The sequence below is a fragment of the Dryobates pubescens genome, assembly GCF_014839835.1.
Source record: "Dryobates pubescens isolate bDryPub1 chromosome 41 unlocalized genomic scaffold, bDryPub1.pri SUPER_41_unloc_1, whole genome shotgun sequence".
In the NCBI taxonomy this organism is placed as follows: Eukaryota; Metazoa; Chordata; class Aves; order Piciformes; family Picidae; genus Dryobates; species Dryobates pubescens.
Window position 1 is genome coordinate 199,573 of NW_026530685.1, and position 256,979 is coordinate 456,551.

The 256,979-nt window shown below is 60.0% G+C and overlaps 25 protein-coding genes and 1 non-coding gene across 30 annotated transcripts in view; 15 read left to right on the forward strand and 11 right to left on the reverse strand.

Moving 5' to 3' along the window:
* Window positions 1-1,435: 1,435 nt before the first annotated feature.
* On the reverse strand, window positions 1,436-4,278 carry ENSA (endosulfine alpha). Its single transcript, XM_054179156.1, has 3 exons — window positions 3,975-4,278; window positions 3,147-3,272; window positions 1,436-1,910 (listed from the first exon to the last, which is right to left on the reverse strand). The coding sequence occupies exons 1-3, from the start codon at window positions 4,029-4,031 to the stop codon at window positions 1,740-1,742; spliced, it is 354 nt and encodes a 117-aa protein (XP_054035131.1). The 5' UTR covers window positions 4,032-4,278; the 3' UTR covers window positions 1,436-1,739.
* Window positions 4,279-5,304: 1,026 nt separating this feature from the next.
* GOLPH3L (golgi phosphoprotein 3 like) lies at window positions 5,305-12,362 on the reverse strand. Of its 2 annotated transcripts, XM_054179147.1 has the most exons (5): window positions 12,261-12,362; window positions 11,471-11,664; window positions 7,954-8,085; window positions 7,697-7,811; window positions 5,305-5,747 (listed from the first exon to the last, which is right to left on the reverse strand). In XM_054179147.1, the coding sequence occupies exons 2-5, from the start codon at window positions 11,651-11,653 to the stop codon at window positions 5,320-5,322; spliced, it is 858 nt and encodes a 285-aa protein (XP_054035122.1). In that variant the 5' UTR covers window positions 11,654-11,664; window positions 12,261-12,362; the 3' UTR covers window positions 5,305-5,319. The 2 variants fall into 2 exon arrangements, with proteins under 2 accessions (XP_054035122.1, XP_054035121.1); XM_054179146.1 differs by lacking the exon at window positions 12,261-12,362 and having other exon boundaries at window positions 11,471-11,728.
* A 1,702-nt stretch (window positions 12,363-14,064) lies between these two features.
* On the reverse strand, window positions 14,065-25,048 carry HORMAD1 (HORMA domain containing 1). The gene is made up of 14 exons (XM_054179126.1): window positions 24,999-25,048; window positions 24,251-24,302; window positions 23,349-23,493; window positions 22,511-22,574; window positions 21,793-21,829; window positions 21,409-21,429; window positions 21,273-21,299; window positions 20,692-20,759; window positions 20,114-20,265; window positions 18,791-19,047; window positions 17,313-17,367; window positions 16,275-16,351; window positions 15,125-15,205; window positions 14,065-14,306 (listed from the first exon to the last, which is right to left on the reverse strand). Exons 2-14 carry the CDS (start codon window positions 24,281-24,283, stop codon window positions 14,226-14,228), a joined length of 1,098 nt encoding a protein of 365 aa, XP_054035101.1. The 5' UTR covers window positions 24,284-24,302; window positions 24,999-25,048; the 3' UTR covers window positions 14,065-14,225.
* A 1,292-nt stretch (window positions 25,049-26,340) lies between these two features.
* Window positions 26,341-40,039, forward strand: KHDC4 (KH domain containing 4, pre-mRNA splicing factor). Its single transcript, XM_054179150.1, is given in 15 exon segments — window positions 26,341-26,376; window positions 26,378-26,433; window positions 26,554-26,791; window positions 29,468-29,596; window positions 30,261-30,340; window positions 31,418-31,470; window positions 32,008-32,171; window positions 32,716-32,927; window positions 33,610-33,670; window positions 34,460-34,517; window positions 35,180-35,433; window positions 36,254-36,409; window positions 37,399-37,511; window positions 38,754-38,845; window positions 39,831-40,039. Coding segments are annotated over 15 exon segments (1,902 nt in total). The 3' UTR covers window positions 40,031-40,039.
* LOC128899599 (small Cajal body-specific RNA 4) lies at window positions 32,501-32,631 on the forward strand. Its single transcript, XR_008463149.1, has one exon. It is a non-coding gene; the product is annotated as a small Cajal body-specific RNA 4 (non-coding RNA).
* A 1,803-nt stretch (window positions 40,040-41,842) lies between the features above and the next one.
* Window positions 41,843-48,089, forward strand: RIT1 (Ras like without CAAX 1). Its single transcript, XM_054179163.1, has 5 exons — window positions 41,843-41,976; window positions 42,777-42,833; window positions 43,581-43,654; window positions 45,532-45,723; window positions 47,432-48,089. The coding sequence occupies exons 1-5, from the start codon at window positions 41,883-41,885 to the stop codon at window positions 47,660-47,662; spliced, it is 648 nt and encodes a 215-aa protein (XP_054035138.1). The 5' UTR covers window positions 41,843-41,882; the 3' UTR covers window positions 47,663-48,089.
* A 9,388-nt stretch (window positions 48,090-57,477) lies between these two features.
* Window positions 57,478-65,485, reverse strand: SYT11 (synaptotagmin 11). 2 transcript variants are annotated; one of them, XM_054179139.1, is made up of 4 exons: window positions 65,317-65,485; window positions 60,819-61,642; window positions 59,563-59,683; window positions 57,478-57,796 (listed from the first exon to the last, which is right to left on the reverse strand). In XM_054179139.1, exons 1-4 carry the CDS (start codon window positions 65,348-65,350, stop codon window positions 57,486-57,488), a joined length of 1,290 nt encoding a protein of 429 aa, XP_054035114.1. In that variant the 5' UTR covers window positions 65,351-65,485; the 3' UTR covers window positions 57,478-57,485. The 2 variants fall into 2 exon arrangements, with proteins under 2 accessions (XP_054035114.1, XP_054035113.1); XM_054179138.1 differs by having other exon boundaries at window positions 59,560-59,683.
* A 454-nt stretch (window positions 65,486-65,939) lies between these two features.
* LOC128899588 (translation initiation factor IF-2-like) lies at window positions 65,940-66,698 on the forward strand. The gene has a single exon (XM_054179127.1). It carries the CDS (start codon window positions 66,111-66,113, stop codon window positions 66,696-66,698), a length of 588 nt encoding a protein of 195 aa, XP_054035102.1. The 5' UTR covers window positions 65,940-66,110.
* Window positions 66,699-70,319, forward strand: LOC128899589 (GON-4-like protein). Its single transcript, XM_054179128.1, has 8 exons — window positions 66,699-66,777; window positions 67,124-67,323; window positions 68,090-68,164; window positions 68,479-68,529; window positions 69,293-69,343; window positions 69,717-69,812; window positions 70,048-70,152; window positions 70,311-70,319. Exons 1-8 carry the CDS (start codon window positions 66,699-66,701, stop codon window positions 70,317-70,319), a joined length of 666 nt encoding a protein of 221 aa, XP_054035103.1.
* Window positions 70,320-70,971: 652 nt separating this feature from the next.
* Window positions 70,972-93,105, forward strand: LOC104310277 (GON-4-like protein). The gene is made up of 22 exons (XM_054179103.1): window positions 70,972-71,138; window positions 72,120-72,312; window positions 72,503-72,604; window positions 73,223-73,263; window positions 73,840-73,943; window positions 75,216-75,414; window positions 76,041-76,127; window positions 76,786-76,957; window positions 78,555-78,699; window positions 78,966-79,116; window positions 79,779-79,895; window positions 80,684-82,426; window positions 83,049-83,292; window positions 83,869-84,050; window positions 84,964-85,161; window positions 86,857-87,000; window positions 87,273-87,392; window positions 87,644-87,757; window positions 88,855-89,062; window positions 90,118-90,898; window positions 91,750-91,852; window positions 92,848-93,105. Exons 1-22 carry the CDS (start codon window positions 71,022-71,024, stop codon window positions 92,995-92,997), a joined length of 5,415 nt encoding a protein of 1,804 aa, XP_054035078.1. The 5' UTR covers window positions 70,972-71,021; the 3' UTR covers window positions 92,998-93,105.
* Window positions 93,106-93,418: 313 nt separating this feature from the next.
* Window positions 93,419-98,114, reverse strand: MSTO1 (misato mitochondrial distribution and morphology regulator 1). The gene is made up of 14 exons (XM_054179129.1): window positions 98,018-98,114; window positions 97,826-97,940; window positions 97,703-97,757; window positions 97,545-97,620; window positions 97,333-97,381; window positions 96,894-97,032; window positions 96,667-96,784; window positions 96,422-96,556; window positions 96,183-96,335; window positions 95,368-95,499; window positions 95,046-95,227; window positions 94,747-94,848; window positions 94,540-94,658; window positions 93,419-93,865 (listed from the first exon to the last, which is right to left on the reverse strand). Exons 1-14 carry the CDS (start codon window positions 98,090-98,092, stop codon window positions 93,627-93,629), a joined length of 1,689 nt encoding a protein of 562 aa, XP_054035104.1. The 5' UTR covers window positions 98,093-98,114; the 3' UTR covers window positions 93,419-93,626.
* An 87-nt stretch (window positions 98,115-98,201) lies between these two features.
* On the reverse strand, window positions 98,202-110,112 carry DAP3 (death associated protein 3). The gene is made up of 12 exons (XM_054179130.1): window positions 110,071-110,112; window positions 106,816-106,938; window positions 104,003-104,104; window positions 102,896-103,004; window positions 102,356-102,448; window positions 101,843-101,973; window positions 101,629-101,709; window positions 100,619-100,777; window positions 100,072-100,131; window positions 99,050-99,139; window positions 98,698-98,815; window positions 98,202-98,319 (listed from the first exon to the last, which is right to left on the reverse strand). Exons 1-12 carry the CDS (start codon window positions 110,110-110,112, stop codon window positions 98,234-98,236), a joined length of 1,194 nt encoding a protein of 397 aa, XP_054035105.1. The 3' UTR covers window positions 98,202-98,233.
* Window positions 110,113-111,114: 1,002 nt separating this feature from the next.
* On the forward strand, window positions 111,115-162,113 carry ASH1L (ASH1 like histone lysine methyltransferase). The gene is given in 29 exon segments (XM_054179102.1): window positions 111,115-111,272; window positions 117,595-118,102; window positions 122,891-125,449; window positions 125,451-127,647; window positions 131,900-132,001; window positions 133,717-134,461; window positions 136,573-136,752; window positions 139,494-139,588; window positions 141,756-141,829; window positions 143,820-143,865; window positions 144,776-144,884; window positions 145,277-145,483; window positions 146,621-146,767; window positions 147,525-147,633; window positions 148,979-149,140; window positions 149,335-149,429; window positions 150,091-150,245; window positions 150,967-151,119; window positions 151,922-151,976; window positions 152,077-152,209; window positions 153,019-153,267; window positions 154,418-154,504; window positions 155,359-155,449; window positions 156,516-156,654; window positions 157,283-157,455; window positions 157,925-158,091; window positions 159,214-159,254; window positions 160,617-160,918; window positions 161,691-162,113. Coding segments are annotated over 28 exon segments (9,087 nt in total). The 5' UTR covers window positions 111,115-111,272; window positions 117,595-117,679; the 3' UTR covers window positions 161,783-162,113.
* A 6,216-nt stretch (window positions 162,114-168,329) lies between these two features.
* RUSC1 (RUN and SH3 domain containing 1) lies at window positions 168,330-175,506 on the reverse strand. The gene is made up of 10 exons (XM_054179164.1): window positions 175,451-175,506; window positions 173,016-174,681; window positions 172,361-172,465; window positions 171,828-171,904; window positions 171,365-171,539; window positions 171,152-171,257; window positions 171,006-171,052; window positions 169,749-170,763; window positions 169,462-169,590; window positions 168,330-168,587 (listed from the first exon to the last, which is right to left on the reverse strand). Exons 2-10 carry the CDS (start codon window positions 174,604-174,606, stop codon window positions 168,419-168,421), a joined length of 3,414 nt encoding a protein of 1,137 aa, XP_054035139.1. The 5' UTR covers window positions 174,607-174,681; window positions 175,451-175,506; the 3' UTR covers window positions 168,330-168,418.
* Window positions 175,507-175,760: 254 nt separating this feature from the next.
* FDPS (farnesyl diphosphate synthase) lies at window positions 175,761-178,328 on the reverse strand. Its single transcript, XM_054179145.1, has 9 exons — window positions 178,142-178,328; window positions 177,924-178,064; window positions 177,767-177,847; window positions 177,551-177,673; window positions 177,002-177,090; window positions 176,674-176,746; window positions 176,502-176,579; window positions 176,290-176,424; window positions 175,761-176,079 (listed from the first exon to the last, which is right to left on the reverse strand). Exons 1-9 carry the CDS (start codon window positions 178,262-178,264, stop codon window positions 175,879-175,881), a joined length of 1,044 nt encoding a protein of 347 aa, XP_054035120.1. The 5' UTR covers window positions 178,265-178,328; the 3' UTR covers window positions 175,761-175,878.
* A 2,405-nt stretch (window positions 178,329-180,733) lies between these two features.
* Window positions 180,734-191,233, reverse strand: HCN3 (hyperpolarization activated cyclic nucleotide gated potassium channel 3). Its single transcript, XM_054179155.1, has 8 exons — window positions 190,629-191,233; window positions 187,114-187,543; window positions 186,862-187,023; window positions 186,039-186,257; window positions 185,164-185,310; window positions 184,824-185,064; window positions 184,070-184,234; window positions 180,734-183,566 (listed from the first exon to the last, which is right to left on the reverse strand). The coding sequence occupies exons 1-8, from the start codon at window positions 190,922-190,924 to the stop codon at window positions 182,422-182,424; spliced, it is 2,805 nt and encodes a 934-aa protein (XP_054035130.1). The 5' UTR covers window positions 190,925-191,233; the 3' UTR covers window positions 180,734-182,421.
* A 154-nt stretch (window positions 191,234-191,387) lies between these two features.
* On the forward strand, window positions 191,388-200,922 carry CLK2 (CDC like kinase 2). 2 transcript variants are annotated; one of them, XM_054179113.1, is made up of 13 exons: window positions 191,388-191,579; window positions 193,220-193,389; window positions 193,871-194,105; window positions 195,779-195,875; window positions 197,026-197,092; window positions 197,586-197,702; window positions 198,070-198,236; window positions 198,708-198,802; window positions 199,138-199,267; window positions 199,653-199,735; window positions 199,970-200,049; window positions 200,191-200,281; window positions 200,664-200,922. In XM_054179113.1, the coding sequence occupies exons 2-13, from the start codon at window positions 193,220-193,222 to the stop codon at window positions 200,844-200,846; spliced, it is 1,515 nt and encodes a 504-aa protein (XP_054035088.1). In that variant the 5' UTR covers window positions 191,388-191,579; the 3' UTR covers window positions 200,847-200,922. The 2 variants fall into 2 exon arrangements, with proteins under 2 accessions (XP_054035088.1, XP_054035089.1); XM_054179114.1 differs by having other exon boundaries at window positions 195,782-195,875.
* A 2,480-nt stretch (window positions 200,923-203,402) lies between these two features.
* Window positions 203,403-207,100, forward strand: SCAMP3 (secretory carrier membrane protein 3). Its single transcript, XM_054179115.1, has 8 exons — window positions 203,403-203,475; window positions 203,565-203,675; window positions 203,765-203,885; window positions 203,984-204,112; window positions 204,288-204,447; window positions 204,699-204,800; window positions 204,911-205,028; window positions 205,597-207,100. The coding sequence occupies exons 1-8, from the start codon at window positions 203,419-203,421 to the stop codon at window positions 205,741-205,743; spliced, it is 945 nt and encodes a 314-aa protein (XP_054035090.1). The 5' UTR covers window positions 203,403-203,418; the 3' UTR covers window positions 205,744-207,100.
* Window positions 207,101-208,038: 938 nt separating this feature from the next.
* On the forward strand, window positions 208,039-214,419 carry ENTREP3 (endosomal transmembrane epsin interactor 3). Of its 2 annotated transcripts, none has more exons than XM_054179167.1 (12): window positions 208,039-208,257; window positions 208,914-208,970; window positions 209,105-209,215; window positions 209,393-209,518; window positions 209,624-209,731; window positions 209,867-210,027; window positions 210,152-210,251; window positions 210,326-210,410; window positions 210,518-211,099; window positions 211,351-211,416; window positions 212,120-212,385; window positions 213,556-214,419. In XM_054179167.1, exons 1-12 carry the CDS (start codon window positions 208,039-208,041, stop codon window positions 213,724-213,726), a joined length of 2,052 nt encoding a protein of 683 aa, XP_054035142.1. In that variant the 3' UTR covers window positions 213,727-214,419. The 2 variants fall into 2 exon arrangements, with proteins under 2 accessions (XP_054035142.1, XP_054035143.1); XM_054179168.1 differs by having other exon boundaries at window positions 209,705-209,731.
* Window positions 214,420-214,942: 523 nt separating this feature from the next.
* GBA1 (glucosylceramidase beta 1) lies at window positions 214,943-218,115 on the forward strand. Its single transcript, XM_009911668.2, has 10 exons — window positions 214,943-215,054; window positions 215,274-215,465; window positions 215,541-215,687; window positions 215,810-215,943; window positions 216,029-216,201; window positions 216,535-216,772; window positions 216,914-217,138; window positions 217,252-217,415; window positions 217,579-217,704; window positions 217,832-218,115. Exons 1-10 carry the CDS (start codon window positions 214,985-214,987, stop codon window positions 217,932-217,934), a joined length of 1,572 nt encoding a protein of 523 aa, XP_009909970.2. The 5' UTR covers window positions 214,943-214,984; the 3' UTR covers window positions 217,935-218,115.
* Window positions 218,116-221,822: 3,707 nt separating this feature from the next.
* Window positions 221,823-225,603, forward strand: LOC104310271 (lysosomal acid glucosylceramidase). Its single transcript, XM_054179131.1, has 9 exons — window positions 221,823-221,886; window positions 222,093-222,284; window positions 222,374-222,520; window positions 222,659-222,792; window positions 223,107-223,279; window positions 223,413-223,647; window positions 224,387-224,608; window positions 224,689-224,852; window positions 224,931-225,603. Exons 1-9 carry the CDS (start codon window positions 221,823-221,825, stop codon window positions 225,238-225,240), a joined length of 1,641 nt encoding a protein of 546 aa, XP_054035106.1. The 3' UTR covers window positions 225,241-225,603.
* Window positions 225,604-228,578: 2,975 nt separating this feature from the next.
* On the forward strand, window positions 228,579-231,634 carry LOC104310251 (lysosomal acid glucosylceramidase). Its single transcript, XM_054179149.1, has 10 exons — window positions 228,579-228,671; window positions 228,821-229,012; window positions 229,094-229,240; window positions 229,370-229,503; window positions 230,101-230,273; window positions 230,362-230,599; window positions 230,679-230,903; window positions 230,983-231,146; window positions 231,239-231,364; window positions 231,443-231,634. The coding sequence occupies exons 1-10, from the start codon at window positions 228,605-228,607 to the stop codon at window positions 231,549-231,551; spliced, it is 1,575 nt and encodes a 524-aa protein (XP_054035124.1). The 5' UTR covers window positions 228,579-228,604; the 3' UTR covers window positions 231,552-231,634.
* A 1,676-nt stretch (window positions 231,635-233,310) lies between these two features.
* Window positions 233,311-236,425, reverse strand: MTX1 (metaxin 1). Its single transcript, XM_009911681.2, has 8 exons — window positions 236,284-236,425; window positions 236,119-236,188; window positions 235,650-235,729; window positions 235,405-235,497; window positions 234,683-234,865; window positions 234,423-234,499; window positions 233,815-233,969; window positions 233,311-233,730 (listed from the first exon to the last, which is right to left on the reverse strand). Exons 1-8 carry the CDS (start codon window positions 236,362-236,364, stop codon window positions 233,504-233,506), a joined length of 966 nt encoding a protein of 321 aa, XP_009909983.2. The 5' UTR covers window positions 236,365-236,425; the 3' UTR covers window positions 233,311-233,503.
* A 1,169-nt stretch (window positions 236,426-237,594) lies between these two features.
* On the forward strand, window positions 237,595-245,740 carry THBS3 (thrombospondin 3). The gene is made up of 23 exons (XM_054179137.1): window positions 237,595-237,693; window positions 238,673-238,879; window positions 239,067-239,323; window positions 239,412-239,514; window positions 239,962-239,988; window positions 240,238-240,320; window positions 240,429-240,480; window positions 240,567-240,715; window positions 240,907-241,047; window positions 241,226-241,303; window positions 241,391-241,543; window positions 241,670-241,780; window positions 241,877-241,984; window positions 242,211-242,370; window positions 242,485-242,603; window positions 242,744-242,796; window positions 242,976-243,169; window positions 243,248-243,426; window positions 243,538-243,586; window positions 243,751-243,947; window positions 244,051-244,223; window positions 245,111-245,250; window positions 245,442-245,740. The coding sequence occupies exons 1-23, from the start codon at window positions 237,597-237,599 to the stop codon at window positions 245,498-245,500; spliced, it is 2,889 nt and encodes a 962-aa protein (XP_054035112.1). The 5' UTR covers window positions 237,595-237,596; the 3' UTR covers window positions 245,501-245,740.
* A 3,933-nt stretch (window positions 245,741-249,673) lies between these two features.
* MUC1 (mucin 1, cell surface associated) lies at window positions 249,674-252,455 on the forward strand. Its single transcript, XM_054179136.1, has 5 exons — window positions 249,674-249,742; window positions 250,050-250,192; window positions 250,502-250,617; window positions 251,037-251,183; window positions 252,206-252,455. Exons 1-5 carry the CDS (start codon window positions 249,699-249,701, stop codon window positions 252,278-252,280), a joined length of 525 nt encoding a protein of 174 aa, XP_054035111.1. The 5' UTR covers window positions 249,674-249,698; the 3' UTR covers window positions 252,281-252,455.
* A 4,054-nt stretch (window positions 252,456-256,509) lies between these two features.
* Window positions 256,510-256,979, reverse strand: part of TRIM46 (tripartite motif containing 46) — a 7,754-nt gene continuing 7,284 nt past the window's right edge. Inside the window, exon 10 of the mRNA XM_054179158.1 lies at window positions 256,510-256,897. Coding sequence (XP_054035133.1) covers window positions 256,522-256,897 — 376 coding nt within the window. The 3' untranslated portion in view covers window positions 256,510-256,521. The remainder of the gene's footprint in view (window positions 256,898-256,979) is intronic.

Genomic DNA, 256,979 nt, shown 5'->3' on the forward strand with positions numbered 1-256,979 from the left:
TGCCCCTGACCCCATGGACTCCCTGGACACAAACTGACTCCCAGCCCCTCCCCCCAGCTGAGGCCTAAACCAGAGAGCAGGGCAGGGAGGACAGGAGGCTGCAGGCACCACACCAAACCTCGCTGGGCTCTGGTGGCTTTTGCTCTCTTTTTAGTTCTTGGGGGGGTTGGGTTGGTTGGGTTTGGGTTGGTTTGGGGTTGTTCTGGTTAGTTTGGATTTAATTTGGCTCTGCTTTGGTTGGAGTTGTTCTGGTTGGTTTGGGGTTGGGTTTGGTTGGTTTGGGGTTGATTTGGGGTTGGTTTGGGGTTGTTCTGGTTGGGTTTGGGGTTGATTTGGATTCAATTTGGCTCTGTTCTGGTTGGGTTGGAGTTGTTCTGGTTGGGTTTGGGTTGGTTTTGGTTGATTTGGGGTTGGTTTGGGGTTGTTCTGGTTGGTTTTGGTTGGTTTGGGGTTGTTCTGGTTGGGTTTGGGTTGGTTTTGGTTGGTTTGGGGTTGGTTTGGGGTTGTTCTGGTTGGTTTTGGGTTGGTTTTGGTTGGTTTTGGTTGGTTTGGGGTTGGTTTGGGGTTGTTCTGGTTGGTTTTGGTTGATTTGGGGTTGGTTTGGGGTCATTCTGGCTGGTTTGGGGTTTGTTTTGGATTCAGTTTGGCTCTGTTCTGGTTGGGTTGGGGCTTGGGGCTGTTTGTTTTCCTTTCAGGCCTGGAAGAAACAAAAGGGGGAAAACAAAAGGTGAGACAAATCAGAAGCAAACCCAAGCTTGAGGGGCCTGAAGGTGTCACCACAGGCCTGCCCCCATGCTCTGCTCCTCAGCTGCCCCTGGGGGTTTATCCCCAGTCCTGCCAGAGGTCAGCTCCAACAGCTCACATCCACCTCACCAGCTGCCCCTGGCCCCCACTCTGCAAGCACCAAAGCCATCAGGCAGGGGCTGCACACAAGCAGAGAGGGCTCTGCCTGCCTGCCCCACACTGCTGCCCCCCCAGTGCCCTCCTGGGCATCAGCTCCCCACCTCCTGCTGCCTGCTGGGAGAGGAGCCAGAAGAGAGCAGGGCAAGAGGAACTGCCCCCAGACCCTTGGGGCAGCTGCCAGCCTGGTGCCAAGTTCCCTCCTGGCAGCCAGGCTCAGGTGCAGCCCTGCTGGGACCTGGTGGCAGCTCCAAGTCCAGCCCTGTCCTGTCCTGGGAGCTCCTTCTGCCAGCAGGGAGCAGAGCCTGGGAACTGCACCAGCAACACAGCCACCTCCTCCTCCCTGCCCATCAGCCAGGCTCTTCCCTGTGAAGCTCCAGCACCTCCCCCACCCCCACCCCAAGCTCCAGACCCTCTACCACAGCTTCTGCCCACCCAGCCCCTCCCCTGCAGGCATCCCCACCCCACAGCTCCCTGCTCTGCTCTCCCCAGAGCCCAGCACAGGACTTCCCTCAAGGCTTTCCTGCTTCCTCCTCCTGGACCCCCAAGGAGAAGCCAGCACTTGAGTGGCTCTGCAGGTGAGGATGGTTTCAAACAGCAGGAAGGCTTAAGGCTAAAGCCAAGCTCAAGCCTCCCTGTGAGTCCCAGGCCAGGGATGCCTCTTGCTGACCTTCTCTGGGGGGGTTCACTGTAAGCACTCACAAGAACTACATGGGGTGCTCCCACCCCTCTGGGACTGTGAGGTTCAATCCATTTGAGCCAAAAGGAAAAGAAAAGACCAAAGAAAACAGAAAAGAAAGAGGAAGGAGAAGCAAAACCCAAGAGCCTGGGGGTGCAGGCTACCCTGCCAGCTTGCTGGTGACAAGGGAGGACTTTCTCTGGGGCAGGTCCTGAGGCGTGGGGATGTGGTCTCCTGTCACCAGGTTCTTGTCTGGCCCCATGCTGGGCAGCTGCTTGTTCTTCATCTTTGCCTTGGCCATGTTGTAGTCACCAGAATCAAAGTACTTTTGCTGGAAGAAGAGAGGAGTTTGGGTTACTTTCATCTGCTGCAGCAGCAGAGACACAGAGGCCACAAACAGCAGCACAGAGCTGGCAGGGCTGGAAGGGAGCTCAAGGCTCAGCCAGTTCCAAGCCCCCTGCCATGGCAGGGACTCCTCACACCACAGCAGGCTGCTCACAGCCACCTCCAGGCAGGAGGCTTCCACCACCTCCCTGGGCAGCCTGTGCCAGGCTCTCAGCACCCTCCTGGGCAACAACTTCTTCCTCACAGCCAGTCTCCAGCTCCCCACTTCCAGTTCTGCTCCATTCAAAAGGGCTGGGAGGGATGCTGCAGGCACTGGAGCAGGGCTGAGGAGGAGAGGCTGAGCCCTGGGGCTGTTTGGCCTGGAGAAGGGAACCTGACCAATGGTTACAAACCTCTGAAGGGGGGCAGCAAGAAGGGGCCAGGCTCTGTTCAGTGGTGTTCTGGGATAGGATGAGAGGCACAGACACAAACTGGAACCCAGGAGGCTCCACCTCAGCATGAGGCTGCTGGAGGCCTGGAGCAGGCTGCCCAGAGGGGTTTGGAGTCTCCTCCTCTGGAGGCTTTAAGCCCCCTCTGGCTGTGTTCCTGTGTGCCCTGCCCTGGGTGATGCTGCTCTGGCAGCAGGGCTGGACTGGAGGATCTTCAGGGGCCCTTCCAACCCAAACCATTCTATGCAGCTGGCTCCTGGGGAGGCCTTTGGAGGGAGTACAGTCAGAGGTTTGGCTTTTCACACTGGTGCCAGCATGGAGCTGCAGCCAGCTGACTCACTGCTGTGCTCAGTGCCCTTTGCACAGGCAGAGCAGAGGGCAATGACTCAAGCCTGAAGCACCTCAGTGGCCTACTGAACCCTGGGGAGCAGGGCAGCAGGCAGCCTGGGATTCTTGCACCTTTTCTGCCTGCAGACCCCAGGTGCCAGGCCAGGATGTGGAGAATGGGGTGGAGTCCTCTGCTGGGGGAGATACACAGAGCAAAACCACCTGAGAGGTGGCAGCTTTGGGGTTCTGAGCAGGCAGAAGCCCTTTGTGCTTGACCACAGCAGCCCTCAGTGCTTCAAGCTTGTGGCTGCTGGGTGCCAGTGCAGCTCAGGCACTGGCAGGAACCTGCCCCCTCGGCCTGAAATGACTTTTTGCCCTGGAGAATGTGGTGGTGGTGCTCTGGCCTGGCTGGAGCTTGCCTGCCCGTGCCAGGAAGGGAGATAAGGACAGGGAGCAAACACCAATACCCCTTTCTGCAGCCTCTTCATGAGGAAGTCAGAGCCTCCAGGCTTCTGGCCTAGGTTGGGGTATTTGGCCTTCAGCTTTGCCTCTTCTGCTCTCTCGGGGCTGACAGTTTCCTTCTCCTGTGTGTCCTGGAAAACAAAGAAGGGGCTGGAGAGTCCTTCAACACCCTCGGCTGTGCCTCCCCTCACGACCCCCCTCACGGGAGGCTGAGCGCCCACCTGCGTGCAGCACATCTGCCTCCTCCCCGCACCCTCCCCCAGCGCTAAACCAGCGCCGGGGAGACGGGAAAGGCTCCTCCGAGCAACCCCGCGCTGCCGGCAGGGGATGGCAGCAGCTCTGCCTGCGCCCCGCAGCAGGGCCGACTGCCCCGGGGGTAATCAGGGCACGGGGATGCAGCGGCCGATGCAGCCGGCCCGGTACGCCCGGGGCCCGCGGGCAGCTCCGCCCCTGCGGGGCAGCCAAGGAGCCGCGGCCAGGGCTGGCGGCACAGCCCCCGCGGTGGGCCAGGCAGGGAAGCTGGGGGCGGCTGGAGCCAGCGCCGGTTCTCGGGGGCGGCTACGGCAGCCCCGCGTACCCCTGGCCCCCGAGGGGCGCAGCCAGGCCAGGCCAGGCCACCCCCGCACTCCCCAGGCCCCTCCAGCCCCCTCCCCACGCCGCCACGGGGAACCAGTCACGCACCGACCCTGCCGGAAGTCCCGCCCTCCCCAGCCCCTCGGCCAGTGAGAGACTAGCGCACATCTGACGGACACCAGGAGCAACCAATAGCCGCACAGTGCTGTGTGGGGCTAAGCCAATGGGAGCCGGTCCTGCCCGACCCTGCGGTTCCCTACCTGTTTCTCCTGTCCAGTCTCTCCCGCGCGGGCGCCGGTACCGATCGGGGCTGCCATAGCGGCGGTGGAGGGGCAGCCTCCGCGCCCGCACGTCCCCCGCTCCGCTCGGCCCCGCGCTCTACTCCAAAATGGCCGCCGCCGCCCCCTACCGCCTCCGCTACCTGACGGACAGGAGCGCCACCCAATAGGCAGAGGGAGGCGGCCTGGGTGACATCATACCTGACCAACCAGGGCCCGCGGGGGAAGGGAGGAGGAGGAACCGTTGGCCAATGGGAAGTAAGGCAGCACCACGTGGGCAGGACGGAGGCCGGGGCTGCCGCACCGCTGCGGGAAGGGGCGAGGAGCGGAGCCCGGGGCCGGGCAGCGGGGCCACAGCAAGCACCCCGGGGCTGCAGGAGCTACTGGGGAGGCCTGGAACCCACAGCAGTGCGAACGCACCAGCCAGGCTCGGGGGAGCCTTTCCCAGGGACAGCCCTAGCGCAGGGGACAGGCCCATGGAGACGCAAATGGAGCCCGGGGAGCCCCCGTGAAGAGCGCCGGGGCCAGGAGCAGGTCACTGGGTGCAGGCAGGGAGCTGCAGCTCAGACCACCTAGCAAGGTCGTGACAGGAGTGGCACCAGCGCGGGACCTCCCCTGGGCCACCTTTTAGCCCCTGCCAGCACCCCAGGGCGGCTGCACCAGAATGAACTACACAGGAGCCCCTGGGGCCGCAGAGAAATGCATTTAAAGGAACTGCAGGAGAGTATAATGGTGAGAAAAATAAAAAATCACAGTTTTCCTCTCATTGGGCAGGGCAGGGGTGTGACAGGGGTGCAACCCCGGGGCAGGGCAGGGGTGTGACAGGGGTGCAACCCCGGGGCAGGGCTCCACAGCCGCTCCTCAGTAGTGCTGAGGGCCCTGGGCTGCCCCATGGAGCGGTCCCAGCTGCCAGGCACCCCCAAAGCAGCTCCCTGCCTGCTCCTCTGCCCCTAGCCTGTTCTAGGAGTGTCACAGAGGAGCTCACGCTGCCCAGGCAGCTCCAAGGCCAAGTCCTGTGCGTGGAAGAGGGGACCACGGAGGCAGCCAAACCAGCTGGGAGCGGAGGCTGCTCCACAGCCCCTTTCCTGCTGTGGCTTAGCCCAGGCTGGGCTCTGCCATCTTCCAGCTCTCTGCTGGCTTCAGAACAAAGCCCACAGGCAAGAAGTCCTGCGAGGGGAGTGAAGAACCACCACCACCTCTCCCCGGAGGCGCTGGCCTTTGGAGGAGGGAGCGAGAACTCCGCACCCTGCCGCGGGAGCTCCACGCCCACACATCCCCAGGCCTCACACCGAGGCAGAGCTTCCCCCAGCCCCGGGCCGGAGGCTCTTTAGGACTTGTTGAAAGCCGCCAGGACGGCCCAGATCATCTCTGCCCCCTTGGCTTTGGCAGCTTCCGCCTCGGGGTCCACCTCCAGGAGGTCCTTGGTCCTGTTGACGGCCAGGTCGTACTTGTCGTCGGCCAGGCTGGCGAAAACGTTCTCCAGCACGTCGGAGGAGTGAGCCAGCACCAGCAGCGCCAGCGTGCGGCGCTCCATGCGGCGGGGCTCGTTGACCCAGCGCTCCAGCAGGCTGTCCTGCAGGCGCCGCAGCAGGCGCTGCTTCTCGGCGGCGTTGCTGACCGGGTGCGTGGTCATGTCGAAGAGGAGGAAGTTCTGCTTCTCCGTGCCCAGGATGCCCTTCTCCACCAGCGCCTTGGCCAGCCGCTCCCGCACGTTCCGCAGCTGGTACTGCAGCTTGAAGGGGTTCCAGGTCTCCCCTGCGGGACAGGAGACTCAGCTGCAGGCTGGGGGGGTGGGGGGAGGATGGCTGTGCCCCCCCAGCCCCCACCCCCGGGCGAGCCTGGTGCCCGCTGCAGGAACCCTGCCAGGAGAGGCTGAGGTTGTTCAGCCTGGAGAGGAGGAGGCTCAGGGGAGGTCTCATTGCTCTCTGCAGCTCCCTGAAGGGAGACTGTAGCCAGGTGGGGGTTGGGCTCTTCTCTCTAGCAACCAGCACCAGAACAAGAGGACACAGTCTCAAGCTGTGCCAGGGGAGGTTTAGGCTGGAGGTGAGGAGAAAGTTCTTCCCAGAGAGAGTTGTTGGCCACTGGGATGTGCTGCCCAGGGAGGTGGTGGAGTCCCCACCCCTGGAGGTGTTCAAGAGGGGATTGGATGTGGCACTTGGTGCCAGGGTCTGGTCATGAGGTCTGTGGGGACAGGTTGGACTCAGTGATCTTTGAGGTCTCTTCCAACCTTGGTGATTCTGTGATCTTCAGAGGTCCCTTCCAAGCCCTAACATCCTGGGACCCCTTGGCCTGACTAAACCTGCAGCAGGACAGGCTGGGAGGAGATCTGCTGCAGAGCAGCCCCAAGGAGGACCTGGGAGTGCTGGTGGATAACAACCTCCCCATGGGTCAGCAATGTGCCCTGGGGGCCAAGAAGGCCAATGGGGTCCTGGGGGGCATGCAGAGGAGTGTGGCCAGCAGAGCCAGGGAGGTTCTCCTCCCCCTCTGCTCTGCCCTGGGGAGACCTCCCCTGGAATACTGCATCCAGTTCTGGGCTCCCCAGGTCAGAAGGGACAGGGATCTGCTGAGGGGGTTCAGGGGAGGGCTGTGAGGATGAGGAAGGGGCTGCAGCACTGCCTGGGGAGGAGAGGCTGAGAGCCCTGGGGGTGGTTAGGCTGCAGAGGAGACTGAGAGGGGATCTGAGAAATGTCTGTAGCTAGCTGAGGGCTGGGGGTGAGGAAGGGAGGCACAGGGACAGCCTCTGCTCACTGTGCCCTGGGACAGGCCAAGGGGCAGGGGATGGAGACTCCAGCACAGGAGGTTCCAGCTCAGCAGGAGGAAGAACTTCTGCACTGTGAGGCTCACAGAGCCCTGGAGCAGGCTGCCCAGAGAGGCTGTGGAGTCTCCTTCCCTGGAGCCTTCCCAGCCCCCTCTGGATGTGTTCCTGTGGGAGCTGTGCTGGGCTCTGTGCTCCTGCTCTGCAGGAGGCTGGACTCAGGAATCTCCAGAGGTCCCTTCCCACCTCTGTTATCTGTGATCCTGTGCCTCTGACCCACTTCTCCCATCAGTCCAAGCTGGCAAAGCTCCCAGCAGCCACCAGCTGCAGGTCCCTTTGGAAAGCCTCTTCTGCCTAGGACCTTGGATCCCAGGCTTAGTGAAGACTCAGGATGAAAGAAGAGGCAATGGGGAGCAAGGTTCCACTGATCTCCCACCAAAACAGACCCAGGAAACCATTATCTGCCCCAGGTGGTGGAGGCCCCAGTCCTGGGGACTTTCAAGGTCAGGGTTGAAGAGGCTCTGAGCAACCTGATCTAGCTGGGGATTCAGATTGGATGTGAGGAGGAAGCTCTTCCCCAGGAGGGTGGTGAGAGCCTGGCACAGGCTGCCCAGGGAGGTGGTGGCAGCCTCCTGCCTGGAGGTGTTTGCAGCCAGGCTGGAGGTGGCTGTGAGCAACCTGCTGTGGTGTGAGGAGTCCCTGCCCATGGCAGGGGGTTGGGACTGGCTGAGCCTTGGGGTCCCCTTCCAGCCCTGGCAGCTGTATGGTTCTGTCCCTGCTGACTGAAGGGAGGTTGCAGCAGGTGAGCTCTGAAGGTGCATTCTATGTTCCTCAGCTCTGCTGTCAGTCTCTGACCACCTGCAGTGGAGCAAGGGAGTGGCCAAGCTGTGCCAAGGGGCAGGGGCAGGCCCCGGGGGAGCTGAGGAAACGCCTCTCAGGGTGGCCCTACCAGTGAGGAGCTCTATCCAGGTCTGCACTGTTTCTGCAGGCTCTGTGGCCTTGATGTGTCGCAGGGTCTCATCCAGCAGCACATCACCAGTGGGGACATCTGACTTCAAGAGCACCTGGAAGGACACCATGGGAGCATGGCCTGAGGCCGGACACAGATCCACCGCTCCCCCCAACAGCCCAGCCCCGGCTGAGGGGGCAGGGCTAAAGCCCTGAGGCAGCTCAGGCTGCCAGGCCCAGCTCCTGTGGCACCTTCACCTTCCTCTCCAGCAGCCTCTTCCTCCTGAGGGAGAGTGGCTCCAGCTGGATCCGGCCGCGCAGAGCCAGCTCGATGAGGATGCCGCCCCGCAGGCCCGAGGAGATGCAGTCGTTCCAGAAGGAGGTGTACCCCTGTGGGGAGAGGATGCATGCAGAGGGGAGGAGAAATGGGCAGCTGAGTCCTGCCAAAACCCACCACCCCTCCCAGCCTGCTCACATCCTGCCCAGCTGCCTCTCCCAGCTTCCAGAGGTCTGGGAAACAGGAGCCACAAGGAAGCAGCAATGCAATTAGAGGTTCTGAGTCCAGGGAAGGAAGATAAGGGGGGAGCAAGACACAGAAAAAGCAGCTCCCACTCAGCATGGGGCAGGGACCTGGGCTGAAACTGTAGCCCAAAAGATTGGCATTGGCACCAGGATGAAACCTGGGCTGGGCTGGAAGGGACCTCGAAGCTCAGCCAGCTCAAGTCCCCTGCCGTGGGCAGGGTCACCTCCCACCAGCCCAGGCTGCCCAAGGCCTCATCCAGCCTGGCCCTGAACACCTGCAGGAGGGAAGGGACAAGGCAGGAGGAGATGGAGGGCAGGTCAAAAGCTACCAGCCCACAAAGCACCCTCCCAAGCCTCCTTCCTAAGGACAGGAGGCTGAGAACAGGCAGCCCTCCTGCACAGCAGCTTTCCCACTGGGTGAGGGCCAAGCCTTGTGCCCAGCAGGTCTGCTTACCCACTGCACCTGGACACCAGGCTGCTCTGCCTGTGCAGCACACAGAGCCACACAAAGAACTGGAAACAAGCCCCAGTAAAATCAATCTGTATTTGCTTGCTTTGTTTCCTTGTGAGGGAAGACAAAGCAACCTTTCATCCCTGCCCTGCTGACTGCCCTCCGCGGCAGACACCCCTGGGGCTTCTTTGTGCTCTGGCACAGACACCTCAGGAACCTGCTGTGCAGAAGGAGGTGTGGAGGGGACCAGAAGTTGCCTTTCACTGAGCTGGAAGAGAAGTTACCCTGAGAAAACAGTAAGGGGCTGAAAGCAAACAAGTTGGAAGCTCCTGGAGTCAGACTAGAGGAGGGTGGTGGAACACTGGAACAGGCTGCCCAGGGAGGTGAGGGAGGTCCCCTCCCTGCAGCTACTCAAGGTGAGGCTCAACAGGGCTCTGGGCAGCCTGATCTAGCTGGGGATGTCCCTGCTGACTGCAGGGAGGTTGGACTGGATGAGCTTTGGAGCTCCCTTCCAGCCTGGACCACTCTGTGATTCTTGCAGCCACCTCTCCTGGAGGGACAGGCTGGGACCTGATGAACTTCCACTGCAGCCCTGGCTGTGGCTCCAATTCTCCTGGTTTGGCTTTACCCCAATCATCAAACCATGAGTGAAGAACAGAGAAGTGTATCCCCTGATCCTCCAGGACCTGCAGGGGGCTCCAAGAAAGCTGGGGAGGGACTTTCAGGGTGTCAGGGAGGGAGAGGACTGGGGGGGATGGAGCACAACCAGAAGTGGGGAGACTCAGATTGGCTGTGAGGAAGAAGCTCTCCCCCAGGAGGGTGGTGAGAGCCTGGCACAGGCTGCCCAGGGAGGTGGTGGCAGCCTCCTGCCTGGAGGTGTTTGCAGCCAGGCTGGAGGTGGCTGTGAGCAGCCTGCTGTGGTGTGAGGTGTCCCTGGCCAGGGCAGGGGCTTGGGACTGGCTGAGCCTTGAGGACCCTTCCAGCCCTGGCAGTTCTGTGCTCCTCTGATTCCTTTTGAGCTGGAGGAATGCGGAAGGAGAGGCTGGGAGGGGAGGGGAGAGGGTGAAACCCCAGCAAGGTTGGGTTGGGTTTTTTTTGCACCTGTTGTGCTCTCCTAACTTCCTGGTGGCTGAAGGATCATTACCAGGAACCAGCAGGAATTAACCAAGCCAAGTTCACTACCAACTAGCCCAGGAAGGAAGCAGATCCTGCCAAGCTCCTGGGCCCTGCTCAAATATTTGCTCCAAAACTGCCTGCACCTTCCCTTCCCAGCCCTGCCCCCTCCTGCCAGCAAGCCCCAGACCTTATCTGGGGTTGTGAAACAGGGCAGCCAGGAGCCCTCTCTCACCCACACAGCCCTGAGCCCTCCCCTGCCACACCTGTAAGTGTGGTCCCCATCAGAAGCCACGGCCTGAGCAGCTCTGTGTGACAGCAGGGCAGCAGCTCAGACTAACTGGGAAAAGAAGTTCAAACACCTCACAGTGGCTTAATACCCACCCAGAGACATGGATGAAGAGGAGCTTCATCCACCACAGCTCTGACACCCACGGTGCCTGCTCTCCTCAGAGTGGGAGGAAGGAAGCCCTCACAGGAAGAGTGCTCCAGGAGCTGAAAAACCTCTCTTCAAGGCTCCCCTCTGCCACCACCAGCCCAAGGAGGGCCTTGGGCAACTGATTAGCTTCCTGTGGCCTCAGTTTCCTCTTCTATTTAACAGGAGCAGCAGACTGCCCCAAAGAGATGGAGCTGATGCATGTGCTAAGGAAGACAAAGCATTGGCAACACAGCAGCTGAGCTGCAAGAGAGGAGATCTGGACTGGAGATCAGGAAGAAGCTGTTGACAGTGAGGGTGGGGAGACACCAGAACAGTTTGCCCAGGGAGGCTGTGGATGTCCCCTCCCTGGAGGTGTTCAAGGCCAGGCTGGAGGAGGCCTTGAGCACCCATGGCATGGGGTTGGAACTGGATGATCTTGAAGGTCCTTCCCAACCCAACCCATTCTGTGGTTCCATGATAAGGGCCAAGCATCTCCAAGAACTCAGCACAAGAGATCATCTCCAGTCCCCACAGCTCATTCTAGGCATGGCTGAGAACTGAGCTCCTGTTGGCTGACAAACAGAAGCCAATTCAGTTTGACCAGGGTCACTCTCCTGCAGAGAACCACCCCCACCCCACCCCCCCAGATCATCAGCTGCAAAGCTTGCCCACTGCTGCCAGGGCACTGCACACAGAGGCAAGACAACCACCCAGCAAAGGTCCCCAGCCCCCCTGCCTGGCTAAGGAAACCAGCAGCCTGTAAAACAGAGACCTGGTTCCCACCTCCTCTGCCATCACTGCTTCCAAGTCTCCCTCCTGTTACCTTCCCTTGCCTGGCTCTGTGCTCTCCAAACCTGCCCCTGCTGTAACTTGCAGCAGTGTTCAACCAAGTGGAAATTGAGCTCAGGGTGTTTCAGCAGGGGGGGTTGGATAGGAAAGTGGACACTGACCACTTGATGCATAGGGTGAGGCTCCTTCCACCACACACCTTTGACCCTGGCAAAGAACAATGCAGATGGCAGCCACACAATGCCACGAGGCACTCCTCACCTCCAGCTGCTCCCCACAGCCCCCATGGCAGAGACAGAGGGACAGCACTTGCAGAACTCAGCTGCAGGCAAAGGTGGTTGGCACTGAGCAGGTGGCTTTGCTGAAGACCATCCAGGGGGCTCCATATGATCCCTTCTGCTGCTCACCTCAAGCCTGACCTCCAGGGACGCCAAGGCAGCGCTGCCACCGCCGTGCATGCAGCTGCCAGATGCCAGCCTTACCTCCTTGTCCTTCAGCCCCAGAAGCAGCACCTCCTCCATCAGTGTGAGGCGGATATCTTTGGAATCATCAGGTTCCTCCTCGTTCAGGTCTCTGTCTGCAGCTCCATCTTCCTCACCGTCAGGCTGCTTGTGCGAGCTCCCTCCCGCCTCAGCGCGCCGTGCTCGGCGTGTCAGCGTCGTCATCTCCCCTCCAGCTGGACACAGAGAGCCAAGCTCTGCCCACCTTGCTTTTCCTCGTGTTTTCCAAACACGCGGCCCTACGACAGCTCAACAGCCCGAGGGCCCAGCCCAGGCTCCAGGGAGGCTCAGACAACTACAAGGGTCACTCGCCCCTCCTACCCAGGAACTCTGGCTCACCCTGCCCAGGACGGCCGTACCAGGCAATGAAGCAGCGGCCATGCTTGAGGAGACGGTGGCAGCTTCAGGGAGAGAAGAGCTCGGAGCCACAGCCGAGACCTCCACCCTGCGGACCCCTCGGCCGCGCACTCCAAGCAGAGGCGAGGTCCTCACCCCAGCCAAGATGCGAGACACCCGGCAGCGGCCCAGGGCAATGTCGAAAAGCACCTTCCCCGGCATAGCCCTTGGCTCCCAACGCGCTGCCCACCCGCAGCTGGCACTCGCCTCGTCCCGGGGGTTCTCACGTCCGGCCCCCAACCCCTCCCGAGCACTCCACACCCCCTGCGGCCGCAACGAGACCCCAGCGGTTTTCCTCCGCAGAATACGCGCAAACAGCGAGAAAGCCGCCCCCGGCGCGAAGCTTCGGAACTAAGGAACAAAACCCAGGTCTTACCCTGAGCCAAGGTCGCCCCCAAACCTCCCCCGCGATCAAACTTCGTGGCCTGGGCGACGAAAAGCTCCCGGAGGGGCCGGGGAGGGGAGGCGGGAGCCGCCCGGCCACTTCCTGGGCTCGGGGAGCCAATGGGAGCCTGCGCGGCCGGGAACCACCAATGAGCGCGGCCGGAACGGTGAGACCGGCCCCGCCCCCCGTGCGTCACGTGTGGCGCGCGCTGGGAGGCAGCGGGCGGAGGGGTCCCTGGCTGGGGCAGCGCCGGGAGCCGGCGAGCGCCGAGCGCCCCGCGGCAAGCGCCGCCGCCAGCGCCCAACCCCCCGCACCCAACCCCCCGCCAGCACCCAACCCCCCGCAGCTGCTTTGGGGGCTTTTGTGTTTGGTTTGGTTTTCCAGAGCTACTCCTGCCGCGCTCGTGCCCGCCGCCCCCACTCCCCGGGGCGGCACGGAACCAGACCGAGCAACCGCCACCCGCCGAGCGGGAGCAACGAGCAGGAGCTGCTTTCAAGAGCAGCCGTAGCCAGCAGATGGAGAGGCGATTCTGCTCCTCTACTTTGCTCTGGTGAGACACACACCCCCCCTCCCCGCAGTGCTGTGCCCAGCTCTGGGACCCCCAAGACGAGAAGGACATGGAGCTGATGGAGAGGGTCCAGAGGAGGCGACCAAGATGACCAGAGACTGGAGAACCTCCCCTGTGGGGACAGGCTGGGAGAGTTGGGGTGTTCAACCTGGAGAAGGCTCCAGGGAGACCTCAGAGCTGCATTTCTGTCTGAAGGGGATCTGCAGGAAGGCTGGGGAGGGACTGTTGAGAAGTGCTTGGGGTACGGGACGAGGGGCAATAGTTTGAAGCTGGAGCAGGAGGGATTTAGGTTGGGTACTAGGAGGAAGTTCTGCAGCATGAGGGTGGTGAGGCACTGGAACAGGTTGCCCAGAGAGGTGGAGGCCTCATCACTGGAGACTGAAGGCCCAACTTGATGGGGCCCTGAGCAACCTGCTCTAGCTGGAGGTGTCCCTGCTGAGTGCAGGGGGGTTGGACAAGATGCCCTTGGAGGGTCCCTTCAAGCCAGTGCACTCTGATCACCTTTGCTTGTTAAGGTACAGACACAGGCAGCAGCTCCTAACACTGTTTAATGGAAGATGACAAAAAGCCTTTCTCAAACATGTCAAAGGTGCTCAGCCATCCCCACCCAGAGCCTTGGGCAGCTCTTTGCCACACAGAAGCAGCTTCAATTCGTTCAGAGTGCAGGAAGAATGAACCCTGTGGTCAGAAAGGGCACCGTGCCCAGCCCCTGCAGCTCCTCTCAGCTGCACACAGGTGTCTCCACATAAGCTCCCAGCACTGCTGCCACAGGGTAAAGCTTTCTGATCAGCTCTCACCACAGCTGTGCACAGATCCCTGCATTTTGGCACAGAATATGGCAGCTGAAGGTATGATGAGTTCTTGGGGTTTGATTTACTGCTGCCCAAGAGCCTGGAAGGGATGCAGAGGGTCAGCCCCTCCCCAGCTGTCTCAAAGGAAAATGGTGGCAGTGCTGCAGGGGACCACACAGCCCTCCAGAATGCTCTGGAAATGAACCCAAGACTTGAAGCCCCCTGAGACAGGCTCAGCTTTGAAACACAGCCCAAAGTAAGTGGGGAGACCTTGTGCTGTGGGTAGTGTTGTTCCCCCATCAGCATTCACACAGCTCATAAGAGGAGAGAAATCCTTCCCTGCACTGCAGGCATTCCCTCAGCTCCACCTGCAGGTAGCTCCCTGCCTTTCCTGATGGGCACAGCCTCAGCAGAAAAGCATCTTCAGCTTTCCTCAGCTATGCCTCCTGACAGGTTTTCTGCCCTTGAAACACTCAATTTGGGCCACAGATAGAACAGAAACTACCTCTAGAAGGTATTTAAACACAAACATTCAGGTGAAACAGCAACGTGGAAGTGGTGTGGAGCTCAGGAAGCCAGCAGCAGGGAGATGGATGCCTAGAACTGCTCCTTTGGTTCACTCATCTTCCTCCTCTTGGGCAGCACATCCTGGCTGGATGAGAGCTCCAGCTGGTGAATCTGCCAAGGGAAAATGGATATGGTTACAGGCTGGTGCAGGGCACAGACTGTGGCCTGTGTCATGGCCTTAGCCAGTTTAATGTGGAAGGAAGGGACAGGGACAGCCTCTGCTCACTGTGCCCTGGGACAGGCCAAGGGGCAATGGATGGAGACTCCAGCACAGGAGGTTCCAGCTCAGCAGGAGGAAGAACTTCTGCACTGTGAGGCTCACAGAGCCCTGGAGCAGGCTGCCCACAGAGGCTGTGGAGTCTCCTCTAGAGACTTTGCAGCCCCCTCTGGATGTGTTCCTGTGTGACCTGCACTGGATTCTATGCTCCTGCTCTGGCAGGGGGGTTGGATCTCCAGAGGTCCCTTCCAACCCCCAACACCCTGTGGTCTGTGATGTGGGAACAGCTCACCCTGAACCAGGCAGCTGCCTGTCCCACATCAAGAGCTGTGGGGGGAGAGCAACAGGCTTGCCCTTGCTATTCCCTGGTCCCTGCCCAGAGGTGCTCAGCCTGCAGGAACATCTTGTTACTGTTTCCTGGCAGAACTGACCCTGAAATTCCTTTAGGCTTAGCTTTGTTTTCGTTTTCACACCAACACATTCAGCCAGAGTTGCAGTAACTGTCCCTTTCTTAAACGGAAACTGCCACACCTCCCAGTCACTGAACCATCACTCCTGGGTCCCTTTCCTGTGGGGCAGTGTCCAACCACTCTGCTCCAAGCTTGCAGCATTCATGGGGACTGTCAGCATGAAGTGCACTGAAAGCATTTTATTCACCCTGGGGAACAGGAAAGGCTTGAGGAACACAGACTGAAAGCAGAGCAATACTAACAGTGCTCTGAAATACCCTTCCACTCCTTGTCCTGCTCTCTGACACGTTCAGTTCAGATGTCTTGCTTGCCAAATGGTCAACCTGCAAGCCAGAGCACAGAGGCAGTCCTGTGACAGCAGTAACAGCAAATACATGAGAGGCTACAGCAGGGTTCAGGGCCCTGGCTCTGCTCACCACAGCACTTCCATGGAATGTCAGTCCAGGAGCCATACCCATTGCAGCCTGCAGCAGATTTACAGCAGGCAGCAGTGTGAAGCAATCATTTTGATGCAGAGAGGCCTCAAGCACAGCCCTGCCAGGAGAGGCTGAAGGAGCTGGGATTGTGTAGCCTGGAGGAGGCTCAGGGGAGGCCTCATTGCTCTCTATAACTACCTGAAGGGAGGTTGTAGCCAGGTGGGGGTTGGTCTCCTCCCAGGCACCCAGCACCAGAACAAGAGGACACAGTCTCAAGCTGTGCCAGGGGAATTTTAGACTCGAGGTGAGGAGAAAGTTCTTCCCAGAGAGAGTTGTTAGCCACTGGGATGTGCTGCCCAGGGAGGTGGTGGAGTCACCATCCCTGGAGGGGTTCAAGAGGGGACTGGCTGTGGCACTTGGAGCCATGGTTTAGTTAGTCTTGTTGGGTGACAGGTTGGACTTGATGATCTTTGAGGTCTCTTCCAGCCTTGGTGATTCTGTGTCACTCACTCAGACCTCCCTGGGGCTATTCTGCATCCAGAAATCACAAGGACCTGTGTAGGAAGCTGTCCTCCACACTTTGCTCTAAGCAGGGAGCACAGCCTGAGCTTTCAGTCTGAGTAACAGAAGTGCACTTGAAGCTCTGATCAGCCTCTGAACCAAGCTGTGGCCTGTCAGAGTTGGTGAGATTTCTCTTGGGCAGAGTGTTTGGCTGTGGCAGTTGATGAACATGGATGTTCCATCCCCTTCTCTCAACACCAGTCACATCACCTGCTTGTCTCACAGCCTTTTGTTACTGCTTCTGGTTGCTTTCCAGTGCTTGCAGTGTAAAACCCTGGGAGGTCAAATCTGAAGGCAATTTATTGCCTATAGTGAGGAAACCTTTAGCAGATTCCCTCCTGATCACTCTGAGCAGGAAAGAAGCTTCACAGAAGCTCTGCTAACAGTTCAAGATGACAGAGCAGAGTTTTCCTACCTGAGGAGTAGACACGTGGAGTTTCTGGTTCCCTTCAGCCTTCTCAACTTCATCTTCTTCCTGAGCCACATTTGGTTCTGCAAGAGAGTTAAAGCAGAGTGCTGACAGCCTGCTGGTGCAGCAAGGAACACAGACACTGTGTGACTGCAGGGAACAGGTGCTGCAAAGGGCTCCAGCTGCCTTTGCTGGAAACAGGCTGGAAGGTGGCCAGGGAAGGGCCTCTCCTGAGGACAGCCTGAGGGAGCTGCGTCTCTGGCTTGGGGAGAGGAGCCTGAGGGTGACCTCATTCACCTTTATAAAGATGTAAAGGCTGAGTGCCCAGAGGCTGGAGCCAGGCTCTGCTCCATGGTGCCCAGTGCCAGCACAAGTGGCAATGTGGAAGCTGAGGCAGAGGAAGCTCCATGGAAGCAGGAGGGTGATGAAGCCCTGGAACAGGCTGCCCAGGGGGTCGTGGAGTCTCCCCCTCAGGAGACATTCAAAAGCTGCCTGGATGTGTTCCTGTGTGATCTGCTCTAGGTGACCCTGCTCTGGCAGGGGGGTTGGACTGGAAGAGCTTTGGAGGTCCCTTCCAACACATCACACAGGTAGCTGTTTTCCCATGAGTCTCACTCAGTCCACCTCAATGTCAAACTCCTCTGTGGACACAAGGCTTGGTGGTCCTGATTCCCCCACAACCACCCAGACTGAATCAGTCTCTGGAGATGTTTAGGAGCAGGCTGGATGAGGCCCTGAGCAACCTGGTCTAGCAGAAGGTGTCCCTGCCCATGGCAGTGGGTTGGAACTGGATGATCTTTAGGGTCCCTTACCCAAACCATTGTGTGATTTGCTAACCAAGTGCTTCACAGAACAGAGCCACAGCAGAGCATCAAAGCATTTCTCTCCAAGAATGTTTGTGAAGAGACATTTTGGGCAATGCTCTGTGGCAGAAAATTGGAAGTTTTCCTTTTAGTAAGGAAGGGAAGGAAAAAAGGCACAAACTGAAGAGATCAAGAGAAAATCCAACTCCCTGCATCTGAGAATAGACACAGACAATGTTACCTTGAGCCTCTGGGGTAGTTCCTTTCCCATCCTCATTGCCCAAGACTGGATCTTCCTAGATGAAGAAAAAGGTCTATCACTCACTGAAGGGAAAGCAGGAGGAGGGTTTGTATTTGGATGCTTAGGGCCAGGGTTTGTTAGAGGGATTCTCAGAGGAACAAACTGTTGGAATGGTTGAGCCTGGCAGGGAGCAGGCAGGCTGCCTCGTGGTACTTCATTCCTAATGCAGGCACACAGTTAACTGCCAAGGAAAGCAGCTGTCCAGATGCTAAAAGGTGACTAAAATGCTGCTAGTGCATCGATTGCCACCTTCCTATTGCCTGGGAAAGAGCAGTGCAGGGGAAGGCCAAGTGGTTCATTTCCATCCCATCACCCACCGGCCCTCCCAGCAATGCCGACTGAGGGGGCCGGGCCCAAAGCACTGCGGCTTCCCCCTGCCCCTCCTCCTCCCCTACAGCCACTAGGGAGCAACACATCTGCAAGGATCTGCTGCCTGCCCCAGCCGACTCCGCAGGAGTCTGCCTGTGCGGGGCTGAAGTTCCTCCCAGCATTAACTTCAGCCAGACCAGCTCAGTCAGAGGCAGAGGAGGCTGTGCTCACAAGCCAGAGCTACACTCACACAAGGAATGCACTGAACAGGTACAACATTTACACTGTCATACAGCTACTGACAACCAGCAAACACCCCCAAGCCCCCTGCTCACACCACCAGAGAAGCCTGCTCCACTGCCCCCCAGGAGAGAGAGTTGTTGAGAGACAGCAGCGGGTTAGGCTGCAGCCAGGGTCAGGCAGAAGCAGAGCAGCCAAGATCAGAAGAGCCAAGGGATGGGGATGGCAATGAAGTGTGAAGCACTGCTGGGGTGCAGCTTCCCTCACCCCAGACACCCAGCCAAGGAGTTTGTTTGGAACAATCTTCTGGTTTCCTTTTCACACCCAGCAGTGATTCATTTCTACTTTCCTACTGTTCTGCTCAAAGTCTGCAGCTGAATTCCAAAGGCAGAGCCTAAAACCACCACACTGCCTCTGGCCTCAAAGAGGAGGGATGCAAAGGTGCTGGTTTAGCCTGAGCTGTAGCATCATCAGCTGCATGCAGCCTGCTGTACAAGAGGCTCTCAGAGCAGATTCCTGGCCAGCCAATACTGTTTGGCTGCAGCAGCTCACTCAGGACTGGTAGGAGGCACCTCCAGGGAGGTCTCACCCAGTTCCTGAGCATGGAGGTGCAGAAATGGCTCCTGCACCCCCAGCACAAAGCTGCCCTGCCTGCTGCACCTCTTCAACACTGCTTCAGCAATGACAGGTTGCTAACTGGATCAGTGAAACTGAAGCCAAAAGGTACTGACAAGACATTGGTTTGTTTCAGCCTATCTGGGGACAGAGGTTTGCCACAGAGCAGGACACAGGGGAACAGTCACTTGTCCTCTGCTAGCCTCCAAATGCCAACCAAGTCAACAGGCTACACAAAAGACTTAAACTCTTACATCCATGTCCTGGTTCTCTTCCTCTGGCTCCTCGTTGTCCCCTCTGAGCACCTGGTGGGGCAGGTTCCTCCCTCCAGGCTTCAGCAAGCTTTTATCCACGCTCTCCATGCGCTGCTTGTCAGTTGTGACTTTCACTTTCAGCATGTGGAAGGGTGTTGGCACTTCCCCCACGTTCAGGTACATGGGCTCCCCCTTGAATATCATCCCCTCACATGCCCCCTCCTTAAACCCAGGAGGTTGGTAGTCAGAGGGTGTAACTGCAGGGAAGAATTCAGTAGGTGTGTTAGGATGCACCAGGCTCCTGCAGTCATCACCTGCATGACAGGAAGCCTCTTTCCCTCCCTGCATGGAAAGAGGGACTCCAAAAGGGTTCAATGTGGGGAAGGGAACAACCACTATTCAACTTGGCCTCAATGAAGTTCTGTTCCCCCCTTGCAGCACAAGGAAAACACCATTAAAGCTCTCTGAAAGAGCTCAATGCAAAGAGAAGAGCTGGAAGCTCTGAGTTTGTTCCTTTCCCCCTTACAGCACAAGCAAAACCCAATTAAAGCTATGTGAAAGAGTTTAAAATGCAAAGAGAAGAGCTAAAAGCTCTAATCTTGTTCTTTTTCCTCTTCCAGCACAAGCAGAAGCCCCTTGGAGCTATCTGAAAGAGCTTCTGGATGCAAAGAGAAGAGCTAGAAGCTCTGAGTTTTGCTTCTGAAGCAATAAATACCTCCTGAAAGCAGAGTTAAGACATTCAAGTGGTGATCCAAACTAGAACCAGCCTGGCAAACAAGTTACATCCTGGCAGGAAAGCTCTGGGGTTAAAACCTTTGCTGCAGTGGAGTCAGTGGCCAGGCTGTGTTCCTGCTGAGAGAACACTGCAGGACCCCAACTTCAGGACATGGTCATGGAGGTAGTGGGTAAAAGGTTGGACTGGATGATCTGAGAGAGCTTTTCCAACCTGAGCAGTTCAGTGATTCCATGACCAGATCAGAGCTTCAAGTGCACTTCTATTACTCAGACTGAAAGCTCAGGCTGTGCTCCCTGCTTAGAGCAAAGTGTGGAGGACAGCTTCCTACACAGGTCCTTGTGATTTCTGGATGCAGAATAGCCCCAGGGAAGCCTGAGTGAGTGACACAGAATCACCAAGGCTGGAAGAGACCTCAAAGATCATCAAGTCCAACCTGTCACCCAAGACAAATCTGCTCCCCTTGGAGAACAGAGAGGTGCAGAAGAGCTTCATGTCCCAGCAAACACAAGGATTCAGCACGAGACTGTTCCTTGTGAGCTGTCTTCCAGGGTGTGAGCACAGCTGGTAAGGGAAGATGGCAACAGTACCTTCATCATAATAGAAGAGCTTCATGGTCAGGCAGACATCCCTTGGCAGGGGGCTGAGGTTCTGCATCAGGACAAAGATCTTGCGGATCAGGAGCACGCTCGCTTTCCTGGTGTCTGCACAGGGGACTGTGGCGTCGCTCCTCCTGTCCTCACTGAGGAGGGACACAGCCCTGGCTTGTGTGCACACACAGCAAGCCATCCCCAGCACCAAAACACAGCCTGCTGACAGACTACCAGTGTCAGAAGCCCTGTGGCCCAAGGGCTGAGGTTACAAGCACTGCAGCTCCTCATCTTGTCCCAGCAAGCTGCACGTCCTCTGCCCTTGGCAGGTCAAATCCTCGGCCAGGGCCTTCGTTGGATGTGAGGTTCCAGCCCCCGGGGCAGAGGCAGGGTTGGAACCAGATGGTCTCTGAAGTCCCTTCTAACCCAAACCATTCTAAGTCTAAGCTAACAGTGTATGTTGATAAGAGGAGTCTTGAGATCCAGAATTAGGGAAGGAAACCCCAAAGAGATGACCTCTGGAGTGGCTGTCAGCAGACTGTGAAGGCCCAGAGCAGAATGAAGTCCCGGGGCAGTACCTGCCAAAGTCCAGCAGTGGTCCGTGGTGAGTGTACTTGAACTTGAAGTGGTAACACTCCGTGATTGCCTGCACACAAAGCCAGCCATTAAGCTATCAGATGTCAAGAGGACTCAGTGATGCTGCTTCTGTCAGCTATTAGCCTTGCACTGAAGGGAAGTTGTGCTACCCTGATCCCCTCACTCGCACTGCTGCTGCGGTTAGGAACAGTGTGAATGGATACAGGCAGGGACTGGGACCCCCACGACCTCCACTCCTCAGAACGAAATACTCGTTCCCCCCGAGCACATTTCACAGCCAGCAGAGGGCTGCTGACACCTGGTGGCTAGTTCTCCACAAGGAAGCTCCAGCCATTTGTTATGCAGTTAGAACGCTGCACCCTTAGGGACATTCCACTCTTCGAGGAGCCTTTGGGGGTTCCCGCAGCGGCCTGAGAAGAAGCTGACACCAGGGGGTCAAAGGCAATTCACATCCTCGTTACTGGATACCTTAGGATGTCCTTTCATGACTATTGCTTACACAGAGAGTTCAGCACAGCCAGGCTACCATTGGCCAGCCAGGGAAATACCCCAGCAGACTTACCTGAGGGTCTGCTGGATGGGTATAGACCTGGAGTGTGGAAGGAAAGAGAGGAAACAGGAGTGAGAAGCGTGCCCATCCCTGAGCAGCCACCTGGAGAACAACAAAACAGTCTGCCTTGCTTTTCACAGGTACTTACTGCTAGCAAAATCATCCTCAGCTGTTGGGAACATGACCAGAGAAAGAAAAAGAACATTAAATGGATTCCACAGCCCACTCCTGCTTTTGGGAAGCAACACAGGCAACTGAGGCCTGTTGGGAGAGAAAGCTCTTTACATGCTCAGCTCCTTACCTGTCTAAGGAAGGATTTGCTCAACTCCTAGCTACAGCTGACTTTGAAGTGTTTCTCTTTACCAAAGACACTCTCCTGAGGTGTCTGAGCCTCCCACATTGTAGCTCTCTCTATAACCTGCTCAGCTCCTCCCTAACCAGACAGTCCTAGAGCTACCCTGGCAGCTACTGGGCCTACATAAATGCTTGGTGCAGTACAGGTGGAACAGCTAAATGATTCTGGAGGACTTACATATTTCTTCTGCAAGGCATCATAGCAGCCTAACATCCTGCAAAAAGCAAATAGCATTGATCACCTACTGCCCCTGAGCACTTTGATTCTGACCAAAGTAGTCCCCAAACCCTGAAATCCTTCTGGTTAGCCTTGACATCTTACCAGAGCACTCACAGCATCATTCAGGGTTGGAAGGGACCACAAGGATCACCTAGTTCCAACCCCCCTGCCCTGGGCAGGGACAATCAATACTCTCACAGCTGTGAACAGGAATGAAAGCCAAATAAATCCCTCCAGCCCCAGGTGACAGTGCTGGCACTCAGCTTCTGCAGACAATTCTGCCTTTGAATAGAAGGCCTGGATGTAAAGGCCAAGAGCATCACTTCCTTGCATGAAGCTGCAAAATGGCAACACTGCATCTCCTGTTCAGCCAGGGAGGAACCAGTGGTTAGATTCTTACACCTATGAGCACTCATGTGCAGCCACAGAAGCTGAAGGTAATGGCTGACCTCTCCGTGGCCAAGGACTGGTGCCCTGCTAAGCCCTTCTAGGAGCACAAGTGTGAAAGCCAGTCACCTCTGCCCTGCAGCACACAGACCTTGGCTGCCCATTTCAAACAGAACAAACTGCTGACACCACACACTGGAAGCACTGCCTGGGGGGTTGTTCAGCCACAGCCAGCCACTCTTCCCTCTGCATCATGCTATGAGCTGCTGTATCAGCACTGTTCAGTTACCATTTCACCAGCTGAGCAGAGCCAGGGCAGTTCTTGTCTTCCTTTAGAATTTTGACACAGACATCTACAAACAAAACAAAACAAAACAAATAGAACAGAATACACACAGGAAGGAGCTGGAGGTGCTGGGAGGTGTCCAGAGGGCTGGAGCTGCTCTGCTATGAGGCCAGGCTGAGAGAGTTGGGGTTGTGCAGGCTGGAGAAGGCTCCAAGGAGACCTAATTGTGGCCTTCCAGGATCTGAAGGGGGCTCCAAGAAAGCTGGGGAGGGACTTTTGAGAGTGTCAGGTAGGGATAGGTCTGGGGATGGAGCAAAACTGTAAGTGGGGAGATTCAGATTGGATGTCAGGAAGAAGCTCTTCCCCATGAGGGTGGTGAGAGCCTGGCACAGGCTGCCCAGGGAGGTGGTGGAAGCCTCCTGCCTGGAGGTGTTTGCAGCCAGGCTGGAGGTGGCTGTGAGCAGCCTGCTGTGGTGTGAGGGGTCCCTGCCCATGGCAGGGGGCTTGGAACTGACTGAGCCTTGGGGTCCCTCCCAACCCTGCCAGTTCTGTGACTCTGTGCTTATTTATCTAGAACCCAATGCAACTCCATTGCTAAGAAAGGGAAGTTACCTCCCTGAAAACATGTCAAAGGCAGGCAGGTGCAGTGCAGGCCTGGTTCTGAGTTACCAGCACCACTAGAACCAAAGCCAACAACCTTAGTAGTGAAGTTTCCATACCATCAATAAAAATCAGTAGTGCCTTTAATCAAGAAGGCCAAGTGGCTTTAGAAATGCTGAGGGAGTTCTTCCACACCCCTGTGACAACACACTTGGCAAAGAGCCATCCCAGCAGCCTTTACCATCCATGTATCTTGTTCCATAGGCACTTTCAGGGAATATTCCTCTCAGGTAGGTGATGCAGGACACTGCTACTGCCAGGAGTCTCTTCACTACCACCAGGGATTGCTGCTCAGTAGATATTTTGGTAGGAAATGCAACTGCACTCTGCAAGTGAAGACAAATGAAAGGATTCATCTCTTACCCATGGCAACCAACCTGCACAGGCTACCATCTGGCCCAAATGGCTGCTCAGAGCTTTAAATGAATACAGAGAATGAGATCCATCATTTATTGAAGTCAGAATACCCCCAGCACTTGTGTGAGGTGCTGCAGTGGCTCTGGGGCATAGCTGGTTCATGCTAAGTGCATGGCCACAAAGCTCAGACTCAAAGCTGGTTTGCTCTGAGGCAACTTTAAGTCAAGGATTGAACCAAGTGAAGAAGTATCACAGAGCACCTGAGTGCACTCCTGCAGCTGCAGTGGCTCTTCTGAGTCAAGCATTGAGTGAAGCCTCTGACCTTCAGGGGAAGGAATTCCTGAGTGCAGAACACTGCCTGGAGGTGGGTTGTGTGTTTCAAAACTGCACTCTCTGCTTTGGCACACTGCTGAATTCCAGTGACATCCACCTGCCAGAGCAGGCAGATTCCAGTGGGGGCAGGAGTTGCTTTAGTGGTGTTTTGGAGGTGGCTTTGTACATATTTAGTTATATTTTGCATCAAAATTGCAACTTCTAACTGCTAGACAAACCACACCTCAGCACTGGGTCATGGTAAGAGTTACAGGGGCTGGGGTTAGCTGACTGCTTAAGGGCCACGGTGGTGTTAGGTCAATGGTTGGACTCCATGATCTTAGTCCTGGTTTCCAACCCAAACAGCTCTGTGATTCAAGAAACACTGTGCTGAAACAGACAAGAAAATCATACCACACAGTTCCTTTGCTTCTGAGCAGTTGCCATTTTGTAGATTCTCTTCTGTCTGTTAATAAAACATCTGCATTAAGACTTGTTTGACCACCACCCATGCAAGCCCAGGCTGCTGCCATTCAGCTGGACAGGGCAGCTACCAACCTACACCTCCTGCACATCTGCTGTGTGCCAGCTCAAATAAGCCCTGAGATGTTAAGGAAGCAGAGGAGGGCTCTCAGTTGAACCAGGAGAATGAAATGCTTGGTGTTCAAAGCAGCACACAGCTCCCCCAGGGCTGCAGGATGTGGCAGCTAAAGTAGAGGAGGAAATTCTTCCTCCTGGGTGGGATGGTGAGAGGGGTGAGACACTGGAAAAGGCTGCCCAGAGAGACCTCAGCTTCTGGAGACTTCTCCCCAGCTTTGGGTTTTTTCCCAAGCCCTGTTTTCATTAAACCTCAGCACTGAGAGGCTGACTGCAGCACACAAGCTTCAGGGAACTGAAGAGAGAACAGGGAAAACACCTTTCCTACCCAGGGAACTGCACTCCACAACTTCATCTGAGCCTCCACCACCCCACCTGGGCCTCGACATCACCTGGGCCTGCACCACCTCACCTGGGCCCCGACCCCACCTGGGCCTGCACCACCTCACCTGGGCCCCGACCCCACCTGGGCCTGCACCACCTCACCTGGGCCTGCACCACCTCACCTGGGCCCCGACCCCACCTGGGCCTGCACCACCTCACCTGCCCCCAGCACGCAGCTCACCTCAGCACCTCTGTGCCAAAGGCTGACCCAGAGGAGCCGCCTGTGGCGGCACCACCACCCCCGCGCTGGCCACAGCCTGGCAGAGGGCAGAGGAGGAGCCGGGGCCGGAGGCGCCGAAGGCCTCAGCTCAGCCTCCCCTCACGCAGCGGCGGCCCCGCCCCCTCCGCGCGGCCCCGCCCCCCGCGCCCGCCCGCGCCGCAGCCAGGGGGCGGCGTGCCGAGTGCAAAGGGCGGCGCGGGGCGCGCTGTGCCGGCGCGGAGCGCTGCGGGCCGTGCGCAGCGCCGCCGCCGCCCCGCGCGGGGTGCCGCGTGCGGTGGGCGGAGCGCGGGAGGGCTGCTGAGCAGCAGCCAGGGCCGGGTCCAGCTCCTGCCGTGGCCAGGGGCAGCTGCTCGCAGCCCAGGCTGCCCACGCTCCTGTCCAGCGTGGCTGTGGAGGTCCCACGGCTTCTATGCGCAACCTATTGCCGCTGATGCAACCAAGGCCACCTACCATGGCTTGTGGAGCTCTGTCTGACTGCAGCTCGCTCCTCAGTGAGCCGTGGCACTTGGCCTCTGCAGGCACTGCCTCCACCATGATCCATTCCGCCTGAGGCTCTCCCCCCAGAAGCAGATGTGAGCTCAGCTTTGTGGCCTCTCAAGTCAGCTCAGGGGATCTGGGCTCTGCTTCTGGGTAGACTAAACGTTTTCAACAAAGGGTTTGTGCTCAGGCTGGCAGCGTGGGAGCTGCAGTGGCCCCAGAATACACTCTGGGTTTGTTGGTGTTGAGCCATGCAGATGCTAACTGCTGTTCTAGTCCAGGCCAAAGTATCTTCCTGAAACCCAGAGGGCTGGGAAGGTTGGCACAGCAAAAGAGCTTTACTCTCAGTCTGGGAGAGTTGAGGATGCTCAGCCTCCTCCCTGCAGGTGCTCAAGGCCAGGCTGGATGAGGCCTTGGGCAGCCTGGGCTGGGGGGAGGTTCCCTGCCCTTGTCAGGGGGCTGGAACTGGCTGAGCTTTGAAGGTTGCTTCCAACCTAAACCACTCTGTGTCTCTGCTTCCTTTGAGCAGGGAAAGGTGATAGGAAGTGGTCTATAACGTGAGGAAGTTTTGAAGGGTGCTTGCTCTGTGGGGGCTGTGGCCGTGCCCGGGGGCTGTGGCCTGCCCCGGCCCCCACGGCGCCTGCGGGGGGTGGCCGTCTGCAGCCGCCGGCAGCGCTGCGCTGTGGCTCTGCGGCTTGCCCCGGGGCGCTGGGCGGCCTCTCGCCAGCAGACAGCCCCGGTGCCAGCGCGGGCCGGGCCGGGCCGGGGGGAGGCCGCGCGGGGCCGGCGGCCGGAAGCGACGCCGGGAGTCGGCTCGCGGCCGGAAATGACGCTGCGGGCGGCGCGGGGGCGGCGGAGCCGGAGCCGGAGCCATGTCAGCGGCTGGCGGAGGGCAGCGAGACGCCGGCGCCGCCGGCGGGTGAGGCTGGGCCGCGGCGCCCCTGCGGAGAGAGGGAGCGAGGCGCGGCGGGCCCGGGGCTGCGGCGGGCCCGGGGCAGCGGCTGCGGGCGGCCGGCACTGAGGCCTCTCTCTCTTTCAGGCGCCGCAGCAAGTGGGACCAACCCGGTCCGGCCCCTGCCTTCCTTCTCCCCGGTACGGCGCCGCTGCCCGGGCGCCCCTTTCCCGGCGGCGGAGATGGCGGCTCCGCCGTGGCAGGCTCCGAGAGCTCCGCAGCCCCTTCGGGAGCGCTGGACGCGGCCGCGGCCGTGGCCGCCAAGATCAACGCGATGCTAATGGCCAAGGGGAAGCTGAAGCCGGCGCCCAGCACCGCGGACAAGGTGGGTGCCCGGAGGGCGGCGGGGCCGAGGGGCCCGGGGCGGGAGGCGGCGGCTGTCAGGGCTGCTCGCTGGTGACCTGCGGCGCTCGTTTGAATGGCTCTGAAAGGGACGAGGAACGACGCACAGCTGTGCTTCGGAAAGGGACGGCAGGCAAAACCTCCCCGGGGCTTTTCTTCCAGCCGGCCAAGCCAGAGGCAGGGCTGGGAGGCTTCTTCCTGAAGGTTCAACCAATCTGTAGGCAGATGATGAAGTTTTTCCAAAGCACTTTCTAAGTAGCACAGCTGATGCACAGACTGCTATGGAACACAGCCTGGTTGAAACACAGGTCCAGATTGTCTGCCCGCGGGGATCCTGCTCAGGCAGGGGGGGCTTGGACTGAAGGATCTCCAGAGGTCCCATCCAGCTCCCACCGTTCCCTGGTTCTGTGCTTTCAAAGGTCATCAGTGGGAGCTGAATGTCAGTTTCTAAACAGCTTGGTCAGCTTCTGGTCAGCCCTCACCTGAGTCCTGGTCAGCAGGGGAAGGGTCTGGAGAAGAGGTCTGGTGAAGAGCAGTTGAGGGAACTGAGGGTGTTCTGCCTGGAGAAGAGGAGGCTGAAGGGAGACCTCATTGCTCTCTCTACAGCTCCCTGAAAGGAGATTGTGGCAAGGTTCCCAGGTTGGTCTCTTCTCCCAGGTAACAAGTGGTGGGGTGAGGAGAAATGGCCTCAGGTTGCACCACAGGAGGTTCAGGTTGGAGTTTAGGCCTTCACCAAAAGGTGCATCAGGCACTGGCCCAGGCTGCCCAGGGAGGTGGTGGAGTCCCCATCCCTGGAGGTGTTTGGGTGAGGATCTGAGGGGCATTGGCCCAAGAGCTGTGTGCAGGCAGAGGTTAGGTTAGGGTTGGTCTCTGCTGACCAGGGGATTCTCTGGCTCTGATGATTTCAGAGCTTTTAACAGGTGGTGCTTTGATCACTGCTCTCAGCAGCCCTGGGTGGTCTTACACAGAGTTTGTTGCACCTTGGTGTCTGCTTCTCCATGCTTAGCAGCCCCCTGGGGATATGAAGCTTACAGCACTGAGGAACGAGGCCTAGCTTCAGGTAGCCTCCACAGGCATCCTGGATGGCAGCAAAGTTTGTCTGGGTGGAAGCTTGAGACACCTGAGCAAGGGAAGAGTCTGTGAGTGTCTCTTGTGTCCCTGTCATTTGTTTGAGCCATAAGCTCCATCTGGGGTCATTCTGGCATCTTGTGGCAAGTTGTGTTGCCCTGGGCACCATTGGCTCAGCTGATTAATCAGCAGATGGAATTGGATGTGTTTGTTGTAATTGCCTGTGCTGCTTTTGCTAGGAAGTGCTCAGGGCTGACAGTTCAGAGGAGTTAACTCTGATGGCACTTCAGAAAGTGAGGAGCCTGCAGGTGGAGGAAAGTGGAAGGAGTGGAGCTGTGCATTGGCTGCTGCAGAGGGGCCAGAGGAGGGCTGGAGCACCTCTGCTGTGAGGACAGGCTGAGGGAGCTGGGGGTGTTCAGCCTGGAGGAAGAGAAGACCCCAGGGGCACTTTCCAGTACATGAAGGGATCCTGAAGGAAGGCTGCAGAGGGACTTCTGATGAGGGAGTCTAGACACAGGCCAGGGGGGAATGGTTTGAAGCTGGGGGAGAGCAGGTTTAGACTGGAGCTTAGGAAGATTAGGTCCTCCCACAGCTGCCTTCTGCCTCTCAGGCCAGTGCTGAGCTTCCTGTGCTATTTCTGAGGGTGGTTTGATGCTTTCTGGGTGTTCCTGGAAGCTCTGTGCTGCTTAGTGGTGGCCCAGTGGTGCTGGGTTAATGTTTGGGCTTAACAACCTAAAAGGTCTCTTCTAGCCAAAATGATTCCATGATTCTCTTGTTCCAGTGCCTGGCTTGAGGTTTGTGTCCCCAGAAGCATCTCTCAGTTCTCAGAGGGATGTGCTGCCCAGTGCTCTGTACTTGGAGAAGCTCCAAGGTCTCAGTTGTATCTCCCAGCTCTTCTGTCCTGGCTTCTGAACCTCCCACTCTGTGGCTTCTCCTTTTTCAGCACTTAGGTTCTGACCCCAAAGTGTGGATTAGTTTAGCTCTTGACCAGCAGTGCTGAGCTGAGCTGAGGGAGCTGGGAGTTAGGTGTGCCATTGCTCTCAGATTTGTCACCTTGCTTCCCCTCAGTGCAACCTTGCTGCCTGCTTCTGCATCTCCTACAGAACAGAGACCTTAGTTCCTTGTTCCATGAGGATGTGCTGGAGATAAAACTAACCTCAGTCCACTGCATCTTTTGACTTGGGCCCAGGGTTGGGAAGAGGTAGATGAGGGCAGATTTAGCTTTGGTGTCAGGAAGGAGCTCTTCACTGTCAGGGAGGTGGAACACTGGAACAGGCTGCCCAGGGAGGTGTCTGAGGCTCCTTCCCTGGAGGTATTCAAGGTAAGGCTCAGCGAGGCCCTGGGCAGCCTGATCTAGTTGGGGATGGTCCCTGCTGACTGCAGGGATGACCTTTGGAGGCCCTTCTGGCCTGGACCATTCTGTGATTCCATTAAGTAGTAGGCACCAGGAGCTTCCTGCTAACATCTGTAAAGCTTTTGGGTTCAACAGCTGGAAGATAATTCCCCTCTGGAGGCCCAGGGTCACCCTGTGGGTTACAGAATTGCTCTCTGCTTTCCAACTGCTGCTCTTTTGCAATGGTTGTGTTTGAAGCTGCAGGCTCTGGGAAAAGGTCCAGCTGCAAGTAAGAGCAAAGATGACCTTGTGGTGGCAGAGGTGGAAATCAATGATGTCCCCCTCACCTGCAGAAACCTGCTGACAAGAGGCCAGACTCAGGATGAGGTAAGTCCAGGACTCACAGCTGGTTTGTTAGGCCTGGAAGCAGATTTTGTGCCCACCAGGAAGGGTTGGGAAGGAGCTTGCAATGAACTCATTTTGCAGAAAGTACCTGAAGGGCTCCAGGAGAGCTTTGGAGGAAGGGCTGGGAGTGACAGGGTGAGGGGCAGTGGCTTGGGGCTGGAGGAGGGGAGATGGGGAGTGGAGATGAGGAAGAAATTCCTGGCAGTGAGGGTGGGGAGAGCCTGGCACAGGCTGCCCAGGGAGGCTGTGGCTGCCCCCTCCCTGGAGGTGCTCAAGGCCAGGCTGGATGAGGCCTGGAGCAGCCTGGGCTGGTGGGAGGGGTCCCTGCCCGTGGCAGGGGGCTGGAGCTGGATGGTCTTTAAGGTCCCTTCCAACCCAGCCCATCCTGGGATCCCTTCTGTGACTCTCTGAAGCCCTCTGGTGCTTTCCAGGGCACTTTGGTCGCTTGTTGGCTTGTTCAGTGAGATGTCCCACGCTGGGGTGAGGCAGCATAACTCTGGTGTCCTCTAGCAGGCACCACTCATTTTTCTAGCACTTCATTCATGAATTGTGGTCTCTTTATACCCAGCAGGGCTTAGGCCACTGCATTTTCAGTGTCAGTGCTGTCTGTTGCTGGCAGACTCTCACTGGGGCTCTTCAATTGCAGATAAGTCGACTGAGTGGAGCAGCTGTTTCTACCCGAGGGAGGTTCATGACTGCAGAGGAGAAAGCCAAAGTGGGACCTGGGTTGGTATTTCCTTTTGAAGGTTCCTGCCTCTTTCTTCCCCCCTCACTGAGTGGCTAAGTGGTGTGTGGGGAGGGGGTTGGTTTGGTTTTCATGAGCATCATCACCTTAGTGTGCCAGAGTGCAGCAGCCACTGAGTGCTTTGCATGTTGGCTGTTGTGAGGGTGCAGAGCTGCCTCCTACCAGCTGAGTGTTGAGAGGGTGAAAACAAAAGCAAGAAGCACCAAGCACAAATGTGGCAGATGAGGCTGTGCTGAACCACTTCTGAGTAGTGTCACAGGATGTTAGGGGTTGGAAGGGACCTCTGGAGATCTTCAAGTCCAAACCCCCTGCCAGAGCAGGACCATGGACTCCAGCACAGGAACACACCCAGAGGGGGCTTGAAAGTCTCCAGAGGAGGAGACTCCACAACTTCTGTGGGCAGCCTGCTCCAGGGCTCTGGGACCCTTAGAGTGAAGAAGTTCCTCCTCCTGCTGAGGTGGAACCTCCTGTGCTGGAGTCTCCATCCATTGCTCCTTGTGCTGTCCCAGGGCACAGTGAGCAGAGGCTGTCCCTGTCCCTCCCTCTTGACACTCAGCCCTCAGATATTTCTAAACATTAAATCCCCTCTCAGTCTCTCTCAGCCCTCTCCAGACTAAGAAGCTCCATTTTGCCAAGACTGCTGACCACCTCAGAGGGTTTTCAGGCCCAGACTGAGAGGGTGCTGGACCACCTCATGTCAGCTTACCCTGCAAGGTTGGACTAGATGAGCCTTGAGGTCCCTTCCAGCCTGGTGTTCTATGAGTCTGTGAGCTCTCCAGTCACAAAGAGAGGCAGTATCTCACAGCATCATCTTGTGGTTAAGCTTTCATGTGGACAGCAGGTCCTGGCCTCACATCTGATCAGCTTCCTGCATCTCTTCAGTTTTGCTCATTCAGTGCTGTGCTACTCAATGAGTTTGTCTTCACTTCCTTCTTTGAAGAGCATTTCACATCTCTCTGAGGACCTTCTGTGTCCAGATGTCTGTGAGGAGGTTAGATGGACTCTGTGGCTGTGTGGCCCCTGTGGGCTTAATGGAGTCTTTGACCTTTGCTTTCCAGGGATCGTCCTCTGTACCTCCATGTCCAGGGCCAGACCCGGGAGCTGGTTGACAGTAAGTGCAGAAAGCATTCTGGCTTCTCTCATCTGTGGTGCAGGGACTCTCTTGTCCCAGAATCACAGAGTGGGCTGGGCTGGAAGGGACCTGGCAAGCTCATCCAGTCCAACCCCCTGCAGTCAGCAGTAGATCAGGCTGCCCAGAGCCCTCTCCAGCCTCACCCTGAGCACCTCTGGGGGTAGGGCCCCAACCACCTCCCTGGGCCACCTGTTCCAGGCTTCCACCACCCTCATAGTGGAGACCTTGTTCCTAACATCAAATCTTAATCTGCTCTACTTTGAAGCCATTGCCCCTGGTGCTGTCACTGCAGGCCTTTGTAGACAGCCTCTCTCCATCCTGCTCGTAGCCCTCTTCAGGCACTGGAAGGCCTCTATGAGGTCTCCCTGGAGCCTCCTCTTCTGCAGGCTGAGCACCCCTTCCAGCCCAGACCATTCTGTGGTTCTCTGAAATGCACCTGGTCCTGGCATGGTTTGGTGCCTGTGGGCAGCTGGCAAGGGCTGAGGCAGTAATGAACCTTCCCCTTCCATCTGCCAGGAGCTGTGAACCGAATCAAAGAGATCATCACTAACGGAGTGGTGAAAGCAGCCACAGGTTCCAGTCCAACCTTCAATGGAGCTACAGTGACTGTCTACCACCAGCCAGCTCCTATTACTCAGTTGTCTCCAGCAGTTGGCCAAAAGCCTCCCTTCCAGTCAGGGGTGAGTAACTCATGGGAATTGTGTTGCACTGGTTGGGTGCAGGCTTTGCCTGTTCCAGAGCCTCTCTGTTGTGTTCTGCTGATTAAAGCAGACAAAACACCCACCCAGAGAAAACAGCAGCACCAGCAAACCAAACCAAACACAAAACAACATCAAAACTTCCCCCCCAAACACACAAAAACCCCCAAAACACAACCCCCCCAACCCAACCAACCCCAAAGCCCAACCCCCACCACAACAGCCCCAAACCAGCAGAACAAAGAGCAGGGCCAGAAAAGTCAACAAAGAAATGAATAGATAAACCCAAACCAGCCTTGCATGCTAGGAAAACTGGAGGACTGCTCAAGCTGTGCCTGATGAGTGAGGCTCAGCTGACAGTGGCCTCCTAAAAGAAAAGGGATGGAGAGACCCAGTCCTGCTTACAGGAGAGCAAAGGACTGGACTGTGCCATCCAACACTCCACTGCTTGCACTGGAAGCACAGAGGTTGTCCTTTTCTTCCACTGAAGCCCAACCTGACTTAGCTTTGGCTGCTCCATTTCCAGATGCATTACGTCCAGGACAAGTTGTTTGTTGGTCTGGAACATGCTGTGCCTACATTTAATGTGAAGGAGAAGGTGGAAGGGCCTGGTTGCTCCTACCTGCAGCACATTCAGATTGAAACAGGAGCCAAAGTCTTCCTTCGTGGGAAGGGCTCAGGCTGCATAGAGCCTGCCTCAGGCAGAGAGGCTTTTGAGCCCATGTACATCTACATCAGGTATGGCAGGGGGGTGTGCAGGGTCCCAGTGACCACTCATGGGGGTAGCTTCATGTTTAGTCTGTTGGGGAGCTCTTGATTCTGATCTGGCTTCATGCAAATGGAATAAAGTTGGGCCCTGCTATTTATGCTTTTTTGAGCAGAGGTCTCCCTGTGGTGGCAGAAAGTGAAATGCAGCCCTGGGAGGGGGAAGCACTGGCACAGGCTGCCCAGGGGGGTGGTGGAAGCCTCATCCCTGGAGGGTTTGAAGGCCAGGTTGGATGTGGCTCTGAGCAGCCTGCTCTGGTGTGAGGTGTCCCTGCCTGTGGCAGGGGGGTTGGGACTGGATGAGCCTTGAGGTCCCTTCCAGCCCTGCCAGTTCTGTGAAGCTGAGTTCTTTGGGGGCTCAGATGCAGTGTTGAGCTTTAAGGGGAGATGGACAGAACTGTCAGGGCTCTCAGCCTTTCCTCTCAAGGCAGTGCTCCAGTCCCTTCATCATCCTCTGTTGGACTCTCTCCAGCAGATCCCTGTCCCTCCTGACCTGGGGAACCCAGAACTGGATGCAGTATTCTAGGTGGGGCCTGACTAGGGCAGAGGAGAGGGAGCTGGCAGCAGGCTGCTGCTGCGAGAGGTAGCTCCCAAACTTGGTGCAGACATTTGTGCTTAAGAGGTTGTTGGTTGTTTCTTTTTTGTCTGTTTGCAGTCACCCAAAGCCAGAAGGTTTGGCAGCTGCTAAAAAGCTGTGTGAGAACCTACTGCAGACTGTGAGTAGCTCTTACAAGGAGGAGATTTCAGAGCCTGGTGCAGCTTTCACGTGTGCCTGGCTCATGATTGATTTCTTGTGCTCTCAGCAAAACTCTGCCTGTGTTCTGACTTGCTTCTGAGTTCTCCTTCCCTCATTCTTCTGCAGTGAATAAATGTCTCTCAGGATGGAGATGCAATAGTGGGGGGTGGAAAAACAGGCAAAGGCTTCCCTGAGCAGAGCTGGGAAGGAGGTGTGGGGCCAGGGAGTTGTCTGACTGTAGGCAATCAAAGGAATCAGTCTTGCCCCTTTGTGTTTTCCCCTGACAGCTGCACTTCCCTTGCTTCAGCTTTAAATGTTGGCCACAGCCATGCTGGCTGAGTTCTTTTTCCCCTAAAGCTGCACTAAAAAATGTCAGAAGGTCTCTGATGTGCACACACAGAGAGTTAGTTTCAGCTTCTCTTATGTGACTGCAACAAAACCCCTGTGAGGCAGTGTTTCTGGTAGTGTTGCTAATGCAGTTAGGGCTCCAAAGTCTCCTCTTGAAACAAAGATCTGGGAGCTTTTAGATTCTGAGTATTTTGCTTCTGCTCAAGGATTTCCTTTGCCACTCTTCCCTGGCACAGATCAGCCTGGATTTGACACCAGAGCCCAGCAGGGGTTGAGCTGGTGAGGTTTTGTTTGCAGGTTTGCTGCTTGGATTAGTGCTGTGCACAATATGTTCTGTACTCAGAGGCCCTTCTCAGCTTTATGGGGATGGGAAACAAGAAAACAGACATCTCTGTGCCTGATCTTGGAAATGTCTTTGCAGGTTCATGCTGAATACTCTCGCTTTGTGAACCAGATAACCACTGCAGTACCCTTAGCAGGTGAGTGTGAGCAGTGCTGAAGGTCTGGAGCTGCTTTCTGCAGAGCTGGCCTTAGTTTTGTGGCATTTCTTTCCCTGTTGGAAGGCCTCCAGTTAAGGAGGAGTTTGCCTTCTGTTACATTTGGTAATTGAATTGGTTGGGTCTGGGGCTCCTAATTGAGTTATGGCATCATAGAATTGTTTGGGTTGGAGAAGACTTCTGTGGCCATCAAACCATGGCCCCAGGTTCCTGACCACCTCCAGGGATGGGGTCTCCACCACCTCCCTGGGCAGCCTCTTCCAATCCCTGACCACTCTTCCAGCAAAGAAACTCTTCCTAATACCCAACCTAAACCTCCCCTGGCACAATTTCAGGCCACTTCCTGTCCTGCCACCTGATACTGGGGAGCAGAGCCCAACCCCCACCTCCCTCCAGCCTCTTTTCAGGGAGGTGTGGAGAGCAACGAGGTCTCCCCTCAGCCTCCTCCAGGCTGAACACCCCCAGCTCCCTCAGCTGCTCCTCACCAGCCCTGTTCTCCAGATCCTTCCCCAGCTTTCTTGCCCTTCTCTGACCCCACTCCAGCCCCTCAATGTCTTTCCTGTGGCGAGTGGCCCCAGACTGACTCCAGGATTCGAGCTGCTGCCTCACAGCCATCTGCTCTGCTTTCCCCTTTCTCTCCCCAGGCTTCACGCAGCCTGCAGCCATCAGCACTGTCCCCTCCCAGCCATCCTATTACCCTTCCAATGGCTATCAGTCTGGTTACCCTGTTGTGCCCCCTCCTCAACAACCAGTTCAGCCACCATATGGTGTACCAGGCATAGTGCCACCTGCAGTGCCATTGGCACCTGGAGTCCTGACAACGCTGCCCACGGGAGTGCCGCCTGTGCCAACGCAGTATCCAATACCTCAAGTCCAGCCTCCAGCCAGCACTGGCCAGGTATGGATTGTTAATTCCTCTGTAACTGGCAGCTTACCAAGCTGCTGCTTTGCTGACAATAAAAAACAGCAGTTCCAGGTGGAGAATTTTGGGGGATTTTTTGGGTTGGTGCTTTGCTGATTGCTTTGCTGATGCTTCTGTCTGAGCAGTTCAGTTCCTGCCATGGAAGCTGCATGTCTCATGCCACCTGTTAGCATAAAAGGTGCTTGCAGGGAGGCAGTGGCTTGTTTGTGGGAAGATTATAGAGCTGTAGAACTCCACAACTGCTGAAGTTGGTAGAGACCTTTGGAGATCATCCAGTGCAAGCACTCACCCAGAGCTCCCAATCTCACCCCTGCTGCTAAGCCACTGCCACCAAACACTTCCCTCAGCACCACATTCATGTAGCTTTTAAACCCCTCCAGGGATGGGGGCTCCACCATCTCCCTGGCCTGAGAGCCCTTTCCTGGGAAGAAATTCTTCCTCATGCCCAACCTGAAGCTCCCCTGGCACAATTTGGAGGCTGTTGCCTCTTGTCCTGTCCCTTGCTGCATGGCCAACCCCCACCTCTCTCCATCGTGGAGCTGTAGTCCTGGTCTGTGATGCAGCTGTGCAGATGCAATGAGTTTGAGTTCCAGGCAGTGCTGAGTGTGAGGTGGGAGCACTCTGTGAACAAAATCCATATTGTACCTTGAGCTGTAAGTTTCCCTTTAGCTTCTCTTGGGTTCTGCACAGAGAAGCTGGCTGTGTGTTCTCCCCAGCATGATTCTACCCTGAGTTACTGCTTTCCATGCAGATTACCAAAGGTTTTTGTGTTTTGTTTCCAACTTCTTCATGCCAGAGTCCACTGAGTGGTCCCTTCCTTCCTGCTGCCCCAGTCAAAACCACCATGCCAGCTGGTACACAGCCCCCAGCTCAGCCCCATCCCCAGGGTCAAAAGAGACGCTTCACCGAGGAGCTGCCAGATGAGAGGGAGTCAGGCCTGCTGGGATACCAGGTGGAATAAAATCAGCAATTTTACTTCATTCACCAAAGTGGGACTTGGCTGGAGAAAGAGTTTTGGTTTTGTTGGTTTCCCCCCCCCCCAGCATAGTTTGTCAGCAGTGGTGCAGGGCTTGGCAGGAGGCAGCAGCTGTTAGGAAGCAGGGAGACCACACTGTGGCTTCTTTGAGTGGATGCACTGTGCTCCAGCCGTGGCTGATTGGGTTCATGGGCAGCTTGGCTTCCCACCCCCTCAGTCTCTCTTGAAGAGCAGTGGTGCATGCAGGTCAAAGAGGAGGTGACAGCAGTGTGCCACTGGTTACCTTCAGGGGGAGATTTGGGGTTTGGTCAGGTTTTTAGGTGCTCTTCTTTGAGGAGGGGGAGGGAAAAGCAGAGAGGACTTCCAGATGTTGCTCTTTACCTTGCAGGCTGCACTTGAGAGGATTGCAAGAAGCCTAACTTTGAAAGCTTGAGATTAGTTTCTTTTTTTAATAAAGTTGATTTTAAGTGGAATTCACTTTGGGTTCTTCAGACTCAGAGGTGAGCAAGAGGAGTGTCTGCAAATGCTTCCCTGCCACGCTCCTGCTCAGAGCCTGAAACCCTTAACAGCGTTGCCTAGGGACAGTAAGAATCTGCCTGCACCTCACGGTGGTATCTTGAGCAGGGTTTGCTGTGGCACAAGGACCATGCAGCACTCAGAATCAGCTGGCTGAGGAGGGAATAAGTTGGTCCAGTGAGCCTAGGCAGCTACCTTGACTGCCCTTAACGACTGAGGAGGTGGAGTAGGAGCCGAGTTGTCTTCCACAGTGGTGGCTCAGGGCTGTTTCTTAGTCACCCTCTAGCGTTTCTCAGGAGCAGGCTTTTGTTCGGCAGGGATTAGTGGTTTCCTCTGGTAGTTAACAGTATAGGCTGTGAAAAGTTGGGTTTCCTGTCGTTGTCATTAAGGAGCTATAGCTTGTGTTGTAGTTGTAGACTTGCTAATGCCGTGTGTTTTTCTGCTCATAGCATGGACCCATTCATATGACTAATTTAGGTACAGGCTTCTCCAGTCAGAGCGAACTCGATGGAGCCGCGGCGAAGCCAGCAAGTTCCTCAGGAAAGGAAAGAGAGAGGGACAGGTGGGTGATGGGAAAGTGAGCCTCAGCTCTGCTGTGGTTCTGAGGGGAAGCTCATGGCCATTTCCATTGCTTGGGGGTGGAGGGGACCCTAAGGAACATCTCTAGTTCCACCCCGCAGCTGCCCTGGGCAGGGATGCTAGATCAGGTTTCTCCAAGCCAAATCCAACCTGGCCTTGGCCACCCCATCCCTGGAAGTGTTCACAGCTTCACTGGGCAACATGTTCCAGTGCCTCACCATATCCACTGTAAAGAACTTCTTCCTAGTATCTAAATCTCCCCTCTTCCAGTTGGAAGCTTGTACCCCTCGTCCTGTCACTACACTGCCTGACAAGAGTCCTCCCCCATCTTTCCTTTGAGTACTGGAAGGCCTCCCTAAGGTCTTCCTAGGCCTTTCTGTTCTCCAGGCTGAACACCCCCAAATCTCTCAGCCTGTGCTTGTAGGAAAGGTGTTCCAGCCCTGTGATCATCTTTGTGGCCTGCTCTGGACCCATTTCCCTGTCTGTGCTGTGCTGAGGACTCCAGAGCTGGCCCCAGTCCTTCTGGGGGTGTGTGTGTGTCTCAGCAGGGCACAGCAGAGGGGCAGAGTCCCCTCACTGCCCCTGCTGCCCTCACTGCTGGGGATCAGCCCAGGACACAGCTGGGGCTGGGCTGGCAGTGCTTGGTGTCTCTTCGCTCCCCAGCACCCCAAGTTGTTCTCCACAGGGCTGCTCTGCAGCCCTTCACCTCTACCCTGTGCCCATACCAGGGGTTACCCCAACCCAGGTGCAAGAGGTTTGCGTGGCCCACTCCCCAGGCTGCACCACTCAGCTTGATATCACCTGCAGGCTTGCTGAAGGTGCCCTGTGTGTCACTGACAAAAGCCATTGGACAGTCCTGGTCCCAGTATGGGCTCTCAAGGGTCTCCACCTGTTACTGGTTTCCACTTGGCTATTAGCTGTTGATTGTAACTCTCTGAAGGTGGCCATCCACCCAACTCCTCTACTGCTCCATCAAATGCATTTCTCTCTGATTCAGAGGTAGGAATGTGGGAGGGAACTGTGGTGAAGGTCTCTCAGAGGCCCAGGTCGGTGCCTGTGATGCCTCAGTTGCAGTGATGCAGTCACTTCATTACAGGTGGCCACTGAATTAGGCAATTAAGGGTTAAACTGCTCAGGTGGAGGACTGTGTTCTGAGTTTGTTTACTGTCAGCCTTGCCTCTTGGTTTGCCTTTTTAACACTAGTGGCTTGGCTTGCTCTCCACAGGCAGCTGATGCCTCCACCAGCCTTTCCTGTCGCTGGGATGAAACCGGAAGCTGAAGAAAGGAACGGCGCAGGGTCTCTACCAGGCAGCCACGGTGAGTGCAGTGAATAACAGACACCTGAAAGCCCTCTTCTCTCCCCAACGACTTGGCACTGGTCCTAACAGCCCTTTGAGTGGGTGATTTCACTTGGATTAATTGTTTTCCTTGGTGGCTCTTTAGAGTGTGGTGCTGGAAGTGGAGAGCAGGTCGCACTGCACTGCCCCGCGCTCACCTCTGGGCCCTGTGCTTGCGCACTTAGACCTTTAATTAATGTCTGTGTGAGCGAGGAGAGTGAGGCCAGCTGGTTCTGACCCTTCAGTCAGCTGAGGCACAGACTCTCCTGGGCTGGTTTGGTAAGCCAGGTGGTGGCTCTGCACTGAGGCCTGTGGGTGGGAGCTGTGTTTCAGGTGTGGATTTACAGACATGAGTCATGTCTGCGACCGGCACCGGTGCCGGCGCTGAGCCTTTCCTAGGGCCCTCACGCAGCAGGTACTGGCAGCTTGTAAACACTCTGACGATTTTTTAACTCTCCTTGGTAGTTCAGTGCCTTTCCAGGTCCGCAGGTTCCTCACCATAGCCCTCCTGACCTTAGCTTTTCTGCAGTCGTGGTGCCAGAGGCTGTGCTTCTGGCAGCTCTCGCGCCGCTCGGGACGCTGCGGTCGCCCTGCCTCGGAGCCCGTTGCTAACTTGACCTTTCCTGTGTGTTTCTTTTCTTTTCTCTGTTCTCTGTTCTCTTACATGGTTCTGGTGGATCACAATGTGCTGTTGTTGCTGCTGCTGTTTCCTGTGGCCTTCGACCTTGGATGACCATTGGCCTTGTGACCTCAAAATGGTGTCCAACTAACTGTTTACAATTAACATCCCTTTTTTTGTCATTATTATTAACTCATTTTTGGGGCATTTTATCTCTTGGTTGTTTTGCTGTTTGGTTTGGTTGGTTTTTTTTTCTTCCAATTGTTTGTTTATTTCCTTCTTGGGGGGTTGTGGGGGTGGGTTGGGTTGGGGTTTTGTTTTCTTTTCCCCCCCTCCCCTCTCCTAGATCATCAAGCTAAGAAGATGAAAACTGCAGAGAAAGGCTTTGGATTAGTGGCATATGCTGGAGACTCATCAGATGAAGAGGAGGAGCATGGGGGCCACAAAAACGCAAGTAGCTTTTCACAGGGATGGAGTTTGGGGTACCAGTACCCTTCCTCACAGCAGAGAGCTAAGCAGCAGATGCCCTTTTGGATGGCACCCTGAGAGCTTCGGGAGAGCTTTGGTTGGTTTTGGGGTTGTTTTTTCTCTCCATCCTCCTCCTTTGTTTTTCCCCCCCTCTAGCAATAATTGCATGTAGATTGCAGAATGGAATTTGCAGACAAGGCCTTGGGTTTACATTTGCAGAAGCTGCAGGGCTCAGTGTCTCTCCCTCACAAGGGCTCCACTGGTTTCTAAAATCCTGAGTTCTGCAGTGAATTTGGCAATTGCAAAGAAAAGGAGGAGAGCATTTTGCCAGGGCCTGTCCCTGACCCCCTGGGGGAAAGGACTCTAAAGAGAAACTTAGGGAAGCCTCTGGCAGTCTGTTTCCCATCTTCCCAGGGTAACTCAAAAGTCACTCAGGCTGACCTCATTCTGCACCTGGTGTTTGTGTGTTTTACTGAGTGTTGCTGCAGCCCCGTTGAGCTCTTTGGTGACCCCAGCTTCAGTGTTTGGACTTTGAACAAAGGAAAAGGATTACACAGTAGTTCTGAGAAACCTGAGGATCACACTTCCTACAGCTCTTCATTGGTTTTTACTTTGTCTCCTGCAGCTCAGCTTTTTCCTTTTAAAATGTGGTTTTTACTAACCCCACAACTTCTCCTTCTAGCTGGAAGTCAGGGCAGGGGGCTGCTCGGTGGTGGTTTGGATGCTTCCATCTTGCCGCTGAGCCCCAGGTGCTCTTGGCACCTTAGCACTGTTCCTTCAATCCCATCCAGCAGTTGGGACAGAACTCCTGGTCAGGTTTGCCCTCATCTCTTAACTCATTCACTTCCTCGGTTCTACCCCTTCTGTTTCACGGTGGTTTGACAAAGAAAAGGCTGCAGCTGGCTCCCCCCCACGGCGCCGGTGGCCTGAGCGCAGCTGCTGCTCTTGCCTCAAAGCATGGAAGTGGAACCTGGGAATAAGTTGTTGGACATGAACTGCACCACGGGCTCCCTTGCTGGGACAGGCTCTTGCAGAAAGAACTCTTGTATGGAGAAGGGACAGCTGGGACTGCCGCCATGCTGGTCAGCTTTGGGCACAGAGAAGTGGTTTTAAAGAAGCAGGGAGGGTGCTGCTGCTGCACTCCTCCAGACCTGGCTGGCTCACTTGTACAAACTTTGTCTTTCCTATATGTTGTAAATAATGAGAATTGTACTTTCATTATAAATAAATGTATAAATATTCTGCTGCTGTTCTGGGGGGTGCAGGAGGGAGCTTTGGGGGATGCAGGGCTGGGGGGGGGGACTTGAGCTGTTCACCCCCTTAACAAGTGCCAGGACAAGATGAGATGGGCTTGAGTTGTGCCAAGGAAGGTTTAGGCTGGAAATCACAGAAGGAATCGGCTTGGAAGGGACCCTCCAAGGGCCTCTTTTCCAACCTCCCTGGAGGCAGCAGGGACCCCTCCCAGGGGAGCAGGTTGCCCAGTGCCCCATCGAGCTTGACCTTGAACGTCTCCAGGGGTGGGGCTTCCATCACATCTCTGTACAACCTCTACCGGTGCTTCACCACCCTCACTGTGCAGCGCAGCCTGCCCTTGTCCGACCTCAATGCGCCCTGCTGCGTTTCCCGGCTGGCTGCGGGGGCCGGGGGCCGGGCTGCGAGCGCGCCGGAGCGGGGCGGCTGGCGGCGCTAGGACCTGCCCCGCGCGGGCAGCCGCCCGAGCTCCGCCCCCTGCGCGCGTTGGGGGCGTGGCCGGGCGGTGGCGTCGCCGCCGCCATTTTGGCGTCGCCGCCTGGGCTCGGCGGGGCGCGGGCGGGAGGCGGCGAGAGGCAGAGCCGGGCCCGGGGCCGCCGCCGCCGCCTGCGCTCCCCTCTGCTCCCCTCTGCTCCCCTCTGCTCCCCCGCGGCAGCGGCTGTTGTTCGGCGCTGGGGAGATGGATGCTGGAGCCCGGCCGGGCGGCGGCGCTCCGGGGCAGTCCCGCGAGTACAAGCTGGTGATGCTGGGCGCCGGCGGCGTCGGCAAGAGCGGTGCGTAGGGGCCGGGGGCGGCCGGGGCGGGGGCGGTGCCGGTGCCCGGCGCTGTGTGCCCGGCGCCGTGGCGGGCGAGGCCCTCCGCCGCCTCCCCTGGGCGGCCCCGCGCGGCCCGGGGGTCCTGGTGCTCTGCAGCCAGGCCCTGGCGTGCGGCCGGGACGCAGCTCCGCGCCGGGCCCCTGCCCGCGCCGGGCCCCTGCCCGCGCCGGGGCTCCGCTGCTGCCGTCGCCTCCTCCTCGTCCTCCGCGTTTCGGCCGTGCTCAGCTTTGTTTGCGAAGCTCCCAGCCCGGCGCTTTGTTGGGGACGAGCCTCAGCCCCTCGCGTCCCTCCGGCGCCTTGCTTCCCGCTCCTGCCGCGGCAGCGCTTTTGTGTTGAAGCTGCTGGGGAGACAACGTGCTGAAGGGGCAGATCTTCACCACCGAGCCTTGTGCAATCAGAATGGGTTGGGACCTTCAAGATCCTCCAGCTCCAACCCCTTGCCACGGGCGGGGACCCCTCCCACCAGCCCAGGCTGCTCAGGGCCTCATCCAGCCTGGCCTTGAGCACCTCCGGGGCGGAGAGGCAGCCACAGCCTCCCTGCGCCAGGCTCTCCCTACCCTCAAAGAATTTCTTCCTTCTCTCCAGTCTCAGCCTTCCCTCTTCTAGCTCAGAGCCATTCCCCTTCCTCCTAGCACAACCAGCCCTTGTCTAAAGTCCCTCCCCAGCTTTCTTGCAGCCCTCTCCAGGTGCTGGAAGGCTGCTCTAAGGCCTCGAAGCCCACAGTGGTGTGCAGTGGTGCCTCTGATTTTCGTTTGCAGCCATGACCATGCAGTTCATCAGCCACCGCTTCCCGGAGGATCATGATCCCACCATTGGTGAGACAAAGCTCTCTCTTCTTCTCCCTTCCCTCTCTGCTCCCTCTCTTTGCAAGTTAAGTGGGTTTGGAGTCCCTTCCTCTGATGTGTTTTAGAGAAAGCTTAACTGTGGCTCTAAATTGAGGCTCCAGGTCCCTTGGTTGCTCATTTAAAGGTATTGAGGGTTCTGAGCCTGCTGTGAAAAGAGCAAGGGAGCTGCTGAAGGACCTTGAGAGCTCTTGTGGGGGAGCTGGGGTGGATCAGCCTTTGTGTGCTGACAGATGTGGACCAAAACCTGCTGCTTATTAGCTGCCTGTCAAAGCCATCAGCTCTCTGGTACTGATTTGAGAGGGGAGGCTGTGCCCTGTGCCTCAGCAGTGCCTTGGGCTGGAAGCTGTGTGGCTGCATAACCTTTTGCAGCATCCCTCCAAGAGAAACCTTTGCCAGGGCTTGCACTGATGAAGGAAAAGCAGCCAGGTTTTGGTTGGAAGTCTTCACCCTGCCAGGAGGGTGGCAGGTTTGGGGTCTTCTGCTCTTCTTGCTCTGCTTTCCACCAAGGTGTCAGCAGGAGGTGGTCAGAAACAGGAGGCAGAGCAGCAGGGTTTGGGCCAGCAGGTAGCTGGAGGGGTTCTGCATCACCCACTTTAATTAGTGGAGAACAACCAAAGTGATGCAGCACAGGGACAGCAGCAGAGCAGCTTCTGCAGTGTCTCCTTTGCCTTCTGAGGAGCTCTGCTCCAGGCCTCCCCCTGTGCCTTCCGTCCCCAGAGGATGCCTACAAGATCCGGATCCGCATCGACGACGAGCCTGCCAACCTGGACATCCTGGACACTGCAGGGCAGGTACCTGAGTGCTGGGAGCATGGGGAGGCTGTGGAGCTGCCTGTGGTGGGCAGCTGTGGAGCTGCAAACCCTTTCAGAGCCTCAGAGGGCCCCAGCAAGCAGGCCTGGCTTTGGGTTCCTTCTGAGCTCCAGCGCCGCGCTGCCGCAGCGCCTGGGGCACTCTGCCTGTGCTTAGGCAGCTCAGAGGGTGCTGTGCTTCCATGGTAGGGGCTGGAAGGGACCTGGAGAGCTCATCCAGTCCACCCCCCCTGCCCAGAGCAGGCCTTGAATGTCTCCAGAGAAGGAGACTCCACAGCCCCCCTGGGCAGCCTGCTCCAGGCCTCTGTCACCCTCACAGGGAAAAGATTTTCCCTCCTGTTTCCAAGGCACTTCCTCTGCCTCAGCTTCCACCACTGCCCCTTGTGCTGGCACTGGGCAGCACCCAGCAGAGCCTGGCTCCAGCCTCTGGGCACTCAGCCTTTGTGTATTTATAAACATGAATGAGGTCACCTCTTAGGCTCCTGTCCTCCAAGCTACAGACCCTCAGCTGCCTCAGGCTCTCCTCCTGAGGGAGATCTTCCACTGCCTTCAGCATCTTTGTGGCTCTGTGCTGGACTCTCAAGCAGTTTCCTGAGGTCCTTCCTGAACTGAGGGGCCCAGAACTGGACACAACACTCCAGATGTGGCCTCACCAGGGCAGAGTAGAGGGGGAGGAGAACCTCTCTTGACCTACTAACCACAGCCCAGGGTGCCCTTGGCTTTCTTGGCCACCAGAGCACATTGCTGGCTCATGGTCAACCTCCCATCCACTGCAACCCCCCAGGTCCTCTCCCCCTTCACTGCTCTCCAGCAGTTCAGACCCCAACCTGTACTGCTCCCTGGGGTTGCTTTTTGACCTGGGCAGGCTGGGTTGATGTGCTGAGCCCAACAAGGTCAGGTGTTGAGTGCTGCACTTGGCCCACACCAGCCCCATGCAGTGGTTCAGGCTTGGGGCAGAGTGGCTGAGAGCTGCCCAGAGGAGAGGGAGCTGGGGGTGCTGATGGATGGCCAGCTGAAGATGAGCCAAGAAGGCCACCAGCACCCTGGCCTGGATCAGGAATACTGTGGCCAGCAGGTCCAGGGATGTGATTGCTCTCCTCTGCTGGGCACTGGGGAGGCCACAGCTGCAGTCCTGGGCTCAGGGTTGGGCTCCTCACTGCCAGGAGGACCTTGAGGGCTGCAGCAGGGCCAGGGAAGGGCAACAGAGCTGGGGCAGGGTCTGGGGAGCAGGGCTGGGGAGGAGCAGCTGGGGGTGGTGAGGCTGGAGAAGGGGAGGCTGAGGGCAGACCTCATCACCCTCTGCAGCTCCCTGAGAGGAGGCTGGGGCCAGGTGGGGCTTGGGCTCCTCTCCCATGCAGCAGCGGCAGAACAAGAGGCAATTCCTTCAGGTTGTGCCAAGGGAGGTTCAGGTTGGACATTAGGGAAAATAGCTTCCCAGGAGGGGCTCTCAGGCCCTGGCCCAGGCTGCCCAGGGAGGTGGTGGAGTCCCCATCCCTGGAGGGGTTTAGAGGCTGTGTGGGGCTGAGGGTCGTGGGGCAGGGGCTCAGCAGCGGTGCTGTGAGCGCCGGAGGAGTGCTTGGAGTGGATCTGCTCAGAGCTCCCTTCCAGTCCTGGGGCTCTGTGATTCCTGCCCTGCCTCCTCTGCTGTCCATGAGCCACAGGCAGGCAGTGTCTGGGGGCAGCTGGCACGCTGGGGCTGCCTCCTGCAGCCAGGGCCAGCTTGGCCTTCATGCTGCAGCCAGGGAGCCGAGGAGCAGGCGCAGCAGAGCTGCTGGGGGAGCGCCCCCCGGGCCCCCCGCGCTCAGCAGGCCAGGAGGGGGCTGGATGTGTGCTGCTGAAACCTCCTCCTCTCTCCCTAGGCAGAGTTTACAGCCATGAGAGACCAATACATGAGGGCTGGGGAGGGCTTTGTCATCTGCTACTCCATCACGGACCGGCGCAGCTTCCACGAGGTGCGGGAGTTCAAGCAGCTCATCTACCGCGTGCGCCGCACCGACGACACCCCCGTGGTGCTGGTGGGCAACAAGTCTGACCTGGCACAGCTGAGGCAGGTAAAGGCCACAGGAGGGGCTCAGCACCTCTGGTGGGTTGGCCCTGCCCCACCAGAGCCACCCCTATCACCCCCCTTCCTAGATGGACAGCGGGGAGGGGGAAGATGTGACCAGCGGCAGCTGTGAGGGAGAGGCACTAAGAAGGTGTCAGGCAGAGGCAGTTGGAAGCTGTGAGCCAGAAGCAGTTAGGTTCCTCAGGAGCAGCCCAGTGAGGTCCAGCAAGGATGAGTGCAGAGTCCTTCATCTGGGGAGGAAGAATAACCTGCAGCAGCACAGGCTGGGGGGGACCTGCTGGAGAGCAGCCCCAAGGAGAAGGACCTGGGAGTGCTGGTGGCTAACAACCTCCCCACGGGTCAGCAGTGTGCCCTGGGGGCCAAGAAGGCCAATGGGGTCCTGGGGGGCATTCAGGGATCTGCTGGAGAGAGTCCAAGGGAGGGCTGTGAGGATGAGGAAGGGGCTGCAGCACTGCCTGGGGAGGAGAGGCTGAGAGCCCTGGGGGTGGTTAGGCTGCAGAGGAGACTGAGAGGGGGTCTGAGAAATGTCTGCAGATAGCTGAGGGCTGGGGGTGAGGAAGGGAGGCACAGGGACAGCCTCTGCTCACTGTGCCCTGGGACAGGCCAAGGGGCCATGGATGGAGACTCCAGCACAGGAGGTTCCAGCTCAGCAGGAGGAAGAACTTCTGCACTGTGAGGCTCACAGAGCCCTGGAGCAGGCTGCCCAGAGAGGTTGTGGAGTCTCCTTCCCTGGAGCCTTCCCAACCCCCTCTGGATGTGCTCTGTGTGACCTGTGCTGGGCTCTGTGCTCCTGCTCTGGCAGGGGGTTGGACCTGAACATCTCCAGAGGTCCCTTCCAACCTCTAACTTCCTCTGCTCCTGTGAATCCCAAACCCTTCTTTCACTTCATTCTTCTCCCTGAGCTGACATCACCTGGCCTGGAGTACCCCTTTGGCCAGTCTGGGCCAGCTGGCTCAGCCCTGTGCCCTCCCAGGACCTTGCCTGCCCCTCAGTGCACTCTCAGGGCAAGAAAACGTTGGCAGGACACAGCCTGGATCCTTGTTCAGCAGTAGCCAAAGCACTGCTGTGCTATCAGCTGCTGCAGAGCACAGCCCTGGGAGGATGCTTGGCAGAGGATCACTCCCAGCTCAGCCAGGCCCCACGCAGAAGGCAGGCAGAGCTGCTGCTCCCCCTCACAGGATCCCAGGGGCTAGGGTGGAAGGGACCTCTGGAGATCAAGTCCAGCCCCCTGCCAGAGAAGGACCATGGAAGCCAGTGTAGGTCACACATCCAGAGGGGTCTTCAGAGGCTCCAGAGGAGGAGACCACCACCCCTCTGGGCAGCCTGCTCCAGGGCTCTGGGACCCTTCAGGGAGTTCCTGCTCACGTTCAGGGGTGGAACTTCTGTTCCAGTCTGTGCCTCTTACCCCTTGTCCTGGCACTGGGCACCACTGGCAAAGGACTGATCCCATCCTCCTGCCATCCACCATTTAAGCATCGATCAGCATTGATCAGCCCCTCCTCAGTTTGCTCTCTTCCAGCCCCAGCTCTCTCAGCCTCTCCTCGCCGCAGCGGTGCCCGGAGCGGAGCTGCTGCGGCGGTGGCCGAGCGCCTGCGCAGCTCCCCAGCAGGCAGCACGAGGGGTGCTGAAGGAAGAAGCTTTCTGGGTTAGGTTTCCTTGACCAGCATGAACCATTTTTTCCCCTTCCTTTCCAGGTCTCCAAAGAGGAAGGCTCAGCTCTGGCACGAGAGTTCAGCTGCCCCTTCTTTGAGACCTCCGCTGCCTACCGGTACTACATCGACGACGTCTTCCACGCCCTGGTGCGGGAGATCCGCAGGAAGGAGAAGGAAGCTGTGATGGCCCTGGAGAAGAAGTCCAAACCCAAAAGCAGTGTCTGGAAAAGACTCAAGTCCCCCTTCAGGAGGAAGAAGGATTCAGTCACCTGAAGAGAGAGAATTTCCTCTGCCAAACCAAGTCTGTGAGCAGCCTTTTGGTAACCAAAGTTGGGTTCGTGACGAAAGTTTTGCCCAGCGCCCTCCGGACCCAGTGGGGACTCTGATGGGGGCAGGGTGATAACTGTGACCAATTCTTCTTGTTCAGAGTGATTGTTCCCTTCAGTTTGGACATTCAACCCAAGCCACTCCTCTGTTCTGTGGGCATTTCATGGCACTGTGTTCTGCTGGCTGCAGCAAACGCTGCCTGGATGTCACCGGTGACAAAGCGCCGATGGGTTTCTGTCTCTGCACTCTGGGACTGCCTTTGGTCTCTGCCTCCTGGCAGCTGGACTCTGTGAGAAAAACACTGCTGAGGTTCCACCCAACCTAACTGAAGCTGAGTTTTGTTCCTGGTTGATTGCTCCAGAGGCAAAAATGTTGCTGCCCTCTGGAGCAGTGTCACCAGAGGTGGCTTGTGGAGGTCGTGCTGGAAGGTGGTTTACAGAGGCTGTGCAGGGAGCTCCAGGGCAGCTGTGCAGGGAGCTCCAGGGCAGCTGTGCAGAGCTCCAGGGCAGCTGTGCAGAGCTCCAGGGCAGCTGTGCAGAGCTCCAGGGCAGCTGTGCAGGGAGCTGCAGGGCAGCTGGGCAGAGCTCCAGGGCAGCTGTGCAGGGAGCTGCAGGGCAGCTGGGCAGAGCTCCAGGGCAGCTGGGCAGAGCTCCAGGGCAGCTCTGCTGCAGTTGTTGTGCCCTCTGGAGACGTTGTTGTTTATTCTCCCCTCAAAACTGATGTGGAACATTTGTCCCAAGTTTTGCCTTGGTGCAGTGCTGGGGAGTTGATTCTAACCAGGTCAGGGCTCCTGTGGCAGCTGCACCTTGGCAGCAGTGGGTGAGGCTGTAGCACTGTGCTGTGCTGCCAGAGCTTGTGGCAGCTCAGGGTGCTGTAGGTGCTGTGGAGGACACAGCTTGGAGTTTTCTGTCTTGTTCAAACCAGAGCTTATTTATTTCCTTTCCATTTTCTCTTCTCCTGGAAGCCAACATCTTTGCTAACTAACAGCTGCCAATCATTCTCTGTTAACTGCTTGCTAGAGGAAAGTGGCTGAGAGCTTGAGGTGTCTGTCTGGGCTCAGAACTGAGCTCCCTAATCCAGGTCAGACTCTTCTAGAGCAGTGTTAATAGGATTGTGAGTGAAGGGGCAGGAAGCAATTAGCTGAGCACAGTGAAAGGCCTGGAGGATCCTCACAGCCTTGTGTGCAGGCAGGGCAGGGACAGAGGTTTGGGCAGGGAGGTCCTTCTGAGGCAGACAGGGAGAGGCTCTGCCTTGGAGCTGATTTTTGCCTGCACATCAGTTAGGAAATATTAGCCCCCAGGGGGGTGTTTGTGTTCCTCCTGGCCTGGGTTAGGACAGGGCCTGGGCAGGGAGCTCAGACTTGGTTTGAAGTTTCTCAAGAGAATTTAAGTGCCTGGGAAGCTGCCACTGAAGAGGGAAGAGCTCAGCAGGCTGCAGGTGGCACAGCTCCTGTTAGTCTTTGATCCCTGTGTCAGCAGCAGGAGAAATCAGCTCTGCAGTGCCAGCCCTGGGGGTGCTGCATGTGGCAGAGCAGCCAGCCCTGGAGATCCCTTTGGGTGCCCGAAGTGAGGATAGCAAAGAGAGGAACTTCTTGTTCCTTGGGCTGGGACTGAGCTGCTCTGCCTGCTGGGCTTCAAGGCATTGATTTCAGGTCAGAGGGGATGGCATCTGGGATGTTGCTTTGTGGCTGAGGTGAGCATTTGGTTTCTGCTCCTCACTGCAAGCCCTCCTGGCAGTGTTCCTTGCTGGGTCAGATGCTGTCTGTAACTCACAGCAGAGCAGCTGGCAGAGAACTGGAGAGAGAAGCTGCTCTGGAGGCAGCTGCCTGCTCTGGCACTGCAGAAGCCACTGCAGCCCCAGGGCCCTGCTGATGGCCACAGAGCTGCCCTGCATTTGGTATTGATTCAGTCAATGAACACAAGAGTTTAGCCAGCTTGGAGGTAACCTGGCAGCAGTGCTGGGAACCCTCTCAGGGGAGGCTCTTTCCACCTTTCAGCCCTCCCTCTGTGCCTTACCCATTTCCTTCAATGCAGTCAGTGTTTACTGAAGCCTCTTTGTGAGCCTCTTGCTTGTAGAAGCCTTAGCTCAGAGCAGCAGCAAAGCACTTTGGGGGTTTGGGGCTGGTTTGGGGCTTTTTTCACAGTGTTATTCAAGAAGAGTTTTTTGTTTCTTGGTTTTGGTCATCTGTGGATTTGTACCACAGAGTCCTGCTCTTGTTTGACACAATACAGTTTGGACTACAAGCCTGGGGACTGGATGTGTTCATCTGAGTGGGGTCTTGGCAGGGTGGGGAGGAGGCTGCTCAGGCAGTGCTGAAGCAGGGAATCTTCTTTCTCCTTTCCCCAGCAGCTGGCTGCTCTCCTGCAGTGATGTCAGCATGGCCCCAGGCAGGTACTCAGCATCCCAGGATGTGAGGGGCTGGAAGGGACCTCTGGAGATCCTCAGGTCCAAGCCCCTGCCAGAGCAGCAGCACAGAGTCCAGCACAGGTCACACAGAACACATCCAGAGGGGGCTGGAAGGGCTCCAGGGAAGGAGACTCCACAGCCTCTGTGGGCAGCCTGCTCCAGGGCTCTGGGAGCCTCACAGTGCAGCAGTTCCTCCTCATGCTGAGCTGGAACCTCCTGGCTGCAGCTGCCATCCATTGCCTCTTTCCTGTCCCAGGGGGCAACTGAGCAGAGCCTGTCCCCTCCTGACTCTCTCCCCTGACTGCAGTTTGGACCATGGCAGTGCCAGGGCTGTGGCCCTGGGCTCTGAGCTGGGGGAGAGCCTCACTGAGTGCTGAGCTGCAGCTGCTGCCTTTGAGCCAGGGTGAAATGAGGGCACTCTGAAGCCCCTCGGAGGGACTCGGTGGTCTCTGGAGGGCCCTTCCAGCCCTTCCATGACTCCATGACTCACCTGCTGGCAGCTTCTGCCTGCTGAGCACAATCCCATGGCTGGGAAAGAAGCTGCTCCTGACTCTGCCTGCTCAAAGGAAGTACCCAAAGAGGCCTGAGCCAGCGTTTGCCGTGGAAAGCACTCCCATTGCCATGGCAACCCAGCTCCTGCCGGCAGCTGCTGAGGCAGAGGCTGTGGGAGGAGGAGAGGCTCAGTGGTGCTGCAAGCAACACAAAATCCTCTTGGTTTCAATGGCAGCAGCAGCCAGGCCTAGGGAAGGTGGGAAGAGAGTCAGAGCTGAGCTTCCATGCTCCCCACAAGTCCACTTTTCTTCCCAGGGGCTTTGTCCAGCTCATTCCTTTGCCTTTCCTTTTGGTTTCCCCTTTTTTCTCATGCAAATCCTTTTGTCTGTGTCAGCTGCCTGGTGGAAGAGCCATTTGTTGGCTTGTTCAAGGCACGCAGAGAGAGAGGTGCAGAAGCCAAGCAGGGAAGGATGAAGAGAGATCTTTCTTGTTGGCTTTTTCCCTTTCACATCTTTGCACAATAAGGAGAAGAGAATCAGGGCCTGAGGGCCCTGGCTGAGCACCTCCAGCCGATGGCTTCAGACCTGCCAGGAGAAGCAACTGGAGGTGGTGAAAGGCTGAGGACAGGGGAGGCAAAGGGGCAGCTCAGGTGTTGAATGAGCCACCCTGGCTTGAGTCCTTGTGCTCTGACCCCAGATGCAAGTCCCCTGGGTCACATCATGCCCAGGGCTTCGGTGCTCAGCACCTTGTCTGGCTGCCACTGCTGGAACTTCATCACCAGAGCTGGAGTCAGGTCAAGCTCCTTCAGCTTCTGGAGAGCTTCATCCACTTGGGAGCACCCTCCCAGGGGAAGCAGTGGGCTCCCCTGCACTGGGCAGTTCCAGGGCTCAGCTTGGCAGGGTGCTGGGCTCAGCACCATCACCCAGAAAGGTTGGACCCAGATGATCCTGGAGGTCCCTTCCCAGCTGGCAGATGCTGTGATGCCTTCCTCGCTGTCACTACAGCAGCTGAGGTCACTGCTGGAGCAGGGATGGGGATGGCCCTGCTGCCCTGGGAGGGTTCCCCCTGTAAGGCGTCTGGGCTCAGGGTCAGCTGTGCTGTGCTTGTGCTGCAGAAGGCAGGGGAGGTCCTGCAAGGCCTCGGGGGGGTGGTGCCTTCCCTCTGGCACAGAGCTGCTTTCCCCTGGGCAAAGTGTTCTGTGAACTGCAACTGATGCCTGGAAGCTGAGCCCTGAAGCTCACTTGAAGCACTGAGACACCTGCACCCCTGTGGGGCTTGGTGCCTTGCTCCATGGGAAGCCATCACAGAGGGTGAGGCACAGCTCTGGAGCCTCTGGGGCTCTGTTGCTGGGGAAACGCTGCTGGCAGGAGCCCAGGACGTGGCTCTGTGCCTGGCAATGCTCTGCAGTGCTGCACGAAAACAACTCGGAGAAGCCAGAGCACAGTGCCTGGGGAAAGGCTTCCCAGGGTGAGGAGCACAAAAGCATTCCTGGAACAGTCAGCTTGGGGCTGGGACCTCAGGAGTCTCTGGATGACAGATTTGAGAGGCAAATTGCTGCTGCCCTTTCTGCCCTCCCAGTTGCCCTCTGTCCTGCCACAGGGGCAGTGAGCAGGGGCTGTCCCCTCCCTCTGGACACTCAGCCCTCAGGTGTTTATCACCGTTGATGAAATCCCCTCTCAGTCTCCAGACAAAACCACCCCCAGGTCGGACAGGGCACTGCTGCATCCCTTCAGCACCCTTGCAGCCCTCCCTTGGACTCTCTCCAGCAGATCCCTGTCCCTCCTGACCTGGGCAGCCCAGAGCTGGATGCAGTATCCCAGGCAGAGTTACTGAGTCAAAGAGATCATGGAAGATGAATCCTGATGGAGTCAGAGAGCCACTGGGGAGCCCGGAGCTGGATGCAGGATTCCAGGTGAGGTCTCAGCAGGGCAGAGCAGAGTGGGAGGAGAACCTCCCTGCACCTGGCCACACTGCTCTGAATGCCCCCCAGGATGTCCCTGCTGACTGCAGGGGGCCTTGGACTGGCTGAGCCTGGGAGGTCCCTTCCAGCCCAGAGCATTCTCTGTGAAACCAACAGCTGATGGATTTGTTTTCTTTTGCAGGCAAACTGCTGGAAGCCTTCAGCCCCAGCAGTGCCTGCAGAGGAGCTTGGCCAGGGCAGGGCAGGGCAGGGGGGAGCCTGGGCAGGGGGGAGCTCGGCCAGGCCAGAGCAGGGCAGGGGGGAGCCCTGGCAGGGGGGAGCTTGGGCAGAGCAGGGCAGGGAGGAGCTTGGGCAGGGGGGAGCCCGGGCAGGGAAGGGGGGAGCCCGGGCAGGGCAGGGGGGAGCCCTGGCAGGGGGGAGCCTGGGCAGGGGGGAGCCCGGGCAGGGCAGGGGGGAGCCCGGGCAGGGGGGAGCTTGGGCAGGGCAGGGCAGGGCCGGGAGGAGCTTGGGCAGGGCAGGGGGGAGCCTGGGCAGGGCAGGGCAGGGAGGAGCTTGGGCAGGGGGGAGCCTGGGCAGGGCAGAGCCCGGGCAGGGCAGGGCAGGGGGGAGCCCGGGCAGGGCAGGGCAGGGCAGGGCAGGGCAGGGAGGAGCCTGGGCAGGGCAGAGCCCTGGCAGGGGGGAGCCTGGGCAGGGCAGGGGGGAGCTTGGGCAGGGCAGAGCAGGGCAGGGGGGAGCCCTGGCAGGGCAGGGAGGAGCTTGGGCAGGGCAGGGGGGAGCCTGGGCAGGGGGGAGCCTGGGCAGGGCAGAGCCCTGGCAGGGGGGAGCCCTGGCAGGGCAGGGCAGGGCAGGGAGGAGCTTGGGCAGGGGGGAGCCTGGGCAGGGCAGGGCAGGGCAGGGGGGAGCCCGGGCAGGGGGGAGCCTGGGCAGGGGGGAGCCTGGGCAGGGGGGAGCCCGGGCAGAGCCCTGGCAGGGGGGAGCTTGGGCAGGGCAGGGGGGAGCCCTGGCAGGGGGGAGCCCTGGCAGGGGGGAGCCTGGGCAGGGGGGAGCCCTGGCAGGGCAGGGGGGAGCTTGGGCAGGGCAGGGGGGAGCCCTGGCAGGGGGGAGCTTGGGCAGGGCAGAGGCAGCAGCTGGAGTGATTTGAGTTTGTTTATTGGCACGCTCGCTGTGCATGAACAGATTCAACACACAAGGTAGCAGTAACATCATGGAGATTAGCTGACAGCAGTATGCAGGTCCCACACCCAGCTCAGGGTTGGTTCTTTTCTTGCTGGTTTGCCTTTTTTTTTTTTTTTTTCATTTTGCCTTTTTTCCTCTTTTTTTTTTTTTTTTTGTTCTTTTTTTTTCCCCTTTTTTTGGTGTTTTTGTTGTGGTTTTTTTCCCCCCTCTTTATTTCTGTTGTATGTTTCACACAAAGTTGTAACTGGTCCAAGTTAATGTTACAATAGGAGACACAAGGTAAAGAAATGAAACCAGGCCTGGGAGGGCTGAAGGGGAGGCTGCTGTCCCCTGTCGAGGCTGCTGTCCCTGTCGAGGCTGCTGGCCCCTGTCGAGGCTGCTGGCCCTGTCGAGGCTGCTGTCCCTGTCGAGGCTGCTGTCCCCTTCCTGGCTGCTGGCCCTGTCGAGGCTGCTGGCCCTGTCGAGGCTGCTGGCCCTGTCGAGGCTGCTGTCCCTGTCGAGGCTGCTGTCCCCTGTCGAGGCTGCTGGCCCCTGTCGAGGCTGCTGGCCCCTGTCGAGGCTGCTGGCCCCTGTCGAGGCTGCTGGCCCCTGTCGAGGCTGCTGTCCCTGTCGAGGCTGCTGGCCCCTTCCTGGCTGCTGGCCCTGTCGAGGCTGCTGTCCCCTGTCGAGGCTGCTGTCCCCTGTCGAGGCTGCTGCCCCCTTCCTGGCTGCTGTCCCCTTCCTGGCTGCTGGCCCTGTCGAGGCTGCTGGCCCCTGTCGAGGCTGCTGGCCCCTGTCGAGGCTGCTGTCCCCTGTCGAGGCTGCTGCCCCCTTCCTGGCTGCTGTCCCCTTCCTGGCTGCTGGCCCTGTCGAGGCTGCTGGCCCCTGTCGAGGCTGCTGGCCCCTGTCGAGGCTGCTGGCCCCTGTCGAGGCTGCTGGCCCCTGTCGAGGCTGCTGGCCCCTGTCGAGGCTGCTGGCCCTGTCGAGGCTGCTGGCCCCTTCCTGGCTGCTGTCCCCTGTCGAGGCTGCTGGCCCCTTCCTGGCTGCTGCCCCTTTGCACACAGAGCCCTGCAGCTCCTCCCAGGGCTCCCCAGGGTGGTGCAGCCTCTCCTGTTGTCTGCCCAAGAGCCTCAAGTCCTATTTACCCTGAGCTTGTTTCCTTGACAGGAACTTCAGCTTTCCTCCTTTGCAGCTACAGAAAGCTTCAGGAGATCTGCCCCAGGCTCAAGCTGCTTTCCACACCCAGGGTGGGAGGGGGCAGAAAAAGAAAGGGAACCTTTGCAGCTCCTGCCTGGGTGCTTGGGAGGGTGCTGGAAAGCATCTGCTAAGGGAAACCTGGGGTGAGGGTTGCTGACCTCCAGCAACACAGCTGCCTAGTGCAAAACCCAGAACCACCTAGGGCTGAACTGGAGCTGCACCACGTCCCAGGGGCTCGGAGGACATCAACCAGGAAGCAGTTGAGAGGCAGAGAGAAACCTGCTCCAGCCTCAGGCAGGAATCCTCCCCTCAGGATGGATAACAAAGCAGGAGGGCAGTCAGGGCCTCGGTCTGCCATGCAAGACAGAGCCAGGCAGCTTCAGCTGCACTGTGACAAAGACACTGCCTGGAAGGGAGTTTCAGTGGGTGGCCAGGAGGGAGGGAACTGAGCATTCAGAAGGCCTTGGGGAGAGCTGCCAAAGCACTGCCAGCGAACACAGTGCTGACTGTTCACATCAGGAGCCCTCCCAGCAGCTGCTGCTTGGAGAGGACCCCACTGAGACTTGCTCCCTTGTTCTACTTCCAGTGGCATGGAGGTGGGAAGAGCTCTTTGTTTGTTTCCCAACAGGGCTGATAAATTCAGCAGGTCAAGCCTTGCAAGAGGGAACTGACCTCAACCATTTCCCCTCATGCTGCAGGACTGACATTCCACAGCTCCCCCAGGACAGCCTGGCTGCCTGCAAGCAGCTCAGTGAAGCACTGTGGTCCTCTCCACACCTCTCTGCAAGCTCCTTCCTGCTCCATCCTTCCCTGGCAGGCTGCAGCACCTCTGCTCAGCTGCCAGCGCTGCTTACAAGCAAGTCTCTGCTGTTGGTGATTATCCTTCTACCCTTCCCAGCCTGGATGTGGGGAGCAGCCAAAGGGAGCTGCTTGCCAGGATGCTGCTGCTTCCTAGGAAGCTTCTCGAGGGGCTCCTGCGTTGTGCCACAAGAGCTCTGCTGCAGCTCCTTCCAAACCTGGCGTTGTGGACCTGGACTCTGTGACCTCCTGCTCAGAACTCCCCAGGGTTAGTAGCCTGAAGTGCTGGAGGTCACCTCGTGGAGCACCACTCTGAGGTGTCAGAGGGGATGCTGAGCTTCTCCTGGCTCAGAGGTCATTCACAACCTGAGAGCCAACTCTGCCTTCAGAGCCTGACACATTCCCTAGTGCCAGGCCTCGCCCTGGGGCTGCTCCTTGGCTGATGGAAGCTGACTCAGGTGTGAGTGAAGGGAAGCTTTGTCCCTTGGGCACTTCCAATCTCTTTCCCCAAGACTTTTTCCCTATCTCAGAGCTGTGATCCCCTCAGGACCAGGTCAGCCAAGCAGAATTCCACCTGTAGTGTTGAAGGCCTCAATGAGAGCTTCCCTGCTGAGCCAGGCCAGGCCAGTTGGGGTTTTGATGCAGAGATAAAGGCAAAAGAAATGAACCAGAGTGGAGTCTGCCCCAGTTCTAGCAGCCTGTGCTGACTTCCACCTGACCAAGGGAACCTGAGCTCCCTTTCTGGGCCTTGCAATTCCAGATGCAAATCCTTGAGGTCCTGACCCTAAGAGCTCCCCAAGCCCACTGCAGCTGCAAAGGTTTCAGTCGGTACCTGACAAGAGAATCCTCCCCTGCAGCCAAGTGCCATCGCCCCTCGCTCGGCTGGGGGTTGGGTTGGGTTTTTCCCCTTCCTTCCCTGTGCCAGTGCAGAGTCCTGCAACCCCCTCCCCGCGGGAGCGCAGCCGCAGCTCCCAGGCCGGCCCCCAGGAACCGGAAACCAACCCAAAGCAACCAGGAGGCAGCGGAGGCTCCGCCGGCAGAGGTCAGGAGGCTCCGGCGGGGGGGAGGAGCCCTGCGGCCGGGGGGGGCAGCGCGGCCGGGGGGGCAGCGCGGCCGGGGGGGCAGCGCGGCCGGGGGGCAGCGCGGCCGGGGGGGCAGCGCGGCCGGGGGGGCAGCGCGGCCGGGGGGGCAGGAGCCCTGCGGCCGGGGGGCAGCGCGGCCGGGGGGCAGGAGCCCTGCGGCCGGGGGGGGCAGCGCGGCCGGGGGGGCAGCGCGGCCGGGGGGGGGCAGCGCGGCCGGGGGGGGGCAGCGCGGCCGGGGGGCAGCGCGGCCGGGGGGGGCAGCGCGGCCGGGGGGCAGCGCGGCACGAACACAACTTCCACAGAGACAGAGAGCTGCGGGGGGGCTGCGGCTGGGTGGCGGCAGGTACACCAAGGTCAGTCTGTGGTAGCATGCAAGAGAGTGGTTACACCATCAGCACACGGAGGGCTGGGAGCTCTTTTTTTTTGTGTGTGGGTTTTTTTTTTTTTTTGCCTTTTTTTTGGTTTGTTTTTTTTTTTTTTTAAATTCATTTAATGCTCTTTTAGGATTTTTTTTTTTCTTTTTCTTTTTTTTTTTTTTTTTAGTGCCCTGCAAAACGCAAACAAAAACAAATCATCATCATCATCAAGTCACGTCACTAAGAGAGAACCGATCAGCTGCTGCTTCGTTACCAAAGGTTTAGTTTCTACAGCTAAAAGGAAGGTTTAGGTCTGTCCTACCAGCCGGTGCTGCCGCCACAGGCGCCCCTCCCCCCCCCCGCTAGTACTCGCTCAGGCTGTGCCACTTGGCCACCGCCTTCCTCGGGTTGTCACAGACCTCCCTCCAGTGCTCCACGCCCGCGGCGGTGACGCTGTGCGCGCCCAGGATCAGCCTCCCGACCACCTCGTTCTTGGTGGTGCGGTCGAAGTCGATCACCAGGAACTCGATGCTGATGTCCGGCAGGAGGTCGGCAGGGATGTCGTAAATGAAGGACTCGTTGAAGACAGGGTTCAAAGTGCACTTCTTCACGTGGGTCTTCTTCTTGGCGATGCGCTTCCGCCCGTAGTAGACATTCACCTTGACGTAGGGATCTGCCGGGGCGGGGAGAGAGGCAGCGGCCAATAACGCGGCCCGGGGGCGCGGCGGCCCCGGGCGGGGGTCGGCTGCCCGAGCGGCGGCCCCGGGCGGGGGTCGGCTCCCCGAGCAACAGGCCCCGGGCGGGGGTCGGCTGCCCGAGCGGCGGCCCCGGGCGGGGGTCGGCTGCCCGAGCGGCGGCCCCGGGCGGGGGTCGGCTGCCCGAGCGGCGGCCCCGGGCGGGGGTCGGCTGCCCGAGCGGCGGCCCCGGGCGGGGGTCGGCTGCCCGAGCGGCGGCCCCGGGCGGGGGTCGGCTGCCCGAGCCGCGGCCCCGGGCGGGGGTCGGCTGCCCGAGCCGCGGCCCCGGGCGGGGGTCGGCTGCCCGAGCCGCGGCCCCGGGCGGGGGTCGGCTGCCCGAGCGGCAGGCCCGGGCGGGGGTCGGCTGCCCGAGCCGTGGCCCCGGGCGGGGGTCGGCTGCCCGAGCCGCGGCCCCGGGCGGGGGTCGGCTGCCCGAGCGGCGGCCCCGGGCGGGGGTCGGCTGCCCGAGCGGCAGGCCCGGGCGGGGGTCGGCTGCCCGAGCCGTGGCCCCGGGCGGGGGTCGGCTGCCCGAGCGGCAGGCCCCGGGCGGGGGTCGGTTCCCCGAGCGGCAGGCCCGGGCGGGGGTCGGCTCCCCGAGCGGCAGGCCCGGACGGGGGTCGGCTCCCCGAGCCGCGGCCCCGGGCGGGGGTCGACTCCCCGAGCGGCAGCCCCGGGCGGGGGTCGACTCCCCGAGCGGCAGCCCCGGGCGGGGGTCGACTCCCCGAGCGGCAGCCCCGGGCGGGGGTCGACTCCCCGAGCGGCAGCCCCGGGCGGGGGTCGACTCCCCGAGCCGCGGCCCCGGGCGGGGGTCGGCTGCCCGAGCCGCGGCCCCGGGCGGGGGTCGGCTGCCCGAGCCGCGGCCCCGGGCGGGGGTCGGCTCCCCGAGCCGCGGCCAGCTCCCGGCGCTGCTGCCGGCCCCAGGGCAGGGAAGCTGCTGCCACGTTCCTGCATTGCAAAGCAAGCAGCTGGTGCCAGCAGGGCACATTCTCGGTGGGCTTCAGCCCTGCCTGGGGGGCAGCAAGTCCTGTGTGAACTTCAGTGATTAGAACCCAGAAGTGGGGAGGCTGGAAGGGACCTCAGAGCTCATCCACTCCAACCACTCGGCTGCAGCTCACAGTCCTGCCACTGGCCACAGCCCTCAGCACCACATCCCTGTGTCCTAAACCCCTCCAGGGATGGGGTCTCCACCAGCTCCCTGGGCAGCCTGGGCCAGGGCAGGAGAGCCCCTGCCAGGAGGCAGCTTTTCCTCATGTCCAACCTGACCTTTCCCTGGCACAGCCTGAGGCCTGCTCCTCTTGCCCTGTCGCTTGTTGCATGTGAGAGGAGGCCAAACCCCCCTGGCTGATCAATGTCCTGCTCCCTGTGCTGAGTCTCTCCCTCCTCTTCTAGGGGCAGGGTTCAAGGCAGGCACAGCAAACAGCCCTCATGCTGTGGACAAAGTGCTGCTAAGAGCAGCAGACAGAGCCTGGCCAGCAGGAGGGTGAAGCCCTTCTGGCCTGCTCATCACACCAGGTGAGGCCAGAAAGCTGTGGCTGCAGCCTCACAGCAGGGAGCCTTGGCCTGGTTTGTGCAACCATCTCCTGGGGAGTGCTGCAGCACTCAGAGCTCTCCATCACCCTTGGAAGGAGTTTGAGGAGAGCTTCCAGAGCTGAGAGGGAACTTGGGAGGGTTCTACAGCTTCAGAGGTGGAGAAAATAGCTTCTACCTGAGAGGCCAGTGATGTCCATCTTGGGCAGGTGCCTGGCTTTCAGCACCACCACGGTCATCCTCTGCGCCACGGGCTGGTAGGACAGGGAGACCTGCAGCTCCCCTCTGCTGATGCACTTCTGTGGGAAGGAACCAGGAAGAGCTCATCAGGACAAGGTGAGCTTGGAGAGGTTTGGTGGAGCTGCTGAATGCCTGAAAATGGGACAGTGAGGTCATTTCCAGTGCCTGTGGGAGAAGAAGGCTCAGGAGGAAAATCTCCCTGCGCTGGGGCCCCAAGGCCTGCTGAGCACAGAGCATCCCTGAGTGCTGTGCTCCCCTGGGGATGAGCCTGGTGGGCACCTTCTGAGACAACAGCAGCTGTGGCTGCCTCTGGAGATCCAATGCTAGAAGCAGCTGGGGGGGTTAGGAGCTTAAATGGCACTGATGCTTGGTAGAGCTTCAAAGGCCAAGCACCTCCAGATCTTCTGATCTTGGACAGGTTCATTACTGCCCTGGTCTGCAAGGGGACTGGATGGAGAGAGAAGAAGGTCAACCATCACAGAATGGGTTGGAAGGGACCTTAAGGTTCAGCACACCTCCCCCCACCCTCTGTGGGAGGTGAAGTGTCCTGGTGTCACAGCAGCTTCCACCTGGAGCTGGGCACTTGGCCTTTTCCCTTGCCATCAGCAGCTCTAACATCCATCATTCCTGTGCCTAGATTGTGACCCTGCCTCATCCAGCTGCCACAGCCACACAGCAGAGACCTGCCCAAGGGGTACCCGTGGGCAAATGGCGTTCATGGGTAAGGGCTGCAGCACCTCTCCTGTGGGGACAGGCTGAGAGAGTTGGGGCTGTTCAGTCTGGAGAGGAGAAGGCTCCCAGGAGACCTTCTGGTGGCCTTCCAGGATCTGAAGGGGGCTCCAAGAAAGCTGGGGAGGGACTTTTGAGGCTGTCAGGGGGTGATAGGGCTGGGGGGGATGGAGCAGAACTAGAAATGGGCAGATTCAGGTTGGGTATCAGGAGGAAGCTCTTCCCCTTGAGGGAGGTGAGAGCCTGGCACAGGCTGCCCAGGGAGGTGGTGGCAGCCTCCTGCCTGGAGGTGTTTGCAGCCAGGCTGGAGGTGGCTGTGAGCAACCTGCTGCGGTGTGAGCTGTCCCTGCCCATGGCAGGGGCTTGGGACTGGCTGAGCCTTGGGCTCCCTTCCAGCCCTGTGGCTCCTGTGCCACCCCCAGGGGCAGGCAGGTCAAAGCCGGCGCAGGGGTGGAAGCGACTTACCTGTATGTTCCTCTTGAGGATCTCCCTGGTCAGCTGGACCTTGCCAGTGCTGGGGTCCACCCCTGCCAGGGGCACCATGACCTCGCCGATGACATCGTCCCGGGAGAAGCGGTCGAAGCTGAGCACCAGGAAGTGCAGCACCAGGTCCTGCAGCTGGCTGTAGGGGATGCCGTAGAAGGTGAAGGTCTCGTCGAAGAGCGGCTCCAGCGTCTTGCGCAGCACGCGCGTCTTCACCCGGTGCCGCTTGTCGGGCAGGATTGTCATCTTGATGTAGGGGTCGGAGCTCTGGCTGTGCTCGTCCATCACTGGCAGCCCGTGGGCCTCCTGGATGGTGACCACCAGAGCTTTCTTGGGGAAGTTGTAGTCCACCGAGAAGGTCAACTCCCCCAGCAGGACCTCGTCCCCCGGGGAGGAGGGGGAGGAGGTTTTGCTGCCTCCCGGGGTGAGGCTTTGATCTGGGCTGAGTTCATCTCCATAATCCACTTTGATGGGGAGCTGGTCGACGTGGGGGGCTGCGCCTGGCCCGTCTGGAGCCTTCTCAGAGCCTACCAGGCCAGATTCTGCAGCATCCAGCAGGAGGTTTCCCCTCCCGGGCTCCTTGGCGGCGCCGTCCTTGTCTCTCCGGATGCGGTGGATCTTCTTCTTGTTGCTCAGGGTCTCGGGGTAGATGCTGATCCCTTTCAGCATGTGGATGAATTTGTAGGGGGGGGTTTTGTGCTTCTTCTCTGCTTGCTGGTGACAGCATGTCCACACAAACACCGTGACCGAGACGGAGACCACGAGGACGGTAGCGCCGATGAGGCCTGCCACGACCGGGGAGACGTCTGCGGAGGAGACGAAGGCGGTCAGGAGCCGGCCTCTGCCCGCCTGGGGGCCGAGCACAGCGAGGGAGACCTGCAGGCCACTGCTGTGCTGGGAGCTGGGAGTCTGTCTTGGTCTCAGAGCTGCCCCAGGAGCTCCTTTAATGTCTGTTTCCCACTCACAGAATCACACAGGAAGAGCCAGGGTGGAATCGGCCCCCGAGGCCCTCCAGCCCGACCGACCACCGGCACCATCCGACCGCCTGGGCCCTGGCACCGAGTGCCCCTCCAGGCTTTGTTGAAGCACTCCCAGGGGTGGTGACTTCACCGCCTCCCCAGGCAGCCAATCTCCCTCTCTGGGAAGAATTTCTTCCTCCCCTCCAGCCCAAACCTCCCCTGGCGCAGCCTGAGGCTGTGTCCTCCTGTTCTGTCACTGCCAGGGAGAAGAGACCAACCCCCACCTGGCCACACCCTCCCCTCAGGGAGTTGTAGACAGCAAGGAGGTCTCCCCTGAGCCTCCTCCAGGCTAAGCAACCCCAGCTCCCTCAGCCTCTCCCCACAGGGCTGTGCCCCAGACCCTTCCCTGGACACCTTCCAGCAGCTCAACCTCTTTCCTACCCTGAGGAGCCCAGAGCTGGACACAGGACTCCAGGTGAGGCCTAAGCAGTGCTGAGCACAGGCCAGGATGAGCTCCCTGCTCCTGCTGGCCACACTGCTCCTGGCCCAGGCCAGGATGCCCTTGGCCTTCTTGGCCCCCTGGGCACGCTGCTGGCTCCTGTTCAGCTGCTGTCAGCCACTCCCCCCAGGTCCCTCTCTGCCTGGCTGCTCCCAGCCCCTCCACCCCAGCCTGCTCCTGGGGCAGGCCTGGCCCTGTGTTTCACAGGCTAAGGGCTTCCTGGCCCTCCTCTTGCCCAGGCCAGCACCACCAGCACAGGGCTGGGAGCTCCTGGTCTGCAGGAAGCACTCCTGGGCTTTAATGTCCTCTCCTGAAACATGAGACAGCCCTGCCGTGAAGCAGAGAGCAGCGAAGGAGCTGCAGCTGGCCTTGAGAAGCAATTAGCTTCTTTCAGCAGGCACTTTGGCCTGAGCTGTTTGCTTTGTCCCAGCCCCCTTATGGCTGACCCGGGGCCAGGGGCAGACACGAAGCTGGATGTGGCTCTCCAGGGTCCAAAAGCAGAGGACAGAAAATCCTCTGCCTGGCTGGAGGAGTTTGCTGCTGTCAGCTGTGCTCACTGGGAGCAGCCCTGTCCCCTCCCTGCTGTTCATAACCACGGACCACAGGAATCCAGCCAAGGCACAGAACGAGAGCAGCAGTGCTGAGCCCCCAGGACCTTCCAGTGGCATCCTCAAGCAGCTCCAGTCAGGGCCCACCGAGGTCACAGGGGCTGGAAGGGACCTCTGGAGGTCCTCGAGTCCAACCCCCTGCCAGAGCAGGAGCACAGAGCCCAGCACAGGTCACACAGGACCCCAGAGGGGGCTGGGAAGGCTCCAGAGGAGACTCCACAACCTCTCTGGGCAGCCTGCTCCAGGGCTCTGTGAGCCTCACAGTGCAGAAGTTCTTCCTCCTGCTGAGCTGGAACCTCCTGTGCTGGAGTCTCCATCCCCTGCCCCTTGGCCTGTCCCAGGGCACAGTGAGCAGAGGCTGTCCCTGTGCCTCCCTTCCTCACCCCCAGCCCTCAGCTATCTGCAGACATTTCTCAGACCCCCTCTCAGTCTCCTCTGCAGCCTAACCACCCCCAGGGCTCTCAGCCTCTCCTCCCCAGGCTCTGCTCCAGCCCCTTCAGCATCCTTGGACTCTCTCCAGAAGATCACTCTTGAACTGGGGATGATTAAAATGGTTAAGATGATTAAGGCCTTGGAGCATTCCATGATTCTGGGGCCCACCTTGGCCCAGTGGATGCCTGTTCCTGCACTAGGAGGAGGAGCAACCATTCCCTACCCCCAGGAGACTCCTAACTATGTCATCATTCCCTACCCCCATGAGACCTACCTACAGGCTTCCTTACAGCTGGAATCCACTCATGGAGGTACAGCTGCCTCATACAGTGCCAGGGGAGGCTCTGCAGCTCCTGGAGCAGCTGGCTCTCTGCAGTGCCCACTGCAAATGGCACCGGGGCCCTCTCTCCTCCCTCCAGAGGAGCAGCACTGAGCTTTCTCATGCCAGCTTTGTGGAGGAGATCTCTGCTGGGCTGTGCTGCCAGGATTTGACTGGAGCAAGCCCAGCTCTGGGGAGCAAATGGCCAAGGGTGAGAGCCCATGGAAAAGGATGTTTGCCAATTCTACCTCAGTGGCTAATGGTGGCCACCAGTTAAATGGTGCTCAGAGAGTCACAGACTGGGTTCAGTTGGAAGGGAGCTTAAATAGCACCCAGCTCCAACCCCCTGCCATGGGCAGGGCCCCCTCCCCCCAGCCCAGGCTGCTCCAGGCCTCATCCAGCCTGGCCTGGAACACCTCCAGGCAGGAGGCAGCCACAGCCTCCCTGGGCAGCCTGTGCCAGGCTCTCCCCAGCCTCACTCTCAAGATTTTCCTCCTCCTCTCCAGGCTCAGTCTCCCCTCTACCTACCCCTGCTGGCACATGGCTGATGGATGCCACCGATGCCAAAGCTCAACGGATGCCTTGCACCTCAGAGAAATGATTTGGTGGAGAGAATTATTCCTCAGCACTTCAGAATGGAAGGGAAAGGTTGGGACCCTGCTGGGACCCCGGGCCGAGGGCAGGAGGGGAAGGTCAGCTAATTGCTGGAGGACGAGAGGCAGGAAGCTCCAGCCAGAGAAACCCAACGGCCAGAGCCACTCGGTGCAACGGGACCGGACCCCGCACCGGGAACAAGGCCTCTTGAACATCGGCCACAGCAGCTCTGCACAATTGCTGCCCCGGCAGCCGCGGCCGTGCCCGGCTGGGCTGCAGCCACGCAGCCGGCTTGGGGCCGCCTCGCCTCGGATGATTTAGCAGGGTCTGCGGTTTCCCCACCGCCGCTTGCGAGCGCCCCGGGAGCGGCTCCCGACCGCCCGGGGTCCCAGCCGGCGGGACCCTCGCCCGCCGCCCCCCTCCCCCCGGGCCCGCAGGCCGTCCGCGGCCGCCGCCCGCCCACCCCCCCTCGGCGGCGCCGCGCCTCTGCCGCCGCCCTCAGCCCCCTCTCCCGGCTGTCAGGAGGCCTCCTCAGGCCCCGCCTCGTCGGGTCGCCGGTGCCGGTGCCGCAGCCGCCCTGACCCCCGGGGAGGCGCGAACAAAGGCCGGGGCGCGGCACGGCCCGGCACAGACATCACGTCATGCGGCGGGGGCCGCCCGGGCCTGCCGCGCACCTGCTCCCCGCCGGCCCGGCCGCTCCGGCTGGCGGCCCCGCCGGGCCGGGGCGCGGAGCCGCTCCGGGGACGAGCGCTGGCACCGCCCCAGCTGCCAGCGGTGGGTGCCGGCCGCCGCCGGGGCAGCCAAACCCGCTCGGGCGGCGGGGGCGGGGGGGGGGATGGCGGCGGGGGGGGGGTGTGATGGCGGCGGGGGGGTGGGGGGATGGCGGCGGGGGGGGATGGCGGCGGGGGGGGGGGGGATACCGGGGGGGGGGGGATGGCGGCGGGGGGGGATGGCGGCGGGGGGGGGGATGGCGGCGCGGTGCGGCGCGGCCCATGGCGGCGCGCGGGGCCTCGCTCGGCTGCCGCCGGGGCGGAGGCGGGAGCGCGGCGCGCGGCCCGGGCGCACTCACCGAAGCCGGGGTGGACGCTGGTGATCTCCGCCATGGCCCACAGCTGAGGCCGGGGCGGCCGGGATGCGGAGCCCGGTGCGGAGACGCCGCGGTGCCGGCCCCCGCCCGGAGGATGCTCTTAGCCCGGGATGCAGGAGCTGCCGACTGGTCCCGCTGCGGCGCAGGCCCCGCCCGGCCCGGCCCCGCCCGGTGCCCGGCCCGCCCCTCCCGCGACAGCCGGCGGCCGGCCCCGCCCCGGAGCCGCCCGGCGGTGACTCGGCAAGTGTCGGGGCGCCGGCCGCGCCTCCCGGGCGAGAAGCCGGGTGGCGGCGGAGCGGCGGGGCGTGTGCGTGGGCTTCACGGGGCCAGGGACGTCCCTCCTGCCGCGAGGGGCCGGCGCCGGGGCTGTGCCGGCGGGCTGCGGGGAGCGCAGGCAGCGGCACCGGGCAGACCCTGCCGCGCCCACGGGCAGAGCCTCGGAGGCGGCGGGGAGCGGGGGGGGGGGCGGGGGCTGGAGCTAGGCGGCAGCGGGCGTGGCCCCCGGCGGCGGCGGCGGCGGCGGCGCCCAGCAAAGATGGCGGCGGCCGCGCTCGCCACCCCGCGGCGTCACGGCGGCGCTGGCGGCCCGCGCGCCGCCAACATGGCGGCCGCTCGCCCCGCGCCCGACCGGCACGGCGGCAGCGCGCGTGCGCCGCGGGCGGGCCCTGGGACGCTTCCGCTTCCGGCCAGAGCGAGCGGGACGGGACGGGGCGGCGGGGCCCGGGCGGCGCTGCCCCACGGCCAGCCGCGTTCCTGTCTTCCAGGTGCGCGCCGGGATGTCGCTCTCGCTGAAGATGCTGCCCTGTAAGAAACGGAGAGCGGCGGCGGCGGGGCCGCAGAGCCCCCGGGAGCGCGGCGCCGCCGGGGAGGACGGGGAGCCGTCCGGCGCTGCCGGTTCCTCTTCGTCGGGCGCCGCTGATGGCGGCGGCTCCTCCGCCAAGCCCCTGCCGGCCGCCCGAGCCGGCGCGCCGCTCGCCGCCGGCCCCGGGGTGTCGAGGGGGGCTGTGGAAGCGTCGCTGAAAGGCGGGAAACGGCCCCCGGGCAGGGCGGCCCCGGGCGCCGGCCAGGAGGCCACGACGGATGTCTGCGCTGCCGCCCAGGTCCCCGAGGGCCGGGGGAGTCCCGAAGCGGTGGCGGAAGGTAAATCCCTGCGCCGCCCGTCGGGGCTGGGCTTTGTGCTTCGTCCTCGCCGCGGCCGCGGTCTGGCCGCCGTCTGTGGAGCTCTGCGCTTCCCCGGGGCTGGCCGAGGGAGGAAACTTCTGCGTTGGGCGCTTCGGCTTCGCGGTGCCTCGTCCCCGAAGTCCCGCAGGGCGGCAGGCAGCCGGCGTGCACAGCTGGAGGCTTTCCTCCCTTACACGAAGTGAATGGAGGGCTGGAGCCGCTCGGCCCTGGCGCTGCTGCAGCAGCTCAGAAGTGTTCCTGCCGTTTGGGCTGGCCTGGTCGGTTCGTGTGCCCAAATCCCAGCCTGCTTTTATCAGCTGGCACGCACCTGCCCAGTCTCAGGAGAGTCACAGACTGGGTTGGGTTGGAAGGGACCTTCAAGATCATCCAGCTCCAACCCCCTGCCATGGGCAGGGACACTTCCCACCAGCCCAGGCTGCTTAAGGCCTCATCCAGCCTGGCCTGGAACAGCCTCCCTGGGCAAGCTGTGCCAGGGTCTCTCCACTCTCACTGTCAACAATTTCTTCCTCCAGCCTTCATCTCCCTTCTACCAGCTCAAAGCCCTTGCCCCTCGTCCTGTCACTACCAGCCCGTGTAACAATTAGATGCCACTGTTATTACTTCTCAGAGGAGCAAGATGAAGAAGATCTTGAGAGGAGGAAGAGGAGGAGGAAGGCCACCAAACGGAAGAGGGAAGGGAAGAGCCAGGAGGAGGAGGAGGGAGCCTTGTCCTGTGACATCAAGCTGGACGATACCCTGGATCGCACCCTGGAGGATGGAGCCAAGCAGCACAACCTGACAGTGGTCAACGTGAGGAACATCCTGCATGTGAGTGCAGTGGGAGCAGGGCAGGGAGTGCAGCCCAGGCCTGAGTGTAGCACTGCTGGTGGCACCTGGGCTCGTGAATGAGGCACCCAGGTGCTGATCTCTGCTGTGAAGAAGGGATCTTGTGGGATCTGGGCAGGACTCCTGGGCCTGGCTGTCTTGGTGTGCACTGGTCCCTGCCCTCCATTGGTTTACCATGGTGAATGGCTCTGGCTTACTGTGAGAGCAGCTGCAGGAGTGGTTGAACTAAAATGCATGCTTCTGGTTCCAGCTGGGAAGGTGTAGACACAGAACTCCCTGTTCCTTGCTTTGAGGGAGCCACTCCAAAGTCCTGATCAAGTCCAGGTGGAGTCCTGATGGTGCTGACAGGAAGGCTTTGCTCTTACTTAAAGACCCCAGCTAAGCTTTCAGTCGACCACACAGCTTCCAGGCAGAGAGCAATCACAAGCAGAACTTTGGTGCTGTCACAGCTGTGTGCAGTGAAACTCTCTGCCTCTGCCCCTGTGCTGGGTGTAGGTTGGAGTTTATCCCCTGAGCAGGAGACCAGGGCACACTGCTGACCCATGGAGAGCCTGCTGTCCATCAGGGGAAGGGAAGCTGCTGTGGGCTTCTTTCTCAACTGCTTTCCCTCTGCTGGGGATTTCTCCCCTGGAGCATTCCCAAGAGGACACAGTTCTCCCTTTTAGCCCTGGTTTGTTTTGAGCTTGAATCTGATTCTTTGCAGCAAGCAGAGGAGAAAACTTTCCCTTTCTTGTGTGTGTCTCTGTAGGAAGTGATCACAAATGAACATGTGGTTGCCATGATGAAGGCAGCCATCAGTGAGACAGAAGATATCCCTTTGTTTGTAAGTAGAAACCTTTCCCACTTGCCCCACATGCACACAGCATCATTGCCAGTCTGTCTCCTTGGCTCATGATGTGGAGCAGAGGTAGAGCTGCAGTTTAGGTCTCATTACCACTGGCTGCAGTGAGAAGTTTCTGTGTCTGAGTGTGAATTACAGACCACAGTTCTGGGGGGGGAGGTTGGGTTTGATGTCACTGGGGCTGAAAGGGAATGAATGTTAAACGAGAGGAGTCTGGCAGGAAAGAGCTGCAGGGGGAGAAGCCCTGAAGGGAAGCAGCTGAACAAGTTGCTGATGTTTTTGTCTTAACCTCTCAGGAGCCCAAAATGACTCGGTCCAAACTGAAGGAAGTTGTGGAGAAAGGAGTGGTGAGTACCCAGAATCCTGGCCAGGCCAGAAGGGGCCTCCAAAGCTCATCCCCTCTGACCTCCCTGCACTCAGCAGGGACATCCTCCCCTAGATCAGGCTGCCCAGGGCCCTGTCCAGCCTCATCTTGAACATCTTCAGGGATGGAGCCCAAACCACCTCCCTGGGCAGCCTGTTGCAGTGTTCCAGCAGCCTCACAGTGAAGAGCTTGTTCCTAACATCCAATCTAAACCTGCTCTGCTCTAGTGTGAAGCTATTGCCCCTGGTCCTCTCACTGCAGGCCTTTGGGAACAGTCTCTCTCCAGCCTTCTTGTAGCCCCTTCAGGCAGTGGAAGGCCTCTATGAGGTCTCCCTGGAGCCAACTCTTCTCCAGGCTGAACGCCCCCAGCTCCCTCAGCCTGTCCTTGTAGCAGAGGTGCTCCAATCCCCTGATCATTTATGTGGCCCTCCTCTGGACTGCTCCATCAAGTCCATGTCCATCACTGCTTTTACTATTGCACCTTCCCCCCACCCAAGGGATTTTGGTCCTTGTGTGCTTGAGTCTTTTGGGATGAGCAGCAGGCAGGAGGTCAGAGTCAGGAAGTGCAGGGAGCTGACAGTCTCCTGCACTGGGATTCAGGTCTGTGGAGATTCTGGGGGTGTTGGGGAAGCCCTTGGTTGCAGTCTGTTGTCTCATGGCTGCTTTGGAGGACAAGGCTGCATGTTGCCTAGGCTGTGGAGCACTCTGCTCTGCACCAGGAGTTGAAGTCTCTCTGCTGTGTCTAGGTGATTCCAACGTGGAATATTTCTCCAATCAAGAAGGCAAATGAGGTGAAGGTAAGTGAAGTGCTGCAGATGCTCCATGCTAGAGGCACCCTGCTGAGCATGGGCTCTTCTGGGAGGGTGGAGCAGAGCTGTGTCTGGTGTCTTGGGAATATGGGTGACCAGCAGCAGCACTGCCGACAGGGAGTGCAAGGCAGGGCAAGGCAGCTGACAGCAGCAGGAGCACAGGGGGCCCAAAAGAGCTGCCTGCAGCTCTTGCTCCTTGTCCTAGCACTCCCAGCCCTTGCCAAAAGTCCCTCTCCAGCTTTCTTGTAGCCTCCTTCACCTCCTGAAGGCTGCCCTGAGGTCTCCCTGGAGCCTTCTCTTCTGGCTGAACACCCCCGAGGTCAGGGCCAATCAATCTCCTAACACCTTTCTCCTCTTGCAGCCTCCTCAGTTTGTGGACATTCCTCTGGAGGAAGATGATTCATCTGATGAAGAATACCAGCCTGATGATGAGGATGAGGATGAGACTGCAGAAGAGGTAGATGCAACCTGTCCCAAAGACCTGCTCTGTTCAGCACAGAGTTCCCTGCCTGCTTCAGGCAGTAAAATGCTGGCTCAGGTTTAACCCAGGGAGACTTCTAAGCCATCACAGACCTTCTGGAAGTCTTTGTTGGAGGCTGTGTTCTTTTGGATCAAAAAGGGAAACTTCAGGGTGTTGGTTGAAGGAGTTCTTGGCTGTGGCATGAAGGCTTTGATTGCTTCCTGCACTGCAGAGCCTGCTGGAGAGCGACGTAGAGAGCACAGCTTCTTCCCCCCGGGGAGCAAAGCGGTCCAGGACAAGGAGGTCATCTGATGAAGAAGGAGGCACACTCTGTGAGGTAAACCTGAGAGGTTTTTTCCCTTCTCTGAACAATTTTCACTCATTATTTCCCTGGATTATGCATGCAAAAGCAAAGCTGCAGCTCTCTGCCTGGGTTTGTGCTGATGCTGCAGGCACTGTGTGGCTTTAGGCTCCCCCTGCGATTGGCTGCTGCAGGAGCGGTGAGGAGCAAGGCTTGCAGAACCAAAAGCCCTGGGGTTGAAAACAAACAGCAGTGCCTGAAAACCTCACTCACTGCCTGTGGAGACAGTTGGCTTCTCTTCAGGCAATGGCTGTTTCAGAGTCTTTCTGAGAGGGGTGGAGGAGAGTTGCTGTCTGAGCTTGGCTTAGGAAGGAGGAAGTGATTTTGAGAGAAGGTATCACCAAGGCTGGAAGAGCCCAAGGTGTTTGTGGCTGCAGGAGGCTGGGCAGTGTGCTAAGAGCCAGGCAGCAGCAGGCAGGAATGGGAAAGCAGCTGTGAGAGCTGCCCTCTGCCACTGGACTCCAGGAAGGAGCAGTCCATGCATTGATTCCCACGTGGTGCTTGCCATGGGTTTGTGCTGGGGAGGGGTTGGGAGTGTGCCACAGTTCTGGTAAACCTGAGCACCAGTAAGTGTGGAGGCTGACACTGAGACCTTCCACAGGTCTCCCTTCCTGCAAATCTTGTGTAATAAATGTACTTTCTGGAAGGTGGAAGTGAGGGAGAGAGGAGGAATCCATCTGCTCCTGTGAAGTGTTTCTCTCCTTTCCCTGGTGCTAGTTTCTAGTCAAGCAGAAGAAGAAACTTACTCTGTGCTGGGGAATTGGTGTTCTACATAAAACCTTTTTACTTAGGTGGAGAAGGTTCCTACCCCTCTTGTCAGGCACATTAGTGCTGAAGTAGTTCCCATGGGACCACCACCACCACCTAAACCAAAGCAAAACAAAGACAGCACCTTCATGGAGAAGCTGCATGCAGTGGATGAAGAGCTGGCTTCAAGCCCAGTGTGCATGGAGTCCTACCAGGTACTGGCTTGAGAGGGAGGGGGGAGGCTTGGGTTGAGTAGAACTTGCTAGGGAGAAGGTAGCTTTGTGGTGTTCTCTGCTGTTCCACTGCATTCTGCTCTGCTTGGCTGCCTTTACACAAGAAGTTGAATCTCAGGATCACAGATGTTAGGAAGGGACCTCAGGAGATCCTCGAGTCCAACCCCCTGCCAGAGCAGGAGCACAGAGCCCAGCACAGGTCACACAGAGCACATCCAGAGGGGGCTGCAAAGTCTCCAGGGAAGGAGACTCCACAAGCTCTCTGGGCAGCCTGCTCCAGGGCTCTGGGACCCTCACAGTGCAGAAGTTCTTCCTCCTGCTGAGCTGGAACCTCCTGTGCTGGAGTCTCCATCCATTGCCCCTTGGCCTGTGCCAGGGCACAGTGAGCAGAGGCTGTCCCTGTGCCTCCCTTCCTCACCCCCAGCCCTCAGCTATCTACAGACATTTCTCAGATCCCTTCTCAGTCTCCTCTGCAGCCTAACCACCCCCAGGGCTCTCAGCCTCTCCTCCCCAGGCAGTGCTGCAGCCCCTTCCTCATCCTCACAGCCCTCCCTTGGACTCCCTCCAGCAGCTCCCTGTCCCTTCTGACCTGGGGAGCCCAGGACTGGATGCAGTATTCCAGGGGAGAGTGAGGAGGGTTCAGGGTAGGAAGGGTAGTGCAACACTGGTCCAGGTTGTCCAGAGAGGTGGTAGTTGAGGCTTCATCCCTGGAGATACTCAAGGTGAGGCTTGGCAAAGCTGTGAGCAGCCTGATCTGGCTGAGGCTGTCCCTGCTGATTGCAGAGATGACTTCTGGAGGTCCCTTCCAACCCACCCCCTGCTGTGATTCTCTGTGGCAAGGATCTGACATTTTGTGGTGGTGGGGTTTTCTTTGGCTGGACTGAAACCCCTGCTGCTGGAGGAGCTGAGAGAGGCTGAGGGGAGCCATTTGTGACTGCAGTTTGCTCTGCCCTCACCTCTCAGCCTCTGGAGGACAGCCTCATTGCCTTCCGCACCCGCTCGAAGAGGCCCCTGAAGGATGTCCCCCTCGGGCAGCTGGAGGCCGAGCTCCGAGCCCCTGACATCACCCCTGACATGTATGACCCCAACACTGCAGATGATGAGGAGTGGAAGAGGTGGCTGGGAGGACTCATGAATGATGATGTGGAGAATGAAGGTATGGGACAGGTCACAGAGCTGGCAGGGACCCCAAGGCTCAGCCAGTCCCAACCCCCTGCGGTGGGCAGGGACAGTTCGCACCGCAGCAGGTTGCTCACAGCCACCTGCAGCCTGGCCTTCAAAAACCAGGTCAGGCAGCAGCTGATTGCTCTTGAGGCAGGGTAATGACACCTCTGCTTCTTTACTAGATGAAGCAGATGATGATGATGACCCTGAGTACAACTTCCTGGAGGACCTGGATGAACCAGACACGGAAGACTTCAGGAACGATCGTGCCGTGAGGATTACCAGTAAGTGCTGTGGCAGCCCCAGCTGCCTGCTGTGCAGGAGCAGGCTTTCATTCTGGTTTGCTGCACTGGTTCTGGGAGAATAAAACCTGCATGCTGAGCTGGGGGTTCTCTGAATGCATGGCAGGATCTGTCTGTCAGATGCAGCTTTCCTCCATGGCATGGAGAGGACAGATTTGCCCTCTTGCTCCACGAGAAGCTCCAGCTCACACAGTTGGATTTGGATAGCAGTGGGAAGCTTAACTGGAAAGGCTGTTTACAAACTGCAGTGGTGAGCATAGCAAAGCCTGGAAACCACACAGAAATCCATAGGCTGGGCTTAAGGCAGGAGCTCAGCAAGCCCAAGCTTCACACCAGGCCTTGCTGCAGTTCAGCAGAGCTGGAAATGTACTTTCTGAAGGTGAATTTTGCTCAAAGCTGGTTTTGGATTGAAGTGTTTTGGGGCCCAGCTTTATGAGGGAGAGAATAGCAGGAGGTTTTCCTTCTTGGTCCTCTCTCTCTGCAAGAGGAGAGTTTCCCTTGGCAAGAGGGAGTTGATCTTAGTGGTAGGATTGCAAAGGGAAAGGGAATCCTCATGTTGCTGCTGCTGCTTCTGTTTATTCCTCTTCATTTGGCTTGCAGAGAAGGAAGTGAATGAGCTGATGGAGGAGCTGTTTGAGACAGTAAGTGGTTAAGTTGTTATGGCACTGAATCACAGAAGGGCAGAGGCTGGAAGGGACTCCAGAGATCACTGAGTCCAACCCCCCCTGCCAAAGGCAGGATCCCCCAGGGCAGTCTGCACCAGGTGGGTTCTGAAAGTCTCCAGAGGACTCCACACCCCCCCTGGGCAGCCTGCTCCAGGGCTCCCTCACTGTAAAGAAGCTTCTCCTCATGCTGAGGTGAAACCTTCTGTGTTCAAGTTTGGATCCATTGGTCCTTGCCTTATTGCTGTGCACCCCCAAAAAGAGCTTGGCCCCCTCCACTTGACCCCCACCCCTCAGATAGTGATAGGCATTGATCAGATCTGCAGACTAAACAGCCCCAGGGCTCCCAGTCTCTCCTCACAGGGGAGATGCTCAAGGCCTGTAATCATTCCAACCCCCTCCAGTTCCAGCCCTCCACTGGATCAGGTTGCCCAGAGCCACATCCAGCCTGGCCTTACAAACATCCCCCCAGGGGGTCTGTGCTAAGAGCAGTGGCAGGAGCTGTGGTGGTGCTGCCTCTGTTGCTGGAGCTCTCTGAGTCCTGTGTGCTGTCAGTTCCAGGATGAGATGGGCTTCTCAAACATGGAAGATGAAGGTCCAGAGGATGAAGATGCTGTCCCAGAGTCACGACCCAACTTCAATACCCCCCAGGCACTCAGGTAGGATCATTGGTGAGACTGAGGTAACCTCCAGCTCCTGGTAGAGAGCCTGTGGTTTGCTGCAGCTGAGCTGTGCCACCCACCAGAGACAAGGCCCTGTTCAGCACAGGCCACTGTTCTGAAGGCTCTGAGCCAGTTTTAGTTAGGGGATTGGACAGCTGACCCTCTGCTTTCTGGCTGCCTCCTTTGGCTTCACTCATTGAGATGGATCTGAAGCAGGAAGTGTTTGAGGAGCTGGTTTGACCAACTCAGCTTGGAAGTAAATAACTTGGATGGAATGGCATGCCCTAAGGGGAAAAGAACTGCACAGGGTAGCTGAAGCCTGTGTCTGGAGCAGCTGAAGTCTGGCACTTGGCTTTGGGTGTGGATTAGAGTTGAAGCAGTGACTTGAAGAGGAAAGAGGCTGAAGAGTTTCTTTCTAGACAGCAGCACTGCCCTCTTGACCCCCTCCCAGCAGCTGTCTCCAGGTGAGCTGTGGCATGAGTGCTGTCTCCTTCTTTATGGGGCAGATCAGCTCAAGCTCAAGCTGTATCTGTTTGGGAAAGGAGCTAAAACAAAAGCTGGAGCTTCTTGATCCTCCCTCTGGGGTGAGCAGTACCAGAGGGGAGTGCAGCCACTCTTAAACCAGCTACAGACTAAAAGCAGGGAAGCTTTGTGCTCTCTCTCACTGCCTGTGTGGATCTGTGATTGCTGATGGATTCTGTGGCCCTGCTCTGGCAGGGGGTTGGACTCCAGGACCTCCAGAGGTCCCTTCCAGCCCCTAGCATCCTGTGGGCTGTGAACTGAAGCTGGTGTTGAAGGCCTCCTTTTTCCTACACCAGATGTTCAGGGCCTTGAGCAGCCTGGGCTGGTGGAGATGTCCTGCTCATGGCAGATGGAGTTGGAACTGCTTGGCCTGGAAGGCCCTTTCCAACCCATCCTGTGATTTGCTGTCAGATCCTGGCTGCTGCTGCTAGGATCTGAGCACTTGAGTGGAGCACACATGGGGTGGGATGGGGAGTGGTGGTCAAAGCCTAACTCTCCTGGGCAGAAGGAGCTGAAACTGCATCCCAGAAGTGCAGCAGAGCTGTGGGAGGTGAAGGGCTTTGTGTAGAAGCCAACTGCATGAAGCCTGCTGGTTCCTGTTCGAGTTTACTCTGCAAGTGCTGAGGAGCACAGGGATGAGGATGCTGCAGCTGTGCATCAGGGGGCCAGAGCCAAGTCTTGTAACTGAAGAGGAGTGGTTAGCAAGCCCCTGGCTGGCTGTGTGTTGATCTGCCTGGTCCCAAACAGGTTTGAAGAGCCCTTGGCCAACCTGCTGAACGAGCAGCACCGCACTGTGAAGGAGCAGCTGGAGCAGCTGAAGATTAAGAAGTCCTCAATCAAACCCCCACAGGAGCCAGAAAAATCCAAACCTCAGAATGAGAAACCTCTCCAGAGCCTGGTTCTGGACAGCATGCAAAGAAAGAGGCTCCAGCAGCAAATGCAGCAGGTAACAAAATGTCATCTGGCCTAATGCACAGCTGCTGTGTGCTACAGGAGGCACTTGGGTGGCCCTCCATCAGGAGATGCACTTTGCAGTCAGGATGTGCCTTTTCTGGCTGCCCAGGGGCCTCTCTACTGCTTTCCAGTTCCTTGGAGGAGCAGAGGGCTGGAGCTCCTCTGCTGTGGAGACAGAGAGTTGGGGCTGTTCAGTCTGGAGAGGAGAAGGCTCCCAGGAGACCTTCTTGTGGCCTTCCAGGATCTGAAGGGGGCTACAAGAAAGCTGGGGAGGGGCTTCTGAAGGTGTCAGGGAGTGATAGGGCTGGGGGGGATGGATCCAAGGGGGAATGGATCCAAGCTAGAGGAGGGGAGACTCAGATTGGATGTCAGGAAGAAGCTCTTCCCCAGGAGGGTGGTGAGAGCCTGGCAGAGGCTGCCCAGGGAGGTGGTGGAAGCCTCAGCCCTGGAGGGTTTTAAGGCCAGGCTGGAGGTGGCTGTGAGCAACCTGATCCAATGTGAGGTGTCCCTGGCCAGGGCAGGGGGCTGGAACTGGCTGAGCCTTGAGGTCCCTTCCAGCCCTGGCAGCTCTGTGATTTCTGAGGCTCTGCTGACATTTGTCTGTTTGTGTTCTTCAAGCATGTTCAGCTTCTGACTCAAGTGCATCTGCTTGCAAGTTCCAACCCTGCTCTAAGTTCAGAGGCCAGCACTACCAGGATGTTCTTGGTAAGGACCACAGCCAGAGCTACCTGGGCTCTAACCATTGCTGGTCACTGGAGATGAGCAGCCCAGAAGGCAAATCACAGCCTGGGCTGCATCCAGAGCAGGGCTGCCAGCAGGGCCAGAGTGAATTCTGTCACTTTGCTGTGGGGAGGCCTCACCTGCAGTGCTGCAGCCAGGTCTGGAGCCCTCAATACAGGAAGGAGATGGAGCTGATGGAGCAGGTCCAGGGGAGGGCCATGAGAACGATCAGGGGGTTGGAGCAGCTCTGCTGTGTGGACAGCCTGAGGGAGCTGGGGGTGGTCAGCATGGAGAAGAGAAGGCTCTGGGGAGACCTGACAGAGGCCTTCCAGTACCTGAAGGGGGCTGTAAGGAGACTGTTCCCAAGGGCCTGCAGTGAGAGGACCTGGGGCAGTGGCTTCCAACTAGAGCAGAGCAGACTCAGATTGGATGTGAGGAAGAAGCTCTTCCCCAGCAGGGTGGAGAGAGCCTGGCACAGGCTGCCAGGGGGTGGTGGAAGCCTCAGCCCTGGAAGGTTTTAAGGCCAGGCTGGAGGTGGCTGTGGGCAGCCTGCTGTGGCGTGAGGGGTCCCTGGGCAGGGGCTGGGAGCTGGCTGAGCCCCGGGGTCCCTGCCGGCTCCGCCAGCTCTGCGCTCCCTCGGCAGAGCGAGCTGGGCAGCTTCGCGCGCAGCTCCACGCTGCTGCGCCAGACCTTCAGCCCCAGGTTCCAGACCATGTTCCAGCCCTGCAACCTGAAGGAGGCTCTGCAGCTCCTGGAGGACTTCCACGCCCAGGTGCAGGTGGACTGGAGCCCTCGCAAGGCCGTGAAGAAGAGCGGTGAGCACCCCGCGGGGCGGCGCTGCTGCGGGGAGCTGCTGCGGGGAGCTGCTGCAGGGCGCTGCTGCAGGGCTTGGCTGCGGGGAGCTGCTGCGGGGAGCTGCTGCGGGGAGCTGCTGCAGGGAGCTGCTGCGGGGCTCTGCTGCGGGGAGCGGCTGCGGGGAGCTGCTCTGCTGCAGGGCTCGGCTGCAGGCTGCGGGGAGCTGCTGCGGGGAGCTGCTGCGGGGAGCTGCTGCGGGGAGCTGCTGCGGGGAGCTGCTGCGGGGAGCTGCTGCGGGGCGCTGCTGCGGGGAGCTGCTGTGGGGAGCTGCTGCGGGGCTCAGCTGCGGGGAGCTGCTGCGGGGAGCTGCTCTGCTGCAGGGAGCTGCCCTGCAGGGCTCAGCTGCGGGCTGCGGGGCGCTGCTCTGCTGCGGGGCGCTGCTGCAGGGCTCGGCTGCAGGCTGCGGGGAGCTGCTGCGGGGAGCGGCGCTGCAGGGCTCGGCTGTGGGCTGTGGGGAACTGCGCTGCTGCGGGGCTCTGCTGTGGGGAGCAGCGCTGCAGGGCTCTGCTGCACTGCTGCAGGGAGCTGCCCTGCGCCACTCTGCTGCGGGCTGCAGGCTGTCTGCCCTGCACTTTGTGAGGGGTCTTGAGAGGAAGCCATTCCCCTTCTGCTGCCTGCCTTGTGTGCTGCTTGACCTTGCAACACAGCCATGCAGGAAGGTGATCAGAGGCTGCAGAACCTCGCTGTGGGGACAGGCTGAGAGCTGGGGCTGTGCAGCCTGGAGAGGAGGAGGCTCCAGGGAGACCTTTGAGCTGTGTTTCAGTATCTGAAGGAGCTCCAGGGGAGCTGGGGAGGGAAGAGCTTGGAGTGCCAGAGCGAGGGACAGTGGTTTTGAGCTGGGAGAGGGGAGGTTGAGAGTGGAGGTGAGGAAGAGATTCTTTAGAGTGAGGCTGGGGAGAGCCTGGCACAGGCTGCCCAGGGAGGCTGTGGCTGCCTCCTGCCTGGAGGTGTTCCAGGCCAGGCTGGATGAGGCCTGGAGCAGCCTGGGCTGGGGGGAGGGGTCCCTGCCCATGGCAGGGGGTTGGAGCTGGATGATCTTGAAGTCCCTTCCACCCCAGGCCAGCCTGGGACAGTTCCATGAGTGAGCTCTTCCCTGCCCTTGGTCCCTCTGCTGCTGATGCTTTGAGCTGCAGAGATCCATCAGGCAGCTCTGGCACTGGAGATCATGCCCCAGATGTTGGTCAGCACTCATCAAGGAAATCCTTCTCCTCACTGCAGTAGTTCCATGAAGGAACAAAACCTTTCCCAGCAGCTGGTTTCACATCTGGGGTTTATGCTTTGTCTGCTGCCTCTGGAGAGTGAACTTGAAAGCAGCTGAGCTTTCTGCAGGTGGCTTTCATGAGAGAGCAAAAGAAAAGGTGGGGAGGGGAGGGAAAGGAATTTTGCCTTTTGCTGACGTGAGCTGGAGGGCAAAGAAGACAGAGACCAGGTGAAGTCTGAAGCCAGGCAGAGCCTCTCCCATTTGGCAGTGAGAGGAGCAGCTCTCAGGCACCCAGCTGTACAAATCAGGGTTTGCCTGCCCCATGTCTGGCCTTGACCTGGGACTCCTTCCTGCAGCCAACGAGTTCCCATGCTTGCCAAGGCAAGTGGCCTGGATCCTGGCAACCAGGAGAGTCTTCATGTACCCAGAGCTGCTGCCAGTGTGCTCCCTGAAAGCAAATCCTCCCCGGGACAAGATCATCTTCACCAAGGCAGAGGACAAGTGGGTGCTGGGATGCTGGGGGGAGGGGAAAGGGCTGCAGAGGGGCTGGAAGTTGGGCAGAGGTGGGGTGAAAGTGGCTGCAAGTGAGGCTGCTTTGGTGAGGAGGAGCTCTGGGCTGCAGCCTTTGGGGGTACAAAGCTGCCACAGGACCTCTCATCCACCCTGGGCTGGGGGCTGGCACCCGCTGCGGATCTCTGGAGGTCCCTTCCAGCCCAAACCATTCTGTGGTTTCATTGTTTCCTTCCTCTTCCTCCCTCCCCTCTCAGTTTGCTGGCTCTGGGTTTGAAACACTTCGAGGGGACAGAGTTCCCCAAGCCTCTGATCAGCAAATACCTGCTGCCCACCAAGACTGCTCACCAGCTGACCGTGCGCATCAAGAACCTCAACATGAACAGAGCCCCTGACAACATCATCAGGGTGAGGGGGCAGGGCGTGGGCTCCCCAGCTCCCTCTGTGCCCTGGGGCTGGCTGCCACCAGAGCAGATGTCAGCCTTGCCCCAGGGATCCTTCCTGTGTAGCTGCTGGCCCTTCCTTAAGGGAAAATGGGCTTAGAGAGAAGTGGTCAGGAGCCAGGATGGAGTCAGCCAGGCCTTGGCCTCTGCGTGGCCTTGGCCTCTGCGTGGCCTTGGCCTCTGCGTGGCCTTGGCCTCTGCGTGGCCTTGGCCTCTGCGTGGCCAGAGCCTGTGGGTGTTGGGCTGGAGATGGACTGAAGGGGCTGCAGGGGGTCTGGGGAGGGACTTTTGACAAGGGCTTACAGTGACAGAGTGAGGGGGGATGGGCTGAAGCTTGAGGAGGGAAGATGGAGGTGAGGAAGAAACTCTCTGCAGTGAGGCTGGGGAGAGCCTGGCACAGGCTGCCCAGGGAGGCTGTGGCTGCCCCCTCCCTGGAGGTGCTCAAGGCCAGGCTGGGTGAGGCCCTGAGCAGCCTGGGCTGGGGGGAGCTGTCCCTGCCCAGGGCAGGGGGTTGGCACTGGCTGATCTCTGAAGTCCCTTCCAGCCCAACCCATTCCATGATTCCATGACCCCAGCAGCTGCTGGGCAGGGGATCTGACCACAGCTTTGCCTCCCCTTCTGTCTCAGTACTACAAGAAGACAAAGCAGTTGCCCATCCTGTCCCAGTGCTGTGAGGAGATCCAACCCCATGAGTGGAAGCCCCCTGTGGAGAGAGAGGAGCACCGCCTGCCCTTCTGGCTGAAGGTACTGCTGCTCTCTGCAGCCAGCAGAGCTCCTGCTGCTGCTTGGTTGATCTCCTGGGGGAGGTTTCTGTTTGTGCTTCTGGGGTTGTTTCTTGGCTTCCCAGCCTAGGTCCAGAGGGAGTTGTTTGGTTGGGCAGCAGCTCTGCAGGCAGAAATGTTGTCTTGAGGCTAGGTGGGAAGTGTAGAAGACCCCCCCCAGGTGCTCCTGCTCTGGCAGGGGGTGGCCTCTGCTCTCTGGAGGTCCCTTCCAGCCTCTGTGTTCTGTGATCCTGTGATCAGGAGCTCTCAGCAGCACTGCTCTTGGAGCTTCTCTCTGCCCAGCTGCATGGCTGAAGCTCTCCTGGTCCTCCCCTGCCTGCTTCTGCTGCTTGGGTTTCTTTCTGAAGACTCAGGCTGAGGAGGATTTCTTTCACTAAGGCTTTGCTAATGTATTGCTCAGCAGAGGCTGAGCCTTTCCTCTGCTGTTGGCCTCTTTCCTGCTGGCTCACAGCCACTAACCTTCACCCACAGCCCTGTGCTCTCCTCCCTTAACCCTCACCTGCTAAGGGGGGGAAAGAGTCTGAGGGGTTGGGGTTTGAAGGCTGTCTTCAGCTGCCCTGTGGTTTGGTTTGGGGTTTGTTTGAGGGGGTTTTGTGGTGTTGCTCTGGGGGGGGGGGGTGGGGGTTTGGGCAGCTGTCTCCCTGTGCAGAGCTCTCCTTGCAGCTCAGGCTGATGTCAGCTGCCTGCTGTTGGAGGGTGGCGGCGCAGGAGCGGTCCGTGGCTGGGCTAACCAACTGTTGCTCCCTCTAGGCAAGCTTGCCCTCCATCCAAGGGGAGCTGAAGCAGTTAGCAGAAGATGCCAGGGAGATGCCAAGTTCACCTGCTGCAGAATCTGCCTTTCTGGGGACAGGAAAGGAAACTCCAGAGGCAGACTACGACAAGAAGTATCCCCTGCTGGTGCCGAAGGGCCTGGTGCTGACCCTGAAGCCCCTCGCCAACAGGTTCTCCAGGAAGGCCTGGAGGAGGCAGAGATCCTCAGCTCTGAAGCCTCTCCTCATTCGACCAAGCCCTTGTCTGCAGCCCAGTTCCAACCCCCTCAGCATGCAGAAGGCTGTGAAGCTGGCCCAGGCTGAGGCTGCTCCCAGCAAAGTGATGGTTCAGCTGCCTCGGCTCATCCAGCCGGCGCCAGCGGCGCAGCCCCCGCCGGGCGCGCAGCCCCTGGGCGTCCCAGCGGCGCCGGGGGGTGGGGACGGTCTGGAGCTCCAGAATGTGCTCTCCACTTCCCATGCAGACTGCAGGCAAAGCTTCCCAGCTGCTGTGCCAGCAGCTCTGCTCTCCTCCAGCCCGGTCCCTCTGCAGCCCAAGCTGCTGGTGCCGGCGCTGGCCGGGGCCAGGGCGCGCAGAGCCTCCGGCCGCAAGGGATACCAGAGGAGAAAGGGCACCAAGCCTGCCCCAGCTGTGAAGACTTCAGCCTTGATCCAGCCCTCTCCTGTCATCCTCACGGTGCCTGCCACCACGGTGAAGGTGCTTAACATAGGCAATGGCTGCAACGTGATCCAGCCCCTGGGGGCAGCAGTGGGGAGAGGCCCTCAGGCGATTCCGGTTACAACCCTGCTGGTCAACCCTTCCGCCTTCCCCTGCCCCCTGAATCCACCCCTGGTCACCTCTTCCATTCCCTCCCTGATAGTCTCCCCTAACCCTGTAGGTCTCTCAGCATCATCTGTTGGTGACAGTGAAGAGCAGCTGACTCTGGCTCCTTCCTGCCCTGCTGGCAGCAGCAAGAGCAGCTACCCCACGGTGGAGCCCAAGGCCGAAGCTCCAGAGCTGTTTGTGTCCTGCTCTGCTGTGTCCCCCAAGGAGGAGAGTGGTGCAAATCCTGCCCCTGCAAGCAGTGGCAGTCAGGAGAAGGGCAGTAAGGGTGACTGCTGTAGCTGGGCAGTGGTAGAAGGAGAAGAGACCACTCCAGAGCCTCTGGCAGTGAACCTTTTGCCTCATTTGGAAGACGCAGAGGAAGCAGTGAAAGCTGAGCCTGAGGATGCCAATGATGCTGGCAAGGAGGCAAATCCAGGGCAGAAGAGAGACCTTTTATGTGCTGAGGTGAAGGAGGAGTTCATGTTGGACCTTGGGCAGGAGCTGAACATGGAAGCTGCGTGCTCCTGCCCAGGGGAGGTGAAGGAGATGAAGAAGGAGCAGCACCCAGGGGCTGAGGAGAAGGGAGGAGAACAAGAAGGAGCCTCGAGGTCATCCCCTGGTGGTGAGCAGCAGCTGGCTGCAGATGTGGCTGCTGGGCCCCAAGCAAGCAGTGAGTCTCCAAAGAATCTTCCTGGTGCAGCAGATCCTGAGGCAGACTTCAGCAGCCCAGCAGGGAGGCCTGAGGATTCATCCAGCACAGATGGCAAGTCTGTTGGGACCCCAGCTGGCCCTGAGGCTGGAGGAGAGAAGGAAGGACAGGAGGAGGAGGAAGAAGATGACTTTGATGATTTCACACAAGATGAGGATGAGGAAATGTCCTCAGCCTCTGAGGAATCCATTCTCTCAGTGCCAGAGCTGCAGGTAAAAGCAAACACACCCTGGAAGGGCTCCCTGGTGACAGATCTGTCTCCTGGAACCCTGCTGGGCTCAGGCAAAGCACACAGCTGGAAGCCAGTTGGGTTCTTGGCTGTCTCACAGCCTGGTGGTGAGCTGAGCACTGGGCACCACAACCTCCTGAGCAGGCTTTAGGTCCAGGCTGAAGGATCCTCTTGCAAACAGGCAGCCAGCAAGCCTCCAGGAGCCAGGGTGGTCACAAGGCTGGAGATGGGGAAGGGGTTCTTCAGAGTGAGGGTGGGGAGCAAGTTGCCCAGGGAGGCTGTGGGTGCTCAGGGCCAGGCTGGATGGGGCCTGGAGCAGCCTGGGCTGGTGGGAGGGGTCCCTGCCCGTGGCAGGGGGTTGGGGCTGGGGGAGCTGGAAGCTCCCTTCCAACCCAGCCCAGTCTGGGATTCCAGTTCAGGGCTGTCACAAGGGGCAGCTTCTGGAAGGAAGCTTTGTGAGGGAGGCAAAAGGAGGCAGTGCTGCTGACTGCCAAATCCTGCAGCTGGGCAGGGGTGGGTCTGGGGGGGCAGGTGCCAGGGTGAGGATGGATTGGCACTGGGGAGGAGGGGGCAGCAAGGCCCTGATGTTGTTGTTGCTCTTGCAGGAGACAATGGAGAAGCTGACCTGGCTTGCCACAGAGAGAAGGTTGAGCCAGGAAGGGGATTCTGAAGAAGAGAATTCCCAGGAAGAGAACTCTGAGCCTGAGGAAGAGGAGGAGGAGGAAGGGGAAGGAATAGAGAGTCTGCAGAAGGATGATGAAACCTGTGGGGATGTCTCAGAGGAGCCCAAGTCTGCCTCCACGCTGGCAAAGGCCACCCCGCAGGTGGCAGCCCACAGGGTGCCAGCAGGTAAGGGGAGTGGGCAGGGGGCAGCAGCTGATGGCTGCAGCAGAAGCAGAGCAAGGGGGAGGGAGCCATAGCACCACAGAATGCTCTGGGTTGGAAGGGAGCTCCAAAGCTCAGCCAGCCCACCCCCCTCTGCACTCAGCAGGGGCATCCTCACCTGGGTCAGGCTGCCCAGGGCCCTCTCCAGCCTCACCTTCACCGTCTGGAAGGGTTTAAGGCCAGGCTGGATGTGGCTCTGAGCAGCCTGGGGGAGTGTGAGGGGTTCCTGCCCATGGCAGGGGGGTTGGAACTGACCCCCATGCAGGTCCTGAGTCACAGAGCTGTCAGGGTTGGAAGGGGCCCCAAGGACCATCCAGTCCCAAGCCCCCTGCCATGGGCAGGGGCTCCTCACAGCAGCTCAGGTAGCTCAGAGCCACCTCCAGCCTGGCCTCAAAACCCTCCAGGGGGGAGGCTTCCACCCCCTCCCTGGGTGACCTGTGCCAGGGTCTCCCCATGCTGATCCAGCAGAGCAGGTTCCTGCCAGCCCCCAGCCCAGGGGTGGATGAGAGGTCCCTGTGGCAGCTTTGTGCTTCCTCACAGGAGCAAACCTGAAAGCCCCTGGGAAGAGCAGGAGGTCTCTCAGGACCAGAAATAGGAGGGGCAGAGCTCGTGCCAGCAAAGATACCTCCAAGCTGCTGCTCCTGTATGATGAAGACATCCTGGAGAGAGACCCCCTGAGGGAGCAGAAGGATCTGGCATTTGCCCAGGCCTACCTGAGCAGGGTAAGCCAGGCCAGGGTGCAGCCCAGGCACAGCAGCACTGCCTGGAAGCCTCTGACAGAGCTCCTGCAGAGCCCTGCAGCTGCCAGCTGGGGTCAGGGAATGGTTTGGCTTGGAAGGGACCTCCAGAGAGGTCCAAGCCCCCTGCCAGAGCAGCCTCACCCAGGGCAGGGCACACAGGAACACATCCAGAGGGGGCTTGAGGGTCTCCAGAGAGGGAGGCTCCAAACCCCTCTGGGCAGCCTGCCCCAGGCCTCCAGCAGCCTCACAGTGAGAAGTTTCTCCTCCTGCTGAGGTGGAGCCTCCTGGGCTCCAGCTGGTGTCCCTTGCCCTTCATCCTGTCACAGGACAGCACTGAACAGAGCCTGGCCCCTGCTTGCTGCCCCCCACCCCTCAGATACCTGCAGACGTGGACCAGGTCCCCTCTCAGCCTCTGCAGGCTCAGCACCCCCAGGGCTCAGCCTTTCCTCCTCAGGCAGAGGTCCCAATGCCTTCAGCATCCCTCTCAGAGACTCTCTGCAGTCTCTCTCTGTCCCTCTTGAGCTGGGGAGCCCAGACCTGGACACAGTTCTCCAGCTGTGGCCTCACTGGGGCAGAGCAGAGGAGGAGGAGGAGGAGAGCCTCCCCTGGGATGCCCTTGCCCCATGTGCTGCTCCAGCTGTCTGTGCCTCCCCCTGAGCTCTGCTTTGGCTCTTCCTTGCCCTGCTGTGGGAGAGGTTGGCTGCTGCCTGCAGCCTGCCCACAGCGACTGCCCTGGGCTGGGGGGGAGCCTCGGGGGTCCTGTGCAGGGGCAGCTCAGAGCCTCCTGGCCTGGGGTCTGCTTCCCTCCTCCTGTGAGCAGCTCCTGGTGCAGCAGCAGTGGGGGCAGTGGGCAGGCAGGGGCAGGCTGCACTCAGAGGGCTCCCTGCTGGGGCAGGTGCGGGAGGCCCTGCAGCACATCCCCGGCCGCTACGAGGACTTCCTGAGAGTCATCTACGAGTTCCAGGGCAGCAGGGACAGGAGGACAGCTGTGGACCTCTACTCCACCCTGCAGAGCCTGCTGCAGGACTGGCCCCAGCTGCTCACAGACTTTGCTGCCTTCCTGCTGCCAGAGCAGGCTCTGGAGTGTGGCCTGGTGAGTAGGGGGAGCAGGGATCCTGCAGGCACTGTGAACCTGCAGGGGGGGAGGAAGGCAAAGAGCTGGGAGTGGAGGAGCTAAGGAGTCCTGGAGCTGTCTGGGTTGGAGAAGAGCTCAGGTTAGCAGTGAGTCCAACCACAGCCCAGCCCCACCATGGCCACCAAACCCTGGCCCCAAGTGCCATGGCCACAGGGTTCTTGAACTCCTCCAGGGATGGGGACCAGGTCTGGGCAGCCTCTGCCAGTCCCTGACCACTCTTACAGGACAGAAGTTGTTGCCCATGGCCAAGCTGAGCCTCTCCTGGGGCAGTTTCAGGCTATTTCCTCTCCTGTCACCTGGGACTAGGGAGCAGAGCCCAACCCCCACCTGGCTGCAGCCTCCTCTCAGGAGCTGCAGAGAGCACTGAGGTCTCCCTCAGCCTCCTCCTCTCCAGCCTCACCACCCCCAGCTCCCTCAGCTGCTTCTCTCCAGACCCTTCCCCAGCTCTGTTGCCCTTCCCTGGCCCTGCTGCAGCTCCTCAAGGTCCTCCTGGCAGTGAGGAGCCCAACCCTGAGCCCAGGACTGCAGCTGTGGCCTCCCCAGTGCCCAGCCCAGGGGCACCATCCCTGCCCTGCTCCTGGCTACACTGACCCCAGGACTGCAGCTGTGGCCTCCCCAGTGCCCAGCCCTGCTCAGGCCCTGCTGGACTCCTGCTGCCCTCTTTCTGCCCTCTCCAGGCTGGGCTGGGGCTGGGGCTGGAGCCAGGCTGGGGCTGGGGCTGGGGCTGGAGCCAGGCTGGGGCTGGGGCTGGGGCTGGAGCCAGGCTGTAGGTCACTCGGTGCTGATCCTACAACGCTTTGGTTCTCTGCCTTCCCTCTCCCTGGTCCTGCAGTGGGGTCAATCCAAAGAGCAAGGCAGGCAGGGGTGCAGGGGTGGCCTGAGGCTGTCAGGGTGCTTGGGAGTGTGCTTGGGGGGGAGGGGGAGGAGGAGGGGTGACCCTTTGCCCTGGGGCAGTTCGAGGAGCAGCAGGCCTTCGAGAGGAGCCGCAAGTTCCTGCGGCAGCTGGAGATCTGCTTTGCTGAGAACCCTGCTCACCACCAGAGGATCATCAAGGTGCTGCAGAGCTGTGCAGACTGCCTGCCCCAGGAGATTGCAGAGGTGAGCAGGCCTGCAGGCACCTCCCTCCTCTCAGCACCCCTGAGGGACCCCTCACACCTCCGGCCTGGCTGCCACCACCTCCCTGGGCAGCCTGTGCCAGGCTCTCACCACCCTCCTGGGGAGGAACTTCTTCCTCACAGCCAATCTGCATCTCCCCCCCTCTAGATCTTCCCCATGCCCCCCAGACTCCACACAAGGTCCCTCCCCAGCTGGGCTGCTCCTGGAGCCCAGCAGAGACCTGAAGCTGCCTCTCCAAGAGGCTTCACAATGAACTGAGCTCTGTGTCCCCTCCCCTCCCTCCACCTTCCTTTGAGCACCTGGAGGGTAAAATTTCAGCTGAAGTGCCTCCTCCAGAGTCCTCCTGGAGCTGTGGAGGGACACTGCTGGGCTCAGCTGGTAGCTGCCTGTGGGATGAGCTCAGAATATTCATGAGGCAGCCCCAGGGCAAGCAGGGACCTGGCCTGCTGCAGGCCTGAAGAGCTTTGACCTTCCACTTGGCTCTGAGGAGTGCTGCATGGGCTGCAGTTCAGCTCCTCTGCCTTGTGTTCCTCTCAGCTGAAGACCCAGATGTGGCAGCTGCTGAAGGGCCATGACCACCTGCAGGATGAGTTCTCCATCTTCTTTGACCACCTGAGGCCCTCAGCCAGCCGCCTGGGGGACTTTGAGGAGATCAACTGGACAGAGGAGAAGGAATATGAGGTGCAGCAGGCTGCAGGGGAGAGGAAAGCAGAGACTCTGCTTGGGATTGGGCTGGGAGGACCCAAAGGGGAGCTGCATGCCCAGAGAGCAGGGTGGAGGAGGAGGAGGAGCTGCTGGTGGGGTGCAGCAAACTGCTCCCTGCCTCTGCAGCATTTGCTTCCTTTCCAACCTCTCCCAGCCTGCAGCTGAGCTCAGAACCCAGCAGGTCCTGGGGGGGCAAAGGCAGTTTGTGCTGCTGAGGGAGCAGCTGTGCTGTGCTCCTCCTGTTGCAGTTTGATGGCTTTGAGGAGGTGTCCCTGCCAGATGTGGAAGAGGAGGAGGAACCACCCAAGATGCCTGCAGCCTCCAAGAATAAGAAGAGGAAAGAGATTGGAGGGCAGAGCAATGACAAGGTGAGGCTGCAGCACTCACTGCTCCACTGCCTGGCTGGTGGGGATGAGAGACTCGAGGGGAGCCTGCAAGGAGCTGAAGAAAGAGGCTTGAAAGGCTTCCAGGGTGCTGTGCCAGCAGCAGTGCCTGCAGTTCCCTCTGGGTGTGTGCTGAGTGCCCCTCAGCCCTTCCTGGCTCCCTCTGGGTTGCCCTTCCCCTGCCTGCCCTCCCTGTGGACCCTGCTGGGTGCCAGCTGGAGTCTGTCTCTCTCCAGGAGGCAGAGTGGGTGGAGGGGATGAAGGAATGTTCCTGCTCCTGCCACGAGGGCAGCAGCGACCTCAAGCTGAAGAAAAGCAAGAGGAGGAGCTGCAGCCACTGCAGCAGCAAGGTTGGTTCCTAGGCCCAGCCCTTGGGGTGCTGAGAGGAGCCCTGAAGTGTGCCCTGGGCTTCACCAGCCAGGGAGGTTCTCCTCCCCCTCTGCTCTGCCCTAGGGAGACCTCCCCTGGAATACTGCATCCAGGCCTGGGCTCCCCAGGTCAGGAGGGACAGGGAGCTGCTGAGGGGGTTCAGGGGAGGGCTGTGAGGATGAGGAAGGGGCTGCAGCACTGCCTGGGGAGGAGAGGCTGAGAGCCCTGGGGGTGGTTAGGCTGCAGAGGAGACTGAGAGGGGGTCTGAGAAATGTCTGCAGATAGCTGAGGGCTGGGGGTGAGGAAGGGAGGCACAGGGACAGCCTCTGCTCACTGTGCCCTGGCACAGGCCAAGGGGCAGGGGATGGAGACTCCAGCACAGGAGGTTCCAGCTCAGCAGGAGGAAGAACTTCTGCCCTGTGAGGCTCACAGAGCCCTGGAGCAGGCTGCCCAGAGAGGCTGTGGAGTCTCCTTCCCTGGAGCCTTCCCAGCCCCCTCTGGATGTGTTCTGTGTGACCTGTGCTGGGCTCTGTGCTGCTGCTCTGGCAGGGGTTGGACTTGAGGAGCTCCTGAGGTCCCTTCCAGCCCCTCACATCTGTGAGCCTGCCAAGGGTCCTCCTGCTGTGATGTCCAGGCCTTGGCCTTTGTGTGGCCAAAAGAAAGCTGAGCAGCAGAGCTCTCTCCTTGGAGCTCTGCCTGCACTCCTTGGCCTGCTCCTGGCTCACCTCCAGCTCCCTGCCTGCTGCTGCTCCTCACTGAGCTAAGCAGAGTTAACTCTGATGACCTTGTGGTGATCTTTTGTTAGTGGAAGATGTTTGTGTGGCCACAGAGTGCAAAGAGCTTTGCCTCTTCGTGGCCATTACAAAGGATTCAGCTTCCTAAGGGAAAGATGCTGCCAAAGAGAAACCTCTGGGGGGGGCTGGGGTTGGACTGGTGAGGCCAAGGGGGGGGCTGGGGTTGGAGTGGTGAGGCCAAGGGGGGGGCTGGGGTTGGAGTGGTGAGGCCAGGGGGGGGCTGGGGTTGGATTGATTCCCCAGCTCTGATTGTTTGCCAATCTATTGATTCTGTTTCCCCACAGGTATGTGATAACAAGTTTTATAAGAACAAAGACTCCCCAGAGCTGGGGGCAAGCCTTGTGCCCCCAGAGTCAAGTCCTCATCCTGAAGGGAAGGAGCCTGGAATGGGTAAAGGACCTGCAGAGGAAAGCCTGGAGAGCAGAGAGGAGGGAGAGGAGGTGCAGAGCAGAGCAAAAAGCAGCTCCAGGAGAGCAGAGTCCCTGGCTTCAGGTATGTGAGAGCCTGGTGTGCAGCAGGGGCAGAGGGCTGGGGCAGGTTCACTCAGATGAGAACTTCCCTCTCTCCTTTCCTTCTGTTCAGCTCTTTCCTTGTGTGCATCCACTCAGGATGCTCCAACAGTGCAGGAGGGCTGCAGGTTGGCCAGAGGTGGGCTGAAAGTGGCTGCAGGTGAGGCTGCTGTGGTGAGGAGGGGCTCTGGGCTGCAGCCTTTGGGGGTATCTGTGCCTTGTGCAGCAGCACAGCCAAGCAGCAGCCTGCTGGGCTCTCTGCCAGCCTTTGTCTCCCTGGCCAAGAGGGCAAATGGCCTCCTGGGCTGCCTCAGTGGAGCTGTGGCCAGCAGCTCCAGGGAGGTTCTGCTCTGCCCTGCTGAGGCCACCCCTGGAATACTGTGTCCAGGTCTGGGCTCCCCAGTTGAGCAGAGACAGAAACCTGCTGGGGAGGATGCAGGGAAGAGCTGTGAGGATGAGGAAGGGACTTGGACATCTGGCACAGGCTGCCTGGTGGAAGCCTCCTGCCTGGAGGTGGCTGTGAGCAGCCTGCTGTGGTGTGAGGAGTCCCTGCCCATGGCAGGGGCTTGGGGCTGGCTGAGCCTTGGGCTCCCTTCCAGCCCTGTGCTCTTTCCTCTGGATGTTGCAGGGATGGAGCCCCAACCACCTCCCTGGGCAGCCTGTGCCAGTGTTCCACTGCCCTCCTGCTGCAGAGCTTCTTCCTCACATCCACTCTCAATCTGCTCTGAAGCCACTGCCCCTGGTCCTGTCCCTGCAGGCCTTTGGGAGCAGTCTCTCTGCAGCCTTCTTGTAGCTCCCTCCAGGCACTGGAAGGCCTCTAGGAGGTCTCCCTGGAGCCTCCTCTCCTCCAGGCTGAACACCCCCAGCTCCCTCAGCCTGTGCTCCTGGCAGAGCTGCAGGTGGTTTGGGAGCAGCTTTGTTCTGTGCTCTCAGTGACCTCTTTGCTCTGGGATGATGGTCAAGAACTCCTCTCTTAAATTCTTAAAGCTTCCAGCAGCTTCTCCTCCTCACAGCCAATCTGTTTGGCTTTCTCTCCAGGATCTCCCCTGGAGGCCAGGATTGGCCCCACCAGAGATGCCCCTCCTGAGACAGCTTCCCTGCCTGAGACCCAGGCCCCAGAGGCAGCTGTGGCTGCTGCTGCCACTCCTGAGGAGGACACTGAGCCTTCTGCCACAGGCCCCAGAGGGACACAGCTACAAAGAGCTACTCTCAAACTACCTCAAGAAACCAAAGACTGCCCTTGCCCTGGGGGGGCTGAGAGTGAGGGCTTAAAGCAGCAACAGAGGAATGCAGCTGCCCCCCTTGGGCTGAGCAGGGACCTGCTGCTGGCTTCTCACCCTGCTGCAGTGAAAGGTTTGGCAGGACCCAGACCCTCTCCTGGAAGGAGTTTGTGTCAGACTGAAGGGCTTCCTGCTGAGTCCTCAGAGAAGCCTGCTGCAAAATCAGCTGTGACAGACCTTGGGGAACCACCTCTGGCTCTGGAAGGAAAACCTGCAGCCAAGCAGGGCTGGGTAGCCCTGGGCAGAAAAGCAGCACAGGGCAAGGGCTGCAGCCCCCAGCCCCCTGCTGGCTGCATTCTGGGCACAGAGGAGCCAGGCTGCACTGGAAAGCCTCCTGAGGACAGATCCAAGTCAAATGCAAGCAAGGGCTTCCAGGGGCAGCAGCAGCACTGTGAGCAGCTGCAGTTCAGAGGGGTCTCTGCCTGCCTGGGCCAGAAGGAGGAGGAGCAGCAGCAGCAGCAGCGAGTCACAGAGGCCACTGTGTGTGCCAAGAACAGCAAAGTCAGCTCCACTGGGGAGAAGGTTGTCCTCTGGACCAGGTAGGGCTGCCTGAGCTGCAGCTTGCAGCCTCTCTGCACTCTGCCTTTGGCCTCAGCTCCCAGAGGCTCCTTTGTTTCCATCTGGATTCCCCTTTCCTCTCCCCTGCTGCTGGATGTTCCTGCCCTGGTCTAACAGCTGCCAGCTTGGTCCTGGGAGGAACTCTGCTCCTGGCAGTGCCCTTCCTGTGCCTCAGGCTGGGAAAGGCCTTAAAGCTGAGTGCAGCTCTGCTCCAGAGGTGTTTGGGGAGCAGTGATGCTAACCCCAGCAGAGGCAGCAGCCTGCTGGGCTGCTCCTGTGGCTCTTACCCTGGGGACAAACCTCCTGAGGGGTTGAAGTCCTCGGTTCAGGAGGGACAGGGAGCTGCTGAGGGGGTTCAGGGGAGGGCTGTGAGGATGAGGAAGGGGCTGCAGCACTGCCTGGGGAGGAGAGGCTGAGAGCCCTGGGGGTGGTTAGGCTGCAGAGGAGACTGAGAGGGGATCTGAGAAATGTCTGTAGCTAGCTGAGGGCTGGGGGTGAGGAAGGGAGGCACAGGGACAGCCTCTGCTCACTGTGCCCTGGGACAGGCCAAGGGGCAGGGGATGGAGACTCCAGCACAGGAGGTTCCAGCTCAGCAGGAGGAAGAACTTCTGCACTGTGAGGCTCACAGAGCCCTGGAGCAGGCTGCCCAGAGAGGTTGTGGAGTCTCCTGTGGAGCCTTTGCAGCCCCCTCTGGATGTGTTCTGTGTGCCCTGTGCTGGGCTCTGTGCTCCTGCAGGGGGTTGGACTTGAGGAGCTCCTGAGGTCCCTTCCAGCCCCTCACATCTGTGATCTGTTCTCAGCTGCCTTCACAGCTCCTTGTGCTCTTTTGCAGGGAGGCTGACAGAGTCATCCTCACCACCTGTCAGGAGAAAGGAGCCCACCTGGAGACCTTCCAGGCCATCTCCCAGAAACTGGGCAACAAGACTGCCAGTGAGGTGAGGAAGTGGTGTGGAAAGCTTGGATCTGCTGCAGCAGGGGGAAGGAAGTTTGCTGCCATGTTGGTCTCACAAACCTCACTTCAATTTGATGCTGCCTCAGAGGAAGTCATCCCAGCTGCAAAGAAAGAAACCAACCCCCAATCCTCCCTGCTCTGTTGTGGTGGAGCCCAAAGTCAGGGCTGCCATGGGCCTTGGGTACTGCAGGCTTGCAGCTGGCTCCTCAGCCTCCCACAGCAACAGAAGGAATCTCTCAGGGTTTGGATCTTGAACCTTCCCTGCACAGCAATCCTCTCAAGCTGCCACATTTCTGCCTGTGGCCAGCAGGATGCAGCTGTTCTGCCCAGAAGGACTTGGAGCAGCCCAGGGCTTCTCCAGTGTCTCCTCCCTTTGTGACTCAGCTTCCCTCAGATGGGGTTGAGGAGAGCAGAAATGGGAAGGGGGAGATTGAGATTGGATGTGGGGAAGAATTCCCCCTGAGGGACCTGGCACAGGCTGCCCAGGGAGGGGGTGGAAGCCTCAGCCCTGGAGGTGTTTGCAGCCAGGCTGGAGGTGGCTCTGAGCTACCTGCTGTGGTGTGAGGAGTCCCTGAGCCTTGAGGTCCCTTCCTGCCCTGACAGTTCTGTGCTCTCTCCTCTGAAGCAAGGTTGAGAGCCCTGGGGCTGCCTGGTCAGGAGAGAAGGCAGAGGGGATCTGAGCAGTGTCTGTAGGTAGCTGAGGGGTGGGGGCAAGAGGAAGGGGCCAGGCTCCCTTCATGAGGCAGCCCCAGGGCAGGCAGGGACCTTGCTTGGGTCTTCCACTTGGATTTGAGAAGTCCTCTGAGAAGAGTGTGCCAGCATGGCCTGAAGGTGAACTCTGCTCTGCCTCTCTCAGACCCAACCCTGGTTCTGGCTTTGGCTTTGTCTCATGGGAAAGCAGAAAGCTGCTGCCCTCTGACAGAGAATCCCCACCTGGGCCCCTGCTCACCTTGGCTTTCCCTCCTCCTCCTCCTGCAGGTCTCCCACAGGTTCAGGGAACTGATGAGGCTGTTTCACACATCCTGTGATGGGAGCTCTGAAGATGAGGAGGATGCAACCAGTACCAGCAACACAGACCAGCTGTCAGACAAAGACCTTCTGCTCTCTGAGGAGGAGCCTGATGACTGAGGGGCAGCTGCCTAAGCCACTGCCTGCCTGAGGAGAGCTGTTTGCTGCTAGCCAGGTGCTGTTTGCACAGGTCCTGCACTTTGGTGGTGTTTGCTTTCCTGCTACACCTCTCAAGGAGTGAAGAGAGGCTCTGGGCTGAGCACAGCCTTTAGGCCCTACCCAGGGAAGCTTCAACAAGGAGAGGACAGAAGTGATGCTTGTGGACACTGACCTCCCCCCCTGGGGAAGCTTTGGGCCCCTGAAGGGAGCTGTAAATATTGTAGCATAAGTTGGCTGCTTTCAGCTTTGTGTTGCTGTTGCTGAGCTGCTCCCCTGCTGGTGACTGTGGCTGGGGGGAGGCTTCCAGGCTTGAGTTCTGTATTTATTGTGCTCCCTGCCCAACATGCAGAGCAGAGCAACCTTGCAAAGCTGTTTTGTGGTTTGTTTGTTCAACATACAAAACCAGCCCCCCCCCCCCCCCCCCAAGCAGCTTCTCCAGCACCACCTGGACAGCTTCAGCCAGGCTTGGCAGCAGGGCTGTGCTGAGAGGCAGAGCAGAGGAGCAGCTGAGCCACCTCCAAAGCCTTCCCCTGCGGTTCCAAAGCCACTCTGAGGATCTTTCTTCTGCTCTCTCTGGCAGTAAAGGTGAGTTAGTCAGAATCTGCTTCATCTTCAGAGTCCTCTGCTCCCAGCCCTGTCTCGTAGCACTGGGAGAGAGTCCTCAGCTCCTCTAAGGCCACCTGGAAGTCCTCCTGCTCCACCCCAGCAGAGAAGAAGCTGGGGCAGCGCCGCACGTCCAGCTGCTGCAGGTCCCTGTGCAGGCTGCGGAGCAGGGCCTGCAGCACAGGGGAAGACTGCAGGGCTGCCAGGACAGGAACACTCTCAACAGCTGCAGGGACAAACAGCTGGGGTTGAAAAGCCACCAAAGCCTCCTCCCCTCTTCTGCTTTGCAAGCAGTTGCTTCACTTGAACCTAAGGGCCAGGAGGAGGAGCAGAGGGCTGGAGCTGCTCTGCCTTGAGGCCAGGCTGAGAGAGTTGGGGCTGTGCAGGCTGGAGAGGAGAAGGCTCCCAGGAGACCTTCTGGTGGCCTCCCAGGATCTGCAGGGGGCTGCAAGAAACCTGGGGAGGGGCTTTTGAGGGTGTCAGGGAGTGACAGGGCTGGGGGGGATGGAGCAAAACTGGAAGTGGGGAGATGGAGATTGGATGTTAGGAAGAAGTTGTTCCCCATGAGGGTGCTGAGAGCCTGGCACAGGTTGCCCAGGGAGGGGGTGGAAGCCTCAGCCCTGGAGGTGTTTAGGGCCAGGCTGGAGGTGGCTGTGAGCAGCCTGCTGTGGTGTGAGGTGTCCCTGACCAGGGCAGGGGGTTGGAACTGGATGGTCCTTGAGGTCCCTTCCAGCCCTGACCATTCTGTGACTCTATGAACTCAGCCTAGCACAGCAGCTGAGGAACTCTGTTTGTCCTCACAGCACTCAAAGGTGTTCTGGGCTTTAAAACCCTGCTGCCTGTTAGCCCCTGCTGCCCCCACTGCCCTCTCTGGTGCAGAGGCTCAGGGGTGCTGCTTACCTGCTGAGGGGTAACTGGGAGCTTTGTCCTGGAGGAAGCCTTCTTTGGTCAGAAGAGGAGAAAAAAACTGGGGGTATGGAGGCAGAGTGCTGCAGGGCTGCTGGAGCACGTGGGCTGTGCTGGGAGGAGAGGGGAATGAAGTTACCCAAAGCTCCTTTCTGCTCCCCAGGCTGCAGTTCCAGGTCTGGAGAGCAGCCTCTGACCAACCTGAAGGCCCCAGGGAAGATGGTGTGCAGGTAGTGCTGCAGAACCTGCTGGGTGCTCCCCCAGCTGTGCAGTGCAGACAGAGGCTGCTTGGCTGGGCAGGGGCTGCAAAGGAAGCAGAGTCAGGGCCTGGGGGAAGGTGGCAGTGCCTCAGCTGCTGCTTTAGCTGCTTTGCTCTGAGGGCAGCACAGAAGTGGCCAACTCTCAGGGGATGATTTTCATCCCCATCCTGCTGACCCTCAAGGGACTGTGAGGGGTTTGTAAGCAGCCCTTGCTGTGGGGAGCAGCAGGGCTCTGATTACCTGCTGCTCGCTTTGCCAATCCCTCGCAGCACAACAGACTGAGCAAAGCAGCAGCTGACCCTCTGCTCCCTCCAGGAAGAGAGAAGCTTCCAGGGCACAGCCTGCTGGTAGGCAGACAAAGTATCTGCCAGGGAGCAGCCAGGTAGGGCAGGGAAGGGGACAGCAGCCCAGGCAGCCACCACCTGCAAGCCAGAGGAGGATAAATGACACAGAACCAGCTCCCCACGTGCACCTGGGGCAGGCTGGGAGACACAACAGCAGCTCTGGCCTGCAGCACTCAGGTGGAGCTGGAAGGAGGGGAAGTTGCTCTCCAGGCCCTGACCTTTCTGCCAGAGAAGTTGAGCGACTCAGCGAGGTGCAGCATGGAGCCCTGAGAGGAGCAGAGCCGGTAGGGAGCTGTGAGGGTGTCCAGGGCTGCTGCCAGCACTGCACTGCTGTGGTAGTTCAGTGATGCCTGGGGAGGGAGGGACAGGGAAGTGACAACAGCAAAAGCCATCTGTGGGAGCAGGTCCTGGATAAGCCAGGAAAGGTGATCAGAGGCTTATGGGGCCAGGCTGGAAGTGTTGGGGCTGTTCAGCCTGGAGAAGGCTCCAGGGAGACCTCAGAGCAGTACCTGAAGGGGCTCCAGGAGAGCTGGGGAAGGACTTTGGACAAGGGCTGGGAGTGACAGGACAAGGGCTGATGGCTTTGAGCTGGGAGAGGGGAGACTGAGCCTGGAGATGAGGAAGACAATCTTGAGAGTGAGGGTGGGGAGAGCCTGGCACAGGCTGCCCAGGGAGGCTGTGGCTGCCTCCTCCCTGGAGGTGTTCAAGGCCAGGCTGGATGAGGCCCTGAGCAGCCTGGGCCGGTGGGAGGGGTCCCTGCCTGTGGCAGGGGGTTGGAACTGGATGGGCTTTGAGGCCCCTTGCACCCCAACCCAAACTAGTACTTGAAGGGGGCTGCAGGAGAGCTGGGGAGGGACTTTTGACAGGGCTGGGAGTGCCAGGACAAGGGAGAGTGGCTTTGAGCTGGGAGAGGGGAGAGTGAGAGTGGAGAGGAGGCAGAAAGTCTTGAGAGGGAGGGAGGGGGGGGGGAGGGAGACACTGGGACAGGCTGCCCAGGGAGGTGCTGCTGGGTGAGCCTCCAGACCCTACCTACCTCACAGTTTATGTAGGGGAAGCTGACAGGAGGTCGGGGCCTGAGTCCCAGGCTGCCCCTGAGCGAGAGGGGGCAAAAGAGGGAGCTGTGAGTGGAGAGGTGAACAATCCCCAGGGCTGTGTTCATCAGTCTGTACAAATTCTTCTGAAGGTCCTGGGGGAGGCAAAATCCAATCCTCAGCACCTCAGAGGCAAACAAGGGACTGGGGGTGCAAGTGCCACCCCCCCCTGCTCACTTACTCCTCCATCACTCATGACTGGAGTCAAGCCCCAGGTCAGGATTCCTTTGCCTGAGTACTCATCGTGGAGCAGCTCTGTCACCTTGGCTCCAACTCCAGAGAATCCATTGTGGAGGTCACAGAGGACCTGAAAACCCTGTGGGGGAAAGAAGGCAATCACAGGATCATAGCATGGTGGCAGCTGAGCTTTAACCTCGACCAGGAGCTGGCTCCCAAGCAAAGGAAGCTTGGCCTGAGCTGGCAAACCTGCAGCTGATCACACTCCTCAGCATAGAAGTGCAGCCGATCCTCCAGCTCCTCTGCACAGCCAGGGTCCTGCAGGAGGCTTTCACCTTCTCCAAAGGCTTCCAGACAGCCACAGTCCCTGCAGAAAAGGAGAGGGGGGGAAAGGTTTCTTCTGTCCCCTCTTTAAGTTAAGCAGAAGGAAGATCCTGCTCTGGGTGCCAGATCCTGACCCACCCCCTGGGCCCTACCCCTCGTGCAGGTACTGCCGGAGCACATAGAGGCTCTTGGGGTGCAGGGGGACGCTGAGGTAATCAGACCAGAGCTGCACCCTGCTGCCAGAGGGAAGGTCCTGGGAACCACCAAGCTGGGAAGAGGCTGCAGAAGTGCCTGGAATGAGAGGGGTGAAGAGCAAGGGTCTGCACTGGGCACTGGTGAGGCGGCCCGGGGTCAGGTTAGGGCTGCCAGAAGGGCACTGAGGCCTGGAGCAGGGCCAGAGAAGGGCAACGAAGCCACGGAAGGGTCTGGAGAGAACAGGGCTGGGGAGGGGCAGCTGGGGGAGGTCATCCTCAGCTCCCTGTCCCAGGACCTGTTCTGCCCTTCCTGCAGCTCGCTGAGGGCAGCAAGTAACCCAACCCCCCCGGGACAGCGCACCCCAGACCCAGACCACGACACAGAACGGGCAGAGACCTGGGGCGGCCGCGCTGGAGCTCCGCTTCCCACCACCGGCAGCATCTCCCTAGGAAAGAGCCCCGAGAGGGCTGTCAGGCGCCGCTTCGCCGCCTCCTCGGCGCGTTACCGGGCAGGAGCTCCCAGCAAAGGCCGAGAGAACCTGCGGGGAGGCTGCGACACTGCGTCGGCCTCCGGGACGCGGTTCCCCGCCCCGGCCTCGCCGCCCTCACCGTCCGGCTCCGGGCGTCCCGCGGCGCGGAGCTCCCACCCGAATCGCAGTCCAGGTAGGTGGCGACCTCCCCATCCCTGCAACACAGAGCGGCGGCAGCTGCCGGCCGGCGGTTCCGCGCCGCGCCCGCGGCCAGCGCCGCTGCCGCCCCGCACTCACCAGCTTACCGGCGCCTCCGCGTCCGCACCGCTGAGCCTCAGCGCGCCCACGCCGCCTGCAAGAGCGCCCGGTCACGGCAGGCTCCTTCCAAGGCGGGGCCGCTCCCCTCCCGCCCCCCGGTACCTTTCAGCTCCAGCGCCACGAGGCGCGGGGTGTGCGTCTCCCGCCCGCCCGGCTCCCGCTCGGCGCGGAGCAGCGTGCTGGGGCGGAGCTCGGTAGGGCCGCGCAGCGCGGCGGCCTGCGGCGGAAAGGGTGCGGCTCAGCCCCGCGCCTCGCCCCCGGCCCCCCGCCCCCGGCCCCGCTCCCGGCCCGCACCTGCAGCCCCCACCAGTGCGCGCCCACGCAGCCCGCGTAGTGCCCGAGCTGCAGGGTCACCGCCTCGCCCGGCATCGCCCCGCCGCGCCGGCCCGGAAGTGCCCGCGGCCGGGCCGGAAGTGCGTCACGCCGGGCCGGAAGCGCGCCGCGGGGCGCACAGACGGCGACAGACACCGGGAGACAGAAGAGGCGGAGCCGCTGCCGCCGTTTATTGCGCTAGAGCGGTGCCACCAGCCGCTCCAGCTGCCGCGGGTTGGAGCCGCTCAGGAACCGCAGCTCCTCCTTCCCGTCCTCCGTGTGCGCTGCAAGACAGAAGCTGCGTTGGGGGTGCGGCGGCGGCGGCCCCAGGACCCCTCCGCGGCGGCCCCAGGACCCCTCCGCGGCGGCCCCAGGACCCCTCCGCGGCGGCCCCAGGACCCCTCCGCGGCGGCCCCAGGACCCCTCCGCGGCGGCCCCAGGACCCCTCCGCGGCGGCCCCAGGACCCCTCCGCGGCGGCCCCAGGACCCCTCCGCGGCGGCCCCAGGACCCCTCCGCGGCGGCCCCAGGACCCCTCCGCGGCGGCCCCAGGACCCCTCCGCGGCGGCCCCAGGACCCCTCCGCGGCGGCCCCAGGACCCCTCCGCGGCGGCCCCAGGACCCCTCCGCGGCCCCGCGCAGGCTCGGCTCGGGCGGGCCCTGACCTTTCTCGTGCTGCAGCCACTTGCGGTCGAGGTAGTAGCTATAGCAGCTCTCGAACTCCATCGGGCTGTAGTTGGGGACCGGGATGGGGACGAAGGGGTCCAGGGCATCAAAGCCCTCCTGGGGAGGAGAGCCAAGGGTGAGAGCCTGGCACCGCCTGCTCCTGCGGGAGCTGCCCGGGAGAGGATGCAGTGCAGCCACGAGCTCGGCTGGAGCCATCTCAAACAAAAGCTGGGAGCTGAAGAGACTCCGGAGCCAGCTCTGCCACCCAGAACGACTGCAGCTGCCACACGGGGATGGCTGTTTGCTTCCCAGGGAGAAGAGGAGAAACCCCCACAGAAGACTCTGCCTCACCTTTCCCAGCAGCTCCTGGGGCAGATAGGCAGAGCTGGGTTTGAAGAGGGAGCCAGTCTGGCTGAGGGTCGCCACGATGGCACCTCCATTCTGCAGGGGAAAGCAGAAAGCCTTCAGCTGCAAACAGCCTTTGTGCCTTGGGTGGGGTTTGAAAGGGAGGGGGGCTGGGGTTTGAAAGGGAGGGGGGCTGGGGTTTGAAAGGGAGGTCTCTCCTCTTTGATCCTGGAGGTACTTCCATTCCAGAGCTCTGCAGAGTGGGTTTCTTATCATGCTCCTAACGACTTTAATCCTGGTGCCTCCAAGCACCCATGCAGCACAGGCACCACAGCTGGGTGCCAGGGAGAGGACAGCCACAGCCTTCCTGGGCAGCCTGTGCCAGGCTCTCCCCAGCCTCACTGTCAACAATTTCTTCCTCCTCTCCAGTCTCAATCTCCCCTCTCCCAGCTCAAAGCCATCAGCCCTTGTCCTGTCACTCCAAGCCCTTGTCAGAAGTCCTTCCCCAGCTCTCCTGGAGCCTCTTCAGGTACTGCAAGGCTGCTCTGAGGTCTCCCTGGAGCCTTCTCTTCTACCAGCTGAACAGCCCCAGCTCCCAGCCTGCCCCCACAGAGGAGGTTCTGCAGCCTCTGATCACCTTGGTGGCCTCTTCTGGACCTACTTCAGAGTTCAGTACTTTGAAAAGGACTTTTCTGTACAGTTTGAAGACTGCTGTTGGCATCCAGTGGATGGAAGAGCAGCAGCAGGAGGTGACCTCCCATAGCAAAACATCTAGGACCAGAAAGTTCTTATTCTACAACTAATAAGAGCCAAAGTCTTCTGCAGCAGCTCTGGGTCTGGCTCAGGAGCTGGGGCTTGGCAGTGCTGTGCCTCTGACCTGCTCTGCTTCTCCCTGGGTGATGGCAGCAGCACTGGTGAGCTCCTGAGCCTTGTCAGACTCTGCTCTGCTCTTTGTGCTTGGCAGCACACAGAGACTCTCCCAGTGAGACTCTCACACAGCCCCCCACAAAGTACAGCCTGGGACTCACCCAATTGTTCATCATCATCTTCCTCAGGTTGTAGACAAGGGTCAGCTCCTCTGGAGAAACCTGGATGAAGAGTGCCTGGGTCACTTCTCTTTGGCCATCAGTCCCTACCCTGGACACAAACCTCCCCTCCCCACTTTGAGCTATGCTGCAAGGATCTTCTGCATCCTTCAGTTTCTTCCCCCAGCACCCAGCCAGAGCTGTGCTGCAGAGGGCAGTGCTGCCCCCAGCTGCGTGGTGGTGTCCTGAGGACTCCCTTCAGAACCAGCTGCTTAAGGCAGCACATGGCCTCTGCAGGTCCCTCCAGGCAATTGCTTCCAAATGAGCAAAACCTCCTCCCCTGCCCTCCCTGGCAGGCCCAGAATGGCCTGGTTGGAAAAGACCTTAAGGTCATCAACCCTAACCCAGCAGCTCCCTGCCCTCAGCTGTGGGGACCCCACCCCCCCAGCTCCTCCTCCAAATGACTTTTCAACACCTCCAGGCCTGCTGCCCCTGGGGTGAAGCTCCCCAACCTCCCCCTCCCCTGAGGGGCCCTCAGAGCAGCTCTTACAGGGCTCTTGTCCTCCTTCCTCAGGGTGGTCCTGCCCCAGAGCGCGTTGACGCCGTCCACCGCCACGAGGAGCCGGAAGGAGCCAGGCCGGCACTGCTGCCTCACCTCCCTCAGCACCACCCCCACAGCATCACAGGCAACTCTGGCTCGAGCCAGGCCCTGCCAGGGGGGAAGGCACACAGCTGGCACAAAGCTGGGGGAGGCTTTGTGCTGCTGTCCACTGCCTGCCCTCTCCAGAGGGGCAGCCAAGGAAGGGCAGATCAGAGGAGTCAGCTCGGAGGGAGGACTCTTCCCTCACAGAGCCAGCACAGGATCACAGAGTGCTCTGGTTGGGAAGGGAGCTCCAAAGCTCAGCCAGTCCAAGCCCCTCTGCACTCAGCAGGGACATCCTCACCCAGCTCAGGCTGCCCAGAGCCCTGTCCAGCCTCACCTTGAGCAGGGATGGAGCCCAAACCACCTCCCTGGGCAGCCTGTTGCAGTGTTCCAGCAGCCTCACAGTGAAGAGCTTGTTCCTAACATCCAATCTCAACCTGCTCTGCTCTAGTGTGAAGCCCTTGGCCCTGGCCTGTCACTGCAGGCCTCTGGGAACAGTCTCCATCCTTGTGGCCCCTTCAGGTACTGGAAGGTCTCTATGAGGTCTCCCTGGAGCCTCCTCTTCTCCATGCTGACCACCCCCAGCTCCCTCAGGCTGTCCTCATAGCAGAGCTGCTCCAACCCCCTGACCATTCTTGTGGCCCTCCTCTGGACCTGCTCCATCAGCTCCATCTCCTTCCTGCATTGATGGCTCCAGACCTGGCTGCAGCACTCCAGGTGAGGCCTCCCCAGAGCAGAGTGGCAGAATCCTCTCTGGACCTGCTCTGGATGCAGCCCAGGCTGTGATCTGCCACATGTTCCTCTACCAGGTTTCTGTAGTCTCCCTGTTAGGGAATTGCCTTCCACCTCCCAGAGCATTTGTGTGACCTTCAGAGGCCATTTGTGCTGCATCCACAGCAGCAGCTGCTGCTCCTCACCTGCTCCACCACCTCACCCAGCGGCCTGCCCTCCTCTGTGCTCTCCCTTTTGCCCCAGACATACTTCCTCTGGGTCTTGATCTGCAGGGAAGAGAACCAGGGTGAGACTGGGAAGCAAGCAGAGCAGTGGCCAGGTCCCTGCTGCCCTGCCAGTGTCCCAGATGACCCTGGGGGGCTAAGTGCTGAGCTCCTGCCCCAGGCAGGCTCTACAAACCTCTTGCAGGAAGTGGCCATTTGAGGTCTTGAAGTTCTTGAGCCAGAAAGCTGCTTGCAAGGGCTGATCAAATCTCTCCTTCTTGTAGGATGACTGCAGCAGCTCCCTGCAGTTTTTCACCCAGAGGTGAGCTGTAAGCAGATAAAAGGGTTGATTGCTTGGGGGTCTGCTTTGGGGGTCTGGCTGGGGGTTGTTCTGTGGTGCTTGGATCTCTTTCTCTGCTCCACTGCTCAGCAAACTCTGCCACTAGGTGGTGAGCAGCCCCCCCTGAGAGCAGGGGAGACACACAGGCTGTCTCCTGTCACCCTTGCTAACAGTGAGGAGAAAAGGCTGACTGTAAGCATGGGAGAGCAGCTGGAGGCAAGTACTTAGCTTCTGCTTTGTGCAGGGGGTTGTGTGCTTCAGAAGCCTTCTCTGTGCTGGGCAGAGAAAGGCAATTTCCCACCCCCCACCCTGAGCCTTGCTCTTGAAGCAGCAGCTCCTGGATCAGAGTTAGCACATCAGAGCTCTCACCATCAGGGATGTGCAGCACCAGCCAGCCCTGCCTCATGCAGTAGTGAACCACATGGCACAGAGTCATGGTCTTCCCTGTTCCTCTCTCACCATCTCCAAGGTGGGCTGTCAAGGAAAGGCTCTGGAAGGCCACTTGGAATTCTCCCTTTTGCAAAAGGCATAAGGGAAGCTCAAAGGTTGTGACAGAAAGGTTGGCACTGAGTCAAGCTGTTGGGCAGCAGCAGAGCTGGCCCCAGGAGCTGCTTCTCTCTCTCTCTACCTCTCTGCTTCATCCCAGCTGTGGTTCCCTTGCCCTGAGCTGACAGCCCTGCCTGTGCAGCTGAATGAAAGCTTGCTGGGTGGCAAGTGTCCAGAGAAGGCCAGGAGGATGCTGAGGGGGCTGGAGCTGCTCTGCTGGGAGGCCAGGCTGAGAGAGCTGGGGTTGTGCAGCCTGGAGAGGACCTCCTGAAGCCTGTGAAGCACAGCAGCCAGCAGAGGATCATCCCCAGCTGTGCCAGCTCCACTTGTGCTTAGCTGCCCTCAAGCAGTGCTGAAGGATACAGATCAGGTATCTGACAGCTGGGTGGGCCAAGTTGGAGTTCTGCAGGTAAGTGAAGAGCTCCAGGGCTGGCTTCCTCACCATCAGGCAGGCTTCATTGAAGGTCTTAATCTGAGAGAGGAAGAGAAGATGAAGAAGGAGCCAGCTGCTGGCACACAGCACAGCAGCTCCTGGCATCACTCCACCTCTGCCTGGCACTCTGCAGGCTCTCACTGTCCACTGCTGTCCCCCTGCCTGCCAGGTGGTTCAAGAGTGACTTCCCCCTGGTGAGGCCATGCTGACTGCCCCTGCTGGCTCTCTGGTCCCTGGTGTGCCTGGCAGGCAGCTGTTGCAGCAGGTTCTCAGGGCTCAGTCACCTCACAGCACTGACTCCCAGGTCAGGAACCTCTTCCTGAGCTCTGGCAGGGAGGCTGCAGGAGCTGCTTGCAAAGCCTGAGCCCCTGCCAGCAGGGGCTGGCTCACAGCTGAAGCCAAGAGGCAAGATTGCTGCTGGGACAAACTGGCTTCAGGAGACAGCCTGCTGCAGGCAGGAGCTGTGGGAGATGTGCCCCAGGTGCTCAGAGGTAAGGAGCTCAAACCATTGGCTGCAGGGCTTCATTGCACCAGGACCACACCAGCTGGGCAGGAGCTGTTCCCCAGGGCTTGTGGTGGCAGGGTGGGAGGCAATGGTTTGAAGCCAGGGCAGGGCAGGGCTGGGTTGGGCATCAGGAGGAAGTTCTGCACCATGAGGGTGGTGAGGCACTGGAACAGGTTGCCCAGAGAGGTGGAGGCCTCCTCAGTGGAGACTGAAGGTCAGACTTGAGGGGGGCCTGAGCAGCCTGAGGTAGCTGGAGGTGTCCCTGCTGAGTGCAGGGGGTTGGACAAGATGCCCTTGGAGGGTCCCCTCCAACCTGATGCACTCTGTGACAGGATGTTGCCCAAGGGGGGACCCTCACAGCCTTCTGCCACTCCCCTGCTTGGGTTGCCTCCTGCCTTTTAGAGGAAGAACAGTAAGGGCCAGGGGCAGTGAGTGGCTTCCTGCAGCACACTTTGATTCCAGGAGCAAACCAGAGGGGCCTGGTTCTCCCCACCTGCCCCACCCCCCCCAGACCTGCTCCAGGGCACAGCACCTGCTGCTGGAAGCGAGGGGGCAGCCCATGTGGAAACACAACCTTCACCTCCTCCAGTGGGATGCTGTAGTGGCGACCCTCATGCTGCTGGCTGTGCCTGGCCTGGGGAGGAAACACAGCCTGTAAGGCCCAGGGCAGCCTGAGCCTGCTGCCAGGGCTGCAGAGGGGATGTGAGAGTGGAGCAAACACAGCCTGTAAGGCCCAGGGCAGCCTGAGCCTGCTGCTAGGCTGCAGAGGGGATGTGAGAGTGGAGCAAACACAGCCTGTAAGGCCCAGGGCAGCCTGAGCCTGCTGCCAGGCTGCAGAGGGGAGGGTTAGGGTTAGGGTTAGGGTTAAGGCACATTCTGGATGCAGAGTGCAGTGGAGCAGGCAGGGAATGCTCACTCACAGGGATCACCTCCTGGGAACCTGCATTTCAGAGCAGGAACTGTCCCAGGGCATTGCTGGCAGAGGCTTAGGAAGGGGTTAAAGGGAAATGCTCCCTGGCAATAATCAAAGGATTCCTTGAGCTCATGCAGGACCCTTTGCTTTTTGGGAGCAGCAGTGGCCCTGTGCCTCATTAATTTACCTCATCCTTGATTAGCCTTCTGGTTACCACAACATCTTAACTGCACTATGACCCTTTTGGAGTCATATCCAAAGGGTCTCCCCCTCTGCTCTGCCCTAGGGAGACCTCCCCTGGAATACTGCATCCAGTTCTGGGCTCCCCAGGTCAGGACAGGGATCTGCTGGAGGGAGTCCAAGGGAGGGCTGTGAGGATGAGGAAGGGGCTGCAGCACTGCCTGGGGAGGAGAGGCTGAGAGCCCTGGGGGTGGTTAGGCTGCAGAGGAGACTGAGAGGGGGTCTGAGAAATGTCTGTAGATAGCTGAGGGCTGGGGGTGAGGAAGGGAGGCACAGGGACAGCCTCTGCTCACTGTGCCCTGGCACAGGCCAAGGGGCAGGGGATGGAGACTCCAGCACAGGAGGTTCCAGCTCAGCAGGAGGAAGAACTTCTGCACTGTGAGGCTCACAGAGCCCTGGAGCAGGCTGCCCAGAGAGGTTGTGGAGTCTCCTCTGGAGCCTTTGCAGCCCCCTCTGGATGTGTTCTGTGTGACCTGTGCTGGGCTCTGTGCTCCTGCCCTGGCAAAGGGTTGGACCTGAGCATCTCCTGAGGTCCCTTCTGCCCCTAGCCTCTGTGATCTGCTGGGCTGAGGTTTATGCCTGGGGCCAGGCTGTGCTTCCTGGCTGGTGGTCAGTGGTGCTCCTGCAGCAGCTCAGCTCCCTGTGCTTATTTATAGTGATTGCTTGAAGAGCTCTGCCTGCACTCCAAGAAGTGGCTGTTCCTGGCAGCTGAGAACACCCACTCCAAGCCTTGTCAGCTCCATCCTTGCCTTTCCCCTTCACTCTTCTCTTCTCCTAGCATGCAGTGCTCACAAAGCAGCTTTTTATTTGCCCTTGGTCTGGTCCCCAGCTTTGTGCCCTGTGTAACTAGGCCACCCCTCTGCTCTCCTTCCTGTGTGACTTGGAGTGGCTCCTGTGCCAGGCTTTGGCTGCCCCCTCCAGCAGCTCTGCCAAGCTCTGTCCTGGGGGTGCTCAGGAGCAGTGCTTGGGGACATGGCTGAGTGCTGGGCTTCATCTTTGGGCTCCATGCTCTGGAGAGGCCTTTTCCAAGCCAAACAATTCCATGGCTCTGTGACTCCACCTCGGGGCTGGATGCCCCTGGAGGCTTCCTGGCTGGCCCCAGATCGCCAGCAGCTGTGTGCATGGCAGTGTCCCCCCCAGACCCACACAGCAGAGCACTACTCCAGAGACCATTCTCAGTCCCATCACTGCCTTGCTGCCTAAGCTGGGGCAAATTCCTTCCCTCCTCCCTCTGAAGTGGGTCAAGGATCTTCCTCCTCCTGCTGGAGTCGCTCAGAGCTTTGCTGCTGGCAAAGCACAGCAGGGGAGAACCCAGCTGAGCCTTGTTGAACACTGAACTCTTCATCTGGCCTTCTCAGTCCATTCTGAGTGGGGCCTGGGTGCAGGCAGAGCTCCCAGGTTTGCTGGGGGAGCCAGAGGCCTCTGCTGCAGGCCAGCGCCGCAGCGCCGGGAGCCTGCCCGCGGCCAGGGCTGTGGCACCGCCAGGCAGAGTGCCACAGCCAGTTGCCTGGCAACCTGCATGGTAGGCACAGGACAGTGGGGACAATCCTTGCCATCTGGACTCTTCTGTGCAAGCTAGAGACACTCTCATCACGTGAGGAAGATCATCTGCATGCTGCTGTTTCCATAGAGACCCCAGAGGAATGGGGATTGAGAGGCTCCAGTTACAGCAGCACCTCCCAGCCTCCCTCCATTCATCCCTTCCACTTCACTCTGTGCTTGAGACACGGAGTGTGAGGCTGGAATGATGATGCTGCAGGGGCTGTGCTGTGCTGAGGTCAGCTGGGGTGTGCTGGGGTTTGGTTTTTCCACACCCCCCCCTCGTAGCCAGAAGAGCCCTGGAGGAGAGTTCATGGTGCCTGAGGGCAAGCTAAGCCCCAGCCCAGCTCCCACAGGGCACAGCCTGGCTCAGCTGGGCAGCCCCAGGGAAGGACTCAGTCCCTGTCCCAGGAGCTCTCAGGCAGGGGACTGACCACATCTTGCCTCAAGCCAGGCAGGGCCACGGCCTGGCCTGGGGAGGGCAGAGCAGGCTCCCACCCCGAGCCCTCTGTGCTCCCCCTCCCTCCACAAGCACAATGGCAGCACCCCAGGCCCCAGGCAGCCCCCAGGCAGCCCCCAGGCAGCCCCCAGGCAGCCCCAGGCAGCCCCAGGCAGCCTGCTGGCATCCAGCAGCAGTTGTGGCAGGGACTCACAGGGTCGCTCTCGCTGGTGCAGAACACTGCTCTGGCTCTCTCTGCTGGGGCCTGCAGCCCCTGGCTGCCAGCAGCACTTAGGCAGCCCCTGGCTGCTGTGTGGAGGGCAGAGGCATGGTCCAGCTGAGGAGAAAAGGCAGAGAGAGACAACAGACTTCACAGATCACCTGTGGGACAAAACCAATCCCCTCAGTTTGTTTTGACAGTCACAGAATGGTGGAGGGCTGGAAGGGACCTCTGGAGGTCACCCAGGCCAAGGTCACCTAGAGAAGGCCACACAGCAACACAGCCAAGTGGGGCTGGAATGACTCCAGAGGTGGAGACTCCACCACCCCCCTGGGCAGCACATCCCCAGGGCCAATCTCCCTCTCTGTGAAGAATTTCTTCCTCGCCTCCAGCCTAAACCTCCCCTGGCACAGCTTGAGACTGTGTCCTCTTGTTCTGGTGCTGGGTGCCTGGGAGAAGAGACCACCCCCCAGCTGGCTCCAGCCTCCCTGCAGGGAGCTGTAGAGAGCAAGGAGGTCTCCCCAGGTACTCCAGGTGGGCTCTCATGCAGCTAAGCTGATCAGTTTGGGGTTGGTTTTTCCTCCCCCCCGAGGCTGCTGCAGCTTCCTGCAGAGCTCAACCAACACAGGCAGGGAAGGGAGGAGCAGGAGGCCAAGCATTTGGTTCTCTCAGGGTGGAAGAGAAAGGGAAGCCTCTGCCCATAGCTAACAAAGTGCAGCCTGCAGAGAGAGGCTGCCCCAGAGCAAGCCAAACTGAAAGCCACCCTTCAGTTAGTGACTGGAACAGTTGCAGGCTCCCAGGGTAAACAGAGGGAGAGCAGCTTCCTATTTTGTCTGTCTGCACAGATGAGAGCTGCCAGGAGCTGAAGGGTAGAGACAGGAACAGCTGTGGCAGATCCCCAGGGCAGGAGGTGCTGCTGCTCTCAGCCTCATTCTCCTCAGGAGGTCATTTGAAAGCCAAAAGAGTTCAGAAAATAGAAGTCAAATTACCCCACAGCCCACCCAGAACACACAGGGAGCCCAAACTCAGTGCTTCAGAGCTCAGTGGAAAGCCAAAGGAGCTCAGAAAACAGAAGCTGAGAGCCCTGAGGCTTCATTAGTGTGGAGGGGAGAAGGCTGAGAGGGGATCTGAGAAATGCCTGCAGATAGCTGAGGGTCAGGAAGGGCCAGGGCCAGGGCCAGGGCCAGGGCCAGGGCCAGCCTCTGCTCACTGTGCCCTGGCACAGGCCAAGGGGCAGGGGATGGAGACTCCAGCACAGGAGGTTCCAGCTCAGCAGGAGGAAGAACTTCTGCACTGTGAGGCTCCCAGAGCCCTGGAGCAGGCTGCCCAGAGAGGTTGTGGAGTCTCCTTCCCTGGAGCCTTCCCAGCCCCCTCTGGGGTCCTGTGTGCCCTGTGCTGGGTTCTGTGCTCCTGCTCTGGCAGGGCTTGGACCTGAGGATCTCCAGAGGTCCTTTCCAGCCCCTGATACCCTGAGAGCCCCCAGCCCACCCTGCACACACCAGGCAGCCCCAGAGCAGTGTCTCAGCACTCACTCTCCTTTGGGGGAAGGAATGAAATGTCTCTCACTCCACAGCACCCAGCACCATCTGATCAACTCAGCCATGGCACCAAGGGCCTCATCCAGGCTCTGCTTAAACACCTCCAGGGCTGGGGACTCCACCACCTCCCTGGGCAGCACATCCCAAGGGCCAATCTCCCTCTCTATGAAGAATTTCTTCCTCACCTCCAGCCTAAACCTCCCCTGGCACAGCTTGAGGCTGTGTCCTCTTGTTCTGGTGCTGGGTGCCTGGGAGAAGAGACCAACCCCCTCCTGGCTACAACCTCCCTGCAGGGAGTTGTAGAGAGCAATGAGGCCTCCCCTGAGCCTCCTCTTCTGCAGGCTAAGCAACCCCAGCTCCCTCAGCCTCTCCTCCCAGGGCTGTGCTCCAGACCCTTCTCTGGACACCTTCCAGCAGCTCAACCTCTTTCCTGACCTGAGGAGCCCAGAGCTGGACACAGGACTCCAGGTGAGGCCTAACCAGTGCTGAGCACAGGGCAGGATGAGCTCCCTGCTCCTGCTGGCCACACTGCTCCTGGCCCAGGCCAGGCTGCCCTTGGCCTTCTTGCTCTGAATGTGTTGAGGGTTTGTGAGCCTTCAGCCTCGAGTGCAGAGTGGATTCCCTGTATCTGAAGGGGGCTACAGGAAAGCTGGGGAGAGACTTTTAGGGTGTCAGGGAGTGGCTGGGGGGGAGGATTGGATCCAAGCTAGAGGAGAAGAGAGTTAGATTAGACCTTAGGAAGAAGCTCTTCCCCTTGAGGGTGGTGAGAGCCTGGCACAGGCTGCCCAGGGGGTGGTGGAAGCCTCCTGCCTGGAGGTGTTTGCAGCCAGGCTGGAGGTGGCTGTGAGCAGCCTGCTGTGGTGTGAGGAGTCCCTGGCCAGGGCAGGGGGCTTGGAACTGGCTGAGCCTTGAGGTCCCTTCCAGCCCTGACAGTTCTGTGACTCTGTGTGAGTGGAGAGGGAGCTCCAGCTGCCAAGGGGCAGAGCAGCCCAACTCAGATGCCTGAAAGGGCAGAGAGCTGCCAGGTGATGCCTGGAGGTGCATCCCAAGGCTGTGTGCTGGGGGGGTGCAGCTGTTCCTGCATGGAGCTGCTCTTGCACCCAGCTCTCCCTGCACAGAGCTGTTTCAACCTCAGCCTCCAGAGCTGGTTTCACAGAAGGGCAGAGGCTGGAAGGGACCTCCAGAGATCACTGAGTCCAACCCCCCTGCCAAAGGCAGGATCCCCCAGGGCAGTCTGCACCAGGTGGGTTCTGAAAGTCTCCAGAGGACTCCACACCCCCCCTGGGCAGCCTGCTCCAGGGCTCCCTCACTGTAAAGAAGCTTCTCCTCATGCTGAGGTGAAACCTTCTGTGTTCAAGTTTGGATCCATTGGTCCTTGCCTTATTGCTGTGCACCCCCAAAAAGAGCTTGGCCCCCTCCACTTGACCCCCACCCCTCAGATAGTGATAGGCATTGATCAGATCTGCAGACTAAACAGCCCCAGGGCTCCCAGTCTCTCCTCACAGGGGAGATGCTCAAGCCCCCAAATCATCCTCATGGCTCTCCCTTGGACTCTCTCCAGCAGATCTCTGTCTCTCTTGAATTTCAGAGAGGCTGCCACACAGCCCTGCACAGCCAGAAGCACAGCTCTGCAGCCAAGCAGTTCACAGAACCAGGGAGTTGTCTGGGCTGGAAAAGACCTCCAAGACCATCAGGCTGCCCCAGGGCTTACCTTTGGGGGATGGCAGACGAGGCCCTTCAAGCTTCTCAGCATTTCCCCTGCAGAGACAGAAGTGGATTTTCTTTGTTCAGGGTTTCATTTGTTTGTTGTAATTTTTGTGTTGGTTTATTCTTTTTGTTTTGCTTATGCTGGGAGAGGAATGCCCCTGGGCAAACCTTCCTGCTGCCTCATTCCCTCTCGGAATATGGGACTGAGGTAACAGCGAGGCATAAAGCACAGCACTTCGCCTGACCTCGAAACGGGCAGCGCCCCCGGAAAGCGAACCGGCTCTGCTCGTGAAGCCCCCCTCGGGGCACCGCCGGCAGGCAGGCGGCAGGCAGGCGGCAGGCAGCCCTCCCGCGCAGGCAGCAGGCAGGCAGCAGGCAGCCCTCCGGCAGCCCTCCCGCGCAGGCAGCAGGCAGCCCTCCCGCGCAGGCAGCAGGCAGCCCTCCGGCAGCCCTCCCGCGCAGGCAGCAGGCAGCCCTCCGGCAGCCCTCCGGCAGCCCTCCCGCGCACGCCGCCCGCCCCAGCACCCGGCAGGCCGCAGGCTGCTTCCCCGGGCCCTCGGCGCTGCTCCGCCTGATCCCTCCCGCGGCCTCGCGGCCGGATCGCGTCCCCGCAGCCAGCCGCGCCGCCTGGGGCCGGGCTCCGCACGGCTCCGCCCGAGCGGCCGCCGCCACGCGCCTCACGGCTCGGTCCCAAGGGCAGCTTGGCGGCCGGGCCGCGGGCTCCAGGCAGGGGCCAGGCGATCGCCCTGCCCCGGCCAAGCAACGCCCCCTCAGCCGCGCCGGAGCCGAGGCCGGCGGCGCGGCACTCACCGGTGCCGGCAGCTCCTTCCCGCTGATCGGCGGCGCCAGAGCGCGGGGATGACGCGGGGCCGCTACGGCAGCCGGCAAGGGCCAGACGGCGCAGGACGCGCGGAATCCGCCCACCCCGGGGCTCGCGGCAGCCTCGCGCGGCGGGGGCGGGGCCGGCGCCGAGGGGTGTGGCCGGGCGGGGGCGGGGCCGCGCGCGGGGAGGGCGGGGCGCCGGGCGCTCGCTCGCGGTGGAGCAGGAGCCGCCGCCATTTTGGTTTCGCTGCCTCGGCTCGGAGCAGGGCCGAAGCGGCGGCCGGTCGGTGCGGGTCCCGCCCTGGCCCCGTCCGCGCTGGGCGGCCGGGAAGATGCGGCGCGGAGGAGCCCGTCCTCGGCCCCGGCCGTGTTGTCGCTGACACGGTGAGGAGCGGGGCGAGCGAGCGGGCGGCGGGCGGGGACTGGGACCGCCTCAGGCCCGGAGCCCGGGGGGAGGGGAGCTTGGCCGGGGAGCCGCCGCGGGGGCCGCCCCGCCCCGCACCGGCGCCGAGGCGCGCGCTGCTCGGCATCCCCGCCCCGCCGGGCCGCGCTCGCGGGCGCATCCTCGGCGGCGGGGCTCGGCGGGGCGGCGGCGGGGGATCCCCGGTGGCGGCGGCGTGCGCGGGGTGGTCCGGCAGGGCCCGCGCCCGAAGTGCCGCGGGGGACCCCGGCGGGGCCCCTGCGTGGAGCGGGGCGGGGGAGCCCTGACAGCCGGGCCCGCGCCGGGAGGGGGCGGGGGAGCCCTGACAACCGGGCCCGCGCCGGGCGGCGAGGCGGGGATGCCCCGGCAGCGGCGCCCAGGCCCGGCGCGGCGCGGGGGGGTCCCGGTGACAGCGGCGCTGCCCGCGGGCCGGTCCGTGGGTGCCGGCGGGACGCCCGCGGCCGGGGCCGTGCCCTGCGGGGGTGGGGAGAGCCTGACAGCCGCGCTCATGCGTTGTGCCGGGCCCCGCGGGAGCGGGGGGGCGGCTGTCAGCTGACGGCGGGGCCGGTGCTGCCTGCCGGGGCACCGCGGCCGCTGCCCGTGTCGCGGGTCGGGCGCTCTCCCGGCGCTCGGGGCCGTGCCAGGGCTGCGCGGCCCGGGGGCTCGCGTTGCTCGGCGGAGCGGAGGCCGTGCGGGCTGCGGCCCAGCGGCGGGGGGCACCGGGGCGGTGCGGCGGGCGGTGCGGGGATCGCTCTGCCGCCGGTTGGGACGCTGGCTCCTTCGCTGGGTCGGAGGCTTGCAGGCTTCCTTCCCTCCCTCTCTCCCCAGCTCCTACTTCGGGGATGTTACTTTCCTTGGGTCTTCAGTCCTGTTGTAGTTTCCTTGGCTGGCGAACTGAGCTTGGCTGCTTGAGCCTAACGTGGTTTAGCCTCGGATCAGGAGCCTGAACTTGTTGCTGTCCCTTCCTTTCTGTTAGGCAGCCTCCTGACTTTCTACCTCGTGTTTTCCACCTTTGGGTTTGTGGTTCCTTCACCCTGTTAATTACCGAGCAGAGAACCAGGAACACTCTGGGATGTGGGTTTCCATCAGGTGGCCTCGGGACACTCATTCACCCCCCTGCCAGTTGTGCACTGTCAGGAGCAGGTGAGGGAAGCCTGAGGTACTGGATTCTTGACAGTGCCTTTTGCTTTGTTAGGAGAGAGTTGAGGAGCTGCAGGATGGATGTGTGTGGGAAGGAAATGTTTGGCTTTCCCTGGGTGCCTTGAAGTGGAGTTAGTTTTCATTCCCAGCCACGGTGCAGAGTCTTCCCTTGTGTGTTTTGGTTGCCTGCCTTGCGTTCCTGGGGGACTGCACCTGCAGGAGCAGCACTTTCCAGGAGCATGGAGAGGGTCTGCTGGGGCAGTCCTGAAAGGTTTGCTTCCTGTGGTCGTCCTTGAGGAGCTCGAGACCATCCCTGGGTGCTTCTGCCTCGGCATGAGTGGGGAAGTTCCAGCAGCTGGTTGAACATATGGAGGGAAATAGGCTCTCAAACCATCATCTGGCTGCCTGCTCCAGTTCCTAAGGAGGGTTCTGACTCCAAAATCGAAGCTCCAGTAGCTGTTTGAGACTGTGTGGGAGTGTGAGGGTTGGGGGCTTTACTTGGAGGGGGTCTCAGTGCATCTCTGAGGACAGAATCATCACAAGCTGTTGGTGGACTGCAGCGACCTTTGGTTGCAGACTGCCAGCAGCCCTCTGAAAAGGACTTTGATGTTTGAGTGGTGATGAAGAGCAAACTCCTTGGGAGTCCTAAGTGAGGTGTGAAGAAGCTGCTTCGTGTTCAGTGGTTCTCAGGAGTTTAAATTGCCCTGCAGGACACAGAAAGCAGCTCAAACACTTGGTGCCAGGTGCCAGCCTTGCTGCCAGCAGTGATGCTGCTGTTGTCACTGGAGAGAAGTGGCAGTGCCACCTGTAGCTGCTGAGCTGCCCTTGCCTGCAAGCAGGTAGAGCTGAAAGCCAACCCCAGAATCAGCTTCCTTTGTGCTGCCATGGGCACAGGATTGACTTTTGCCACTGTGGGCACAGCTCTTCCCCTCCACTGAGGTCATCTCACAGCAGCCCTGCAGTGATCATTCCCTGAGAGAAAGGGGAGGGGAGAGCTGAGTTTGTGTCCTCTGGTGTGGTTTTCACCCTGGTGAGCAGGGCTCACAGCCTGCCTGGGGCTGCCCTGGCACTGGGCTGTTGGGGCATAACCAGAGGCATTGTCTGCACCTGATGGCAGAGTCATGGAATCAGAGAGCTGTCAGAGGTGGAAGGGCCCTCAAGGCTCAGCCAGTTCCAAACCCCTGCCCTGGGCAGGGACACCTCACCCCACAGCAGGTTGCTCACAGCCTTAAAGGCTTCCAGAGGTGCAACTTCCACCACCCCCCTGGGCAGCCTGCTCCAGGCTCTCACCACCCTCATGGGGAAGAACTTCTTCCTAACATCCAACCTGAATCTCCCCACTCCCAGTTCTGCTCCATCCCCCCCAGCCCTGTCACTCCCTGACACCCTCAGAAGTCCCTCCCCAGCTTTCCTGTAGCCCCCTGCAGATCCTGGAAGGCCACAAGTAAGTCTCCCCAGAGCCTTCTCTTCTCCAGCCTGAACAAGCCCAGCTCTCTCTCTCCATGGGAGAGGTGCTCCTGAGGTTCAAGGTGAAAGGCTGCTTTGTGTTCCTTGCCTTTCTGTTAGGTGGGTAGAAAGCACAGAGAGGTTTGGCTCAGGAAAGTCCCCAGCAGGGCATCAGAGCCAGAGGCAGCTCTGGGGGAAGCTCCTGGGTCAGCAGTGCAGAGCCTGGGGAGGGGATTTCAGCAGGGGTTTGCTGCTGCTCCCCAGGCAGTCAGCACTGGCTGGAGTTGGAGCTGGCAGCCTCAGGCTGCTGAACCTTTGCTCTGCTCAGACCTTTGCTGGGCACTGTTGAGCACTTTTGTCTCTGCATCTGAAGAGTGAAACAGCAGCTGGCAGGGAAGTCAGACTTCAGTGCTGTGTTTCCAGACTGCAGCTCAGCAGCAGCAGCAGCAGGACAAGATTCCAGAGGAAGCTTTCTACCTGCTGGCAGTTTAGCTGCTGTGGGAGCAGCCCTGCAGAGTGTCACTGAGCTGTCAGGGTTGGAAGGGACCTGGAGGACCATCCAGCCCCTGCCGTGGCCAGGGACAGCTCACCCCAGAGCAGGCTGCCCAGAGGCAGGGATTGGGAGGAGCAGCTGAGGGTTGTGTGCTCTGGGGAAGAGGAGGCTGAGGGGGAACCTGCAGAGTCTGCTGGGTGGGAGGCTGGCAGTGTGCTGTGGGAGATGGTTAGGGTGTGCAGGGATTTGGTACCTGATGGTTCTTTGTCTGCCCTAAGGTCCTTTGCATGGAAGGGGCTGCAGAATGTGCAGCAGGTCTTGGAACAGAGTCCTCAGGGGGGAAAGCAAACAACTTTGAGCAAAACTGTTGCTGTGGGGAAAGCTGCTGAGGGTCTGCAGAGTGTGAGCAGAGGGACAGGAGCTGCTGGGCAGGGATCTGTGCAGCATGGCTGGCAGGGTGCTCTCCAGCCTGGGAAGTCAGGGAGCAGAGTGGGGAGGTGACAGAGTGCAGGCTTAGGAGACCAACCTGACCCTAACCCTGCCTGCAAGCAGGGGCAGTCAGGCTCCACTGCTCTCGCCCTGCTGCCTGCACCAGGTGGATGCAGCTCTGTGCTTGCAGAGCTCTTGGGAGGGCAGACTTGCAGAGGTCTCCTGCAGGGATCAGCAGCACCACAGCAGGTACTTTGCAAGGCCATCAGCTGCCTCTCTGCCCTGAAGCAGGCCAAGGTGTGCTGGAAAAGGAGAGCTGCAAAGGTGGGAGTCAGAGGCACAGTTCTGGGCCTTCCATCCCCCAGGCAGATAGAGGATAGCTTGGGAGTGCCAAATCCTTGGGGTTCTCAGGGTAAGTTCCTGCAAGCTGCCATAGAGCCCTGGAGCTGAGGGGGCTGGAAGAGGTCTGAGATCCACACCAGCCACTCCCCTGGAGCTCCCCATCCCAGCACTGCTGCTAAGCCACAGCCCTCAGCACCTCATCCATGTGGCTTCTAAACCCTTCCAGGGGTGGGGACTCCACCACCTCCCTGTGCAGCCTGGGCCAGTGCCTGAGAATCCTTCCTGGGGAGAAATTCTTCCTAATGGCCAACCTGAACCTCTCCTGGCAGAGCTGGAGGCTGTTTCCTCTCGTCCTGCCCCTTGCTGCATGTGAGAAGAGCCCAACCCCAGCTGGCTCCAGCCTCCTTTGAGGGAGCTGTGGAGAGCAATGAGGTCTCCCCTCAGCCTCCTGCAGGCTGAACACCCCCAGTTCCCTCAGCTGCTCCTCACCAGCCCTGTTCTCCTGACCCTTCATCAGCTTTGCTGCCCTGCTGTGGGCCCACTCCAGCTCCTCAATGTCCTTCCTGGAGTGAGGAGCCCAACCCTGGCCCCAGGACTCCAGGTGTGGCCTCGGCAGGGCCCTGTCCAGCAGGGGCTGAACTGCAGCTGCTGCCATTTGACTCCCACAAGGAGACTGTGAGGCAGGACCTGCAAGAAGGGTGGCAAAGGTCCTGTAGCCTGGTGTGAGCAGGGCATAGCCAAGTGTGAGGAGTAGCCCAGAGGGAGCAGTGGTGTCCCTTCAAATGAAAGAGAGGAAGAAAAGAGCTGTGCTGGCTGTCCTGGTGAGCTGGGAAGGGCTGAGCAAGAGGAGCAAGGGAAGAGCCGAGGCACAGTCCCATGCACCTTGAAGACAGTGCCAGGGAGCTTGGACCTGATGTGGTAGGGAAGCAGCAGCACCCTTGGGATGCAGAGGGCTGGGATCTCATCAGTGCAGCCTTAGGAAGAGGATCAGAGTGGCAGCCACCTTTGGGGGGAGCTTGGAGAGCCAGAGAGGGGCAGACTGCAGCGGTGGAGGCCCAAGGCTGCTCAGGCCCAGGGTCAGCGTTTGTTGTCTGTGCAGAGGGGAGTGAAGGGATGAACAAACTGAGCTGCTGTGTGGCTGGGAGAGCTGGCAGTCCTGGCAGTCCTGGCACTCTGCTCCTAGGCACAGTTCCTGCTTCTGAGCTCTCCCAGACAAGATTTGAGTGCAGCCCTTTCGCCCTCAGCCTGCACTTGCAGCCTGGGAGGTCAGCGTGGGGCTGCCACAAAGCCTTGCTCTGAGCTCAGTGTGGAGCCAAACCCAGCAGCAGGGATGGGCCTGGAGCACTTTCATTTGGTTTCAGATGCTAAGCTTGTTAATTAATGTCATTTGTAAGCAAATGACTGCAGGGTTGTAGCTGTTCTGAACCTGAAACTCGGAGCCAGGAGGTGCAGGTGAGCAGGGTTAGCTCTGGAGTGTGCCATGGCCCTGGGTGCAGGGGCAAGGGGCTGCCATGGCAGTCTGGAAGGCAGCAGACACTTGTCAGTGTGCCTCAGGGATGGGCTCTTGGCTCTGACATTTCCCCAGGGGTTCTGTGTGCACAGAGCCCTTTGGAGGGCTGCTGCTTCTGTAAACCTTTCTCTGTCCCTTCTCTTACTTCATCCCCAGGCTGCCCAGGGAGGGGGTGGAAGCCTCAGCCCTGGAGGTTTGCAAGGCCAGGCTGGGGGTGGCTGTGAACAACCTGCTGTGGTGTGAGGTGTCCCTGGCCATGGCAGGGGGCTTGGAGCTGGCTGAGCCTTGAGCTCCCTTCCAGCCCTGCCAGCTCTGTGAGTTTCTGTCTGGCCCCACTGGAATGTCTGTGCTGAGCTTCTCCTTTGCAGCTGTGGTTTGTCCTCTCTGGTAGTCACCAGTGCACTGCTTCTGTGCCCTCTGCAATCAGAAGCCAGCAGGGTGCAGAGGTTTGGGTTGTCCTTGGCCAGTGGGGGAAGCAGCAGCTCCTGGCTGGGGGTGTGAGCACAGGAGGCAGCCAGGGGCTCAGGCCTTGGCCTCAGCAAGTCCTTTCAAGTCGACTTCTGCTTTAGTTAAGGTGAGAAAGTTCCCTCTGATAAAGAGGTGAGGCCACACCTGGAGTCCTGTGTCCAGGTCTGGGCTCCCCAGTTCCAGAAGGACCAGGACTCGCTGGGAGGGGACAGCAAAGGGCTGCAGAGATGCTGAAGGGCCTGGAGCAGCTCTCTGAGGGGCAGAGGCCGTGGTCCAGAAGGGGCTTTGCAGCTCAGTGCCTCGGGCTGCTCTTTGCAGCAGGGTTGGTGTGGTGGAGCCTGAGCTGTGGGATGCTGCTCAGCTGGAACCTGCTGTTTGCTCTCACTGTTGTCAGTGCTCTTTTCTGCCAGGAGCAGCCCAGCTCATTCTGCCTTTTCTCCTTCTTTGCCTTCTGCAGAGTGGAAGATGCTGGCTGCCAGGGGTAGAGCAGATCCTCTGTGGAGCTCATCTCTGTGAACCTCCCCTGCACTTCCCTGCCTGTGATGGACCCTCGGAGCTCTGCTATGTTAGGCTTGGGCTCTGATTCTGAAGGGTTTTGTGGGAAGAGTCCCTCTGCAGCCAGTGTTGGCTCCTTGGTGGGCAAGGGAGAAGGAGAGCTGGAAAGCTGCAGCAAGGAGGAAGAGGACAGCAGGAGGAGGAGCCGGGAGGGGAGCAGCCCTGAGCGCGGGAAGGGCGAAGCGCTGAGCGATGCCCAGCAGCAGTTCTCGGTGAAGGAAACCAACTTCTCAGAGGGAAACCTGAAGCTGAAGATTGGTCTGCAGGCAAAGAGGACAAAAAAGCCTCCCAAGAACCTGGAGAACTATGTGTGCAGGCCTGCCATAAAAACCAGCATCAAGCAACCCAGAAGGGCCCCAAAGGGTGGGAAGATGACAGAAGAGAAGAATGAGCACTGTCCTTCAAAGCAAGTGAGTAGTGCTGGTGGGGTGCTGCAGGCCAAGGGACATTCCAACTGTGATGGGCAGCTCCTGGCAGCTCTGCCTGGTTGTCTTCTGCTGCCTGCTTTCCCATTTCTAAGCTGGCAGAGGGGGGATTGAGACTGGAGATCAGGAAGAAGTTCTTCAGAGTGGGGGTGGGGAGAGCCTGGCCCAGGCTGCCCAGGGAGGCTGTGGCTGCCCCCTCCCTGGAGGTGCTCAAGGCCTGGTTGGATGAGGCCTGGAGCAGCCTGGGCTGGTGGGAGGTGCCCCTGGGGTTTGGAACTGGCTGATTTTTAGGGTCCCTTCCAAGCCATTCTGTGTAACCTCTGAAACTGCAGATTCTGAACCCAGAGATGATTTGGTTTCACTGCCACTGACCAAACCCCCCCAGAATGGCTTTGCCCTTTCACAGCTTTCCAATTGAACAGTAGTGAAGGGCAATTCCCTTCCCCCCCTGAAGGAGGCTGAGAGGCAAATGCCTGTGCTCAGCAGTGTCTGCTTCTGTCTCTGGGACAGAAGGAGGTGGAGGATGTGTCTGTTCCAATGGGCTGTGCTTGGCCCTAGCACCAGGAGGGTGCTGAGAGCCTGGCACAGGCTGCCCAGGGAGGGGGTGGAAGCCTCAGCCCTGGAGGTGTTTACGGCCAGGCTGGAGGTGGCTCTGAGCAACCTGCTGTGGTGTGAGGGGTCCCTGCCCATGGCCCAAGGGATCCTTGAGGGCCCTTCCAGCCCTGTGACTCTGGGAGAGCTTTGGCTGCAGGCCTTTGCTTTCCCACTCAGCACAAGGTTCTTCTTCCTGATGATCTCTCTGAGTTCACCTGGAACCCCCCAGAGGAGCAGCTCACAGCTTGCTCCTGCACTGCTCCCTCGCTGCCTTTGCTCTCTCTCTGTGGCTTTCCTGCCAAGGCTGTTGCCATGAGCTGGCTCTGGGGGCCAAGCTGGGGCTGACCTCCAGGTGTCCCCCTGAGCTGCAGGTCTCTCCCTGGCAGAGACAGCCATGGAGTGTGGAACCTCTCCCATGGCCCTGGGAGTCCTCCCAAGGGAGGGCAATCGACGCTGAAGTGCAGCTGGTGGCAGCATGGGCTCTGCACCTCTGGCATCTGGGGCTGTGTGCTGGGCTCTTCTGCAGGGGATCCATCACATCCCAGATGGGGATGGGAAGGCTGGGAGGCAAATGCTGATGGAACATCTCTGTGGTGAGGAGAGACTGAGAGGCTTGGGGCTTTTGAGTCTGCAGAAGGGAGCCCAAGGGGCATCTCCTCAGTGCTGACCAAGGGTGGGTGTCAGGAGGATGGAGCTGTTCAGCCTTCAGGAGAGGAAGCTGAGGGAGGGTCTCTGCCCTCTGCAGCTCTCTGAGAGGAGGTTGGAGCAAGGTGGGGCTTGGGCTCTCCTGAGCTGCAGCAAGTGACAGAACAGCAGGGAATTACTCAGGTTGTGCCAGGGGAGGTTCAGGTTGGACATGAGGAACAATTTCTTCCCAGAAAGTGTTCCCAGGCCCTGGCCCAGGCTGCCCAGGGAGGTGGTGGAGCTGTTTAAAAGCCCTCTGGATGTGGCACTGATGGCCATGGGGTAGTGGCAGGGGTGAGATTGTGAGCTCTAGGCTGGACTGGATGGTGTCAAAGGTCCCTTCCAGCCTCACCAGCTCAGGAGGTGTTTGTTTGCAGACAGGTTAGGTGAGTTAGGTGAAACACCCAGGAGGTGCTGGGGGAGGCTGCTCCAGTTTGAGAGTCCTCACAGAACTGTCTTGAGATCTCTGCTTCTCCCTGAGTGGAGTGGCTGTGCCCCAGGAGAGCCTGGCACCTGTCACTGTGCAGTGGGACAGAGCATCACAGAACTGTCAGGGCAGGAAGGGAGCTCAAGGCTCAGCCAGCTCCAGCCCCCTGCCATGGCCAGGGACAGCTCACACCACAGCAGGTTGCTCACAGCCACCTCCAGCCTGGCCTTAAAACCCTCCAGGGCTGAGGCTTCCACCCCCTCCCTGGGCAGCCTGGGCCAGGCTCTCGGCACCCTCCTGGGGAGGAACTTCCTCCTAAGGTCTAATCTAATTCTCCCCTTCTCTAGCTTGGATCCATTCCCCCCCAGCCCTATCACTCCCTGACACCCTCAGAAGTCCCTCCCCAGCTTTCCTGTAGCCTCCTGCAGATCCTGGAAGGCCACCAGAAGGTCTCCTGGGAGCCTTCTCCTCTCCAGCCTGCACAGCCCCAGCAATCTCAGCCTGGCCTCAAGGCAGAGCAGCTCCAGCCCTCTGCTCCTCCTTGTGGCCCTTCCCTGGACACCTTCCAGCACCTCCAGATCCTTCCTGGAACAGAGGTTCCAGAGTGCTGGCTTCTCCCTGCCTCCCAGCTGTAGGTTTTGTGAGTGTGAGGGGGGTGAAGCTGGGGGCAAGCTCCTCAAACATGACACTCCAGCAGCATTTCCATATGATTGCAGCTGGCACAGCAGAGCTGGGCCTGGTGCCAGACTGCTCTCTGTAGGCCCCAGGCTGGCTCCCAGCACAGCTTTCAAAGCAGCCAGCAGCAGCAGTGGGATGGGTTCTGTGCTGCAGTGCTTCAGAGACATCCACAATGAAGATGTCTCCAACCAGGGCTTGTGGCCACCCTCTCCCAGGAGATCTCTGCTCAGTGGCATCTCACTGCCCTTGTGAAATGCCAGTTGCTTTCTGGGAGCATTTGGGTTGCTAGGGCAGGGATCCTGAGAGGGAAAACCTAACTCCTGGCTCCTCAAGGCTCTGAGTGTGGACCTGGTGAAGGAGCAGGCAGTGACCAAGGTCACTCTGAGACCTGAGATCTGTTTTCACTTCTCTCCAGATAGCTTCCTCTGGAGCACCTGTAGCTGGCATCTCCCACAGGGGCCAGGGGGGATGCAGGTTGGATGTTAGGAGCAATTCCTGTCCTGCAAGAGTGGTCAGGCATTGGAACAGGCAGGCTGAGGAGATGGTGGAGTCCCCACCCCTGGAGGTGTGCAAGGAACCTGTGGCCATGGCACCTGGGGCATGGTCTGGTGGCCATGCTGGGGTTGGGTTGCTGGTTGGAATCAGTGATCTCAGAGGACTCTTCCAGCCCAAGCAATTCCATGGTTCTGTGCTCTCCAGGGAGCTGTCAGGCTGATTCCAGCTGCACTCTGCTGTTCAGGCCATGCTGCTGTAGCTCACTGGGCAAATTCTCTGCTCCTGGTCAGCACCAAAGTTTGCTCCAAGGACCCCAAGCTGTGTCTTCCTTCAGCACCAGCAGGTGTTGGCCACAGAGCTCTGTGCAGCCTCCTGAGTCTCCTGCTGGTTGTAACCAGCTGCAGTGGGCACCATGCAGTTGTCTCCTTTGTTCTTGCAGGGGCATGAAGAGCTGTGGCATTGGTGCCCTTCCCTCTGTGCTGAGTGTCTGAGAGAGCAGATCCCAGAAGGTTTTCAGGTTGTGTGTGCAGGTCATGGCATCAGAGGCTTCCATTCTGGGCCCCTGCTTGCAGTCAGAGCTGTGCTGGGCACTGTGTGTGGAGGAGAAGGAAACAGCATTGAGATGTTGCTCCCAGGGGTCCTGGAGGTCCTGGGAGTTGCCATTGAACTCCCCCAGAACAGATTTCCACTTTGGGTAGGTCAGAACTAACACATTCCACCTGCTCCCCTGCCCATGCAGACAGCAGAGCAGCTGGGCTGACTCCTGGGGCTCTCAGCAGCCTGCTGTGAGCAGGACCTGCAGCTGCAGAGGGCCAAGACACATCCTGGCAGAGCTGCCCTTGCAGGGCATTGCTCAGCTGCTGCTCAGGGGCAGGGGAGGCCTTCCAAGTGCTACCAGGCTGTGGTCAGCCCAGGACATTATTGCTCAGGGTTGGGCTTTGATAAACCTCAGCAGCAAGGGGGAAATGGTTGGAACTGGGGGGGCAGTTCTGCATGGGACAGCAATGTGCCCTGGGGGCCAGGAAGGCCAATGGGGTCCTGGGGGGCATTCAGAGGTTCTCCTCCCCCTCTGCTCTGCCCTAGGGAGACCTCCCCTGGAATACTGCATCCAGTTCTGGGCTCCCCAGGTTAGGAGGGCCAGGGATCTGCTGGAGGGAGTCCAAGGGAGGGCTGTGAGGATGAGGAAGGGGCTGCAGCACTGCCTGGGGAGGAGAGGCTGAGAGCCCTGGGGGTGGTTAGGCTGCAGAGGAGACTGAGAGGGGATCTGAGAAATGTCTGCAGATAGCTGAGGGCTGGGGGTGAGGAATGGAGGCACAGGGACAGCCTCTGCTCACTGTGCCCTGGGACAGGCCAAGGGGCCATGGATGGAGACTCCAGCACAGGAGGTTCCAGCTCAGCAGGAGGAAGAACTTCTGCCCTGTGAGGCTCACAGAGCCCTGGAGCAGGCTGCCCAGAGAGGCTGTGGAGTCTCCTTCCCTGGAGCCTTCCCAACCCCCTCTGGATGTGTTCTGTGTGACCTGCTCTGGATTCTATGCTCCTGCTCTGGCAGGGGGGTTGGACTCAATCTCCAGAGGTCCCTTCCAGCCCCTGACTTCCTGTGACAATCCACACTGAGAACTGGGAGCAAGTTTGGGTTTCTTTAGCATCAGAAAAGCTTCAACATGTCCATGGAGCCTTGAAATGAATGGATGTGATCATGGAGCATCTAACTCCTCTACCATCAAGAGCAGGAATCAACCCTCTCTGCATCCAGAGATGTTGTGCTGCTTGTGGAGTCTCCATGTTCTGTTCCTACAGAGATGGTTTTCATCTCTGTCGTTGTTGTTGCTCTTTGCTATGATTATTGATTGCTATTGGCATTGTCATCATCACTCTCATGTTTTGTTTCATTCCAGGACCCCTCGAAGCTGTACAAGAAAGCTGGAGAAGTTGCAACAGTTGAGTTACATGTGGAAGAAGGTACACAAGTAGACACAAATCCTTTACCTAAGAAAGTTTCCCCATTGCACTCTGAAATGACAGATTATCTCAAGTCATCTCCTCCAGCTCTTATCAGTAGCCATAATTCTGACCTAAAGGATAGATCACAGATCAATGGAGCAACAACTGTCACAGAAAAATTGGCTCAGCTCATTGCCACTTGTCCCCCTTCAAAGTCTTCCAAAACAAAGCAGAAGAAGCCCAGCAATGGAAGTGCATCTGGTGTGGTTAAAGACTCTGGGAAGAAGCTGCCAGGAACCATAACTGCAGGTGGTTTGGTTACTAAAGATTTGGTAAAGAAGTTGCCAGGCTCTGGTATTGCTGTTGGGTTGGTTAACAAGGACTCAGGGAAGAAGCCATTAGGGATTGGTAGTGCAGCCATATTGGTTAACAAAGACTCTGGGAAGAAGCCACAAGGGATTGGCCCCTTAATGGGATTGGTTAACAAGGAGTCCTCTGGAAAAAGGCCCCCAGGGATCAGCACTCCAGCTGGGTTGGTTAGCAAAGACTCTGGAAAGAAACAGCCAGTGAGCAGCTCTGCAGTTGGGTTGATCAGCAAAGATGTTGGGAGGAAGCTTCCAGCTATCAGCACCCCAACTGTGTTGACTAGTAAGGAGGCTGTCAAGAAGCCATCAGGGATTGGCACTCCAGCAGGACTGATCAGCAAGGATGCTGGGAAGAAGATGCTGGGAATCAGTCCCCCTCCAGCGCTGGGCAGTAATAAGGACTCCGGGAGGAAGATGGCAGGGACCGGCGGTGCGGCAGCTCTGACGAACAAAGACGCTGGAAGGAAGACACCAGGGACTGGCAGCCCAGGGGGACCTGTTAGCAAGGATTCTGGGAAGAGCGTGCCAGGAATTGGCAGTCCAGTGGGACTGGTTAGCAAGGACTGTGGGAAGAAGCCAGCAGGGATCAGCAGTCCATCTGCTTTGGCCAGCAAGGACCCCGGAACGCTGCTCTCGGACTCTGTGCTGCCTGCCTCGGAGCCCTTTAAGCTTCCTTGCAATTCAAACCTCAGTAGCCTCGAAAGCCATGAGACTGTAGATGTGCTGAAGGAAAATCCTGCTGGCAAACCGTTTGAGAAGCACCTGGTGAGGCAGAGCAAAGACAGCATCTTGGAGAAGCTCTCGAGTCGGAAGGAGGTCGGCGACGGGGGCAAGGAGGCCGCGAGCGAGGGCCCCCGCGCTGCGCCCGACGCTCACCCAGCCGCTGACAAAGGCCTGTACGAGACAGCCAAGCATGAGAAGCAGCCTCCAGTCTACTGCACCTCTCCAGACTTCAGGACAGGAGGGGCCTCGGACGTCTCCACAGCCAAGTCCCCGTTCAGCGCGGTGGGGGAGGGCAATCTCCCGTCGCCGTCGCCCACGGTGGCCGTTACCACCTCCAACAGGAGCCTCTCGGCAGCCTCCTCACAGTTAGCATCTAACTCATTGCATTTAAGTTCCACAGCAGACCTCCTGGAAGGTATCTCAGACCCGATTGGCAAACCTCAGTTCTCTTCTGACAGTCCCCTTCTGACTCTAAACAGAACCCTGAACCACGCTCTGGGCACCGACTTCAAAGGTGCCGAGAAGGATCTAAGCGATTCCAAAGCTGCTTACATGGAAGCTTCCAGGACTGGCCCTTCCACGGGGAAAAAGCCCATTCTGGCAGCTGAGACAAGCATCCATGCTACTGTCACCCCCTCGGTGGTGAGCTTCACCAGCCTGTTCAGCAGCAAGCAGTTCCTGAAGATCGGCGCGCTGGCTGCCTCGGACAAGTCCTGCCAAGGAGCGAAGAGCCTGAGCCCCACGCAGCAATCCAAGCCTCTGAAGAAGAGGAAAGGGAGGAAGCCGCGGTGGACCAAGGTGGTGGCGAGGAGCACGTGCCGGCCCCCGAAGGGCCTGGAACTGGAGAGGTCAGAGCTCTTTAAAAACATCTCCTACAGTGCTCTGTCCAGCAGCAACCTGGAGCAGGCCAAGTTCCTGAAGAGCATGGCCCCCTCCCCCTTCGTGGAGCACGAGTTTGTCAAGCACCAGCTGCCGAAGCTGAGCGAGGCGAGCAGCCAGCCCCTCGCCCTGCTGGCTGAGACTGACAAGCAAGCCCAGAAGTTCTACGCTGGGCACAAGCCACCCTCCAGTCTCTGCATGTCAGATGATTTCTTACCCGACCTCTACAAGCCCAAAAGAGGAAGACCTAAGTCCAAGGAGATGCCGGAGCTCGAAGGGCCTCCCAAGAGAGCGCTGAAGATCCCAGCCTCCAAGGTCTTTTCGGTGCAGTCCAAGGAAGAGCAGGAGCCTCCCATTCTGCAGCCCGAGGTGGAAATCCCCTCCTTGAAACAGAGCCTCTCAGGGCAGCCTTTCCCTAAGAAGAGAGGGAGGCCTAAGAGGCAGATCAGGTCCTCGATTAAAATGAAGCCGCCGATCCTGTCCGTGGCTCCCTTCGTGGGAGCGGAGCCCGCCAGCAAGATCGCGGCCGAGAGCGAGCAGCACCGGGGGGGGAGACTTCTTCGAGAGGAAGGACCAGCTCCGAGGGCCAGAGGAAGTCCAGAAGCCTGCTCTGTGCAGCATGAGTGATCTGGAAGCAGACCAGGAGAGAAAAGTTGGCAAGAGGAATAATGGGCAGCTGATGAAAACCATCATCAGGAAAATAAATAAAATGAAGACTCTGAAGAGGAAGAAACTTCTGAACCAGATCCTGTCCAGCACAGTGGAACCAAATAACAAAGGGAAAGTGCAATCCAAGCTCCACAACACAGTCTCAACCCTTGCTGCCACGTTTGGCTCCAAATTGGGCCAGCAGATAAATGTCAGCAAGAAAGGAACCATTTACATAGGAAAAAGGAGAGGGAGGAAACCTAAAGCTGTCCTGAATGGGCTCTTAGGCAGCAGCTCTGCCAGCCTGACGGTGCTGGAGAAGTCTGCCCAGCAAGGCCCTGGTACATCGCTAGGACAAGTACTTCCCCACCTGCTCCCCTCAGCAGCTCCCAGCTCCGAGATTCTGCCATCTCCAGTCTGCTCCCAGTCGTCTGTGGTGAGCGGGGGCCAGAGCCCCGTCAGCAGCGACGCAGGGTTCATCGAGCCCAGCTCCGTGCCCTACTTACACTTACACTCCAGACAGGGAAGCGTGGTTCAGACGCTCGCCATGAAGAAAGCTGCTAAGGGGAGGAGGAGGCTGTCCCCACCTACCCTGTTGCCGAACTCCCCTTCCCACTTGAGCGAGCTGACGTCGCTGAAGGAAGCCACCCCCTCCCCCGTCAGCGAGTCTCACAGCGACGAGACCATTCCCAGCGACTCCGGCATAGGCACCGACAACAACAGCACCTCGGACAGAGCCGAGAAGTTCTGCGGGCAGAAGAAGAAGCGGCACTCGTTCGATCACGTCTCCCTCCTGCCGCCCGAGACCTCCAGCGTGCTGAGCAACCTCAAGGAGAAGCACAAGCACAAATGCAAGCGCCGCAGCCACGACTACCTGAGCTACGACAAAATGAAGAGGCAGAAGAGGAAAAGGAAGAAGAAGTACCCCCAGCTGCGGGGCAGGCAGGACCCTGACTTCCTGGCCGAGCTGGAGGAGCTGATCAGTCGGCTCAGTGAGATCAGGATCACCCACAGGAGTCACCACTTCATCCCCAGGGATCTGCTGCCCACCATTTTTCGCATCAACTTCAACAGTTTCTACACTCACCCCACGTTCCCTTTGGATCCTTTGCACTACATTAGGAAGCCTGACCTAAAGAAGAAGAGAGGCAGGCCCCCCAAGATGCGGGAGGCCATGGCGGAGATGCCCTTCATGCACAGCCTCAGCTTCCCTCTCTCCAGCACCGGGTTCTACCCCTCCTATGGCATGCCTTACTCTCCCTCCCCCCTCACAGCTGCTCCCATAGGCTTGGGTTATTATGGAAGGTACCCTCCGACTCTTTACCCTCCTCCACCTTCTCCTTCTTTCACCACCCCCCTGCCCCCCCCTTCCTACATGCATACAGGCCACTTGCTTCTCAACCCCACCAAATACCACAAGAAGAAGCATAAGCTTCTCCGGCAGGAGGCTTTCCTCACCACGAGCAGGACTCCCCTCCTGTCCATGAGCACCTACCCCAGCGTCCCCCCCGAGATGGCTTACGGCTGGATGCTGGAGCACAAGCACAGGCACCGGCACAAGCACAGGGAGCACCGCTCCTCCGAGCAGCCCCAGGTGGCCATGGACACCATCGCCGCCAACAGCTCCTCCAGAACGGTTCTGGAGTCTCTGAAGCGCTACAGGTTCGGCAAGGAGGCTGTGGGCGAGAGGTACAAACACAAAGAGAAGCACAGGTGCCACATGTCCTGCCCACACCTGTCGCCTCCAAAGGGCCTGCTGGGCAGAGACGAGCAGTGGGTCAGGAGGGAGCCCTCGGAGTCTAACTCCCTGGCGCTGGGACTGCAGGCGCCGCTGCAGATAGACTGCGCGGAGAGCGCCCCCGGCCTGTCCCTGGGGGGCTTCACCCCCAGCTCCGAGCCGGCCAGCAGCGACGAACACACAAACCTTTTCACAAGTGCAATAGGCAGCTGCAGAGCCCCAAGCTCTGCCAGCACCAACGGACGTAAAAAGCTAACTGACAGCCCTGGACTCTTCAGTGCCCAGGAGCCCTCGCTGCCCAGGCCCCTCCGAAAGGAGCCGCTGCCCGCCGGCGACAAGGCCCTGCAGCCTCTGCCAGGTAAGGGAAGCTCTGCCCGGGCCTGGCCTGCAGGCCTGGGCTCTCAGGTGGTACCCAACCTGCTGGGAAAGGAGGGCAGCTGTAGGAATCTTCTGTGTGTTGAACTCGGTGGGGGCCGGCTGTCAGCCCCTCGCTGCAGGAGTGTGTCCAGAGGAGGGTGACGGAGCCTGGGGAAGGGTCTGGAGGAAGGTGTGGTGAGGAGCAGCTGAGGGAACTGAGGCTGTTCAGACTGAGGCTGAGGGGGGAATCTCGTCACCCTCTACAACTCCCTCAAAGGAGGTTGGAGCCAGGTGGGGGTCGGTCTCTTTTCACATGCAGCAAGTGGCAGGACGAGAGGAAATGGCCTCAAGTTGTGCCAAGGGAGGTTCAGGTTGGATATCAGGAGGAATTTCTTCCCAGAAAGGGTTCTCAGGCGCTGGAGCAGCCTGCCCAAGGTGGTGGTGGAGTCCCCATCCCTGCAGGTGTTTGAAGGATGCATGGACGTGGTGCTGAGGGATGTGGGTTGGTGGCAGTGGCTGTGCAGCAGTGGTGGCACTGTGAGCTCCAGGTGAGTGCTGGGACTGGGTGGTCTCAGAGGCCTCTTCCAGCCTCAGCAGTTCTATGGCTCTGTGATTTGAGGACTGCTCTTGCTCTCAGTGCCTCCACTCCCCTCGAGCACTGTTCTCTGCAGCACTTGGTGCAGGCTAATGTGGTGTCTCCTCCAGAACTGCTTTTGGGACTGAGCACTTTTTCCCACCAGGTTTCTCTTGGCTGTAGAGATAAAGTTGTGCTGAAGGTGCTTGCTGTTGCCCTTGAACTTGGACTTTCTGGAGAAATGAGCTAAACATTTCTCATGCTAAAGGCTATGTCTGGAGGTTTGGTTGGTTTGGTGTAGACTTGGCTATAGGGTGCTGCTGTTAGGAACAACACTGCTGAGGAAGAAGTTTCCTTTCTCTTTTCCAAGTCCTGTTTTAGTTCCTTTGCCAATCTCTGCATCAGTGAAACTTTTGATCCCTGCCTCCAGGCCTGCAGCAGCACCTCAGAACTGCTGCTGAACGATGCTGGGAATGCCTGAAACCAAACCTGGTCACAACTGCTTTATGCAGAGCAACCTCACCTGTAGCCTTAGGCAAAGCTGAAGCAGAACCAGCTGAGGCTGCAGTGATGCTCTCAGTGTTGCTGCTGAGGGACATAAAAGGCCTCCCCTCTGGAACTGGGGGCTTTGGCATCTGCAGAATGTTCAGGGAGGGGGGGAAAAGAAATCTGCTGTGGCATTTCAAACTGCATTTTGTCCCTCTCAAGCTTAGGTGTCGCTGCCTGCTGTGCTTTATCATTGCAGAAGTTGGGGGGGGGATAATTTCCAGTGTCTCAATTGCCATGGACACTTCAGAGGGACCACATGACAAAGATGACCTGCAAAAGGAAAAGTGGTGCTTGCTTCTGCTGTGTACAGGAAGGCTGATGCCTTCTCCTCCCTCTTTCCAGTACTTGCCTACACTTTCCCTTGAAATTCAAACCATTTGTCCAAACCCACTTGTGACTAATATTTCACAGGCCAAGAGCCAAGCAAACAAGCAGCTACCAGTGAGGAACAATAAATCCCTCCTCGTGATCCTCACTCTCATCTTCCTCCTTTGCTTGTGGTACTCCTGAGGCCACCTCCCCGCTCTGCCTGTGGATGCAGGGAGGGGAAGGGGTTTTGGCCTCTGGGAGGTTTATGGTTTGCTTATTTTCAGGGCAGGATTCTTTTCCAAGCCCTTATTCTTACTTCACGCTGTTTCATACTGCTGAAAGTATTCGGGGCGGGGGTGAGGCAGGAGGAAGCAATAAAGCTGTGAGGTTGCTTGTCCCGCAGCCACGGAAAGGAAAATTCCCCAGCGTTAGGTCATCAGAAGGCTTCCATTGGGCTCCCAGGAGGGGCTGTGGGAGCTGGGAATTCCTGCAGCTCTGGGAATTTCCTGAGGCTTTCCATTGCAGCCAGCGCTCTGAGCTGGAGGAGCAACCTCGTTAAGAGAGAAGGCAGAGCCCTTGCAGCCCGCCGGGGCAGGCTCTGGGTCACTCTCCCCCTCGCAGGGTGTTCCTCAGGAGCCTCGCGTTGCTCTCAGCCTGGGGCAGGCGGGGGGCACCAGCTGGTGGCTGGGGGGGTCTGGGGTCAGCTCAGAGTTCACCTCGCAGCCCCCGGTGCCCCGCAGGCTCTGTGCAGCACAGCAGGGAACTGAAACAGCAGAGTGAAAACAGCCTTGGAGGAGGGCTGGTCGTGCTGGAGCGCTTGGAGCAGCCCTCCAGCACCTGAAGGAGAGCTGGGGAGGGACTTGTGACAAAGGCTGGGAGTGAGGGGATGAGGGACAAGGGCTTTGAGCTGGGAGAGGGGAGGCTGAGGCGGGAGAGGAGGAGGAAATCTTTCGTGAGGGTGGAGAGACTCCGGCACAGGCTGCCCAGGGAGGCTGTGGCTGCCCCCTGCCTGGAGGGGTTCCAGGCCGGGCTGGACGAGGCCCTGAGCAGCCTGGGCGGGTGGGAGGGGTCCCTGCCCGAGGCAGGGGGCTGGAGCTGGCTGAGCTTTGAGGTCCCTTCCAGCCCAACTCTCTCTGATCCCGGGACTGGGACCGGGAGCGATTCCAGGCCCCTGGCAGCTCGTCGGGCACGGCTCCGGCTCCGCTGCTCGCCGAGCGCCCCGGCAGCAGCCCTGCCCTGGGGCCCGGCGCGGCCCCGCCGCCCCGAGCCGCGCTGCGCCCGGGCGGGACCGCGGGTGCGGGCGGGAGGCGCCGGGGCCGTGCCGCAGGGGCGAGCCCCGCCGGCTGCGCGTGCCCGCGGCGGCCGCCCCCCGGCGCTGGGCGCGTTCCCGCCCCGGGCACGCGGAGCGGGCCGCAGCGCGGCTGTGGCGCCCTCTGCCGGCCGCGCCGCTGCCTCTGCCGCGTTCCGGTGCGGCGCGGCCCCGCGGCGCGGTGTGGCGGAGGGGACGGCGTCGTTCGGGGGCTGCGCAGCCCCGCCGGGAGCAGGCCCCGAGCTCCGCGCTCCGTTTCCCGGTCACAGCGGGAGACGCAGCCCGTGCCTGCCGCATGGCTCCGGCCGGTCCCGGCGTGCCCGTGCGAGGCCCTGCTGCAGGAAACCAAAGCATCTTGCAGTCCCTTGGCGCAGGAGCGGCCTGGGTGGCCGCACCGATGGCTCCAAATGGAGACCTGTGAGGGTGGCATCCCTCAGGGAGGGCACTGGGACCAGGGCTGTTTGACAACTGTCTTGGCAACGCGGCCGGTGGGGTGCAGGCACCCCCAGCAGGTCTGATCCAGCTGAGAGGAGCGGTGGATGTGGCAGACCTCCAGGCCAGCCTTCCAAGGGACCTCCAGTGGCTGGGGAAGCAGGCTGGGAAGACTCTGGTGAGGAGCACGCCGCGCATCGCTGTGTCTGTCTCGGGCTGCATTGCGAAGAGCATTACCGCAGGAGGAGGATGAGAGCTGGCCTCTCCTCAGCCCTGGTGAGACCACATCTGGAGTGCTGCATCCCACTCTGGGCTCGTCAGTACGAGAAAGACATGGACATGCTGCAGGGAGTCCAGGGAAAAGCCCCAAAGATGCCTGAGGGATTGGAACATCACACAGAGAGTTTGAACTGTTCAGCCTGGAGAGAAGGAGCAAGGCAGATCTTAACCAACTTGTGCATGTGCTGGACAGAAGGGGGGAAGGAAGAAGGAGCCACACTCTTCTCAGTGATGCCCTGTGGCAGGACAGGAGGTGATGAGCACCTTCCCAACAGGAGACTCTGCTTGTGCATAAGAGAGTGTCTTGCTGTAAGGGTGGCTGCACGCCGGGTTGTGGAGTCTCCATCCTTGGAGACAGTGAAAACAGCAACTCTGAGCAACCTGATCTGGTTGGCCCTGGTTTGAACAGAGTAATTGGTGGAGACAGTCTGCAGAGGTCCTTTCCCAACTCAAATGTTCTGTGAAAATCAAGGAATGAAGCTCAGGGGTGGTTCATCTGAACGCAGGAACACGAGGGGCTGGCTTTGGTTCTCCCCTAAAAGCCAATCCTGTGATGATACCAAGTGGCTCTTTCTCAGTGCTTCTTTGCTGTCCCACCTATGCCATGAGCCTGTGAGAACAGTCTGGGTGGTCCCTATCCATTCTTCTCCACCTCCATGCATTAGTAGTGAGCAAGTGTTCCTGCAGCTTAAGGAAAAAAGGGCAGTCTTGGTGTGAATGTTTAGCATCTGCAGTGTGTTGTGTTGGCACAGCCAGCCTGAAATCATTTTTGTTTGTGCTTTTCCCTCATCTGCTTTTCAGGCACCTTGCCAGCACAGGACAAACCTTCCCAGAGGCAGTCAGAGAGCACAAATTGCAGCCCTTCCAGAAAGAGATCAACATCTGAGAGCACTTCTTCCACAGGCAAGTAACACCTGGCTTTGTTTTCAGGATCACTGCTGTGCCAAGACCTTTGCTACTCCAGGCAGCTGAAGCAGGTCAGGAAGGGATGATGGGAGAGAGGTGGAAGTGCTGGGAGGGCCTGGGAACTCTGGTAGCATTCTGCTCATTTCTGTCAAGTGGGGATCAAGTCTGAGGGGCACAGAGTCAATTGTAGTGTTGAGTAAGTGTGTGCCAACAGGATACTGAGGGAGCTGGCAGCTGCTGTGGGGCTCTCAGCCTTCAGCTGTCCCAGCCTTTTGGATCAGTTTCCAAGCAGAAACCCCTGGCTCAGGGCTGTCCATCAGACTTTGTGTCCACATGTGCTGTGTTTGTACAGTCTGCTTATGGATGGTGCAGCTGTTCACAGAGCTCACCCTGCTAGCAGCTGGTGTTCCTGTGAAGAGCCCTCAGCTCCCTCCTGATGGGGATTCAAAGGCCATAAGAAAACAAAGGCTGATTTATTCTTTCATCTAAAATGGGAAGCCAAAAGTGTAAATCCCTCATTTCTCTCAGAGTTGGGGCTGGGTTTTCCTAGTGCCTGCAGTTAGGCTCCCAGCAGTGACCTGACAAATGTGCTTCTCTGTTTCCTCCTTTTCACCATGCAGGCAGAGTCCTGCTCCTGTTTAGAACTTATGTGGATTCTTCCTCCTTTAAACTGTGCAGCCTCTGAAGCACCTTTTTAGTTGCTCCTGCAAGTTCCTGACTCTGGAATCTTAATGAGGAATCACAGAATGGTCTGGGTTGGAAGGGAGCTCCAAAGCTCAGCCAGTCCAACCCCCTCTGCACTCAGCAGGGACATCCTCACCTAGATCAGGCTGCCCAGGGTCTCGTCCAGCCTCATCTTGAGTATCTCCAGGGATGGAGCCCCAACCACCTCCCTGGGCAGCCTGTTGCAGTGTTCCAGCAGCCTCACAGTGAAGAGCTTGTTCCTAACATCCAATCTCAACCTGCTCTGCTCTAGTGTGAAGCTACTGCCCCTGGTCCTCTCACTGCAGGCCTTTGGGAACAGTCTCTCTCCAGCCTTCCTGCAGCCCCCTTCAGGTAGTAGAAAGCCTCTACTAGGTTTTCCTGGTACCTTCTCTTCTCCAGGCTGAACACCCCCAGCCTCAAGATCCCCTCAGGGATCTCATCAGTGCTGATCAATACTTAGTGTGGGTGGCAGGAGGATGGGACCAGACCTTTGTCAGTGGTGCCCAGTGCCAGGACAAGGGGTAACAGGCACAAGTTGAACAACAGAAGTTCTGTCTGAACACAAGCAGGAGCTTCTTGAACTGAAGGGTGAGGGAACCCTGGAGCAGGCTGCCCAGAGCAGTAGTGGAGTTTCCATCTCTGGAGCCATTCCAGAGTCTCCTGGATGTGTTCCTGCCTTGGCAGGAGGGTTTGACTGGATGATCTCCAGAGGGCCCTTCCAACTCCTACCATTCTGAGATCCTGTAAGTACCTGGGGAATGCCCTCATTGCTGCTGGAAGAGAGGGGCTGTGGGACTGAGGAGAGAGCAGCTGCTGGGGGAAGAGGTAGGCTTGGCTTTTGCATCACTGGGTCCCTTGGCCCATTAGAACTTGTGGTACAGAAGCTGGTGTCCTTGTCATTGAACATTCCAGGCAACTGTAGGGTATGAAAGGCTGTCAGTCCCTCCAGTCTTTGATTCCAAGCTGGTGTGATGGTATCTCAAGCCTCTCTTCTGTCTGTGTTGCAGTGATTGCAGTACCCAGCCGGGGAGCAAGGCTGGCAGTGGCTGCTGAGGATCCGGTGGACAGCTTGCTGCAGCGCATGGCACAGCAGGATGGCCAAGCTGCTTTGGACAAAACCTTAGAGGCAGTCATTGCTAACGTGTCTGTTCCCCCATCAGCTAGCCCTGCTCGAAGCCACAGCAGGGAGAGAGGCTTGGGGAAGCAGCAGGACAGCCTGGTGTCCCCAGCCATCCCCAGCAGCTCCTGCAGCGACAGCATCTCGCTTCTGTCGGAGCGGCTGCCCAACAGCTACTCCCCGCATCACCTCAAGAGGAGCGTGGTGGAAGCCATGCAGAGACAAGCTAGGAAAATGTGCAATTACAACAAGATCTTGGCAACAAAAAAAAATCTTGACCATGTCAATAAAATCCTGAAGGCCAAAAAGCTGCAGAGGCAGTCACGGACCGGCAACAACTTCGTGAAGCGCAGGCCCGGCCGGCCCCGCAAGTACCCGATGCAGGCCGTGGTGTCCATGCAGGCCTTCCAGGCAGCCAGGCTGGTCAGCCAGGACTTGGAGAAGAGAGAGGAGAGCAGCAGTCCCTTGCACCTTGGGCCTGATACCATCACAGATGTGATCGAAGCTGTGGTGCAAAGTGTGAACCTGAACACGGATCACCGGAAGGGCTGGAAGAGGAAGAGGTGGCTGGCGGAGGAGCAGGCCAGGAAGCGACAGAAGCCTTCACCAGAAGAGGAACAGGAGAGCAATAAGAGGTAGATTCCATCAGGTTTTGGTGTGGTTTAAGCTTTCCCAGAGTCCCAAAGCCCAAGGGGAACAGATTTGGATTGCCTCCCCTCTCCCTTTGTCCCAGTAGGGTAAAAGCAAATTAGGCAGGAGAAAAGAGAGGTAAAATGGTGACAGAAGCAGTTTGGAGTCCACTTGGGAGTTTAAGTTTTACAAAACACATGTAGCATGTGGGTAAAGGGAAGCTACAAAGGTAGAAGGAGAAAGGGTAAATGGAAAAAGCATCCAAACCCAGGCCCAGCTGGTGCAGGGTTCTCCTCAGATGCAGCCCTGAGGAGTTTGGCTGCAGCATGAGCAGAGCTCACCATGGGGTAGGAGCAAGAGGTAGGAGGATGCCTCCCCATAAATAGCCTTGCTGGGACAGGAAGGGGGAGTGGAATAGACCTTGACCTGGGGAAATGAAGTCTCTCTGCCCAGCTGGCTCAGGTTTCTTTGTCCACCTGGGGGCTAGGTTCTTTCCAGCCACTCCGGGGTGGGTGTAACCTGACACAGTTTTGTACTCTCAGTGCAGGCTTTGTTGATTTTGACATTTCAGTCCATGGAAAAAAAACCCTGCTGTGATCTTCTGTTTGTTCACTTCAGAGGGGAGCCAGTGTGTCAGTTTGAGGTGTCCTTAGGGGCTTCCTAAGTTACTCAGCTGTTATGGGTTGGAAGGGATCCCCCCCAATAACTTTGTTTAGAATCTGCCACCCCTCTCCTCCTGGCTGGCACCTCTGGAAACTTCTGTTTACAACTAAAATTTTAGTTCCAAACTGTAACAGCAAAGCCCCCAAAGGGGATGGAGTCTCCTGGAACTGATGGGTTTGTGCTTGTGTCCCAAGTGAAGCAAGGTCTGTGGTTGCCTTGCTGAAGAGAACACTTGCAAGGAGTTGGTAACAGGTTTCAGAGCAAAGATTGTTCCTTCCTTGTGTGCAGAAGAGGGAACTGTAGGAGTTCCATGTGCCCTGGGGATCTTAGAGTGTTACTGGTTTGCATCACAAGTGCCTGCAAGCAACACATCAGGTGAGATCAGTTGATAGGTATCAAATGGAGAGTAAACCCAAAGCAGCAAGGAGGAGCTGAGGTGTGCAGAGCAAACCCAAACCAGCAAGGAGGAGCTGAGGTGTGCAGAGTAAAACCAAACCAGCAAGGAGGAGCTGAGGTGTGCAGAGTAAAACCAAAGCAGCAAGGAGGAGCTGAGGTGTGCAGAGTAAAACCAAAGCAGCAAGGAGGAGCTGAGGTGTGCAGAGCAAACCCAAAGCAGCAAGGAGGAGCTGAGGTGTGCAGAGCAAACCCAAAGCAGCAAGGAGGAGCTGAGGTGTGCAGAGTAAAACCAAACCAGCAAGGAGGAGCTGAGGTGTGCAGAGTAAAACCAAACCAGCAAGGAGGAGCTGAGGTGTGCAGAGCAAACCCAAACCAGCAAGGAGGAGCTGAGGTGTGCAGAGCAAACCCAAAGCAGCAAGGAGGAGCTGAGGTGTGCAGAGTAAAACCAAACCAGCAAGGAGGAGCTGAGGTCTTCATCTGTGCAGTCAGTGGTTAGCAAAGGACCAACTATCTCTGGTCTAAATCTTCACATACTCATCCCCACAGTCATCAATACAAACAGCTCAAACTCTTCCAGAAGTCTTCCTCCAGGTGTTTCCAGAGTGGTTCTGAGAGATAAGCAGCCAAAGAGTGTTTGAGAGCTGAGCCCTGTGCTGCAGCCGCGGAGGCTGCCGGCGCGGTGCTGTGAGCACACCTCCAGAGGCTGCACTCTGAGGCTTTCCTGGAGGCTTGAGACAAGCTTGACCACAAACTATTTTTAGACTACAAAAGCAGATAGCAGAAGCCACCTTCTAAATTACTCAGCTGAGGCTCCAAGAGATAAACATTAGCAGTGCAAACAGCATTCTTCCTGTGGTCATTAATAGCAGGGGCACTTAATAAGGATCAGACGCTCCTGGTGCCGCTGCCGGAGCACCGTCCCCGAGCTGCATTCCTTCCAGGAGCTGATAGGCAGGGGCATGAGCTGCCTTGCTTGTCCTTCTTTTCCCTGATGACCAGATTGTAGAGGGCTATGGTCAGAAGTGTGGTGAGAGCATCTTCCCATCTTTCCTTGCAGCTTTCCTGAGGCAGTAGCTGAACCTCCCAGCCCCAACGACACCCTCGGGAAGCCGCAGGAGCCGGAAGCCTCCCAGCAGCCTCTGCCTGCTCTGGCCCAGCGCGAGAAGAAAGCCCCTCGGCCCCCGAAGAAGAAGTACCAGAAGGCAGGGCTCTACTCTGATGTGTACAAAACAACAGAGTAAGTAACACCAAAGCTGCTCTCTCGCATCCCAGTGGAGACTCCTACCAGCTGGAGCCCAGAAAAGGGCTGCTGCTAGTGAGTAGCCGAAATAAAACCATCGACTTGTAGTGCTAGGACTAGGGGGAATGGACTGAGCTGGAGGTGGGGAGATTCAGGCTGGATGTGAGGAAGAAGCTCTTCACTGTGAGGGTGGTGAAGCCCTGGAATGGGTTGTCCAGGGAGGTGGTTGGGGCCCCATCCCTGGAGGTGTTTAAGCCCAGGCTGGATGAGGCTCTGGCCAGCCTGATCTAGTGTGGGGTGTCCCTGCTCATGGCAGGGGGGTTGGAATTAGATGATCCTTGTGGTCTCTTCCCTGACTGATTCTATGATTCTATGACTTAGCTCAAGCCTGTGAAAAAGGGCATGCAGGAGAATTAACCAGAGTCAGTCTGAGCCAGTAAAATGTAACCCCAGTCAGAGAGCAGCCTCCAGCAGTCTGGAAGTGATTCTGGTTGTCAGCATCAGCAAGGAGGTAAGAGAGCTACCCTCAAGCATCCTAGGGATCAGGGCAGTGGAGGTGTGAGAGAGCTGGAGGTGTTCAGCTGCTGGGTGCAGTGTCTGCTGCAGAGGGGCTGTTGGGTTGCTGTTTCAATTGACTGAGTGGTGCTGCTGCTCATCTCTTGTGTGAGAGTTTCAGATGTGCAGCTTGGTCAGGTCACAGTTAGGTGAAGGTTTTCTCACAGCATTGTCAGGGTTGGAAGGGACCCCAAGGATCATCCAGTTCCAACCCCCTGCCATGGGCAGGGACAATGTACACTGGATCAGGCTGCCCAGAGCCACATTCAGCCTGGCCTTCAGAACATCCAGGGATGGAGCTTCCACCACCTCCCTCATCCAAGGGAGGGCTACAAGGGACTGGAGCCCTGTGAGGAAAGGCTGAGAGCCCTGGGGGTGGTTAGTCTGCAGAGGAGAAGGCTGAGAGGAGATCTAAGAAATGTCTATCAATAGCTGAGGGCTGGGGGTCAGGAAGGAAGGGACAGGGACAGCCTCTGCTCACTGTGCCCTGGGACAGGCCAAGGGGCAATGGATGGAAACTCCAGCACAGGAGGTTCCACCTCAACAGGAGGAGGAACTTCACTGTGAGGGTCCCAGAGCCCTGGAGCAGGCTGCCCAGAGAGGTTGTGGAGTCTCCTTCCCTGGAGACTTTCAAGACCCTTCTGTGTGTCTGTGTGACCTGCACTGGATTCTGTGCTCCTGCTCTGGCAGGGGGTTGGACTCGAGGGTCTCCAGAGGTCCCTTCCCACCCCCCAGCAGCTGTGCTCTGATCGTGGCTGGGAACAGGAAGGCAGCTCCGATCTTGTGGCACCCTCTAGTGATGGCACAGCCCAGCGGCAGCCGCTGGCTGCAGCCAAACAGCCTCTGCAGTCCTCACTCACTGCTTTTCTGCCTTTCTCCAGTGTTCAGCTGCAGACACTTTGCCTTTGAGGCCACTTTCCTGCTCTGATGCACCTTAAACACTTCCTAAATGTTACCAGGACCTACTGAAAGTTTTCCTGAGGTTTATTGCTGCAGTTTGCAGCCTCTCTCTGCATGCCTCACATCCAGCTGCTGGAGGACAGCCCCAGGAGTGTTTGTCCTGTCACTGCCAGGTGTCATGTGCTGTGCACAGTCTCTGCACATCCCACAGCTCTCTGCACTGTTCTCTCAGTTGGACAATTTGCCTCACCAGGATCTCACTCCCACTCACCTGGGTCTACAAACTCCATTAAAGCACAGTGAAGGAAGCTCAGTCTTTGATTCCTTGCAGATAAACTAAGGCTAAAAGAAATGGTTTCTGGCATCAGCCTCAGCTCTGCCCCAGCAGACAGCACAGCTGCTCTGGCTGTAACCTCCACATGAGTTTTCCAGAGCCATCAGCTCCCCCTGGGGCCACAGAATCCCACAACTGTTGAGGCTGTGTCTTGGCTTTGGCCAATTGAATCTGTGGTGAGGAGAGCTTCGAGACCACACACTCCACCTGGAGCTCACAGTCCCTCCACTGCCACTAACCCACAGCCCTCAGTGTCTTAAACCCCTCCAGGGATGGGGACTCCACCACCACCCTGGGCAGCCTGTGCCAGGGCCTGGGAACCCTTTCTGGGAAGACATTTTCCTCATGTCCAACCTGAACCTCCCTTGGCACAACTGAGGCCATTTCCCCCTGTCCTGTCACTTGCTGCATGTGAGAGGAGCCCAGCCCCCAGCTGGCTACAACCTCCTCTCAGGGAGCTGTAGAGAGCCATGAGGCCTCCCCTCAGCCTCCTCTTCTGAAGGCTGAGCAACCCCAGGTCCCTCAGCCCTGCCTCACAAGTCTCATGTTCTAGACCCTTCCCCAGCTTGGTTGCCTTCCTCTGGCCACCCTCCAGACACAGCACCTTAGGAAAGCACTGCACAGGTGGAACCTGTCAGGGCAGGCAGCACCAGCTACCATTTGTGGCTCTTTCCTGCTTGCAGTTGTAGTTGTTGTTCCTGTATCACATCCCAGGCAGGGAAAGCTGTGCCAGGGTGTTGCCTGAGCAGTATTTGTTGGGGGGCAGGGGAAAAACCCCTCAGGACCCTGAGGTGGGGGTGAGAAGTGCCTGTGGCAGCGGCCTGGACAGCAGCTCCTTCAGCCGGTGCCAGGATCATTCTCAAGCCTTATTTAAAGCAGCAAATGAGCTTCTTGCAGCTGACTGAAGGCCCTCATGCTGCTGCTTCTCTTCCTCCCCTCTGCTCCACAGTCCCAAGAGCCGCCTCATCCAGCTGAAGAAGGAGAAGCTGGAGTACACCCCCGGGGAGCACGAGCACGGCCTCTTCCCAGCACCCATCCACGTCGGTGAGTACCGGAGCGGTGTGCCTGCAGCCCAGCTCTGCTCTCACTGCCTGCCCCTGAAGTGTGCCCTGGACTTCACCATCCAGGGAGGTTCTCCTCCCCCTCCCCTGGAATACTGCATCCAGTTCTGGGCTCCCCAGTTCAAGGGGGACAGGGATCTGCTGGAGGGAGTCCAACAGAGGGCTACAAGGATGCTGAAGGGACTGCAGCACTGCCTGGGGAGGAGAGGCTGAGAGCCCTGGGGGTGGTTAGTCTGCAGAGGAGAAGACTAACCCCTTAGAGAGGGGATTTAATAAATGGTTATAAACATCTGAGGGCTGGGGGTCAGGAAGGGAGGGACAGGGACAGCCTCTGCTCACTGTGCCCTGGGGTAGGATAAGTGGCAATGGATGGAAACTGCAGCTCAGGAGGTTCCACCTCAGCATGAGGAAGAACTTCTGCACTGTGAGAGTCACAGAGCCCTGGAGCAGGCTTCTTAGGGAGGTTGTGGAGTCTCCTTCTCTGGAGACTTTGCAGCCCCCTCTGGGTGTGTTCCTGTGTGACCTGCACTGGATTCTGTGCTCCTGCTCTGGCATCTCCAGAGGTCCCTTCCACCCCCTGACATCCTGTGAGCCTGTGAACTTGGACTTTTCACAGGGAGGTAACAGCAGGCAAAGAGTTTGACAAGTCCCTGGGACTCAGTGACCAGAGCTGAAGGTGTTCATAGAACTTCTCACAAGTGACCTTCCTCAGTGCCTTTTGCATTGGCTCATTTAGCAGCAGCAGAGTGCTCAGCTGCAGGTCCTGTTCTGTTCTCTTCACAAGGCCCTGACCCCAGGTTTGTGCTCACAGACACCAGCAAGCTCCTGCACTGAGGGTGAAGCTGCTGCCATGACTGCATCAGTGCCTGCAGAGTTGTTTTACTGCACAGCAGAGTTGTGGGGTTAGGACTCTGCCAGATGCCTGCACTGGTGCCCACTTGACAGGGGCTGCAGGGACCTTTCATACACTCCAGGCAGGGTGCCAAGGCACCTGAAAGAGCCTTTTGTTTGGCCTGCTGAGGTCATAGAAGTGAAAGCAAATTCCCAGCAGATTCAGCTCTTTCCTGGAACCTGCTGTGGATGAATAAAGCATTGAAAATAAGAAGCAATTTAGGAGTAAATTTGTAAGGAGCAGAATTTGTTGTTTTCCAGTGGGGAGGCTGTGAGAATTTGCATGAAACCACTGACTGCTGAGGCACAAAGTCGAGAGGGAGCTGACCTCTCATCCTCACACACTCTGCTCACTGTGATTCTGTCACACAGCATTCAGACAAAATGAGGAGAGAGCACCTTGATGGGGGCTGGAGCTCACCAAGCACTCAGGTCTGCAGTGACCAAAGTGTGTAAGGGGTCAGCTTGCTTCTGCTGGGAAGAGGTTAGGAGTGAGTGGGAGCTGTAGAGCAGAGAGAGGTTCTGCAGTGAAAGCAAATTGCTGAAGATCATCCTGAAGGCTTTCTGAAAGGCTTTTGCCAAATCTGAGTTCATTCCCAAGTCTCCTCTGGTAGAGGTTGGCAGGAGCAGGCTTGGATTGGGCTGGTTTGAGTACACCACTGTGGTTTCCCAGCTCATGGTTTGTGCATGCAGATGTTGTGCTCTCTGCTAATCCTTGTGTCCAGGAGCTGTCAGCTTTGAGGTCTCTGCACAGAAGTCACTGGTGGCTGCTGGAAGGCACAGAGCTGTGCTCAGCTGTGTCACCAGTGGCTGCTGGAAGGCACAGAGCTGTGCTCAGCTGTGTCATTTGCTTGCTGTTGTCCCTCCAGTAGCTCACACTCAGTGACCCCTCCCTTGCCAGCCCCTGCTGGGTCCTGGCAGTGCTCTGAAGAGCTCACCTGTGGCTGCTGGGGTTGAGTGCAGAAGGCAGCTCCCCTCTGCCACCTCCCTCAGCAGGCATCCTGTACCTAAGCCAGCAGCTTTCCTCACTGCCAATAAAGCTTTCACCTGACCACAGCAGAGCAGGATGCAGAAGAGACTCATGGAGAGCTCTGTCCTGTGCTGGCTGCTGACAAACAGAATGTTCTGGGAGGACTCTGCCTCGCAGGCGTGGAGAGGCCCTATCAGAGCCTGGCAGTGTGCCTGGGAGCTGCTCTTTTCCCACTTGTGGGGAGAGGTGAACATGAGTTGTGTGAGACTTACAAACCTTTTTGTTTCAGGGAAGTATCTCAGACAAAAGAGAATTGACTTCCAGCTGCCTTACGACATCCTCTGGCAGTGGAAACACAATCAGGTACCAGATAAAAAGCTGCTGGGTTGCCAACGTTAGGAGCAGAGGCCTTAGAAAGAGAAAGAGCAGGATCCTAACGTGGAGCCATGCTTGAGTGTCCTGGCTGGTGAGGAATGCTCTTGTTGCTGCCACTGGATCTGCCTGGGTGGTTCATGTGAATGATTTCCATGGCAGGGCGAGGGGCAATGGCTCTGAGCTGGGAAAGGGCAGATTGAGGCTGGAGATGAGGAAGCAATTCGTGACAGTGAGGCTGGGGGGAGCCTGGCACAGGTTGCCCAGGGGTGGGGGTTGTGGCTGCCTCCTCCCTGGAGGTGTTCAAGGCCAGGCTGGATGAGGCCTGGAGCAGCCTGGGCTGGTGGGAGGGGTCCCTGCCCGTGGCTGGGGGCTTGGAACTGGCTGAGCTTTAAGGTCCCTTTGAAGCCAAACCACCCTGGGACTCTGTGATTATTCCATCTCATGGGGGGGAAGGAGGAAGAGCAACCATCCTCTGGGTCATGAATTGTGCTGCAGACTTTTATTCTGGTAGGCTTCCTGCTCCCTGCAGCCAGCTGGGGTTAGACAACGCCTCAGGAGGATTCAGATGTACTGCCAGCAGCACTGAGACATTTCAGGCCTTGTTTTTCTTGGCTCACTCCCAACAAAGTGGAATATTTTTTTTTTCACTTGCAAGCTGAAATGCTCCTCCTGAGGAAAGCCAAAGGACTGTTTAGGAGTCTCATTCTTGGGGCTTTTTTTTTTCCAAAGGCCTTTAAATATGTGCAAAGCTAAAAATAGATTGGGTTGGGGTTTTTTTTTTTCCCCTTGAGACGTTTCCACCAAGTGATTCCAGACAGGATTTCAGGCTGGAGGGTAGCTCTGGCCCCAGGAAGCAGCCTCAGACAAGCAGCTTCAGCATGGGAAGGAGCAAGACAAAAGTCCCAGGTGGTTTTGGCTCCAGCTGCAATCTGTGGTGCCACCAAAACCTGATCATGAAGTCCTGACTGTTGTTGGCTTTTCAGCTGGGGATGGGGTCTGGCCTTCACCTGCTGCAGATTGCTTCCCTCTGCCCCTCTGTTCAACAGGGCATGAGTAGAAGGGATCTAATCCCTTGACACTGGCTGTGTCTGCCTGGAGTAGTGAAAGCCTTCCCTGAGTGGTTTGGTTTGTCCCATGGCTCAGGGCCTGCCTGCCACTGAGGGAGGGCTGAAATGTGTCATGGTTTGAAAGGATTCCTTCAAGCTTGCTTGAGAGGGTGGAGCAGATCTGAAGTTAGGAAGAGGACTCTGAGCTGCCCTTTTCCCTCCAGTTAGCTGCATCTGCAGAGGAAGTTTCTCTCAAGAGAGGATGAATCTGCACTGCTCTTGGCTCCTGCCTGTAGTCAGAGTTCTCACAGAGTCATCTCTTTTGGAGAAGAGCCTTAAAGCCATTGAGTTCCACCTTCAGTTTTCCCTTTTGCTTGAGTGTGGCCACATGGTGATCCCACCAAAGATGCTCTCTGCAAAGTAGTCTTAAATGATGTCCTTCTCCTTAAGTGTCTCAAGAGCAGCCTTGAGGAGAAGCACTTGGGGGTGAAGCAGGAGAAGCACTTGGGGGTGAAGCAGGAGAAGCACTTGGGGGTGTCAGTTGATGGCAGACTCCCCATGAGCCAGCAATGGTCACTGGCAGTCCAGAGCCAGCTGCAGCCAAAGCAGGGAGAGCAGGGAGGGGATTCTGCCCCTCTGCTCTGCACTGCTGAGACCCCACCTGGAGTACAGAGAAGGAGGACACTGAAATATTAGAATGGGTCCAGAGGAGGCCACAAAGGTGGCCAGGGGCTGGAGCACCTCCCCTGTGAGGACAGGCTGGGAGGGTTGGGGTTGTTCCTCCTGGAGAAGGGAAGGCTCTAGGGAGGCCTTAGAGCAGCCTTGCAGTACCTGAAGGGGCTCCAGGAGAGCTGGGGAGGGAATTCCACAGATCATTTACAATCTCTTTGAGTTATTCAGTGTATTGAAATCTTCTTCCTCTTCCTTTCCAGCTGTACAAGAAGCCAGATGTCCCACTTTACAAAAAAATCCGTTCCAGTAAGTAAAATCTTCTCCCTCTGTGTTCACTGTGCAGATGCCACCTGACAGCTCTCTTCTGTCATGCTCTTGCTCCTGAAGAAAAGGCCCTGGGGGTGCTGGGGGATGAGAAGCTCAGCATCAGCCAGCAGGGAGCACTTGCAGCCCAGAGAGCCAAGCAGAGCCTGGGCTGTAGCAAGAGAAGTGTGGCCAGCAGGGCCAGGGAGGGGATTCTGCCCCTCTGCTCCACCCTGGTGAGACCTCACCTGGAGCTCTGGGTCCAGTTCTGGAGCCTCTGTTCCAGGAGGGATCTGGAGGGGCTGGAAGGTGTCCAGAGCAGGGCCAGGAGGAGGAGCAGAGGGCTGGAGCTGCTCTGCTGTGAGGACAGACTGAGGGAGTTGGGGTTGTGCAGGCTGGAGAGGAGAAGGCTCCCAGGAGACCTTCTTGTGGCCTTCCAGGATCTGAAGAGGCTACAGGAAAGCTGGGAAGGGACTTTTGAGGGTGTCAGGGAGTGATAGGACTGGGGGGGGTGGAGCAAAACTACAAGTGGGGAGATTCAGATTGGATGTTAGGAAGAAGTTGTTCCCCATGAGGGTGGTGAGAGCCTGGCACAGGCTGCCCAGGGAGGTGGTGGAAGCCTCATCCCTGGAGGTTTTGAAGGCCAGGCTGGAGGTGGCTGTGAGCAACCTGCTGTGGTGTGAGGTGTCCCTGCCCATGGCAGGGGGTTGGGACTGGAGGATCCTTGAGGTCCCTTCCAACCCCAACAATTCTGTGATTCTATGACCCATGACACTCCCACCTCATTCTTTTGCTTCATGTCCTTGACATGAAGGTACTGCAGGGGATCAGCTCTGGTTTGTTGTGGTTTTCCTCTTGGAAAGAATCTTTTTCCCTCTTTGGTTTTTTGTTGTTGTTTGTTTCCTTTCTCCAGATGTCTATGTGGATGTCAAACCTCTTTCTGGCTATGAGGCCACCACCTGCAATTGTAAGAAGCCAGATGATGACAGTGGGAAGGGCTGTGTGGAGGACTGTCTTAACAGGTTAGGAGCAGCTTTGCTGAGCATGATCAGGCAATTGCTGCATCATTTCACATCAACTCCCTTCAGAGCAGGGCTGTGCTGGGTGCCACCTCTGCTGCTCCTGGGCTTGTCTCAGAGCAGCACTGTGAAAGAGCATGCAGGATGACCCTGCTGCATGTATGCTCCCCTCCCTCTTTCTGCAGGGGAAGGAACCCATTACAAACTCCACTTTGGCTCCTTTGGCAGCAGTGGGAGCCAGGCTTGGGGTGAATTAGGCCTTGCAAACAAGAAGCCTTTTAGTTCTGGAATAACTTAGCAGAGGAATTGCTGTGGGTTTGGTGGGGGTGGTTTTGTGTTCTCCTTACACAGCAGCTCTTAAAAACATCCTTTAACTTCTGTCTTTTTGCTCTCAGGATGATCTTTGCTGAGTGCTCCCCAAACACCTGCCCTTGTGGTGAGCAGTGCTGCAACCAGCGGATCCAGAGGCACGAGTGGGTGCAGTGCCTGGAGAGGTTCCGGGCTGAGGAGAAAGGCTGGGGCATTCGTACCAAGGAGCCCCTGAAAGCAGGACAGTTTATCATTGAGTACCTGGGAGAAGTTGTTAGTGAGCAGGAATTCAGGTAGAAACACTTCACTTGCTGCTTCTTGGCAGGGAAGGCTTTAAGAAATGACTTTAGCATCTCTCATGGCTGGGAATTCCTTAGCTGGAAACCAAGGGAAGAGTAAGGAGGGGACCAAGAATGCTCTTCACAGCCCCCAGAGCTGTAGAGCTGCAGAAACTCCTGGCTGGAAAAGGCCTTAAGGTCATCAAGTCCAACCATAAGCCAACATCTCCAGTACCTGAAGGGGGCCCACAGGAAGGATCTAGAGAGACTGCTTGCAAAAGCCTGCAGGGATAGGACCAGGGGCAATAGCTTCACAGTGGAGAAGAGCAGATTGAGATTGGATATCAGGAAGGAGTTCTTCCTCAGGAGGGTGGTGAGAGCCTGGCACAGGCTGCCCAGGGAGGTGGTGGAAGCCTCATCCCTGGAGGGGTTGAAGGCCAGGCTGGATATAGAGCAACCTGCTGTGGTGTGAGGTGTCCCTGCCCATGGCAGAGGGGTTGGAACTGGCTGATCCTTGAGGTCCCTTCCAGCCCTGGCAGCTCTGTGATCCTAACTGCAGAGCATCACAGGGCACTGGAGGTTGGAGGGACAGACTTGCTCCTCTTAGAGCTCCATCAGAAGCCAAACTCAGTCTTCTCCTGCAGACACAACTGCTTCCACCACTGCCTTGTGCCTCTGCTCCCTCATTCAAAAGAGCTGTAATCCATGGATGTAACCCCAGGAGCTGCATCCAGCCCCCAGCCAATGAGAGGAGGGAGCTGGTGGTTGGCCACATGCAGAGAGAGACACCCAAGAATGTCTGCTTGCATTTTCTCTTCCACACACAGGTTGTCAGCATGAAATGTGTACAAATACCCTGCAGAACCCAAAAGGGAGCATTCCAGAAGAGTCCCATTTCTAAATTCTCTAGCCCAAGCTCTGTCAGTGGCCTTGCCTTATAAAACTAGGTACAATCATGGTTTTCCTCCACCCCTAGGTGTCAGGGCTCTCTAACCTCTCAAAGATTTAACCAGTTACCTATTTTTGTTTCTTTTCCCCCTTCAGAACCCTCTCTCAGAGTTCTTGCAACACTTTGTTTACTGTCACTCCCTCCTTGCTTCTGCCAGCAGCAGCAGGGCAGTCACAAGTAACTTGCCTGTGTTGCTCCCTTAGGAACAGGATGATTGAGCAGTACCACAACCACAGTGACCATTACTGCCTGAACCTGGACAGTGGCATGGTGATAGACAGCTACAGGATGGGCAACGAGGCACGCTTCATCAACCACAGCTGCAACCCCAACTGTGAGATGCAGAAGTGGTAAGCAGATGATGTTCTGGGTGCTGGAAGGATGTTAGGCCAGTGAGTGATAGAACAGTAGAGCAGTGAGTGATAGATAATAGACCAGTGGCTGATAGAGCATCTCTGATGAGCAGAGGGCTGGAGCTCCTCTCCTGGGGGGCCAGGCTGAGAGAGTTGGGGTTGTTCGGTCTGGAGAAGAGAAGGCTCCCAGGAGACCTTCTGGTGGCCTTCCAGGGTCTGAAGGGGGCTACAAGAAAGCTGGGGAGGGACTTCTTAGGGTGTCAGGGAGTGATAGGACTGGGGGAAATAGATCCAAGCTAGAGGAGGGGAGATTTAGATTAGACCTTAGGAAGAAGTTGTTCCCTAGGAGGGTGGTGAGAGTCTGGCACAGGTTGCCCAGGGAGGTGGTGGAAGCCTCATCCCTGGAGGGTTTTGCAGCCAGGCTGGAGGTGGCTGTCAGCAACCTGCTGTAGTGTGAGGTGTCCCTGGCCATGGCAGGGGGGTTGCAGCTGGCTGATCTTTGAGGTCCCTTCCAGCCCTGACAGTTCTGTGATTCTGTGTAGGCAAGCAGGGGGGAGCCAGACTCCGGCACACCTCATGCCGAGCCAGCGCTGTGGCAGCAAAAGATAGCCAGGCCCAGCCTGGTGCCTCACTGAGAGTGAAGCAGCAGGAGGTCCTAGCAGGAGCTGGCTCTGGTGGCAGGAGAGCAGAGCAGCTTCTCATTCCCAGCCAGCTGCAGTGGATGTTTGGACTTCTTTTGGCTGTCTCCCTGCAGGTCTGTGAACGGCGTGTACCGCATCGGGCTGTACGCGCTGAAGGACATGCCGGCCGGCACCGAGCTCACCTACGACTACAACTTCCACTCCTTCAACGTTGAAAAGCAGGTAAGGACCAGGCAGGACACTCACAGAACTCCCTGAGGGCCAAGAGCTGTATGGAGTTCACAGAATCACACAGAATCAATTAGGCTGGAAAAGACCTCAGAGATCATCAGGCCCAACCTGTCACCCAACACCTCCTGACAGCGAAACCACATCCAAGCCTTTTTGAGCACCTCCAGGGATGGGGACTCCACCACCTCCCTGGACAGCACAATTCAGTGGCCAATTACTCTTTCTGGGAAGAGCTTTCTCCTTACCTCAAGCCTAAGCTTCCCCTGGCACAGCTTGAGACTGTGTCCTCTTGTTCTGGTGCTGGATGCCTGGGAGAAGAGACCAACCCCCACCTGGCTACAACCTCCCTTCAGGGAGTTGCAGAGAGCAAGAAGGTCTCCCCTGAGCCTTCTCTTCTCCAGGCTAAGCAACCCCAGCTCCCTCAGCCTCTGCTCACAGGGCTGTGCTCCAGACCCCTCCCCAGCCTCATTGCCCTTCTCTGGACACCTTCAAGTGTCTCAATGTCCTTCTTAAACTGAGGGGCCCAGAACTGGACACAGGACTCAAGGTGTGGCCTAACCAGTGCTGAGCACAGGGCAGGATGAGCTCCCTGCTCCTGCTGGCCACACTGCTCCTGATGCAGGCCAGGATGCCCTTGGCCTTCTTCCCTCTCTGCCTGGCTGCTCTCAGCCACTCTGACCCCAGCTGGGGTTGAAGGTCTATTTGTAAAACTTGGGCTGTTTGTCAGAGCAGGCTCTTGATCATCAGAGAATTATGGAGTGGGTTGGGTTGGAAGGGGCCTTAAAGATCAGCCAGTTCCAACCCCCTGCCATAGGCAGGGATACCTCCCACCAGCCCAGGTTGCTCCAGGCCTTGAACTCCTCTAGGGATGGGACATCCACAACCTCCCTGGGCAACCTGTTCTGGGCTCTCCCCACCCTCACTCTCAAGAATTTTCCTCATCTCCAGTCTCAGTCTCCCCTCTCCCCTTGTCCCTTGTCCTGGCACTTCAGGCCTTTGTAAAAAGTCCCTCCCCAGCTTTCCTGGAGCCCCTTTACCTACTGGAAGGCTGCTCTAAGGTCTCCCTAGAGCCTTCTCCAGGCTGAACAGCCCCAGCTCTCCCAGCCTGTCCCCATAAGGGAGGTTCTCACCTTCTGATCATGACCTCCTCTGGACCCAGTCCGGCAGCTCCATGTCCTTCTTGTTGTGGGGGGCCCCAGAGCTGGGCCCAGCGCTGCAGGTGGAATCTCACCAGGGACAATCTGAATGTCTTGGAGGTTTCTTTAATTTACCTTGTGTTATTTCTTCTGTGTGTGTTTGTTGGTTTGTTTTGGTTCCTTCCCCTCCCCCCCCATAGCAACTCTGCAAATGTGGTTTTGACAAATGCAGAGGGATAATTGGGGGCAAAAGCCAGCGAGTGAACGGACTGCCGAGCAAGAGCAATCAGCCAGTGGGCAGCCACCGGCGGCCTGGAAGGTCCAAAGAGAAAAGGAAGTCAAAGCACAAACTAAAGAAGAGAGTAAGTAGCAAAGAGCTTTTCTTGGAGGGGAAAAGGGGGGGCAGGGATAAAGGTTAATCAAGGTTGTGCCATCAGACCCCCCCCCCCCAAAAAGAAAGTGTACTTGTGTATTTCAAACTGCAGAGGAGGAGAGCAGGTGTCAGAAGCTTGCACTGCTCTGCTGAGCTCCTGTCTATCAGTGATCTGTTTTCCAGAGGGGCCACATCCCAGAGGAAGGCAGTGAAAGCGTGAATGCACCGACAAGGCTGACCCCCCAGCTCCAGATGAAGCCCATGTCAAACAGAGAGAGGTAAGGAATGATGGCAGTGAGGCTGTCCTCAGGGAAGGAGGCTTCTGAGATGATGAAATGAGTTTTTCTTTTTCCCCTAGAAGGGCATCACTAAAGCATAGAATTGTTGGGCTTGAAAGGGACCTCAAGGCCCAGCCAGTTCCAACCCCCCTGCCATGGGCAGGGGCACCTCACACTACAGCAGGTTGCTCACAGCCTCATCCAGCCTGGCCTTAAAAACCTCCAGGGATGAGGCTTCCACCACCTCCCTGGGCAGCCTGTGCCAGGCTCTCACCACCCTCACGGGGAGGAACTCCTTCCTGACATCCAGTCTGAATCTGCTCTCCTCTAGCCCCCTTCAGATCCTGGAAGGCCACACTAAGGTCTCTTTGGAGCCTTCTCTTCTCCAGACTGCACAACCCCAACTCTCTCAGCCTGGCCTCACAGCAGAGCAGCTCCAGCCCTCTGCTCCTCCTCGTGGCCCTGCTCTGGACACCTTCCAGAGTAATGCCTGAGTGAGCAGCGCTCAGCTCTGCTCTGCCCAGCCAGGGTGGACCTCCTGCGAAGAGGAGGCGGAGGTGTACCGAGGTGCACCGCTGGATGTCTGCCTGGTTTTCCATGTTAAGGAATTGGTGTTGCAGTAAGAGGGTGACTCTGGGATGCTTTTCCCACCCCCCTGCAGGAATTTCGTGCTCAAGCACCACGTGTTCCTGGTACGGAACTGGGAGAAGATCCGGCAGAAGCAGGAGGAGGTGAAGCACAGCGACAGCCTCCACGGCTCCTCGCTCTACAGCCGCTGGAACGGCATCTGCCGGGACGACGGCAACATCAAATCCGGTGAGGACCCCACAGCTCCCTCAGCTTGCTGCTGGGACAACCTCTGGGACGCTGGAGGTCCAACAAGGTCAAGCATTGAGCAGCCTTACAGGCTGGGGGCAGAGTGGCTGCAGAGAGAAGGACCTGGCAGGGAGCTTGAGTGGGTGGTGGAAGCTCCATCCCTGGAGGTTTTCAAGGTCAGGCTGGATGTGGCTCTGAGCAACCTGCTCTGGTGTGAGGTGTCCCTGCCTGTGGCAGGGGGTTTGGAACTGGATGGTTTTTGAGGTCCCTTCCAAGCCTGACAGTTCTGTGATTCTATGATTCTGTGAGTGATGGCCATGAAGGTTGGAGGAGCCCTCTGAGGTCAGGTCCAGCCTTCTCCCCAACACCTGCCTGACCATGAAACACTTTGCTAAGCAGTTTAACCATTTAGATGAGCTGGAAGTGGTGAGAGCTGACTGGGGAATAGCAAGCTGAAGCCTTTTACTGGTATCCTAGAGTCACAGAATCATTAGGGTTGGAGGAGCCCTCTGAGGTCAAGTCCAACCTTCTCCCCAGCACCTCCCTGACCACCAGACCATGCCCCAGAGTGCCACATCCGCTCCTTCTATAGCAGCGTAGAAACCAGGCACTGTAATAATTGGTGGTGAGTTACTGGGTCATAAAAAGAAAGGTGCTGTAATTGGCTCTTGGATTTTCTTGTTCAGAGCTCATTCTTTGGGATTTTTTTGCCCTCTTTCAGATGTCTTCATGACCCAGTTCTCAGCCCTGCAGACCTCCCGCTCGGTCAGGACGCGGCGCTTGGCCGCAGCCGAGGAGAACATCGAAGTGGCTCGAGCTGCCCGCCTGGCACAGATCTTCAAGGAAATATGTGACAGCATCATCTCCTATAAAGGTGAAGGTGACACTCCCAAAAATACCTCCATGGAGACTTTGCCAGCCTCTGGAACAATGAGCTCTTGGAACAGAAAATACTAGGGGAAAAGAGAAAAAAGGGAAGAAGTTTATTTCAGGATGTTAAATAACCTCCCTGCCTGCCCTGCTGCTTTTCCTCCTGCTGCCAGTAATCATTCTGCTTTATCTTCAGCTCATTCCTCTGCCAGCAGAACCTGCAGATGTTGCTCTCCTTTTCAGTTGTTCTTTCAGTTGTTGAGCAAAGGTGGTGCAATGGGCAGGGAAAGCTTCCTCCATTCTCATCCGTGCAGTCCAGCTACAGCAACCAGCCCGAGGAGCTGCAAGGGCATTTCGGCTCCCTGTGCCTCACAGGAGCCCTTTTTTAACCTCCATGGAATGTTGTTTATACTTCTCATAGAGTCACCCAGCTTGGAAGGGACCTCTAAAGGTCACTCAGTCCAACCCCCCTGCAGTCAGCAGGGATCAGGTCACCCAGAGCCCTGGGAAGCCTCACCTTGAATATCTCCAGGGATGAGGCCTCGACCACCCCTCTGGGCAACTTGTTCAGTGCTCAACCCTCCTCCTTGTAAAAAACTTTTGCCTAACATCCAATCTCAATCTCCTCTCTCATTTCAAACCATTGTCCCTAGTCCTGTCCCTGCAGGCTTTCATAAACCTTCTCCAGCCTTCTTGCAAGCCCCCTTCGGGTACTGGAAGGTGGCAATGAGGTTTGCCCAGAGCCTTCTCTTCCCCAGGCTTTTTGATTCAAGTACATGTTGCTGAACTGTGTCTTCCTGTTACAGATTCTTCCAGGCAGGCTCTTGCAGCTCCCCTCCTGAACCTACCCCCAAAGAAAAAGTAAGTTCTTGCTTCTGAGAGCAGCCTGCTTCCCCGCACCAGCTGTGCCCAGCTCAGAGGTGCCAGTGGAAGTGACCTTTGGTGGCCCTTCTCCTTTCAGAAATGCAGACTATTATGAGAAGATCTCTGACCCACTGGACCTGGCCACAATTGAGAAGCAAATCCTGACTGGCTATTACAAAACTGTGGAAGCTTTTGATGGGGATATGCTGAAGGTCTTCCGCAACGCAGAGGTGAGGCTCCCGGGACGGGCTGCGTGCACAGGGGTGGAGCTGTGCTTGGTGGAACGCTCCTGCTGGCCTGCAGTGCTGAAAGTGGTTGTGGCTGCCTCCTCCCTGGAGGTGTTCAAGGCCAGGCTGGATGAGGCCTTGGGCAACCAAGTCTAGGTGTTCACAGCTACAACACAACAGTACAAAGCCTATGAAATACACAGAAATCCATAGCTGGCTTTAGCACAGACCCACAGTAAGCCACAGCTTCCCACAAACCTCCCTCTGAACCAAACAGATGCTTTTGGATGAGTTTGTAACACTCAAGCAGTGAAAGCCTTGTTTCTAGCATGGCTCTCTCTGGAGTGCCAGCTTCAGTGACTGGCCATTGGAATGGGCTGCCCAGGGAGGTGCTGGAGTCACCATCACTGGAGGTGTTTAGGAAGAGACTGGATGGGGCACTTGGTGCCATGGTTTAGTTGATTAGATGATGCTGGGTGAAAGGTTGGACTTGATGATCTCAAAGGTCTTTTCCAACCTGGTCCCTTTTCCCTTTTCCCTTTTCCCTTTTCCCTTTTCCCTTTTCCCTTTTCCCTTTTCCCTTTTCCCTTTTCCCTTTTCCCTTTTCCCTTTTCCCTTTTCCCTTTTCCCTTTTCCCTTTTCCCCTTCCCCTTCCCTCCCCACTACCTTCTCCTGTTCTGTGGCTTGTAGGTGTTCAGAAGACACCTCGACAGGTGCCTGCAGGCAGGAGAAATGCCCCCACAGCATGGAGCCTGTGAACCACCAAACAAACAAAGACCAATTTTGGTTTGGTTTTTTTCCCTTGGGTCCAGAAATACTACGGCAGGAAGTCCCCGACGGGGCGCGACGTCTGCCGGCTGCGGAAGGCCTACTACAGCGCGCGGCACGAGGCCGCCGCCCAGATCGACGAGATCGTGGGGGAGACGGCCAGCGAGGCGGACAGCAGCGAGACCTCGGTCTGCGAGAAGGAGAGCGGCCACGAGAAGGACGAGGACGTGATCCGCTGCATCTGCGGCCTCTACAAGGACGAGGGACTCATGATCCAGTGTGAAAAGTGCATGGTGAGGGAGCGGGGAGCAGGGAGCGCGGCGCCCGGGGCTCTCTTGCTCCTCTCCAGGAGCAGCTGGAATCTTCAGCAGCGGTTTGCATGCAGCTGGCAGCGTTCGCTGCCCCTGAGCAGCATTCATTGCCCCTCGGCGGCCTGCCCTGGCCCTCACAGCCTGCCCTGGCCCTCAGCAGCCTGCCCTGGCCCTCGCAGCCTGCCCTGGCCCTCAGCGGCCTGCCCTGGCCCTCACAGCCTGCCCTGGCCCTCGCAGCCTGCCCTGGCCCTCGCAGCCTGCCCTGGCCCTCACAGCCTGCCCTGGCCCTCACAGCCTGCCCTGGCCCTCACAGCCTGCCCTGCCCCTCGGCAGCCTGCCCTGGCCCTCAGCAGCCTGCCCTGGCCCTCAGCAGCCTGCCCTGGCCCTCACAGCCTGCCCTGGCCCTCACAGCCTGCCCTGGCCCTCAGCAGCCTGCCCTGGCCCTCGGCAGCCTGCCCTGGCCCTCACAGCCTGCCCTGGCCCTCAGCAGCCTGCCCTGGCCCTCGCAGCCTGCCCTGGCCCTCGCAGCCTGCCCTGGCCCTCAGCAGCCTGCCCTGGCCCGCGCAGCCTGCCCTGGCCCGCGCAGCCTGCCCTGGCCCTCGGCAGCCTGCCCTGGCCCTCCGCAGCCTGCCCTGGCCCTCGCAGCCTGCCCTGGCCCTCACAGCCTGCCCTGGCCCTCGGCAGCCTGCCCTGGCCCTCGGCAGCCTGCCCTGGCCCTCGGCAGCCTGCCCTGGCCCTCAGCAGCCTGCCCTGGCCCTCAGCAGCCTGCCCTGGCCCTCGGCAGCCTGCCCTGCCCCTCGGCAGCCTGCCCTGCCCCTCGGCAGCCTCCCCCTACCCCTTCAGACCTTCATTTCCCCTCCAAAAGAATGGAGAGATTCTGCCCCACGGAGGAAATGCAACTTGCATGCCTGTAGAGAGGAGCTGGCACTTCTCAGCAGCTGCCAGCAGAACCAGCTCCAGCAGTTCTGGACTCTTCCACAAGCAGTTGCAGGAGGACCTTGTCTGTCACCTGCCAGAGTGTGGATTAGTTCACAGGAAGTTCATTTCTTGTGTTCTGGCTTTCCTTAATGGTGTTTTCATTTGTGACTAACTCCCATCCCAAGCATTCCTGACAGGGATCTCTCTGTTCTAGGTCTGGCAGCACTGTGACTGCATGGGGGTGAACTCTGATGTTGAGCACTACTTGTGTGAGCAGTGTGAACCTCGGTCTGTGAACAGGGTAAAAGAAAGTCTTCTCTTTAGTTCAAACTAAAGCAGCTTCCTGCTTTGATAGTTCTGAGATTGGCAAAGCCAGGTTGGGATTCTCACTTTATTGAGTAGCCTCCTTGGCTTAGGTTCAAGCACACTCTGTGCTCTTGTGACCAAGAAGGCCAATGCCATTCTGGGGTGGATTAGAAGGGCTGTGGATAGTAGGTCAAGAGAGGTTCTCCTCCCCTTCTACTCTGCCCTGGTGAGGCTGCATCTGGAGTGTTGTGTCCAGTTCTGGGCCCCTCAGTTCAGGAAGGACCTCAGGGAACTGCTTGAAAGAGTCCAGTGCAGAGCCACAAAAATGGTGAAGGGAGTGGAACATCTTCCTCAGGAGGAGAGCCTGAGGGAGCTGAGGGTCTGTAGCTTGGAGCGGAGGAGCCTGAGGGTGACCTTGCTTGTGTTTATAAAGACCTAAAGGCTGAGTGCCCAGAGGCTGGAGCCAGGCTCTGCTGGGTGATGCCCAGTGCCAGCACAAGTGACAATGGGGGAAGCTGAGGCAGAGGAAGTTCCATGGAAACAGGAGGAAAAAGTTTGTCCCTGGAGGGTGACAGAACACTGGAGCAGGCTGCCCAGGGGGGTTGTGGAGCCTCCCTCTCTAGAGATATTCACCCCCCACCTGGATGTGTTCCTGTGTGACCTGCTCTGGGTGACCCTGCTCTGGCAGGGGGGGTTGGACTGGATGAGCTTTCCAGGTCCCTTCCAGCCCCTACCCTTCTGTGATTCCTTGTCCACTTCTGGAGATTTCCAGAAGGCTCTCAGCCCCATTTTGCACTTAACCATGGTGGGCACCTCAGAAACTCCTTCCCCTTTCCCCTTCTGTTCCAGGAGGTTCCAATGATTCCTCGTCCTCACTACGCCCAGCCTGGCTGCGTCTATTACATCTGCTTGCTGCGGGACGATCTGCTGCTGCGCCAGGGTAGGTGCCAGCTGCTGGCAGTGCTGCCACTGCCATCAGATAACAGGCTTCTGACATCAGCCTCTTTGGAACACCTGAGGCTTTTGTGCCAGTAGAAAGCTTACCTGTATGGGAATGGCCTGCAGGGAGAGTTCTCACAGGCTGCCTGGTGAAGAAACATCAATTGCCTTTAGCATGGGTAGGAGCCTCCTACTGAGCCGAGAAGGAAGCTGCTGAGCCTCCCTCTGGTGGCAGCTAACATTTAGAAGCAAAGGCAAAGAAGGGCATTAGAGCCTCAGTGTTTTGGTGTGGGATGGTTGATGAAACACCAAACTCACTGCTTGCTTGCTCACCTAAACAACCTTTCTGCTTCGAAGCCCTGAGCCTTTCAGAGGCAGCTGCACAGCCACAAAATTCAGCTCCCTGATGATGATTTTTTGTTGCTTCATCCTTCAGACACATCCAAGGTTAGAAAGAGCCCTAAATAGTCACTAAGAGAACTGCTCTTGAAGGAGTCAAACCAGTTGGGATGTTTACTAGAAGGGAGTGGGAGAGTCTTCAGGAAAGTCTAGGATGAAAATAAAGTCCAAGGACAGGGAATTCTTCATCCTCCTGCAGCATTCCAGGCTTTGCATTCAGTCTTCCTTCCTCATTGCTGCTATTCATTCTCCATCCTGTCTGGAGTTCACCTGTTTGGTTCCTGGGGTTTGCTGGGCTCCTTCTTTCTAGGGCTGTATTGGTCCTTGCTTTGATGAGGTTTGGTGTCCTGGACTCATGCAGAGGCCTGCAGTGATAGGATGAGGGGAAATGACCTCAAACTGGAGAAGAGCACAATTAGATTGGATGTTAAGAACAAGTTCTGCACCGTGAGGGTGCTGGGACACTGCAACAGGCTGCCCAGGGAGGTGGTTGAGGCTCCATCCCTGCAGATACTCAAGGTGAGGCTCAACAGGGCTCTGGGCAGCCTGATCCAGTGGAGGATGTCCCTGCTGAGCGCAGAGGGGGTTGGACTGGCTGAGCTTTGGAGGTGCCTCCCAGCCCAGCCCATTCTGTGATTCACAAGGGTGCATTTTGTGCCTCCTGGCAGGTGACTGCGTTTACCTGATGCGAGACAGCCGCAGAACGCCAGACGGCCACCCCGTCCGTCAGTCCTACCGGCTGCTCTCCCACATCAACAGGGACAAGTTGGACATCTTCCGCATCGAGAAGCTCTGGAAGAATGAGAAGTAGGTCCCAGGGCTTTTGCTTTGCCTTTTGAGACACTCCTGGAATACTGCATCCACCTGTGGGCTCCCCAGTTCAGGAGGGACTGGAGAGAGTCCAAGGGAGGGCTACAAGGGACTGGAGCAGTGCCCTGTGAGGAAAGGCTGAGAGCCCTGGGGGTGGTTAGTCTGCAGAGGAGAAGGCTGAGAGGGGATCTAAGAGATGCCTATCAATAGCTGAGGGCTGGGGGTCAGGAAGGAAGGGACAGGGACAGCCTCTGCTCACTGTGCCCTGGGATAGGCCAAGGGGCAATGGATGGAAACTCCAGCACAGGAGGTTCCACCTCAACATGAGGAGAAACTTCTGCACTGTGAGGGTCACAGAGCCCTGGAGCAGGCTGCCCAGAGAGGTTGTGGAGTCTCTTTCCCTGGAGACTTCCCAGCCCCCTCTGGATGCATTCCTGTGCAACCTGCACTGGATTCTGCTCTGGCAGGGGGGTTGGACTCGAGGATCTCCAGAGGTCCCTTCCGACCCCTAACATCCTGTGATCTGTGATCCTGTGATCCTCAGAGTCTTGTCCTAGCTCAGAAATGGCAGGGCTGAGCAGGTGGAGGGCCGGGCCTTGATGCTTTCCCACTTGTCACACCTCAGAGAGGAGCGCTTCGCCTTCGGCCACCACTACTTCCGTCCGCACGAGACTCACCACTCCCCGTCCCGCAAGTTCTACCACAACGAACTCTTCCGCGTCCCCCTCTACGAGATCATCCCCCTGGAGGCCGTGGTGGGCACCTGCTGTGTTCTGGACCTCTACACCTACTGCAAAGGTAAAGAAACTTCCTGGAACGGGACCTAAAGTGCAACTCAGCCTGCTGGGAGCTCAGGGGATCAGCTGAAAGAGTTCCTGCGGTGCAGAGGGCTCAGGGCAGCAGAGCTGAGTGGAGCCTCAGCAAGTACAAAAGCCCAGAGAAGGAGACTCCACAATTCCCCTGGGCAGCCTGCTCCAGGGGTCTTTTCCAACCTGAATGTTGCTGTGAAGAGGCAGCAGCAGGCTGTGGGATTGCTGTGGGCAGGAAGAAGGAAGTGCTGGCAGTGGCTAATAGCTCTGTAAAGGTTTGGGTGCTGAGCCTGCAGTGTGCCCTCTATGGGGTCCCTGAATGGAGGCAGGACGCTCGCCCACCCCACTGCCAGTTCTGGCAGGCCCTGCTTGTCCAATGCTCTATGGGGCTTGTTCTTGGTGCCCCATGAATCTGGTGAACATTGTTCTTGTCCTCTGTGCTTGCTTTGAACCTGCAGGGAGGCCAAAAGGTGTGAAGGAGCAGGATGTGTACATCTGTGATTACCGGCTGGACAAATCAGCTCACCTCTTCTACAAGATCCACCGCAACCGGTACCCCGTCTGCACCAAGCCCTATGCCTTTGACCACTTCCCCAAGAAGCTCACCCCCAAGAGAGACTTCTCAGTAAGTGCTGCTGCTCTTCTCTTCCTTAGTTTTCACCTGGACACATCTTAGAATCACAGAATTGTCAGGGTTGGAAGGGACCTGTGCCAGTGTCTCACCACAGTCACGGTGAAGAACTTCTTCCTAACATCCAATCTGAATCTCCCCACTTCTAGTTTTGCTCCATTCCCCTACTCCTGCCATACCTCACACCCTAAAAAGTCCCCAGATTTCTGGAAGGTCACAATAAGGTCTCCTCAGAGCCTTCTCCTCTCCAGACTGAAGAGCCCCAACTCTCTCAGTCTGTCTTCATAGGAGGAAAGCCTCTGGCTCCTGTGAGTGAAGCTCAGCACAGCAAAGGAAGCTGAGGCAGCATCCAGAGGCTGTATGAAAAGTTGCCTGGAATAAAAGCTGGGAGAGAAAGATTGACAGTAGACAGAGTAAGCAGTTCAAAGACAAACAGATGTTGACCAAATGGGGATGTGTGAGTGTAGAGATTGTGGGTTCTGACTAAAATGTGGAGGCTGATTTCATTGAAGCCACTCCTGAGGGCAGGAAAGCTTCAAACTCACTTTTTGGTCACAGTTCTGCAACTGTGAGCAATGGTTTTTTAGTGTTTCCATGGAATCCCTGAAAGGTTTAGGTTGGAAGGGGCTTTAAAGGTCATCCAGATCCAGCCCCCCCCTTGCCATGGGCAAGGACACCTCCTACTAGCCCAGGCTGCTCAAGTCCTCATCCAGCCTGGGAGGGGGCAGCCACAGCTCTGGAGCATCACAGTGCAGCCTGGCTGTGCCAGCCTAGCTGTGCAGAGCTTTCTCTCCTCTGTGTCTTAAACAGCTTTAAAAAATGGTTTTCAGCAGTCCAAGGCTGCAAAATCATGAAGCAGAGGTTCCCTTGACAGCCTCCATCTTTTCATTTCACTCTCTCCTCTTTGCTCCATGAAGCAGCAACTCTTCATTATGCTCCTGTGCAGCTCTCAGAGCACAGCAGTACCACACCTGGCAAATCTTTTGCAAGTGAGCTTCCTGGGAGCTGATTTTTTGTAGTGAGTTTAGAGAATCTGGAATCTAAGACACAGCAAACAGAGCAGCACTGTGAGTTTTCAGGTGGTATTAACCAGAATCTCTGTTGTTGTTGTTACAGCCTCATTATGTGCCAGACAACTACAAGAGAAATGGAGGCAGGTGAGTCTTGAGTGTTTGTTGTGCCCACTCTTTGTTCCTACCCAGGTCCTGTGGATGCTGTGAAATTAATAAGTTTAAATGATTGAAATCCTCTAAACTTTCAAAGGGAGAAAAAGAGAGAAGGGAAGAGGGAGAGAATCCAGCAGCAGCCTTGGTAGTTCCTTACTGATGTGCATAAGGAAGAAGAAAGAAATTCCAGGCTCACAGGATGTTAGAGGATGGAAGGGACTCGAGTCCAACCTCCCTGCCAGAGCAGGAGCATAGAATCCAGCACAGGTCACACAGGAACACATCCAGAGGGGGCTGGAAGGGCTCCAGGGAAGGAGACTCCACAGCCTCTCTGGGCAGCCTGCTCCAGGGCTCTGTGACCCTCACAGTGCAGAAGTTCTTCCTCCTGTTGAGGTGGAACCTCCTGTGCTGGAGTCTCCATCCATTGCCCCTTGGCCTGTGCCAGGGCACAGTGAGCAGAGGCTGTCCCTGTCCCTTCCTTCCTGACCCCCAGCCCTCAGATATTTACAGACATTTCTTAGATCCCCTCTCAGTCTCCTCTCCAGACTAACCACCCCCAGGGCACTCAGCCTCTCCTCAGCAGGCAGTGCTGCAGTCCCTTCTGTTGGACTCCCTCCAGCAGATCCCTGTCCCTCTTGAACTGGAGACCCCAGGACTGGATGCAATATTCCAGGTGGGGCCTCACTAGGGCAGAGTAGAGAGGGAGAAGAACCTCTGGCTCTGCTAGCCACACTCTTCTTAATGCACCCCAGGATCCCATTGGCCTTCTTGGCCACCAGGGCACATTGCTGACCCATGGAGAAATTGTCCACCAGGACTCCCAGGTCCTTCTCCACAGGGCTGCTCTCCAGCAGGTCACCTGCCAAAAGCAGCTGACTGTGGGAGATGCAGAACCCAGGATAAGAGCAGTGCAGGAGAAGGCCTCCCTGGCACACTGCCCACCTCTGCTTTGTGCCAGGAGCCCAGGCCAGAGCACTCTCAGGTCTATCAGAGACTTTAAATGTAGCCATCAAGAGCCATGAGTGCTGCAGATAAGCACCAGGAAGTGCTGAGCTCTGCTGCTTTGGGAGGTAAAAGCCTTTACAGGAGGTGGGGAAGGCAGAGCAGTGATGACCTCAGAGGGCCCCCAAGGGTTCTGTGGTTGTGCAGATGAGGTTGCAGGAAGGTAGCCTCCCGTCGAGGGGAGCTGGTGGGTCAGGACAGGTGTTGTGTTCACTCAGGTGCCCCCAGAAGGTCCCCAACCTCCTGAGGAGGCCCTTGGCTTGCTGTAGTTGGCCCTGCAGGTGCATCTGAAACATGATGGTGCTGAAACCCTTCAGTGGTTTGGTTGGTTGTTTGTTTTCCCCCTGCTAGATCATCCTGGAAAACAGACCGCTCAAAACCGCAGCTGAAAGACTTAAACCAAGAGGAAGATCCTCTTCCACTTATGGAGGATGTGTTAGGCAACCAAGATCAAGCCTCCAGTGAGATGCCCAACCTAGAGGAGGCAGACAAAGAGGCAGCCTCTGGTGAGAGCTGTGAGACTGATAAGAAGGTGGAAGAAAGCACTTCGGAGCCGCGGCAGCTGTGCACTCCAGAGGAGAGGAGGCTCCTGCAGAGGGAGAGGCTCAACCAGATCCTGCTGAACCTCTTGGAGAAGATCCCAGGGAAAAACGGTGAGCTTTGGCTGCCCTGGTGGCACTGTGGCATTGCTTCCTGCAGGCTTGGGGGGACCCTTTGCTGCAGGTGGTGCCGGTAACAGAAATGCCTTTGTCTGAGGGGATTGCTCGTGAGGGTGGGGAGATGTTGGAACAGGTTGCCCAGGGAGGTTGGGGATGCTCCCCCCCTGGAGGTGTTCAAGGCCAGGTTCGATGGAGGCCTTGAGCAGCCTGGGCTGCTGGAAGGTTGAAGGTCATCCAGTTCCAAGCCCCCTGCCATGGGGGTGGATTTTCACTTCTTTAATGAGCTTTTGACTTTTAATGGACTCTGAAGAAATTCATGGAATCACAGAACTGTCAGGGCTGGAAGGGACCTCAAGGACCCTCCAGTTCCAACCCCCCTGCCACGGGCAGGGACACCTCACACCAGAGCAGGTTGCTCACAGCCACCTCCAGCCTGGCCTTGAAACCCTCCAGGGATGAGGCTTCCAGCACACCCCAGGGCAACCTGTGCCAGTCTCTCACCAGCCTCATGGGGAAGAGCTTCTTCCTAATAGCTAATCTAAACCTGCCCTCCTCTAGCTTGGATTCATTCCCTCCAGTCCCATCACTACCCCAAGAAGTCCCTCCCCAGCTTTCTTGTAGCCCCCTTCAGATCCTGCAAGGCCACCAGAAGGTCTCCTGGGAGCCTTCTCCTCTCCACACTGAACTCCTGCAGGAGCTGAAGAGGGGCCCAGGCAAGCTGTGACTTTCCTCACCTTCTGTTACCAAAAGCCTGTGTCTGTTGCAGCCATCGATGTCACTTACTTGCTGGAGGAAGGATCAGGACGGAAACTGAGGCGCCGCACTCTGACCATCCCGGAGAGCAGCTTCAGGAAGTGACAGCAGGAGGGGGGAAGAAGCTGTGTCTGGAGTCTGCTTACAGGGGTCTGCTTGAGGGGCTGAGAGCAGGAACCCAACTTCCTCTGCACCAGCCAAGGAGAAGGAAGAGGGGGCAGCAGCAAACTGACAAACGACAAACAGTTAGCACTTAGGCGTGGGGCTGGCAGGCAGGGGGGCCCCGGCCCTGCCCTGCTCCGCGGTGCTCTGTGGTGTGTGTGTTGTTGGGCCGTGCCTTGTATCGGTGTTAGGTACTGAGAGAACCTCGTGGGTGTTGTCCAGGATGGTCACACTTCAGTTGTTTTTTGTTCTTTTTGGCTTGAGATTCCCACTCAGAGGAAAAAAACAAAAAAAAAGGAAAAAAAAAGGAAAGAAAAACGTTTAAAAAAACAAACCAACCAACCAAAACCCAAAAGGGGGAGGTGAGAGAAGGCTGAGAGCTTCCCTAACCGCTGAGAACATTCCCCCTCCTTCACCCGGGACGGGAGAGAGCTGCTTCGGCACCACCGCGGCCCCAAGGCCACGCAGAGTCAAATCCCAGCTGGGGAGGAAAGGTGAAGGCCGAAAGCGGTTCCCGAGTTCCAAGGCTGCCCGAAAGTTGTGGCCTCTTGATTTGCACAAGTTCCAAGAAGAGAGAAACTTAAACCCCGGGGAGGGGGCGAGGAGAAACAGAACCACAGAAGGTTCCTGGTGGGACGGCCAGGGAGAGGCTTCCAAAGCCCCCTGGGAGCAAAAAGCAGGACACAGGAACCTGGCTGTGTGTGAGGCACTTGGTGGTGCAGGGGGAGCTGAGGGGGCAGGGCCTGATTGGAGTTATTTAAGTTGAATCTTTATTTTCTTTCTTCTTTTCTATTTTATTCTTTATTTTATTTTATTTTATTTTATTTTATTTTATTTTATTTTACTTTATTTTAATTTTATTTTACTTTATTTGGTTTTATTTTTCCTTTATTTTATTTGGTTTTATTTTTCCTTTATTTTAGTTTACTTTATTTCTATTTTTCATTTTATTTTACTTTATTTTTTAAATTTTTTTTTTCACTTTATTTTTTATTTTACTTTATTTCATTTCATTTTACTTTATTTTGGTTTTTTAACTTTATTTTGGTTTTTTATTTTACTTTATTTTTTAACATTTTTTAAACTTTATTTTTCATTTTACTTTTTCATTTTACTTTGTTTTTATTTTACTTTATTTTGGCTTTTTACTTTATTTTATTTTACTTTTTAATTTTATTTTACTTTAGTTTTTGACCTTTTTTTTACTTTATTTTACTTTATTTCATTTTACTTCTTTTTACCTTATTTTTTTTTATTTTATTTCACTTTATTTTTATTTTATTTTTAATTTTATTTTACTTTATTTTTTATTTTACTTTATTTCATTTTACTTTTTTTACCTTATTTTTTATTTATTTTATTTCACTTTATTTTTATTTTATTTTTTAATTTTATTTTATTTTTTATTTTACTTTATTTCATTTTACTTTTTTTTTCCTTTTTTAAACTACTTTATTTCATTTTATTTTTATTTTACTTTATTTTTTAACTTTTTTTAACTTTATTTTTTATTTCATTTTACTTTATTTCATTTTACTTTTTTTTACTTTTTTAACTTTTATTTTACCTCATTTTTAAATTTTATTTTACTTTATTTCATGGTTTTGTTTTGGGTTTTTTTTATTTCATTTTACTTTATTTTATTTTTCTTTATTTTCTTTTTTTCTCCACTTTTTTTTCTTTTCCCCCTACCTTCCTGCAGAGAAAATTTATTATAAAGAGAGTCAAATGCTGACAAGGCCATCGCTGGTGGTTTTTTTGCTGAGCTGTGGGGGTTCTGTGTGTCCTTAGTGTGTTGTGCAACTGAAACAAAACAAAAGGAAAGACAAAGACAAAAGGGAAAAAAAAGGACAAAAAAAACCCCAAAAGACAAAAAAAGACAAAAGACTTTAAAAAAAAAAAAGACAAAAAAAAAGAACCCAAACAAACAAAAAGACAAAGCAAAGGACCCTTCACTACATGAACCTTTGGAGCAGTATTCGGAGCCAGTGTTTGTTGTGAGCTGTAGAATCCTTTATCAACTGCTTACCACTGTTGCTGTGTGCTGGGTGTGCAGCGTCCCCACGGCCTCCTCTCCCACCCGGGGTACAGCGGCCCCCGCGCACTGCCCTCGCCCCCTGCCCTGCCCAGGAGCCCTGGCCCCGCAGCAGCAGCCCTGGCACCGAGCCCTGCAAAGGCTGGGGGGCACCGGGGACTGGTGCAGAGGTGCAGGCTCCGTGCGTGGCGCCAGGGCCCGGTGCTGAGGCAGGGGCTCCCTGCGTGGCACCAGGACCCCCGAGGAAGCGTCAGTGCCAGGGCCAGGCTGTGGCACGGGGAGGGGGCGGCCGGCGTGCGCTGCCCCTCGCAGTGGCTTCGCTTTTTGTCTCTCAGCCGTGCAGATGCAGATCCAGTCCTGTTTAGATGTTCTTACCAGAAGCAGTTTCCATGTGCCAAGTTGTATATATCTGCTGCGTGGGTGTAAAGCAATACAGTAGCTCCATGTCCCTTTTTGAACGGACCAAGCTTGTCCTAATGTACATTTCTTGTTCTTATTATAATTATTTTACTCTTTAGTGGAACTGACTCATTCCATTAACTTTTCTGTGTTGATTTCGAAAGAAGAAAAAGCAGGAAAAAAAAATAGGAGAAAAAATTTAAAATTAAAACAAACAAAACAAACAAAAAAAAAGAAAAATGGAAGGAAAAATGAAAGGAAAAAGGAGGGGAAAATTGAGAGGAAAGAAAGGAAAGAAATGAAAGGGAAAGAAAGGAAAGAAAAAAAGGAAGGAAAAAATTGAAAGAAAAAATTAGAGGAAAATTAAAGGGAAAATTGAGGAAAAATAGAGAAAACATTAGAGGAAAAAAATTGAAGGAAAAAATAGAGGAAAAAAAAATAGAGGAAATTTTTAAAGAAAAAGAAAAGTAGAGGAAAAATTAGATGAGAAAATAGAGGGGGGAAAAAGGAAAAAATAGAGAAAAAATTAGAAGAAAAAGAAAAAATAGAGAAAAAGGAAAAATTTAAAGGAAAAGAGAAAAATAGAGGAAAAAATCGAGAAAAATAGAGGAAAAAAGGAAAAATAGAAAAAATTAAAGGAAAAAATAGAGAAAAATTAAAATATAGGAAAAATAGAGGAAAAGTTAAAGGAAAAATAAAGGAAAAAAAGAGGAAAAATTAGAGGAAAAGTTAAAGGAAAAAATAAAGGAAAAATTAAAGGAAAAATTAAAGGAAAAAATAAAAGGAGAAAAATTGAAAGAAAAAAATGAGAAAAATTGAAAGAAAAAAATGAAAGGAAAAAATTAAAGGAAGGAAAGGAAATCAGAGGGGAAAAGAAGGAAAAATGAAAGGAAAAAATGGGAGGAAAGGAAGGAAGGAAAAGTTAAAAAGGCGAAGAAAGAAAATGAGGAAGGAGAAAAAAAATGCAAAAAAAAAAAAAGGAAAAAAAGAAAATAATAAAAAGGCATAAAAAAAAAACTTTGAGAAAAAAAAATATTTTATTAAAAAAAAGGTTAAAAAAAAAATAAAATAAGAAAATAGTTTGGAATTATTTTCTTACTGTAGAGCAGCACTGTACAGCCCCAGGACCCCCTGAGTATCAAATACTCGTGCGTGCAGTCGGCGTTTCGCATGGCCAGGATCGGAGTTGTCCTTCGTTTAGCTGAGGAAAAGGAGAAAGAAAAAAAACAACAAAAACCACAAAAAAAAAAGCCAGGAGAAAAAAAAAAAAAAAAAGTCTTGAGCTGGTGTCAAACACTAAAAAAAAAAAGTTTTTAAGAAAATAATAATAATAAAAACCTCTAATGGTGGAAGTTGCATCACAGAAGCCAGCCCTGAGCTCTGTCGTTTTTTTTTTCCTCTTTCTTTTGTTGAAAGACTTAAAACAAACAAAAAAAGAAAAAAAAAAGAAAGAAAAAAAAAAGAAAACAAACAAAAAAACCACACAAAAATAAAATTAAAAAAAAAAAAAAGCTGTTTTGTAGACAATCAAAAAGAAAAACCACACAAAAAAAAACCCAAGGAGTTTAGGTGAGTGCAAGAAGCAAAACTCTTTGGGTTTGGTTTTTGCTCTCTGGTTTTGTTTTCCTGACTTGGTGCAGAGGGTCGCTGAGTTTTTTGTTGTTGTGTTTGGGGAGGGTGGGGGCGGGGGGGGGGGGGGGGGGGGGGGGGGGGGAAGGTTTATTTTCCAACCACCCAGGAGAGGACAAAACAAAACCAACAAAAAGCTAAAGTTGGCTGCGGGGTGAGGGGGGAGGGAGGGGAGGGGAGGGAAGCAGGGGAGGAGGGGGAAAGGGGTGGGGGGTGGGGGCCTGGCACCTTGAGCCCAAGGAGCACTAAAGGTTGACTTGCAAAAAAAAAAACAAAACCACAAAAAAAAAACACAAAAAAGGAAGAAAAAAAAAAAAAATCCCTAAAACAAAACTAGAGCTGAAGTTTGTAGTCTGCATGGGTGGAGGCTGTGTGACTGCTGAGAGCCAGCCAGGAAAATGCTGCTAATAGATTTCCTTTTTACCAGAAGCATATCTGAAACCACAGGGAGCAGAGAGAGTGTTTTGATGTTTAACCTTTGTAAATTATGTACGAGACCAATTTTAACATTGGGGGGAATTGCTTAAAAAAATGAAAAAAAAAAAAAGAAGAAAAAAAAAAAGAAGGAAAAAAAAAAAAATAAGGAAAAAAAAGAAGAAGAAAAAAAAGAAGAAAAAAAACAAAAAAAAAGGAAAAAGGAAAAAAATGGAAAAAAAAAAGAAGAAAAAAAAAAAGGCAAGGAAAAAAATGGGAAAAAAAAAAAAAAGAAAGAAAAAAAACCAAACCCAAACCTGAAGCCTGCATCTCAATCCTGAGAGTCTCGAGTATTAAATGGAAAAATCTTTTCCTACCTGCTGCCTGGATGGGGTTTTTCTTTTGGTATGGCCTCCATTCCCCTTGCCACAGGATCACACAGCTGTCAGGGTTGGAAGGGACCCCAAGGATCAGCCAGTTCCAACCCCCACCCCCCCCCCTGCCACGGGCAGGGACACCTCCCATGGAGCAGAGAATCAGTCAGAGATGCCTGGAATGGTCAGGGTTGGAAGGGACCCCAAGGCTCAGCCAGTTCCAACCCCTACCCCTGCCACAGGCAAGGACACCTCCCATGGAGCAGAGAATCATAGGCTCAGAGTCATAGAGTCAGAGACTCCTAGAATGGTCTGGGTTGGAAGAGACCTCCCCGAAGGATCATCCAGTTCCAACACCCTGCCATGGGCAGGACACCTCCCATGGATCAAAGAATCAGTCATAGAATCAGAGAATGATCAGGGTTGGAAGGGATCAATCCCATTCCACCCCTCCTGCCAGGGGCAGGGACACCTCCCATGGAGCAGAGAATCAGAGAGAATGGTCTGGGTTGGAAGGGACCCCAAGGCTCAGCCAGTTCCAACCCCACTGCCATGGGCAGGACACCTCCCTCTAGATCAGAGTTAGCGAATCACAGACTCCTGGCATCACAGAATGCCCTGGGTTGGAAGAGAACTCCAAAACTCATCCAGTCCAACCTCTGCATGCAGCAGGGACATCCTCACCTAGATCAGGTTGCCCAGAGTCCTGTCCAGCCTAGCCCTGAGTATCTGCAGGGGTGGGCCCCCAACCACCTCCCTGAGCAACCTGTTGCAGTGTTCCACTGACCTCATGGTGCAGAACTTGCTCCTAACAGCCAGTCCAAATCTGCGCTTCCTGTCCTTGTCCTTCCTGTACTGAGGGCTCCAGACCTGGCTGCAGCACTCCAGGTCTCACCAGAGCAGAGTCCCTTTTGGCTGAGCTGCTCCTCTCGGGTCCTGGCTCACGACCTTAGACCAGGGTCATGTCCAGGCTGGTCCCACCCCGGCAGGCTGCCCTGTGTCCCCTGGCACACAGCAGGACATTAAAGCACTTGGAGAAGCTGGTGAGCCTTCAGCCTTTGTCGGCTGCATGGCACTCTAGGGTTTATCTCCAGCTCAGAAGTACTTCCTGGGCATAACTTTGGTCCCTTTGCATCAGTCATTCAGGACCAAAACCAGCTTCCTGCTGCCCTCCCCCTGCCATGTACCCCCAAGGAGCCACTCTCACCCCTGGGCACGTGAGTCACAACCTTTATTTCCAGCTTTTTCCCCCCTGGAATCAGCTCAGTCCTGTGGCCACAACTATTTACAGAGCAATGGGACTGCAGAGCAGCAGCTGGGGCCAGCCTGGGCCACCAGCCCCCACCCTGGGACACATGGAGGTGGAGACAGTGGCAGGAGACAATGGCATGGAGAGGACATAGAGGACTGTGAGTAGCATGGAGGGACAGGGTCCCTGCCTCCCGCCCCCTGGCACGGGGAGGCAGCTGAGGATAGATGAACGCAGGCAGGTCCCACCCAAGAGCCACGGTGAAGGTGCCAGCAGGGCTGGGGGGGGTCGTGGGATGCACCAAGGGCAGGTGGTGACATCATGCGAGGGGGCAGCAGCAAGGGGCACCAGGGCAGGGTCCTTGGCTACGCTGCCAGCCCCGAAGGCGGTGGTGAAGCCCTGGCAGGAGCCAGTCCTTCCTCGGCGGCCATCCCTTCCTTCAGCAAGCTCAGCTGCTCCCCCAGGTCTCCTCCACCTCCTCACAGAATGAGGGAGGTGTAACCGACAGGAACTAGGCCAATGCTGTTTCCATGGCAGCAGCGGATCCAATCCTCATCCACGGTGGAGAGCAGCTGCAGGACGTCCCCTTTGTGGAAGCTGAGGTGACCCTCGGCGGCGCCGGTGTGGTCACACAGCGCCCGCACCGCCCTGCACGGCAAACACCAGCAGGATGTCACCACTCCAGGGCCCCCAGAGGCTCTCACAGGGCTGGGGAGAGGGAGTGGTGGTCATGTAGAGACAGCAAACCTCCCCCCCCCTCCGTGGGCAGAGCTGCCACCCGAGGCTGGATCTGATCCAGAAGCCTCCTCACAGATCCACGCTGCCAAGCAGCCCCTGGGGGCTGCAGCAGAGTGCGAGCAGACAGGAGAGGGAGACCAAGGTCAGGGCCAGCAAGGAGATGGTCACACATGGTGTGGAGAGCCACTGCCAAGCACAGATGGACCACTGCAGCTTCTCTGACCTGCCACTATCTATAGAAGCTTGGAACTGGTTGGGTTGGAAACGACCTCTAAGGTCATTGGGTCCAAGAGTCAGCCTAAGACCACCGCAGCCACTAAACCATGGCCCCAGGCGCCATGGCCCTATGGGATGGAGACTCCAGCACCTCCCTGGGCAGCCTGGCCCAGTGCCTGACCACTCTTGCAGGACAGAAAGTTTTGCCCAGTATCCAACCTAAACCTCCCCTGGCCCAGTTTCAGGCCATCATTTAGTCAGAGCTGCCACATGGCTGCTCCAAGGCAGCTGCCAGGGATGCAGAAAGCACACCAGGGAAAGAAAAAGCTGAAGAATTCCCCCCAGCAGTATCTGGGAGAAGCAGCTGACCACAGAGGGGCAGAGAGGGATTCAGCCACAGCTCAGCAGGAGCTGGGGGACCCCTGGGGCAAGTTAGCAGCAAGGAGCAGCTCCATTCCCTGGGAACTGGTGTGGGATTTCCCAGCTGTGTCTGGAAACAGCCTCTGCTTCCCCCAGGAAACCTCAGCAGCAGCTTCCCAGCCCCAGGCACTGCAGGGCCCTGCATCACCTGTGGGTCTGGGCTGAGTCAGGAGCCTTCCTCCCTGGTTGTTCCTGAGCAGGAGCCCTTTCAGGTGCCAGCCCCTTCACCACCACAGCCAGGGCACGCGTGCTGGGGGACAGCCAGCTCGAAGGTCTCCTGCCATGAAGCAAAGCAAAGCCTTTCCCCACTCACCCTGCTCCAGTTCCTGTGATCTGGGAGCTGGCAGAGACCCTCTCACCCCGCTCCTTCCTCACCCCATTCCTTCCTCACCTCATGCCCCTTCCCCCACCCTGCCTGCCCAAGCCCCCTCTTACCTGCACCTAGCTGAGACGGTGTCAGGACTGGGAGGGAAGCTCCTGGCAGAAGGGTTGGTGGCTCCAAAGAGCCTTCCCAGCCAGCTGCCCTTGGCAGAAGCAGGACAACCACCTGCCTGAGGGTCAGAAGGTGCTGCCTGCTCCCTGCTCACATGAGGCTCTGGGGAAGCAGCCAGGAGTTTCCCTCCAGCAGCTGGACCATTTGGCCTGGTGGCTGCTCTGGCTCCAGCAGGCAGGAGGAGATCTTCAGGGGAAGAGGTCCCGGAGGTGTCAGTGCTGCTGCTGGGCTTCGGGGCAGGGAGTTCAGGGACAGCTTTAGCCTGAAGCAGCTGCAGCTCTGTGCCCCTTGGCTCTTTCCCTGAAGCTTGAGGTCCTGCAGCCTGGGCAGGGCTGGAATCCACCACAGTCGGCCGCAGCTTTGTCCACCAGACCAAGGGGAACTTGTCCTTGCCAGGAGCAGTGTAGATCCTGGAAGCCTGGCTCAGCTGCCCCCACCAGCCCCCGAGGCCAGCACCAGCGTCCTGAGGTCCTGCCTCAGGCCTGGGGGTCTCTGGGGGGGCATCAGCTCCCAGGAGAGCGCGGCTGAGCTGATCGCCCCAGCGCAGCACCTGCTGGAAGGTCTGCTGCAGGGCAGCCCCCACCTGGGGGCCAGGGGCCAGCCCCCAGGCAGCTGCTTGGGACTGGGCACCTGTGCTGCCCTCTGCACCAGCTGCCCTCCCCAGAGAGTCAGGAGGGAGCTCCTCGTCCAGGATTGTCCCTGCAGCACCCTCTGGAGAGGGCTGTGCAGCACCCTGCACCTGAGCACAGTGATGGGCAGGGGACAGAGGTGACTCCAGCCGACGGGACAGGGGTCTGACATCCACGGAGAGGTGGTGGTGCTCAAAGAGGAGGTCAAGGTGGAAGGTCAGCACTGAGAGGGGCTGGATGAGCAGCAGCAGTTCATCAGCGAGGTGGGGAAGAGGGCCTTGGCTCAGGGCAAAGAAGGCCGTGGGTGAATACAGCACAGAGATCACACCTAGGAGACAGGGACGGTGCTGGGCGGCTGCAGGGTGCCCCATGCCTGCCCTCTGTCCCCTCCTGGGGCCAGCTGCTCTGCCCCAGCAGGTCACAGCTTCTGCTGAGAGCTGTTTTGATAGCAATGCCCTTCTCCACCACAGAAATGCCAGACTGGCATTGTGGGTGCAACAGGCATGGGATTATCACCCCAGCAAGCAGGAGAGGATCTGGGTGGGAAGGGTCTCGATACTGGATCCTTACCTGGGCTCTTCTGCAGCTGAGAGAGCCACAGCTCCAGCTGCTTGATGCTAAACAGGACAAAGGGAAGCCAGGTTAGGGCTCCTGGGACTCGGTTCCCACCTGCCAACACAGCAAGGCCAGCCTGGGCCAGCAGCACCACTACTCACTTCAAAAGGCCAAGGATGAAGGCATGAAACTTCTGCCTGGTGCTGCTGAGAGGAGCCAGCCCAGCCACGTGCCAGCACAGGGAGTGCAGAGAGCGACTGTTGGGGCCTGGGGAACACAAAACAGTCACTGCTCTGGGCACACAGCTCTGCCCAGCCCGGGCTGGAAAGCTCTTGTGATGCCAGCCTCTCCAGGAGCAGGGTCCTCACACTCACCTGTCTTCACAGAGGCTTCCACCACGCTCCAGGGGGAATTCTTCCTCTGGCCAGTGATCACATCCTTCTGGAAGGGCTTCAGCCCATCCTCCACCAAGGCATAGAGCGCAGGGCAGAGCGTGTGCAGCAGCAGGTAGCCCACATCTGGGCTGAGCCGGCTGTCCCCCAGCTGGGCCTGGAGGAGGGAAGGGGAGAGAGAGAAAGGGGAAGGGGGGGGGGGGGGGGGGAGGGAGAGATAGGGGGGGGGGAGAGAAAGGGGAGGGGGGAAGGTGGGAGAGAGAGAGGAGGGATAGGAGGGGAAGGAGGGGAGGGGGGGAGAGAGAGGAGAGAGAGGGGGCAGGGACGAGGCAACACCCAACCCTGAGCCCGCAGGGTGGCATCTTCCAGCTGGAGTTCCCAAAGCCTCCCTTGCCCCCACTCCTGCCCACCCCAGCCCAGCAGGACCTTCAGCTCAGACCCTCACCTTCTGCACCAGGTTCCGGGCGGTGCTGAAGTGAGCAATGATCTTGTCCACGGCGGTGCTGATGGCGATCAGCAGCGCTGCCGAGCAACGGAGAGGAAGCTGTCAGCACATCAGCCCAGCCCACCAGCAAGGGGCAGCTCGGACACGCCGGCCTGGGCTAGCCGGGGAGGAGCGGGCAGGCGCCGGGACGGCGCTGGGTCCCCCGGCAGCCCAGGCTGTTGCCATGGGAACCGGCGGGGATGAAGGACCGACCGCTTGCAAGGGGAGGAGACCAGGACGGAGACGTGGGCAGGAGACCCTCAAGGTGTTTGCAAGATGCCCAGGGCGGCCCCACCCAGTCCTCCCCGCAGCACCTCCCCGGCCCCGCCTGGCACTGCCTCCGCCTGGCACTGCCCCCGCCTGGCGCTGCGGGTGCCCAGTCTCCAGCTAGGCCACACCAGCGACCCTGCCCCGTCCCACCGCTGCCATCCCCTGCAGCCCAGCCCAGCTCCGGCCGCGGTTCAGCGGCCCCGGTTCAGCCCCGGGCCCGGTACCTTTCTTCTGCTCGCCGCGGCGGCAGCAAGAGGCTCCCTCGGCGCTGCCGCCCCCCGGCCGGGCGGCTCCCGCGGCGGCTCCAGCGGCGGCCGGCGAGGTCCTGGCTGGAGAGAGGGCGGCAGGGTCAGGCGGGGCCGCGGCCGCAGCTCCCGCAGCCGGCGGGGCCCGGGCGCCGCTGCCGGGGGAAGGCTCAGGCCGTGCTCCGCCGCCCCGGGTCCCGCTCACCACAGGCAGCGCCGGGGCCGGCCGGGCCGTGCTCGCCCATGGAGCCGCAGGCCGGGGCAGGGTGAAGGGCAGCAGGCGGAACGGGGCGGTCCGAGCCCCGCTGCCCGCCCAGAGCCTGGCCCCGGCGGCCGGGGAAGAGGAAGGGCTCGGCGGGAGCCGTGGGCAGGGCGAGCCGAGGAGGAGCCAGCCGGGACCGGGGCAGCCCCGGGGGCGGCCAGCCGCAGCGCCCGGCACTCCCGGCACTTCCCGGGCTTGGGCAGAGCTGTGGAGGGCAGCAGCGGCCCCTCGGCCCTCCCGGCACGGGGCAGCGAGGGGCATGGAACGGCCGGGAGCAGGGCACCTGCCTGGGCAGCGGCCACGCTGCCTCCCCCCTGCCCCGCACAGCCCCAGCCGGAGCCGCGCCCAGCGCAGCAGGGACCAAGCTCTTACCCTCCCTGCAGGTCTTCTCTCCTCTCTTGACTGCCCCTGGCACCCAGTGGTGCCCACCAGCCCCTCCCAGGCCACAAGCCAGGGCGTCCTTGTCGCAGCCAGAGCCCGGCCCTGCTTCTCCTGGAACGCAGCTCCGCAGCGGCAGCCTCCCCTCCTCCGCGTCCCCCAGCTGCCCCTCTGCGATGGGCTGCAGTCCCGGTCGAGATCTTCTCCTCTTCAGCTGGTGGTTGCTTATAGGTGCCGCCAGCAGCTGCCCACCCAGAGGCACAGGTGGTGCCCAGCCCGAGCTGTCGCAGCCCACAGCCCTCTCAGGAGGGGAGGGGAGATGTGCAGAGCGGGGCTGAGGGGGCAGCGGCTCTGCCCGCTGCTCGGCCAGCTGCCCCTTGGGCTTGGTGGAGGCACTGCGGTACCGCAGCTCCTTGAACGTGGTCACCTCCCTCTGCGTGCAGCCAGGAGGCCTCGCTGGGCAGTCCTGATGGGGCTGGGGCTGGGCTGGCTCCTGGCCACTGGCACCGGAGAGGAGCTCGCTGGGGGGCGGCAGCTCCGTGTCAGGAGAGAAGACGATCAGCCAGTCGCTGCGATCAGCCCTGGCCTGGGCAAGGGCAGGCCCAGGGGTGGTCCTCTTCCTCTTCTGGGCAAGCTCATGGAAGGAGGTGATGGTCTTCTTGCCTGTGTCTTTGCAGAGGTTGCCGGAGCCAGGCTCTGTCAGCCGCACGGGCAGGGGCGGCAGCTCCGCTTTCTGCTCACTGAGAACCTGCAGCCGCCGCCGGGGCCGGGGGGGCACGGGTGGGGGCACGCTGCTGGCCCGGGGCTGTGGCTGAGGAGCTCTGCTCAGACTTGGATCCCACTGCCCTGGCGCAGGTGGTGGTGGAGGCACAGCAGCAGGGGCAGGGAGGGGGTTGCAGTTCGGGTCTAGGGCAGGGCAGGTGCTGCTGGTCTCCTGCACCACCACCCCGGGGGAGGCCTCCTCGCACTGGAGGTCGAGGGAGTGGCTGCTGCAGAGGCTGTCTGGGCTCCCTCCGGCGTCTGGCCTCTGGAGCACCGGGGGGTTGCAGTTGGCATCTCTTCCATCATATGTCCTGCCCTGGTCAGCCAGGGCCTGGCCATCCTGGGCCTCTTCTGCAGCAGTGCCGCTGGGCTGATTTGGAGGGGATTTGGCCTCTTCTCTGGAGAAGCCTTTGCAGTACACAGAGACAGGGGAGTCATCCAGGCTGAAATCCGAGCAGCTACTGACGGAGGAGGAGGAGGAGGAGGAGGCCAGATCACAAGGGGGATCGCAAGGGGATGCTACCTCCTCTCCATCACCCAGGCCGGGGAAATCCTCTTGAGCTGCCTGGTTCTGCAGCCCCAGTGTCACCAGCTGCTGAGTATGGGACTCACAGCAGCGGCATTTCAAGGAGGGGTTGTTGGAATTAGCATCCACTTGCTCATAGTTCCCTGGGCAGTCGCTGCAGCTGCTCTGCTCTCCTCCACCCATGGTGCCAGAAGTCTCTTGGAGCTCTGGGTGCCGGGAGAGGTGCAGCCCCAGGGAGACGTGCTGCAGATGGATGTGGTTGAGGTTGCACAGGAGGCTTTTCTTTGGAGACAGCATGATGCTGCCTCACTAGCAGAGAGCCAAGGCTCCTTGGAGAGCCCCACAGCTCCTCTCTTCAGACCATCCAGCACCCTGCAAACATCAAACAGCCTTTCAGTGGGCAGGGGAGAAGGCAGAAGCACAAACCTGGAGCGGAACGGAGAGGGCGAGAAGGATGGCAGTGACCTTGCAGCAGCCACCCAGCAGGGAAGGGCTGGCAGCAGGGGACCGGTGTGAGGGTTGAGAGGCAGGAACATGCCCGGCAGAGAAGGGTTGCCCCACAGCTCCCCACTGAGCTCAGGCCTGTCCAGCCAGGAGCCAGCTGCTGACCCCCAGAGCACAACCCCGAGCTTGGTGCAGACAGCTGCAGCCGGGGCTGGATTCCCTCTGTGGGGTCTTGAGGGTCAGAAGCATCTCAGAGATGCTGTCAGAGAGAAAATGCCCTGGATGGCAGCTGGGGTGGTCCTGGACAAGGGAGGGTGGCACTGGACAAGGGAGGGTGGCACTGGACAAGGGAGGGTGGTGGCACCGCCAGAGCTCCGAGGCCAGGGCACAACCAGCCCAAGGAGATGCTCAGGACTGCCGCAGCCCTGGCACCCACACCGCAGCCTGCGCATCGCCCGGCTCTGCCCCGCCGATGGGAGAGGCCCGGCCTCGGGCGTTCACCGGCGGCCTCCGCCGGGGAACGGACAGCTCAGAGCCCGAATCTCAGCCATGCAGCTTTTACCTGGCCCCGAGCATCCCCCGGCCCCGGAGGATCTGCGGCCCCGCGGCGGGAGCGATGCTACCGGGCTGCAGCTACCCCCTCCCCACCCTGCTGCGGCTGCCCAGAGCCCCCCAGCCCGGCCCCAGCCCCGCTCACCTCCGTCGCGCTGCGGCGGCGAATGCGGCTGGCGGGAGGGAGGAGCTCCGGCCCCGCCTCGCCCGGGAAGCAGCGGGGGCGGCGCTCCGGTCCCGTACCGCCGTCACGCAAGCGCCGGGGATGCTGCTATCCACCTCCCCCCCACCCCAGCGCGCATCAGTTTGTGACACACCCGCAATAATTTAATGTTTATTTGACGCAAAGGGTGGCCCAGATCTGCGCCCCCCACCCCCACCCCCAGCCCCTGCTCTGTGCACAGACCCCAGATTCCCACGCGCGGTGTAAGGCGGGGGGGAGGGGGGGGGGATGAGGGGTGCAGGGCCCAGCTCCAGGCAGCTGCAGCCTGGGGCACGAAGCCCACCAGGGGCACGAAGCCCACCAGGGGCCCTTAGCAAAGGCCAAAGCAGTCCAGAGCCAGCTCCCCTCCATCACTTCTGCCGCTTGTAAATCTTCCCAGCCAGGCCCAGGAAGACCTCCGGGGGGAGGCGTCCGGAGTGCTTCTGGACCAGCTCCTGCAGGCGCCGGTAGCTGCTCTCCTCATACTCCTGAAAAGCAGCTCTCATGCCCAGAGTCTCATAGAGCTCCTTCACCTTTGCCACCTTCTCAGGCTCCTTGCAGCCATAGTTGTCCTGAGAAGACACCAGAAATGAGGCAGGAGAAACAACCACTGCCCCTGCACCGCCTGCCAGGAGTCGCCTGGCGTCCTCCCTGCTGCCATCTGCTCACAGCCACCAAGCCCCCAGGGCAGCAGCACAGTGCAGCTCCTGGCTTCTGAAGTCTGCTTCACAGCAGCAGGAGGGAACACCCTCCCCCCCCCCCTCCCCCTCTCCAGGCACTACCTCCAGGATCTGCCTCTGCTCAGGCGTGACCCGGCGCAGGCACTGCACCACCAGCCAGCTGCATTTGTTGTCCTGGATGTCGGTGCCAACCTTCCCTGTCAGCTCTGGGTCCCCAAAGCAGTCCAGGTAATCATCCTGTACAGAGATGAAACTGCACCAGTGCCACACCCAGCGTCTGAGGGGCACCAAGGGACCAGGGAGCTGCCTCCTACCTGGACCTGAAAGAATTCCCCCATCTCCAGCAGGATGGCTTTGGCGTTGTCATGCTCCTCCTTGCTGTCAATCCCAGCCTAAGAAGAGGGAAGAAAGCAAAAAGCCTTCCAGCAGCTGCCTTCCACCCTCAGTGCTGCTCCTGCTCTCCTCGAGGCCCCTCCTGGGACTCACCATGTACATGGCAGCAGCCACAGGCAGGTAGAAGGAGTAGAAGGCTGTCTTGTACTTCACAATTGCCTTATACCTGTGGCAAAAGGAACCAGGCTCAGTGGCAAAGCCCAGGCCTACCCTTCCCACCAGGGCCAGCAGAAGAGCAGCATCTCCCTCCAAACCAGCCCCTGAGCTCAGGCAGTGGGAGCCACACTTGCTCCACAGAGCCAGGGAGGTGACAGCAGCACTTCAGCAGTGCACTGCCCCTCTTAGCCAGCCCAGAAGGGACTGCAAGCAGAGCCACTGTGCCACAGCAGGGCTGGCATCTCTGTGCCCTTCTGCCTCTTACCTCTGCTCACTGAAGCGATTCAAATCCACCTGGGAAATGGGAGCAGTGATGAGGTCCAGTGCCTGCCCGAGCTCAGTCTGGTAGCCAGTCTGAAGAGGAAAGGAAGGATTTGAGAGGTGGAGGCTCAAGGGAGACCTCATTGCTTTCTACAACTTCCAGAAAGGAGGCTGGAGCCAGGTGATGAAAGGAAGTGGCCTGAAGTGGTGCCAGGAGAGATTCAGGTTGGACATGAGGAGAAATTTCTTTCTTGCAAGAGTGGTCAGGCATTGGAACAGGCTGCCCAGGGAGGTGGTGGAGACCCCATCCCTGGAGGTGTTTGGGACATGATTTAATGGCCATGGTAGTGCTGGGTTGATCTTGGAGGTCTTTTCCAACCAAAACAGTTCTAGGAGTCTATGACTGATTCACAGAGCTCCCTAGGAAAGCCCCAGCTGAAGCTCCAAACCCAAGCCCCATTTCAGCTCCTCTGAGTCTGTGTCTGCTGGGATCCCAGGAACTCAAGGAACTGCTTGAAAGCCACCCACTCAGCAGCAGCCTGGAGCCCCTCACCTGCAGGAACAGCTCCAAGAGGTGCAGGTAGTAGGGACGTTCCCCACAGTACTTCTTCAGCAGCCTATAGACACAAGACTCAAGGAGGAAGGCATCGTTGATGGCGTCCAGACCGATCCCCTCCTGCAGCAGGACAGGGAGGTGTCACACAACACGTTGACCCCACAGGTCCTACTGTGCTCCCCCAGCAGGGAGAGGCCTCCTGGGCGCTCCTACCTTCTTGTACCAGCAGGGCTGGCCCCGGCGGGTGAGGGACGAGTCCATGATGTCATCAGCCACAAGAAAGAAGGCCTGCAACTGCGGGAGGCTGCATTAGCAGGCTGAAGGGTCCCCTGGGGAGCTCCAGGGGGCCGCCCTCCTCCCTGGCTCTCACCAACTCGATGCACCAGCCGACGGCCAGGGCGCACCGCAGGCTCTCGGGGTCCTGTTCTGCGGGAGCCGCCAGCTCCCGGAAGGCAGCCAGCACCGTAAGGCCGCGGTTGCATTTCCCGCCGGGCGCGTTGTACTCCAGCACCTGCGGGCAGAGCGTGGCGGGCAGCCGGGAGCAGATGGCCGGTGGCCCCGGGCCCGCCCCACTCCGACCTCCCTCACCTTCCGCAGCCGGTCCACGGCGTCGCCCACCTCCGGGTGCCCCACGCCGTCCTCCGTCAGGTCGCGGACGATCTGAGGGAAGAAGCGCAGGAACTCCTCCCGCTCGCCGCCCTTACCGCTCATGTTGACCGAGAACGCGGCCCGGGACTGCCGCCCGGCCTTTTGAGGCCGCCCCGCCCCGCCCGGCTGCCGGCCGCGGGGCTCGCCGGGGCGCGTAGTCCGGGGCAGCAGCGGCGGCCGGCGCCCCTCCGCCGCTCGACTACAACTCCCAGCGTGCCCCGCGCGAGGGGCGGAGCCAGCACACGGCCTCCGCTGCTGCCCGCGCTCATTGGTCCGCTCTATCGTATGAGGATGAGCCCAAAGAAGCTGAGCCAATAGGAGTACGGTGAGGGTGGGACCGAGCCGGCCGATTGGTGGAGAGAGCGAATCGAGCGAGTGTGCGGCCGGAGCGCGGGGGCGCGGGGAGCGGCCGCGGGGCGCTGGGGGTGCGGGCGGCAGCGGAGGGGCTGCAGGGCGCTGTGCAGTGTAAGGAGAGGCTGCGGGTGTCGGGCACGCTGCGGTGCAGAGGGGGGTGCTCTGTGCACCTTCACGTGAAGGCGAGGTCCCGGGTACCGGGGGGACCTGTGGCCTCTTGCCATCCCCGTGGCCACCGCCCAGCGGGGCTGAGAGGAGAGCTGGATGGGCACCGCTGTGCTGTGGCGAGTGGCACCCACCGGTGGCACTGCAGCTCCCTCCCCGCTGCCCGCGCCACTTATTGGCAGTCTCCTGTTTAGCTGCCGTAATCCCCTAATCTCAGCTAACCGCGGGGTTAATCAATCTCTGCCTTGTTGCCTGCTAATCTCCCCCCACCCCAAAAAAATCTTGGCAGGCAGGAACGCGAGGTCATGAGGCAGAACCACCTCAGTGCCCAGCTGGGTGCCCTCACAGAGCTGGGGCTGGGCTGCTGGCAGCTGCACCAGGCTGTGCCCTCATGCCCAGGTGGGCAGCAGGGCTCTGCCTTGCCCTGGGACATGCTGGGAGAAGCAGCAGGTCCCTTCGTGTCCTCTCCAGCCCCAGCTCTGCTGGCTGCCCGAGCAGATGGGCAATCAATCACAGCTGGGCATGAGACACGAGGCCTGGAATTGTATTTCCAAGAAAATGCTCTTTTCACTTTGGGCAGCCTGGGTGTGCTCTGCCAAGCAGCTTGCTGGCCAGAGCCAGGCCCTGGCGCTGGCAGCACCACAGGCTGGCCCTCCTGGGCCAGGGGACTGGTAGGCTACGCACACTCTTAATTAGGCTGACTTCAGTCTAATCTGAAATAATCAAATTAGAAAGAAACCACTAATCAGCTCTGATCTCATCGTGTGTCACAGAGGCTAACTCTCACTGGTGGTGGAGCTGCCACCAGCACCCTGCCGACAGGGACTGCTGTTGGGCAGGGCACTGGGGGGCTGCCTGTGCTCATCTTGTGCCGCGCTGATGGTGCTGCAGCAGGAGCTGCCGAGGAGGGGAGGGGGCGACCAGAGCAAGGCTGTGGCCCCGGAGCAAAGCTGTGTGCCCCCGGACCTGTGGCAGGTGCCCTGGCAGTGCCATGTGGGGCTGTGGGCTGCAAACAACTCAGCTGCCATGGCTTGGGCACCCCCAGCCCATCACGCACTGCATGACCTTCATTTAATCTAGTTAATACCTGCAGCCTGCTCTGCAATCAGGCATCAAACATCCCCCCCCCGCCCCCCTCCCCCCAGGTTAATAAATGGAAAGGAGATGGGAGGGGGAAACAGCCAAAGATTAAACATTAATCCCCCCGGAGGTGGGCGGGAGGGGACCTGTTGCCTTTGAGCTCCCACTGCACCGCCTGCCTCTGCAGGGCCGGGGAGAGGCTCCCGAGGCTTTGCAGAGGGTCAAGATCAGATGCGGCTCTTCAGGAGGAGGGGGACTACAGCCCCTCCTCTCCCCCTGCCCCTGTCCCTGGAGGGCAGGGTGGCACCGCAGGCGTCTCCCCCGCCCCGCCCCGCCCCGCCCCCCGCGAGACCGGCTCAGAATCTCTCTTTATTATTTAAATCCATTATGTACAACGACCAAAAATAAAAAAAGGCTTTGAAACCCTCTGCGATATGAAAACTACAAGCTCTGTACATCGACTGCTGTGAGTGCAAGAGTGAAGGATCATGGTCTTTGGTGGCTAGACTTGTGCCCACCTATGCCACACAGACACGTGTGCCCACGGCCAGCGCCCCCAGCCCCTCCAGCCACCCCTTCTTGCCTCCCCATTGGCGGAGCTCATGGCAGGGCTCCCCACGGCAGTGAGCGGAGGAGAGGGGTGGCTCTGGCTCCTGGCACGGGGCTGTGGGGTGGGGAGGGCACACCCCTGGCACAGCTGGCAGGAGCAGAGCGGCGCTCGGTGCCCGTTCCGGGCTGGCCCACGTGCTCTGCGGGGGGCACCTAGGATGACATCTAAAACATCTACACCACACAGTGTAAACACGGCCTGGGAACCTCTGACTACACAGCCTGGCTACCTCTGACTACACAGCCTGGCTGCAGACCCCTGCCCGAGGGGGCTGCCAGGGAGACACCAACCATGGGGATGGAGCACGACGTGGGCGAGGGGTGTGTGGGGTGGGCAGAGAAGGGGAGCTGAAGTCTGTGATAAAAGGCAGTGCTGGGCATCCCCCCCGGCGGCCACACCGGCAGGACTCCTGCCGGGCTGCTGTGCCCCACAGGCTGAGCTCCCCGAGCAGCCCTGCGGTCTGGACCGGTCCCCAAACACGAGAGGGGGAGAACCGAAAAACCTCACTTCGGGAAGTACCACACGGAACAAGACCCTCACCCGCTGCACCCCGAGGTGTGGAGGGCGGCGCTCAGCTCAGCCAGGGCACAACTACAAGCCACGGGTCCGGACTCCGGCGGTGGGAAGCAGCTTGCGCAGCGCAGCAGGGTCGGGAGGGGACACTACTCTAAACCAGGACTGTTAACACGGTTGGCCCAAAGCGACACTAAGCAGAGCTCAGCTGCTCAGCAGAGCCACGACTCGAACACACATTGCTGACTACTGGCTCCGGAGGGGCGATGTGGGCTGGCCACAGGGATCCCTGCCCCCTGCCTTCGCGCATGGGAACCAAGGAAGGGGAAGGGAGCAGCCCCACGGCCCCGCACACCGCCCAGGCACTGCCTGGGGTTGACATCTCTTCATGACGCTCTTTTATTCGCCGTGATGCTGCTGCCAAGCATCTCCAGGCAGTCTGGAAACTGGACTGCAGGGCAGGGGGGGCAGCAGAGCCCAGGCTGAGCACCCTCTCAGGAGCTGCAGGCAGTGGGGTACCCCCGAGGCTGCCCACTCTGAGCATCCTCCTGGACCCACAGACAAGAGAGGTCCTCCCAGGGCTGCCCCCTTGATAGAGCATGACAAGGGGCCAGGCTGCAGTGCCCAGGTGTTGGAGCAGAGCCCTGCCTGGCAGCACATTCTGGCCCAGCACCTCTAGGGCAGGATGTTGCCCCAAGCCTGAGAGAGGCATGTGGGGGCTGCTCAGCAGGAGAGCCATCTGCACCACTTGGCACTCATCACACCAGGGAGACTCTGCCCATGACCCCAGATCCTGGTACTGTGCCCCAAGGGACCTGCCAGTACCTCAGGCATGGGGGACCTGGCCCCACTGGCTCTGGATATCTGTGCCCCACTTGCCTGGGGAGACCCCACCATGGGCTTCAGCCCCCCCATTCTTCCCTTAGCAGTGGTCCCCGGGGGTCTGCCTCTCCCTTCTCTCCCAAAAAGCAAAGGCACTGGGCACAGCTTTCTGGGCATTAAGGTGGGCAGGTGGTGCCTACAGCTGCGGCAGAGGTCTGGAGGAGCCACCAGCACCAGCCTGGCCCCAAGGAGAGGCCATGGGACCTAGGAGCAGCGCGTGGGGCAGCCCAGCCCCATCGAGCAGTCACAGGGAGCCAAGCTCCCTAGGCAGGCTGGAGTGTGGGTGAGGGCTCTGACCCAGCCCATTGCCTCCAGGAGGAGGGCAAGACTCAGACAGATGGTGATGGAGCAAGGACAGGAGAGCCTGGGCAGGCTCCCCCTCGGGACAGTCAGCAGACCCTCCTCATCCAGCAGGGCCAGCTCTGGGGCTGCCCCACACCTGTCCCTGCCGTGTCCCCATGCCCAGAGCAGCCAGGCCATGGCCTCCGATGCTGCCTCTCACCTCATCCTCCCTCCGATGCAGCCAGGGCTCGGGGGCCTTTGCCAGGTGCTCTGCCTCTGCTGCCACCTCTGCTGCCTGGATCCCTCCTGCCTGTGCACAGACGCCACCAGGGACTCACATGTTGGAGGGGAGTTTGGGCTTCCCTGTTTCCACCTCGGGGCTGAAGGCCACGGAGCCCTTGCGGGAGGGACCTGCTGCCTGCCTGGAGGTGGAGGCTGGGGACTGCGGGGTGGATGCTCCTGCCACCGAGCGGCTGGATTGAGCCAGAGATCCTGAAGGCATCTGCTGTGGGTGTGCTGGCTGGCCTGGGGTCCCCGGACATGGCTTGGCGAGGAGTCCAGCGACCGAGGGAGAGGACCTGCGGGCCAGGTTCCCCGCAGATTTCCTGCCCTGCTGCAAGGAGCTCCCGTCGGCTTGCTGGGACACTTTGTTGGGAAGGGAGGGCTGGGAGGCGGAGAGCAGCCGGACGTCCTGGGTGAGCCTCCCCACCGGCAGGCCCTGGATGCTCCTGTGCTTCACCAGCTGCTGGGGCTGCATCAGAAGGGAGATGTGGGAGCCGGTGGCTCGGGACAGGCTGTAGTGGAGCGTTCTCCCCGCCGGCAGTGCCTGCTCCGAGCTGGGGGACGGAGCCCCAGCCGCCTGCTGCAGCAGCGAGGTGGAGACCGAGGTGCCACGGGACTTGGAGAGCTGCGGCTGGGAGCCGGCCGGGGGCTGCTTGGCCGCCGGCGGCAGCTCTCCCTTCTGCGCCGTGCGCGGCGGCGGCTGCGCCCCGGGGCTTGGTCTCTGGGTCCCGCTCTCCAGGGACACCTGGGACTGGACCATGGGGGAGGAAGGCGAACCGGCAGCAGGTGTCTGGAGGTGAGACGGTGCCCCCGACGGGGAGCTCACAGAGGAGGGCCGGGAGCCCCCCAGGCTGGGCTGGGACCTGCGCACTTGCTTGGTGAGCAGAGTGGCCTCAGGGGAGAGGGGGCTGGAGATGGAGGAGGGCGGCAGGAAGATGTGGGCCTGCAGGCTGTGCTGGTGAGTCAAGGCAATGGCTACGTTGGTGGTGGCAGCGGCTGTCTGCAGGGGGGCGTGCACCAGCGGCTCCCAGATCACCGGCTTGCCGCTCAGCTCCCGGCCGATGGCCATCTGCTGCAGGTCCTGGATGTTGTGGGCCACGTCCTGGTCATGCTTCACGATCTGCTGGATCATCTCGGTGTTCATGGGCCCCGAGCTGTGCTCAGCTCGCTTGCGGAGCAAGATGGAATTCTTCTTCCCTGGGTGGGAGGCAGCAGTGTCACTGAACCTGGGAGCTGGCTCTTGGGGACACCACGAAGGGCAGGGTGGCAGTGGGGAAGTAAAACCTCACTGATGTGCCAAAGGAAACCAAGACCCTGGGGATGATGCAGGCTGGGGCAGAGGGAGAAGCAGGGACAAAACAGGGGAATCCAGGCTCCAAAGGTTGGGGACTGGATGTTGGAGTCCTGTTTGTCCTCTGCAGGTGATGGGGAGCAAGGACAAGCAGCTGGCAGTGCCAGACGGTGCAAATACATGTGTGGGCTGACAGCCCCCCTGGGAATCCCATCATAGGGCATCACCCAGATCCCATCTGGGAGGAGAGAGGGATCCTGGAGGCAGAATCCTTCCCTCTCACCCTCATTGCTGGGCACCTATCAGGCGATCGAGGGGGTCCACGATACTGTCACCCATGGTGCTGGGAGCCCCTGGGAAGCAGGCACAGAGGCAGCCATGCTGGGGCCCAGGGGCTGCTCCTCCTCACCTATGCGGTCCAGGCGGTCCATGGCCACCGTCTCGAAGGCTCTGCGCATCATGGGGTACTCCTCCAGCACCTCGTTGAAGTTATCCACTGACAAGGAGTAGAGGCGGCAGTAGGTGTCAGCTCTCACGCTGGCCGTCCGCCGGCCCCGGGTCAGCAAGCAGATTTCTGCAGGGAGGCAGGTTTGGGGGTCAGGGGCCGGCCCTCCCCTTCCCCACAGCCTCCCCAGACAACAGAGAGGGGCCAGGACTGCCTGGCACTGCCACAGCCTGTGCAGGAACAGAGCAGGACTCAGGAGCAGGGACAGACCCAGGAGTCCAGACAGCCACGGTTGTGCCCTCAGCCAGGCACAGCCTCTTCCTCCCTGCCAAGGCCACGGAGACTTCCCTGGGTATGGCTGCTGTGGTTGCCTGGTCCCTTTCTCTCCCAAACCTGTGCTCAGGTGCTCTGCTCTAAACCCCCTTCCTCTCCAGCCAGAGCTGAGCTGCGTGGCTGTCCCCCCAAGCCAGACTGAATCCACTGCTCTGACTGCCGGTCCCTCTGAATCAATCTGATGGACAAAGTCCTCCATAGGAAGAGGGGTGGTAGACTTCTGAGCCCCAGAGCCCAGTGTGAGGTTGATGCCAAGCCTTTGGCACAAAGCAAGAGGGGGTGGGCAGAGGGTGCAGCGGGGAATAGCATCAGGACCACCCAAGCTCTTGCCCCGCAGCAGCTCTCGCTCCTCCTCTGCTCTCCAGGTTCCCCAGCCCAGCCTCACCACCGAAGTAGGAGCCATCAGACAGCTTTGTCTCCTTGTTGCCCTTGGTGAGGATGCTGACCACTCCATGCTGGATGAAGTACATCTTTTTGCCCACGGTGCCCTCGCGGATGATGAAGTCCCCGGGCTGGAAGACCTCGAAGCGCAGCTTGGTCAGCATGGCCGTGACAAAGTTGGGGTCCGCGTTGGCAAACAGGGGCATGTTGGCCACCAGGTTGCGGCAGTTGAAGTTGATGATCTCCTGTGGGTGAGGAGCAGAGACACCACCGAGCTTGACCCACCCCCAGCAAGCAGTGACCTTCCTCCTCCACGTCACCAGCACCGGGGGGCCTGCCCTTACCTCTTTGAGCGGCTCACTGAGCTCCCCCAGGATGTTCTCCTCGTCGAACATCTTGCCCTGGTAGCGGTGCTCGTAGTACTCGTGGATCCGCTGGCGTGTGTCCCCGGGCAGCTTGTGGAAGGACATGTACTGCTCCACTTGCTTGTACTGTGGGGACAAGGCAGAGCCAGACAGGGCCCTGCTGAACAAGCTGTGCCATGCCAAGGCCAGGGGCATGGCTGGCAAATGCTTCCCCTCTCCTCTGCTGCTGTTGGAGCTGGGGTCCAGCTGGCCCTGCCCCAGAGCCCTGTCCCAAAGGCCACTTCCACAGTGGAGCATAGGACCTCTGTGCACTCAGGAGAGGCCAGGAGGAGGCCTCACTAAGTTTCACAGAATCACAGAATCAACCAGGTTGGAAGAGACCTCCAAGATCATCAAGTCCAACTGATCACCCAACCCTAACTAATCAACCAGACCATGGCACTGAGTGCCTCATCCAGGCTTTGCTTAAACACCTCCAGGGACGCTGACCCCAGCACCTCCCTGGGCAGCACATCCCAAAGCCCATCTCTCTTTCTGGGAAGAACTTCTTGCTAACATCAAGCCCTTGGCACAAAGCAAGAGGGGGTGGGCAGAGGGCACAGCAGGCAAAAGCATCAGGAATGCCCAAGCTAGGATGAAGCCCAGCCTGCTGAAGTGGGCATCTATCCAAAGGGGCAGCCTGGCGCCCCCACGCACCCCCTCCCCAGGTGAGTGGCAAGGGCAGAGAACAGGGCAGGAATCTGCAGGGCTGGGCAGCACGGACTGAGCTGGTCCCAGCTGGAGCTGGAGCTGGACCCCCTTGTGCCAGGGCCTCTTCCCCAGTTCCCAGGCACTCCCTACCCCACCCTGCTGACCTTCTCCTGGTACTGGCGCCGGGAGGAATCCAGTGACTGGATGAGGGCAGTGGCGTGGCCGATGAACATGGCGTAGCAGGTGGCCCCCACGATCATGCTGAGCATGGTGAGCCAGACGTCCGTCATGCCCTCGGGGGCCTGCTGGCCGTAGCCAATGCAGAGCATGTGGCTCATGGCCTTGAAGAGGGCGTGAGAGTACTGCTTCCCCCAGGAGTCGTTCTGCAGACAAGGGAACAGCGGCGCTGTTGGGCTGAGCCCTCCTGTCCCCCCTCCCCGAGCCAGGTGAAGTCCAGACCCACAGCAAGGTAAAGGTTTCTGATGTGTCCAAGCCCAAAAGGCAGAGCTCTGCTCCAGGAGGAGGCACAAGGGGACTAGGAGAAGCCCTGAGCCTGAACCAGCCCTTGATGCTCTGGGGAGGTGGCAGCCCTGGTGGCAGCCAGGAGCCCCTCAGCCCTGTTCCTTCCTGGCAGGGCCAGATGCTGCTCTGGGTCCAGCAGCAGCCAAGGTGGAGAGAGGTAGGAAGGTGATGCAGAGATTCCCTCTAACCAATCTAACAGCTGCTGCTGAGCTGTGGGCAGAGAGATGCTGCTCAGCAGAGCATGGGTCCAGGCAGCTCCAACCTCAGAGGATGAGATCACAGGATCACAGGATGTCAGGGGCTGGAAGGGACCTCTGGAGATCCTCGAGTCCACCCCCCCTGCCAGAGCAGGACCACAGAATCTAGCGCAGGCTGCACAGAAATGCGTCCAAGCTGTGCAAACAAATCCTCTTCTCCTCCCACTACAGATGCGTGAACAACACCAGCCCTGCCCAGGGGACTCACCACCATGTGGTTGATGGAGACCCAGCAGTCCTCAGGGAAGTCCTGCAGCATGGGCACCAGGAACTGGAGGCAGCCATCCCAGTGACAGAGCAGCAGCATCATACCGATGAGGTTGAAGATCCTCACCACAGCGCTGGCCAGGTCGTAAGTCATGTGGAAGATCTGGGGAAGAGTGGAGCTACAGAGAACAGCCCTCTGAACCCCCTACCCTCTGGCCAGCCGTGGCTGTGGACCCCCACAAAGGGTTCTCACCTCCTCCCACTGGTGGATGTAGCGGATGAGGCGCGAGAGGCGCAGGAGGCGCAGCAGGCTGAGGATCTTGGTGAAGCGAACGATGCGCAGGGCCCGAGCGGTCTTGTAGACGTCAGAATCCACCTGGGTCTCCAGGTCGACGATGAGGAAGATGTAGTCAACTGGGATGGAGGAGATGAAGTCAACCAGGAACCAGCTCTTCAAGTACTTCATTTTGATGGTGTGAGGGTCGAGGATGATCTCTGTGTTGTCCTCCACCACGATGCCTGTCCGGAAGTTCAGCACCAGGTCAGCCAAGAAGAAAGTGTCCGAAAGGACGTTGAAAACGATCCAGGGAGGGGTGTTCTCGTCCTTGAAGAAGGTGATGCCCACGGGCAGGATGATCAAATTCCCCACCATCAGGAGCAGCATGATGAGGTCCCAGTAAAACCTGCAGGGAAGGGACCGCGGGGCACGGAACGGAGCAGGGAGAAAGTGGGGAGACACAGGACACAGCTGGTTAGAAAGCGAACCCAGGCTTGAGTATTGTGCTCAGTTTGGGGCACCTCAATACAAGAGAGGTGTGGAGGTGCTGGAGTGAGTGCAGAGGAGGGCAAAGAAGCTGGTGAAGGGCCTGGAGAATAAATCTTAGGAAGAGTGACTGAAGGAGCTGGGGATGGTTAGTGTGGAAAAGAGGAGGCCAAGGGGAGACCTCACTGCTGTCTGCAACTACCTGAAAGGAGGTTTGGAGAGGTTCATGCTGGTCTCCTCTCACAGGTAATTAGTGACAGAACAAGAGGGAATAACCTCAAGCTGCAACTGGGTAGGTTTAGACTGGACATAAGGAAAACCTTTTTCCCAGCAAGAGTGGTCAGGGATTGGAATGTGCTGCCCAGGGAGGTGGTGGAGTCACCAGCCCTGGACGTGTTTAAAGGTGGTTTGGATGTGGTGCTTGGGGATCCAGTTTAGGGGTGAACCTTGCAGAGTAGGGTTCTGGGCTGGACTTGGTGATCCCGAGGGTCTTTTCCAATCTGAACCTTTCTGTGATTCTGTGAAGTTAAGAGCAGTCCAACACCTTGTGGAGAGAGATGGGCACTCAGGACGTGGGCACACGTGCTGCCCACGCACATGGCTAAGACCCTGCTGCGTGGCTGGGGCATGTCCAAGGGCAAGCGTGCAGGGAGGAACAGCTCTGCCCTGGCTTCGAGGCAGAGCAGGGCCAAGGGGCTGGGGGAGCCAATGTCACCCTGGCTGTAAGAGCTGTACCTCAAGGAGCTTGGCTGTTGCTTCCCTCTCGCCTTGTGGCATGGCACCCCAAACTTGTCATTTGCCCTGGGGAAAACGCAGGGAGAATGTGGGCTTTGCTCCCTGGCACTCCCTGCCTCCTGCTAGCTCCCCACCAGCACCTGGGTTGGCTTAGCAGGATTTGGAATCAGCTTTGCTGGTTATGCAAACCCAGCACCGAGCTGCTGGGGCAGCCCAGGGATTCAAGGACCAGGAGGCTGGTTGGGATTGCAGCAGCCAAGCAAGGCTAGACAAGAGACATCACCACGGGGAAGGTGAGAGGAACACATCTAACCCCAAAGGGTTGTGAGCCGGTGCAGGAGCCACACAGCCTCCAGGACCTCCTTAATCCACCTCCTCTCTCTGAGAGTGGACAAGCTTAGAGGCTTGGGAGGGAAAAGCCAAGAGGCACCAGGCAGCAACTATAACATTTGGTTATGTCATGAAATTCAGCATCCCCATTGACATGCAAATGTGGCTGGGATGCTTTCCTTCTCCACACAATCTCCTGTAATGCCTTTCTTCGGGAGCCTTGTGACAGCTTCTACGCCAGACAGCGTCTGGACTCCTGCTGCCCTGCTCAAAGCCTTCTGTGGGCACCTAGAATAGCAAGGCCAGCTGCCACTTTCATGTGCCCCCTGTTAGCTCCAGCCCCCAGTTGTTGGTATGGACCCAAATCTCCAAAGGTGACCTCAGGGCACCTTCTTCCTGCCTCGTGGATCCAAACTGGCCCTCGCATGTGACAAGGAGCCTGCGGCTGCTCTGTACCCTGCGTCCTCAGCGGGGCACAGGCACCTACTGGGCTTCCTGTGGGTGGCTGGGAAGAGGAAGGAGGAGAAGCCATGGCACCACGTGAGGCTCCTTCAGCAGAGAGCACCAGAGCCTGACAGGGAGGGGGCACCCCCTCCCCAGGGAGCTCCTCCAGTGCCGAGGAGCTTGGCAAAAATTAACACTTTCTTGCCCACGGCCAAGGTTTGCTGGGGCAGGCAAGGAGTCACCAGCCAAGGCAGAAGAGGCCTGACCTGGATGAGCAATTGCCTGCTACATGCCCACTCTGTGCCCCAAGAAACGCCACACACTGAGCAGGGAAAGCACCTGCTGCCCTCTGCAGCTGCCTGAGCCTGCTGGGAGCTCTTGAGTCAGATTTAGGCTTTAAGCTCTTTAGGGCAGGCCCTGTCCTCTGTGTCAGGTGGAAGACACAGGGCCCTGATCTCGATGCCCTTTATGTATCCCCGTAATGTGATCAACACGGGCGTAACCCTGCCAGCTGTGTACCTGCCAGCTGTTTCATGTCACCTTCAGCACAGGCCACCGACTGCACAAGCTGCTCCTGCCAAACTCAGGCTCACAAACTTTGGGGCAACTTCCCCAGGAAAAGGGCTCTGGGGGCTCGCAGCCCTCAGTGTCATGATAGAACAGCACACAGGAGCTGGAATGACTGGGACCCAGTGGCAAGGGGAGATGGCTACAGGTGCCAGGGACCCATGGTGGGTGCTGTCCTTGCTCAGGGCTGCTTTGCCAGGCTGGGGACATCAGCCGTGTCACCGCTTTGCTGCAGGAGATGACTGCCTGGCAGCTTCATCCCCCGTGCACAAAGCCCACCCTATATGACTCAACATCCCCGTGACACCCAGTTCCTCCCACATCATCCATCCCCGAGCTCTCCCTGTGATCCCAGTGACACCATCAGCCAGACCTGGCTACTCGCCGGGTGTCCTGCCCTGTTCCAGCAGCTCCCCGAGCTGTGGAGACAGAGCCTGGGCCAGGCCAGCTCCGCGGGCAGCCCGTGGGCCCCACGTCCCCGCGGGGACCGGGCAGCTCCTCGCCGGCCGCGGAAATCAAACCATCATCGAGCAGGGGACAGGAAAGGTGTGCGAGGGGGCACGGCCAGGCAGCCCCGAGGGGTCCTAGCGCGGGGTCCTCGGCTCGCTGGGCTGGCCCCGGCCCGGAGAGTGCTCGCGGCTCTGCGTATGTGGGGCTGAGGCAAAGGGAGAACCACTGTGGGGCCGGGTGCGGGGCAGCCCGAGGACGAGCAAGGGGATGTAGTACCGGGGAATGCCGGCCCGGCGGCGGCCGGTGGGCTGCCGCGTCTCCCCGGCCCGGTGCGAAGCCCCGGCACCCGTCACTTGTTGCCCCGCCGGTGGCTTGCAGCGGGGCCGGGGCGGGCGGCGGAGCAGTATCAGCACCAGGGACAGCGGCGGCGCCGGCGCGGCGGCACCGGGGCCGGGGCGGGCGCGGGGCCCTGGTCCCACCTGAAGTCGCTGTAGGGATGGATGATCCAGGTACCGGCCGACTTCACCCGCTGCCGTTCGATCTCCACGGCCCGGTGGCTGCCGAACATGCGCAGCGAGAACTTGTTCACGGCGGGCTGCAGCATGGCCCCGAGCTGCCGTTGTACGAACGTGCTCGCCGCCGCCGTCGCCGCCTCGCCCTCCGCCACGATCTGCTCCGCCGCCGCCGGCGAGGCCGGGGCCGCGCCCGCCGCCTCCCCGTCCAGCACCGGCGGCTTCTCCCGAGCCTCGGGGCTCCGGCTCGGCGCCGCGTCCATGCCGCCGCCGCCGCTGCCGCCGCGCCTCACGTTTCCTTCAAACGCCCTTGCCCGGGCACCCTGCCCGCCGCCCCGCCGCACATGCCCGGCCCCGGGCGGGCGGGCGGGCGCTCGCTCGCCGCCCCCGGCCGCTCGGTCACCGGTCGTGCTCGTTCACTGGCGCCCGCAGCTCCGCCGGCGCCCGCCTGTTGCGTACACTCTATCGAGATCGCGGCGGCCGGGCCCCGCTGCCAGCAGGGTGGCACCGCTGGCACCGGAGCGGCGGCGCGCCGAGCAGCGAGGCCCGGGCGGCGGCGGCGGCAGCGGCGGCGCGGGACCCCGCGGCGGGCGGGGCGGGGCGGGCGGGGCGACGGCAGGAGCCGCGTCCCCGCCCCTCGGTCCCGCCCCTCGGCCCTGCCTCTGGTCCCGCCCCCGGGCTCCTCCCACGATCCCGCCCGCGTGTGACGCAACGCGTACGTGCCTGCGGGCTTCGTACGTACGTGCGCGTCGCCGCGGCGAGCTGCGCGCGGCCTGGCGGGGACCCGGATCGGCGGCGGGGCGCGGCAGCGAGCGGCGAAGCCGGAGCTACTGGAGCGGGGCCCGGGATTCCCGGGGACCCACGGCCGCCATCACGGATTTCCTGTGGGACAAGCGAACCGGGCTGGCTGCGAGGACGGTGCGGAACGGGGTGTGGCAGGGGCGGGGCGGGGGTAGGCCGCGGCCTTCGTGGCTGGTGGAGGTGGCCCGGAGCCGCGCGGAGCAGGTCCGGGACCGGTGACTGTCGGCGAGGCTAAGGCCGTAGCTCGGCGACCCGCCCGTTCCCCGTGACGGCGGGGCCGGATGGGCCGAGGAGGCTGCGGCCGGGCCCTGTGGCATCCGCGCGGGAGGTTCCCCACCTGCCGCCCCGTCCCTCGGCCTCCCTCTCTGCCGCTCTCCGGGCGCCGGCCTCCGCTTCACGGCCAGGCGCCGATGCTTCCGCTTTCGGCGCTCGGCGCGGCCCCGCACACGGGGGAGGCCCCATCCGGCGGCCGCGGAGCAGGGCAGCGAGCGCCGCCGCCATCATCGTCCCCAAACCGGTTCCAGGCCCTCCGCCGAACGCCCCGCGCGGGCTTCGCCTGCTGCAGCCAGAGGCCCGGCCTTGGCGGGCCGCCAGCGCCGCCTTCACTCGCTGCCGTTAATGAGAGGCTGCGCTCGGTGCCCGCCGTGGGCGAGGCCCGGTGGCTACTGCCGAACCGGGGGGAACCGCGGGCGGCCCCGCGGCGCCCCTCCTTGCTCTAGCGAGACGAGCCCGTCCCCCAAGTCAGCGCCTCCCCGGGGCCGGTTCTCCCTTCGGGCAGCCCTAGCCGCGGTGTGGGTGCGGGTACGGGCACGGGCACGGGCAGGCCGCCGGGCTGCTGAGTGCAGCTTTCCGGGGAGAGAAAATGGCCGGTGGGAGGCCTATGGACAAAAGGAGCTCCATCGTTGTGCCGTGGAGATGAGGCAGGCTGAGCTGTGTGGTCAGAAACGCGGCTGGGGAGCAGCTTAGAGCCGTGGGGTGAGGAACCGGGGTGTCCTGTCAACCAGCCTGTCAAGGCTGGCACCTGGGGTGCCATCTTGCTGAGGGATTTTCTCCTTCACTTTTGAGAGCTAGAGGTGAGCACTCCTTCCCTCTGAGGTAGGGACTGCAAGGCTTCCTTACTGCTTCACACGTTGAAAGAGCCTTCCCTGCTTGCAGTGGGCAGTGTAGATGGGAGTGAACCTGAGACAGTCACAGAATAGTTTGGGTTGGAAGGAACCTTAAAGCTCTTCCACTTCCAACCCTCTGCCATGAGCAGGGACACCTCCTGGTAGCCCAGGTTGCTCAAGGCTGTGTCCAGCTTGGCTTTGAACATCTACAGGGAGATGAACCTCCCTGGGTGGCCTGTTCCAGTGTCTCATCACCCTCACTGTCAAACATCACTTCCTAATCTCCAGTCTCAATCTCCCCTCTTCTAGCTGCAAGCTGTTCCCTCCTCCTGTTGCTGCAAGCCCTTGGGGGGGTGTCAATAATTATTAATCAATTAATGCTCATATCCATTCCCCCTCATCCTAGCACTACGAAATCCCTCCCCAGCTTTCCCACAGCCCCCTTCAGGTACTGCAGGATGCCCTTCCCTAAGGTGGAACCCCTTGAGGCCCTGAAGCAGCGGCTAGTAGCGATGAGCACGAAGCGAGGAAGGTCACCTAGGGAAAAAACACAGCTGCAGGCCCAGCAGAGCCCCTTGGGGGCTGCCTGACCGTGGGGGCTGCCTGACCGTGGGGGCTGCCTGACGTGGGGGCTGCCTGTTGCCCCTGCAGATGCCTCACTCTCGAAGGTACCGCTCGTCGGAGCGCAGCAGCCGGGGCAGCTACCACGAGCGCTACAGGAGTCGCAAGCACAAGCGGCGGCGGACGCGGTCCCGGTCCAGCAGCAGCGAGCGCGACCGGCGGCACCGGCGGGAGGACAGCTACCACGTCCGGTCCAGGAGGTGAGACCTCAGGCCGAGCAGTGTTTGCTCCAGCTGAAGCTGGAAGCAGCTGTGGGCAGGTCCTGGCTTCTGGGGGGTTTGGGCTTTGTTCTTTCTGAATCAGGTGTCCCTGCCCATGGCAGGGGGGTTGGAACTGGATGATCCTTGAGGTCCCTTCCAGCCCAAACCATTCTAGGACTCTGTGACCCTGATTCTGTCACTTTATGACTCTTGATTCTCTGATCTAGTGGGAGGTGTCCTGCCCATGGCAGGGGGGTTGGAACTGGATGATCCTTGAGGTCCCTTCCAGCCCAGACCCTTCTGGGATTCTCTGACTGTCATTCTATGACTCTGATTCTATCACTCTATGACTGACTCTGACTCTCTGATCTAGTGTGAGGTGTCCCTGCCCAGGGCAGGGGGGTTGGAACTGGATGATCCTTGAGGTCACCTCTGACTCTGCCTTAACAGCCACCCCCTTGTCTCCCCTCCCCCTCCCCAGCTACGACGACCACTCGGCGGACAGGAGGGCCTACGACCGGCGTTACTGTGACAGCTACCGGCGCAACGATTACAGCCGCGAGCGGGGGGAGGCCTACTACGAGCCTGAGTACCGACACTCCTACGAGTACCGGCGCTCCCGGGACCGCGAGGGCAGCTACCGCAGCTGCAAGAGCAGCCGGCGTAAGCACAGGCGGAGGCGGCGCCGCAGCCGGTCCTTTAGTCGCTCCTCATCGGTGAGTATCCTGCTGTGCTGGGCCTCCCTGTAACCTTTCTCCCCAGGTGGCAGCTGGGTAAGTAGAACTCTTCCCTTTCTACCAACCCTCCTCTCGGACTCGGCCTGAGAAGTTGTGTAGAGAAAAGCCTCTGGTTGCAGACAAGCAGCTCCTGGTGCGCCTGGGCGAGCGGCTGCCCTGTGCCACCCCCGGGCACGGGCGGCTCAGCCTCTCTCGTAGTGTTGCCTGCTCAGCCAAGCAGTGTTTTGTGTGAGGTTGGTACGGCAAATGTTCTGCTGAGCCTGGGTCCCAGACAGTTTGGTCTGTCTGTGACAGGTGGCTCAGGTCCCTCTGGTGGCTCAGGTCTGTGTTCCATGGCAGGAAGCTCCCCTGTCTCTGAGGGCAGGTCCTGCATCAGAGCAGGATCCTTCTGGGTAGGCCCTGCTGACACCAGGTGTCGTGCGAGCGGCCCGGCAAGGGAGTAGAGGTTGTGTACTTGGTCCCTTCAGGTGGAGGCAGCAACCACCACAGGCTCTTCCCAGCATTGTCCCTGGCTCTCTCTTCTTGTCTGTTCTGCCGTTCACCTTCCACTTCTGTTAGACCCCAGACACAGTCTCTGCTCTGTCTGTGGAGCTCTCAGTGTTGTCTGGGCTGTTTTGGCTGTGTCCAGGTATGGGACTCTCTGGGCTGGATTCAGGTCCCAGGTCTGCTGGCCAGGTGTGGGGATACTTAGCTGAAGACTGTAAGGCAGGAAGTTTTCTCTTCTCTGGCATAAACCTCTGATCTGCCTCTTCCCAGGCTGTCCATATTCCCTGTTGGGCCTCTGTTTCTCTCCTGGAAGTTAGTCCTTCCAGGGTCAGCTTCTTTGGGGGGGGCTCTAGGAAGAAGAGTCACATCCTTCCCCAGGCAGCCACTCGTAAAGCCTCTCTGGTTTCCGATGGATCTTTGTGCTGAGAGTTGCTTTGAAACCTCCGAGTCCATCGTTGTCCGAGTGTTGGGGCTGGGGCAAGTGGTGTTGGGTGGTTGTTGGAAGGGGCTGGGGAGTGCCTGTGTGGGGCAGCCTGGCCCTTTGCTTGTGCAGGACCCCCCCCCAGCGCCTGCCTTCTGCTGCCTCTCCTCAGTGGCCGCTGCTGGGCTGCGGGGAGCCTCTCCCTGGGCCGTTTGCTGCCCAGCTGCAGAGTTGTGCCCCTGGTGTGTGCTCTTGGACCTCTCTGAGCTGCCCTAGGAGTGAGAGCAGCTGGCCCCTTCCAGTGCCCCTCTGCTAGCCCTTGTTCTGCCATCTCTGCTCTCACACTGGTTTCGGGTGGGGCTGTTTGTAGGTTCTTTTTTTTTCCTTCTTTATTTTTTTTTCCCCCTTTAATTTTTTTTTCTTTTTTTTTTTTCCTCTTTTTTTTTTGCTACAACAAAAAGCAAAACTGTTTTTTTTTTGTTTTGTTTTGTTTTATTTTTTTATTCTTTTCTGAGCTAGTGTGTTGTGTATCTTGACATGTTCCCTTGCAATATATCCCTATCGTTATATATTCCTCTGTGCCGTATGAATTGGCTGGGAATCTCCTCCTCCTGCAACCCCTCCTCAAACCAACCACATGTGAATTTCCAAACCAACCCAATGCTGAACGCTGCCTGCCGGCGCTGGTGTTGAAAATCTGATTGGTGACAATGCTGAATTCCCTTCCCTGGCTGCCCTGGGCCAGCAGCGGAGTCGACAGAGCAGCAGGAGGGCCAAGAGTGTGGAGGACGACGACGAGGGGCATCTGATCTATCGCGTCGGCGACTGGCTACAAGAAAGATGTACAGCCAAATCGTAACATAATTTAGCTCTCTAGTTAAGCTCCCATCACAGTGGCAGATCTGTCTTAAAAGAAAGAAAAAAAAAAACCAAACCCAACCCCCCCCCCCCTTTTTTTTCCTGTTCTCTCGATTTTTCATTGTTTTATTAGACAAGGGAAAAAAAAAAACAACCTTCTTTTTATTATTTCCTTTTTTGGTTGGTTTTTTGCTGTTGATTTTTTTTCTCCTTTCCCCCTTTTTGTTGTTTTTTTTTTTTTGTTTGTTTGTTTGTTCAAAAGCCTAAGGTTTTTGTTTGGGTTTCTTCTTCTTTTGTTTTGGTTTGGTTTTGTTTTGGTTGGTTTTATTTGGTTTGGTTTTGGTTTGGTTTCCTTTGGTTTGGTTTTGTTTCCTTTGGTTTTGGTTTTGTTTCCTTTGGTTTTGGTTTTGTTTCCTTTGGTTTTGGTTTTGGTTTTTTGTTTTGTTTTGTTTTTTTGTTTTGGCTTTGGTTTGGTTTTGGGTTTTTATTTGGTTTGGTTTTGGTTTGGTTTTGTTTCCTTTGATTTGGTTTTGTGTTTGGTTTTCTTTCCTTTGGTTTTGGTTTTCTTTCCTTTGGTTTTGGTTTGGTTTTGTTTCCTTTGGTTTTGGTTTGGGTTTTTTGTTTTGTTTTGGCTTTGGTTTGGTTTTGGGTTTGGGTTTTTATTTGTTTTTTATTTGGTTTGGTTTTGGTTTGGTTTTGTTTCCTTTGGTTTGGTTTTGGGTTTGGTTTTGTTTCCTTTGGTTTTGGTTTGGTTTTGTGTTTGGTTTTGTTTCCTTTGGTTTTTTGTTTTGGTCTGGGTTTGGTTTTGGCTTTTGTTTGGTTTGGGTTTTTTGTTTTATTTATTGTTGGGTTTTTTCCTTTTCTTTTGTTTTAATGTGTTTTTTGTTTGTTTGTTTTTTTTTTGGCTATTTTGTATTTGCTTACTCCAAGTTGCCAGGGTAAAAAAGAACCAAACCATAATCAGGGTAGCTGCCTCAGTGCAGCCGGTGCCAGCCTTCCGCTGCTCCGGTCTCTCGAGCTGTGCAGGTTTAGGTGTTGCAAATGCATTCTCCTCTTGCCTTGTGTTATGAGCTGCTGCAGCCAGGTCTTGCTCACTCCCTCATCTGCCTCCCTCTTCTTTCTCTCCCCTCCCAGATGAGATTATTAGCACCTTAGGAGAGGGCACCTTCGGCAGAGTGGTGCAGTGCATCGATCACCGGAGGTAGGTCTGCTCCCGGGACGGGGAGGGAAGGGAACAAGAGAAGCCACAGTGGAGCCTTTTGTGCTTAATGTGGGAGCCTGGGGGTGAAAATGAGTGTCTTTGGTTTCCCTGCTGCTCTGTGCTCACCCTCTTGGGTCACCCATGTGTGGGAGAGGTGGTAGGTGTGCTCCTGGGATGGGGAGGGATGGTGTAGAGGGGGGAACAAGAGAAGCCACAACGGTAATAAAGCCTTTTGTGCATAATGTGGGAGCCTGGGGGAGTCTCTTTGTTTCCTCCATTCCTCTGCTGCTCTTGGGTCACCCATGTGTCGGAGAGGGGACTGGAGGGGAGCCTCAGGGCACGCTCCTTAGTAACAGTCACCTTCTGGCTTGAGCAATGGTGGAAGAAGGCTGTGCTGCACACGATGAGGCTGCTTTGGAAAGTCCTTTTTGCAGGGCAGGGCTTCTGTGACCCAGCTCAGGGCTGACCTTGTGCTCTCTTGTTCCTCCTCCAGGGGTGGTGCACGTGTGGCTCTCAAAATCATTAAGAATGTGGAGAAATACAAGGAGGCTGCTCGGCTGGAAATCAATGTGCTGGAGAAAATCAACGAGAAGGATCCTGAGAACACCAAGTGAGTCTGCCCCTGGTGTTGGAGTGGAGGGACAGGCACAGAATCACACAATTGCCTCAAGGGTCACTCACTTCCAACCCCTCTGCCACGGGCAGGGAAACCTCACACTAGAGCAGGTTGCTGAGCGCCCCATCCAGTCTGGCCTTAAAAGCTTCCAGGGATGGAGCTTCTACCACCTCCCTGGGCATCACCTTAGCACAGTTGGAAGGGACAGGGTGGGAAAGGTAGTTGGTGTTGTGTGACTGCGTTAGCTTGTAGCTGGTTTTGGAGGCTTTCTGGTTTGCTATGGGACAGAGTCTGGTGCAGGCACAAAGCAGCTGAGTGCTGTGTGCAGATCTGTCCTGCATGAGAACTCTTTCTCTCTCAGTCTTTGTGTCAGGATGTTTGACTGGTTTGACTACCATGGCCACATGTGCATCTCCTTCGAGCTGCTGGGGCTCAGCACCTTTGATTTCCTGAAGGACAACAACTACCTGCCTTACCCCATCCACCAAGTCCGGCACATGGCCTACCAGGTGTGCCAGGCTGTGAAATGTGAGTGTTCACTGCTCTTCTCTCCTCTGCTTCCTGACTGACTCCTGCAGCTCTGTGTCCCTGCCAGCTGTGCAGCTCCTGGCCCAAAGCAGCGATTTTTTGCTGTGGTGCTGCTGTCCCAGTTGTAAGACTGAGCCTTCCTGCACCTCCAGCAGTTGGAAGTGTGCTCAGCATGACCCCTTTCTGCATTCCTGGCTGGCTGTTCCCTGAGGCATGTGGGCTGGCAGTAGCTCAAGGCACTTCAGCATCCACTCCCCTGTGCATTCTAGGGATCGATGTGGATAAGTCTTTGTGCTTCTGCTGAAGCATTTTGGCCTGGCCTGGCCTAGCCTGACTGTCCAGGTCCAGTTCTAAATGTGGGCTAAACTGGTGCCAGTAAGAGCAAACTGAGTGACTGATCTTGGCTCTTGGGGTGGATGCAGCCTTGCTGCGCTTCTCTTCCCTCACCCCAGCTCTTGTTTGCTTCCCCAGTCCTGCATGACAACAAACTCACTCACACTGACCTCAAGCCGGAGAACATCCTCTTCGTCAACTCCGACTACGAACTCTCCTATAACTTGGAAAAGGTAACAGAGCTGCCCAGGGTCAGAGGTCTTCTCTTGGGTTCTTGGTGTCACCAGCCTTAGCAGCAGGTGGGGGGAGTCAGAACGTGGCCCCAGCCTCCCCCACAGAGCCACCCCTCCACATTCAGGGTCTCTTGCATGAGCAGCCACAGGGACTGCAGGCTTAACCTGGACGCTGCTGCTGAGAGTTTTAGTCGGGGGCCGTGCCAGCACTGCTGTGCCCTCGGGAGCCTTCCCCTCCCGCGGCGCCCCGCGGCAAAGCCTTGGCTGTGTGAGGAAGGGGCTGAGCCCACATCTCCAAAGCTGCCGAGTAACCGATGCCATTCTCCCTCGGGAAGAAGCGGGACGAGCGGAGCGTGAAGAGCACAGCCATCAGAGTGGTGGACTTTGGCAGTGCCACGTTTGATCATGAGCATCACAGCACGATTGTCTCCACCAGGCATTACCGGGCCCCAGAAGTCATACTGGGTAGGTGTCACTTGGTCTCCGCAGAGCCGTTCGACCCCAGGGCCGCTGGCTGCTGCCTGCCCCCCGTTCAGGAGCAGTTTTTTTTTGCCCCCCAACGTCGTTCAGGAGCTGTCCTGGGGCTGTACCCTGGGGATGAGAAGTCCTTTACTGAACCTCCTCTACGGTGCTGTTTTTTTTCCTGGGAGGGGACAGCGACTTAGAAGTTTTTATCAGCTGGGCAGAGTATTGCCACCAGAGCAGCAGGAGCCTGACTGGAAGGGGAATTGTTTTGGGGGGTTTCCCCCCCCCCCCCCCATTATTTTTTGTCCAAAGGGTGAGGAATTTGCACTTTTAGGCCATGGCTGAAGCTTGTGTTTTAGAAGATGTTGGGTTGTTGTTTTTTTAGAGCTTGGCTGGAGCCAACCCTGCGATGTGTGGAGCATCGGCTGCATCATCTTTGAGTATTATGTGGGTTTCACCCTGTTCCAGGTGAGAACTGTGTGCTGTGTGGTTGCCTCACAACTCATGAGAGAGGATGCTGGCTGTGTCCCAGCACAGCCAGGAGCCTCTGGGACTGCTGGGGTTCCCTCCACCACTGCAGTCTTGCAGAGACAAACCAAGGTGTTGCCCAGCAAGGGGTTCTGAACAGGAGAATGCTGAGGGCTGGGAGGCAGAACGACTGGAATCTGTTCCATGCCTTCCCTTTACGTTCCTCTCTCTTAGACACACGACAACAGGGAGCACCTGGCCATGATGGAGAGGATCTTGGGGCCAATTCCTTCTCGGATGGTCCGGAAGACAAGGTGAGAGCAAGGGCAGCTGCTCACGTGTAGTGCTTCTTTCTGAGGGCTGAGGAGAAGCTGCCTGCTGTGCCAGCTGCCAGTGCTGCTGCAGGAGGGTTTGTGCTGGGAGTGTGACCTGTTCCCACCTCTGACTCTTGACAGGAAGCAGAAATATTTCTACCACGGCCGCCTGGACTGGGATGAGAACACCTCCGCTGGGCGCTACGTCAGGGAGAACTGCAAGCCCCTGAGGGTAAGGCAGGGGTGGGCAGCAGCAGCTTCATCCTGTCCTCATTGCAGAGGCTTAAGAGTCAAGATTCTGCCCATGGGCAAGGTTGGGCTACCAAAAGGGTCAGACCAGTGTCTTCCTAAATGAGCTTTGGCTGTCCCAGACATTAAGTAGGAAGACTGCAGAAGTGGAGGAGGAGGAAGGCACAGAGCCCTTAGGGAGTGCCTGGGAAAGGTGCCAGGGGAAAGGGGGTGAAGACTCAGCATTTCCATGCTTGGTAAAACACCCCAGAGTTCAGGTCTGGGATGAGTGAAGGTCTGAACAAGGCAGGATTGCTTCCCCCAGCTTCGCTCTCCAGCCCAGGGAGCATCCTTGGCCCTAACCTCTCCCTCCACGCCCCCTGCAGCGCTACCTGACCTCGGAGGCCGAGGACCATCACCGCCTCTTCGACCTCATCGAGAGCATGCTGGAGTATGAGCCCTCCAAGCGCATCACCCTGGCTGAAGCCCTCAAGCATCCCTTCTTTGACATCCTGGAGATGGAGCCCAGCACAAAAATGTGGGACTCTAGCAGGGACATCAGCCGGTGATGCCGCCAGGTGCCAGCCTGGCCCTCAGATTCTAGCCCCTGTGGAGGCCTTGTGTGATTTCTATTCAGACACTTGGTGCTTTCCCCACCCCCCCCCCCCTTTCCCTTTTGTTTTGTTTTGGTTTATTATTTTTTTTTCCTTTTTTTTTTTGTTTTATATACATGAAAATTCCTCCCTGGATACCTTTGTAAAGCTGTTAATATGTGAGATAATGTAAATAGTCCATATTCTATATTGGCCTCTGAGCACCCCAGGCCTGACCTCCTGCTGTTGCTGCTGCCATTATTGTGAGGTTAAGGGGGCCTCTGTGTCCATATTGTACATACCTCTGTTCAGGTGTTGCTCTGTCTTCTGTTCTCCCTCTGCCCTCCTTTTGATGTAAATACTCCAGGACTCAACAGCTCTCTGTAGCTTCTCTGTTTTTCCTTTCCTAAGTTATGAAACTGGTGGGACTGCATGGGAGTTATTTTTTTGGATCAATGTCATATAGCCCATCCCCACACCAGAGTTTTATAAGAATTTTGTACAGTCTTTGTGAGAAATAAATATGAAGTGAATAAAGAAGCTGCTCTGGGTTTGGAGCTGCTCTTGGGGCTGTGCTTAGTTGTGCTTTTGAAGGGGGTGGGGGTGGGTGCTGTGCCCTGCAGAGGAAGGCAGGCACATCCCCTCATGGAATAAGAAAATACTTCAGTTATAGGAAACTTCACTAATGAAGCTCTTGGCCTTATGGCTTGGGTGCTGAGCTTGCACTGGATAGGAGCTGCTTTTAGCCCTTAGGGCTGCAGCTGGACCTATGCAGAGTTGAGGTGAAGGCAGCAAAACACAGCCTTGCCCCTCCCTCTTGTCCTGTTCTTGGTCCTGAAGTGGGCTGCTAAGAAAGGAGGGCAGAAAGCCTTTCATCAATGTGCCCTCTTGAGGGCACCCCGGAGGGGGTGGAGAGCTGGCTCCTGGTGCTGGTTCTTGGGAAACAGGTGGCCAGGTGCCCACAGTGAGCTGCCATGGGCAACCCCCCCGTGTCTGTGCCTGGGCTTTTTCCAGGGTACTTGGTGGGGTTATTCCAGACCCGATGACAGCTCTGTCTCGATGCTTCGTAAGCAGGTCTGGGAGAGGCTCCCTTTGGTGGTGTCGATAGCGGAGCAGCTGCCCTCAGGGTCTGCTCTGCAGGGACTCATTGCTGTGCCGTGGCACCAGCTGCCTGGGGCAGGCTCTCTGGCACTCAGCTTGCAGAGGGGTAAGGCTAAAGTCCATTTTCACCGGGCATCGACCGCTAGGGTGGCAGGCCCTGGTCGGGAGTGCACTGGGGACCGGGGTGGGATGGGAGGAAGTATGGCAGCACGGGTCTGGGACAGCAGGAGCCCGGGGACCGGCGGAGAGTCCGGGGGCTATGCGGAGGTGCCCCGGGGGCCGCGCGGAGGTGCCCCGGGGGCTATGCGGAGGTGCCCCGGGGGCCTGCGCGGAGGTGCCCCGGGGCCGCGCGGAGGTGCCCCGGGGGCTATGCGGAGGTGCCCCGGGGCCGCGCGGAGGTGCCCCGGGGGCTATGCGGAGGTGCCCCGGGGGCCGCGCGGAGGTGCCCCGGGGGCCTGCGCGGAGGTGCCCCGGGGGCCGCGCGGAGGTGCCCCGGGGGCTATGCGGAGGTGCCCCGGGGCCGCGCGGAGGTGCCCCGGGGCCGCGCGGAGGTGCCCCGGGGGCTATGCGGAGGTGCCCCGGGGCCGCGCGGAGGTGCCCCGGGGCCGCGCGGAGGTGCCCCGGGGGCTATGCGGAGGTGCCCCGGGGGCCTGCGCGGAGGTGCCCCGGGGGCCGCGCGGAGGTGCCCCGGGGGCCATGCGGAGGTGCCCCGGGGGTTATGCGGCGGTGCCCCGGGGGCCGCGCGGAGGTGCCCCGGGGCCGCGCGGAGGTGCCCCGGGGCCGCGCGGAGGTGCCCCGGGGGCCGCGCGGAGGTGCCCCGGGGCCGCGCGGAGGTGCCCCGGGGGCCGCGCGGAGGTGCCCCGGGGGCCGCGCGGAGGTGCCCCGGGGGCCGCGCGGAGGTGCCCCGGGGCCGCGCGGAGGTGCCCCGGGGGCCATGCGGAGGTGCCCCGGGGGTTATGCGGCGGTGCCCCGGGGGCCGCGCGGAGGTGCCCCGGGGCCGCGCGGAGGTGCCCCGGGGCCGCGCTCCCAGCAGCCCCTGCCCGTGGGGGGGACGAGGCGGAAGCGCCGGCGCGTGACCCTGGCACACGTGACCTCACCACGTGCTCCCCTCCGCCCGGCGCGTGCGCGGAGGCCTCCTGCGGCGGGGCTCCCAGAGCCGCGGGCGGGGTCAGTGACGTCACGGCGCGACGGCCAATCAACGGCGGCGCGGGGCGGAGCGACTGAGGGCGTGAGGCGGTGGCTCCGGCTCCGGTCCCGGTCCCGGTCCCGGCTCCGGCTTCGGCCCCGGCCCAGCCATGGCCCAGCGCGGCGACCCCGCGGTGCTCCCGGACAACCCCTTTCAGGTGCGCCTCGTCCAGGTGATGGACCGGCCCCGGCCCCGGCCCCGGCCCCAGCCCGACCGGGCCTCACGTCACGCCGGCTGTGTCTTTTGCAGGATCCCGCGGCGATGCAGCCCCGGCCCGGTCCTGACCTGGATTCCTACAACCCCTTCGAGACCAGCGCGGTGAGGCGGGCAGTAAGGCAGACCGCTTGCCGGCGGCTGGGGCTCCCCGCGCGGGGAACGGCATCTCACGGTCCGCTCTTCTCCCTCAGCCGCCATACCAGGTCCCGTCGGCAGCCCCGCCGCCCCTGCCAGCCGCCGGCATGGGCCCGCGGAAAGCCAGCCCCACGGAGCCCCGGAACTACGGCTCCTACGACACGCAGGTAGCGGGTAGGGGGAGGCAGCCGCTTGGCCGCCGCGGGGTAGGCCGTGGGAGAAGGTAGAAGCCCCAGGGCCTGCATTCCCCCCGCAGGCCTCGGCGGCAGCCGCCACGGCCGAGCTGCTGAAGCGGCAGGAGGAGCTGAACAGGAAGGCAGAGGAGCTGGACCGGCGGGAGAGGGAGCTGCAGAATGCGGCCCTCGGCGGCTCCACAGGTGAGTGGTGTGCGGGGCAGGGACGGTGGCCGCCAGCCCCCACGCTCCCCCTGCACGGGCACCGCTGTTACCTCCTTCTGTCCTCCTTCCCTCTGCAGCGAGGCTCAACAACTGGCCCCCACTGCCATCCTTCTGCCCCGTGAAGCCTTGCTTCTACCAAGATATCCCTGTGGAGATCCCTGCAGACTTCCAGAAGACTGTTTCTACCATGTACTATCTCTGGATGGGTGAGCCCCTGGAGAGTTCTAAAGGCAGATCCTGGGAGGAGGGAGAGGAATGAGTGTCCTGTGTGCAAGGGAACAGAGCTGCTCTGGAGAAGTTGCAGTTCATGCACAGTGCCCAGGTCTGGGAGGGAAGGAGGGAGCCTTGCTTGGGTCCCCTGACCATTGTCCTCTCTCTTAGCCAGCACCATTGCTCTCTTCCTGAACTTCCTGGTCTCGCTGGCCTGGTTCTGTGTGGACCCCTCGTCTGGTTCTGGGTTCGGCCTCTCCATTCTCTGGGCTCTCCTCTACACGCCCTGCTCCTTTGTCTGCTGGTATAGGCCGATGTACAAAGCTTTCAGGTGTGTATCTGCTTGAGCTCTCAGGCCTACAAAGCAGCAGAGTGGGGTGGTCCCTGCATGGCTGGTCCCTGAAGCTGCTTGGTCCAGCAGGCCCTTGCCCCAAGTGCTGGCCAGAGCTCTTTGTGGCCTCTGTGTCTGGGTGAGGTGGTGATTCTGTACTGAGCTTTGTGTTCTCTTTGCATCCCTTTGTTTTAAGGAAGGTTTGAGAGTTTCTTTTCTGTGGCCTAACCTCACCTCCCTCTTCCTCCCAGGAGCGACAGTTCCTTCAACTTCTTTGTCTTCTTCTTCGTCTTCTTTGCCCAGAACGTGATGTACGTGCTGCAGGCCATCGGGATACCAAACTGGGGATTCAGGTGTGTGCTGTGCTGACCCAGGGGAGCCCTGGCCAGCTGGGAACCCCAGAAAGGAAGGAGGTGGGGGTGGGGAAGAAGGAACTGGTGGGCAACCTTCTCTTATCTTGCAGTGGGTGGATACTGAGCCTGATAGCGCTGCGGAAAAACACGGCCGTGGCTGTGATGATGATGATGGTGTCCTTGGGCTTCACAGCTGTGTCTGTCTTGGGCATCATCATGCTGAAAAAGGTGAGCTGGGGGCAAAGCTTGGGGCCAGAGCACCCCTGTGGGAGCATGAGGGTGAGGCTTTGGCAGGCGTGGAGGCACAGCTCTGCACAGCTCCCTGAGTACCTGAACCAGGGTTGGTGTTTAGAGGGCTGGAGCACCCCTCCTATGAGGACAGACTGAGGGAGCTGGGGCTGTTCAGTCTGGAGAAGAGAAGGCTCCCAGGAGACCTCGGTGTGGCCTTCCAGTATCTGAAGAGGGCTACAGGAAAGCCAGGGAGGGACTTCTTAGGGTGTCAGGGAGTGATAGGACTGGGGAGGATGGAGCAAAACCAGAAGTGGGGAGATTCATATTAGGAAGAAGCTCTTCCCCATGAGGGTGGTGAGAGCCTGGCACAGGTTGCCCAGGGAGGTGGTGGAAGCCTCGGCCCTGGAGGTTTGTAAGACCAGGCTGGAGGTGGCTGTGAGCAACCTGCTGTGGTGTGAGGTGTCCCTGCCCGTGGCAGGGGGTTGGGACTGGCTGAGCCTTGAGGTCCCTTCCAGCCCTGGCAGTTCTGTGATGCTCTGACTCCAAACCTGCTTCTCCTGTCCAGATCCACTCCCTGTACCGCCGGACAGGGGCCAGCTTCCAGAAGGCTCAGGAGGAGTTTGCTGCTGGGGTCTTCTCCAACCAGGCAGTGCGCACGGCGGCAGCCAACGCCGCTGCCGGCGCGGCCACCAATGCCTTCCGGGCGCCCTAGCCGGGGGGGAGCCCCTGGCCTCTCCCTGCACCTGGGCTCTGTTCTGAGGAAGAGGAAATCCAAGTTGCACTCCCATTGGGTCCCCGTGTGTCTGCATCAGCTGTCAGAGGCTGCCTCATCCCAGCTTGGAAGTGCTGGTGCCTGAATTGTCTGCTGCTCTAAACCCCTTTCCTCACGGATGGAGGCTGTTCTGGTTTGCACTGGTCCCCTTCCCTCGGTGGACTGGGGAAGGAGTGGGATGGGAGGTGCTGCAGGCAAGCCCTGGGCTTCTTGTCACCACCTCAGCACCAGCTGCTGCGGGGCAGGAGCCTCCTCCAGATGTGTGGCAGGGACTGGAACATCTGCTTGCCTTTCCTGGGCTCAACCCTTTCCCCACCTGGTGATGCATGAAGGGTTCCCCTTGTGCCCAGTCCAGGGCAGGCAGAGGGCAGCTCTTCCCTGGAGGCTTTTGCCTGCCTGCCTTTTGTCTTGGGACCTGTTTCTTTGCCTGGAAAACTGTCCCACTCTTCCCCCAAGGGCATTCAGTGGTGGGGTGGGGCTGGCTCTGTCCCCAGGGTGATGAGCTGAGATGCAGCCCCCTCCTCTCCCTGTCCTACTTCTTCTCTCCTTTGCTGGGCTGAGCCTGCTCCAGGCACAGGGAGAAGGAGGGTGGGGCCAGGACAGGCACTGCTGGTGCATGGCTGCTGCCAGGGAATCCTGCCTTTAGCCTGGGCCTCTGGCCCCAGCCTCCCAGGCCTGGCATCTGTGAACCTTAAAGCCAGGCTGGGGCACTGAGGAGGTGTCCTGGAGCCTCACAATAGCTCCCTCCTGGCCTTCAGTGATGGGGTGGAGACAGCTTCTGCTTCCCTCCTGCGTGCCTGCCCCGGGGCCATAACCCCTCCTGCCTCCTGTCACTGTTCACCTAGAGCCTGTTACATCCCCAGAGGCCTTTACACTCTTCCCTTCTCAGGGGCTGAGCCAGTCCCTGTCCCCAGCGCTGCCCAGTACAAGCTGTGTCCTTGCTAACCCCTGGTGTGCCCTCTCCCATGTGCCAGTGTCCTCGGGGAGCCGTGGCCCTGATGTCTCTGGGCTGGGTCTAATGAGTTCTGCTTTGCTCCATTTCCTCTCCCCTGCTCTTGGGTCTGTCCCCCCTGCTCCTGGGCTGGCGAGAGGCTTCGTGCCTTCATCTGGGGCGGGGGAACATTGCAAGCGGCATCTCCCTGCCCTGTCCCGCTGGCGGTGGCTGCGGTGCCTTGCCCCGGCCGTGCCCATCCTGCCGCGGGCCGCTCCTCCCGCCGCCCCCTCCCCCGTGTGTTGCTGTGTCCGACGCGAAGCCGCCTTCAGGTTTTATTTAAGGAATAAATCAAGTTTCACTCTGCGCCTCCAGCTTCTGTGTGCACCGACAGGGGGAAGCGGTGGGGCTCCCGGTGGGGCTCCCGGTGGGGCGGGCAGGACTACAGCTCCCGGCGTGCCGCGCAGGGACGGCCCCGGGGCGGGCGCGGCCGGAGCTGCCGCCGGGAGCGTGCTCGGAGCTGCTGCTGTGAGCCTCGCCGGAGCCTGCTCCGCTTCCTACCGCGGGCGCGGCCACCGGGCTCCGGTCCCGGCGGAGGCAATGTTTGGTCGCGCCCCGCGCAGCGTTCCGCCGTCCGGGCGTCCCCGCCAGCCGCTCCGTGCGAGGCCGCGGGGTGCGGGGCGACTAACCCGCCCGTAGCCGCTCGCCGGTACCGGCCCGTGTTGGGGGCCACTCCTGGCAACGGGAGCCGCCTCCCCCTCCCCACGCCCGCTCCCCGGGATGCTCCTGGGCGGCGGCCGGACCCCCGCCCGCTGCCCGGCCCCCCGCGGCTCCCGCCTCCCGGCGCTGCACCGGGGGCCGGCGGCCTGGCCCGGGCGCCGTGTCCCGGGCGGCGGTTCTCGGCCTCCGCAGGGCGGGATGATCCCCCGGCGGGGCCCCGGTGCTCGAGGGACGGCGAGAGCGCAGGAGGAAGCCCCGGGGCCGCGCTCTGCCCCTGGCCGGGAGCTCTAGGCCGGCTCTCCGGTCAGGATGCGAAGGTACCGGTGAGACCGTTCCCGGGAGTATTCCGTGAAGCTTCTGCCGGCCCCTGGATCTCCCGTGGCCGTGGGCGCTGCCCTGAGCCCCCCTCCCGGGGTGGGGACAGAGAAGAGCCGCCGTCAGCATCTCCTCCGGGAGGCGAAAGGTGGAGCCCGGTCCGTTCCCGCAGAGCGTCCGTTCCTGCTTCCCCTGGGCCGGCCCGGTTCTGGCGAGGTGCCGCCGGGTGCCCCGGGGCCGACAGCCCCCTCTCGCCCCCCGGGGCAGCCATGCCCTCCCCCAGCGACTCCAGCCGCTCTCTGACCGCCCGCCCGGCTCGCAGCCTCACCCAGCTCCGCGTCCAGAAGACCTGGCTACAGATCCTGCTGGTGCTGGGCTTCATCCAAGTGATCCTGGGCGTCTTGATCGTCACCTTCAGCCTGGTGGCTGCCACCATCACGCCCTCCACCAAGATCCGCCACTCCTGCCCGTCCTGGGCCGGCTTCTCGGTGAGTCTGGGGTCGAGGCAACCCGTGGGGGGGGTGGGCCCGGCGCCGACCTGCCCGGCCGGGTCCTTGCGGCTCCCTTGGATGCTGAATTTGTCGCCGGTCCCAGGGGAGTTCAGCCCCGCGGCTCCCCCACCCTCTGCCTGTGGCTGCCGCGGTGCATTGTGGGAGAATCCCGAGGGTTCCCCTAGAGTGACTCTGTGAGGGATGGGGACCCCCGGAGTGGTGCTGGGGGGGCTGGATGCCGTGTGTGGTGAGCTGGCAAACCCTGGGCAGGGCTGCAGCCGCGGGCAGGGAGGGGTTGTGGGGTGCTGCAGTGTGCCAGGGCAGGGGACTGGACAGGCCCCGAGCTGGCCCTGCCCTCTGTGCGCACAGGGAGCTTGGGGCAGACCCTGGGTCCCCCCCAGTGACCCTGCAGGATGTGTCCTGGCCCCAGGTTTGCTGCCCACAGCCTCCAGGCTCTCCAGTGCCCTGAATCAGCAGTTTCCCCTGGTTTGTGGTGCCAGGGCTGCCCCTGCGCCCCTGCTTCTGCTGCTCCTGGGCTGGCTCCAGGTCCACAGGGCATGGGGGGCTCTGTCCAAGGGCGGGGGCTGCTCTGGACCATGCTGCCTGGCAGAGACCCCTCCCTGTCCTCACTCTTGGGCCCTGTGTGTCTGCAGCTGGCACTGTCTGGACTTGTTGGCATCGTCTCCTGGAAGCGGCCACTGACGCTGGTGGTAGGTTGGGAGAGACCTCTCTGCAGGTGTGGGGGAGGATGGGGAAGGTGATACCAGGGGGCCAAGTAGCCCCTCTCCCGGCCCTGGATGTGTCATATGCATCAGCTCCCTGCTCCCTCTCCTCCCTGCTGCAGATCACCTTCTTCACGCTGCTGTCGGTGCTGGGCGTCATGCTGAGCCTCGCTGGGTCCATCCTGTCCTGCCAGAACGCGCAGCTGGTGAAGTCCCTGGAGGCCTGTGAGAGGGTGAGGCTGGCTGGGGGCTGCCACGGTGCCCCTGCAGTGCCCCTGCACACCCAGGCAACTGAGTGCAGCTTTTTTCCTGGCTGCAGAGCTCTGGGGACCTGGGAAGCAGTGGGGGGGGGGCCTGGTGGGGGGCTGGGTGGAGAACACAATGTCCCTCACAGTGTTCCTTGTCCCCAGGAGAGGGACTCCTGTGTCTGCTGCCAGGTCCGCTCAGAGCCTTCCCCCTCCTCCTGCAGCCACCAGGGCGAGATGCTGACCATGTTCCCCAACCCCAACTGCCAGAGCATCCAAGTAGCACTCAAGGTGGGGGACCCGGGGTGGGGGGGGGAGGAAGAGGGTGTCCTGGGGAGTGGCTGCACACCCAGCCATGCTCTGTGGGCATCTGCAGCTCACCCCACTCCTCCCCAGGACCTCCTCTTCAGCGTCTGTGGCTTGACCATCTTCTCCACCATCATCTGCACTCTCTCTGCTGTTGTGTGCTGCATCCAGATCTTCTCCCTTGACATTGTCCACGTGGTGAGTTCCAGCCCTCAGTCAGAAGCAGATGGGGCTGGGGGGCCCCAGCTGGGTTCAGTCTGAAACCCAGGACACACATCCCTTGCTGGCTGCCTGGGCAAGGGGTGACAGCTTTGCCTCTACCCCCTTCCACAGCTGGTCCCTCAGCGCTCCAGCTCTGTCACCCTGGAATGCACCTCCCCACCTGATACCTTTCTGCAGAGCATGATGGACTACGAGGAGTTTGTGCCCCCGGTGCCACCCCCCCCCTACTACCCACCCGAGTACACCTGCAGCTCTGAGACCGATGCACAGAGGTGCCAGGCTGGGAGCAAGGCTGGGGGAGTGGGGCCACTGTGGTACAGGAGAAGGGGGGGACCCATCTGCCCCCAGGCAGGGCTTGTGCCACCTGATGAGGCTTTTCTGTTCTTGCTTGTGCAGCATCACCTACAACGGCTCCATGGACAGCCCTGTGCCCCTCTACCCAACAGACTTCCCCCCCTCCTACGAGACTGTGATGGGGCTGCGGGGAGACAGCCAGGTGGGAGGCAGGGGGGCTGTGGGCAGGGGCTGGGCTCCCGCTCTGCCTGTGTCCTGACCGTGGCCCTCCTGCAGGCCACCCTGTTTGACTCACAGCTGACAGATGGCTCCCATGCCTGCACCTGTGACCGCGTCCCCTCCATCGTGCTCAGCGGAGAAGGTGAGCATCCCCCAGCAGCCCTCCTCAGGCTGGGAGGAGAGAGGAGGCCCCTGGCCCCACTCAGCCTGGCAGCTCTTCGCTCACCCCCCCGGCTCTGTGCCCCGCAGTGTCCATGGACAGCGGGTCCCTGATGATGTCTGAGATCATGGACATCCCCGGGGACAGCAGCCCCTCGGAGGACTCCTGCCTGCTGGAGCTGCAGGGCTCCATGCGCTCCGTCGACTTCGTCCTGTTCCGCTCCATCCAGCGCAGCCGCGCCGACTACTGCCTGAGCGTGGACTGCGTGCGCTGCAGCCACCACGCGCACAGCCCCACCCTGGGCTTGCAGGGCCCCTTCGAGGAGACCCCCCCCCAGCCCCGGGTGCGGGGGGAGCGCTCCTACTCCTGCTCCACGGCAGAGCCCGCGCACGACGGCGTCTTGGTGGGGGGAGCTGTCACCCACAGCTGCAACCGCCTGGAGGGGCTGTCCCGCTGCGTGGGTCCCTGCTTCCCCGAGGTGCGGCTGAAGGAGAAGGGCTCCCTGCAGGGGCGTGGAGGAGGCCCCTCCGGGGGCCCTGGCACCGGGCGCCTCGGCCAGGGGCGGCGCAACAGCGAGACCTCCTGCCCCTCGTCCCCGGCCCCGGGGCTGAGCCAGCGCCCGCTGGTGAGGTCGCACAGCGACCCCGGAGTGCTGAGCGCCGCTCATGCCGGTAGGTGGCCACGGCCGGGGGCAGCCTCTGCGCTGGTGCGGGCAGGGTGTGCTGCGCCTTTTGGCCACGCTTCTCCGTGGCCAGGCTGCGGGATTCGAGCCGGTCTGAAGCGGGCAGTGGTGCCAGGGCTGTGCCAGGAGGCGCTGGGTTGGGAGGATGGGCGGGGGTGGGGGGGCTGGGTGTGTCGTGCTCCCCTGGGTATCCAGAGCAGGATGCTGCCAGAGCCTGAGTGCTCTTTCTGCTCCCAGCAGATTTCAGGGAAGTACTTTATACCAAAGCACTGGAGGATGCTGCATCCGACTCCTCTGCGGATACAGGTCAGGGCCCCGGGAGCTACTGGGATATACAAAGGGGGGGGGAGGGGGGAGGGTGCTTCTGTAGCCCTTTGAGGGTGGTGCCCACCCCGTAGGGGACAATGGGACCCATGGTAGTGCCTACTCAGGAGGGGAGACTGCAGGACGTGAGGGCTGTGGGGACAGGTGCCACCAGGAGCAGAGTCAGGGCATCTCTGCAGCCCCTATTACAAGAAAGATCTGGAGGGGCTGGAAGGTGTCCAGGGAAGGGCCACGAGGAGGAGCAGAGGGTTGGAGCTGCTCTGCTATGAGACCAGGCTGAGAGAGTTGGGGTTGTGCAGGCTGGAGAGGAGAAGGCTCCCAGGAGACCTTCTGGTGGCCTTCCAGTATCTGAAGGGGGCTACAAGAGAGCTGGGGAGGGACTTTTTAGGGTGTCAGGGAGTGATAGGGCTGGGGGGCACGGAGCAAAACTGGAAGTGGGGAGACTCAGATTGGATGTTAGGAGGAAGTTTTTCCCCAGGAGGGTGGTGAGAGCCTGGCACAGGTTGCCCAGGGAGTTGGTGGAAGCCTCATCCCTGGAGGTTTTTAAGGCCAGGCTGGATGTGGCTGTGAGCTACCTGCTCTAGTGTGAGGTGCCCCTGCCAGTGGCAGGGGGTTGGAACTGGATGGTCCTTGAGGTCCCTTCCAGCCCTGACAGTTCTGTGGTTCTCTGGTGGCATCTCTGCAGGGCTGTGCTCAGAGGCCTGCCTGCTCCACCGTTCGCACTGTGACTCTCCCCTGCTGCTCCGGGCCAGCTCGGTGGGGAAGAGCAAACCGCTGCCCTCCAAGAAGGTGACACAGCAGCTGTCCAAGACCACCACTCGCTCCCTGGGGGACCTCAAGGTGTGCCGGGGCACCCGTGGGCTGGTGGCCAGGTTCCTGCAGAGACCCAAGCGCAGCCCAGCAGCTGGCGTGGTGGAGGTGCCTGGGCACAGCTCCCAGGGACACAAGCAGGTAGGTTGTTCCTGTAGCCACAGTGCCCCAAGGTGCAAGGGGCAGTTCCTCTTTGTTAGAAAGTCCCATCCACACCCTTTCCTTCCACACCCTTTCCCTCCCTCTGGTCCCCACCAGCATTCTCCATGCTGGCCCTTCCAGGGTCTCAGCTCCCCTGCCGTGCACCCCATAGTGCCAGTGCCCCAGCAGCAGGCAGGGACTGTAGGCAAACCCTTCTTCCTGCACCACTGCCCTTGCCCAGCCCCTCTGGGCATGGCAGCCCCTTCACCTCCATCCCCACCACAGCCCTGAGTGGGAAAATCCTGCGTGTTGCAATGGCTTTGGCTTTGCCCCTGAGTCACTGCAGCCTGCAGGCAGGTGCTGGGACATCCCAGCCTCGGCTTACAGGACGCTGCAGCCCTTGCGCAGTCCAGGAGGCCCTGACAGGAACGAGCCCATCCTTAATGACACATGGTGCACACCTCTGCCACCCCTGCCATCCCTTGCCACCCCTGTCCTGTGTCCCCACCCAGCTGCCCCCCCAAGCATGGACCCTCCAGCGTGGCTGGGTGAGTGCAGGGGGCTGTGGGCAGGGATCACAGAGTCAGTGTTGGAGGTCAAAGGGACCTGGAAAGATCATCCAGTCCGACCCTCCCAGGAGCCACAGCAGGATCAGAGCAGGAGGAAGAAACTTCCTGTAGTTCCCAGAGAAAATATTACTTAAGATCCACTGGGAGGAGCTGCATTGTGCTAGACTGGACAAGTGGTTTGGTGATGCAGGGTGGGCTCAGCCTGGGGCCAGGCTTTACATTTAGGACCAGGGAGTAGGACCATAGAAGGATCATCCTCCTGTACTCAGCACTGGTGAGGCCACACCTGGAAGTGCTGTGTTCAGTTCTGGGCCCCTCACTATAGGAAGGACATTGAGGTGCTGGAGAGTGTCCTGAGAAGGGCAGTGAGGCTGGAGAAGGGCCTGGAGCACAGGAGCTGGGAGGAGCAGCTGAGGGAGCTGGGCTTATGCAGTCTAGAGGAGGCTGAGGGGAGACCTCCTGGCTCTACAACTCCCCAGCATCACGGGGCTGGAAGTTCAGACTGTCACATGAGAGGCTTCCTGTTCCAGTTGCCACTTCCAGTTTTTAGGGTGCTGGGATGCCAGCCACGGGGCTGCAGCCTCTTCCTGTGGGCTCGCAGGTTCCCTGGAGCCCCTGGCTGGGAGCGGAGCGGCCCCACGAAGGCATCCACCTGCAGAGCTGCGGGGACCTGAGCTCCACCTCCTCCCTGCGCCGACTCCTGTCCAGCCGCCGGCTGGAGCGCAGCCGCCCCCGGAGCCTCAGCGGCGCCTGCAAGGAGAGTGCCCTCTGACAGCGTCCCCCAGCCGCGGCACAGCCTCCGTGGGCAGCGTCCCGCTGCGGAGAGGATGGTGTCCCGCTGCGGAGAGGATGGTGTCCCGCTGCGGGCCGTGGCCCTCGGACATTGCTGGGACCTTGTTGCTGCCCCGGCGGGGCTGGGGCTTACGCTGCTTCCCCGGGCGGGGTGAGGGCGAGGGGCTGGTCCCCTGGGGCGGCTGTTGGGGGCCTGAGACAGCCCTAAGGCAGCAGGCTGTGTCCTGGGACAGCCACGTCTGTCCTCTGCCCTGTTCCCTGCCCTGACCCCTGAGCCAGCTGTGCCTGTGTCCTGGGACAGCCACGTCTGTCCTCTCCCCTCTTCCCTGCCCTAGCCATGCCTGTTCCCTGCCCTGACCCTTGTGCCAGCTGTGCCTGTGCCCTGGGACAGCCACGTCTGTCCTCTGCCCCTGTCCCCTGTGCCAGCCCCTGTGCCAGCCGTGCCTCTACCCTGCGCTGGCCGTGCCTGTACCTCGGGACGGCCATGCCAGACCCCTGCCCTGTCTCCTGTGCCAGCTGTGCCTGTCCCCCCGCCCAGCCCCGCAGCCCAGTGCCCGGTTCCCTGCTCAGCCCTTGCCTCCACGCCGGCCGTGGCCGGTCCCCTGCGCTGGCCGTGCCTGTCCCCGGGGCCGGTGCCCCCATGCCTGGCTGCGCCCGGGGCCGCGATGCGGGGCCGGTCCCGCGGCGGTCGCAGCCCCTCGCTACACACCCAATAAAGGTGGTCGCCACCCGCCGGGGGCTGTGTCTCCGGTAGCACCGGGGGACTGGGGGGGAAGGGGCGGGGCGAGCGGGTCAGCTGACCGATCACATGATCGACGGGACGCCGGTCACCGAGTTCCCGGTGGGGGCTCTGAAGGAGCAGGGCGGTCTGGCGGGGTCCGGTGCTGGCCGGGGGCCACCGCCCGGCGCCCGTTTGTGCCTACCGGGTCTCCCCGAGGCCGGGGCAGCTGTGAGCGGCCCGTGAGGCTTTCCCGGGAGCGGGGCCCCGTTACCGCGGCGGATTTAGGGCTGGGCCCGCCCAGTGCCGGTGCCGCTTCTGCTCCTGCACCGGCGGCGTGGGCGGGACGGGAAGCTTGGGCACCCTTAAAGGCGAGGCCCGCAGCGGCCCCGGTGCCGCGAGTGAGAGCCAGGCAGTCAGCGCGGCACCGGCTCGAGGTGTCCCCGGGACAGGAGGCTTCGGCGGTGGCGCGGCTCACGGGCTCTGCCGCCCGGACGTCGGCGGGGAACGCGGAGGGGCCATGGGGAGCGCCGGTGCCGGCGCCCTGCGCTGGCTGCTGCTGCTGTTGCAGGCGGTGCCCTGGGCCGCAGGTGAGGGAGGTGGATGTCGTGGGGGTGGTAATGAGGTGGTGTGGCTTGGGCGCCGGCGTGCCCTGGGACGGGGTCAGGAGCGCAAGGGCAATGCCAGAGCTGGGATGCTTGGGGAGGTCCAGTGTGGGCAGAAGCAGCAACCCGGTGCAGGCAGGAGAGCTCCGGCAGGGACGTGTCGGCATGCTGACAGCTGCCCCTACCTCTGCCCGTCCTCCCCAGGTGCCCGGCCCTGCAGCCCCAAGTACTTTGGCCGCGATGCCATCGTGTGCGTCTGCAACGCCACCTACTGCGACACGCTGGACCCCGTGGTGCTGCCGGCCCGGGGCACCTACATCAAGTACGAGAGCAGCAAGGCTGGCAAGCGGCTGGAGCGCAGCGAGGGAAGATTCCAGCGCAGCCTGCAGGCCCCAGGTACCTGCTGCAACTGGCAGAGATGAGCCAGACCCTGCCTGGGAGCCACCATCACGCTGCCTTCCCTCCCTGCAGATCTCGTCCTGACCGTGGACACGACGCAGAGGTACCAGAAGGTGAAAGGCTTCGGCGGCTCCGTCACCGACGCAGCTGCTATCAACCTCTTGTCCCTGCCAGAAGCAGCCCAGGATCACCTCCTGCGCTCCTACTTCTCTGAGGAAGGTGAGGGCCTGAGGGGGATGGTGATGGGCACCCCACAGGCCTCTGCCTGGTTGCTAGCAGGGCTTGGAGACCTCCAGTCCCACTGCCTGCTTCTGCTTATCCCACCCCACTGTGCCTGGCAGGGCTGGAGTACAACCTTGTCCGGCTCCCTATGGCCAGCTGTGACTTCTCCCTCCACGCCTACACCTACGACGATGTCCCCTACGACTATGAGCTCAAGCACTTCAGACTGCGAGATGAGGACACGAAGCTGAAGGCAAGCGGGCAGGAGGGAGCTGGTTGGGATCTGAGGGGGCCCCAGGGGCTTGGCTCAGGTGGTCTTTTTCTGCTCCCTCCTGCAGATTCCTCTTCTGCACCGAGCCTTGGCCATGAGCAAGCAGCCTGTGTCGCTGATCGCCAGCCCCTGGACCTCCCCAGCCTGGATGAAGACCAGCGAGTCCTACGTGGGGAAGGGCACACTGAAGGGGCAGGCAGGGGATAAGTACCACAAGACCTGGGCCAACTATTTTGTCAGGTGAGGAGCCCCCTGGGGTGAAGGGAGCCGGGGAGGTACCCAGGGGGTCCTCAGCTGTGGCGCTGGGGAGGTTCCTGGAGAAACCTTCCCTGCGCCAGGGGAGGCTTAGGCTGGATGTTAGGAAGAAATTCTTCACAGAAAGAGAGCTTGGCCTTTGGGAAGTGCTGCCCAGGGAGGTGGTGGAGTCACCATCACTGGAGGAGCTTAAAAAGAGACTGGATGAGGCACTTGGTGCCAGGGTTTAGTCGATTGGGTGGCGTTGGACTCGATGATCTCAGAGGTCGTTCCCAGCCTGGGTAATTCTGTCATTCCCTGGCTCACCCTTCTGCCCAGGTTCCTGGATGAATACTCCAAGCACAACCTGACCTTCTGGGCAGTGACAGCAGAGAATGAGCCCACGGCAGGGCTGATCAACAACTACCCCTTCCAGTGCCTGGGCTTCACAGCTGAGCAGCAGAGGGACTTCATCGCGAGGGACCTGGGCCCCGCGCTGGCCAACAGCTCCCACCCCCACGTCCAGCTCATCATCCTGGACGACAATCGGCTCCACCTTCCCCACTGGGCCAAAGTGGTGAGCGTGGGGTGGGGGCTGCCATTAGGGTGGGCAGAGCCCCAGGCCCACTCCTGCAGCTTGGCCCTGCAGAGCTCCTCTGCTCCATCCACGGCTCCGTGCTGTCGGAGCTGGCGGTGCCCAACTCTTTCTCCCTGCCAGGTCCTGGAGGATGAGCAAGCAGCTCGCTATGTCCATGGCATTGGCATCCACTGGTACCTGGACTTCATTGGCCCCATACAGGACACTGTGGTGCCCACTCATGAGCTCTTCCCTGACTACTTCATCCTGGCCACCGAGGCCTCCATCGGGGCCCATTTCTGGGAGCGGGATGTGATCCTGGGCTGCTGGGAGAGGGGCAATCAGTACAGCCACAGCATCCTGATGGTGAGGCCTCCACACCACCCCTGCAAGGCAGGCCCCAGCGAGGGCTGCTGGCACCTTCCCTGTCCTGGGGGCACCCCATTCCTTGGGCAGACATCTGGGCTGTCCCATTGCAGAACCTCAACAACTATGTGACTGGTTGGATCGACTGGAACCTGGCCCTAGACCTGGAGGGGGGCCCCAACTGGGTCAAGAACTACGTGGACAGCCCTGTCATCGTGGACAGGAGTGAAGGCATCTTCTACAAGCAGCCCATGTTCTACCACATGGGGCACTTCAGGTGGGTCAGGACCTCCCAGCATTTCCTGTTTCCCAGGCTCCAGCTCCCTGGTTGCAGTCGCAGCTTGTGGGGATGGGAAAAGAGTGAATTTGTTGGGGAGGGGTGGAACTTTTCTGGGGTCTGACTCCCTTCTTGGGGTTGTTTCTTGCCTGTGCTCATGCAGTAAGTTCATCCCTGAGGGCTCCCAGCGTGTGGGGCTTGTTGCCTCCAAGGAGTCCAAGAAGACAGAGCTGGAGTACACGGCTTTCCTGCGCCCCGACGGTGCCCTGGTGGTGGTGGTTCTGAACCGGTGAGAGGTGCAGCCCAGCCCAGGAGCCTGGGCCCCCATCCTGCTGGGGATCACCTGCAGGTGGTTCCTCCTGCTTGGGAGCTGCTGCAGGGCTGACCCTCAGCCTGCTCTGCTCCTCCCTCTCCAGGTCCCCACAGAACATCACCTTTGGGCTTGCTGACCGCGTTGGCCTCATCGCGGCTGTGGCTCCGGCCAGCTCCATCCAGACCTACCTGTGGCAGCAGCAGTGACAGGGCTGGGAGTGCCCATGGCTGGCCAGGGGCTGGCCCAAGGCAGGACAGGAGATCAGCCCCATGCTGCCCGTGGGCTCGGGCCTGGGGGCATGGAGGAGGAGGGAGGACCCTGCGTGGAGGAGGGCTGGGGGGCACCGGTGCCCCTCGGGGTGGAGATCCCACAGACTGGTTGCTGATTTATTTCTATTCTGCTCCAACATTAAATGCTGAGGTTGCCTCGAGGCTGTGGTTGGAAGAGAAACCTCCAGCTCCCTCTTCCCCTGCTCCTGGCTGCCACCTGGGCATGGAGCCCACAGGAGGCCCAAGAGCAGCACAGATCAGCTGGAGCTCTGTGGGTTGGTCACTCTCCCTCCTCAACCCTGCTGCTCTTCACCCCCCCTGCCCCAAGTCACAGCAGGACTTAACCCTGCCAGGGAGCTTCTCCAGGCACCAATCTGCCTCCAGTTGCAAGTGTGTGCTGCCTGGCAGGGGCTTGAGCTGAGCCTGGGTTCTCTCCTGCTGGTCCTGCACGCAGATGCTCTGGGTCCTGGAGCAGGAGCCGAGGTGAAATGCCTGGAAGCCTTGGTAGAAGCCCTGGGCAGCAACTGCAGCCAAGCTTCAGCTTTTTGTGCTTTTCCTGCCAAGCTGGAGCCACTTGCAGCCTGCTGCTGGGCTGGGGGTGTGTGTGGATCACATCTCAGCCCAGGGTGCAGGGTGGGGGCTGGAGGCAGAAGCAGCTTCAGGAGCGTCACAGTGCCATGGGTTGCAGGAACAAGCTGGCCCTGGATGGGGGCAGGACAGCTGCAAGCTTCTGGGGCGTTGCAGGGGCCAGGAGCTCTGCCAGGCTGCCTTGGCCCTGCAGTGGAAGTGGGGTGGCCTCTAAAGCCCAGCACAGCCAAGTTTGGGGAGTGGGGAGAGTGGTGCCCACTGTGCCAAGGAGGCTCGGGGTGCAGCAGCAGAGCTGGGGCATCTTGGGCAAGCAGGAACGGGGCCAGGAGTGGGTGCTGAGTGTGGGCACACCCAGGAAGGAGGGAGGGAGCTCGCAGGGTGTGCTGAGCTGAGGATTAAGGCAGGGAGGTTGCAATTGCAGTCAGGGCACTGAGGGGAGGCTGAGGCTGCTGAGCCCAGCAAGGTCAGCTGGGTCGAGGCAGGGAGGCTGCAGCCCAGGGATGCTGCCAGGGCTGACAGCAGTGACGCTGCGTGGGCTGGGCACGGCCCAGTATGGCTCCAGCAGGACCTGGGGCAGTGGCTAAATGTGTGACAGAGTCACGCTAGGAAGCTAAGCACAGCCTGCGCTGTGATGCCACCGGGACACAGCTCCGCAGCAGGCGCCGCGGGACGCCACACCAGCAGGGGAGTGCCCACATCCCGAGGGGAGCTGGCAGGGCAGAGAGCCGGGGCCGAGCCGGGGCCGTCCCGCGCCTGCCCCGAGGCTCCTTGTGTTTGTCCACAAGAGGGAAATATTTCTCTAGGAGCGCAGCAAAAGCGCATCCCTGCTCCCTGCATCCCGCTGCGGGACCTCTCCTCCACCTGCCGCTGCTGCTTCCCCAGCTTCTTACTTACCAGCCCTGGGACCACAAGGCGACGGCCGGCTGCTGAATCACCCCGGGGCACAACTCTGCCTGCGCGTCCCTGTGCTCGGCTCTGGAGGACTGACTTAGCTCCGCGTTCAGCGGGGAGGGGGCGAATCCTCCGACGTCGCTGGGCTTGGCTCATTAACTGTTGTGCAAAGCTTTGGCTCCTTTCGGGGCACACACTGGCGGCTGCTGGGGCTGGGAGGAAAGGACCTCCCAGCAGCTGGCCTGGAATCAGGGACCAACAGCAAGGACTGAGCCTCCTTGTGCTCAAGTCCAAGGTCCAGCTGCCTGGCAGGATCCTGGAGCCACCATTCAGGCTCTGCACACCTGGCACTGATGAAGTTGGTTGTAATTCCCTTAAAGGCAGCTCAGCCTTAGCTCCATCTCCATGTTCCCAGGGGCTCCATCCCCATGGGCCTGGTTAAGGGACAAAATTCCACCACGACCCCCCCCCCCCAGCTCCTCTGCCAGCTGTGGGGGCAGAGGAACACCTGAGTGCTGGGAGAGGCAGCAAGAAACAGCTTTGGGAGGATTTGGTGGGGCTGCCCAGCATCAGATGTGCCACCAGCTCTGTGCCAAGGCGTTCCCCTTGCCCCTGGTCTCACTTTTCCTGCTCAGCAGGAAGCTGTTATCAGCTGCTGGTGCTAGGGATGAGCTCCAGCAGCCTCCGCAGTGTTTTTGCTCCTTGGAGCTGCAACCAGGCAGGGGGCAGGCAGAGCTAGACCCCAAAACTGGGAGGGGAAGGGCTGCATGGGGCATCCTGGGTTGCTGGCAGCAGGCTGGGAGGCAGCTGGTGACTGTGGGGCAGCAAGGGCCTGGCCTATTGTCCTCTCCCCAAAACCGGGGCTTATTAGGCTGGGTGTAGCAGCCAGCTGATACCTTAGTCAGAGCTGGAGGTGGGAGATGGACAGGGCCAGGAGCTTCCTTCCCAGGCTGCCTGTTCGCCCCATGGGTTGGAACTGGGGGGCTTCCCCATTCCTCTACTGCCTTCCTGGTTCCTTGCCCCCATGAGGCAGGCAGAGGTGCAGGGATCATGGCAGGGACTGTGGCAGGGCAGAGCTGGAGGGCAGGAGGAACTTTGATTGATTGAATTGCCCCATAGCTGGATCTGATAGACCAGAAAAGGAGAAAATTAGTCATGAAGTGCTGCCCCACCCTGAGAGCAGAGCTAACGGAGCTCTTAACCCTGTGGGGGGAAGCTGAGCTCTGACCTTCAGCGTTCCTGGGAGCTGACTGCTGGCTGCTCTCTATCCCTTCCCTATCCCCCAAGGCCACCCATGCAGAGAGATGCCAAGGGTGTCCCTGAGTGCTTGGAGAGCAGCCCTGGCTTTGGTTGGCAGTGCCCAGGGCACAGCCCTGCCTGGACAGCAGCTGTGCCATTTGTCACCTTGCTGCACACAGTAGAGGTGGAGTGGGCAACGCAAACAGCTTAGGGCAGGGCACAGCCCCCAGCTCCTGGCAGGAGCTCCTCTGCAGCCTCATTTCCCATCCTTGCTATGGGGGCTTTGGACCTTCTCCATTCTGGGTGCATGGCCACAGCAACTCCTGGGGGGCAGAATGGGGGAGTCAGGTCCATGGGCAGCTGGCCCAGCATGACCACTGGCAGGGCTGCCTGTGGGGCCAAAGGAGCCTTCCCCCCAGCTCTGCTGTGCTTCCAGGGATCCATACAGACCCTGCCTGACAAAAGAAGGAAATCAGCTCTTCACTGACAGTATTGCAGGGGGTTCTCAGAGCTGCCTGGGCTGCTGGTGAGGCCTTTCCTGTAGTCAGAGCTGCCACTGTGATGTCCTTCTCTCTCCTCCCCGGGGGCTGATGCAGGACAGCAGAAGGTAAGGGGACACTGATGGTCCCTGGTTTTGGCCCTGCCATCAGGAGACAAACAGTGGTCCAGGTGCAACACCAGCAGCAGGCACAGGCTAGGAGGAAGGCAAGGAGGAGCTGTGGGGGTGGGGGAGAGGGTGTGCTGCGGAGGGAGGTCTCGAAGTGGCTCCCTGTAAAGGTGACGTGAGGAGACTGGAGCTGATTGAGGAGGAGGAGGTCTGGCAGCAGCACAGGTTGGGGAGCAGCAGGGACAGAGGAGGGTGGACTGCAGGGTGCTGGGAGGGATGGACTCACCTCACCTTCCTCCAAGGTGAGGGTCTTCGTAGGGGGGAAGGATGGAGAATGTGGCAGGAGCAACCTGGCAGCAGGAGGAGGAGCAGGGGCAGAGGAGATGTTGCTGATCCTGCCCCTCCACCACCTCCCCTGTGCCTGTCCTGACTGAGGATGCATCCCCCCGGCAGGCTCTGCTCTCTGGGACCCATTGCAACTGGAAAGACACAGAGGAGCCATGGGGGCTGTTGGTGTCCTGGGCTGGTGGCTGCTGCTGCTGCAGGTGGTGCCCTGGGCCACAGGTGAGTGCAGGGACGCTGTGGGGGTGGCAATGGGGCTGTGTGGCTTGGGCATTGGCATGTCCTGGGTCAGGGTCAGGAGCCCGAGGGCAGTGCTAGAGCTGGGGTGCCAGGGGTGGTGAAAAGTGTAGGGGCAGAGGCAGCAGCCTGGCGTGGGCAGCTGTGCCCCCGGGCTGGCAGCTGCCCCTAACTCTGCCCATCCCCACCAGGTGCCCGGCCCTGCAGCCCCAAGCACTTCGGCCAGGATTCCATCGTGTGTGTCTGCAATGCCACCTACTGCGACACGCTGGACCCCGTGGCGCTGCCAGCCCCGGGCGCCTACATCAAGTACGAGAGCAGCAAGGCTGGCAAGCGGCTGGAGCGCAGCGAGGGAAGATTCCAGCGCAGCCTGCACGCCCCAGGTACCTGCTGCAGCGGGGGGATGGGCGGTGGGTGCCGTTGCAGGACCCCTGGGCGCCCGGGAGCTGAGCTGGGCTCTCCCTCCTCGCAGGGCTGCTGCTGACGCTCAATGTCTCTGCGCGGTACCAGCGCATCAAGGGCTTCGGTGGATCCCTCTCCGATTCTGCTGCCCTCAACATTCTGCAGCTGTCACGGCCGGCCCAGGACCGGCTGCTGCGCTCCTACTTCTCCGAGAGCGGTGAGCGATGAGGACGTTGGCAGCGCAGAGCAGCTCTTGGGGGTCCCCCAGAGGTGGCTGTGCCCGTGGCCGCTGCAGGGACGTCCATCACCCGGGCGCCTGCGCCGGTTCTGTTCGATGCCTTTCCCTCCTCCCCAGGGATTGAGTACAACCTCCTCCGGCTCCCCATGGCTTGCAGCGACTTCTCCACACGCCCCTACAGCTACGACGACGTCCCCCAGGACTTCGAGCTGAAGCACTTCAGGCTGGCAGAAGAAGACCTGAAGATGAAGGTGGGAGGCTGAAGCCGCTGCCGTCGGCACCTTGTCCCCTCTCTCACTGGACCCCTGTGACCAGGTGCTGCTGAGCCCCACACACGGTAGCAGGCTGCATGGGGACAGCCCGTGGGAGCTGGCACCTCCTTCAGGGCACGTCCTGGCACATCCTGGCTGGCACTGGCAGGGTGCAGAGCCGGGGCACTGTGCCATGGGGTGGTGCTCGTAGGCTGCCGTTCCCCGCGGGGGTCCCTTGAGTTCTCCCCCTGCCTGCTGTGCTGTGTGGTTTTGTGGAGCTGCAGCTGAGCCAGGCCCTCTGCCCCCTCCTGCAGATCCCTCTCCTGCACCGAGCTTCAGCCATGAGCAGTAGGCCACTGTCACTGCTTGCCAGCCCCTGGACCACCCCAGCCTGGATGAAGAGCAACGGCGACGTCCGCGGGAAGGGCATCCTGAAGGGGCAGGCAGGGGACAAGTACCACAAGACCTGGGCCAACTACTTCATCAAGTATTGTCCCTTGGGGCTGGGATGCTTGAGGACCACAGAGCACAGAGGGGGTGTTTATGGGCAGGGGGCTGAGGAGTGGGTTGGGGTGGGCAGAGGTGGCTGACGCTGCCCGCTGCCCGCTTCCCCACGCCAGGTTCCTGGACGAATATGCCAAGCACAATGTGACCTTCTGGGCAGTGACAGCACAGAACGAGCCCCTGGCAGCGCTCCTCACGCCCCCCCAGTTCCCCACCATCGCCTTCACCGCCGTGAGCCAGAGGGACTTCGTGGTGCACGACCTGGGCCCCGCGCTGGCACGCAGTGCCCACCGCACCCGGCTCATCATCATGGACGACCAACGCATCCACCTCCCGCACTGGGCCAAAGTGGTGAAGAGCAAACCTCGCTGCCCCGCCCGGCTCCTCCCCCTCCCTCCCCGCCCTCCGTGTCCCACCCAGGCTTTGGGGTTTAGCTGAGAACGAAGCCAGCAGCTGCTTGCGGTCCCAGGCGGAGCGGGAGGCGAACCGGAGCTGCCCTCTGCCTGTGCCTGGCTGGAGCAGGGACGGGAGGTGGCATCCGTGTCCTGGATTCCCTGCCTGGTGCAGAGCCGCTGCTGGAGCTCCAGCGCCTTCCCCAGGCAGCGTTTGGGCTGATTTGGTCTAATCCTTGGCAAACCTGAAGAAGCATTTTCCTTAGCTAAAAGGAAAGGAAATAAAACAAGGGTGGGGCCGCAGGAGGGCACAGCACATCCCCCCCCCCCCCCCCCCACCTCAAACTGGTACCACACAGGCACCAGGCAAGGCTGGGGCACCTGGGGAGGGGCTGCAGAAGAAGGACCAGGCAGCAGCAGTGGCCAAGCCAGGGGGGCAAGGAGCCTGCCCACCCCCCACCCCCCCATTGCTCTGTGCCCAGTGGGGTGTGGGAGCCACACCAGAGTGCTGCTCATGGCTTGCTGCTTGGGGCACAGGGGTTGAAGGGAGGCAGTTTGGGGCACTGGAGCCTGTGGTGCCCACAGGAAGGAACAAGAGGTGACGCTGGGAGGCCCCACTGCCATGTGGGGTCCATGTGTCCATCCCCACGGGGTGCAGGGTGCTGGTGACCCTTGTGTGAGGTCTCTGCTGTTCCCAGGTCCTGGGCAATGCCACTGCTGCTCGCTATTCCGCTGGCGTGGGAGTGCACTGGTACCTGGACAGCATTGTCCCTGCCAGCTGCCTGGATGCCACCCACAAGCTCTTCCCTGACCATTTCCTCCTCTACACGGAGGCCTGCAGTGGCTTCCTCACCTTCCGCTTCTCCGTGTCCCTGGGCTGCTGGGAGCGAGGGGTCCACTACAGCCACAGCATCCTGACGGTACAGCCCCCTCCCCAGCACACCCTGGCCAGGGCTGGGGCTCCCACTCCGCTCCACTCAGCCCTTTCTCACCTACCCAGGTCCTGAACCACTTTGTGGCTGGCTGGACAGACTGGAACCTGGCCCTAGACCTCAAGGGAGGTCCCAACTGGGTCAAGAACTACGTGGACAGCCCTGTCATCGTGGACAGCAGCAAGGATGTCTTCTACAAGCAGCCCATGTTCTACCACCTGGGGCACTTCAGGTAGGTCAGGGGGCACCAGGTGCTGCTGCCAGCCCAAGGTCAGGGACGTGATGCCTTGTCCTGCTCCTCTCCCCACAGCAAGTTCATCCCCGAGGGCTCGCAGCGCGTGGGGCTGCACAGCAGCCGCCGGTGCCTCACCTGCCAGCTGCAGCATGTGGCTGCCCTGCGCCCCGATGGGGCTCTGGTCCTGGTGGTCCTCAACAAGTCAGTGGGGGCAGCCCAGGCAAGGGGGGGAGAGGGCTCATCACTGGTCCTGCTTGCTCAGTCCCTCTCCCTCCCCAGGTTCGGCTGGGATGTGCCATTTGGGATCCGGGACCCTGTTCTTGGTTTCATCGAGACTGTGGCTCCAGCCAACTCCATCCAGACCTACCTGTGGCGTCAGCAGTGAGGGCAAGGGCAGTGCTGGGGACAGCCTGGGGGGGCTGTGGAGGTCTCTGCATCTCTGACGTTTTCACAGAGTTGTGAAGGTTGGAAGGGGCCTCAGGGATCATCTAGTTCTAATTTCCCTCCACCCTTTCCAGCAGCAGTGGTGGGAGGTAGTGGTGCCTGCTGCTGGGGGTGCAGGAGAACCCAGGGATCCTGCTCTTGGCTCTCGCCAGGGCTGCTGCTGCTGCTCCTGGCACTTCCCCACCGCTACTCTCCCTTCCCCAGCACCTCCCGCCCCACGCAGCTGCTGCTGCGCTGTCTCCCGGCCCCTGCATCCACACGTGGCTCCGCTGGAGCCTAGCTGTGTGTCTGGGGGGTGCCAAGTAAAGCCGTGACGTGCTCCCTCCGGTATGCGCCGTCCCTGTGTCAGTCTTTCCTCTGCGCGCTCGGAAATCGCTCGGTTCTCCTCGGCGCGGCGGTGGGAGGGCCAGGGGTGCCCCAGAGGGCTGCGGCCCCGCGGCCCCGCGTGTGGCTGCCTTGTTTGTGGCTGCAGCTGCAGCCTCAGCTGCTCGCCAGCTCCTGATTCCTTGCAGATGTGCTGGTGGCTTCCCCCCAGCTCGCTGCTCCTTTTGCATCCCAAGGTCCTGTGGAGCCAGGGCAGATGCAGCAGGGAAGGCTCAGTGTTAAATCAGGGTCCCCACCTAGCACAGCTTGCAGACAAACGAGGCTGATGCCACCTCACACTGCAGATCAGTGAGGCTGATGCCACCTCACACAGCCACTGGTGTGGCCTCTAGACAGAGTGCCTTCTATTCTGGCTGTGGTGGCCAGCATCAAGGTGACAGCCCACAATTACCTGGCCCTCCTCTTTGCTCTCTTCCAACCCCAGCCACATTATTTGCTTGCTCCAACCTTTGGGAATGTTACCAGCAGCATCTTTGAAGTCCTGGAATGAGAAAGCTGGAGAGTTCCTTGGCACTCATCATAGAAGGGACCTCAAAGATCACCCAGTTCCAATCCCCCTGCCATGGGCAGGGACACCTCCCACGAGCCCAGGTTGCTCAAAGCCTCATTCAGTCTGGCCTTGAACCCTCCAAGGGTTGGAACCTCCACAGTTTCTCTGGGCAACCTGCTCCAGGGCCTCAGCACCCTCCTAATGAAGAATTGCTTCCCAATGTCCAACCTGAATCAAGCTGCTGCCAGTCTGAGGCCATAGTTCCTCATCTTGTCACTCCAGGCCTTTGTCCAAAGTCCCTCCCCAGCTCTCCTGGAGTCCCCTTCAAATCCTGGAAGGCTGCTCTGAGGTCTCCCTGGAGCCTGCTCTTCTCCAGGCTCAACAGCACCAACTCTCTCAGCCTGTCCTCAGGCTTCCAGCCCCTCCTGTCACTGCTGTGGCCTCCTCTGGCAGTGGGTGTGAGCGTCTGGGATGAGGCAGGAGGAATCACCCCCACGGTCCCCAGCAGCTGCAGCTGGTACCAGGGGTTCCTTTCTCTGGCCCCAGCAGGAGGAGTGGTCCATGGGTGGGTGGCTGCCACCTGCATGAGCAGCAGCAGGGGAACAGCAGGGCCAGGCTGGGGCAGCTACCACTTCTGCCATGGTTCTGCCCCACTCCCTTTTCTCCCAGTGGGCAGCTGCAATTAGGAAGGATCCCAAATTAGAAGGTGTGGAGCCCAGACTTGTTTTGCAGATGATAAACTGCTGCAGCCTGCTCCACCCAGCCCAGCTGTGGGCGTGGGGCTCAGGCATGGGGGAGCACAGCCCCACGGCAGGGCAAGAAGTGGGACCCTGGCACCTACAGCCCCCCCAGTATGCCCACCAGCTCCTCAGCTGGGTGCTGAGGAGTGGGATGCAGCCCTCCCTGCTGTGTCTGGCTGCTTGCAGGGCTGCCCAAGGCCATGGCAGTGTCTCCACCCACACCAGGAAGGTTGCTGATGTAGCCACAAATGGGGCACAGGCTGTGGCTGTGGCACTGCCCAGCACAGCTCTTGCCTGCACTGGCTGCCAAGCCAAGCTGCTGCCCAGGGGCACTCAAAGGTGAGCAGCTGCATGACCCCAGCAGGGACCCCCAGGTGGGCACAGCAGGCCCTGCCCTTGCTGAGGGAGATGATGCCACTTCCACGGGGGTCTTTGCAAGGGGGGCACTGTGCTGGGGGCTGGGTGGAGAGGTCTGTCTGGGGTGATGGAGGCACCTCGGGGAGCTGGTGGGCATCCCACACACTGCTGCTGCCCTGGGTGCCCCTGCACCACTGGCACAGGTTGCAGGAGAGTTTTACAGGCTCTGCAGTGGGTGTTGAAAGCTCTCACTGGAGCAAGGTTGCAAAATTATCCCCTGGCTCCTCTTCACATGCAGAGTGTCCCAGGAGCTGTTTTCTCCTGGACTCACCTTTCCTGCTCCACCAGACGCTGTCGCCTCCCACCACGCACAGCCGAAAGCCGCAGGTCCTGCTGCCCCACGCCCAGCAGAGACACAGCGAGAGGCTCTCCCGGCAGCAGGTGAGTGCCGGGGTCGGCAGCGGCTGGGGATGGCCCCGGAGAGCAGCACCACCCTGAAGCCATGTCCATGGTGCTGGGCATCACTGCTGGGCAGGGAGAGGGAGGTGATGTGTGCAGGACAACCTGCCTGGCCCCGGGCCGCATCCTGCGCTGTCTCAGGGGGCGGCAATCTGGTGCCATCCCATCCTCACCTTCCCCTGCCCGTGGGCAGCAGCCTGGCACCAGGGGCTCGAGGCACAGAGGTGGCTCCTGCTGTGCCCTTTCCAAGAAGCTCCTTGCCTGATGTCAGGGGAAGGACAGGGCAGGGCAGGAGCACCCCCAGAGAGCAGGGAAATGTGGGACTCTCTCTGTGGAAGGCTTGAGCCCCAAATCCCTCTGGCTGGGCAAGCCCTGACTGTTGTGACAGTGGGGTTGGGAGTTCCCAGCCACAGCTCAGGAGGCACTGGGGACATGTGGAGTGCCATGGTATGGCATGGCATGGCATGACCACGATGAGCAAGGAGGGAGGAGTGGGAGGGAAGTGATGGGAGTGAACCAGGCTGCCAGTACAGCCAGAGTGGGTGGCTGGGAACAGCGGGCCGGTGGGCATGGGGAAGCAGCACATGCCCAAGGGGCTGCACCCTCAGCTAGGATGCAGCCAGAGCTGTCTGTGGGCATTGCCAGGGCAGGAGGGAAGGTGAATGCTGGGATGAGGCTATGGGGAGCTGGTGGGGTGGTGGAGGCAGAGCCCTGGCATCTGTTTCCAGAGCCTCTGGGACAGGGGGATGCTGGGGCTGCCCCTGTGTGGGGCTGGGACAGGGCGAGAGGAGATGGCTGCTGATGCCCTCTGCCCTGCTCCCAGCCCTGCCCCTTGCCCTCAGCGTCCATCTGAGCCGTGCTGCAGCAGAGGTGCCATGGGGCCTGGGTGTGCCAGCATGCTGGGCTGGCTCCTGCTCATGCAGGCAGCGCTGCAGGCAGCAGGTAAGTGCTGGGGGAACGTCCCCGAGCTGGGGAGCTCAGCGGCTTGGGGTGGCAAAGCCGCGGGCTCGGTGCTCATGCTGGGTGGAAGGGGTGAGCCGGGCTCCTGCCACAGCCCTCTGGTGCCTGCCCTCTCTCTCCTCCTCCTGCAGGTGGCCGACCCTGCGATGCCAAAGACTTCGGGCACGGCTCGCTGGTGTGTGTCTGCAGTGCCACTTACTGCGACACGCTGGACCCCGTGGTGCTGCCAGCCCCGGGCACCTACCTCAAGTACGAGAGCAGCAAGGCTGGCAAGCGGCTGGAGCGCAGCGAGGGAAGCTTCCAGCACAACGTCAAGACCCCAGGTACCACCACGCCCAGATGCCTGCCTGGGCACTGGCAAACAGGGTCTGTCCCTGCTGTGACGATGTTTGTGCCCTCCTCAGATTTCCATCTCACCCTGGACACGGCACAGAGGTACCAGAAGGTGAAAGGCTTCGGTGGTTCTGTCACCGACTCAGCTGCCATCAACATCCAGTCCCTGTCTAAGGATGCCCAGAACCACCTGATCCGCTCCTACTTCTCCGAGGAAGGTGAGCCTGGGGCAGGATTGGTGTCCTGCTGAGTGGCAGTGCCAGTCTGTCCAGCCCTCTGCTGGGGGGCTCTGCCTTGCCCCACGCTCATCCTGAAGGGGTGCTGCTCGCCCCCCACCCTGTCCCCAGGCATTGAGTACAACCTCGTGCGAGTCCCCATGGCCAGCACAGACTTCTCCGTTCGCCTCTACACCTACGCTGACGCCGAGGGGGACTTCGAGCTGAAGCACTTCAGCCTGACAGAGGAGGACACACAGATGAAGGTGAGTCCTGCAGGGTGAGCCTGAGGCACCAGGGTGGGGTGGCATGAGATGGGGACAGGGAGCTCTTTCCCACCGAGGGGCAAGGGGATGCCTGGTCCTGCCGCCCACCGGTGACGCTGGCACTGGGACAGGCCAGGAGAGCTTTGCTGCCTCTGCTCTAGGTGATCCTGCTCTGGCAGGGGGGTTGGACTGGATGATCTGGAGAAGAGGAGGCTCAAAGGAGACCTTATTGCTGTCTACAACTACCTGAAGGGAGGTTGTAGGCAGGTGGGGGTTGGTCTCTTCTCCCAGGCACCCAGCAACAGAACAAGGGGACGCAGCCTCAAGCTGTGCACGGGGAAGTTTAGGCTTGATCTTAGAAACAGTTCTTCACAGACAGAGAGTTTTCCCCTTGGAATGGGCTGCCCAGGGAGGTGGTAGGGTCAACATCCCTGGAGGTGTTTAAGAAAAGACTGAAGGAGGCACTTAGTGCCATGGTCTGGTCGTGCAGATAGGGTTGGGTGATGCTCTTGGAGGTCTCTTCCAACCTGGTTGATTCTGTGGCCTCTCGAGGTCCCTTCCAGCCCCTAACATTCTGTGATCCCTGTTTTCCCCCAGATCCCCATCCTCCAGGCAGCTCAGGCAGTGGCCAAGCGACCACTGTCGCTGTATGCCAGCCCCTGGACCTCCCCGGTCTGGATGAAGACCAACGGTGCCATGACAGGGAGGGGGACGCTGAAGGGCAGCCCTGGGGACAAGTACCACCAGGCCTGGGCCAAGTACTTCATCCGGTGAGGAGCTGTGGGAGCACGGTGGGCGCCTAGGGCTGGGGGTGGCGCTGCCCTGAGGAGGCCATTCACTGTCTGCCCTTGTGCCCAGGTTCCTGGACGAATATGCCAAGCACAACCTGACCTTCTGGGCAGTGACAGCAGGGAATGAGCCCACGGCTGGTGAGATTATCTTCTACCCCTTCCAGTGCCTGGGCTTCTCGCCGGAGCACCAGAGGGACTTCATCGCGCGGGACCTGGGCCCCGCGCTGGCCAACAGCTCCCACCCCCACGTCCAGCTCATCATCCTGGACGACCAGAGGGTGATGCTGCCCTACTGGGCCCAAGTGGTGAGTCCTCAGGGTGGCTTCTCCTAGCCTCATGGGGCTGTGCCAGCCTGGGGCACTGGTGGCACTTTTCTCCTGGCAGGTTCTCAAAGACCCTGTGGCCGCCAGCTACATCAGTGGCATCGGCATCCACTGGTACCTGGACTTCCTGGCACCCATCGACCTCACACTCTCCATCACCCACCACCTCTTCCCAAACTATTTCCTTCTCTCCACGGAGGCCTCCACTGGCTCCTACTTCTGGGAGCCCAGGGTGGTGCTGGGCGGCTGGGACCGTGGGAGCAAGTACAGCCACAGCATCCTGACGGTAGGGCTCGGTGGGGACCACTGCTGTGCCAGCCACCCCCTGTGCCCACTTGCAACTGGCTGCTGTCCTCTCCCTGCAGAACCTCAACAACTATGTGACTGGTTGGACCGATTGGAACCTGGCCCTGGACCTGGAGGGGGGACCCAACTGGAGCAAGAACTACGTGGACAGCCCTGTCATCGTGGACAGCAGCAAGGATGTCTTCTACAAGCAGCCTATGTTCTACCACCTGGGGCACTTCAGGTGGGTTGGGGCCAGGGGTGGCTGGCAAGGGACTTGTCAGCTGCAGCTGTGATCCTGGGCACCACGCTGAAGAGTCTGCTTTGCCCTGGCAGCAAGTTCATCCCTGAGGGCTCGCAGCGTGTGGGGCTGGCTGTGTCCAAGAGGTGTCGCCGGTGCGACCTGGAGCACTCAGCCTTCCTGCGCCCTGACGGTGCCATCGTCCTGGTGGTGCTGAACCGGTGAGTGGCTCAGCGCTGTGCCCCAGCCCAGAGTCTGGCTTTCCCCTCTGACCTGCATCCCCTCTCACACCCTTGCAGTTCCCCTGTGGATGTGTCCTTCGGGATCTCTGACCCCCGGGTCGGCTTCATCGAGGCCACAGCTCCCAGCGACTCCATCCAGACGTTCCTGTGGAAGCAGCCAGCCTAGTGGGGCCAGGGCTGGCAGAGGACAGAGGTGCTGGTATCATCAGCCTGGTGCTGGTGCAGGGCTTGGGGATGGGTCCTCGTACAGGGCTGGGGCTGCAGCAGAGCCCCTGCAGCGCCCCAGGGGACCTGTTTGATCCAAGGGCTGCAACTCCTGCTCTTTTCTAGATGTTTTCATACAATAAAGAGGTTTTCTACAACCTTCCCTGCACTCCCTCGCTGGGACTGGGCTTGGAGAAAGAGGAGGAGGCAGGTCTGGGGACAGTGGTACCTGCTAAGCTCCATGGGGGCCCATCCTGCCTCTGCCCCGGTTCCTGGGGGCACCCTAGTGGGGACCGTGTCTGTGCTGCAAGGAGGTTGTCACCACAGAGGGTGGCATCTCCCTCCCCTCTGCCCGGCGCAGCATCTCCTGGGCGGATCCCGCAGCGACCAGAAGCTGGCAGGGACCTGGGGCTGGCGGCAGCCAGAACCCGCAGGCAGGATTTAGTGCAGGGCCCCGACGTCAGCAGTCGCAGCTCCTGCTCTCGGCCGGAGCAGGCGGTGGTGGTTTCCCCTGCCATCAGCTCCCCCAGCTAAGGGGAACTGGGAGCGTCGGGCACATACTTCCCGAGTGACGTTATGGGGGAGCGGGCACGGGGGGGCTGCACTGAGTCATTCCCCTCCCAGTGGGGCCCCTCAAACTGGGCCAGTGTGGGGGAGGCTATGCAGCCAGCCCCAGCCCAGCACTGCGGCTCAGCTCCCAGCACAGCACGGGGGGCCCCCGACCATCACACCCACGTTGTTGGGGGGGGGGGGGGGAACACACACGGGGAAGGAGTCCAGAGACCTTAACTGGGGGACACCGGGCACAGCCAGCCCGCGAGGGTGCCCACAGCAGTGGCGTCCGGATGCCGGTGGCAGCTGAACAAGCGAGGGCTGTGTGCCGCCGGCGGTGCCGGTCCCGCCTGGCCGGGCGCCGCCTTTCCATTTGCGCCGCTCGTAAACCGGCAGCGGCCAAAGGAAACCGCAGGCAGCGTGGGCCAAGCCCCAGCACCGAACCCCGGACGAGGTGTCCCAAGGAAACACCACGGTGCTGCTTGGGGCACACGGTGCCAGGAGCTACCATCCCCCTCCCTCCCCCGCCCCCTGCTCTGCGGCCCACGCGTCCTCAGCCACCGCCGCTTACCGCACGATGTGCTTTTGGCAGTGCCAGCTGCGAGGAACTCCCGGAGCTGGCAGACACCGAGGAATGCAAACAGAGCCGTCAGCGCCGGAGGGATTCCTGCTGCCGCCGTGGCCGCTCGCCACCCTGCTCCTGCCGGGAGCTGGGCTCCGGGAAGCTCACCGGCAGTGGGGAGGTGAGCTCCGGGTGTCCAACCGGCAGCGGGGAGCGCTGTGTCCTCCCTAGCTGGGGACAAGTTTTGCCGAGGATCCCGGGGAGGCCTCCCTTGCTACCGGTTTCTACCGTGGCAGGCAGCTGGCCAGCGACCATTGCCGGCTGTGCTGGCTCCTGAAGAAGCTGAGCTGGCAACAGCGTGCTGGTGGTGGGGACATAACCCCACAGGACCTGCTACTGGCTGTATTTGACAGCTGGAGGGCAAAGAGAGACAGAGGGCTCAGCCCTACAGCTGCTGGGGAAAGGATGTGGCACGGTGCTGAGACACTCACACATCCCCACGGGGCTGGGGCAAGAGAGGGACAGAGGGTGTGGTGCCCTAGGCAATGGGGGAGCACATCAATGCCTGCTGCAGCTGGGGAAAGTGGGAAGGGCTCTGAGCTTGCTGGGAGGAGGAGAGGGCACAGGCAGAGAAAGGAAGGTTTATTGGCATGGCAGGGGCGCTCCCCACAGAGAGGGCTGCAAGTCCTGGGTGGGACACAGGGCAAAGCACCCCCAGGGAGCGATGCCGCCAGGCTCCCGGCATAGAACCAGTCAGTTCCTGGGACCAGAAGGAGGATCAGTCACGCAGCTCTTCCTCACTACTCCTCCTCCTCCTCTTCCTCCTCCTCCAGGGCAATTTGCTGTCGGCCAGCTGGCCCCACGCCACCACGCTGGATGGAGACGATGCCGCTCAGGAAGGCGTAGCCCAGCATGGCCACCAGCCCCACCAGCACCGACAGCAGCTGGTTGCGCCGTTTGTGGGGGTCCTCCTCTGCCTCACTGCTGTCAGCACCTGCAGCCCGCGGGGCGCTGGCTGGGGGCTCACCTGGAGGGACAGAGCAGGGGTGTGGAGAGTGGGGGGGCAAGGTCGCCCTGAGCCCACAGGGAGAGGCAGGGGGACACATCTCACCTCCGTCCCAAGGGAAGTAGAGGCTAAGGATGGAGGTGCAGTAGTTGCACAGGTTCTGCAGGGACTTCAGGTGCTGCTGCAGTTTGCCGTTGGGCAGCTTCGCCTTCAGGAGCGGCGCCAGGCGGCTGAAGACGAAGGCGTCGAGGGAGGCTGGCCTGGGGCACAGAGACCTGGCATGGCCGCGGTCCCTCCCCCACCCTTTCCTTCTCCACTCAACCCAAAACCACCTGGATGCATTGGCAACCTCCAGTCCCTTGCACCCCAGGAACAAGCAAGCAACTCCTCCTCAGGAAGGCTCTCTGCTTCCAACCCCCAAGGGGAGGAGGAGAGCAGCAGGGTGACCCCAAGAGGAGCAGGGTGGCCCCGTGACAGAGCAGCTCCGCTGGATCCAACATGAGATGGGGAGAGAGATGCTGGGGCTGGCAACAGCTTCTCAGCCTTAATGCCCACTGCCCACTTTGTTGTGTGTTGGCACGGACAGCCCTGTTCCTTGACAGCCTGTCCAAGCCCCATGGGCTGCAGGTTCCCCAACAGACCATGAGGTCTCGATCCCCCCCGGGTGTTGGGAGGGGGTCTCTCAGAGCACCCTTCCCACTCTGGCCACCTACGAGTCTCCGAAGAAAAACTTCTGGCCCCCGAGGCGCTGGGAGAGGAGGGTCAGGCACTCCCGAGCATCGCGGTAGAGCTGGAGGAGGACAGAGAGTCGTCACCCACCCGTCCACGCGGCCGACTGCCACGGTGCTGAGGGGAGTGGGAAGGAGGTGCTCAGCCAGGGTGAACCCCAGAACCCAGTTAAGCTTTTGGCTTCACAAGGGTCCCCTGTGGGCACCTGCCAAGGACCTGCTGTGAGCAGACCACATCTTCTCACCTCCTTCTCCAGCTTCTCCTCGTCCTCCATGTAGCCATCTCCCCACATGAGCTGCAGCCGCTCCAGGTGCTGCTTGTGCATGGAGTTGGGCAGGAAGAAGTTGAGGGGGAAGGGAATGGTTTCTGCATACCACTTCCGTGTGTGCTCCACGTAGTTCTTGGCATCCACCCAGAAGGTATGGATCTGCAGTGGGAACAAGCCATGCCCAGGCCATGGGGATGGTGCTGGACTCAGTGCAGCCTTTAGCCATGGCAGGCACCACCAAGTCCCCGTGCCTGGTACTGTTCACCCAGGCACTGGGTGCCTGGCACAGGACAGGCTACCCTGGAGAATGAGAGGGGCTGAAGGACCACTGAGGTCAGGGCCAGACCCCAGCCCCAGCTGCACCACCCATGACTGCCACACAAGGCTCCCAGCACCCTGATCCCTGCTGCTGATGCTCCAGACCCCCAGGATAAAGGAACAAAACGGGAAATTAGTAGATTCAGATTGGAAGTTGGGAAGAAGTTCTTCCCCATGTGGGTGGTGAGGCACTGGCACAGGTTGCCCAGGGAGCTGGGGAGGTTTTTAAGGCCAGGCTGGACGTGGCTCTGAGCAACCTGATGTAATGTGAGGAGGTTGGAACTGGATGATCCCTGAGGTCACTTCCAACCCTCACAGCTCTGTGATTCTGTGATTTTCCCCTGTGTCCCCCCCCAAGATGTTTCCACAGGGAGCCTCACCAGCACAGGCAGCAGCTTCTCCTCCAGCAGGGACACGAAGGCCAAGGTGTCTGCCTCCTGTGCAGCTGAGAGGTCGTAGTCAGCATTGTACTTCTGCAGGGCAAACGACGCCACCATGACCCGGGGCAAACGTGGCAAACCCTGCCCGTGCCTCTGGGGGACCAGGACATCCCCATCCTTCCCCAGCAGGCCCCAGTGCCCCCCACAGCCCAGGGGCAGGACGTGCACCTTCCACCTCCCCCTACCTGTTTCCTGAGGTGGGTTATGATCTGCTGCATTTTGGAGATGGTGCCCTCGTCCCGGGTCTTCAGCGCAGGCAGGCGCCCTGAGGGCAGGGAGAGGGCTGGCTGTAGGTGGAAGTGCCCAGGGTGCCAGCCTGGGAGTTTGGGGGGAGGGGTGGTGGTGTCTGTGATGGGGTGAAGGGCCCACGTGCACCAGTGAGGGGGCACAGGGCAGAGGGCACGGTGCACGTGGCAGGGTGGAAGGCACATGAGGTGTGCCAGGCGCGCAGGGTGACGCCAGGGGTCCGGGTGAGAGGGTAAAAGCCGCATGGGATGGGAGATGAGGAGCGTGCTGGGGCGGGGGGGCTGCAATGGGGTGAGGGCGGCGTGCCATGGGGGCAGGGGTGCCACGGGGCAGGTGGTGCCGGTGCGAAGGGCTGAGCGGTCCCGGCTGCGAGGCAGTGCCGGTAGCCCCGGCAAGGGGTGCTCCTACCGGAGGGGCTCCTCCAGGGGCTGGTGACCCGGTGCAGCTTCAGCGGCGCCCCGGTGAACCGCGCGTAGGTCTGCAAGACAGGAGAGCGGCGGCGGGAGCGGGGACTCGCCCGGAGCAAGGGGAGGCACCGGCCCCGGTCCCGGCTCCGGCCCCGCCGCCGCTCACCAGCACGGCTAGACAGTCGGGGTCTACCGAGGGCAGCCCCCAGCCCCCTGCCCAGCAGAACAGCTCCATGGGCGCCGCCATCTTCCCGCCCGACCCGGAACCACACAGGACGGCTCCGCCCGCCCCTACCGAGGGGCGGCTCCGCCACCGGCGGCTCCCGCAGCCCCGGCCGGGAGCCTCGCAGTGCCCGGCAGAGCAGAGCGGAGTAGCTGGGTCGGGGATGCTCATACTGGCCGGGTCCCTTGGACCGAGCCCTGAGCTTCGCCCCGCATCCCTCTGCCCCGCACCGGATCCCACGGCACGTTTCCGTGGAAAGCAAACAGAGCTGGGAGCCTGCTGGCGGCGGAGGGAGGGGAGACTCCCCGGGGTGTGCGGCTTGGGAGCAGCCCCTCCGCCCCCGTCTCTTCCCGTTCCCCGGGGTCGCTGGCGCGGCGCCGGGGCCGGGGCAGCGAGGCTGGGACGGCCCCGGGGCTGGGCTCGGTTCGTTGTTATGGAGCAGGGGGAAACAGGAGTAAACACGACCGGGGAGCCGCGGGCTGCCCGCCCGGGCTGGCCGGAGCTCAGCGGGGAGCGGCCCTGCCAGCCCCGACCATCCACGGGCACCGGGGGTATGGACCGGACTGGGTGCTGCCCGCGGGGCACCGAGCTGCAGCCACCACCCCAAGGCAGAGCGGGGGCTTCCCCGAGCGGCCCCGCTTCCCCTCCTCACAGCCCGGGATGAGGTCCCGGGATGAGCTCCCGGGATGAGGTCATTGTGTTGCTCCGGGGCTTGGGTCGGATCCCGGCGCTGAGCGTTCTCCAGGCGGGCTGGCTTCGATCGCTTCCCTCCCGCCCGGGGAGCACCGCCCGGCCCGGGGGCTGGCACCGCGGCGTGGGGCACCCTTGACAAAGCAGTCCCGCGCCCTCAGCTGTCGGCGACGGTCCCCGGTTCTCCCGGGCTGGGATGCTCCGGTGCTGCTGGGGCAGCTTTAGCTCTCGTGAAAGCGGCCCCAGACTGCCTGACCTCCCGGTGAACCGGCGCCTGCCACACTCAATTTCTGTGAGCGGGAGCCGCGCCTGGGGCGGGCAGAGCCAGGGCGGTCGGTGGCTCGCCCGCAGCCACAGTCCCGGGCGCGGTGCGCCGTGCCCCGCCCCGCTGCTCTCCGCTGGTGGGGCTGCGGCCGGGCCGCCGCGGCCGAGCTGCCGCCGGGGTCCCGGGATGCGCGCCCGTGATTGACGGCTCTTTGTTTCCTCCTCGCCGGCAGCGCCGGCCCCTCCCCGCTCGCACCACCCCGCCCCGCCGCGCTCCGCTCCGCACCGGCGATACCGGCGGCATGGGGGCACCGGCGGCCGCAGGGGGCTCGGCGCTCGGTGCGCTGCTGGCGTTGCTCCTGCTGGGCGCCGCCGCTGCGGTTCGTCCGGGGTTGCACGGTAAGCTGCTGCGGGCGGCCCCGACGGGGAGAGGCGGACGAGGCTCCCGGCCCCGTCTGCCAACCGGGTGGCGTCGGCAGCTGGAGCCCTTCCGACCCTGCTCCCCGGTTCCGCTCCCCGGCCCGGGGCCACTGACAGCGGCTTCGCTCGCCCTGGGAGGTCTGGCAGCCGGGCTGCGGGCAGCGTGGGGACAGAGGGACATTCATCCCCGGAGCTCCGCACCCCTGAGGGCCAGCTCTGTCCCGGCGGCAGCTCGGGTCAGGGAGCCGCCGGTCCTGGGACCGGGTCGGGACGGCGGGAGGTCTCTGGTCGTCCCATGTGGGCCAGCGGGGAGTCCAGGAGTGCGTGGCTGGAGCTTGCCCCAGCGCCGGGGCTCCTCCCGGTCTGCCCGGTGCGGTTCTACGGACAGGCGGACACCCGTGTGGCGGCGTGACCGGGCTCTCCGTGATTCCCCGGAGCACCCCGGGACGGTGTCGAGGACCGGGTCGTCCGTCCAGAAGCTCCCGGTCCCACCGTGCTTTGGCGGGGCGGCCGTGATCCGATCCTTCGGGACTGGTCCTAGGGGAACTCCGAGCTGCCCCTCAACCCGGCTCAAACCGCGTCCCCGCTCCGCAGTCCCGCGGGGCCGGCTTGGCTCGCCCAGCCCTGCCCGCCCCGGCTGCGGGGTGCTCGGGCCGACGGGACTCTGCCGACGCCCCCGCGGAGAAGCTCCGTCTGCGGAGCTGGAGAGAGGGGCCGGGGGCTCCGTGGGTCCCTCTCGGAGGTGCCGTTGCCGGTCCTGGAGCGCCACCGCGCGGGGCCGGGGCTGGGCGGGGCCCGGAGCTCTCGGGGCTTCCCCGGCCCCCCCGGAGCCCGGCGGTCCAGGGACACCGCATTGCCTCCCGGGGCCCTCGGGCTGACAGCGGGGCGCGCAGGGCTGGGTCCCCGCACTGTGTGCAGCTGCCGGTCAGGATGTGACTCCCGTGCTTGGCTCCCGCAGTCATCGACCTGCTGATGGCGAGCGAAGCGCGGCAGATGTCCAGCATCACGCACAAGATCCGGATGGAGCTCCTGACCGTGAACGACGTTTACCTCCTCTCCACCTTCCGCCTACCCCCTAAGCAGGGGGGGACCCTCTTCGGCCTCTACTCTAAGAAGGACAACACGAGGTGGCTGGAGGTCTCCGTAGTGGGGAAAATCAACAAAGGTGGGTGCCTGCCGCACGGGGACGTGCTGGCCCTGGTCTTGCCCTGATGCTCAGAGAGAAGCAGGGACCCAGCTGCTGCCATCCGAGGGGCCTGCTGGGGTGAGTGGTGGGTGCACGCTGGTCCCAGGGGGCTGCCGGCGCTGTGCGGGGCGGCGAGAGCTGATGTCCCCTTCCCGCTCCTCTGCAGTCCTGGTGCGTTACCTGCGGGAGGACAACAAACTGCACTCGGTCAACCTGCAGCACGCCCAGGTGGCAGATGGGCAGAGCCACAGCATCATCGTGCGCCTGAGTGGGCTGCGTGGGGACATGCTGAGCGTGGAGCTCTACGTGGACTGCAAGCAGATGGACTCCAGCGTGGGGCTGCCTGAGTTGTCAGAGATCCCCCTGGCAGAGGTGGAGTCCTTAGAGCTGCGCACGGGGCAGAAGGCTTACCAGAGGATGCAGGTGAGGGCTGGGATTCCCCCAACCCTGTGCCCGTGGGGACAGGCAGAGCCCTCCATGCCTGACTGCATCTCTCCCCTCCTGTGTTCAGGGGTTTGTGGAGTCGATGAAGCTGATCCTGGGAGGGTCTATGAGCCGTGTTGGTGCCCTGAGCGAGTGCCCTTTCCAAGGGGATGAGTCCATTCACAGCGCAGGTAATGGCACCTGTGTGCCCTGCACTGAGCAGGGGCAGTGTGGAGGGCTTACAGCTCCTGTTCCATGCTGTGACACACGGAGGAGGGGGGTGACAGCACTGAGTGTTCCTGCCTCTCCCAGTCCAGTTGTCCCCAGGCAGCTGGGGGCTCCTTTCCCAGCAAGGGTGGTCAGGCACTGGAATGTGCTGCCCAGGGAGGTGGTTGAGTTGCCCACTCTGGATGTGTTTAAAAGTGGTTTGGCTGTGGTGCTTGGGGATGTGGCTTAGGGGTGAGCCTTGTAGAGTAGAGTTCTGGGTTGGACTTGGTGATCCTGAGGGTCTCTTCCAACCTGAATGTTTCTGTGACTCTGTGATTCCTGCACTGTGCATATGCTGACCAGGAGCAGCCACACAAGGGTGATGCTGCTGGTGGCAAGCATTTGGTAACCCCTGGCCTCTCTCCTTGCAGTGACAAGCGTGCTGGCCTCCATCCTGGGTAAGACCCTGCTTGGCTTTCCCCTTTCCCTGGCATGAGGGCAATGGCAGCATTTGGGACTCCACGGAGGCAGAAAACCCTCCGCAGCCTGTCCCTCAGGTGCCTGCAGGTGCCTGCAGGGCCCCAAGGTGGGGTGGATCAGAGGTCATGGGAGTGCTGCAGGGGGTCCTGCGTGGACCAGTGAGGAGGGGGATGAGCTGTTGGCCATCTCATCCGAGGGGCTGACCTTGCCCTTTGTGCTCCTGGCAGGCGAGCAGACCAAGGCCCTGGTCACACAGCTGACCCTCTTCAATCGAGTGCTGACTGAGCTGCGAGAAGACATCAGGGACCAGGTGAGATGATGAAGCAGTAGGAGCTCTCCCTGGCCTGGATTGCCCCAGAGGGTGCTGCCAGCCAGGGCACTGCATCCCCCTGATGCTCCATGCTCTGCTGCCTCGCAGGTGAAGGAGATGTCTCTGATCCGCAACACCATCATGGAGTGCCAGGTCTGCGGTGAGTGCTGGCAGGGCTCTGCTCCCACCTCAGGGGGCAAAAGGCTGCCCCATCTCACCCCCTCTGCCCTGCCTTTCTCTTCTCAGGCTTCCATGAGCACCGGTCCCGCTGCAACCCCAACCCCTGCTTCAGTGGCGTGGACTGCATGGAGACGTATGAGTACCCCGGGTACCGCTGCGGGCCCTGCCCGCCGGGGCTGGAGGGCAATGGCACACACTGTGCCGACATCGACGAGGTGGGCACACTCCTGGGCTGGGCTGGCAGCCCCAGTGCTGCCAGAGCAGTGTGGGCAGATGATGCTTCCCCTCTTCAGATGGGTCCTCAAGCCAGAAAGGGGCCTCACTGGAATGCCTTTGGGCACTGGCCAGCCTGATGGGCAGGGTGCTGTGCCTGAGGCTGAAGCCTGTCTCGTTCCTTGTACTGCAGTGTGCTCATGCCAACCCCTGCTTCCCTGGCTCCAAGTGCATCAACACAGCCCCTGGCTTCCGATGTGAGCCCTGTCCCCGTGGCTTCCGGGGCAACACCATCTCTGGTGTGGGGGTTGACTATGCCAGGGCCAGCAAGCAGGTGAGTGCAGGGCTGTGGGGCTCGGCTGGATCCCCGTGGGTGCTCTGGCGACAGGGGGGGGATGCTGTGCCTGCTGGAGGATGCTGTGTCTCATGGAAGAGGAAGCTTTCCTGAGACAGGAACAGGCAGAGCAGCAGGGAAGGGCCCCGGTGACAGTTTCCTGCCGTGCTGCTCGCAGACTTGTGCAGATGTTGACGAATGCAACGATGGCAACAATGGAGGCTGCGACCCCAACTCCATCTGCACCAACACGCTGGTGAGGAGAGCTGCCCTGCTCCCCTGCCTGGCATCCAGGGCCGCTCTGCTCCCTTAATCCTGCCCCTTGCCGCCCTCTCTCGCCCAGGGCTCCTACAAGTGTGGTCCCTGCAAGTCAGGGTTTGTGGGGAACCAAACGTCCGGATGCATCCCGCAGAGGTCCTGCAGCGCCCCCACCTCCAACCCCTGCGACGTCAACGGCTTCTGCGTGTTTGAGCGGCACGGGGAAATCTCCTGCGCGGTGAGTTGGGAGCAGGGGGCAGGCGGAGGGCAAAGTGAAGTGCTGCGGGGGGCATCAGCACGGGCAGCAGCTGGTCCTGCCAGCACCTTTCCCCATTTCCCAGCCCCTGATTTCGAATTCCTTCAGTGCAATGTGGGCTGGGCTGGCAACGGCAACGTGTGTGGGCAAGACACAGACCTCGACGGCTACCCAGACGAACCCCTGCCCTGCATCGACAACAACAAGCACTGCAAGCAGGTGGGCTCATGGAGCACCCTCGGGCAGGGGGTGCCAGGCTCAGGGAGCCTAGGGCAGGGCTTCAGCTCTCATCTTTAATGCTGTCTGTGCCTGCAGGACAACTGCCGCCTGACCCCGAATTCAGGGCAGGAGGATGCTGACAACGATGGCATCGGGGACCAGTGTGATGATGATGCTGATGGTGATGGCATCAAGAACGTGGAGGTGGCTGTGCTGGGTGGGCAGGAGGTGTCTGTGGCTCTGGGGGCCGTGCTGGGCAAGAGGACTTTCTCCCTTTACCTTGGTGCCAGCTCCCTCAAGATACCGCTCCTGGGCATCTGCAGGCTCGTGGCTCTGGGGTGGTCACACTGAGTGTGCTGGGGGAGAGGTCCTCCTGCCTGGCTCTCAGGCAGCCGCTGCAGCGTGGGCATCGCTGTCCTCTCGCCCACAGGACAACTGCCGCCTCTTCCCCAACAAGGACCAGCAGAACTCAGACACTGACTCCTTTGGGGACGCCTGTGACAACTGCCCCAACGTCCCCAACAACGACCAGCGGGACACAGACAGCAACGGCGAGGGGGACGCTTGTGACAATGACATCGACGGGGATGGTGAGGGGCTCCTGGGGGCTGGCCCACCTGTACCAGGCTGGGGCTGCTCACAGGGCAGGGATGCTGTTATGCCAGGCTGGGGGTGAGGGCATCCACCCAGTGCTGTCTTTGCAGGGATTCCCAACATGCTGGATAACTGCCCCAAGGTGCCCAACCCTCTGCAGACCGACCGGGATGAGGATGGGGTTGGGGATGCCTGTGACAGTTGTCCTGAAATGAGCAACCCCACTCAGGTATGGCCGGGGCAAGGCTGGGGCAGGGGGGCCCATGGGGAGCAGGGCACTGTCTGACAGGGGGCAGGGGGTCCTCCTGCAGCATGGCTGGGCCCCTTGCCCTTGGGTGTCCACTGAACTAGGGCTCTGGTCTCCTCCAGACAGATATGGACAGTGACCTGGTAGGAGATATCTGTGACACCAATGAGGACAGGTGGGGACCACTGCTGCGGGGTCACCTCCCATCCCATTCCCATTGGCTGAGCTGGGTTCCCAGCCCAGGGGACCCAGGAGGAGGGACGTTTGGGGGGTCTTTGGAGTCAGCAAGAGCGCTGGGAGGTGGCGATGGGGCCGTAGTTTGCAGCACTGCTCTGACCTTCTTCTCGCTCCCAGCGATGGGGACGGGCACCAGGACACCAAGGACAACTGCGCCGAGATCCCCAACAGCTCCCAGCTGGACTCAGACAACGATGGGCTGGGGGATGAGTGTGACAACGACGACGACAACGACGGCATCCCCGACTACACGCCGCCCGGCCCCGACAACTGCCGCCTCATCCCCAACCCCAACCAGAAGGACTCAGATGGTAAGTGTGGGGCAGGGCAGCAGTGGGCAGAGCCCAACACGGCTCTGAGCCAGCCCTGAGCAGGGTGCACGTCCCCAGGGAACGGCGTGGGCGATGTGTGCGAGGAGGACTTTGACAACGACACCGTGGTGGACCAGCTGGATGTGTGCCCTGAGAGCGCCGAGGTGACCCTGACCGACTTCCGTGCCTACCAGACGGTCATCCTCGACCCCGAGGGGGATGCCCAGATTGATCCCAACTGGGTTGTCCTCAACCAGGTGTGGGTGCTGCCCTCCGTGTTTCTGGGGGCCACACGTCCGGGTAGGGGCAAAAGGAAGGGGGGCTGGGAGGTCCCTGGGGATGCCACTCACCCAGCTGCCCCCACACAGGGCATGGAAATCGTGCAGACCATGAACAGCGACCCAGGCTTGGCTGTTGGTAAGAGATGTGGACCCCGTGGGGTAGCCACTAACTCCTGTCCTGTACTGGGGCAGGGTGAGGGCCAGCCCTTTGCCCCACAGAAGGGTGGTCTGGAGGGAGCTGGGGGTGTGGGGTCTGGTGCTGGAGGGAGGAGGCTTCTTGCAGCCTTTGCCTGTTGGTAGGCTACACAGCTTTCAACGGGGTGGACTTCGAGGGCACCTTCCACGTCAACACCGTCACCGATGATGACTACGCCGGCTTCATCTTCAGCTACCAGGACAGTGCCAGCTTCTACGTGGTGATGTGGAAGCAAACGGAGCAGACCTACTGGCAGGCCACCCCCTTCCGTGCCGTGGCTGAGCCGGGGCTGCAGCTCAAGGTGAGCGCTGGCCACCCCATGGGCCGGCTCAGGTGTTCCCCCCCCCCGCAACCTCCATCCCCCAGCCAGGTCCCCACTGACACTCTGTGCACCCAACCCACAGGCAGTGAAGTCCTCCACGGGCCCTGGGGAGCACCTGCGCAACGCTCTGTGGCACACGGGGCACACCCCCGACCACGTCCGCCTGCTCTGGAAGGACCCTCGCAACGTGGGCTGGAGGGACAAAATGTCCTACCGCTGGCAGCTGACACACAGGCCCCAGGTGGGCTACATCAGGTGAGCACAGGCTGGGCAGCGGGGCAGGGAGGCTGCTGGGTGGGACCACACCAAGGTGGCAATGCCAGCGGTTGGGAGGGCAGTTCAGAGGACCAGAGGATGTTAGGGGTTGGAAGGGACCTTCGAAGATCATCAGGTCCAACCCCCCCCTGCCAGAGCAGGGCCACAGAATCCAGCACAAGTCACGCAGGAACACATCCGGAGGGGGCTTGAAAGTCTCCAGAGAAGGAGACTCCACAACCTCCCTGAGCAGCCTGCTGCAGGGCTCTGTGAGTCCTCTCTGTTGTGGCCAGCCTCGGTGGAGCTATTCTGGTGGGCAGGATGCCAGCTGTGGGAAGGCATCCCTGTCCCCACGGAGGTCCATTTGCGGTGTGACCACACTGGTGGGGGAGGGGGATGCTGGCCGTGGGGAGGGGGTCCTGCCTCAGTGGGCCGTGGGCGTGTTTCCCCTTTAAGGATCCCGTCGGGGCGGCCGCTGCGGGGGGGCTCGGCGGGCCGGGCCCGTCCGCCCCGCCGGGCCCCCGCAGCCATTGTCCCGTCGCCATGGCGACCCCGCCGGCCGCCGGCGCTTTTCACATGCAAAACGTCCGACAAAAGCGGCGGGGCCGGGACGGGGGCGGTGCGGGGGGCTCCATCCCGGCCACCGCGGGGGGCCCCGCTCCGGGGGTCTAGCCCCAGCAGGGTGCCCCGGCCCGGTGCCCCCATCCCAGCCCCGGTGGGATGCCCTATTCCCGGCCCAGTGTCCCCACCCTAACCCCGAGAGGGGGATGCCACAGCCCGCTGTCCCCGACCCCCACCCCAGCCCCGGGTCGGGATGCCCGGCGCTGGCCCCGGGGGGCTCCCGGTGCCCCGCTGAAAGGCAGGGCTGGGCTGTTCCCCTCGCACAGGGTGCGGCTGTACGAGGGTCCGCAGCTGGTGGCTGACTCCGGGGTGATCATCGATACCACCATGCGTGGGGGGCGGCTGGGGGTCTTCTGCTTCTCCCAGGAGAACATTATCTGGTCCAACCTGCAGTACCGCTGCAACGGTGAGCACGGGAGCCCCTCCTGGGTCGGGGGGTGGGGGGGGTCACCGGGGCGCCTCAGCACCGGGCCGAGGGCCTAGAGCTCGCAGGGCATCTCCTGCCCCTCCTGCGGGGCCCCTGGACCGGGAGCCTTTCTCGGGGCTTGGTCCCTCATGGCTCCTGACCCCCCCTCGCTCTTCTGCCCTGCCCCGCAGACACGATCCCCGCCGACTTCGAGCCCTTCCGCCGGTTCCTGCTGGAGGGACGCGAGTGAACGGCCGCACCCGGCCCGGTCTTCCCCCGCCACCAGCACCCGGGGGCGCTCCGGGCCCCCCAAGCTCCCCCCGGCCGGGCCCCGCGGACTTTGCAGTGCCGGTACCGGTACGGGGCGAACGGGACTCCCGGGGGTGGCGGGGCTGCCTCCCAGCCCTGGCGGGGGGGGGGTTCTGCCGCTGCGGTCCGTGCCCCAAGTCTGCCCATAAAGTTTTGAGTGTTTTCTAGCCTGCGCTCCCGGTTCCTGGAATGATCCCTGTGCCTCGGGAGGGCACCGGACCCCACCCTGTGCTTCGTCTTTCGCCGTCTTCCCGGTGGTCGTCGCGGGGAGCCCGGTCCCCGGCCCGGTCCCACCGGTGGAGCCCGTGGCGGCGGGAGGCCGGGACGAGTGCAATATTGGTAGGCGAGAGCACAACACTGCACCGCATCCCGTCCCTCCCGCCGCCTCGGAGGGAGCGGAGCGGAGCCTCCGCCGCTCGGGCCACTTCGTGGGAACTGCGCGGCGCGCACCGAGCCCCGGCGGCAGTGCCCGGTCGCCATGGCGACGGCTGTCCCGGCAACGCGGCGGAATGTGCCCCCCCCCCCCCCATTCTCCTCCCGCCCCGGAGCGCGCGGGGCCGGCACCGGCACCGGCCCGGCCCCCCCCCCCCCCGCCTCCACTCCGCCCCGCGGCGGCGACAATGGGCGCGGCGGCCCCGGCCCCCTCCTCTTAAAACGGCAACGCGGCCGCCGCGGGGCTGCTCCTCCGGAGCCGGTGCCCGAGCCAGCGTTGCCCGCTGTCCGTTCCAGCCCCGGGACATCACGGGGCCGGGGCAGGTGAAATCACTGCTCTGTACCGAGCAGCCTCGTCCCACCCGCCGTCCGGGGGGTGCCCGGCGGGGCGGGGTTCGTGCCTTCCGCCAGCTGCCAGAGGCGTCAGCAGAACCCGCTGCTGCTCGGGTTCCGCTCCGGTGCCGGTCCCTGTTCCGTCCCGGTGCCAGTCCCGGTCCGGCGCCGCTTGGCGGAATCGGGGCGAGTGTGGGGCGGAGCTGCGTCCGCCAGGGGGCGCCACAGCTCAAGCGCGGCCGAGAGGGGCGGAGGCGCTGACGGGGCCGGGCTGGGCCCCTGAGCCCTATTCAGCTCCGCTCAGCCCTGCGCAGCCCTTTCCCACAGCTCCCCCCCGCAGCGTGTCCTCCGTGGGTCTCTGCCCAGGGGATGTTGCCGACCTTACAGCCCCGCTCAGAGCAGGCTGGAGGGTCTCGGGGACCCAGGCAACCCCGGGATGGGGGCAGGCAGGCAGGTTGGAGCCAGGGTTGGCACAAAGACCAAAAGGTGCAGGAGGGAGGCTGAAGCCACCGGCGCTGTGTGGAGCTGCCTGTCCCCACGGCTGAGGGGGCTGGGGGAGGGGTCGCGTTCACCCAGAGCCTGCTGCCCGTGCCCTGCCTGTGTTTCTTTAGCCTCACACCAAAGGTGTGGACTCCACCGGGGGACTGGGTGCAGCTGGGTCCCATCTTACCCATGCCCACACCCAGGCTGCCCATCCCTCACCCTGCTGCTGCTGCAGTGCAGAATTCTCTCTGCTTCCTTTGCATCCAAACCTCAGAACTGCATCATCAGAGCCACGGTGACAGTTTGGCTCCAGGCAGGGCTGGACAGGATGCCAGGCATGGGGGCCCCCACCAAGCTCTCACTGAGAACTGGGGGCCCTCCCCTGGAATCAGGACTCTCCCACAGGGCAGGGAGGGAGCAGAAAGGCTGCCGTGGTCATCAGTGCCAGGGGCATGTGTCACTGGGGAGAACAGGGGCTCTACACCTTGGCACAGGTGGCACCAGCAGCAACCAGCCTGGCACCGGTCATCAGTCTGGGCAGGGGGCTCTGTCCTGAGTGGGAAGAGGGTCTTGTGCCTGTTGGGACACTTGTGCCCTGGGGGGGAGCCCAGGTTGGGTTGGCAGGGAGGTTACTGGGAGGTGCTGGGATTTCGTGGGGCCCTGGGCCCCACCTGCGTAAGCATTCCGGGGGGGGCACCACTGGCGTTTATTTGAGTGCAGGGTGAGGCAGTGGCCGGCAGGTAATGATTAACCCTGGGGCTGAGCCTGAGGCCCCCCCCTGCACAAGGGGCTGGGGACCTCTGTGTGTGTGTGTCCCATACTCCCCACCAGCTCCTGGGCACCGTGGCTCAGCCCATGGGGCCAGAGAGATGCTGCCCCTCACCCCTGCCCAAGGATGCCCAGCCACTGCCCCTGGGCAGCTGGGGGTCTGATGTGACACCCACCTGCAGCGTGGGCACACTGCTGGCAGTGTCCCTCTGAGCCAGGGGAGCGTAGAGGACTCAGCCCAGGAGGAGGCTGCCGTGGGGGCCCCATGGCAGGGCACGCCCTGTGCCAAGTGAGGCAGGGGGACCCCCCCCCCCAACCCCTCCCTCTCCTCCCCGGGACTGGCAGCTGGGTGGGGCCTCCCCACCTGCTCCAGGTGCTCTATAAAGCTCCTGCCGCTGTCGAGCTGCCAGTTCCTGATCCCAGGATCGTGCAGCACCGCCGCCGGCTAACGGGAGAGCAACCACCACAGAGCCCCGAGAGGTGTCAGGACCCCCGGGAAGAGCCCCCCCTATGGCATTCACCACCCTCCTGCTGCTGCTGCTGCTGGGCACAGGTGAGGGGCTGGGGCCGGTGGCATCCCACCCAGGCTAGAGGGAGCCAGGCTGGTAACTGAGCAAGCAGGGAGGTAACACAGGCAGGGGTACGGTCCCCTGGGGTGGGGAGCAGGGGATGGCAGAGCTGGTGGCCCTTGGCACCACGGTGGCAGGGATACCTCACAGTCTCCCCTGGTTTGGCCCCAGGGTGCAACAACCGAGGGCTGGGTTGTCCCCCAGGCAAAGCTGGGACCTGGGGACCTCGCTCACTCCGTGGCCCCCTCTTAGCTGTGCCCAAAAGGATCGGCTGTGCCCGGGCAGCCAGGCTGTGCCGGGACCAGCCGGAGCAGGCTGTGCCCAGGGCTGGCAGGCTGGTATGCAGGTGTGTCCTGGTGAGCCATCCGGACCCCGGGCTCTCCTCCAGTGCCTCGGGCACCCAACGGGAAAGGGCTGGTGAGCTGCCTGCACCGGCCAGCAGCCAGCCCATGCGGGGCCAGCGGGGCAAGGGCAACGCTCTGGTGTGCCACATCGCCCAGCCCTGCAGCAACGGTGGGGTGGAGGGCTGTGCCCAAGCTTCTGTCCCCAAGCCCCTGGCCAGGGCTGGGCACAGAGCTGGTGCCAGTCGCCTTGCCCTGCTGGGTCCTTGGTGGTGCCACGTGTGCCCAGGAGATGCCTTGTGAGCAGCAGGAGCTGCTGGGGGGGTGGCTCCTGGAGGCTGTGGTGCTCCTCGGTGCCCAGGGGAGCATCCAGCTGAGGCTCTGTGTTTCCTTAAAGCTTCCCAAGCCGGCACTGCCTTCCCAGACTTCACCACGGAGACCACCACGGAGACCACAACTGACTCGGAGACGACCACCACCGAAACCACCACCATGGAGACAACCCTGAGGACAACTCTCCCCCCCGTGACCACCGCTCTGAACTTCATCCCCAAAAACACAACCGGCAACGGGACCCAAACCTCCATCTCCTCCCACGCCGCAGCCAACGGCACCGTGGCACCTCCCCCTGGCATCACTGCCACCTCCAACACCACCACAAACAGCAGCTCCCTGTCTCCCGCTGGCACCGCGGCTGGTGGCACCAACGGGAACGGCAGCGCTCAGGTCGTGCCCACAGAGCAAACTCCTGGCACCGCTGGCAGCACAGCCCCCAGGCTGACCCCCACAGCTGTGCTGGACGACGGCCACGGTCCCAACCCCAGCAAAGCTGCAGTCCTGCGTCCCACCGCGGTGCAGCTGCTCCTCCGCGTCCCTCTGTCCTTCCGCATCCTCAACAGGAGCTTCAACGAGAGCCTGAGGGACCCCACGTCCAGGGACTACCAGAGCCTGCAGTACTCTGTCTTGAGCGTGGTGAGTGCCAGCCCTGCCAGGCTGAGCAAAGAGCCCACCCTGGGCTGTGCTGGGAAGGAGCCACCTCCCGCTGGGGGCTCCCCATGAAAGTGCCCCGGAGCTGCCACTCTGCCAGGTGGTGCCATGATGGGGGAGAGGCTGGGGGGGAGGGGGGCAGGAGGTAGGAGGTTGTCTGCTGGGCAGGTGGCATCACCCCTGTGCTTTCTTGCAGTTTGAGCGAGTCTTTGGCTGCCTGGGCTGCATGGGCAGGCAGACCTACAAGGGCTGCAGCGAGCTCCAGTTCAGGTGAGCAGGCTGGCAGAGGCTGGCATGGCCCAGCTTCAGGAGCTGGCATGGTCCAGCTGCAGAGGTTGGCATGTTCCGGCTGCAGGAGCTGGCATGGCCCAGCTGTAGAAGCTGGCATGGCCCAGGTGCAGAGGTTGGCATGGTCCAGCTTCAGGAGCTGGCATGGCCCAGCTGTAGAAGCTGGCATGGTCCAGCTGCAGAGGCTGGCATGGCCCAGCTGCAGAGGCTGGCATGCCCCAGCTGCGTGGTGCTGAGCCCCTCGTGGGGGTGGCAGTCCCTGTGCTGATGCCTCCTCTCTCGTGGGCAGCCAGGGCTCGGTGCTGGTGCAATCCACCCTCGTGTTCGGGCACGGCAATGGCACCGCCAGCGGCAGCGCTGCTGAGCAGCAGCTGAGGAGCAGCCTGGACCCCAACGGCTTCGTCATGGACCTGCAGCTGGCTGATATCCAGAGTGAGCTTGGGGAGTGCGGGGGGCTATGGATGGAGCCCCACAGGGGTCCCCTCGGGAGCTCTGCAAGCGCTGCCCCCATCCTGGCCAGCGCAGGGAGGCTCCGTGGTGGTGCTGGGGCAGGTTCAGGGCTTGCAGTTGGCAGTGCCAAGGTAGTTTTTCCAGCGGCACAACAATGGAAGGACCAACTCGACCCTGTGGCAGAGGGCACCTCCTCTCCATGTTCTGTCCTGGGGGGTCTCAGGGCTGTTGGCGCCAGCCATGCCCATGGCTCTACCCAGTGACACGGGCACGGCTCTGCTCCTCCTTCAGGTGCTGTGGAGGTGACGTCCCCAGCACCAGTGCCTGTGGTCCCGGACTGGGCTATTGCTCTGCTGGTCCTGGTCTGCCTCCTGCTGCTGCTGAGCATCCTCACCTGCCTGCTGATGGTGAGTCCCTTGTTCCCCACCCCTGCCCTCCCCTCCTCACCTGCCTGCTGATGGTGAGTCCCTTGTCCCCCATCCCTGCCCTCCCCTCCTCCCCTGCCTGCTGATGGTGAGTCCCTTGTCCCCCACCCCTGCCCTCCCCTCCTCCCCTGCCTGCTGATGGTGAGTCCCTTGTCCCCCATCCCAGCCCTCCCCTCCTCCCCTGCCTGCTGATGGTGAGTCCCTTGTGCCCTATCCCTGCCCTCCCCTCCTCCCCTGCCTGCTGATGGTGAGTCCCTTGTCCCCCATCCCTGCCCTCCCCTCCTCCCCTGCCTGCTGATGGTGAGTCCCTCCCCCCCACCCCAGCCCTCCCCTGCCTGCTGATGCTCCCTTGTCCCCATTCTCATCCCCTCTGCCCCCTGCCCCCACGCTCTCCCCGCCAGACCACCTGCACCTGCCGCCGGAAGAGCCGAGGGAAGCTGGAGCTGTCCAACAAGAAGGACTCCTACCACCCCATGGCCGAGTACCCCCCGTACCAGAGCCACGGGCGCTATGCGCCCCCCAACAGCAAGCCCAGTCCCTACAGCCAGGTGAGAGCCTCTGCCACCCTCCCTGGCGCTGCCCACAGCCAGCAGGGCCCAGCTGCTGCTGCTGGGGTGGTGCTGGGGGAAGGTGGTGCAGCCAGGGAGCTGGGCAGGTCCCTTGGGTGCTGGGCTAATGGAGCTGGTGAGGCATGGCATGGGTGCCCCATGCTGGTCCCCTCCCAGCTGGGTGGTGAGCAGTGGTGCCAAGCATGCAGCTGGTACTGGTGAACCTGGGCCAGCTCTGGGGAGTTCCCTGTGACCCTGGGCAGCTGCTCCCTTGCCCCAGCTCGACCCTGAGCAGTGGGCACAGGACCCACTGCATGCCCACTCTGCCCCTTCTCCGACTTGGTCATGCCCAAGCTAGATCCTGGCATCTTTCTGCTATGTATGGGGTGTGGGGCTGGGGCTGGTGCCAGGGCAGGGGCAGCACAGGGGGGGCAGGGGGCTGAGGGGCTGCTCCCTGTACCCTGCACCCCACATCTGGCACCAGTGGCTCTGGAAGCAGAGCTGCAGATGTGTCATCAGGAGCTGCCTGCACACAAAGGGCACAGAGCTGGGGGGGTGTTGGGGGGCATGGCCCCGTCCCCCTGGCACACTGCGCTCCCCCTGCACCCTGGTGCTGCAGGCAGGGGCCACATCCAGCTGCTGGGCTCGGTGTGAGCAGCTCACCCTGTTCAAATAGCAGGGGCCTGGGTAAATATTTGCTGCTGCTCTTGCTGAGCAGCTTATCGTGCAGGAGAGGAACACAGCCAGGGCCACTGCAGCTCCTCCACCCGGCTCCGGTGCCCAGCGGGGCCCCGTGGTGCCCGTGGGGGCTATGGGTGCCTGCGGTGCCCACGGCTGAGGGCAGCTGCCCACCATGCAGGGGGGGAGAATCTATTTCTTGGCTCAGCACTGGGCTGTCCGTGGTGCCTGTGGTCAGGGTTTTGGGGGTTCCCTTGCTACAGCCAGGCTGGGAGGTGAGAGGTGGGGCTCAGCCTGGCATCTCTACCCGGCTCAGACACCTCTCTTCACATCTCCCTTCCCAGGTGGCCAGCAGCAACGGGGCAGGGGCTGGCACCTTCACCTACACCAACCCCACTGCTGGCTCTGACAACCTCTGAGGGCCTCGCTGGGCCAGTGGGAGGGAGGCTGCTGAGAGGAGGGGTTGGTCGCAGCCCCCTGCTCCCAGGGGAGCAGCACCAGCCCTGGGCACATCCCCTGGTGCTGCTCGGCCCCACGCCACGGACAGCAGGAGCCAGAGGGTTCTGCAACAGCTGGATTCATGCACATGACAGAAATGGATGAACAAAGATTTGGGGCACAAAGGGGGGGGTGCAGGGACACCCCCACTCCCCCCCCCCCCCCCCCCGCCCTTAGCCCCTGCACTCGCTTGGCTTTGCAACCCTGCTCCGTGCCATGGCTGTGGGTCCAAGCTTGTGCCCCCTCTGCACTCCTCCCCCTGAGGGATTCCATTGCTCTTTCCGTGGTGTTTGGCATCAATAGAAACCTGCAGGGTGGCAGCAGCTTGGCAGGGAAGTGGGGTGGCAGGGCCTGGGCCCTGGCATATTTATTGCATCTCCCAATAAAGAGGATGGGTGCAGCGGGGGCACCGTGTCCCACGGGGGGCTGCTGTGCTGAGCCCTGGCACACTCTGAGGTCACCTGAGGCTTCCCCCAGCACTCCTGGCGCCTGCCCTGGGTGGGTGAATCCCTTTCTGGCTCTCATTCCTTGGGCCTGGGCAGATGTGGCATCCATGCTGGGTTGGTTTTTACCCTCACTTGCTGTCGTGGTGCCTACAGCTGCCCAGACCCAAGCAGTGCCCTCTCCTCTGCCCCACCAGCAGGGACCACGTCCTGCCAGGGCATCACTGCCCCTCTTGCTCACATCCCCCCTGCCTGTGCCACGCTCTGGGTTTGTGTCTGATGCAGCTGTGGCTGCACAGGCAGCATGTCAAGGTGCCAGCAGAGCCATGGAGCTGTGGAGGCTGTGCCCACATCGCTGGCACCCACAGCTGTGTCCCAGCCTGCCTGGTCCCACTCCCCTCCCCTCCCTGGTCCCCACTCAGGATCCTCCAACCCCAACCGAGCCCTGAAATGCCTTTGGGTGCTGCTGGGAGGAAGAGGAGCAGGGCAGGGGGCTGTGGGGACACGCCAAGGGGCAGAGGGGAACAGCAGGCCTGGAGCCTGGCATGAAGCCATGCGTTGGACTGCACCTGGGCACAAACCTTTGGGACAGTCATGTCCTGAGCTGAGCTGAGCTGAGGGCAGCCCCCTGCCAGCCCCACTTGGGGCTGGGCTCACAGGCTGGGGGCTGGGAGGCTTTTGGCAGCCACTGAAAAGGCAGAAAAAGAAAAAAACAAGGAAACTGAACCTCCCCCAAAGAAATCCCTGCGAGCCCAGGCGCCGTGCCAGCCGCTGTGCCAGCAACCAGCTCGGCAGCGAGGGGCTGGTGGGAGCCTTGGCAGCATGGGTGGGGACTGTGGCCACGCCGGGTGCCTGGAGACCCCCCCCCAGGCATGTGCCAGGAGGTGCCAGAGCTGTGCTGGGGTGCAGGCAAGGGGCTCAGGAGGCTCTGAGGTGGGAGGGGCTGCCTGGAGAGAGGGTGACGCAAAGCCTGGGGGTGGGGGGAGGCTGGGGGGGTAGGGGGGGGGCGGGGGGGGGGGTGGTGTCTGCTGCTTTTGGCTTTCCACGTGCAGTGCTGGTAGCCAGAGTTGCCAACAGCAACAGCAGAAACCCAGCAGCCTCCCAGCCACAGGGCTGGGGCCGGGGGGAAAGGCAGGGGGGGAGGAGGGAGGTGCAGGGCTGGGGTGCAGCCTGTTGGGGAGGGGATTAGGGTAGGAGCTGGGGGGGGGGAGGGGGAATTGCCACAGGGAAGGGTGGGGGGGGGGTGGGGGGAGGGAGGTTGGGTGCACGTGATGAGAGGGGTGGGGGGGATGTGGTGCCAGATCCTGCCCTTGTATGCCAGAGGGAAGGGGCACAGTGCAACATCCTCCTGCCCCAGCCCTGCTGCCAGCTGGGGATGCCAGGGGCAGGGCCCCATGGGGCTGCAGTGGCATGGGGCCAGGCAGGGCCATGCCTGCCCCCCCCCAGCACTGGGCAGGGCCCACAGGAATGGAAACAGACTGCAGGGCTGGGCCCTACAAAGAAGCTCCTGTTCACAGGGCACCCAGCCTGGCACTGCCCCACTAGGTGCCAACAAAGGGGACTGGTGCTCCCCAGGCACAGGTGCCAGCCTGGGGTGGGGGCACAGCCCCGCACGTGGCTCCTCCACCTGCCAGGCTCCCCCCAGTGCCCTGTGGGGTGCAGGTATCCAGGTGGTAGGTCCAGCTTCCATTACCCACCCCAAGAAGATGCCCCAGTGCCCAGCAGCCCCCCCCCCAGGCTGGAGCAGCCACCCTTGGGACCCCCCCCACTGACACTACAGAGGTTTCCTCTAGGCCCAGCAGGGTCCCCACTAGTGGCTGGTCCAGGAGCACCCCAACACCCTGGGATGGGGGTGGCAGCAGCCACGTGGCCTGGCAGAGCATGGGCTGGCACTGGACACGTCAGCACTGCCCAGCACTGCCCCAGGCCCTTTCCTGGGCAGGATTGGCCCCTGCTGGCCACAGCCTGAAGTTAAGCCCAGCCCCACACAGCCTTGCTGCCAGGGCCAGCCCCATGGCCACCCTGGGGAGCAGCCAGCACCCCCCAACTCCAGCACAGGAGGTTCCAGCTCAGCATGAGGAGGAACTGCTGCACTGTGAGGCTCCCAGAGCCCTGGAGCAGGCTGCCCACAGAGGCTGTGGAGTCTCCTTCCCTGGAGCCCTTCCAGCCCCCTCTGGATGTGTTCTGTGGGACCTGTGCTGGGCTCTGTGCTGCTGCTCTGGCAGGGGGGGGTTGGACTCGAGGATCTTCAGGAGGTTCCTTCCCACCCCTAACATCCTCTGCTCCTGTGACCCCTCAGTGCCAATGCTCCTGGTGGGCCAGGGGCTGCCTGTGGTGGGAGGTCTCCAGAGCAGTCTGGCATTGCAGTTTATTGTAGGAAACCATGAAAATACAGCAAAGGTAACAGAACCCAGGAGAAAGTACAGCAGCTCAGGCAGGCCCCGGAGCAGGGTCTCCAGCAAGGGCCCTCCGGGTGAATGGTGGTCCCTGCGTGGCTCCCAGCAGGGTCAGATCCTGACCCCCTGGCCCCAGCCCACCCCTGTTTGGCACCAAGTGGTGTAAAGGGGCTGAGTGTGTCCCTCCTGAGCATGTGCAGGCATGGGGACAGCCAGGGCTGGCCGAGGCAAGTGGCTCCCCTGGGGACAGGGCACAGCAGCACTCAGAGAGCCCAGGGGAGCTAAGGGACACTGAGGTCTCACAGCCCTGCAGCCCACAGCAGGGACCCAGGGGCAGCTGTGCCCAGCCAGAGTGACTGTGCCCAGCCATGGGGACTGTGCCAAACCACGGTGGCTGTGCCCAGCCCTGGTGACTGTGCCAAACCACGGTGGCTGTGCCCAGCCCTGGTGACTGTGCCCAGCCATGGGGACTGTGCCAAACCACGGTGGCTGTGCCTGGCTATGTCAGTTGTGCCCAACCATGATGGCTGTGCCCAGCCACGGGGACTGTGCCCAGCCCTGGTGGCTGTGCCTGGCTATGTCAGTTGTGCCCAGCCATGGTGGCTGTGCCCAGCCATGGTGGCTGTGCCCAGCTGTGGTGGCTGTGCCCAGCCATGGTGGCTGTGCCTGCCCATGGTGGCTGTGCCCAGCCCTGGTGGCTGTGCCTGCCCATGGTGGCTGTGCCCAGCTGTGGTGGCTGTGCCCAGCTGTGGTGGCTGTGCCCAGCCCTGGTGGCTGTGCCCAGCTGTGGTGGCTGTGCCCAGCCATGGTGGCTGTGGCCCTGCTGAGCCAATCCCAAATGAGCCATTTTACAAAACAATCTTCACACCTCACTCCAGCCCAGCCCAACCTCCCCCCCCCCAAACCCTCTCTCCCTACACCCAGCTGCCTCCCACCCCCAACCAGCACTAAGCCTCTCCCCCCCACACTGTCACCCCCACTGTCACCTGCCACCCCCCCTCCCTGTGCAGCCCCCTGTCCCTCTGGCACCCCCCAGCCTGCTCGGTCTCTAGGGCTGACCCCCTGCCCAGCCCTGCCCAGCTCAAAGCAGCCTCCAGCCAAAGTGGGGAGAGGGGCAGGCAGACAGGGAGAGAAGAGGACGGCAGAGCTGTCCCCAGCCCCTCCCCAGCCCCACAAAAACAAACCCCTGGCCTGCTCCCAACCGGCCCTGGGGCTGCCCTGCCTCCGCTCCCTGCTCGCTCGCAGCCCCCAGGCCCCGCAGCTCGCTGGGCACCGCGGGCAGCGCCCACGCCGGGGGCCGGGGTGGGGGGTGGGAGGCACGGCTCAGTCCAGCTTGGTGAAGCCCCCGAGGGTCACTTTGCGCTCCTGCTTGTTGGCCACCAGCTCCTGGAGGTGCAGGGCACCCCCCCCGATGAAGCAGAAGGCAGGGCAGACCGGCCCCGAGCAGTCCACGAAGCACTCCCAGAGCTCGCGGAAGGAGACGGCGTCGTAGAAGCTGACCTTGCCCTGCTCGTAGTCCAGGCAGATGCCAATGCGAGGGGGCAAGGGCACGGTGCAGCCGTTGGGGTCGCGGGAGGTGAGGGCCGAGCCGTGGGAGAGGAGGATCTTGCCCATGCCGATGGTGAGGAAGGCGTAAGGGGGCGGAGCCTCCACCGTCGTGTCCTCGGCGCCGCTGTCGTGGCCGCTGTCGGGGTCGTACCTGCGGCACGGAAGGGACAGGCTGGGGGCTCCCCTCTGCACCCCAGCGCTGGCACCCGGCAGAGAAGGTGGAACTGGTGGAG

Coding starts and splice junctions, on each gene's coding strand:
- LOC104310271 (XM_054179131.1), top strand. CDS start 221,823: ATGGGGGCTGTTGGTGTCCTGGGCTGGTGGCTGCTGCTGCTGCAGGTG. Junction 222,521..222,658: donor CTCCTACTTCTCCGAGAGCG/GTGAGCGATGAG, acceptor CCTCCTCCCCAG/GGATTGAGTACAACCTCCTC. Junction 224,609..224,688: donor ACAGCCACAGCATCCTGACG/GTACAGCCCCCT, acceptor TCACCTACCCAG/GTCCTGAACCACTTTGTGGC.
- MTX1 (XM_009911681.2), bottom strand. CDS start 236,364: ATGGCGGCGCCCATGGAGCTGTTCTGCTGGGCAGGGGGCTGGGGGCTG. Junction 235,730..236,118: donor CCCCTGGAGGAGCCCCTCCG/GTAGGAGCACCC, acceptor CCCTGCCCTCAG/GGCGCCTGCCTGCGCTGAAG. Junction 233,731..233,814: donor CTACTTCCCTTGGGACGGAG/GTGAGATGTGTC, acceptor CTGTCCCTCCAG/GTGAGCCCCCAGCCAGCGCC.
- LOC128899589 (XM_054179128.1), top strand. CDS start 66,699: ATGGAGGGCTGGAGCCGCTCGGCCCTGGCGCTGCTGCAGCAGCTCAGA. Junction 66,778..67,123: donor CGTTTGGGCTGGCCTGGTCG/GTTCGTGTGCCC, acceptor ATTACTTCTCAG/AGGAGCAAGATGAAGAAGAT. Junction 68,165..68,478: donor CAGAAGATATCCCTTTGTTT/GTAAGTAGAAAC, acceptor TTAACCTCTCAG/GAGCCCAAAATGACTCGGTC.
- THBS3 (XM_054179137.1), top strand. CDS start 237,597: ATGGGGGCACCGGCGGCCGCAGGGGGCTCGGCGCTCGGTGCGCTGCTG. Junction 243,587..243,750: donor CGACCCAGGCTTGGCTGTTG/GTAAGAGATGTG, acceptor GCCTGTTGGTAG/GCTACACAGCTTTCAACGGG. Junction 244,224..245,110: donor CCCCAGGTGGGCTACATCAG/GTGAGCACAGGC, acceptor CCCCTCGCACAG/GGTGCGGCTGTACGAGGGTC.
- MSTO1 (XM_054179129.1), bottom strand. CDS start 98,092: ATGCCGGGCGAGGCGGTGACCCTGCAGCTCGGGCACTACGCGGGCTGC. Junction 97,758..97,825: donor CGTGGCGCTGGAGCTGAAAG/GTACCGGGGGGC, acceptor GCGCTCTTGCAG/GCGGCGTGGGCGCGCTGAGG. Junction 97,033..97,332: donor CTCCAGCGCGGCCGCCCCAG/GTCTCTGCCCGT, acceptor CTCTCATTCCAG/GCACTTCTGCAGCCTCTTCC.
- LOC128899588 (XM_054179127.1), top strand. CDS start 66,111: ATGTCGCTCTCGCTGAAGATGCTGCCCTGTAAGAAACGGAGAGCGGCG.
- ENTREP3 (XM_054179167.1), top strand. CDS start 208,039: ATGCCCTCCCCCAGCGACTCCAGCCGCTCTCTGACCGCCCGCCCGGCT. Junction 210,028..210,151: donor TCTGAGACCGATGCACAGAG/GTGCCAGGCTGG, acceptor TTGCTTGTGCAG/CATCACCTACAACGGCTCCA. Junction 211,100..211,350: donor GCTGAGCGCCGCTCATGCCG/GTAGGTGGCCAC, acceptor TGCTCCCAGCAG/ATTTCAGGGAAGTACTTTAT.
- RUSC1 (XM_054179164.1), bottom strand. CDS start 174,606: ATGCTGTCTCCAAAGAAAAGCCTCCTGTGCAACCTCAACCACATCCAT. Junction 171,540..171,827: donor CCCGGAACCTGGTGCAGAAG/GTGAGGGTCTGA, acceptor TCCCTCCTCCAG/GCCCAGCTGGGGGACAGCCG. Junction 171,053..171,151: donor TTCATCCTTGGCCTTTTGAA/GTGAGTAGTGGT, acceptor TGTCCTGTTTAG/CATCAAGCAGCTGGAGCTGT.
- DAP3 (XM_054179130.1), bottom strand. CDS start 110,112: ATGCTGAGAAGCTTGAAGGGCCTCGTCTGCCATCCCCCAAAG. Junction 103,005..104,002: donor CCCCTCGCTTCCAGCAGCAG/GTGCTGTGCCCT, acceptor TTCCTCTCTCAG/ATTAAGACCTTCAATGAAGC. Junction 98,816..99,049: donor CCCAGGAGCTGCTGGGAAAG/GTGAGGCAGAGT, acceptor TCTCCTCCCCAG/GAGGGCTTTGATGCCCTGGA.
- ENSA (XM_054179156.1), bottom strand. CDS start 4,031: ATGGCAGCCCCGATCGGTACCGGCGCCCGCGCGGGAGAGACTGGACAG. Junction 3,273..3,974: donor AGACTGGACAGGAGAAACAG/GTAGGGAACCGC, acceptor TTTGTTTTCCAG/GACACACAGGAGAAGGAAAC. Junction 1,911..3,146: donor TGAAGAGGCTGCAGAAAGGG/GTATTGGTGTTT, acceptor CTCTTCTTCCAG/CAAAAGTACTTTGATTCTGG.
- RIT1 (XM_054179163.1), top strand. CDS start 41,883: ATGGATGCTGGAGCCCGGCCGGGCGGCGGCGCTCCGGGGCAGTCCCGC. Junction 43,655..45,531: donor TCCTGGACACTGCAGGGCAG/GTACCTGAGTGC, acceptor CTCTCTCCCTAG/GCAGAGTTTACAGCCATGAG. Junction 45,724..47,431: donor ACCTGGCACAGCTGAGGCAG/GTAAAGGCCACA, acceptor CTTCCTTTCCAG/GTCTCCAAAGAGGAAGGCTC.
- HORMAD1 (XM_054179126.1), bottom strand. CDS start 24,283: ATGGCAACTGCTCAGAAGCAAAGGAACTGTGTG. Junction 23,494..24,250: donor AGAAGCAAAGGAACTGTGTG/GTATGATTTTCT, acceptor CTTCACTTGCAG/AGTGCAGTTGCATTTCCTAC. Junction 19,048..20,113: donor GCTCTTCTATTATGATGAAG/GTACTGTTGCCA, acceptor TCTTCCCTGCAG/TTACACCCTCTGACTACCAA.
- MUC1 (XM_054179136.1), top strand. CDS start 249,699: ATGGGCAGGCAGACCTACAAGGGCTGCAGCGAGCTCCAGTTCAG. Junction 250,193..250,501: donor GCAGCTGGCTGATATCCAGA/GTGAGCTTGGGG, acceptor CTCCTCCTTCAG/GTGCTGTGGAGGTGACGTCC. Junction 251,184..252,205: donor AGCCCAGTCCCTACAGCCAG/GTGAGAGCCTCT, acceptor CTCCCTTCCCAG/GTGGCCAGCAGCAACGGGGC.
- SYT11 (XM_054179138.1), bottom strand. CDS start 65,350: ATGGCGGAGATCACCAGCGTCCACCCCGGCTTCG. Junction 61,643..65,316: donor CAGCGTCCACCCCGGCTTCG/GTGAGTGCGCCC, acceptor TCTCCTCCGCAG/ACGTCTCCCCGGTCGTGGCA. Junction 59,684..60,818: donor TCCTCAAGAGGAACATACAG/GTAAGTCGCTTC, acceptor TCCTTCCCACAG/AAGTGCATCAGCAGAGGGGA.
- LOC104310251 (XM_054179149.1), top strand. CDS start 228,605: ATGGGGCCTGGGTGTGCCAGCATGCTGGGCTGGCTCCTGCTCATGCAG. Junction 230,904..230,982: donor ACAGCCACAGCATCCTGACG/GTAGGGCTCGGT, acceptor CTCTCCCTGCAG/AACCTCAACAACTATGTGAC. Junction 231,365..231,442: donor GTCCTGGTGGTGCTGAACCG/GTGAGTGGCTCA, acceptor ACACCCTTGCAG/TTCCCCTGTGGATGTGTCCT.
- HCN3 (XM_054179155.1), bottom strand. CDS start 190,924: ATGGACGCGGCGCCGAGCCGGAGCCCCGAGGCTCGGGAGAAGCCGCCG. Junction 187,544..190,628: donor CATCCCTACAGCGACTTCAG/GTGGGACCAGGG, acceptor CCTTCCCTGCAG/GTTTTACTGGGACCTCATCA. Junction 185,311..186,038: donor GGCGCCAGTACCAGGAGAAG/GTCAGCAGGGTG, acceptor TTGTCCCCACAG/TACAAGCAAGTGGAGCAGTA.
- SCAMP3 (XM_054179115.1), top strand. CDS start 203,419: ATGCAGCCCCGGCCCGGTCCTGACCTGGATTCCTACAACCCCTTCGAG. Junction 204,113..204,287: donor CATGTACTATCTCTGGATGG/GTGAGCCCCTGG, acceptor CCTCTCTCTTAG/CCAGCACCATTGCTCTCTTC. Junction 204,801..204,910: donor ATACCAAACTGGGGATTCAG/GTGTGTGCTGTG, acceptor CTTATCTTGCAG/TGGGTGGATACTGAGCCTGA.
- FDPS (XM_054179145.1), bottom strand. CDS start 178,264: ATGAGCGGTAAGGGCGGCGAGCGGGAGGAGTTCCTGCGCTTCTTCCCT. Junction 178,065..178,141: donor CCGTGGACCGGCTGCGGAAG/GTGAGGGAGGTC, acceptor CTCTGCCCGCAG/GTGCTGGAGTACAACGCGCC. Junction 177,848..177,923: donor TCGGCTGGTGCATCGAGTTG/GTGAGAGCCAGG, acceptor AGCCTCCCGCAG/TTGCAGGCCTTCTTTCTTGT.
- GOLPH3L (XM_054179147.1), bottom strand. CDS start 11,653: ATGACGACGCTGACACGCCGAGCACGGCGCGCTGAGGCGGGAGGGAGC. Junction 8,086..11,470: donor TGGGGCTGAAGGACAAGGAG/GTAAGGCTGGCA, acceptor CTCTCCCCACAG/GGGTACACCTCCTTCTGGAA. Junction 5,748..7,696: donor CTGGATAGAGCTCCTCACTG/GTAGGGCCACCC, acceptor CCTGTCCCGCAG/GGGAGACCTGGAACCCCTTC.
- GBA1 (XM_009911668.2), top strand. CDS start 214,985: ATGGGGAGCGCCGGTGCCGGCGCCCTGCGCTGGCTGCTGCTGCTGTTG. Junction 215,466..215,540: donor GCGCAGCCTGCAGGCCCCAG/GTACCTGCTGCA, acceptor CCCTCCCTGCAG/ATCTCGTCCTGACCGTGGAC. Junction 217,139..217,251: donor ACAGCCACAGCATCCTGATG/GTGAGGCCTCCA, acceptor GTCCCATTGCAG/AACCTCAACAACTATGTGAC.
- CLK2 (XM_054179113.1), top strand. CDS start 193,220: ATGCCTCACTCTCGAAGGTACCGCTCGTCGGAGCGCAGCAGCCGGGGC. Junction 197,093..197,585: donor CAGTGCATCGATCACCGGAG/GTAGGTCTGCTC, acceptor TTCCTCCTCCAG/GGGTGGTGCACGTGTGGCTC. Junction 198,237..198,707: donor GGTGTGCCAGGCTGTGAAAT/GTGAGTGTTCAC, acceptor TTGCTTCCCCAG/TCCTGCATGACAACAAACTC.
- LOC104310277 (XM_054179103.1), top strand. CDS start 71,022: ATGGGACCACCACCACCACCTAAACCAAAGCAAAACAAAGACAGCACC. Junction 73,264..73,839: donor TGGAGGAGCTGTTTGAGACA/GTAAGTGGTTAA, acceptor GTGTGCTGTCAG/TTCCAGGATGAGATGGGCTT. Junction 89,063..90,117: donor AGCAGAGTCCCTGGCTTCAG/GTATGTGAGAGC, acceptor CTTTCTCTCCAG/GATCTCCCCTGGAGGCCAGG.